This window comes from Bos indicus, chromosome 3, assembly GCF_029378745.1.
Source record: "Bos indicus isolate NIAB-ARS_2022 breed Sahiwal x Tharparkar chromosome 3, NIAB-ARS_B.indTharparkar_mat_pri_1.0, whole genome shotgun sequence".
NCBI classification, from domain to species: domain Eukaryota; kingdom Metazoa; phylum Chordata; class Mammalia; order Artiodactyla; family Bovidae; genus Bos; species Bos indicus.
In genome coordinates, this window is record NC_091762.1 from 77733249 (window position 1) to 78021606 (window position 288358).

The 288358-nt window shown below is 43.0% G+C and overlaps 2 protein-coding genes and 2 non-coding genes across 9 annotated transcripts; 2 read left to right on the plus strand and 2 right to left on the minus strand.

Moving 5' to 3' along the window:
• Positions 1–21596: 21596 nt before the first annotated feature.
• GNG12 (G protein subunit gamma 12) lies at positions 21597–162861 on the plus strand. 6 transcript variants are annotated; one of them, XM_070786344.1, is made up of 4 exons: positions 21597–21736; positions 78299–78351; positions 156758–156870; positions 158991–162861. In XM_070786344.1, the coding sequence occupies exons 3-4, from the start codon at positions 156778–156780 to the stop codon at positions 159114–159116; spliced, it is 219 nt and encodes a 72-aa protein (XP_070642445.1). In that variant the 5' UTR covers positions 21597–21736; positions 78299–78351; positions 156758–156777; the 3' UTR covers positions 159117–162861. The 6 variants fall into 6 exon arrangements, with proteins under 6 accessions (XP_070642445.1, XP_070642448.1, XP_019812851.2 ...); XM_019957292.2 differs by having other exon boundaries at positions 21607–21740; XM_019957291.2 differs by having other exon boundaries at positions 21611–21764.
• On the plus strand, positions 143431–143537 carry LOC139182342 (U6 spliceosomal RNA). Its single transcript, XR_011566013.1, has one exon. It is a non-coding gene; the product is annotated as a U6 spliceosomal RNA (small nuclear RNA).
• A 13854-nt stretch (positions 162862–176715) lies between the features above and the next one.
• TRNAS-GGA (transfer RNA serine (anticodon GGA)) lies at positions 176716–176787 on the minus strand. Its single transcript has one exon. It is a non-coding gene; the product is annotated as a tRNA-Ser (tRNA).
• Positions 176788–180757: 3970 nt separating this feature from the next.
• GADD45A (growth arrest and DNA damage inducible alpha) lies at positions 180758–183874 on the minus strand. The gene is made up of 4 exons (XM_019957293.2): positions 183598–183874; positions 182975–183076; positions 182491–182728; positions 180758–181431 (listed from the first exon to the last, which is right to left on the minus strand). The coding sequence occupies exons 1-4, from the start codon at positions 183639–183641 to the stop codon at positions 181318–181320; spliced, it is 498 nt and encodes a 165-aa protein (XP_019812852.1). The 5' UTR covers positions 183642–183874; the 3' UTR covers positions 180758–181317.
• Positions 183875–288358: the final 104484 nt, after the last annotated feature.

The following is a 288358-nucleotide window of genomic DNA, read 5'->3' on the forward strand; positions in this document are numbered from 1 at the left end:
ATCACAGGGACATTAGAGAATCACAGTTAAAGTTTTTAGGGTGGCATTCCAACTCCTCTGTGATCAATTATACACCATCTATCTCCCATTCTCTTTCCTCTGCTCAGATCTTTCTAAAGGCTTTACATCCACGTGAAATAAAACCCCCAAACCCTTATGACACTGGCAAAGCCTATAGAATCTGGGTGGTGTCACCTCCCCACAGGCATCTGCTGTCACATTGCCCCTCACCTACTCTTCTGTAGACCTGCTGTGTGTTAGACAGTGATCCCCACCCCCACACCAACGTGTTTGTCTCTGCTGTGCCCTCATCCTGGCGCACCTTCCACCTTCCTCCTCTCAGGTCCCTGTTGATGCTTCACCTTATCAAAGAGGGCTTCCCTGGCCATTCTCTTTGAATTACCAACTCCCACTGCAGCATCCTCAGTTCTCTAACCCTTCTAAGGGTTCTCTAGCCCTTCATTGCTCTTCTACCATCTGACATTTTGTCATATATGCGTGTGTATATACATGTGTGTGTGTGTATATATATATATATATATATATATATATATATCTCTTTGCCCTCATGCACTGTTGCCCCTCCACCTAGGATCTTCTCCCCTGTTCATCTGTTCCTGGTGCCCAGGTAGATACCGTCAACCAGACACGAGTGGAACTAACTGGGAGGAAAGGACAGAAAGCGGGAAGGAGAAGCTTGCCAGAAAAAGGTTGCAGCAGAAAAAAAAATTGTGATAGGAAACAGAGAGAGGTGGAGAAATCACTAACTCTAGAAAAGAAGAAGAGAGTGAGAGGGAAACACTGAGCAATGATCTTCACCAACCTCAGCCTCTTATCTCAGACATGCATTTAAAGTGTCTGCTTCGATGCCAACATCCAGAGTATAGCCTCTCATCTCTCTTCTCCTTCCACCTTTCCATCAACCAAGATCTTTCTTTTTTAATTTATTTTTGACCGAAGTATCGTTGGTCTACAATATTATGTTAGTTTCTGGTGTATAACAAGGTGATTTAGTCATATGTATATTCCATTGTAGTTTATCACAGGATATTGAATATAGTCCCCTGTGCTATATGGTAGGACCTTGCTGTTTATCCACTTTATATGTAATATCATCCCAAACTCCCAAATTCTGCTAATCCCAAACTCCCCAAATCTTCCTTACCCTTTAGGATCAATTTAAATGCTCACCCAGAGGCTCCTCTGTCCAACCCCTCAGAGTTTATATAGCCCTGAAGCCTTGGTTAGGTCTTCTCTCCAGATTTAGAGAGACTTTTCTTTTTCCACTTTTTTTTTTCTCCAACTAGATAGTAAACTTCTTGGGAAGCAGAGGTGTATATTCTTTTGAGATATGTTTGAATCCTGATTCCAATACTTAGTAATGTATTTCATTGAATGAAAATTGATATAAAACACAGCATTATTTTATATACCAGTAAAAACAGAAAAATACTACCCATTAATTATAAGATACCATCAAGTATAAAATGCATCCTGATTGCAGAAATCTGAGAATGTGAAAAGGATACATCAAAGAAATGATGAAATAATGGAAGCTATGAGGATTTAGACTAGAGGCTAAACTTCTTTGAAATTCAGACTTTGCTTTTATGAAAACCAGGCTTTTTTCATTTATTCAACAAATATTTATCCATGCTTAAACGTTACAATTTTTTATTAAAAGGAACAGGAACTGGCTCTGGTTAAACAAGTCGAGATTTACTTAAGGAAAGGTATTGGGAGCTCAGAAAACTAAAGAGCGGCTGGAGAAGCAAGACCCAGAGGAACATGAGGCCTAGGAAACAGGAACCATGGCAACAGTCTCCCACCAGGAGGGGTCTGGTTAGGATAGAAATTCTGGTACTTAACACTTTCTCTTGCATTGGATAAATTCAGGAGCCTCTGATGGATGGAGCCTGCCCCCTTGTGTAGGGGTCCTGGCCAGCATCTGCCCCTTTTGGCTTCCAAAGACAAGCACCTGAATTTTCCATCCTATCAAAGCTACATACAACAGGAGACAGAGAATTCCCCAAAGTGATTTGGGACACTGTTGGGAAGGCAAGGAAGGAGGAATGGATGTTTTGTAGCAAAACAAAAAGCAAAAGGAAGACAAATCTCACAGTGAGTTCTTAACATATTTTTCCCAGGTGGCTCAGTTGGCGAAGAATCCACCTGCAGTGCAGGAGACACAAGGGGATATGGGTTCTATCTCTAGGTCAGGAAGATTCCCCCAGAGGAGGGAATGGCAGCCCACTCCAGTATTCCTCCCTGGAGAATCCCATGGACAGAGGAGCCTAGCAGGCAACAGTCTATAGTGTCACAAAGAGTCAGACATGACTGAAGTGACTGAACACACACGCACTACGCAGTGAAAGACAGGCATTACCATATTTTTTTTTCAGTGAAGAAAAGAGATTGCTATGAGAGGATAACTGGGGAGACCTAAATCCAATGACCCTTTCCTCCATCCTCATTTCACGTGGACTGTCAACAGCTTTTGATGCAACTGACTACTCCCTCTCTGAAACGTTTTCTCCATTTGGCTTTGAGAAGATCCTGTCCTCACGGTTTTCCTGCTTCCTCACTAGCCATTCCTTCTCCTATGCTAGATCCTTCATCTCCCCAACCCTCGAATGCTGGCGGGTCCCAGGATTCAGACCTCAGACCTCTACTCTGTCCACACTCACTCCCATGGGAATCTATCTAATCTCAAGTTTTTCAATAATATCTGTACACCAAAGACTGATACATTTATTTCTCCAATCAGAACCTCTACGTGGACCCCAGACTTACATATCCAACTGATGTTTCAATATCTCCATTAAGATGTCTAATCACAGGTTCAAACTGATCATGTCTAAATATAATTCCTTATCTTCTCTCTGCCAAGCCTGCCCCATGGTCGTCTTCATTTCAGGCAGTAGAAACTCTATCCTCCCACAAACCTTGTGTTGCCTTGGGCTCCTGTCTATCTCTTACACCCCACAGCTAATCCATTGGCAAAGCCAATAAATCTGACCACTTCTGGCAACCCCATCACCAGCACCCTGGTCCAAGCTAAAGTCATCTCTCATGAACTATTGGAATAGCCTCCTAATTGGCCAGCCAGTTTGTTTCTCCTCCTACCTTCCTACATTCTGACTGTAGCACAATGCGTTGTAATCCTTTAAAAACCTAGATCAGATTATGGACCCTTCCTCAAAGTCTTGGGATGGCCCATAAGCCCTTACACAATCTTCCTTCGACCCTCTCCAAACCTTATCCCCTGGCTCTCTCTCATTTATCCACTCTGCTCTAGCAGGATTTCTTCCTCCACGTTTTGCAATTGCTCTTGCTTCCTCCCAGAATGCTCTTTCCTCTAGGCTTTCATATGGCTTCCTCCCTCTCCCTTTTAGGTCTTTAACAAAACACCATGTCACTACCAAAGTTAAAACTGTAACACACCACCCCCAAACACACCCACGCACAACCTCCTGCCGAATTCCCCATCTGATTTCCTTCATGCCACTCACTACTATCTGGCATATTATATATTTTATCTATATGTGTGTTAACACGTTAGAATGTGTTAACATTAGAGTGTAAACTGTGTGAGGTTGGGAGCTTCTGGTCACTGCTTACAACATTGCCTGGCACACAGCATGCTTTCAGTAAATATTCTTTGAATGAATCAAGTTGCCTAATCTTTTGAATATCAATTAAACAAATGTGAGAAATAACCCACACCTACAATATAAGATTAACCTAAGAGGCCAATGAAATACTGTGCCTTGTAAACCAAGCTAGGCTGTATAAATGTAAGGAAGTTTGAGAACCTGTGTTCCACGTGGCCACATTTGACTAATTAGCACTAAAAGTGCTAATTTAGCACTTTTATGTGGACTGAAAACATAAAAATTTGTTTTGCTACTTGCAGTACAAGTTGTTTAGTCACTAAGTCATATCCAACCCTTCTGCGACCCCAGAGACTATAGCCCACCAGCTTCCTCTGTTCGTGGGATTTCCCAGACAAGATAATGGAGTGGGTTGCCATTTCCTTCTCCAGGGGATCTTCCTGACCCAGGAATCGAAACTGCATCTCTTGCTTGGCAGACAGATTCTTTAGAGACCAAGAAATATCTTTTCCTTTCCTCCACAAAGTTATATGTCCTATCCTCTTTTCACTACACTCTCATTACCTGCTCCTCAAAACCCTATATGAAATAAAAAGAAGCTAACAAACACCTACAAAGCAATGTTACGGGACAATAACAATAATAATTGGTAGCTTTTCTGAAAACATTTTTAAAGCATACAAATATTTTAGGCTTTTATAAGAGAAAATGAAGCATCTGGTAGGCTGAACTAGTAGATTAAGAGGAAGATAAATACAGTGGGAGGGCAGCGCTGGCTGACCCCTGCCAAAGAAATATTCCCTATAGCTGGACCACAGGCACTAGCATTGAGCTGCTTCCTCCCAAGACAAAGCGGAGCTGCATTCATATTGCATCAGCCTCCAAACAAAACGAGTTCTTGGACCTATCCCACCTGGCAGGCTGGGAATATATAATTATAAGTCCGCTGATAGCAATTGTACATGTTTCAGTAGATTAGGAAAAGCAACTAAACAGGGAGTAATTGAATTCAACGCGGTGTGCTAGGAGGGGCTGATTTTCTGGCATTTGTGTTCCATTCAGGCGCTTCCTCCCTCTCCATCTTCATGGCTTGCCTGTCCAATCAGACAAGTCAATTACAGAAGGACTCTATCTTCCTGTAAATGCAGTGGGGAGCAAGGATTATCACAGAGGAGCACCTGCCATGCTGTTGTTTAGTCACTAAGTCATGTCCAACTCTTGGCGACCCTATGGACTGCAGTCCGCCAGGCTCCTTTGTCCATGTGATTTCCCAGGCAAGAATACTGGAATGGGTGGCCACTTCCTTATCCAGGGGGTCTTCCCCACCCAGGGATCAAACCCACATCTCCTGCATTGGCAGGCAGACTCTTTAACCCTGAGCTACCCGAGAGGACTTGGAACGGAGTCCACCATCTTGCTGGGACTCACCTGCTTCCCTTGTGAGGTTCATGCCTGGAAGGCAGTCCAAGGCTGGCCAAGGGTCGAGCCTGGGGGTGGGGAATTAAGGGTCACTGTGGGGATAATATGGTAATTAGACCTACCAATTATGAAGTGCGTACTTTGTACTTTGTACCAGGACTATGCTAGGGACCTTGTAGGCATGCATCATCTAATCTCATACTCACCGTAACCTAGTGAGGTTGGTACTAATGTGTTCACCACTCTTCGGTGAGAAAGAGGCTGGGAGAGGTGATGTGAGGTTTCCAACGTCACTCATGTGCTAGCACTCAGGATTAAGGGACTTTTCATGATGTGAAGCACCTGGTCCCACTTAGCGCAGGTGTACTCATAAAACTGCCACTGCCTATGCACATTACTAGAGGAAGTAGCAGCAGATGGGGCTCTACTTTCAACAATTTGGACTAGACTCTGACTCTGTGCCCCTCAAGAATCTACCTTGATGTAGCGGCGGTGAAGGTATGGTTTCTAAATCTAGACTTTTATAAAGAAATATTGCCATCTGGTGGACACCTGCCCACACTTTTTAAAAAATCTCCATGAAAAATTTCAAAAGCAAGGGGAAGGATGATGATGTATTTTGAACTTGAGTTGTTCTCTTTAGCCTCAATTCTTTCAGATTCAGGTGTAGGTTTCCTGTTTGTGTTATGCTATTAGATAGACTTTTTTTTTGTAAATACATGCAAGTTTTCAGAATTCACATGTGTCTAAAAGGAACATGACCACTGTCCACTGACTCCCAACCCCCATGCAAATCAAGCCCTCCTCTTGTTTTCACCATCTTTCTCCATCAGCCTGGGAGTTATTTTTGATACCTTCTTCCTCCTCACCTGATCTCTCCGCCCCACATCACACAGTCCCTCACCATGTCTCATCTCCCTCACCTATCTCCAAGCTATATGTCAAACTATCTACTTCTCTCTCCACTTCCTTGGCTACAATACCGATTCATACCACTATCTCTCACTTGAACTGTATATAGTAACTTCTAACTGCTTTTCCTTCTTCTTATCTGGGTCCTGCCTATATTGCTAAACTCCTCTCACGTCACTCTTTGGTTGTTGCTCTGCATCCCAGCTACACTTGCCTGCTTTGGGATTTATACAACATTCTCAGCAATTTCCTTCCTCAGGACCTTACCACATGTTGTCCTCATGGACTTAGATACTCTTATCCCTAAAGCGCTTAAATAGCACCCATTTATTTTACAGCTATGAATTGGAAATATTTGACTCTCATTGTAAATTAAGTCTCCTGTATTCTTTTTTAGGACATCTTGGGTTTTTTTAGGGGACATCATTTTTGTAATTATACATTTGTGTATTTGTTTTTTTTAAAACACTTTTCTAATTCCTCACCTACCTCATGAGTATAAGTTCCATGAGGGAAAGAGCCACATATGTTTGGTTAAACTTTGTATCTCTGGTACCTAGCACAGAGTTTTATGCATAGGAGATTTTTAAAAAGAAAGCTTATTTTTACCAATATTACTACTGTTGTTAATAAAAAAAACCCACTTGCCTTTAGCACGTGACTTATTAAAAATTTTGTTGTCACTTTGCCAAAGAAGATATACAGACAGTTCTAAGGACAGAATATTTTTGTCCTCCCAAAATTTATATGTTAAATCTTAGCATCCATCCAATGGGACAGAATTAGGAGCTAGGCCTTTCTAAGATAATTAGGTCATGAGGATGTTGCCCCATGATAGGATTAGTGCCCTTCTTTCTCTGTCTTGTATGGATACAAAGCGAAGATGACCCTCTATAAACCAGGAAGAGGGACTTTACCCAGAACCCAACCATGCTGGCACCCTAATCTCAGACTTTCAGCTTCCAGAATTGTGAGAAATAAATGTCTGTTCATTTAGCTACCCAGTCCATGTTATTCTGGTTTAGGTGCCTGGACTAAGACAAATGGCAAATAGGAACATGAGAGAATGTTCAGCATTGTGAGGTGTTAATAATCTCTCTACCCATATCTATTCATATCTTTTTAATTGAATTATCCTTCACAGGTGTACCAAACTACATGTCTTTGTCAACCACTCCTGTCCATTCTGGTCTCTAATTCCTGTTTCAGGCACAACAAAAGGGTCCACTGAAGTGCTCTGCAAATAAGAGTCATTGTTTCCTCTAAAACTGTCAACAACGCCTTGATATTAATCTCACAAGCTCTTTTTGGACTTCTGACCTCCAGAACTATGAGAGAATAAACTTGTATTGTTTTAAGCTACTAAAAATAAATAAATAAATAAAACTGTCAACAAACCTCCTACAACATTTTTTTTTCAATTTGAGGGTCCCAACCCATTAGTGGGTCAAGAAACCCATTGAGTGGATTGCAACTAGCACTGATATAAAGGATAAGATAGAATAACTACAAATGATATTTAAAATAGTGGCATTTTTATCTCCACTAAACAGAAATATTGAGAAGAGAGCCTATTGTTTTCTTCTCCCCACATTTCCACCTCAACCCACAGCAAGGAGATTGCTTTTCCTAGCTTCTGGGAGAAAGAACATTTTCACCTCCACTTCCAGACCATTTCACAGTTGCCTCAAGGAGGAAACTTGTTCAGTCACTTAAGTCATGTCTGACTCTTTGTGACCCCATGAACTGCAGCACTTCCCTGAACTGCCAGACTTCCCTGAACTTCACTGTCTCCTGGAGTTTGCTCAAAGTCATGTCCACTGAGTCAGTAAGGAGGAAACTAGCAGGTGCTAATCCAAAAGGTTGGGGTCTACTTCATATTGAGTCACTTCTTAATGACTACCTGATCTATTCCCAGCATTCTCCTTTATTTCACATGCTCTCACACAGTGGCAATCACACCCTGGGCACAGGTGTCCCTATTGGAGGTAGGCCGAGCAATACTTGTGCTCTCTACCCAGCTTTTTGGTCTGCAATGTGAGGAGGGTGAGGCAGCCAGCCTTTCTCTCCTGCATAGCAGGTTAGGTGAATGGATTAGAACCTGCTGCACAGGCCTCACCCTTCTGGACCCAGGCAGTCTCCACTTGAGGGAGCAGGAAAGCCCTTGTTGGTTTCTAGACCCAATCCTCCACCACAGCTAACCAGACATCCCTGCTCTTCTATCAGATAAATCTGGTTTTCTACTTTCTAATTGGCTATTGATATGTGGTTCCCTCTGCTGGGAGCCTTGGAGATTTGGGGCACCAAACCCCACTGCAAACTCCTAACAAGGCGTCTCTGTGACTCTGATAATAAAGAAACCAGATTCATTTCATGGATATTTTAAAACTTCATTCATTTGCTGTTAAGACTTTAGGCAAGTTTTTAATCTTAGTCTTGCATTTGTAAAATAAGGTGTTAGAATCTGATACCTCATCCAAAGCAGAGGTGACAGTGATACCTATCTCATGGGGAAGAGCAGGATTTCATAAGGTAATGCATGTAAAACTCATAGGACAGTGTCTTGCACACAGCAAGAGCTTGATAAATATTAGCTACTTGTCTTCCTATTATTTCCTTCCAACTTTTTTAAAGAAAAAGCACTATTTTACTGTATAATAATACATATGTGTGATAACTAGGAATTTGGTCTGCAGTACTTTCTCATCAAGGGTATCAAAGCAAGGAAAAGGTGATGATCAGTGATAGAAATACAAGAAAATGAAAATATGATTTGAAGGACAAGAAGGTTAAATGAGACATGTTCTAAGGCCCAAGAGAAATAGAGAAAGAAAATGAGCCATGATAATAGAGGCCCCAAAACAGCATGTGATCTTATTGTCAATTCAAACAATACACCTTCCCAGATATGTGACTTTCAGAAAATCGGGACCTGATCCTGCCACCATCCAGGGTGGCACCATTTTTACCTGTCAAACAAGCAACTTTGTGTCCATAGAGAGAGGTGCTGGTATGTGACTAAACAAAGTTGACTGAACACAGAATTCTCTCTTTTCCTTCCCCAAATCTACACTAAAATAATATTCAATGAAAAACAAAAAGGTATAAGTAACAAGAAAAAGGAAAATGGGAGAGAAAACTAAAGCAGACAAGAAATAGGAAGTTTTAATAGATGAACAAGTGACAAGGCAATTGGCTTAGCAAAATGAAGAAAGCTGAAATCTGAATGCCTATGAAGGGTTGGGGGATGAGAACAGAAAGCTGGTGCATTCCACCAAAACCCAGAAAGGCTCAGAATCAGAGGCAGTGAGCACTTTTGAAGGTGAGGGTGTAAAATGGGGCTGAAAAATAAGAGGATTGGTTGAAAGTTTTCATAAGGAGCACTTGGACCTCCAGATTCCACCATCCCCAACTTCCTTTGGCAGCCACCCTCCCACCCCACCCCCAAAAGACAGGAGATGTTTTTAGAGAATACCAGAGATTCCAAGGGCTTCCCTGGTAGCTCAGCTGGTAAAGAATCCACCTGCAGTGCAGGAGACCCTGGTTCGATTCCTGGGTTGGGAAGATCTGCTAGAGAAGGGAAAGGCTACCCACTCCAGTATTCTAGCCCGGAGAATTCCATGTACTGTATAATCCATGGGTCGCAAACAGTCAGACATGACTGAGCGACTTGCACTTCACTTCACTTCTAATAGAGATTCTATTAGAATGTAAGTTTCTTGAAAGGATTTTCATCTGATGTGATTACTAGTGGATCAACAATACCTAGGATTATGCCTGGCACAAAGTGCTAAGGGGGTACTGGATAAATATTTGTTGAATGACTGAAAGATCGGGCAAACCGAAAGTATGACATGAGTCATAGTTGAGGACAGGGTACTCAGAAAACAAGGTCAGCTGAAAATCTAGATTTAAAAACTGCAGCAAGACAAAAAAACATGATGAGACTTCAGGCTCTTTTAATGATGGCAGCCAGACTTAAACCTTCCCTACCTGCAAGTGCTGTGTCAGATTCTTACTGATGTATCTGACTAGCCCAAGGAAAGAGACCTACAGAAACCAACAGAGATCTGTAGGCAGACAGAAGGACCAGATGTACACTACATCACCCATTCACCCCACACATTAAGCTCCGCACACACACAGAAAATCAGAGTCAGCCAGGGATCAGTAAACACCTGAGGAAGGCTGCCAACATGAAAGACACAGACGATGAAAAGGGAACAAAATTTTTTTAAAAGATAAAAACAATTGAGACAATGAAAATAACAGAAAAAAAAAACTAAAAAAAAAATCATTAATACTCTCAAAGAGAGGAGAAAATATTGCATCCTTGTAACCCAAACATTTTTTATTAAAAAATAAACTGTGTATGGAATGGAGCAGGGTTGAGAAACAAGACATTCAGAGAATAAAAGAGGTTTCTCTTAAAATACCAAGATGACAAAAACAATTGTCAGTAACAATAGACATAGTCAGAATATATATTTCCTGGAAAATTTATAATAGGAGATGCATTTTTAGAGAAAAGTATGACCCATCACAACATTAACTCATTAACTATTGGAAAAACTCATTAACTATTATTCATATAAAAGAGTACACATACCATTAATATACCACAGTAAAATATATGTACAAAAAATAATATGTATTTTGTAAGGACACATACAAATAAAAAGATACACAACAGAATTAAAATGTTTGTCTGTGAATAGAAGGGAATGGGCATAGCGATAGGGTAAAAAGGGTATGAATAGAAATTCAATAAATCAAATAAGAGAAGGTCCTTGAACAGACTGATAATGAGAGTTAAGTCAAGAGCTGAGAATTATGATTAGCTGAAGCTTCTGCATCTGAGTTAAAAGAGTGTCACTGTATTATTCACAATTCTTCTGGTTGGAAGTGACAGAAACCCAACATGCACTAGCATAAACTATCTAAAAGGAATGTACTGGCTCACTCAAAATCCAGGGGTAGTTCTGCTTCAGGCAGCATTTGATCCAGGTATTCATGGGATGTCTACAACTCTCAGCTCTCCTGTGCCAAAACTTGACGACTAATTGGTTTTACTTTGTTCATGAGCTTGTACGTTAGGAATTCAGGAAAGGCTCAACTGGACACTCAATTTCTAATCCAGTTGGTGTCAGGTGGTATTTATCCAGGGCCAGAAGTTCTTCTTCCATAATAGCTTCTTCATTCACATATCTGGTGTATTGGTAATCCCTGTCCCCCTTCCTAAGCACTCACACACACTTGCATATTCATACACACACACACACACACAATGTACTGGGCTTGGTTTTTACTCAACTGCTATTTCTGTATAATTATAGTAAATAACTTCATATGTCTAAATTTCCTAATTTCCATCATCTCTTCAGTAATTGTGTCTCTTAACATGCACTGATAGAGCCTTGGGAAATAGTCGTGGTCTTGCAGTTATTGTTCTGGGTCCATAATTTAGTCTCTAACTGGGCCTAACAGGCTTCATCAGTTCAGTTCAGCTCAGTCGCTCAGTTGTGCCTGACTCTTTATGACCCCATGAACCGCAACACACCAGGCCTCCCTGTCCATCACCAACTCCCAGAGGTTACCCAAACTCATGTCTAGAGTAGAACTAAATATATATATCTTGGCTTGGAGCAGACCCATATTCTTCTGAAATCAAAGGGCCTGTAGGCAAAGTTCAGCACATTTAAAATTACAATGTGTTGTACAGATGTGAGGGCTTATTAACAGTTGTGGACTGAATGTGTCTCTGCATAGAAAAGCTCCCTTCTTTTTAACTGTCACTTTTCTCATCTTGAAGCCATAGAAGGTGTGAGTGAGGGTTTGGGTTACTCATTGTTGTTTACTCATTTGTACTGGCAGAAGAAAGGAAAACAGTTAAAGTTGCCTTCTAGGAAGAGTAATCCGGCCTCATTTAGGGTGGGTTGGGAGAGACTAGATCTATGATCCCTAAATATTTTTTGTTGTGCACGTCATCAGTACAGACTTTGGATATGCAACCCAATATACATATTTTTATTTATATATTATATCCCTGATATGACATAACAAACAAAAGGGATATAACTAACAATATAACTAACAAAAGGGAAAAACACAAAATAAGTGTAGCTATAATTTCAAATACTTTTATCCTGCCTGCATTGTCTTAAAGGCAAGTCAGAAAGACCAGTGGAGATGCTTTTGCAATTATCATATGAAGTTTAAGAAAATTATTCACCTGTAAAGCTTGTCATTAGGACACTAACTGACTAAGAATGTTGGTAAAAATACTACCCTAACCTTTCTCTTTAGAAAGGAGGAATAAGTTTGCTATTATGGGACAGAAATGCTGAACACTGGTCCCAGTGATACCAGCCTAAGGAAAGAGGTCAGGGTGGCAACTCCATTGTGAGACATAATTAATATTTGTAAAGGGCTTAGAGCCATTAAGATTAGGAGGCAGGGTCAAAGGCAAGATTCATTATGACTGCCAGGTTCCTCAGTTACAAACAGATTCCAAAAATGTGACCTAATCTACCAAGAGCTTGGGCAGATTTACAAAGACAGGAATTTGAGTGAAGTCACTAGCAAAGCACCCCACAAGGTCCTCAAATTGCAAATGAATAGGATTTTATATATGTCTTTCTAGGCTTGGAATAAGAGCCTCTGCTCTCTGCAAAACTTCTTCCATCTCCTTGCTGGGCATTCAAAGTCTCCCATGATCTGGCTCTCATCTAACTTTCATTCATTCATTCACATTCATTCATTCATTATTTAATGAACACTGTTATATTATTCTTATATATTATATAGTAGAATAATAAATGTTATTATATAATAGCTGAGGATGCAACAGTAAACCTAATAGACATAATAAGTTCCATCATATATCTTAGGGTCTGATAAAGGAGACAGACAATAAAAAAATGGGTTGGGGGGGTTAGTCACTAAGTCGTGTCCAACTCTTGCAACCCCATGGACTGTAGCCTGCGAGGCTCCTCTGTCCATGGGATTCTCCAGGCAAGATTACTGGAGTGGGTTGCCATTTCCTTTTCCAGGGGATCTTCCCAACTCAGGAATCGAATCTGGATCTCCTGCACTGCAAGCAAAGTCTTTACCAACTGAGCTATAAGGGAAGCCCCTTAAAAATAAATGTACCAAATAATATTTTATAATGATAAGTAGAAAAGAAGAATAATGTATGGTTTAGAGTGATGGGGAGACTGCTACTTATAGTATAGAACTGGTTTTACCCCCCTATCTGAAATAACCTAAAAACAGACAAAATTTAGAAACAACAGTTTACAAAACACTGTACATCAGGTGACAAAAGGATGGTGATCCCTGAAAGATGGAATACAAATGAAAGGTGCTGACTACTTGGAAGGTATTTCCAGGCAAAGCAGAGAGGTGGGAATTCAAGAGGAGCTGATGGGCTCCTTGAGTCAAGGAGATAGGTACGGGAACTCAGGGAGATCAAAGCAACTAGGATTCATGGGAAGGAGCATGAGATCGAAGAGAGCTGAACAAAGAGAACCCAGAGACTCACTGAAAGTCCCCTCTGAATATAATGATGAACTGACTCACTGGAAAAGCCCTGATGCTGGGAAGGATTTAAGGCAAGAGGAGAAGGGGACAAGAGAGGATGAGATGGTTGGATGGCATCACTGACTTGATGGACAAGAGTTTGAGCAAGGGCTCTGAGAGTTGGTGATGGACAGGGAAACCTGGTGTGCTTCGGTCCATGGGATCACAAAGAGTCAGACACGACTTATCAACTGAACTGAACTGATGATGAGTGATGATAAACTCATTCAGGTAAAGCAACTAATCAAGGCCAGGGAAGAACCAGCTGTAAGGATCAATGGTAACAGTGCCTGATGTTGATGCAGGACCAGAAATGTTGCCTCTTTCCACCAGCCAGACTGGAAAACCTCAAGATTTATGGATCATTGGGTAGACAAACAATTTGTCTTCAATAGGGGGAGAAATTAGCCCTAGAGCAATAACCACTTTAATGCTGCCAAATTAATCTTAAAAGCAAGACCTAAAAGGATAAATTTGGTTCCAGTAACTTAACTATATTCCAGAACAAAGATCAAGGTTATTTATAGAAATACAAATATATCCAGCAGAATTCATCAGAAACCTCTGAAAACTGATCTGTGCCCAAACTGGTAGTAGGACCAGACGTGACTAATAAATACAAGAAAAAATGTGCAACCTACCTAGTAATCTAGGAAATAGGAGAGAAAACAATGATAAGACATCTAGAGAGTGTTTAAACAGAAATGGTCAGAACACTCTTGAAATTAATGCACCTTTATTCATTCAAAATTTGAATGTGGTCTATAATTCAGTGTAGTCTCAGGACAGGAATAGTCCATATTTTTTTTTTTTAGAAACACTGAGATAATGGAATAATACCAATAATGATGCCAGGATTTTGTACTTAAATCATGGCATTGTTGGTGGTATTATTCTATTATCTCAGTATTTCTAGAGTAATATTGGAATACTAAGAAAAATAGCATTTTAATCACATTTTTTGAGATTACTCAATACTCTGGAAAAAAAAAAAACATTTTAGATACTTTGAGAACAATGCAGTGTAAATTGTAATAGCAGAGGTTGCAGGCAAAGTATGTTCCATTCTCCTCCGGATTATAAAGCTAAATGAAATTAGCAGGTCTGTTATCAGAGTGTCAGAGAAAATACTTTCCATTCTCATCACAATTTAGCTCACAGATCCACATGGTTGACTGTGTCTGAGTCAAAGCCTTGTGGCATGGGCTATAGATGGATTGATAATCTAATCATCTATCAGGCTGCTTCTCTTTCTGACACTGCAGGGGCCTTATATTTTCTTCAGGGAATGTCTGGGGTGAGTGCTTGATGAAGAGAAGGTTTCTGTTGAACCATTTAATTAGTTAGCATCTGCGTACATTCCACATCAGGGCCAACATCCAGCTCCTCTGGCCAAATTCTGGCAGTGAGCAAGGGCCTGGCTTGGCCAGACTGGCACTAGCTATCCTTGCTGTGTGGTCTCTCTAACTGAAGGTGTTCATGCTGAGTACCACTGATGGGGAAGGAGAAACATCCCAAACCTCCTCTGCATACCTTGAGGCCAGATGGATTATGCAGGAAGGGAAGCTTTCAGGAAAATTGGAGGATCGTGGATAGAGGAATGAGAAGATTGAGAGATGGGACTTGTTCCATCCAGTTCCCAGGCTTCCCCTCTGGAGTGTGCTACTCTCTGATCCTCTGCAACTCCCCTGGCTTGCTTTCACCCAAATCTGGGTGGATCCTTTGGGAGCTCACCCTTCCTTCCACAGGATAATTTATTTTGTCCAGAACTTCCCCAATCATTTTATCTTGGCTAGACCCAGCCAGAAGGAGAGAGGAACCTCCGTTCTCCATCTAGTCCTCACTCAAGTGTAAAATCATCTGAGGGCAAAATGGATAGCGTGAGACTTACCATATCTCCTTGGAAGAATGAGTAGGAATAGGAGGAGGACAAGAAAGAGCAGCAGGAAAAGAAGGAGGGAAAGGAAGACCAAAGATACATATTGCCTCTTTGCTGTGTTATTGTAATCACTACTCAGAACTGGGAGGTACTTTAAAAGATACAGACCATGTTTAGGTTTTGTATTTTTAAAGAAAATTCAGATATGTTAAAATCTGAAGAATTAATGAAATCTAGGCTTCAATTTCGGAGAAGGCAATGGCACCCCACTCCAGTACTCTTGCCTGGGAAATCCCATGGAGGGAGGAGCCTGGTAGGCTACAGTCCATAGGGGCGCTAAGAGTCAGACACGACTGACGTGACTTAGCAGCAGCAGCAGCAAGCTTCAATTTGCCATATTGAAAAGTTTTCTAATTGTCTACACCAGGGATTGCCACAAGTTTTCTGCCTCTGGAGAGGCAGATACATATTTTAGGCCTTGAGACCCATAAGATTTCTGTCATAACCATTCTGCTCTGTAAGTAGAAGCAGTCAAAGACAATAGATAAAAGAATGGGTGTAGTGGCATTCCAGCAAAACTTTATTTACAGAAACAGTTGATGGTCTAGCCCTCTTGGCCATAGTTTTCCAACCACTGATTGACAAAGTGCTTTCTTTATTCTATTTATAACATGAAAAGATAAGTGTTTATGTGTGTGTGTGAGAGAGAAAGAGAGAGAGAAACCCCATGTTATTCAAAGAAAAGATATACCGTCATAGTGAAAAGAAAAAAACACGCAATGTAAAAAAATGTGTATGTTACTCAAAACCATACCACCTTGAGAAAATCACTGCTAACATTTTGCCAAACATCACAGATTTACTCATACAGACATTTGTGCTGGTGTATATATGCTTTTTTATACATGAGTGGGAAATTCTATGCATGGTCTTCTATAACTTGCTTTCTATGCTCAAAAATAAATTTGGGGCATCTTTCCATGTGAATATATTTAGATCTATCTCTTTTCACAGAGTGCTTTAGATGGAGGTATCATATCTCCTCTAGTGGACATTTGGGTTGCTTACCTTGATAACCTCTATATCTCTGCTTCCTAGCTGACTAGTGGTTGAATCCTTCCAATGATGGGAAATTTTGCTAATTCTTGAGCCCACGTACTTGACCTCTATAAAATAGTGTCTGGGACTTCCGTTCTCCAGAGCTAGAGAGCCTAGCTCTGTAATAAGTCAGAAAGCTCATTTTGAGTTAGTAATCAACTAACTTGAAGTGTCTGCCTGCAATGCGGGAGACCTGGATTCGATCCCTGGGTTGGGAAAATCCCCTGGAGGAGGAAATGGCAACCCACTCCAGTATTCTTGCCTGGAGAATCCCATGGACAGAGGAGCCGGGTGGGCTACAGTCCACCGGGTCGCAAAGAGTCGGACACGATTGAGCGACTTCACTTTCACTTTGACTTGAGTTAATAACTCAGTTTTGGGCCACTCCCACCCACGCCTCTGGAGGCTTCCATCTATTTGAGTATGGCACAGCATTGAATTGACTACCGATCTATAGTTATAGTTTATGTCATAGCTCCTGCCTGTGCCCATACATGTTTCAACAGGTTACTTGGGGATTTCCAAGATTGTGGGTGCTTCTTCCTGATTTAACTTCTACATGAGAAGATGGCAGCCTCTGACTGAGCAGAAAAACCAGTTTGTGAAACACTAACCCAGGTAAGCTATTCAAAAGGAGGCAGTGCTCCATAACTTTTAGGGCAGGTTCAGACAAAGACTGTGGCCATGTGCATTAAGATAAATAAAATCCTTAGGAAGCAACTCTGATATCCCAGATAAATTGTTCTGAAATCTGTGAAGATCCAATCACAGACCGACTGATCTGCCTCATTCTTTCATCTCTCTTCCCCCATCTTCTGACTGAGCCTGTGGTTAAAGTATTGTCGTTGAATACTGAGTGGAAGTTTACATCACAAATTGCAATTAAGTTAAAAAATCAGCTGTCCTGAGTTATAAAACTATTTGTCTTGCATGCTTCATGAAGGATAATACAGCAGAGAAAATCATCTTTTAAAACATTTTTTTTTTTTTTAATTTCAAAGAACTGGAATCTCAGAGACCATTGTAAATCTCTTTTTAAAGACAAGCAACAACTCCATAAGGTGATGTGCTTGCCCCAAATTCACAGACTGTTAGTGGCAAAGCCAGGACTTAATCTCAAGGGCCTCGTTTCATTATGCGTAAGATTTTACTTCACTACACTGCCACTCTTTCATAGGCAACTGACTGATTGATTTGTCTCAAGTGCTATTGGAAGGTAGAAAATAGTTGGACCAGAAAATAGAAAGGGAAAGAAAAAAGAGTTTTAAAATGTCTGGAGAAAGGAAAAATGGGAAATTAAATAGGTTCCTAGTATAAAGCAAATAAGAAGGCAAAATGCAACCAAGCATTGCTTGAGTGCTCCAAGGAAGACCAAGGGGTCAGGCATTCCTGGGCTGGGCTGAGTATGCCAGTTATGATTGAGTATAACCTCAAGTGCGATCTTAGAGATATCCCACCTATCCTGTATGCTGTGCAACTTCTCCTAGACCCTCTGTTCAGGGCACACCTGTTCCTGAGTTGTTGGTAATGTTGGTTTCTGACCAGTCACAGCTGTATCCATCAGTGAGCATTGCCCTCAGGGAACTGCTTTGCCCAATGCTACACCTCTTCCCAGGAATGCAGGATATGGAGATATAAAGGTCTAATACCTTGTACTCGATTTGGTCCATTTCTGAAGAGCCACCCACCTCCTATTGCCTTTGGACTACAGGTCTAGCCATAACCATGTTGAGAGTCAGCATCTTCCACTCCCCTATCCTGCCAGCCTCACTTCCTTACAGGTATATCTTTTTAGCCACTCATCAATAAGCCTTTTTCATGCAAGGTATGTTTCCAGGTAACTCAGTCTAAGATACTGCTCAATTTCACACTTTGTGTGTATCACTCAGTGTCAGAATTAAGAAGAAAATACACATCTCTTGCCACATCACTTGTTAACCTAAACCATTCTCATCTGCTATACCATTTCCTGTGGTTAAAGCTCTTTACATACAACTTGGCATGACCAAGACCATCTCCTACAAGATGGTCTCGCAAGCTATGGGATGCTGACCACCAGTGTATTAGACAAGATGATTCAGATAGTCCTTGAATGTGCTGGCTTTTACTGTAATAGTTGTTATCTTAGCTTAAGATTCCCCAGAAACAGACCCTGAGATGAGAACTCATGTCAAAATTACTTACTAGTGTTCAAGCCAGCGTCGCTGTCATGCAACCTGTAAAATGGCACACCAGTGCAGTCACATGGGGCCCTGTACTTGGTTTGATAGTCTCTTGCCACCTTCAGATTCTTAATAATTCATGAACATTTAAAAATCTTTTGCCAGGCCCTGCAAATTATGTAATTTGTCCTGATTAGAATATGTTCCTAGGAGGGAGTGAGAAGCAGGTCCCAAAAGGGTAAGAAGGACAAGGAAGAATGTGGCATCAGTCCCATAGAAGTGGGGAGAGAATTTGGCTGAGTCTTGTAGGGAGCCCGGTAGACCCTGGAGATCTACCCTGAAGTTATCCCAATTGAGGGCAAAGGAACTGGAGTATTTATACAGCCATAGTCTTAGTCACTGTTTAAAGGCTGAGGCAGGGGTAGGGGAACATTAATTCCCAGGTACTTTCAGCTGTTCTGTGAGCTGTAAATCTTGCAGCTGAGTATGGTGTTTTGACAATGAGATGCAGGTGCCAGGCATGGGTGATGGGAATGAACCCACACCTGGAGCCAGCGTGCACGAAACTGGACAAGGATCAGAGGGGATATGGTGGGGCATTGACAGCAACTGCTGGAGTTAAGCATATACCTTGTGATCCAAAGTGAGAGACTGATGCTAGTTTACCAAAGTCATGATTTCACTTGTAAAATTACTAACCACAAGCATCATATATGGAAGAAATCACAAAAGTAAGTCAATCAAAAATATAAATTTAAGAAATCATACAGGAGGTACAGCAATATGTAGATGAAATGTGAATGACTGAAGTTTAGACACAGCAGAGCAAAAAGAACCCTGGCTAAAGGGTCGTAGGTAAAAGCATGAAGTCTGGAGCCAGACTCTTCGAGTGGAATTCTGATCTTGCCACTTTGGGATCACATTGCTTCACCTCCCTGAGCCTACCTGCTAGGGTGGTTAGAAGGATTAATAGAGTTAATATATGTAAAGCACTTAAAGCAACATCTGCTGTGAAAACGTTAGCTCTTATTATTCTTGCCTTGCTCCTGCCTAGATCAGTGCTTCTCAAACTATCTGTGGGATTTTATTTTCAATCTGTTGTGGCCGATGCTTTTATTCAACATGATAAATACAAAATGGATAATGAGAAAAAGAAAAGAGACATACAGAATACAAGGCCATATTTTTAGTTATTAAGTTCAACAGGCAGGAAAATTACTCAAATCGCTATATAAGTTTTTATATGTTCACCTTCAGTTTCTATGCTTATCCCATCACAGATGGGTAATAGTTCCCAGACGGTCACTGTTCTATGGACCACACTTTGAATAACACTAAATTAGAAAAGCTTCAATAATTCAAAAGCTTCTTGGCACCTCAGTTTCCAGATGAGATTACATACACGAAAGCATTGACTAAACTCTAAAGTGCTCCAGAAATGGAAATTATTGGTAGGGCTTTAGGAGTTGATTCTGTAGTCTGTGGCCAGAAGATAGAGTGTATGATGGTCTTAGTCCCAGTTGGCATTAGGCTGTTCTGTTCAGCATATATCCTTGGAACTGTCAGTATCTGTGAATCAGTCAAACAATTCCTACCACTGTACAAAGCAAGGAATACTGAGCTCCCCTGGCAGGCTGTGGCTTGCATCCCAGCAACCACCGCCATCCACAGGTTGCAAGAACCACAGTCTGGGGACAAGGCATCCAACCACTGACTTCCTATACCCATAGCCCCCTTTCTGCAGCCCGGTGGAAGATTTCACCAAGAATGGTACTTGAGTAGGGGTCAGGTGGGAAAAATGAAAGGCAGTGTCCTTCCTCCTGGACTTGGTTCCTTACTTCCCTAGGCCTTATTCCTCTCCAGCGGGTGAAGCTCAACACACAGGCGTCTTTCAGCAATGATTTAAGACTCCACTTCAAGTATGGACTCGACCCACACTGTTTCTAAATGTCCTCCTTTGGCCTCCTCTCCTCCTTTTTCTACACCCTGTCAAACAAGAAAGCTGATTCCTAGGAGCGTGCAAGAAGTCTGCTGGAAGGTAAGATTTCTGCACACCCATCTTTTTCACTCTTTTTTTTCACTCTTTCTGGACTTTTTGAGGGTGAGTCCCACGTCTGAATCATCTTCATCTCTCTCCACTTTTGTCTCTCTCCAATCACCTTTGTCGTAATCACCTTTGTCCAATCACCAATGTGTCGCTGGGCACATACAGGTGCTCAGTGAACGTTCCTTGAATGGCTGTGTATAGGAATAGCCTGAAGTTCATGGAAATAGAAGTGGCTTTTCAAACTACCTCACCCTGAGTCCCTCCAGAAAAGACTTACCAAATCTAATTAATTCAATTAATAAGCAGAATTCTGCCAGGTACGAGGCATTCGGAAATACAAATCTCATGGTGAGAGATGGAGGGGAAGCTCATGATGGGTGGATGTACTTCAAATTCAACAACCCGCAGTTATAGCTCCATTTTCTGGGAAGCAAAACCACTCGGTGGCCCCAGGGCCCTTTAAATTTTACCGTGACTGTTTTCTTAAGAAATTCCTGGAGTAGAGCCTAAATTTTATGTAGGGGGTTGGCATATTCGTGGCCTAAGGGACGGTTGGCAGAAGGGGTGCCTAGAGTTCGCAAGGGAAGGAAACTGCTGAGGAGTCAGAGCAGCCCTGTGGAGGGTCGCTGAGTGGGGGACCCGAGAGTCCTTGAACTTCCAAAGCTTCGGGGAATTCGAGGAAGGGACCCTGAGGGGTGGCCAAGGCTGCCAGATGTCTGCTGGGTTTCAATGCTGCCGACTTTTCTCCTCTGTCGGCCCAAGCTCGACCCGGGTTCAGCAGCCAGACCAGGGAACAGCCAGGGCATCTGGGCAGGAGGGAGGCGGGCCGGCCGGGAGGAAGGAGTCCTGGGCCGCCGCCGCCGCCCCGCCCGTCGGGCTGTCCGCCCCGCCTACCCCGAGCGAGGCGGAGCCGGCCCCCGCCCGGAGGAGCAGCAGGAGGAGGAGAGGTCGGAGTCGTCTCCAGGAGCCCTTAGAGACAGAGTCCCCGGCAGCGGCGGTGGCGGCAGGGGCAGCGCACCGGCAGGCGAGTGAGCACCGAGCGGCGGGCGCAGGTGGCAAGTCCGGTCCCCGAGGGGACAGGGGCGCAGCGCTGGGCGTCGGCCGACCAGTTCGGGAGCCGCCTCCCAGTTCCTGGTGCTGGGAAGCGAGATGGAGGGAGGGAATGGAGAAAGGAAGGAAGGAGGGAAGAGTGTCCCGGAGGGCGGGGACTGGTCGGGGCACTGGGCGCCGGAGACCGCGATGGGGGTGGAGGGCAAGGGACGCCAAGACCGGGAGACGGACGGCGCGCTCGCCCTCGACGGGCGGCGGCCAGATGGCCCGGGAAGCCGGGGGTCCTGCGGGGCTAGGTCTGGGGACGCGGTCCCTGGGACGCGGGCTGAAGCAGGAGGAGAGGTCTCCCCTCACGCTGGCTCCGCGGCCGGCCCGCAGCCGTGCGCCCCGCGCCAGGTTGGGGCTGGAAGGCTCTGGGGTTCCCCGCTGGCTCCAGCTGCGGTGGTGCCAGGTTTGGGAAGAGGGCAGGCAGCTGGGGGAGACCGGGGCGCCACGCCCCTCTTTCCTACTTTCTTCCGCTCTTTCTGGGGACTAGGCGGCGAGTGCACAGTCCTGGAACCCGCTAGGCGCTGGGGGTCTGGCGGGGAAATAGCGGGTCACCGAGAGGACTCCGGTCACACATCCCGCGAAGGACCCCCCGAGCAGTGAGTGGCCAGGAGACTGTATTTGCAGGTGGTATGAGGAAGTCAAGACTCGGACGTGAGTCTTGAGTGATTTTTCTTTTTAAAGTATTGCCCCCGACACTTACTGCGTAGATCAGAGTGACTCCCCACCCCCCTTTTTAATTTTAACTAGGGCATATCAATTAAAGCTAATTTTAAAACGCTGCGGCTGAAGTCGCCCCACACTCGCTCGTCCCTCGCCTTCTGTTTGTGTCTTGTAAACTTAAACCATTCATAACTTTCGTGATTCTCGTTAAATCCCCGCCGTGGAGTGAAACTTTGGACAACTAGAAATCCGAGTGAAGGAACTGCCGAGGCCTGTCATCTTGTGGTCACCCCCTGTCCGGACGAGGTTGTATACAAACAAGCGCACAGTGAAGGAAATGGCCAAAAACCGGCGAGAAGGGAGGTCCCCTGCGCCCACGTGTCAGGGCACGTTTAATGGCTGCTCCGAGTGGAAACAAACCGGAATGTATTAGACCTTGTGGAGTCGGGCAAACTTCACATGATCAGTTTCCTTCCCATCAGTTGTTTCCTGTCCCCCCCGGCGGCCCCCCTCCCCCCTGGTCTTTGCGGACTCTGTTTATATTTCCTGGGGCTGCTGTAGCTTCGTCTGAGTAGGTTGTCTATAAGGAATCTTTTGGACGTTGTCAGAGACGGGAACTGTGTACGTGTGTTCTCTGCTTTAAAAGCGGAGTTTGGCTTTGTTTCTAAAGTGCTCGTCACCACACTGCACCATTGCTGGTGCGTCTTAGCCCTGCGTGTAAATTATCGCAGGATGGCGGCCCTCACCTAGGAGAACCAGGAAGGCAGGCAGCGCTAGAATGACGGGGTTGAGTTTAACTGTTGCCAAAACAGCCACATTCAAGTAAGGAACTGTTTTGATTCTTAAAAAAAAAAAAAAAAAAAACCAAAGTGTATGTGTCAGCAAGCCCTTTTTTCAATAAACAAACTTATGATTCACACATACATAATTTTTTAAAGTAATCAAACGTTTTACAGAGACTTCAGTGATAAGAGGACTTTGGGATCGACTGTTCAGTTTCTTTGCCTTCTCTAACAGTTAATTAGCACCATAAAACCCTGGTTTAAATCCAAAAAATGCCAAACAGTCTAAGGACTGCTCCTTTAGGCCTTATGAGAAAAAAAAATGCAGTCATGTTTTTACTGTTTTTAACCCAGGTAATTCAGGAAGATGATGAATCCAGACAGAATTTAGATATGTCTAGAAATACAATAAGATGTTGGTCTGTGTTTCACAAGAAACCAAAAAGATTAATACTATAAAAATTTTCAGTGTAGCAGGCTCCAGTCTCATTTGAAAGCTTAGCTCTCTAACAGTGAGCTTTGCAGCGTTGGGCTACGTTGTCACTTGTTGAAGGACATGGGTGATTTGTCCAGTTGTGACAGCAGAAAGCTGCATAGTCAAAGCACTTGAAGAAATGGCTAGCAAATATCAGATTAATTTTGTTTTTTTTATGTTAAAAACCTCTCACGGGAAAAAAAATCAGATTTGGAATTATGTCATTTAATTTGTTGGATTCGTGTTGGGTGTTTTTTTAAGTTTATATGTCAGCTTAAGCTTAATTTAGGGAGGCAAGTAGTGGAAGTCAAATTTTTCTGGAGTCTGATTTGGCAGAGAGGCAGCTTAACAGTGGTTTTAGGTATGGTTTCAGTGCTGGACAGATGTGGATGGGAGTATCAGTTACTTAACCATTTTCAGTCTGATTTGTAAAATGAGAATGAGTGTGGTCTCAGTCTCGAGGGTTTTTATGAAAGTATGTGAAACAGTCTTTGGAGAACACTGCACCTAATACATAGATAATAGTCAAGATTATTAGATATTTTATCAACTGACTCTAGCAGCCAGTCATCAGATAAAGTGAAAGATGGCAGTTTGAACCTTCTGGAAACACAGAGACATCAAGAAGGCATCTGAATTTATAGGTAGATATCAATAGATAGATAGAGCTTCTGGAAATACTAGAGCAATTAAATTCCAAAGAAATTACCTGGTTTTATAGATATCTATCTAGCCAACTATCTGTCTAAATATCTGAAATATTTGTATACATGAGTGTGTCATATATTTTCAACAGCAGTATGAATAATTACAATTACTAGAGTTAATAGTTTTAATGTGCTTTTAGTGTGAAGTTATAGTCATATAATATTTTTAGAGCCAGGCAATCAGAAACATTCCATTAATCATATTTTAAATTTAAAGAGAACTTTATATTTAAAAAGCTATGCTTATTATCCCTGGATAGGCTATAAACAGAAATGTGTATCTTTTACCTAGTATAATTTTTCATTAAAGTATGAAAAAATGTGACCTAGGGTATCTAGTTATTTTTTATGTAGTGATGTCCACTTATAACAGATAAGCCATAAGAAGTGTTTAGGAATAATTAGCAGCACTATTTAACAGTAAAAGAGAAACCTTTTTGGAAATTTATAGATTTATCTTCTTAAGAGATGTTTGAAATTTGGGTTTGCATGCAGACCCAGTTCGTAAATGTTTTATAAAAGCATTGTGACTGATGGTAAATTTTTGTGAGACTGGGTGTCCAGTTAATTCAGGGAATCCACTCGTCACATCATTGACTCATTTGCAGAATTTTAGAAAAATGTTTCCATCTTTAAAACAAACCCTTTTAACAAGAAAATCTGTTGTTTTCTTAACGCACATCAGGTGCTTAGAATTGGGCTGATTGGAATTGCAGCTTGTGCCACAGATGACTTTTCATTTACTAATTGTTCCATAGGGACTCAGAGATCACGCTTATAATATTTTTAAATAACTATAAGGGGTACAGCATTATGATGAATCATTTCTTGCCTATGACATTATACTGTGAAGCAGCGGAGGACTTGATTGAATAAATTATTGATTCCTTTCACTCTTAGAACATTATGGCACAGCTATGGATTCCAGGCTCATGCTTCTAGGCGTGCAACATGTGGGCAAGTTCCTTAATACCTCTGTGCTTCAATGAGATGTTGGGAGGGATAAATGAGTTTATCTCACTAAAGCACAGTGCCTGACATAGTCTATGCTCAATAAATATTAGCATTAAATTATTGCTTACTAAGATTTTCTACATGTTATGAGCATGCATTGTTTTTGTAACAGGAAAACAACCATATGAAATTTTAATGTTTCCCCTGAATCTAAAAAGGCTCAGTAATTGATAAAGTCCTATCAAGCAGTGTTCAAGAAGTAAGAGAATACTATCAGGCAATTGTCGTTGTGTCTTTTAAACATGAAATGGATTGCAGTGTTGATTTGCTTAACAAATTAATTCTTTTGGATCGCAATCCCATTTTCCTTTCTTATTAGATACTTGAAAAAAAATCCATGATCCATAAAGTCCACCTTGCTGCTGCTGCTGCTAAGTCGCTTCAGTCATGTCTGATTCTGTGCGACCCCATAGACGGCAGCCCACTAGGCTCCTCTGTCCCTGGGATTCTCTGGGCAAGAACACTGGAGTGGGTTGCCATTTACCTTAGGATAAGTTAATAGCAGAAGGGCAGTGTGCCCAGTTATAGTGCGTTACTACAATTCCAACTGATTTTTTAAAAGTTTAACTATGCATAGAAAACAAAAGAACAGACAAATGGGTGGTGAAATTGGGGTGCTTCTCCCCATATTTTCTCCAGTGAGCATGTATTTAGTTCAGTTCAGTAGCTCAGTCGTATTTGACTCTTTGCAACCCCATGAATCGCAGCACGCCAGGCCTCCCTGTCCATCACCAACTCCTGGAGTTTACTCAAACTCATGTCCATCGAGTCGGTGATGCCATCCAGCCATCTCATCCTCTGTCGTCCCCTTCTCCTCCTGCCCCAAATAAATAATAGTCTATTTGTGTAACAATCAGTAAAACCTGGTTAGCTGTAAATAGCAGGATTTTGGTTTTGTTTAGGGGAAAAAACAGCTTGCATAAGCAATTGAAGGTTCTGGACTTACATGTGAGAATTATTTAGCAGTAAGAGAGACCCTTTTAGAAGTCTGTAGTAGGTTTATCTTCTTAAAAGATGTTTGAACTTCAGGTTTGCGTGCAGACTCAGTGAACAGCCAACCCTGACTTTATGGAAACTGTCACTTCCCAGATCTGTTACCTCCTAGCCCTGACTGGAGGAGTTGTAGGCATATGGCACCTGCCACATGTCAGAGGCCTCCAAGATGGTCATAAGGAAGACATATTGCACTTAGTTTAATGGGAAAGGTCAATAGGTAAAAAAAATATTTAGCACAATCGTGCAACTCCTTTGACGGAGCTGTTCTACATCCTAAGCCCAAGTCTAATTCCTTTATGTTTATGTTCTTGCGTAGTCCTCACAGCAGCACAGGTGAGGAAGCTGAGGCTCCCCAGGCGGCAAGATGAGACTGGGACCTGGGGTTGTTCTGATTGCACATCCCATCCGCTAAGCACTCTGCAGCCACTTCAGTGAAGGTGCATCCTGCTAAAAGTAGGGTGGGGGAAAGGGGGCTTTATGGAAGAAGTATTGTTTAGAAGCTATAAATCAAGAGAAACAGGAGGAGAGGGCTCCTGTTAGAGGTGAGATGACCCGCGTATTACCAGCACCTTGCCAATAGGCTCACTGCCTCTGCAGCCATAGAAGTTGAAGCTTCCACAATTGCCAGAGATGCAGCAGACCTGAAGGGATCTGTATAGTTGTCCTTTCCCATCCCTGGACTCCCAGAGAGGACCTTGAGAGCAAGTGGGGGCACTGGCCGTAAGTCCTACTCTAGAACAAGCTCACACTAGGTAGTCCAGTCTCCCCACTTCTCTCTAGAGAATATAGGAAAGAGCAGTGAGCCAGGTGACTGGGACACAGGGCAGAGGGTGGAGGTGATTTGATCGAAGGTTGCTTCTAGATGGATTATTCCATTTAATCCCAAGTCTCTTGAAAATCATTTCTGGTGTCACTTACATGTCTGGTTTATTGTGTCGGGCTTTACTGGGTGTCATAAAACTGCTTAGCTGGGACTGTCTGGTTGCCATCCTCTGACAAGGAGGGTTTTTGTCTTCTTTTAATGGGTCTGCATTTCAGAGGATTACTGTATAATAAAAACCAGGGTGTTGTAGACTGTTAAGACTCTTCATATTTTCAACTCTGCTGGAGAATTAGTAGCTCAAAGAAGAATTCCTTTTAGGTCTGCTTTAGTGAATCAGTTGCTAAGTATCTCTTGTCATTTTTCATGTGCATTTATTGTATGCAGGTGACTTTGGGGCCAGCAGGTCTTATATTCCCTTTGCTTTCTTACAGAATAGGCTACCATTCCCTTTGCAGTCAGTGTCATGTAACTGACATAGCATCCCCTTGGTTGATGGAGGAGAGGAGCGTAAGCTCTGATTTAACTGGGGTTGGTGTCATCACAAGTGCTCCCTGGAGAGGGCTCTGAGTCAGTGATCGTTGCCGCACTCACATACCGTGTACAGAGAATTGCCTTCATTCCCAACGGCTGTGTGCAAACCCACATGAGCCCATGGGGGTGGAATCTTAACTTTACCCACGTAGAATAAGCAGGCTCTCGTTTAGCTGCAGATGCTACCATCTTTCCTTGTGGCTCAGCGGTCAAGACTGCCTGCAATGCAGGAGATACAGGTTCAATCCATGGGTTGGGAAGATCCCATGGAGGAGGAAATTGCTACCTACTCCAGTATTCTCACCTGGAGAATCCCATGGAAAAAAGAGCCTGGCGAGCTACAGTCTATAGTGTCTCAAAGAGTCAGATGCGACTGAATGAGCACACACCAGCCAAAAAGGCTCTGAACACCGGACATTAACCCTTTAGCCCCCTCCCTGGAGCCCTTTGACTTAAGGTCCCAAGCTTTCAGTGACTGCAAATTTTGTCTGCTTTTCCAGGAGACGTTACTGCAGTTTAGCTTTCAACATGAACAAAAGAAATTTAAGGATGGAAAGAGGGATCAAAATCCAAAAACTTCTTGGACCTTATTGAGACATCGTGAGAATTTTATTGATATGAAACCATCATGCCAGGTTTATTCAACCAGAACCTCAGACAAATTGGTAAAGTGTTGAGAGCCACAGACTTGGTGCCTGTCCTGTACCTAAACCACCCAGACTTTTGCACTATTAGACCGTTGGCTGTACATTAGACCGTGAGGCTTCTTATGGGTGTGTAATGTCACAGTCAGCTGCTCAGATGAGTTGTCAGGGGAAGGTTGAATGTCTCACCAAGGAGCAGAAGAGTTGAATTGTGACTCCTTGACAGGGTGGCTTTGAACAATAGATTGTTCACTGCACAGGAATAGCTGGTCAAGGAGGTAAAGTTGGGGCTCAAATCTACTCCAAAAGCCATGTGTCCTGGGCTGGAATTGCCTCTGCCAGGAGGAGGGGATGCTTCTTTATGACTCCGTTGAGCCTGCAAGACTGGGTCCACTTGGAGGGCTGGCTTTTTCCTAATTCACACAAAGACACAATATGATGAGCAGCAGGCTTCTTCAGCCACAGTAACCCTCTAAATACCATGAGCAGGCAGAAGTCTGGCACATAGTAGGTACTTATTAAATGCCACTGGAATGAATGAATAAAACCACATTCTCTGCACACAATGAACTAGATGAGCGAATGTTCTTTTTAATCAAAGGTAAAATTGATGCTATCTACTGGGAATTGCACATTCAGTGGTGCATGTTCCCTCTGACAGGCTGCTTCTTCAGTTCATCATTTCCTAAGGGGCAGGTAAAACCCAGCACTTGAGACCAGCACTTGAAACAACACTGACATTGTTGACTGTGAGTTGAACACCAACAAACAGTCTTGCTCAGCATTGCCCAATACCTGCAGTGGTGTCCCCTGAGAATAGACAGAGGGATCTGTGGTATTATTGACCAGCCATGGGCCCTCCTCTTGGGGACAGGATGCAAAGGACAGTGACTGCAGGAGTCTTGGGAATTTACCTCTGAGCGGCTGCTGCTTAGGTAGAAAGACTTTTCTAGTTTCGAGTGAGAAGTGGGGAGGTTTGTTGCTAAAGCCACCAGTAACTGAGAAAAGGGGTTTGTCTGTGTCCCTCACAGTGCCAGCTGGTGCTGCATGCATGCTCTCTCTTTTAAGTTGACCCTTGAGAAGCAGACTGTCAGAGTTACGTTCCTCTTGGCTTCTCTCCTGAGAGGTAATCTGCACAGCAGGTAGGGTCAGCCACGTGTAGTGGGTCAGACTGCTAAGGCAGTGGTTCGAAGGACGTTAGGACCTTGGCCTTCTGCTGTTTTTATGGAGTGGGCGCACCTTGTGAAAAATGCCCACAGGTGCAGAAACATGAATGCCTTTCACATTTCATCTGGTTAAATTCAGCTTTCTTCAGGCAAGCTCTGATTCTCAAAACAAGGAATCGCAGAAGGTAACAATTCCTAAGAAGGATTCCCCACAGAATCTGAGAGAGCAGACTTAACCTGTTGCATTTACAGTATGACTTGATTTTATAAAACTCCAGGAATCTCAACTTTTCAGGAATATCTCTCTGTTGAATTAGTCAGAAGATTCCGGCACATGTTTTGCCCTCTTTTTCAACATAAATATTTAACGAGCAGCATGCTTCAGCCATTACTGTCCAAATCCAGAAAGCAAATAAGTGCGCCTGGCATGCTGCCTGGGAGGGAATCCTCGCATTTCTGCCTTTACCTCTCTTTCGCCTCCAGGTCTCTGACTTCCTCCTGCTGTCATAAATGTCATGGGGCTCAGGGACGGTCGCACCCCACAGTGACATCACACAGGGCAGAGACCAAGCTCTCCCTGCACACCTCCTGAACCCTGGACTCAGATTCCTCTGATTTACTAATGCCGACGTGAGAATTCACCTGCCTCAACCCGCATTGCTGGGACCTCAGATGGCTCCTCAGCTTTGAGTCTTCTGTGCTGGGCTTGTTCTAGTCTTCATGCTCCTGGGAAAAATGCCTTAGACAACTTCTCCATTTTTAAAATATTGGTCATGTATATACAGTGTGCACACATGTGTGCTCAGTTCTATCCGACTTTGCCATCCCATGGACTTGAGCAATGTTTTTATAGGGTACCCCCCAAAGCTCACAATCATATAAAAAGGTAAACACTGAGAAATCTTGCTCTTAACCAGGCCTTTACCACATTCTCTACTAGTTGCAACTTGTAAAAATATAAGTAAATATATACACAAATATATATACACACACACGCACACACACACATATATATATCCTCATTTGCTCATATATATAAATGAGCATATATATCCTCATATATATATATATGTATGTTTTTCCCTTTTTTCACGAAAGGTGGTATATTTATATATATTGTTCTGTGTCTTGCTTTTTAAAATTAGTCTGTCCTGGAGATCTCTGTCAGCACCATTGTTTTCCATTGTGAAGATGGACCACAGTTTATTCGACCCTACGACTAGACCTTTGAATTGTTCCCAGTCTGTCGCTAATACACACAGTGCTGCAGCAGATAAAGGTGTCATTTTGCCTTTGTGCAGGTGAACATAGAGGATTGATTCCTGGTAACAGGACTGCTGAATCACAGGGCCTATCATCCCCTCGGGAAAGCTTGCGTCATTTCTCCCTGCCCCGGCCACGCGTTAGACGGCCTGCTTCCCCACAGCCCCACCAGCACAGAGGGTGTCAGCTCTTTTTATCTTTGCTAGTCTTAGTAGTGAGAAATGGTAATTAGGGTCAGTTACATTTTTCGAATTGTGTACGGGTGAGAGTATTGGAGTCATTGTACGCGTTCTCCCATGGGCAGTCCAGGCCTGCCAGTCCCCCTGTGGGCATATGTTGACCTTTCCTCCTGAAGCAAGCCTCTTGCGTACATCACTGTCAGAATCTCTTAAATACAGACTCAGGAATGTGATAGCTCTTTTGGGCCTAGGGGGAAAGTGGGCTGCCAAATTGTCAGTGCAAAATCGAGAGAAGTGGAAAGTAGGGTTTTATGCCAGTTGCTAATGTCTGATTTATAAATAGTTTTCAGCTAATGGTATTATTAAACTGGGACTTCTCCAAAGCCATTATGAAGATGACCTTCTAGTCTAGAATTTCTCACTCTCAAACAAAAACAAGAGAGATTGAGAATATATAAATTTCAGTGGCATTTTCTGCAAAATCTTTGTGGAAATCTAGATTTTTTCCTTTCACATGCATCTCCTGAAAGCTTATACATGCCCCTTTTTTTGTGTACCTGCTGAATAGGCCTCCTGTTCACCCTTTGATTTCACCATCGGAGAGCTGTCTACTCTTATTTCCAGGGTGAAAGAGGCAAGTAGAAGCGCAAGGTAAGTAGACCAGACAGAGTTCAGGGTTCGACAGAGGGCATGAGGTTAGAGTTACACTGAATCATCTTTCTTTTCGAAATGTTCTTTCAGTTAGCTCTTGGGATGCTCTTTTAATATGAAATTAACTTTCATCTTTTTAAAATGAAATCCATCAAAAGAGAGAAAATCTTTGGTTGAGTGAAAAGATGACTGTGTGTGGTTTATTTATTTATTTTTATTTGCTTGTAGAAATTCATATGAGGCAGTCTGGTGTAAAGCTAGCTTCCATCTCCATCAGCAAAAAGCAAAGCAAAACAGAACAAGAAAATCCCACCACAACAGTCTCTCCTGAGGATTCTCACATTTAACAGAGGCCCATGAAAGTTCTAGAAAGGAGGGTCTGGTTTTCCAAGCCCAGTGCTCTCTTCTGAGCTCCTAAATGTGTGGATTGTTACCTTGTGAAGGTGGGTTTTCAGCACTCTGGATGCTTTGTTTTCCTTCTGGTGTTCCTGCCTTTGTAGTGTCGACCTCACGGCAGTGTCAGCTCTCGTAAGATAGGTGGCTGATCTAGCTGAGGATCTGGAAGAGTACCTGTCACCTCGGGATGCTCCACTAATGGATGAACGAAGGCTGCTGAGGGTGGGTGCTTTCTGGACCCAGTTGGGTCTTTGTAGTCAGCCGTGGTAGGCATTCCATGTTGGATACAGTCTGGGATGGAGATCATGTTAGCCCTTCCTTGGCCTTTTGGCATGATGCTGCAGCCCTCGTGCACACTATGGCAGTGTGCATGATGGTTTATAGTTCAAGCCTTCAATCTGATTCACCTGGGCATGTCACCTGACCTCAAAGAGCCTGTTTTCCCATTTGCAAAACAAAGATAATGATACCATATTTCAACAAATGTAAGATGTCATCCATTATGCCATTGTACTATAGCTACACTATCAGCTATAACCCACATCAACCCTAAGAATGTATTTGTTTTCTCTAGCTGCCATTGCAGATGACCATAAATTTAGCCTCTTAAAGCAGCACGTATGTATTATCTCACAGTTTCAAAGTCATCATGGGTTTGGCTCATTATTGTGCTCTGGATTTTACAAGTCAGAAATCTTATAGGGAGGGTCTGAGAAGAATCCATTTGCAGAGTTGTTCAGGTTGGTAGAAGTCAGTTCCTTGCAGTTGTAGGACTGAGGTTCCTACCTCCTTGCTGGCTGTCAGAGGGAGAAGCCACCGTCAGCTCTTAGAGACTTCTCTTTGGTTTTTGCATTGGACCCTATGTCTCAGAGGCAGCAATAGCACGATGAGTCCTTCTCATGCCTGGAATCTCTCTAAGGTCTCCTCTGCTCTCTCTGCCTCCATCAGAAAAAGTTCTCTGCTTTTAGGGCTCATTTGATTCAGTTGGGCCCACCTGAACAATCGAGGCTCCTGTCCCTTAATTATATCTGCAAAGTTCTTTTTGCTGTGAGATATATTCATAGATTTCAGGGATTAGGGCAAAGACATCTCTGAGGGGCCATTCTGACTACCACAGTCACCCTAGTATCAGAGATATTAAACTGTGAACAGAATATGTTTCTTAGAATTGACTAAATACTGTCTTTGGCTTAAAAGAACTGCTGCTGCTAAGTTGCATCAGTCGTGTCTGACTCTGTGCGACCCCATAGACGGCAGCCCAACAGGCTCCTCTGTCCCTGGGAGTCTCCAGGCAAGAATACTGGAGTGGGGTGCCATTGCCTTCTCCAGTGCATGAAAGTGAAAAGTGAAAGTGAAGTCGCTCAGTCCTGTCTGATGCTTAGCGACCCCATGGACTGCAGCCTACCAGGCTCCTCCATCCATGGGATTTTCCAGGCAAGAGTACTGGAGTGGGGTGCCATTGCCTTCTCCGTTAAAAGAGCTACTTAACGTATATAAAGCATTCACGGGAGGTCGATGGTAGGTGTCCAGGTATTAACTACTATTATTATTATTAATATTATGATTATAGTGCTCAAATAATGCCCATCATCTTTAATTTCAATTGAAGTTACTCTTAAGAGTTATATGCATTTGACCTTAATTGAGAGAGTGTAGGGTGCCAGCAGTTAATTCGATGTCAGTGATATGATAGTTACTCCTTGAGTGACTCCTGTGTGCTGACATATGCTGGGGCCTTTCACAGGCCTTGAATAGCCCTCTGAGGTAGGCAATACTGGCTCCGTTTATAGGTGGGGAAACGGGTTCAGGGGTTTGAATACCACGTTAGAGCTCAGCAGTAAGTGGCTTCTTACTTTGAATCCACGGCTGTCTGGCTTTGCAGTCTGTGCTCTTCATGGCACCGTATTACCTGTTCTGATGCCCACCAGGTGTGAGCTGGAGGGGGTGGCCTCCTGGAAGGAGAAGGAACATGGGAGAAGAGGCGTCGCCTTGTGACGTATCTGTCTTGCACTCAGATGTTTCTTTGCTGTTAACTGTCTAATTCATCAAAGGTAAAGATCCTGTCTCTCTGTCCTTTTTTCAGTTTTCAGTAAACACAAAAATGATCTTTTTTCATTCACAAGGCATTTATACCTGCTCTATGAGGATACAGCTATGAACAATATTGTGATTTATAAGGAGAAATATATATACAATCTTTGTCTACTTCCTATCACAGAACTCCTAAAACCTTTGAAATTTCCTAAATGATGAGAGCAATAAAAGTGTCTTTTGCTCTGTTATTGAGGTGGCTTTGGGACCACACCTAAGGTTGGGGGCTGTTTGTCTAGAGAATAAACCATGTGATTAGAAGGGTAGAACTTTTGACCCCACCTCTCAGACCTCCAGGGAGGACAGAGGAACTGAAGGCTGAATCAGTCACCCAAGGCCAATGATTTAATCAATCATGCCTATGTAATGAGGCCTCCATAAAAACTCAAAAGGACAGGGTTAGGAAGGCTTCGGGTTGGTGAACACGTGGAGATGTGGGGTTAAGTGGTCCTTGCTAAGGGGGTATGGAAGCTCCACGCCCTTCCCCCACACTGTTCCCTCTGCATCTCTTCCATCTGGCTGTTCCTGAGTCATATCCTTTTATAATAAACTTTGTGATCTAGTAGGTAAAAAGTTCTATGACTCCACTCTGAATCTGTGGAATCCGATGCTGTCTCCAGATAGTGTCAGAACTGAGTTGAACTGTAGGATACTCAGCTTGCGTCACCGATTCCTTGGCTATGTGGAAGCCTCTGCCACAAATTGGAATTAGTGACCAGAACACTTTTGTATACTGTGTGTGACTTTCAAAGGGAGGAAAGTTAGCACTGGGGAATTTCTACTTTTTAAACTATTTTAAGTGTAACTGGGGCAAAGAGGAGGGGAGAAGAGAAAGAGACTAGTTTAGCAGAACTGGAGTAAAATGGTATTGCCCTGAATGGAATAACTACTCTTAAGATTTCAAAAGGCACCCTTGAAAACCAACCTTATCATCTTGCCTTTAAAGCCTGTTTTTCTTCCTGCCTTCTCTATCAGTGGACATCTCCATCCACCCAGGAAGCTCTGGCCCCTTGAGTCATCTGAAACCTTTCTTTCCTCTCCTCCTCCCTCCAGCTCAGACACCCCTGACCCCCACCAAAGCCTGCCACATTCACTTCCTAACTAGCCCACACATCTGGTCTGATCTCTACTATCCCCGCTGCCTCTCATCTGGATTGTCACCATGGCTTCCTAATTGACCTTTCTTCTCCACACTGCCATCAGGAGGGTTTTTCTAAAACATGGATTCAAATATGCCACTTCTTGTCTGGCAGCTCCCCAAAGGCATCAGAGCCTAGAAGTTAAGAGTTCCAAGTTCAAGGCTGCCTGTGCTTCTCACAAGCTCTGGAATCTTGAAAGAGTTATTTAGTTGCCCCGTGCCTCAGTTTCCCCATCTCTAAAATGGGTGTAATAATAGTACCAACCTTAGAGATAGGCTGTAGAATTTAAACCAGTTAATATGTGTGGAGCAATTAGAACTGCCTGGCACACAGGAAGCCCTCTGCCCACAGTTCTTGATAGCACAACTGGAGCTCACCTTCCCTGCTGATCTGCACCTCATCCTCCCACCCTCTTAGTTTCACGCCAAGCTTGCTCTGCGATAGACTCTTGGCTAATGATCAGACACTAGGTGAGTACCCACACAGAGCGCATACATTTAGACCTTTTCATAGCAACTTGGCAGTCATCTTACATCTCTTAAATCTAATGAAAAATTGGACTTGCATTTTATATTTCATTTTTCTAGCAGTCCTTTTTATTGCATCTTACAAAAAATATTGGTCTATGACGAATTGGAAATAAAACCGAAAAGCTGATGTTTCACCAAGGATAGTTTGAGAAGTGCTTCTGTGTTCCCATACACCCTGTCTAGTTGGTTCATCCTGGCCAGGTTATCCATATTCACTGTGTAGCCTTAAATCTCGCTGGATTTCTTCACTTCCTCTGCCCAGAGTTTATTACACATTTACTCAGCACCTAAGTGCTAGGTTTGGGGATAGAAGAGTGAGTAAGATACTGCCTCTACTCTGAGGAAGTTCCCCTCCAACTTCCCAGTGAATTCTTGCCTGTGTTTTGAAACCTAGCATAATTTTGTTCTTTCTTTCACTCATTAAAAAAAATGTTTTAAATATCAACTGTTTATGAGGCTCTTGATAACATTCTGCTCCTGCCCTTAAGGACTATCAAGTGGTGGGGGAACGTGTGAACAGACACAAAAACAATGATAATAGGATGGGTGGTTGGGCTTCCCAGGTGGCTCAATGGTAAAGAATCCACCTACGAATACAGAAGATGCAGGAGACATGGGTTCGATCCCTGGATTGGGAAAATCCCCTGGAGAAGGAAATGGCAACCCACTCCAATATTCTTGCCTAGAAAATCCCATGGACAAAGGAGCCTGGTGGGCTACAGTCCACCAGGGTTGCAAAGAGTCAGATGCGACTGAGCACATATACACACAGGGTGGGTGGCTTAGCAAGAAATGTGAACTGTGGGCATGGTGTATCCGACTTTACCTTGGCCAGACAAGGGGTTGGGAGCTCGGAAATGGTTTCATAGGTACAATGGAGGCAGTGTCATCAAAAACTGAAGATCCAAAACCAGGCTCACAGCCTAGCTCTGCCACTCACTAGTGATGTGACTTTGAGTGACTGACTCCGTCAGTTCAGGCTGCTCATACAAAATACCATAGGCTGTGTGGCTTATAAACGATGGAAATTTATGTCTCACAGTTCTAGAGGCTGGAAGATCCAAGATAAATACACCTGCAGGTTCAGTGTCTGAGAACCCACTTCTGGGTTCATATACAGCAGTCTTTTTAGTATGTGGGATCTAGTTTATTTTATTTTTTATCAAAGTATAGTTGACTTACAATATCATGACTGTTGGCTTAAGAAGATGTGGTATACACACACACACACATATATACACAAAGGGGAATATGAAAAAAGAATAAAATATCACCATTTGCAGCAACATGGGTGGAACTAGAGAATATTATATCACTTATGGGGTCTCTTATAAGGGCACCAACCCCATTTATGAAGGCTCCCTCATGACCTAATCACCTTTCAAGTTTCCACCCACCGTCACATTGGGTTTATGATTTTAACTTGAATTCTGAGGAGATACATTCAAGCCATAGCACTCTCTGAACTTCAGATTCCTCATCTGTAAAATGGGGATAGCAATACCAATCTACCCATGAGACCTGAAATTATTGTAAATGTAATACGCCTAGAACCGAGCCTGACATCTACAGCTCCATAAATGTTAGATGTTATCACTCTGGCTGTTAGTGTCTTTTTTTTTTCCCTCCCATTGAACACGTATTTAAATTTTCCCTTGTGTGGATTTCCAGTGGCGCTCTTCAACCAGCATACTGATGTGTGTAGTTTGACCTGCCGTTTGCCCGCCTCCTCTCCAGAATGTATTGTACCTCTAGTGACAGTTTTTCCTCTTTCTACTGCCAGTGACAGTGTTCAAGTCATAGAAGACTCAAAGCATATTTAGAGAATTTATATTGTATTAAAATTTAAATTTGAGCACATCTTGTCAAAAAGCTTTGTGGAGTCTGGTTATTAAGGACTGAATGTTTATGTCCTCCCTAAACTCATAAGTTGATATCTAACCGCCCCCCCACCCCGCCCACCCTATGATAATATTAGGAGGTAGGGGCCTTTGAGTGGTGATTAGATCATGAGGGTGGAGCCCTGATGAAGAGGATTTGTGCACTTATTATGAAAGAGGCCCTGGAGAGCTGCCCCATCCCTTCCACTCTGAGGGGCATTGCGAGCGGATGGCATTTGGGAACCTGGAAGCAAGCTCTTACCAGACACTGAATCTACTGGAACTTCGACCCTGGACTTCCAACCTCCAGAACTGTAAGGAGTAAATGTTTGTTGTTTAAGCCACCCAGCATATGGCATTTCTCTTATAGCAGCCTGAATGGACTGGTCAAACATTAGCTACTGCTTTTCAGATGGGAAACCTGAGGCTCCTTCCAGAAAGTTTCTGTTACTTGTCCAAGGTCATGGAGCTCGAGAAGAGCAGAGGTGAGATTAGAACACCTCACATCTCTTGTTTCCCTGTTTTGTGCCACCTTGTCAAATCCACCCTGTGAGCCGGGGGTCTGGCAGGGTGCTGGCCAGTCTCAGAAGCTCTTGTCATCCAACTAGCCTGTATAAGAATGACAGAGTTGGCAGGAACCAGGCCTGGAGAGACCTCTAGACATACCCTATCTCCCCACCTCTCTCCACCCATCTTGCTACAGCTGCCCCAGTAGTATTTATGGGTCACACCCTTGGCAGCGACCACATGGAAATCTGGGTTGGAGGTGGAGGACTGAGCAGACCTGTGGGAGGCAGGAGGACCTTTACTAAGAGTGAGTGATTTGTAGCAAGGCTACAGGGCTGAGTCAAGGAGGAGCCCAGTAAAGTCAAGAGGCAGGAGAGTTGGGAAAACTCTCATAAGGCTATCCAAAAGCAGTGAAGCTTTCTTAGACTTCTTTTCCCCTCCAGGAACATCCTGATGCATCTCCCTTCACCCCCTCTATGAAAGGGGCATCCTTGACCCTCTGCTGAAGAGTATATTCTGTGCTCTCATCACTTTGATTGGGTTGTAATCTTTATGATGAGGTCAGGGTAGAGTGGTGAATTCTGACCTCAGACTTCCTTGAGAAAAGTTTAAAATTTATGACTTCAGACTTTTTTTTTTAAATCTTTCATTAGAAAAAAAAAAGGAAAAGAATTCTCAAAGGGAGTAGGATCTGTGGCTCAGGTAGCCTGGAAAGCAGAAGAAATCAAGGGTGTGGTTTGTAAACTTGTCTGCATATTAGGATCAGCTGGGGAGTGATTTTTGACTATCAGGGAGCCCTGGCTGCTTACAGACTTGTTAAGTCAGCCCCTCAGGCATGGGGCTAAAGGGTGGCCATTCCTGTAAAGCCCCCAGGTGGCTTCAGGGCACAGTCAAGTGTAGAGGGCGGTACCGGAGGATGGCTGTCTTGCTGCCCACGTTAGTGCCAGGTCTCTGCAGCGCAGGTTGACAGGAGCAGTCGTGACTTGGCCGCCAGTGACTCTTGCAGATCCTGGCTCATTTCCTTATCTAATTGTGGGGTTGGGAGCAGCCTTTGAGCACAAATCCTCTCTCTGCGTCAGCCACAGAGCCCCTTCTTCAAGACACGCTGAGCTGTACCATTGAGCTGTCTAATCCAGCTCTTTTCCGCTTCTGAACAAATTATTGGTGTATCCTATTAGGTAAAGACAAACAGTGTTCTAGAAGGAGAACATCACCATTCCCACTGTTCCACCCCCAGTGGAAGAGTATAGCATCTCTGGGTACAGGAGGGCTCTCAGTCAAGGGTTCTGTCTCTGGCAGATCACACCACCGTGGACAGTTTTCTCAAGAAAGCTAAATCCATTCCACTCTTGTATCTTCTGAGTCATGTTCAACATGTGTTCCTCATGGCCAGATTCGTCATGTGGAGCCTAGGAACAAATTAGTATTTGGGAGGAACATATATAGGCTCTTGACTTTTGATTAGAAATGGATTTAATAATCAGTGTTCATTTTGTTTTATGTCCAGTAGCATCTTTTATTTTTGCCAGGGATTTAGTAAAGGCAAAATTGTGAAATGTGAAGTTCACTTTCATGGAAATGATTTGTGGATTTGTTTTGCTGGATACAAGTACAATTTTATTTTTAGAGAGAGGTTGTTTTTGGATTGAAAGTCTATTCCACATAGATATCCTTCTTCCCCGTCGAGAGCTGGAAGTTTTCTGTATGGTGATGCCTTCCAGAAACATCTGAAAGTGGCAGGCCCTCATAACTCTTAGGGCCACACACCAAATTAAAATGGAACCTCTGGAGTGCCACTAGGGTTTGAAACTAACTTCGCTTTTCACAACTCAGATGATGACGAGAGGGAAGTAATGTTTTTGTGTGCCTGCTCTTAACCAAGTATTACAGCCTTATAAAGGAAGTATAATTTGTTCATTTTATGGAAGAGGAAACCGCAACTCAGAGAAGTTCAGTAACTTGTCCAACTGCACAGATCATGAGGAGCAGAGCCATAGTTCAAATCTGTGTGTCCATCAGACTCCACCATTCTGCTCTCTAGTACTAAAAACAAAAAAAATGCCCTTAACTCCGTAAGAGTTAATTTTCTAGTAGCTTTAAAAGACTTTTCTTTTATCGTCCACAGAAGGTTGTCTTGAGAAGCATATAAAACATAAAAACACATAAAGGCATTGTAAAACCTGAGGGTTTAATGGAGTCAGCATGGATGGGAGGACAGAAAGTCCAGAGAAGAGAAAGTGGAACTGCTTCCTGGAAGGTACCCTCTTTATAAAGAGCCCGGCAATCACTCATGTGCATTTGTTTTTAAACTGACTCATAACAGCTGCGAAGACTGGAATTATCAGTTCCCAGCTCAATTGTCTTTTTATTATTTGTGACTTGCTCTTGTTAAACACGACGTTGTAATAGATAGGAACAGGCTTGCTGATTATTAACATGCTTTTGGTTGATGGTAGCATTGAATGCACAAGTTTTGGTTGTTTCACCAGAAAACAATGCTGAGGAAGTTTAGAGTAAATGTTGGAAAAGTGACAGAATTACAGTGTTGGCATTCTCCAGAATTTTTAAACAGGAAAGGCTCAGAGCTGGCAGGCTGCAAGCGGTGCAAGGGGACAGATCTGCAAGTTGTGTATGCTAAGCAAGAACAGTTTTTTGGGGTTTTTTTTGGCTTGGCTTGCATGCTTTTGTAATAGTTTCTAGAGATGTTTTAAAATTTATACTTGATGAATTGAGACAGGGTTTACTGTCCATATTGGAAAAGGGGCTTCAGCAATGGCAGAGAGGAGGAGCCTAACTAGCAGAGAGATTAATCCCAACTCTGCCACTTGCTACTTGGTGACCTTGAACAAGTTACCTCACCTTTCAGTACCTCAGTTTCCTCTCCTGGAAGACAAAGATTATACTGTGTTTTCTTTCTAGAATTATTGTGAAGTATAAGTTAATACATAGAACGTGCATAGAAATGTGCCTGACCCTGAATAATCTAGATGCCCAGTAAATGTTTGCCATTGTTCTTTTAATTAGTTGGGAGTTTATTAATCTAATTGGATGGGCTGATGGAGACAATTTGGGAGGGGGATGTTAAGGTGCTGTAGAGCCAGCCTTTTGTGAGTTCTGCCAGAAGAGGTAATTCTGTTCAGCTCGATAACTTGAAGTCCATGTGTTTTATTCTCACAGTACTCCAAATTTATACCACAATATAGTATAGTGGGAAGATCGTTAAGCTGTTTTTTAGGCATGTTATAATTCCAGCTGTACTTTAAAAAAACGTTAGATGTGGCCTCTGCTGAAACTGTATGATCATGGGGTAAAGCTATGGTCATGGGGAAGCCATCAAGAGCTCTGTGCATGAGATGTCGTTGATCCAGGTGCCGGACAGACAGGCCCTGGGCTTGGGCACTGACTGAGTGGAATCATCTGTTCCTCTGAGAAGCCAACACCTCCCCACTAGCTCCCCCCAAATCAGAGTGAACAGTGTGGTTTTCATTCTGTGGTGAAAGGAATTGTTTTCCGGAGAAATATGCTTTTTTGCTGACTCTCAGTTCAGTTCAGTTCAGTCGCTCAGTCATGTCCGACTCTTTGCGACCCCATGAATCGCAGCACGCCAGGCCTCCCCGTCCATCACCAACTCCCAGAGTTCACTCAAACTCAAGTCCATCGAGTCAGTGATGCCATCCAGCCATCTCATCCTCTGTCATCCCCTTCTCCTCCTGCCCCCAATCCTTCCCAGCATCAGAGTCTTTCCCAATGAGTCAACTCTTCGCATGAGGTGGCCAGAGTACTGGAGTTTCAGCTTTAGCATCACTCCTTCCAAAGAAATCCCAGGGCTGATCTCCTTCAGAATGGACTGATTGGATCTCCTTGCAGTCCAGGGGACTCGAAGGAGTCTTCTCCAACACCACAGTTCAAAAGCATCAATTCTTCGGCGCTCAGCCTTCTTCACAGTCCAACTCTCACATCCATACATGACCACAGGAAAAACCATAGCCTTGACTAGACGGACCTTTGTTGGCAAAGTAATGTCTCTGCTTTTGAATATGCTGTCTAGGTTGGTCATAACTTTCCTTCCAAGGAGTAAGTGTCTTTTAATTTCATGGCTGCAGTCACCATCTGCAGTGATTTTGGAGCCCAGAAAAATAAAGTCTGACACTGTTTCCACTGTTTCCCCATCTATTTCCCATGAAGTTATGGGACTGGATGCCATGATCTTCGTTTTCTGAATGTTGAGCTTTAAGCCAACTTTTTCACTCTCTACTTGCACTTTCATCAAGAGGCTTTTTAGTTCCTCTTCACTTTCTGCCACAAGGGTGGTGTCATCTGCATATCTGAGGTTATTGATATTTCTCCCGGCAATCTTGATTCCAGCGTGTGCTTCTTCCAGTCCAGCATTTCTCATGATGTACTCTGCATATAAGTTAAATAAGCAGGGTGACAATATACAGCCTTGACGAACTCCTTTTCCTATTTGGAACCAGTCTGTTGTTCCATGTCTAAACACCAGTCAATTCATCATAGGTCCATGTGAGGTACCCTGGAGGTAGATTGCTGAGTATCTTCAGCAGTTACTCTTGGGGAATGTTTGAAGATACTTGCTCATGACCATTTCTTCTGTTAACCCTTGAAATAATTAGAAGGATGCTATTCTCATTCAATGACTGTGTTTCTACAGGAAATAATTAAGTCCAAGTGCATTGTTCTCTTGATCTAATTTGATAAAGGGCTAGGAGGTCCTAGGGAAGAAGACTGGACAGAGTCAGGAGCCCGCCTTTGGGCATTTTTAGGTACAGAATTAAGGGAGATTACAGCGGAAATGGGCCATTGTGATCATGGAGCCCAACTTCTGCTTTTTACAGATGAGGAAACAGAGGCCCAGAGGTTGGCCTGAGTTCATAGAACTCATTGGTGGCTCCCCTGGGACTCCTGGTTCCAGATTCCAGATACCTGTTCCACCCAGCTACACACTTATCATTAGTGTACTTTCAAGCAGCTCTGTGCAGTAGGACTTCCTGCAGCATGGAACTGTTCAGTCTGTCTAAAATGGTAATCACCAGCCTCATGTGGCCCCTGAGCCCTTGAAATACAACTATTGAAACTAAGTGATTGGATTTTTTTTTCTTGCTTTATTTAATTTTTGTTGTTGTTCAGTCGCTAAGTCATGTCAAGCTCTTTGCCACCCCATTGACTGCAGCGTAACAAGCTTCCCTGTCCTTCACAATCTCCTGGAGTTTGCTCAGACTCATGTCCATTGAGTTGGTGATGCCATCTAACCATCTCATCTTCTGCTTCTCCCCTTCTCCTTTTGCCCTCAATCTTTCCCAGCATCAGGATCTTCTCCAGTGAGTTAACTCTTCACATCAGGTAGCCAAAGTATTGGAGCTTCAGCTTCAGCATCAGTTCTTGCAATGAATATTCAGGATTGATTTCCTTTAGGATTGACTGGTTTGATCTCCTTACTGTCCAAGGGACTCTCAAGAGTCTTCTCCAGCACCACAATTTGAAAGCATCACTTCTTCAGTGCTTAGCCTTCTTTATGGTCCAGCTATCACATCCATATATGACTATTGGAAAAACCATAGCTTTGACTATATAGACCTTTGTCAGCAACGTGATGTCTTTGCTTTTTAATACTCTATCTAGGTTTGTCATAGTTTTCTTTCCAAGGAGCAAGTGTCTTGTAAAATTTCATGGCTGCAGTCACCATCTGCAGTGATTTTGGAGCTGAAGAAAAGAAAATCTGTCACTGCTTCCACTTTTTCTGCTTCTATTGGCTCTGAAGTGATGGGGCCGGATGCCATGATCTTAGTATTTTAGACTTTTTAGCCACGTGTGGCTGCTGATAACCGTTTTGGGCAGCGCAGCTTTGCAGACATTGAGGAGGAGAAAAAGGTTGTCCTCACCTCCTGCCTTATTCTCACTAGGTGAGAGCCTCGCCTTTCCAGTGGCTCAGATACACCTGGTTTTATGACAACTCTGGAGAATCAGCCTGGGCCAGTCACCCCCTCTTTCTGATGAAAACTAACTCCTCTGTGAAATACGGGTTGGATTGTATCTCATTGTGTGTAGTTGTGGCTCTCCACTGAGAAGTGGTGTGACCTTCAGAAGGGCACTTTGCTTGCCTCTGCCTTGTTCTCATCTGTCGCCTGAAGTTAATACCTGTGCTGCTCTCCATAATACTGGGAGAGGCTCAGAGTAGGAGATCAATGAGAAGGAAATCCCTTTGCAAGCATTTTTTAATGGTCTTTGGTGTCTGGAAATATTTTTGGTTTGGATAGAAGTCTTAGGTGGGTTTTCTTTTCTTTTGAGATGCCACAGTTGATGAATTTAGCATGTCAAAGTGATCCTCATCACCAGAGTAGTGACAAACACCACACAACCCCTATGAAATAGGAGCTGGGAGATACGGTCCTGATGACAGATGACTGATTTGAGCAGTGGGTGCTAGTTTTTCCTAATAATCTTGCTTAATGAAGCATTCCCTAATCTATCTCTGCGCAGTCAGCCTTTCATCTGAGAAACTCAGAGTGGCTGTCCTCCTGGTTTCTTTCTTTTGCTCTTTTTTCTCACAACAGCCTATGTTAAGCCCCCTGTGGAATACATGAGACCATGTCATCTTTAGTAAACAGATAAAACCCTCTCAGGGCTACTTGGGAATAGCCTCTCCTTCAGTGGTTCTCAAACCTTGACCCCAGACAATGATTTGCCCCTGGCAGGCACTGGTGGGCCTCAACTCTCTTCAGAAGTATGCCACCAAGTCTCAATCAAGGCATAGTGTACTTTCACTTCCACAGAAGAAGTGGGTCTTCTAGCCTGGCATGAGTGGAGTGAAACTTGTTCTGAGTAGCAGGCAGTATAACACCAACCTGGAGCCAAAGACAGATAGCTAAGTTGGCAGTTGTGGGAAGTTTGCCCCCAAGCGTATGAGAAGCCAAGTAGGGCCAGTAATGAAGTGTTGGCTGCTGACCCTGGGGTGGGGGTGACCCAGGGCGAAGTGGCTTAGCTGCAGATGCCATGGAAACCTGGGGAGCAATATTTTATCACAACTGGGTGTGCCTTGTAATTATGGTTAAACAATTTAGTGGTGTGTTGAGGCTTTAGTTTTTTCAGTTGTTCAGTCACTCAATCATGTCCAGCTCTTTGCAACCCCATGGACTGTAGTATGCCAGGCTTCCCTATCCTTCACTATCTCCCAGAGTTTGCTCAAACTCATGTCTGTTGAGTCAGTGATGCCATCCAATCATCTCATCCTCTGTCAGCCTCTTCTCCTGCCCTCAATCTTACCTAGCATCAGGGTATTTTTCTGAGTGGTGCCACCCAAAATTGTAGCATCTGTAACTTAAGGCACAGACCCTATTTACTGCTCCTGAGGTCCATTGGGTTGGCTGGGTGGAATGAAGGTACTTGTCTGAGTTCTCCCTACCCAGGATCTTCAGAGCTGTTTCAAACATTCATATTTCACAAATCAACCTTTTGAAGAACTTTTTGTATAAAGGATTCCTCTGTTTACTTTTTAAAAAGCTGAAAACCATAGCCATAGAGCTGTGGTTCTCAGATTTTAGCACCAGAGTCACCGGGAAGGCTTGTTAAAGACCCCCTGGAGGGCTAGTTAAGGCTTGTTATTGCTGGGCCCATCTCCTGAAGAGTCAGTGTGTTTGCATTGAAAGTTGCATTTCTAACCAGTTCCCCTGGTGATGCTGCTGCTGCTGGTCCACGGACCCACACTTTAAAAAACTGAACCACTGGTTGATTGTATAGAACTAAAGTAATCATAGTAGCTACCTCGTCTGTGTTGGGTACTGTGTTAGAATTGATAAATTCAGTCCTAAATGAAACTACAGACCTTCTATTAATATCCCCATTTTACAAAGGCAAAAACCGAGGCATTACAAACTGTTTCAGTAACTCACCCATCATTAAATTGCTGGAATTTGCAGTGAGGTCTGGGTTATGCCAGACCCCGCCCCCATCTAGGACATCATTTGCCTTTCGTGTAGACTGCTTCTTCCCAACCTGTGGCGCAAGGTGAGGATGGGGTTCGCAAATCCAGCCTGCATGGCCTGCAGACTGTCTCACGTATTGGATGTGTGTTGCACAAATGCATCCCTGTGATAAAGGCCCTGTGAAGTCGTCTTAAGTGTCTCAGCTGAACACAGCTAATGTGAAACGAGCATTTTCTCACACAAGTGGACACCGGAACAACAGCTACTATTGTTATTGAGGGCCTGGGCCGTTGTTGGTTCTTGTTTCTGATGGCAAGAAGTTCTTTTCCATACTAGAAAAGATTGGGAGTTATTTCACTAAAGCATGGTGTCCGGTTGCCTTTTCTAAATCTGGGCCTTTGGGAAAGAGGAGGGAGACATAGTATGAACTGAGAACTCATTTGAGAAGATTGCCGCACAGAGTAATGTGATCGTGTGCGTGGATTCCACCAGGGACTCTTCGCAGTCTGCCTGCAACTGCCGGCCCCACTGCGGACAGGATTTGCCCACTCCTGCTGTCCCCGGGCCTGAACTGGCTTTCTCCACTTCTTTCCTCCCTCCCTGTTTTGCTGCTGGCAAGGCCAGCCCTTCCTCCTGGACTCTGTCATGTTCTGTTGCTTGGATTCCTTCCCCATAAGCTGTCTCCTCTCCTGGTTGCCTTTTACTTCTCTGCTGTCTCATTCAAATAACATTTTTTTTTTTTTTTTTAACACTCACCATGTAGCAGACAGTTCTTCCCCTCTCTCTATAGATGTGTCTGGGCTTGCCAGCTCTGTTCATAGTTATGGTATGTCCAATCTGGGCTAAGAACTAAACTTACATCATTTACCACAGGTCCTTGGGTAAGCTGCCTACATTCTCTAAGCATCTGTACAAAGGGAGCATAACTTCCTAAGGCTGTTGTGAAAATAAAAGTAAAACAATACAGGTACAGCACTTCCTGCAGGCCGAGGTGTATAAGTACTCAGGGTGGTTATGGGTCAAGAGGCTTCCCCACAAAGGGAAGGAAGGAAAAGTCATTATCATTGCAGTTTCCTCCACTGTCTCCTTCTGCCTTCAGTCCTTACAGAGTACCTCCTCCAAAGTACGCCCCTTCCATTGAACTACTTTCTAGACTAGTGCTTCCCAACATTTTTTCATTATCACCTATAAGGAGAAAAGACACTGATGCTGGGAAAGATGGAGGGCAGGAGGAGAAAGGATGAGATGGGTCATTGGCGTCATCAGGTCGGTGGACATGAGTTTGAGCAAACTCCAGGATATGGTGAAGGACAGGGAGGCCTGGCATGCTGCAGTCCCATTGGTCGCAAAGAGTCGGACATGACTGAGTGACTGAACAACAAAAAAGGAGAAAGGTTAAAAATAAGTTTAAGTTAATTGGTTTAATTAAACATTAAGGAGTGAAAATCTTATTACATAAGGGTGAGCTGTAGAGGACCACAAACATTGTCATATTAAGAACTGTTTATCCTTCCTACCCTGGCCCAAGAGCCAGTTTGCACCCACCTTGGGGAGGGGGAGTGGGCAATATCCCATCCAATGAGAGTACATGCTTTAGATCCCTAAGAGTCTCTTACTTGTGAAATCCACCAGCTTCCTCTGGACCTGCCACCCTTGGTCTCTCTTCATACCTCTGACCAGTGGTATCCCACCCTTTGCCTGCTGCTGCTCTAATGACACCTCCTCTGTCTGTTTTCCTGGACCACACAATTGGAACTGAACATCTGAGACCAAGACAGGGTCACAACTCAGGGGAAAAGTCACACCTCATTTTATTACAGCAGGAGAAGAGCGGTGGGCAGAAGGAACAGGGTCCAGTGAAACTAAAAAACAAGCCAGAAGAGGCGAGTGTGTGGTGGGCATGTGCAGGGAGAGGCAAGGCAACCAGAACTTCAAATGGACCACTTTGAAGGCTGCTATTTCTAATGGTTTTGTTTTGCCGTAATCTTAACATATGACTTTAAGAATCGCAAGTACCGCTTTTTGAGAAACTATACTTCTGGGGAAGAGCAGTGAAAGACTTGCAGGCAGAGAGAACAGAATTTGGTGCTGTGAATGCATCAAATGTCAGGTCTGGTGGAGCAGGAGTGGCTGGCTGGAGATAGGGAGAGTCTAAATATGCATTCGAGAGTTGGGAGCCAGTAAATGCTTTAAAACAGGTGCTTTATTTTTGTGTCTCTGATGTGGTTTCCTCCTTTTTCTCCCATTTGCCTTCACTTATGATGCTGCATGTCCCGAAGATATTAATTGATCCTTTACTCGGTGCTCCTCCCTGACTGTCCACATCTTTGTTGGAAGTCTGACCTTTGGCATCCATAGAACCAGCCTCCTTGGCACCTCCATTTGCATGCCCTGTGGGCATCTGCATACCAGCTCATTCAATGGTCACCCAGGCTTGAAACCTTAGAATGGTCTTCTTCTTTATTCTCTCTTATTGTTGCCCTGAGAAATGACAGAGAGGGCATGATAGATTCTGTCTCCCTCTGGCACTGCCCACATTCTCTTGGGCATTCAACAAATATTTCCCTCTCCTCCCTGTTTTTCTTCCCCCTTCCTCTCCTCCCCTCCCCGCCTTTCCCCTTCCTCCTCCTTTTCCTGCCCCTACGCTTCCTCCCTCTCACTCTTTTCTCTTTTGTAGCTGGTAAGGAGCCAAGAACTGTGCTGTTGCTTCGTGCACATCATTTTTCATTTAACTCTCACGATAGCTCTGTGAAGTTGTATACTATTATCCCCTTCTGCAGATAAGAAAAGGAAGGATCAAATGGGAAGAGTATAACCTGTCCAAATTCACACAGTTAAGTGTCAGGGGGAATCTGTGGTGTCTGTCTGATACCCCCCGGGTCATGCTTTTCACATAAACCACTGAAAAAATCCAAATGGGTCTTTCTTCTCCCTGTACCTCTCCACTCCAAGCCTTCCCAGATCCTGCTGGATTTGATGCTCAATGGCCCAAATGTGGTCGTGTAAAGTGAAAGAAAGTGAAAGTGTCAATTGCTCAGTCGTATCTGACTCCTTGCAACGCCGTGGACTGCAGCCCACCAGGCTCCTCTGGTCCGTGGGAGAGGCAAGAATACTGGAGTGCGTTGTCATTTCCTTCTCCAGGGGATCTTCCTGACCCATGCATGGAACCCAGGTGTACCACACTGCAGGCAGATTCTTTACCATCTGAGCCACCAGGGAAGCTCTGATCATGTAACTCCTTTATTTAAAAAAATGCTTCAATTTATAACTGTGCTAACATCCAAGTCCCCCACAGCAGCATGCGCCTGTTGTTGTTGTTTTTTAATCCCTTTGAAGACATCAGGGTATGGTGGGAACAATCTGGGATTTGATTTCAGAAGACCTAGGCTCAGTCCAGTCCTGGAACCATCACTTTCTAGATGTGTGATCCTGAGCAGCTTTCTCTGAGCCTCATTTATTTATTGAATGTTTATCGTGTGCCTTTGATACGCTGGCCTCTGTGAGAGGGTTTTGAATGTAAAGAAAACATGCATGATATTTGCCTTCAAAGAGCTTCCAGACTGGCCTCAGTTTTCTCATCTGTACAAGCATTATGCTGATTTTTATCTCTCTGGACTGTTGCTTAGAGTTGACAGAGATGATGGGCACGAATATGCTTTGCTCCGTGTAAGGTGCTGATCATCTGAAGTGATATTTTCTTCTGCTCCTATTCTGGTAAGGTTCCCTGTACTTTTCTAGCTCCGTATGTTTGCTTATACTCCTCTCAACTTTTAAACATCCTATGTTATCTTGCTGGCCCAACTGGAAAAGTATCTTATCCTGTAAACCTTTCTAGAACCTCCTTGCTTAATATGAAGTTTTATTCATTCACTGAAGGATTCAAGAATACTTATGAAACACTTTTTAGAACAGTTGTTTTCCAACATGTGGTATGCAGACCCTGAGGGGCTCAAGAACCTTTCAGGGAGTTCTCAAGGCTCTTTATAATATTCTTACATAATTCTTTTATAATGTTAAGATGATATTTGACTTTTTTAGTGTATTGACGTTTGGAGTAATGCAGCAAAAACAGTGGAGGCTAAGACTCCTTTTTGGAAAATTTGTATCTGCTGCCATGAGCTTGATGACATCTCAAGCGTGCTTTAAGAAAGTATACTTAGGATTAGGCTGCTTCATCTCTCAGGAATCGGTGCTCTTGCTAGCTGAGGGGCCACGGGGGCCCACTGCAGGTAGCATGAGCAATTAAAAAAAAAAAAAAGAAAGAAAAGAAAGTATACTTAATGACTTTACTAATGAAATTGGTGGTAATGTTAACGAGTATTCTTTTTTGGTACTGAGTAATGAAATATGTCCAGATATGGAAAACCTGTATAACTCAGTGAGCTGATAGTTTTCAAAGACCGATGTGTGATGTTACAAGCCCTGCACAGTAGTGAATTCAAATGAGAGATAGACTAAGCAATTCTAACATAGCAGTATATGAAAAGATCATTGGAAGGGTTTCAGCTAAACTTTAAGAAATCATCATTTGTTAAGTTATCGTGTTGTCAGAAACATCCATCTCTATCTGTGTGAAGCCAAACTTCATGTACTAAGCCAGTACAACTAAGCCAGTACAATATCAAAACAGATTGGACTTAAAGGCAAAAGTAAGAATCCAGCTGTGCTCTATTAGAGAGATTTGCAGAGATGACATTGAAGAGATTTAAGAAAAGGTAAAACAGCTGTACACTTCTCTCTGAAAAACAGTTTCTCACAATGTGTTGTTTTTATTAGGATCTAATGGATTTATTGTTGCTATGTTTTTAGTCCATTAAAAAGTATTTTCAAAATTTTTGCTTTAGTTTCCAATAGTGTGTGTGTGTGTGTGTATATATATGGATATATATATGGGTATAGATATGTATATCGATAGAGTAAAAAAAGTAAACGAAAGCCCTTTGTGACCCCAGTTTTGGAAACTGTAAAGGGATCCTGAGACCAAACACTTTTGAGAACTGCTGAATTAGAACAATTCTAGTCATTACGGGGTCGCAGAGTCGGACACGACCGAGCAACTGAACTGAATCACTGGCATACAGAGGAGTGAAAACTTTAGTCCCTCCTCCAGTGAAGTTTATCCACGAATATCACTGTGATTCTGGGTTTTCTGGCAGGATCTAAGAACAAAATCAGTTCAAATAGTCATGAAATGATTATAGACTAGTCTGTGGTGCTCTGGCAACCATACCAAGCCTGGAATGCATATTAATATGTTAGGGATGTGACGAAGAGCAGTTCACCCAAGAGACTAATAAATGTGTCAGTCCCTTCTAAAAAGTCCAGTTTCTGCTGAGGGAAGCACCCTGGGCTATTAATTCAAGATGGAGTGGTCATGTTCCTGACTAATATGACTTATCCCCTGGCCCTTCTCCCTTAGCCCCAGATGATTTGGTCAAGAGGAACCCCTGCCCCTACAGAAGCCATAATCTGACAGACAGCCTAGTCTGCTGTGAAAACTTCAGTTCAGTTGCTCAGTTGTGTCCAACTCTTTGTGACCCCATGGACTGCAACAGCCAGGCCTCCTTGTCCATGGCCAACTCCCAGAGTTTACCCAGATTCATCTCCGTTGAGTTGGTGATGCCATCCAGCCATCTCATCCTCTGTCATCCCCTTCTCCTCCTGCCTGCAATCTTTCCTAGCATCAGGGTCTTTTCAAATGAGTCGGTTCTTTGCATCAGGTGGCCAAAGTATTGGGTTTCAGTATCAGTCCTTCCAGTGAATATTCAGGACTGATTTCCTTTCAGATGGATGGTTGGATCTCCTTGCAGTCCAAGGGACCCTCAAGAGTCTTCTCCAACACCACAGTTCAAAAGCATCAATTCTTCTGCACTCAGCTTTCTTTATAGTCCAACTCTCATGTCCGTACATGACTACTGGACAAACCATACCCTTGACTAGACAGACTTTTGTTGGCAAAGTAATGTCTCTGCTTTTTAATATGTTGTCTAAGTTGGTCATAACTTTTTCCAAGGAGCAAGCGTCTTTTAATTTCGTGGCTGCAGTCACCATCTGCAGTGATTTTGGAGCCCAAAAAAATAAAGTCTCTCACTGTTTCCACTGTTTCCCCATCTATTTCCCATGAAGTGATGGGACCAGATGCCATGATCTTAGTTTTCTGAATGTTGAGCTTTAAGCCAACTTTTTCACTCTTCTTTTTCACTCTCATCAAGAGGCTCTTTAGTTCCTCTTCACTTTCTGCCACAAGGGTGGTGTCATCTGCATATCTGAGGCTATTGATATTTCTCCCGGCGATCTTGATTACAGCTTGTGCTTCATCCAGCCCAGCGATTCTCATGATGTATTCTGCATATAAGTTAAATAAGCAGGGTGACAATATATAGCCTTGATGTACTCCTCTTCCTATTTTGAACCAGTCTGTTGTTTCATGTCCAGTTCTAACTGTTGCTTCCTGACCTGCTTACAGATTTCTCAAGAGGCAGGTCAGGTGGTCTGGTATTCCCATCACTTTAAGAATTTTCCAGAGTTTGTCGTGGTCCACACAGTCAAAGGCTTTGGCATAGTCAGTAAAGCAGAAATAGATGTTTTTCTGGAACTCTCTTAAAGGCACCATGTGCCCATTTGGATTCTTTATAAAGATTTGTGAATGAAAGACACATAGGCCTGGGAGAGCTGGCACGCTGATGTGTAGCTGAGAAGACAAGCACAGAAGCCACATCGCCCACTCTGAGTCAGCAGAAACTGAGAGAAAACAGAAGCAGAGGGGAGACCTAAGATGCATGGCAGGAGCAGTCCAAGCAGAGAAGAAAGGCTGAGTCATCAGTGTGTGTGTCAGGGCGGCGGGGGGGGGGGGGGGTGTCCCGTATTCCTGCTGTTAATGGGAGACCAGAGAGTTCAATCCCCAAAGCTGCCTTGGCTCCTCTCGATTCTTGAGCTGATTTTTTTGGTCTCAGGGAGGCCTGTCACTGTGGCCCTAACTGTCTTGTGTATTTTTACAATAAACCTCTAATATGTGAGGTCAGCGGAGGGAGTCTGTTCCTTTCCACAAAGGAGCCTGACATACACAAAGGTGATTGGAAGTCAGTCAGGGTGGTGGTGTAGGGGCCATGCCTTACAGGAGATGGTGTCAGCAGGGTCTGACGGAACTTTAGTGGACAGAGGGTGTTCCGGGCTGGAGCACCAGCATGGCCGAGAAGCATGTGTGAAGAGAGGAAGATGGTGGCAGGAGAGGTCACCAAAGTAGTGTAGGAAGGGATTATTTGGTTGGTCAAGCTGGTTAGCTCAAATGAACTCTTACAAAGAGCACTGGAAAGCATGAGAGGAGGCCAACTATAGCAAAAGGTGAAAGGAACCTTCTATAGGTTCTTGAATAGAGAGGACTGAAAATGGAAGTGGGTGAAAATTAGACTGGCCTGGTAACTGGGAAGGATCTGAGGAGAGAGCATTTGAGAAGACATCATGGTAACCCTGTAGTGTCCATGGATGTGCTGGTCACCTCAGCCTTGGTTACAGTAGAGTCTGAACAGCCAGTCCCATTCATTCACCCAAGAAAGGGCTTGGTTCGAGGGACTTGGTATGGTTAACTGCTATACAGCTGTGTTAGGAACATCCCAGAGGTGGCTAGAACCTCTGCTGACCAGAATGGGACTGATCCTTCTCTCTTCCATCTCCCACCCTATGCTGTACATTCTGATAACCCAGTCTTTGCCAGGAAAAGCCCTTCCTTGCTAAGGGAAAGGTTAAGAACTGGTGAAGAACTTCTTTGCGAAAAGTATGAAAGGTTCAATGGGGAGTTATTTGCATAAAATCAGTTGGGGATTTCCCAAAAGGTCTTCCCTTATGGCTCAGCTGGTAAAGAATCTGCCTGCAATGCGGGAGACCTAGGTTCGATCTCTGGGTTGAGAAGATCCCCTAGAGAAGCGAAAGGCTACCCACTCCAGTATTCTGGCCTGGAGAATTCCATGGACTGTATAGTCCATGGGATCTCAAAGAGTTGGACACAACTGAGCGAGTTTCACTTTCACTTCCAAAAGTCAGCACAACCACAGCAAGGGGCCCTTTTCCCAAAGCCATGTACTCCTGGTTGGGTTTCTCAAGATTTCAGATGTGAAGTGTAAACATTTTATTTTTCTGTTATTCATACTTGAGTTGTTGTTTTTCACAGTGAATTTAATTTATGGTTTTGTACCGCCTGGCTCAACTGTGCTTGTGAATTTAGATGCTCAACAAGCAGCAGGATCACCTTCCTCTACATGCTTGTCTTGTATGTGGTGGCATCTTAGAGCATTTCATCCTTTCAGAAACGTTGAAAGGGAAGGGGGTCCCCGCGTCTCAAGGACCCGTGTTTTCATGGGAGGTCAAGAATTATTCTAGTGAGCGTGACTTTTTGTGTTTTGCCAGTTAACTAATTTTTAACACATAAAAGTGATATTCCAAGTTAGAATGAGTTGGGTATTGAGTTGGGGTGAGCTGCGGTAAGAAGCTACTCCATTTTATTAACCTTAGCAAATTGTTAGCCGCTAAGCAATTGCCTTTACTTCTCTGCACCCCATCTATAAAATGTTGATAATTAAAATATCCTCTTCTTAGTGTGGACATAAGTGAACTAAAGTGTAACTCAATTGATAAACAGGTATCTGCTATATGTCATTTACTCTGTGCCTGTGGTTATAGTAAAAACCAAGATTGAAACGGGGCTCAAAGAAAAGTACTTCCAAGTGTGCCTAGTAGGTAGTAAAATGTTCAGTAAATGTTACCCATTGTTATTGTTGTTTTTGATGGAAGTGCACCCAAATTCAGAAATTCTTGAACAAACCAGAGTTAGCCGGAGGAAGGGTATAGAAATCCAGGTCTCAAGCAGAAAGCCTCCTGAGTGCACCAGTCTCAGCAAGGAAGGGCTGTCCCTGGCAAAGACTGGGTTATCTGAATGTACAGTTTGGAAAGAATCATGTGTCATGCTTTTCACACACATACACACAGAGAAAACATTCATTATGTGGTCTTCAGGCACCGAGAACAATGTATATGTTTAAGCTGGCAAATAAATGGGTGTCTTTTATCACTAGGGCATTCATTTTCATGATGGGCATCCAGCAGGCATGTTTTTCAAAGTTGGTCACATGTTAAATGGTAAACATGCATTTGTAAGAATCCTGTAATGTTGATCATAAGAAGAACTATGAAGATAAAATAGAAGAGTCAGTTGTGAGTGGTTTTATTCTGGATTTTCACTGGACGCTTTAGAACTATTCTCATGAGCCCTCACATTCCAGTGCCAGTTTTCCCGGCATGTTTATTTTGCATAGTTGTGTCAGTGTGTACAGCTTCTGTGTTGATCTGCTTTGGAGTCTAACCCTGGTGGATGTTGCCCTTTTCCTGTTTCCTTTCACTCCATCACTTTCTCCTTGGGTTATCAATAAAATGGTCTCCTGTACTGATAAGTAGCCGTCCATTCACCTTTGTATCCAAGTGCTAGACATTTGGGTTGTTGCCAGCGTTTCATAATGAGGAACATATTTGCTGTAAATATAGTGTAGAGATTGCTTAGTCAGTGACTTATTGCGCACCTTCTGGAATGACACTGTCTGGCAAGGTCTTAGAAGTGATATCAGCTCATTAAACTAAGAGTCTTGAGAACTGGCACTCAGGAGTTCCTGAGACAGCATCTTATTATTTGGCTTATTTTTCTTTATATAATTAGGAGATATGTAGGGAGGACCTAGCCTGTGCAAGGGAGTACCAGGCACTGGTGAGCAAGGTAGAAAAGGTCTTCAGCTAATGGTGCATACATGGCCAGCAGATGCAAGATGAGTGTTATGGAAGCAGACGTTGTCATGGTGACATTGCCGTCCTGTAAGCACAGTGTCAGACTTCCAGGTGAAAAGTGAATATTTGGTTTGGGTGGGTCTAGATACGGTATACAGTGTGACTACTACTTTAGATTAACTGCAGAAGGTGGGGTAAGAGGCAATCAAAATTGTAGAATATTAAAAAGCAATACAATGTTCTGTTATTTCTAAATTGGGCTTAGCAGAGGGATGGCCAGGTTCAAAGCTGCATGGTAGAGCAAAAAGTGCAAGCCTGTGAGTTCAGACAGCCCCAGTTTTGACTCTTAACTCTGCCACATGTTGGCTTGTGGTTTTGAGGAAAACATTTAAACTTGCTGAACTTCAAATGTCCTTACCTCTAAAACAGGTATAGTATTTTCTATCTTTTGGCATTGTTGATATTCCCAGTGCCTAGTTCAGTGCCCAGCACTGGATAGAGGCTCAGCAGTTGGTTGTTGGCAGAAAAAAAGAAAGGATGGATGGTTGGATGCTTAGTTGGGCGGCTAGTTAGATGGATGGATGGATGGTTAAATAGATCAATGATGGATGGATGGATGGTTGGATGGATGGATGAAACAATTACTATGGATGGAGAAAGACTGAGAACCTCTGTGCTAAATGATTATAAGTCATCTATAACAAGTCATATTTGCCCTATTAGCTTGAAATTTGCCAAACTAGTTTTCTCACTTTGAAGTTAGTGGGGATCAAATTAAGAAGCCATAAACCTCTCTTTTGTCATCTCATGCATATCAAGAAAAGAAAATATGACTAACTGTGGCCCTAACAAGTAGGAGTTTTTCCCCTGCATATTCAGAAAGTCTAGAGGAAATGGTCACTTCTTTCATTTGCCACTGATGATCTGTGCCCTTTTCATTCCTTGCATCTACCATTTTTGAAATTTAGACTTGCTTTCTCAGGGTGATCACAATTCTCTGCTTTATTACCAGTTTCAAGTTGAGAACCAAGGAGGCATGGCTCCTGTCTTTTGTTGTTGTTCAGTCGCTCAGTCGTGTCTGATTCTTTGCGACCCCATGGAACTGCAGCATGCCAGGCTTCCCTGTCCATCACCAATTCCCGAAGCTTACTCAAACTCATGTCCATTGAATCTGTGATGCCATCCAACCATCTCATCCTCTGTCATCCCCTTCTCCTGCCTTCAATCTTTCCCAGCATCAGGGTCTTTTCAAATGAGTCAGTTCTTTGCGTCAGGTGGCCAAAGTACTGGAGTTTCAGCTTTAGCATCATTCTTTGCAATGAACACCCAGGACTGATCTCCTTTCAGATGGACTGGTTGGATCTCCTTGCAGTCCAAGGGACTCTCAAGAGTCTTCTCCAACACCACAGTTCAAAAGCATCAATTCCTTGGAGCTCAGCTTTCTTTAGAGTTCAACTCTCACATTCGTACGTGACCACTGGAAAAACCATAGCTTTGACTAGACGGACCTTTGTTGGCAAAGTAATGTCTCTGCTTTTGAATATGCTATCTAGGTTGGTCATAGCTTTTCTTCCAAGGAGCAAGCATCTTTTAATTTCATGGCTGCAGTCACCATCTGCAGTGATTTTGGAGCCCCCCAGAAATAAATTCTGTCCCTGTTTCCATTGTTTCCCCATCTGTTTACCATGAAGTTATGGGACTGGATGCCATGATCTTCGTTTTCTGAATGTTGAGTTTTAAGCCAACTTTTTCACTCTCCTCTTTCATGTTCAAGAGGATGTACTCTGCATATAAGTTAAATAAGCTAGGTGACAATAAGGACAATAAGCCTTGACATACTCCTTTCTCAATTTGGAACCATGTTCGGATCTAACTGTTGTTTCTTGACCTGCATACAGGTTTCTCAGGAAGCAGTTAAAGTGGCTGGTATTCCCATATCTTTAAGAATCTTCCACAATTTGTTGTGATTCACAGAGTTTGTTGTGATTCACGCAATCAAAGGCATTAGCCTAGTCGATGAAGCAGAAGTAGGTGTTTTTCTAGAATTCTCTTGCTTTTTCTATGATCCAACAGATGGCAATTTGATCTCTGGTTTCGCTGCCTTTTCTAAATCCAGGTTGAACATCTGGAAGTTCTCAGTTCACGTACTGTTGAATCCTGGCTTGGAGAATTTTGAGCATTACTTTGCTAGTCTTTTGTGAGGAGGCAGAATTTTCCCAGCATCCTCATACTATGTCCCCTCAGGACTTACTGAGCTGAGAGCAATGGCCACCCTTAGGCCAGTGCTCCCGCCTTTCCTGAGCTCACAGCATCTGCACACAAATAGACTGGGGTTCTGTTAGCAGGGAAATGTTGAGGGCTGTGTGGAATCCTATTTTCACAGAAGTGAACTGGTTTAAAAAAAAGCAAAAGTTCAACTTTAATGGATATGATTAGCTTATAAAACTTTGTAATATGTGTTAGGAGATTCAGGATTTGCAAGACCCCAATTAAGGTGTTAAGATTCTGCTGGTTTTAAGCTGGGTAGAAATGTTTTTGTGACTATATGTCTCTTTATTGTGTGTGTGTGAAGGTTTTTTTCCTCCTTTTCTCTTTTGAGTGGCAGAAGCAAAGAGGAGGAAGAGTTAAAGTAGGAAAATATTTTCTGGAGTTAGTGCAAGGCTCTGAAATGCTGCAACCCTGACTTGCCAGAAGCCCTGTGCTGAAACTGGCCAAAAAAACTGTTAACAAAATACTTCCCAACCAAGCTAAATGAAGAGAAGAAAATATAAAACAGTATGGGCAGAGGCGGAGGGGGTAGATACTCTGAAAGGAAGGTTGGCAGTGAAACTTTGCAGAAAGTGCAGGAATTTAAGAGTTGTTCACTAGTGTGCAGTTTATGCTGGCTCTGCTCAGGTTCAATGCTCAGAGAGCAGAGGAAGAAAGGACACCACTTGCCTAGCCTGAGAAGGATGCAAAGACTACAACAGGATTAAGTCCAGAGTTAAGTTATACATACACACATTCTAGGAATCCAGATTGTGGTTTAAAATATATATGAGTATATCAAAGTATTTTTGTGGAGCTTTGGACTTGGATGACAAAATTCTTAATAATCAGTGTCTGCCATTTTCCTCTTTTGGAGAAGAGGAAATCCAACAACTTACATTCCTAAATAAATAGGATTTCATGTCACAGACATCAAAACTTTTAAGCTTTAAAAAAAAAATGCACATGTCAGTAGAAGTTAACCTAGACTTGCAGGATTTGATTTATTGCATTTCTTTCATTGGAGAGGTAAAGGGGCAGAACTGATACCAATCAGTGTTTTATGTTTATGTTATCTCCGCTCTTAGAATTTGACCATATCCCTGCACTGTGCTATTTCTCAAGTGACTAGAGATGAATAATATCCTGTTTTTATATACGGATTTCAAAATCTCACGTATAAAAGCTCCTGGAAGATGATACTTTAAGAAAAGACACAGTAGACAAATGGCAGTTGACTAGACTCTCTGAAGCTGAGGTTTGCCAAGAGGCCAAGGAGAGAAGGGTGGAATTCAGAGGGAGATACTAGTCTCTACGGGGTTGCATTCGCTGCCACACTGGGAAAATGCCAGAGGGCTGGGAATGGCTGTCCTCTCGGAGCTCACACTGACCACTTGGTGCCTCATCATAAATGGAGCTCATTCATGAAGGAAACACTGCTCTTCTGAAAAGCACCCATATTGAAGAAGCAACCAGAAAACCCAGATGTATAGGGGATGCCTGGCAAGAGGGGTCTGTGTCTCCTCCTTCCTTCTGTCTCTTCCGAAGAGTTTCCTTAATATTTCCCAGTATTTTCTGTGACCACTTGGGCCCAAACTCTCTGGAAGCATACAACAAAAGTAGTGTAGCCAAACACTTGGCATTGAAATCTGAGCCAGCTGTATTCAGAATTAGCTGAAAGAAACACTGCCACTATCATAAATAAGGCAGACAGTTCTCTTTATTAGTTGAATTCTCTGAGCATTTTTTTGAAGATAATAAAGCTTTAAGGCTTTAGTAAGAGGCAGAAGACCGTAAAACATGTCAGATGCTTAGTAGAAACTCAGAGTGTAGCTATGAGTTTGTATGCATGGAACTGGGTGACCACACCACTGACGCTCAAGGGGATGGGGCACCCTAGCCCAACCCCTGGTGGGGTGTTTTAGGAAGGGCAGACATACCAGAATCTTAAATGTGTGTGGGGAGTGGGGTCGTTTAAAAATCATGTCTTATGATTCACTTGGGGAAAGGGGGAATATTTACTTTCATAACATAAACATCTGAAAATCAAGTTCAACAAAACATTTCTGGTTAGTTGACAATATGCATTCATTCAGTAACAAAAAAAGGTTATTTTATGGAATGCCTAGTCTGTGTCAGGCGTCGCCTCGGGCACTGAGGGTCCAGCAGGGAACAAACAACGTCCTTTTCTCGTGGAGTTTACATTCCAGTGGAGGACAGGGCTCATAACTCAACAGGACAGAAAATAGAGTGCTAAGTACTATGACGAAAAGCAAAGCAGGGTAAGGGAAGAGAGAGATGACACTTGTCAGAAACCAGCCCGGAGGCCGCCAAGTGTGCAGGCCTTCCGTCTGTAAGAAGAAGGCCACCAACATGAAGGATCAATGTCGAGGCTCGAAGCAGAGATTGTGTGGTGTATTTGAGAAAAAGGGAGGTCATTGTGACTAGATAGAGTGGCCTGGTCCAGTTCCTGCAGAGCCTGATAGACAAAAGGATTGGCAGTAGTGAGTGTGCGAAGCATGCTGGGAAGCCACTGGAGGGTTTTAGCGAAGAATTAAGTCATCTGAGGACGCCCGTGCCCCCTGCTGGGAGGGAGCAAGATATCAGCATGGAGGCTGCTGATGTCACCAGGTGAGAAATTCTGCCTGTTTGGACAAGGAAGAAAGGGAGGGGAGGGATGCTGAGATGTCATTGCATTTGAGAGACGTTTTGGAGGTAGGGCTGACAGGATGTGCTGACAGTTGACTGGACGTAGAGTAGGTAAGAATGGAGCCTAAGATGACTGAGGATTCCACCTTGAACAGGAAGCATGAATGGTGGTGTCCCACTGTCAGCACTGGCAGCCCCAGGGTATGAGCTGTATGGGGAGATTATTAATTGGGCTGTGGCCTTTGTTGTAAGTTTGAGATGCCTAATAAGGCTTCATTGAGGAGATGTTAAGTCAGAGAAGAGCCTGGGAATGGACGTGTAGATTTTAAAGATTTAGGGAAGAGGAGAGAATCCAGCCAAGGGGTAGATATCATAGTTTCCTAAAACAGCTTAGGAAGGACACATCAGAATCTGTTTGGGGAAAGGAAGGAGAACATTTTTATGGTTATCAAAAATGAGTGTAAGTTTTAAAAGGTTAACAAAGACTGTCTTACATCATCAGTATCCTCAGCTGTTCCCAGAATCAAGGAGGACATATTTAGAGAAATGAAAACTAGCTTTGCCAATAGAAGATAAATAGGAAATAGCTGATTTCTGAACTGGCTGTTCTGTTGAGCTTCTCCTAGACCACTGTAAACTTCTTAGGTTTAGATAGATAGAAATATGTACATCTGGATTTTTAAAAATTTATTGGACGCCTAGGATATGTTAAATAAAGAACTCATTCTTGTGGGAAGGAAAATAAATACATGGAAATTTAAAGTATGGTAGTCAGAGGACCTTATAATCAAGTTGTCCATGCACATCCATTAAGAAATGAGATACATGAGGGTTCAAGGTGAAGGTTGGGTATGGAAATGGCTAACCCACAGTCAGAATGTTGCTTAATGCCCTGGACCGCCTTCAAAATCATCCCAGTCGTATGGTGAGTGGCAGATTTTTTCTTCTTGGTTCTGGGTGGTGGTGGTGGTGCAGTAGGTATATGCCTGTATACTTCCCTGAAGTAGTGTCAGAGGTGTGTGTCCAGAATGTGTATAAAATGCATGAAAATGTCTGTGAGAATGTCTGGAGTGGGGTACAAACTTAGAATAGAGGCAGCAAAGATGGCTTTACCCAGAAAGCAAGTACAAGTGGTAGGTGTAAAAACAGGAAGTTTGTACCAGTTTTCTTAGGAGCTGTTGTCTTGTTGAATTGTGGCTTTGAGTAGATTATATTGAACATAGTTGGATTTGCTTGTTTGTTTGTTTAAGCTGTTGGCCTCTTGATAATATGGGATAAAGATGAACAATTCCTAGAAGATTCTCAATGCCCAGGCATGTCTTTGGTGGCTACAATGAAAGATTGAACCATCTACTAGAGTCCAGTGCCCAAACCAGGGTGGGATATTTCATAGCATTGCACTCCATGTGACTGTGAACATAGGCGACTTGGTGAGAGCCACTCACAGGCTAACTGAGGACCACTTGTCATTTCCTTATCCTCTGAGTCCAAGGCCTGCAGACGTGCACTCACCCATAGTAAAGTCTGGCAAAGTGAAAACAAAACCTCTGTCCTGTTTTTCTGACCCAGGCTTAGGGCTGTGCCCTTTGCTGCATCCTGCCCTCGTTGTGCTGTCTGACTCTGTGCAACGGACATAACCCGAATATTTCTGCAATGAATCTGTCTGTCTCAGCTTCTGATGGAAAGCGTGTCATGGAGAGGAGTGCAGAGAATGATTATTTTCATTGTATCTGCAGAACCTCAATTACCCAGAATACCTCGGACTTTTTAGAGGGAAGCATAGTTCTAAGATACATGCCCCAAACTTTTTAGAGGGAAACATAATTCTAATATACATTACCAGTGATAAACGCTGCTACGTTTCACCCTTTTTTAAAACAGTTTTTTGAGGCTAATAAAATTGAACCCTACTGAATGGTTTTCTTCCTTGAATAGCTGTATTCAAGCACGATTGGATTTTGAAAATAGTGTGTTTTTTTTTCCTTGAAAACTAATCAGAAATGTGTTGGCAATCATTGTCTGTTGCAGGAAAAAAAGAGTCTAAGGTCATATCTCCATCCGTTCCTGTTTCAGGAATCTTCACAAGGAGCATTGAGCCTTACTAACATTAACTGAGCTTTGGTGGGGGTGGGGGTGGGGGGTGCCTTTGAAGCAGGGTTGAGTAGTGGGCCCTTGGCTCTTATCAATTTGAAGTCTTTCTGCATCTTCTCCTGACTACACACCCTGGGGGCTGTTTTACTCATCACCCTGTTGCAAGGAAAGCAGTACTCTTGAAGAGCTTGTGTTTCCTTTTATCAGACAAGAGCTGTGGGCCGTGGCTGTCTGAGTCAACAGCACTGAAGCGAAAACTCAAGTATGGCCATCATCTAATCCACAAACCCTGGTACTTTTTTTCTGTAGTTCTCCATGGCCCAATTTTTCACCCCCAATCATTCTATAAAGATTTATTAGCTGCTCTCTGCCTTTCAGATATTGCCATAAAGTAATATCCTATTGGACCTATAGTTACTGGAAACCATGTTGTTGTTTTTCTTTGTCTTCTCCGCTTTCTTAACTGTCTGTTGACCAGTAAGAAGATAAGCCATTACAATGGGTTAGGTCCCTAGTCAACAAAGCAATGAAAATATGTTTATGACTCTGTGTAAGTAAATAGTTTCATTTATTTTAGGATGATTTGCAGTATTAAATTTGAAAGGTATTTGGTTAATTCTCAGTCAACAACAGGAAACACAGAAATTAAATTCAGACCCATCTTTTGGCTGATTACTGTGTTCGGTAAGCATTTAGTCAGTGATTCCCTGTAGCACAACAGCTAGTGATCACTAAGCCCTAAGCTAATCATTGTGCTTTGCAAATATAATTCAGCGTGAATTATTGCAAATGATATAGGGTCCCCAGACAAGCCCCTGAGATGTCCAAGAGGGTCCTGAGGCTCAAAGAGTCTAGATTAGCTTCCAGGAGGTTAGATCACATTTAACTTTGCACCAGTTCTAATATAAAAGCCTAGGGCATATTTTCCACTTCATGTACCTCACAAACTGAGTAGGTGACCACCATCATAGTTGGTATGGCACTGAGGAGGGGTTCCTGGGACATGAGACTTTCTAGTATTAGCACTGGAATGTTCCAGCCAGACCAAGATGAGTTGGTTTCTCTATTCAGATGTGGAATCAGTTAACAGAAAGGAATATCAATGAATACTGTCGTCTAAAACCAACAACTTTTCTGTAGAATGAGATGATTCTGTCTTCCCCATGGGGTAGTGATAAGGCCTGCTCACTATTCCTATCGTGAGGTTGGGAAGCTGGCTGTGTGTTTTTCCTTGGAATTGGGGACCAGCATCATCTCTGATGGGGCAGTCTGTCTCCTTGCCCTCCTCCAGAGGCCTGTCACCTAAGGGGGCCTTGACTGTTCCCTCTGGATGAATCAGTGCCAGCTCTTTCTGGTGTGAGGGTGCTAGAGAGCCTGAGTCCTTTCTACTGGCCTTATGCTTCTCACTGTGGTTCTCCGCTTTGGGTTTTACCTGCTGTGGCCTCTTACGTAATAAGGCCGCTCACTGATTTGAAACTCTTTGCTCTTTTTTTAAAAATATATGAAGTCTTTATTTCAATTTGCCATATCACTTGGCATATACAGTTGGTTGGAGAAATGCTCAAATATTTTTTCAGATTTTTAAAAAAATTATTGAAATAAGTTGATTTACAGTGTTAGCTCAGGTGTACAGCAAAGTGATTCAGTTACACATATACATATACAAATATAGACATTCTTTTTGTTTACATAGGTTATTACATGCTATTGAGTATAGTTCCTTGTGCTATACAGTAGGTCCTTGTTGGTTATCTATTTTATATATAGTAGTGTGTATATTTTAATCCAGTTCTAAAAGATACATATACCCCAGTGTTCACTGAAATTCTTACTCTCATAGTTGCAGCCAGAGCAAATTGCTTCCCCTCACTTGCTTCCCCTCCAGCGTTTGTACAAACTGTTCCATCGGCCTTGCCCATGCCTCCCTCCTTGCATCTTCTGGCTAACCTTGGTCATCCTTTACGTTTTCACTTTGATGCCACTTCTCCCTGGATGCCTTCCGTGATCATCCCAGACTGGTATAGGCAGCCTTCCTCTGTTCTTGGAGCTCCTTGGACTTAACATGGTATATTATATGCTTCTGGAGTTGTAATTGTCTGATCAGTCATCCCTGTGACTCATGGTAGACTCCTTGTGGAGAAGGAATGTATTTTGTTCTTTGTTTTACCCACAGAGCCTTCCATATTGCCGGGCTTATAGTCGGTATAGTGAGGCTTATAAGGAGCAGGATAGTGAAAGAGCTGCCAAGGAGCAGACCACTTTTATATACAGTGGCTTTGGCCTTGCAGTGACCCTCACTGTCTTTTCAGCCCTCCTTGGGAGACGTAAGCCACTCTAGATCTTTCTCAAAATAGTTACATCCTCCTCATCCATGGACCACCATCTAGTTTAGTTAGGTCTTCATTTGCCCTGTAAGACACTGAGCACGTTACAAAAATACATGTGAGGTAAACAACCCAACTGCTAAACATTATGTAAATATCAGTAGGGGAGACACAGGACCCAAGAATGTTATGTAGGGTGAGGACATTCTATTTTATGTTTATTTGTATGTACATGTCATAAAAATATTTCTCCTCTTGCAAGTTTTAATAAAATGTGAAATCTTTCCCCCCAGTTTTGAAGATCTGATGACTTGCAGGCTATATTATATTAAATTGTGAATTTTGGATGTTTCATTTCATAATGTGATCCAGATTATTTTTCTTTCTCCCTTGTGGACATTAATCGTTTCCTGTGAATTTTCCTGATATTAGGAAGCAGATGTTCCATATTTTTATCTTGAGGTTTTTTCCCAAATGCTGAACCAGGACTTTTGTGTGTGTGTGTGTGTGTGTGTGTTCACAGTAAATTTTTGAGGAATGAGTTATATCGGAATCCTCAAGTAAAAACATAACAGATACATCTACAGAATTATACAGATTTGTCCAAGGCTGGAAACGCTTTTGGATGTTCTGTTTAATGTAGTTCGGTATTGTTTAGCTAATGTAGACTTCTGGCTTAAGACTGCATCAGAACTGTTCCATGATAGTGTGCTTGCCAAAATAAAGAGCGGCGTAGCAGAAAGTGCACAGTTCATGCAAACTATATTTCAGTGCCCCGATCTTTAACTAAACTGTAATTGTTTTTCCATTGTCTCTTAGCTCATAAAATTCTTCCCCCATCTCCCCATAAAACACTGACTTGAGTGCCATCTGTGTGCTGAGCAGGGTGCTACTCTCTTTGGGACATACACACAAATATTATATGGAGCTTTGGTTGTTGATTCACTAAGTCTTGTCTGACTCTTTTGCAACCCCATGGACTATAACCCGCCAGGCTCCTCTGTCCATGGGATTTCCCAGACAAGAGTATTGGAGTGGGGTGCCATCGCCTTCTCCGAACTTTAGGTGTAAGTTATTTAATTTATCATAACTACATAAAAACTCTGTAAGGATGTTCCATAATGTAAGCCATTGTTTGAGAAGTTTTGCTAAAATCATACTAAGATTTCTTGAGTGCCTCCAGTACGGCAGGCATAGTGCTCTGATGCTGTAACTGTTGTTCGTTGTCCAGTTGCTAGTCGTGCCTGACTTTTTGCAACCCCATGAACTGTAGCATGCCAGGCTTCTCTGTCCTCCGCTAGCTCCCTGAGTTTGCTCAAGCGCATGTCCATTTAGTCAATGATGCCATCCAACTCTCTCATCCTCTGTATAAAGAATTTTAAATCAAAGACAGTGTGGAATTGGTGCTTGGGATAATAATCCATTTTGCACAAAATATAGCTCTTCATTTTACATGGTGAGCTTCCTTTCATGAGGAGCCCTTGGGTTCACAGAACAAAGGACTGAGGCCAGTCTTAGCCAGCTTCAGAATTTGGGGACCCTCTATAATATAGTCACCTGGCATGTCTGGGTCTCACTTTCTCTGCTCTATAATGGGAATTATCATCCTCCCCAGCTTACTCACAGGGTTGCTGGAAAAATCAGAGTGTCAATGGACATTGAAAAGCAGTCAAAAGTCAAACATTTTGCCACAAAGCAATATCATAGCTCATGAGGTTTATACAAAATATGGCTATTGCTTATTAGTTATTAAAATGCTGTATAAATAAAAAATGGTTATCTTTACATTGAAAAATATCAGAAATATATTTGTAGCAAATACATATACTAATTTTTGATCATCGTGCACTGTAAGAAACTCAAATTCAAAAGAAAAATATCAAGATCTTACTACATGAATAAGCAAATAATATATAGACTTGCTGTTTCTCAAGGTTACAAATCATTAATAAACAGGAAAAAATGTCCATCCTCACTAATTATCTTATGTATGTATGTGAAAGTCACTCAGTCATGTCTGATTCTTTGTGACCCCATGGACTATATAGTCCACGGAATTCTCCAGGCCATAATATTGGAGTGGGCAACCATTCCTTTCTCCAGGGGATCTTCCCAACCCAGGGATCGAACCCAGGTCTCCCACTTTGCAGATGGATTCTTTACCGTCTGAGCCACCAGGGAAGCCCAAGAATACTGGAGTGATAGCCTGTCTCTTCTCTAGCAGATCTTCCCAAACGAGGAATCGAACCAGGATCTCCTGCATTGCAGGTGGATTCTTTACCAGCTGAGCTACCAGGGAAGCCCAATTATCTTAGAAATACTGATTAAAGCAGCATGAGGAATACCATTTTATGTATAAAATATCTATAAAATGTCAGTCTCAGAAATTCTCAGTTATTTTGTTGATGATATTATCATATATTAATAAAAAAGCCCCTTGAAAAGCAAAACCTATGAATTGTACTTTTAGGAATTAAGGGAAGCTAGGGAAACAAGTTAAAGGGATGAAAAAAGCAGAAGCATGAAGGTTTCCAACGTAATCTTATTTATAGTAATAAAAACTGGCAATAATTTAAATATCCAGCATTAGGGGAGAGATTTAGGTCCCTACAACAGTCGTCATGAATATGGATAGAAACACACAAAAAAGATTTGAAATTGAAAGTTAAATGAAAAAAGAAAATAACATATGGGGTTTTTTTCCTGATGGCTCTCCCTGCCCTCCCTTTTTTTTCCCCTCAGAGCAACAATATGCAAAAGGCATATTAGTCCTGCTTTACATGTTAGACAATTGAGGCCTAGGGGTGTTTTGTCTCAGGATTCACAATAGCTGAAGAGCCTACACTCAAACCCAGATCTGTCAAACATGAAAGCCTTGCTGCCAATAGTCTACAAACTGGCCATATAGCACATATGTCTATCAAGGGTAACAGGCAAAAATAAATTGTAGCTCTAGGATGGTAGAAATCTGGGTAGTTCCAAAGAATGCTCTCCTTTAAAAAAAACTGCCATTGGGAGAAACAAACTAACAAAAAATTGTCATTGCCCTCTCAGTAGAAAAGGAGAAAAAAAGTTATGTGCAATGTAACATTTCATAATTAATTGTTTTAATATATTCTCTTAAAGTTTGGCAACGTGTGTGTGTGTGTGTATATATATATATATATATATATATTTTTTTTTTTTTTTTTTTTACAATTTCTCACTGGCATTATGAGAACACTTTCTCCAAACCTTCCCACCAATTAGTTGAGGATATATACCACCAGGTCCTCAGAAAACTTTTTTTAAGTCACTAGAAACTCTACGCAGATTCAGAGCAATGACGAGATACAAAAGTTTCTCCCAGTGAACAGCCCAGACCAGTTCTTCTGGCCAGGAGATAATCCTGAGGTGGGGGAAATGGAGGGGCACCATCTGGGTAAAGTAGGCCAGCTAACCCACTCCGGTGTGCCCTTCCCTGGGACAGAAACCTTGCACAAGAAGGGGAAATGTCACCATTTTGGGGACTGTCTACTGTCTTTTACCTTTGGGGATCAACACTTGGTTCATGACGCCCTAACACCCATGGCATTACTTTATCAAGTCAGTAACCCTGCCAACATCCCAAAACACACAACTTTCTGTGGCAGACTCAAGGCATGGGGTATATTTCTTTTGGCTCTGTCTTGCCTTTATGGAACATATACCTTTTATGCTACGATAGGGTCTTTTATCGGAGAAGGCGATGGCACCCCACTCCAGTACTCTTGCCTGGAAAATCCCATGGACGGAGGAGCCTGGTGGGCTGCAGTCCATGGGGTCGCTGAGGGTCAGACACGACTGAGCGACTTCACTTTCACTTTTCACTTTCATGCATTGGAGAAGGAAATGGCAACCCACTCCAGTGTTCTTGCCTGGAGAATCCCAGAGATGGGGGAACCTGGTGAGCTGCCGTCTCTGGGGTCGCACAGAGTCGGACACGACTGAAGCAACTTAGCAGCAGCAGCAGCAGCAGGGTCTTTTATGTGCTTCAAAGGCCCTTTTATATCTCTTTTGCCATCTGAGATAACATCATGTCAGTATTTGCAAGTGAAAACAATAGATATGACCAGAGAACAGCGGGGATGTCTGCAGAGGTGGAAACATTCTCCAGCATACTTCTCAATATAGTCCATTCCAGATCATGACCTGTTTTGTAGTGGAAATTGAGGCACATAGACGTTTAGTGATTTTTCTGGAAATCATTGGCAGTGAAGACAACCAGAAGCCAGTTTTATAAATCTAGTGTTCATTCTCCTACTGTGCCTCTATTGTGTTATTTTTCTTGAGAATTAAAAACAAATACTTTCAGACAGATCAGAATCCAATTGCCATTCAAAGCTAAAGGTCTCCGAGGATTGATTTTATATTTTGTAATTGCAATAAGCTTTATAATAATGAAAGGAGTCTAGCAAGTTACCATGTTCATTCTAGATGAGTCCTGCCCAATAGAACTTTTTATGGTGATTGAAATATTCTACACCTGTGCTGTTCAGGACGGTAGCTGCTTCTGTGTCTGCCTGATCACTTGACTGTGACTCATGCAACTGGGGAAATGAGTTTTTAACTGTGTTTATTTAAATTTAAATCCCCACATGTACTAATAGCTTTAGTATTGGACAACACAGTACTAGACTTTTCAATACTTTCTTGCCATCTTCACTTAGATGTCTTCAAGTGAACAAGGTCAAATCAGAATTCTTGATTTTCCTTCCTCCCTAAACCTGTTTCTCCCCCAATAAAGCCATCATCGACTAGTTGCTTAAACCGAAACCTGTGTATCATCTCAGCCCCTTCCTCTCCCTCATCTCCTACACCCACTTTATCAGCAGGTTCTGGCTATTTTACTTCCAGAACCTGTACTGAATCCATCTGGTTCTCCCATCTCTGCTGCTACCACCCTAGGCCAAGGTAATGTCATATCTCTTCTGCACAATTTAGTGATCTCAGAATTGGTTACCGCTGATCTATCCGTTCACTGTTGCCTTTTCTAGACTCCTCCATACAGCTTCCAAAGAGACACTGCTAAGCTGTCCATTGGGTTGCATCACTCCGTGCTTGTATGAAAGAATTTGTAGAATTTATCACTGTTGGACCCTGGAGAAGGAAATGGCACTCCACTCCAGCACTCTTGCCTGGAAAATCCCATGGACGGAGGAGCCTGATAGGCTACAGTCCATGGGGTTGCAAAGAGTCGGACACGACTAAGCAACTTGACTTTCACTTTCACATCACTGTTGGAACTTCTCTTGTTTTCTTGTTTGTACATTTATTTTCTGTCTCCTGTTGCAATATAGGAAATCAGTCCTGAATGTTCATTGGAAGGACTGATGTTGAAGCTGAAACTCCAATACTTTGGCCACCTGATGCAAAGAGCTGACTCATTTGAAAAGACCCTGATGCTAGGAAAGATTAAGGGTGGGAAGAGAGGGGGATGACAGAGGATGAGACGGTTGGATGGCATCACCAACTCAATGGACATGAGTTTGTGTAAACTCCGGGAGCTGGTGATGGACAGGGAGGCCTGGTGTGCTGCAGTCCATGGGGTCGCAAAGAGTTGGACACAACTGAGCGACTGAACTGACTGACTGACTGATTGCAATATAAGGACCCCTATGTCTGGAACCCCATTAACTCATTCACAGCTGTATCTCCAGCACCAACAACTGTGCCTGGCCCTTAATTTGTACTCAAGAATAATTACATTACTGTTTATGGTGGAAGGAGATGAGATAGCAAGAATCAAAAATGAAGATTTATAATTTGGTTGTTAATATCTAAGAGGATGCTGACATCCATATTCATGGGAAGTGGATGGTTTCTTTGACATTCTGGATGCAAGTAGGAAGGGTGGGTATTATGGCTAATTGTATTAATATTTATCTCTGAGTGGATAGGCTGGGCCAAAGTCCTGATGCAATCTCTGATGTGAGCCAGAAGTTCTTTTGTTCTCTAGAAGTCAATGTACGTCCCAGAGCTTGAAGTTTCTGTCTTTCCTATTGTTATTGAAAGAGGAAAGTGTCCTTCCACAGGACACTTTATATCCATCCAAGGAAAGTTAGATATTGATGGAAAGAAACATATCATGAAATTCTAGGGTAGAAAATGGCACAGCTGTGTCTGAACAGCAAAAGGAGGTTTTTCAACATGAGGCTGTTGTTTTTAAAAAAAAAAATTTGGAATATACTTATAGCCAATTATTTGAAACCAAGGAAACCTTTAATAAATAGGGTTTTGTATCCTGTTTTGCTTGAATATTGTCTTTTTTTTTTTAAGGAAAATGCCTTTTCTGGCATTTCTTTATGATGGCCAGCCAAAGCTTTTTAAAGGGCGTATTATTACTTAAATCCATGTGCAAAAGTAAAATGAAACTGATGAGCTTGGGAGTATAGGCAAGTGAGCCAAGATCTGAGTTGCTTCTGTTCCCTCTGGTATTAAACAGGCCTAGGAAATGACTATGCTCTTAGCACGGGCTAAATTTAAAAGATGAAGTTAAAGCTTGCTTTATTCGAGTGTGTATTTGGAGACTTCTCTCCCTGTGTGCTTTTCTTACGCCCAAGTTTGTAGCCCTTCTCCCCTGTCCTACCAGTGCTGTGCCAGTGTTTTTGTGTGTGTGCCTTTATGGAGCATCTGCTGTATACCAAACACCTTGCAAGGTCCTAGAAAGACAAGGATGAGTTGGATACGAAGATTCTCATCCTCCAGAGATTCTGCAAACAAGGTAGCAAAGAGGCCAGTAAATGAAAAATTGAAACACAGGAGCCACTTGGATTAACAGAGACAAGGACAGAAGCAATGAGAGTAGAAGGCAGGGGAACATAATGAGAGGCAAGCGTGGCACAGCCTGAAGAATGCAGGCTCTGGATCAGAAAACAGACTTACGGTTACCAAAGGGAAAATGGTGGGGAGGGAAAAATTGAGATTGGAATTAACAGATACGTACCACGATATATAAAATAGATAAATAAGAACCTACTGTATAGCACAGAGAACTATATTCAGTACCTTGTAATAACCTATAATGGAAAAGTATTTTAAAATGCATGTGTGTATATATATATATATTCTTTATACATTTATAAAATGTGTAAAGAATGATTTTGAATATACACCTGAATCATTTTGCTGTACACCTGAAACTAACACAACACTGTAAATCAAATATACTTCAAAAAAAAAAAGAATATAGGCTCAGGAACCAAGCTGTCTGGGTTCACAGTCTGTCTCTGCCATTTGTGAACTGTGTGACCTTAGGCTACTGACTTGACCTCTGTGCCTCAGTGTGCTTACCTGCTAAATGGGGTAATAAAACAACCCATTTCATGAGGTTACTCAGATGTTTAAAGGAGCAGATAAAGCACTTGAAATAGTGCCTGGCATGTAGCTCCGTAAAGATCAGCTTTCATTATTACCTGTAGTAATGGTACATGATTATTGGTTGAATTGAGTGAATAATGCTTTACTGCTTTTACTGCAGAGAAGCTGTCCCTGCACTACCCAAGGGAGTTCACACAGGCTCCCCAGAAGTTTTGATTTTTTTAACTGAGACTTGAAGGCAGGCAGATACTGCAGGGAAAGAACATTCTTGACAAAAAGAACACAGTCTTTGGCAAAGATGCAGAGAAGTGGGAGGGGGGTGCTATTTAGGGACCTATAAATAGGTTTGTGTGGGTAAAGGACAAGATGGCCACCAGAGGGACTTCCCTGGTAGTACAGGGGTGAAGACTCTGTGTGTGTGGATCTGATTTTGCTCACTACTTATGATATTTTTGTGTGTGGGGTTGGGGGAGGGAAGGGGGCAGAAAGTCAGTTCAGTTCAGTCACTCAGTTGTGTCTGACTCTTTGCGACCCCATGGACTGCAGCACGCCAGGCCTCCCTGTCCATCACCAACTCCCAGAGTTTACCCAAACTTATCTCCATTGAGTCAGTGATGCCATCCAACCATCTCATCCTCTGCCATCCCCTTCTCCTCCCAACTTCAATCTTCCCCAGCAACAGGGTCTTTTCAAATGAGTCAGTTCTTTGCATCAGGTGGCCAAAGTATTGGAGTTTCAGCTTCAACATCAGTCCTTCCAATGAATACTCAGGACTGATCTCCTTTAGGATGGACTGGTTGGATCTCCTCGCAGTCCAAGGGACTCTCAAGAGTCTTCTCCAACACCACAGTTCAAAAGCATCAATTCTTCAGCACTCAGCTTTCTTTAAAGTCCAACTCTCACATCCATACATGACTACTGGAAAAACCATACCCTTGACTAGCCAGACCTTTGTTGGCAAAGTAATGTCTCTGCTTTTTAATATGCTGTTTAGGTTGGTCATAGCTTTTCTTCCAAGGAGCAAGTGTCTTTTAATTTCATGGTTGCAGTCACCATCTGCAGTGATTTCGGAGTCCAAAAAAATAAAGTCTTTCACTGTTCCTACTTTTTCCCCATCTATTTGCCATGAAGTGATGGGACCAGATGCCATGATCTTCATTTTCTGAATGTTGAGCTTTAAGCCAACTTTTTCACTCTCCTCTTTCACTTTCATCAAGAGGCTTTTGAGTTCCTCTTCACTTTCTGCCATAAGGGTGGTGTCATCTGCATATCTGAGGTTATTGATATTTCTCCCGACAATCTTGATTCCAGCTTGTGCTTCTTCCAGCCCAGCGTTTCTCATGATGTACTCTGCATATAAGTTAAATAAGCAGAGTGACAATATACAGCCCTGAAGGACTCCTTTTCCTATTTGGAACCAGTCTGTTGTTCCATGTCCAGTTCTAACTGTTGCTTCCTGACCTGTATACAGGTTCCTCAAGAGGCAGGTCAGGTGGTCTGGTATTCCCATCTCTTTCAGAATCTTCCACAGTTTATTGTAATCCACATAGTCAAAGGCTTTGGCATAGTCAATAAAGCAGAAATAGATGTTTTTCTGGAACTCTCTTGCTTTTTCGATGATCCAGCGGATGTTGGCAATTTGATCTTTAGTTTCTCTGCCTTTTCCAAAACCAGCTTGAACATCTGGAATTTACAGTTCACGTACTGTTGAAACCTGGCTTGGAGAATTTTGAGCATTACTTAACTAGTGTGTGAGGAGAGTGCAATTGTGTGGCAGTTTGAACATTCTTTGGCATTGCCTTTCTTTGGGATTGGAATGAAAACTGACCTTTCCCAGTCCTGTGACCACTGCTGAGTTTTCCAAATTTGCTGGCATATTGAGTGCAGCACCTTCACAGCATCATCTTTTAGGATTTGAAAAAGCTCAACTGGAATTCTATCACCTCCACTTTCCTTATTTGTAGTGATGCTTCCTAAGACCCACTTGACTTCACATTCCAGGATGTCTGGCTCTAGATGAGTGATCACACCATCCTGATTACCTGGGTCATGAAGATCTTTTCTGTACTTTCTGTTCAGATCTTTTCAGATCTTTTCTGAAGATCTCTTCTGTGTACTCTTGCCTCTTCTTCTTAATATCTTGTGCTTCTCTTAGGTCCATACCATTTCTGTCCTTCATTGTGCCCATCTTTGCATGAAATGTTCCCTTGGTATCTCTAATTTTCTTCAAGAGATCTCTAGTCTTTCCCATTCTATTGTTTTCCTCTATTTCTTTGCACTTATCACTGAGGAAGGCTTTCTTATCTCTCCTTGCTATTCTTTGGAACTCTGCATTCAAATGAGTATATCTTTCCTTTTCTCCTTTGCCTTTCACTTCTCTTCTTTTCACAGCTATTTGTAAGGCCTCCTCAGACAACCATTTTGCTTTTTTGCATTTGTTTTTCTTGGGGATGGTCTTGATCCCTGTCTCCTGTACAGTGTCACGAACCTCTGTCCATAGTTCATCAGGCACTCTATCTATCAGATCTAGTCCCTTAAATCTATTTCTCACTTCCACTGTATAATCATAAGGGATTTGATTTATGTCATACCTGAATGGTCTAGTGTTTTCCCTACTTTCTTCAATTTAAGTCTGAATTTGGCAATAAGGAGTTCATGATCTGAGCTGCAGTCAGATCCTGGTCTTGTTTTTGCTGACTGTATAGAGCTTCTCCATCTTTGGCTGAAAAGAATATAATCAGTCTGATTTCAGTGTTGACCATCTGGTGATGTCCATGTGTAGAGTATTCTCTTGTGTTGCTGGAAGAGGGTGTTTGTTATGACCAGTGCATTCTCTTGGCAAAACTCTATTAACCTTTGCCCTTCTTCATTCTGTACTCCAAGGCCAAATTTGCCTGTTACTCTAGGTGTTTCTTGACTTCCTACTTTTGCATTCCAGTTCCCTATTGTGAAAAGGACATCTTTTTTGGGTGTTACTTATATAAGGTCTTGTAGGTCTTCATAGAACAGTTAAACTTCAGCTTCTTCAGCATTACTGGTTGGGACATAGACTTGGATTACTGATATTGAATGGTTTGCCTTGGAAATGAACAGAGATCATTCTGTCATTTTTGAGACTGCATCCAAGTACCAAACTCTTTTGTTGACTATGATGGCTACTCCATTTCTTCTAAGGGATTGTTGCCCACAGTAGTAGATATAATGGTCATCTGAGTTAAATTCACCCGTTCCAGTCCATTTTAGTTTGCTGATTCCTAAAGTGTCGACATTCACTCTTGCCATCTCCTGTTTGACCACTTCCAATTTGCCTTAATTCATGGACATAACATTCCAGGTTCCTATGCAATATTGCTCTTTACAGCATCAGACCTTGCTTCCATCACCAGTCACATGCACAACTGGGTGTTGTTTTTGCTTTGGCTCCATCCCTTCATTCTTTCTGGAGTTATTTCTCCACTGATCTCCGGTAGCATATTGGGCACCTACCAATCTGGGGAGTTCATCTTTCAGTGTCCTATCTTTTTGCCTTTTCATACTGTTCATGGGGTTCTCAAGGCAAGAATACTGAAGTGGTTTGCCATTCTCTTCTCCAGGGGACCTCACAAAATGAGGTCCCCTGGAGAAGGGCACAGATTAATCAAGTGAAATAATGTGTTCACCTAGTTTCTTTCTACCCCCTACCCCGTTAGGACAGACACAGAGATGTCTGTCTTACAGACGCATTTGAGGATCTCATGAAAGTGATAGACTGACTCTTCCCTCAGAAAAATCACAAAGATACAATTTTCCAGATACCCCACATTGCCCTCCCCCTGCACCCTCATCTTGATCATCCAAACAGATCCCTGGATGCAAGGCAATCTTTTTGACCCCAGGCTTGCCTGTGGTTTTTGTATTCCCACCCCAAATTATTTTAAATTTAATTTGCTAGCACATCCCATAGCTCCTCCGTCTGCCATCACTGCTATTATCTGACCATGTGTCATAGGAACAGCCTTGGATCACTTGATGGTTATAATTAAAACTGAAAGTAATTATTAATATCTTATTTTGAGCCGTTCAAATTTAACTTGAGAGTATAGTGGCTACAGGCATGGGCCCTGGAGGCCAGCTAAGTAATTAGAATCCCAGCTCTTTTAGTATCTTATTAACCTCTCCTTGCCTCAGTTTCCTCATTACAAAAGACCATGATGCTGGGAAACATTGAAGGCAAGAGAAGAAGGGGGAGACAGAGGATGAGATGATTGGATAGCATCACTGACTCAATGGATGAGTTTGAGCCAATTCCAGGAGATAGTGAAGGACCGGGAAGCCTGGCATGCTGTAGTCCACGGGGTCGCAAAGAGTCAGATATGGCTTCGCAACTGAACAAGATGAAGTTACTGTGAGGGTTCATTAAACTAACAAGGGAGCTTGCCAAGGACACACAATGAGTGCTGTATTGGGTTAGCCAATAAACTTGTTCAGCTTTTTCCATAGCATTGCATGGAAAACCCTAATGAATGTTTTGGGCAACCCAGCATCTGCTATTATTATGTTATTAATTATGCTAAATGACATTCTGGAATGGGGTAATTAATGATGGATTCCCAAGAGCAGGAGCATAGATGAACAAAATCTCTCCATGCATTTCAGTCACTTTGGGGCCTGCCAGTACCTACCTGAAGGCCAAGCATAGATTGCCTGGACCTGTGCTGTCTGCTATGGAAGCCACTAGCTGCTGTGACTGTTGACTGCTTGGACTGCTGCCAGCCTGAGTTGAAATGCGCTGGGTCTTGAAGATTTAGGATGACACACACACAAAATGCAAATCATCTCAATTGTTTTTTATATTATTTATATTATTCAACATTTTCTATATGTTGAAATGATAATATTCTGAATAAATTCAGTTAAATAAATATTAAAATTGTCCTTATTTTTGCTTTTTTAATGTGGCTACTAGAAAGAACTTGGGCTTCCTAGGTGACGCTAGTGGTAAAGAACCTGCTGCCAATGCAGGAGATATAAGAGATGCGGGTTTGATCCCAGGTTGGGAAGATCCCCTGGAGGAGGAAATGGCAACCCACTCCAGGATTCTTGCCTGGAGAATTCCATGAACAGAAGAGCCTGGTGGGTTACAGTCCATGGAGTCACAATGACTCAAGTGACATAGCACACACACTAGAAAATTTAGAGTTATCAGTATGACTTGTGTTATAGTACTGTTGAACAGCAGGGCTTTAGACTCACCATTATCAGTAAAAGAAAAGGTTGTGATTATCTGAGAACAGGTGACCTCTGTTGGAAAGCATTGTGTGCCCTCCCATTGGCCTTCAGGTTATGCTGGACCATCTGTTTTTTCATTGGTTCCATAAAGGAAGTCAGGGCATGGTCCTTGGAGAAGGGAGTGGAAGGGCCAAGGCAAGAGCAACAACCAGGCAGGCTTCTGCCGAGTTGGAGGGGTTTGGATGAAAACACTACCATTTATAGTTATACTGGCTTCAGACTTTCCAAACTCCCTGAAGGAGATGAGGGAATGCGCTCTGTTGAGGAAGTTGAAATATGTAGGCGAAAAACTCTCCCTATTCCATCAGGAGCCAGAAAAAGCTTTGTTAATCTTTAAAAGAATAAATACTCACCAGGATGGCAGTCGCTGGGATCGAAGGCACACCCTTTCCAAATGTGATTTTCTTACGGGATGCTCATTTCATTCTATTTCAGATTCATTCCATCACCTAAAACCTGGTGACGGTGGGCCATATAGAGTCTTGCTGGTAAGTGCTCTTTCATTTTTAAAACAAAGTGACCATTTGACATTATTTTTGAAATGATATTCACACTTCTAAGTTAAATGCATCCTTACTGGTACTATGATTAGATGTCTATTTATTCATGTTTTCTTCCCCCCCTCTGAAATGATTCACAATGTTTCCGGCCCTAAAAAAAAAAAAAAAAAAAAACAGATCAATCCATGTTCTTTTGCTCAGAACATGGTCAGGGAAAAGATCTATGATTACATGCCAAATACTATTAAAATAAAAACTTTTTTTGTAATGAAACTATTTCCGGGCCCCTGTTGATGGTCTGCGTGTTTCGAACAGTATCCAAAACAACAAAGTCTTACTTCAGCCAAGGAATTCAGACAGTCCCTTGCAGTGTGTTATAATGAAAACTGGCTCATAGCTGTAACTTATTAGCTTTCTTATTGCTGTATATTTTCCTCGCATCTCTCCTTAAACCTCGTGATTGTCATGAGATAACAGTTTTCTAGTGGTAGAAAACTTCCTTTAGACCTAGGAAAGTAATGTACTTAAGTGAAAAAAGCTTCTAAGGCTTCATGTGGCACCTCTCCCTGATATGTGGTGTTACTGTTATTTGTGGTGTATTTCAGTTAGCTATTACTGCATAACAAACCTCCCCCCAAATTTACTGCCAGAAATATAAGCTAAAATTTACTGACTCAAAATAGCAATCTTTTTTTGTGTGTTTACCATAATTCTGTTGACAATTTGAGGTGGGCCTAGGTGTGTGATTCTTTTGATTTCAACTGGGACCATTCATGTGTCTTTGGTTAACTGCAGGTCCAGGTCAGCCAGGCTGGGGGTCACCTGGCTATCGGCTGGAGGGATGACAATGACTAGGACATGTGTCTCAGTGCTCTGCAGGCTACCCTGAGCTTGTACCCCTGGCCTTTGGGCAGAGTACCAAGAGAGACTACAGAAGTGTCGAGGGCGAGGCTCAGAACTGCCATCACATTGCCTCTACCACATTCTGTTGGCTAAAACAAGCTCTGGGGAGATCCTAGATTCAAAAGGTATAGGACTAGATTCTACCTCTTGGTGAGAAGAGTTGCAGAATTACATTGCAGGGAAGACAGAGAGGGGAAGATCTGTGGCCATTTTTATAGTCCACCCTACAGTATTTATGGAAACATCTGTGATGGAATGAAAATCACCTGGAGGGTGAGAGAGCTCAGGACATGCTCCCATCTCATAGCCCATCCCCTCACCCTGGCTTTGTGATTTGCCATCTGGCATCTGGGTCAGTTCGCCAGGATCCTGGGTGGTCTTGTGATACCAGGTTTCCACTCCCATCCTTGCATCACGATATAGAACTGCCACACTAGTCATCCTCCAGTTCAACTTTCAGGATGTTACTCTTTTGCTCAGAAGCTGTCGCTGCCTCCATGTCATCCACCACACCAGTCTAGACTTCTCGAGTTTCCCTGCTTCCATTATCTGGCCCTGTTCTCTCCCACTATTCCTTTTTTTCCTCGCCAAACTAGCCTGTCTGCCATTTCTCCAACAGCAACCAGTTGAAATGATATTTCACTTGAGGATTGTCCAGAAGATAAAAAAGAATGATGTATGTGCAAGTGCTTTATCAATCATAAAATGTAATTTAAATACATTAACCAACTATGAAACTGTGACTCGCCAGTGTTTTTTAAAGGGGCAGTTCCCTCCTGGGGGTAATCATGGTAGTGATTGAAGAATAGACAAGGAATATCCAGTGGTAGAAAGGTTAATAATTACAGTATCAATAGTCACAATTAGTGTCTACTGTTTATTGAATGCAAACTGTGTGCTAGGCACTTTGCTGACTGCTTTACATAGAATTATTTGAAATTTACAAGATCATCTCACTCGGCTGCATCTGTATCATAATTGCAACCTGTTCCACTATTAGTGATTTAGTCCTTTGATTTCTTCCTCCTCATTCCTGAGAGAAATAGGTGTTAAAGCTGCTGTCAGCCATTGACAGCTTATCATTGTCAAGTACAAGGTGCTATAGAAGTGTCAGCTGCTTTGATTGGTGGGAGAAGTTGGGGAAGGGAGAGCAACCAGCAGTATTAATGAAAGAAAAGGTGTGGGATGTGTAGGAATGGGTAAGAGGGTACCCAGATGCCCAAGGAAGGATGAAGTGGGGATGGGGAGAGGTTTGCAGGAGGGCGGGAGAGTCGGGGGTTGTCTGAGACATTTGCTGACCTAACAGTTTGGCCCAGGGCTATTCCGGGTCCAAGGCCACCACCTTTTCACCTTGCTCCCTTGGAACTTCCCCATTCCGGCTGTCAAAACAGGCAGCATTTGTAAAATTGTCCTCCATTCACCATCCGACTTGTTACACATTAGTTTGATTACTGTTGATCTTGTGTATGCGCCTGTCTTCTTTCAAAGATTTTTGAGGTGACGTCTAAATACACATGTAATAAGATCCAGACAGAGACAGAAGGGAGGAAAGTTGTGGGGAAGGAAAAGTAAGGTGAAGTCAGAGGTAAGGTTAGGGACCCAGTTCTTAAGTGAGAAGCCTGTACACGCACTAGCAGGCCCCAGGGTCTTGCCTCTGAGCTTCTGATAAGTTAGTACTAGGAAAGCATACTCAGTTAAGAGTTCTTGGTGGCTTGAGGATAAAAGCATGCTAGTTATTCAGAAGAAGCAAGGTTAATTGTGATTCTTTTGAAACTTGGAGGAATTTTCCCCCAGTGTTTATGAAGTGGATGCCACCGAGGGTAGCAAACGGCATCCCTATAGGAATGACTAATGAGGACCACCCTCGGTGTAGACCTGCAGGGTTGACACCCAGGTACAGCCCAAGAAGTTTGCTTTCAGTCTGGGTGTGCATTTCTCTGCTGGCCTTGCTTCATCCAAGTATAAAAGGTAGTATTTTCCACTGGAAAACAAGTGCATACATTCATCCCCACTCCTTCCCCTGTGATGCACGTCTGAGACTGTCAACGCTTCTTGATGCTGAGCCTGGACAGTTGGCTGCGGACCAGACTTGGCACATGCGTTGCAATCTCCTTACCGTCCCAGTTCTGAAAGAATAATAAACAACTTCCTGGGAAGTACTCAGTGAATGTTATTTCTCCCAACTCCAAATCATGCCATGCCCTGACTCAGTCTGCGGAGTGGCTTTTTGATACACTGAATTTGTATGGACCCTGTCCACTGTGACCTGTGCAGCCCACCGTCCTTGCTCCATGTGTCTCTCTCCTTCCGTTTTGAGCCCCGTGGCTCTATGTCATCTTAGATACCAGGGTGTTCTGTACCTTTGGGGGGAACCAGGGCAGTTTGAGAAGCTTATTGGAATATGATTAGTGGACTCCAAGGATGTGTTGGATGGCAGCAAACTATAAACTGAGCTATATATTGTCCACTTCTAATTTTCCTCTTCCCAACTTTAATAAACTTTTCCAAGAGTAATGGGTCTGATTGGTTGGCAGCACTGGTAAGATGAACCAGCAGGAACAGAGGATGATGTGAGAGTAATGTGTATAAGATGAAAAAAAATTTGTCAGAAAGGAGGTCAAAATTTCATGAAGACTGCCCACAGAGGGGTATTTGCTTTGGGGCTTTGTTTTTCTTTAGATCAGTTTTCTTAGAGTTATTCTGGTTGCAAGGAATAGAAATCCAATGTAAACTGGTGTCATCTACTTGATGACTAAAATGTCCATGCTAGCGTGGACTTCAGGCATGGGTGTATGCATGGGTTCAGAAACAATTATCGGGCTGTTATCCTTCACTCTCTTCATCTCTTGGCTCTGCTTAACTCAGTGAGCTTCATTCTCAGGCAAGAGCCCCTCCATACATTGCAGAGGTAGACACTAGCATTACATTTCCATCATCTTCACAGCTGTGGATCTCAGCAAATAGAGTGCTTCTTTGGCCTTTGTTCTATTACTATTACCAAAGAGGTTTGGCCCTGTTTGGATTCCTTGTCTCAATCCCAGGAGTAGGCAGTAGACAGTAAGCAGCATCTGTTTGGCCAGGGCTTGTTCATGTGTTCCCAAAGAAAGGATGAATCCCACCAGAATCACATGAAGTAGGGTCCTTAGGAAAAAACGAGGAATGAGGATTTTTTGTTTGTTTGTTTCCAGAACGAAAAAGCATGCCAAGCAAATAAATTTTGTAGGTACCAGTGTGTACTGATTTAGAAATTCTTAATGTGGGATCCATTAAACTTGAAAGCTTAAAAATTAGATTCGGCTTCAGTTACATTGACTACCTATTCCAAGTTTGGTATCATGATGGAGACTAGCAACAATGAGCATACGGAGAGGAGGAGGGTGGATGACCCCACTGTGGGGTCAGGTAGGCAGCTTTTGGCCTGCAGACCTCATGTTGCATCCCCCAGATCTAGATTATTAACCTAAAGACAATGGGCTTCAGTGGATCTGTAATCTATTGAATGAATCAGTGAATGGGCTTCTGTAATTATTTGCAAAGTGGTATGTGGTATTTTTTTTTTAAACTGAAGAAAAGGATCATGCTTCCTTCATTTTTTTTATGGGACTCCCCAGCTCCCTACTGCTTAAGAGCCAGTACTTCAGACTTACTTGAATTGTTTTAGATTTGGCTAGCTTAATCCTATGTGTTCATTTCTTTTCTTGGCTAAACTAATAGAGTTTAGCATCCATGATAAACACAGCTCCTTATGGAGCAGACACGGTGATGTCAGTGGCTGAGTATGTTGCATCAAATTGCACGTTGAGGTTTTTAGGAATGTATGTAAACTTATCACAATCGTAGTTGCCACTTACCTAATACTTACTCTGGTGCTCACCCCATGCTAAGTGCTTTATGTGCATTTTCTGAACTATGCATTTATGCATGTGACTGTAATTCTGTGAACCTCGGGTGTGTTATGGTACCACCTGCTGGAACCAGCTCCTTCTGGCTGTCTCTGGATTTTTCCCTCTTCTCCATGTCGTCTTGTGGGAGTCCACCTCTCTCCATGCCGTACCCACAGATAATAGAATCCCAGAATTGGAGGAGATTGCGGAAATCATGCAGTTCAGTGGTTTTCAAACTCAGCTTTCTATTTTTCTAGCTCAGGGACTCCTGAGAGTAAAGGATGGGAAGGTCCCTTGACCCTGTCATGTTTCAGTAACCACTGGCTGCTGAGAACCATTCGTCTGGGAGCACAGAGTCCAGAGTTCCATGTGAGACCTGAGGTTGAGTCCAAGCTACTACTCTGCTCACCTACCTGTGTGACTCGGGGAAAGTTGCCTCACCTCTCTGAGCCACAGTTTCCTTTTCTGTCAAAGGGGGTGATAATGCCTGCCCCATGGCGCTATTGGGGGCCTGGATGAGGTCACATCTATAAAATCCTCATCCCAGTGCCTGGCACACAGGTAGCGATGCAGAGGTTAGCTGTGACCAAGACACAGCACAACACAGCTTGTGAAACGTAATTAAGACATGGCTTTATTCTTGTCTCTCACTGTGCCTTTAAAGTTTATTCACTAGGATGTGTTTCTGTTTCCTGATGAGAACTTCATCAGGCCTGTGATGTTTCTGGTTACTCTTAGGTAACAAAGAGTCCTACGTTCAGTCCTTAATTCATGTCCGACTCTTTGCAACCCCATGGACTGCAGCACACCAGGCTTCCCTGTCCATCACCAACTCCCAGAGCTTTCTCAGACTCACATCTGTTGAGTCAGTGATGCCATCCAACCATCTCATCCTCTGTCGCCCCATACTCCTCCTGCCGTCAATCTTTCCCAACATCAGGGTCTTTTCCAGTGAGTCAGTTCTTTGCATCAGGTGGCCAAAGTATTGGAGCTTCAGCATCAGTCCTTCCATTGAAAGTCCTATGGTTTCTTTAACTGACACACAGGCACTCATGTACACACATGTAAGTACCCATCCTTTATGGAAATTGGAAATGCTCACTTTAGTCTATGTATGGTCACTTTTCACTCCAAGAGAAGACTTCCTCAATCTTGCCCGTCACTCAGGCCTGCCCGGGTGAGACAGAGAGAGGGGAAAGTTCTTACCTGACCACTGTTGTCAGGCCTGGTGCTGGGTTCTCTGAGCCTGGCTCGTGGGTGGATGGGCTCTCTCACTCTTCTGGCTGCTTCTGAGGCAGCCCCTGGGGCTCCCTGCAGGACTCCCCTGCCAGCGCCCTCCATCTGGGTCTCCCAGGACTCAGGCATTGCCTCTCCTGCTGTCTGCTGCCGTCCTCAGCACCTTCTGCTTCCCATTCGGACTCTCTCTTTGGGCTTCACTCACCCTCAGTGTGAAGCCCTGGTGGGCGGAATCTGTTTCAAGGAGAGCAAAGCTGACATTCCTGGTACCCTTTAACCTACCATCAGGGGAGGAGGCAAGCAGTCACTTTCTTCTCCTCTGTCACGTCTCTTCAGCCCCCTCCCACACTGTGGTTCCTCGGGTGGGTGTCGTGTACCAGTTCCCAAACACAAGGAGACACGTATCAAGCCCTCCACGTGTTGCCTTTGAAGCTCTTGTCTCCAGATTTCAGATGAAAAGTGTACGCCTACCACCCCACCCACCTCAGGGAGGGTGGGAATCAGAGCATTAGCAAGGAATTGGCCCCACAAAATCCTCCCATCACTTTCCACTGTCGTGAACCTGTTTATATCCTCCTTGTGGACCTTTGAGCCAGCTAGGTCAACTTCTTAGAAATTTCCATGTAACGGTCTGGCTCCTGGCTTTGGAATTTCCCATCTGTTGAATTGTGTTGCCTCAGTGGAAACTTCCACTTGAGCATCTTATTATATTAACTGTTGGCCCAGTTCAGGGAACTCTTCTGCAACAGCCCTAAAAGCTGTCCTTCAACCTGTGCTTGAAAGCTGTCCAGGCATGGGAACTTCCCACTTCCCTCCCTCACAAGCATCCCATTCTGACTTTCAGATGCTTGGAGTTGTTGGAAAGATGCTGCTCCCATGAAGCTGAGCCTGGGTCCCCATAACATTCTCTTTAATGGGATTGAAACTGTGTGTGAGGCTCATCTGAGAAAATGTGCCTGGGCTCAGGGATTCGAGGGACAGCCAGGCTTGCACCCGCACTCCATTCTCTAAGACCACCGGGAAGCTGCTGAGCTCGTCTCTGGGTCTTTTTCCCGTGCTGTCACACCAAGGTGCACTTAACCCCAGCAGAAAGCGAGTATTGGGAAACTCTGCTCAAGCATCATTCCTCATGCTCATGACCCTCATATCCTTTCTGCTGATCTGAGAGCTGATCTGTTGGGCTTCATGGGGGCATCTTGATCGGGGCCCATCCACAGTTTATGAACTCTCCACATACAAGCCTTGCAAAATGTGCCCTACTTCCCTCCCAAACACCCCTCCCCAATTTTTTTTTTTTTTTTTTTTTGCAGTTTTTCTCTTATGTTTAAGCGTCCTTTGGACTCAGCTGGTGGTCTACCTTGTCCAACCCCAGCATTGTGAACGGGCCTCTCTTCCAGGTGCCCTTCTGCATCATGAGCAACTTGGGCCACTGCGATGGTGGATCCCACAGCAGGCAGGTCGCTCTGTGTTTAGACTCCCACCCCGTGGTGAGGGCAGCATCTCAGATGAGCAAGTGACAGGTGCTAGCAAAATGCTTCGATCAGCTAAATTTAGGGAAGGAAGTCACTTTGGGGATGTCAGTCTTAGAAAATATTAAATGTGTTTTGGGTTCTTCCACAATGGACTGGTTTTCCTGGCCGGTCTCAGTTTTACATATCCAGATGTGAACATCCTCATGTTACTTTTCATGGCTGTCTACAAAGCTGGTGAGCTGTAGCTCCCCTCCCCTCCTCCTCCACTGCCCTTGGGTCCCCTCTCCTGCCCCAGATAACATTGGAGACAGAGACTCAGGGCACAGCTGATCTAGCCTAGCACTGCTCATCTAATCTTCTCTTGGCCTGAAAGAATATATATATCTTGGGCCACCGAAAACATCTAGATATGTAAAATAGCTAGCTAACAGGCTGTCACCTAAAGCAAGCTTTCTATTTATGTATTTTACAGTAGGAAGTAACATAGTATAAGCAGATAGAGTAGATTTCAGACCATTCCTCAGCCACTTGACATGCTTTGAGCACAGTGGTTTAGCATCTTTGAGCCTGTTTCCTTATCTGTTAAGTGAGGATAATTACAGTTGCCTTACAAGAGAGCTATATTAAAGAAACCAATGCATGAAATGAGTTCAGCACGATGGCTTGCCACATAGTATATATTCAATAAATGCAATATTACCATCGTTTGCATTTGACTATTGTAATGATTTCTAAAAAAAACTTAAAACGTTGAAAAACCTATCAGTTCTCCAGCAATACTTGGGCAAGTCACTCTTTAAGTCTTAAATTTGACATTAATAAATGGAGGATAATCCTCCACAGGAATATTGAGAGGATTAAGTGAAGTAATCTATAGGAAATGCCCAGCACAGCCCTGGCACATAGTAAGCACCCAAAAAATGCTGGCTGTCATTTCCCCATCCCTGCATTATCTCCATTTTACAGATAAGAATTTGCAGAACGCTTTTTTCCTTGTGGTAAATGGCTTCACAAAGACACTTTTATATATAAGAAATTGTTCTCACTGTTTTGTTCAAAAAAGAACAGGAACATTTAGTCTCTGGCTTCCTTATAAATACCAAAGCATAGCATATATGAAAGCAAGCTATGTAACTAAACCAAGCAGCTTTCCAATTTTCTAGGCTTCACCTCCTTTCCTTGTTAAGTCTTGGGTAAGTGATTTTGTCACTAGATTAGGAGAAGTTTACATATTATTTTTACAAGTCCTGTGGAAATATGCAAACATAGCTATATTTAACTAGACGCTGTAAATTCAGATCAGTTTATTTTGTGCTCTTTCAATAAAGATGTATAGTAGGCACCTGCATGGCACCCAAAGAGGACTTGGAAGGGGACATGGAGGGGACAGCAAGGCCTGAGCTATATAAAAAGACGACCCAAACTGGGGGTCAGGGTTCTGTCAGGAAGATGGAGAGCTGGCCTCAGTGGAGCAGGGATCCCTGATGGGGAGCTTTGCTCCTGATACAGGGCAATGCCTGTGCTCCATGGAGCAGCTAATCCCTAGGGCCCTCCTGGAGCAGTGGGCAGTCTTGAGCCAGCAGAGCTCCCGTCTCCTTGCTTTTTACTGACCAGTGCACTTGCTGCACCAAATAGCAGGTTTGCAAGGAATAATGATGACATCACTATTTGTTGGGCTGATTTTGAAGTTTGTGTCACTCATGCTTGGATACCTTCGATGAAGAAGTCATCCAGGTGAACAGGACACCTGCTCATAGGTTGGGTCTGAGTTACTCGCCCTTGCAGACAGTTCAGCGATCAGTGATCTTCCTGTCTGATCTTCACTGATCAGACAGTTCAATACCATGATCTTCCCTGATGTGGAAACTTGAAATGTGGCCGGGAAGCTCGAGAGAAAGGGGAGGAATGGGTAGGGGACCAAGCAGTGGCCACTTGGGTGGGTGGGTCAACAAGTGTTTATGGAGCATCTCAGGCAGGATACACGGAGAGCAGAACCGAACCTCTTGGCCCTCTTCCTTGCCCAGCTCGTGACCCACTCCCTGAGGCAGGGGCTGAGCCATGTGGCCTTAGAGAAATCTCCCATTGCCATTCTGTGGACAAGGCTCCTGGAAACCCCCTGCCCGCATATTCTCAACTTGCAGGGCCCATGATGGAGCTTCTGGCATTATGAAGCTTAAGCCTAAAGGATCTCTCACTGCAAGGACCCCTTCTGATGTCCTATAGCGCATGTGCTGTTCCTAATTTCACATTCTTTTCTGAAAGAGGTTCCCAAATTGTATAAGACTCAGGATTCACTAAAAACTGGATCTGTCCCCAGACCTGGGAGAACTAGCACACACTCTGGGTCTTTGCCTGCATCCAGTTTCACCTTCACCACGATGCTGAAACTCCAGTTTGCTTCTCCTTCAGGAACAGGTGTCCCAGGTGGGCCCCTGCCTATCAATGCAGGGGACACCAGAAATGTAGGTTCGATCCCTGGGTCCGGAAGATTCCCTGAAGAAGGAAATGGCAACTCCCTCCAATATTCTTGCCTGGAGAATCTCAAGGCCAAAGAGTCAGACACAACTGAAGCAACTTAGCAAGCAAGCAGGAGCAGGCTTTTCCCCTGTGTGTCCTCTGCTGTGGCTAGACCCAGCCAGACCTGAGTTCCCACTGGGAGCTCCTAACCCCATGACTGAGGGGGAGGAAGTCCCAGCCACTGATTGCCGTCTGGGCTTCTTCCTGGCTACCAGACACCCTCCCCTGGGTGGAAAGGTCCCACCATCCCTGCAGGAAGGCAGGCCCTTCTGTGGCTTTGTGATTGCTGGGAAGGCCCTGAAAGGAGCCAGGCAAGAGGGAGCCAGCCCTGCATGAAGCATCAGCTGGCTGAATTAAGCCTAGTGGAAGATTCTCCTTTAAAAAGAAAAAGAGAGAATATCCTTGAAACTGTTTCAGCTTTGGCAAAACCATAACTCTGATCTCAAGTTTTGGGAGAATGGGCCAGCCAGCCTACAGGACTAACCGTGTGGGCTAGCTCACTGTCAGCAGTGATCATGCATGTCCCATTCTTCTTAGTCTGCACAAGGGCTAGAGTGCTTTGCTAATCAGTCAGGACTAAATGTACTGGGAAGAAGAGGGAGGAGGGGAAAGGCCCTTTTTGTATGTGAATATCTTTCCACCACTGTGCAAAAGGATATCCAAATTTGAAAATAATGTTCTCTTTCAGTCAAATAGTGGCCAACTTCGCCCCCTGGTGGATAAATAGATAACTGTATAAAATGAGCCATCATGCACATTGCTATGGCTGATGATCTGGAAAGCAACTGTCAGCCTGTGATAAGTTAGGACACTGAAAGGGGCTGGGTCTCTAAGGTTTGGGGAATGGGTTTTTTGTCTTGAAACAGTTATTCTAAGCTTCGGTTAGATTTTTTTTAAAAATATCTCTAGAAAGTAAAGTGGTTAAAATGCCACTGGGTTTGAGGGTTATACCTATTAAACGGCAGTGGACATTTTTTGCCAAAACTCTGCCACCGGTGCTGGTTATGGCAAATCCTTACCAGTCTGTGGGCTTCTTTTACTCCTTGAGATTGTGACAGAGACTTAACACCAACCAGAAAATATGAATTTCAACCACTAACTGGATATCTATTAGTGATCTTGACTTGCAAACTCCAGCTCACTGCTGCCCACATTGGTATCTTTTGCTTTAGTCCTGGTAGTTTAATTATTTGCTTCAGTTCATTTATACTTCTTACAGTTGCCAGAAAGTCACAGTTGGGCTAACTGGTGACGGTTATTTCACTATTTCCTGCACCTTTTTATATATTCTTAGAGGTTAAACGCAGAACAGACTTAGAAGGATAATGGCTGAAATACAAAAACCTTCCCATGTATGTTGTTGTATGTTGAAATATGATTTTATCCTGTCACCTTTCGCAGGCCTCTGTAAATTACTCGGCTGCTTTTAATTACCGGAACTGACCTGATTATTAGGCTTCTACTGTAGCTTCGGTAATAAGAGCCTTCATAATTGAAATCTCATCTGCTGTCCTTTGTCCACTAAGTGGTAGCTTGTGACCCTGGTGAGTGTTTATCCTCTCCATTGTCCTGGATCTGCATCCCCCAAGTGGAGGAGACAACCATAGTGCTTATATTAATAATGCTTTTGATAGTTGTATTTTTTTTTCATTTCTCTGCTCTCAGAAACCCTTAGATGCACTTAAGATTTGAAGGCCTGGCATTGTACGAAACTGTTTACTCATACATCAAATTAATTGCCTACTTGGGGCTGTTTTTCCTCAAAAGGAAGATTTGGAAGGAAAAAAATGTGCGCATACCTTGTAGGGTATTATAATTTTCTCAATATTTGATAGAGTTTTCTAATGATTATTGATCACATTTATATATATTGTCTAATTTTTTACCTCATGTAAGCTTTATGTAAGAAAAAAAAATTTTTTGGTGGTATCATCTGTTTGTTTTTTCCCCAGGTAAATGGAAATCAACTGTCCTAAGCACCAGATAGGAATTGCTTAGTGGTTGAGGTGGGGATTATATTTTCCCAGGTGGTGCAGTGATAAAGAATCTCCCTACCAGTGCAAGAGATGTAAGAAATGTGGATTGGATCCCTGGGTCAGGAAGATCCCCTGGCATAGGGAATGGCAATCCACTCCAGTATTCTTGCCTAGAAAATTCCATGGACAGGGGAGCCTAATGGGCTATAGTCCATGGGGGTTGCAGAGTCGGAGATGATAGAGCATGCATTCACACACACACACACATATTTGCCCCAGAATTAATTGCTGGAAGATTTCTCTAGTTTCTTGCTGTTTGACTCACTGTGACAAAGCCCAGAGGAGGGAATGGGCCTGGGAGCCGCACTTCTTCCTGACCCAGCCTCACCCATAACACAAGCTGGATGCTTTTCTTTCCTTGCCCATGGTTTCAGCCACCACCCCAGTTATTTAAGGGGAGATCACACACACACACACACACACACACACACACACACCCCTACCTACCTTTCTTTATTCCTGGCCATCACACACACACACACCCCTGCCTTTCTTTATTCCTGGCCAACTCACACACACACACACACACCTCTACCTTTCTTTATTCCTGGCCATCACACACAAACACACACACTCACACACACCTACCTACATTTCTTTATTCCTGGCCAACACACACACACACACACACACCCCTTTCTTTATTCCTGGCCATCACACACATACCAACAGCCCCCTCCCCACCCCCCCCACACACACCTACCTACCTTTCTTTATTCCTGGCCAACACACACACACACACACACACACACACACACACACACACACACACCCCTTTCTTTATTCCTGGCCATCACACACATACCAACAGCCCCCTCCCCACCCCCCCCACACACACCTACCTACCTTTCTTTATTCCTGGCCAACACACACACACACACACACACACACACCTTTCTTTATTCCTGGCCATCACACACATACCAACAGCCCCCTCCCCACCCCCGCCCACACACCTACCTACCTTTCTTTATTCCTGGCCAACACACACACACCCCTGCCTTTCTTTATTCCTGGCCAACACACACACACACACACACACACCCCTTTCTTTATTCCTGGCCATCACACACATACCAACAGCCCCCTCCCCACCCCCCCCACACACACCTACCTACCTTTCTTTATTCCTGGCCATCACACACACACACACCCCTGCCTTTCTTTATTCCTGGCCAACTCACACACACACACACACCTCTACCTTTCTTTATTCCTGGCCATCACACACAAACACACACACTCACACACACCTACCTACATTTCTTTATTCCTGGCCAACACACACACACACACACACACACACACACACACACACACACCCCTTTCTTTATTCCTGGCCATCACACACATACCAACAGCCCCCTCCCCACCCCCCCCACACACACCTACCTACCTTTCTTTATTCCTGGCCAACACACACACACACACACACACACACACCTTTCTTTATTCCTGGCCATCACACACATACCAACAGCCCCCTCCCCACCCCCGCCCACACACCTACCTACCTTTCTTTATTCCTGGCCAACACACACACACCCCTGCCTTTCTTTATTCCTGGCCAACTCACACACACACACACACACACACACACACATACACATATACACACACACCTACCTTTCTTTATTCCTGGCCATCACACACACACCCGCCCATACACACACACACCTACCTACCTTTCTTTATTCCTGGCCAACACACACACACACCTTTCTTTATTCCTGGCCATCACACACATACCAACACCCCCCCCACCCCCACCCCCACACACACCTACCTACCTTTCTTTATTCCTGGCCAACACACACACACCCCTGCCTTGCTTTATTCCTGGCCAACTCACACACACACACACATACACACACACACCTACCTTTCTTTATTCCTGGCCATCACACACACACCCGCCCATACACACACACACCTACCTACCTTTCTTTATTCCTGGCCAACACACACACACACACACACACACACACACACACACACCTTTCTTTATTCCTGGCCATTACATACACACACACACCTACCTTTCTTTATTCCTGGCCATCACAGATACACCCACACACCCCCTCCCCCCGACACACACACCTACCTACCTTTCTTTATTCCTGGCCAACTCACACACACACATACACACACACCTACCTTTCTTTATTCCTGGCCAACTCACACACACACACACATACACACACACCCCTACCTTTCTTTATTCCTGGCCATCTGTCCTGTTTCCACTGTTGAAACTGGCCATTAATCTAACATTGAGACAGCCTGATTCATTAATGATTCCTTGATATTCAGATAATTGCAAGGCTGAGCAACATCAGAGTGGTTTGTAAGCTCTCTAATTTCAGGGCATTTTCAAGCTGTCATTATTACTCACAAATGGCAGCCCTCTCAAGTTCAGACTCTGCTGACCAGGAAGGAGAAGGTCAGACTTTAGAAATGTGTATTTGAACTTGGTCCATCTGGGGTTAGTGTTTTTGGTAAAGAGCAGGTTTTGCAGACGTTGGAGGATCAGAGTGACAGGGCCCTGGGTGTAAGTGCAGAGGCGCCCTTCTCCTTTGGTCCCGACCGCAGGCTCACCCGTCTGTGTCTGTCTCCAGGCTCCTGCCTGCTCCATCATGTGTGCCGCCTCCCATCACTTGATACTGGGGTACCCCACAGCCCTGTATAATGTGGTACCATATTTATTTTTTCCCTGCAAGAGCTAGATGTCAGCACGTAGAAGAACATTGGCACAGAGCAGGCACTCTGAAGATTTCTTGAGTGAGTGAAGGAACACATAAACAGGGAACAAATGAACAAACAGACACATTCATTCTGGATCCGTCCTGAGAGGAACAGCACTCTTTATAACCATAATAAGTATATTGAAACAGCAGTGCAATGTTAGTTTTTGTCTCCCTAAACTAAAATTTATCTTATAATATGCCAGTTTGCAAGGCCAGCTATCAGCTGGGGGACTACAAATTGACAGGAGTGTCTTGGAAAAAGTTGTTAGTATATCCTTAAATATACAAATGAATGGAGAAAGGTCAATAGTTGATGGGAAAAAAAGAGAAAGTGCTACATTTTGGAACTGTAACAAAATTATACAACTGCCCAAGATCCTGCAATCAGGAAATGCCTATGTAAAATGAAATCTTTCTGAAATCATTAAAAATTATGTGTATTAACTTGTGTGCACTATAAGTGCAAAGCCTAAATCTATCTGATTGGGAAGAAAAGAGCTGAACAAACCCAAACTGAGGAGCATTCTACAAAATAACTGACCCTTTACTCTTAAAAATATCAATACTGTGAAATACAAAGAAAGACTTAGGAATTGTTCCAGATTAAAGGAAACTAAAGGCCTTGCAGGTGGCCTAGACGAAAAGAACTGTCCTGCCAGAGCAGGAGACATAAGAGACAGGAGTTCGATCCCTGGGTCATGTAGATCTGCTAGAGAAGGGAATGACAACCCACTCCAGTATTCTTGCCTGGAGAATTTCATGGACAGAGGAGCCTGGAGCGCTACCGTCCATGGGGTCGCGAAGGATCGGACACAACTGAAGTGATTTAGCCTACACACAGAGATCTAACAGTTGAGTGACTGTGTAGAATTTGGGGTTTTCTTTTGCTATAAAGGACTTTATTGGGACAATTGCTGAAATCTGAATGAGGCTGTAGATTGGATAACAGCAGTGTATTAACTGTAGTGAGGTTTTATTAAAAGAACTCCTTATTTGTAGAAAATACACTGGGAAGTATTTCGGGATAAAAAACATTCTCTCTCCACTTCCCTGCCTCAGAGGGAGTGTGCAGGGATTAAAGTAAATTGTAAATGTTGACATTTGAGGAATCCAAATCTGGGTGAAGGGGATCAGAGAATTCTTCGTACTAGTCCTGCAGCTTTTCTTTAGGTCTGAAATTATGTCAAAATACAAGTTTTAAAGCCGGATGCTTAGGAAGAATTTATAATCACTTAGGGAAATGTCATTGCTGAAAAGGAACAAAACAAAATTACATAATAGAGTGTGATTTCAGCTACATTAAAAACTCAGAGAGAAAAGTAAAAGGAAATACAGCAACGTGTTAACTCTTGTTATCTTATATCCATGTTAATGTATTTCACACATTTTCTATAAATAGCATGCATTTCTTGAAAAATAAGGAGGAAACAAAATTTCTCAAGAAAGATGATGGCTAACTCTCAAAGAAAACCTAAGTGAATCTTGTTCTTTGCGTCTTTAGCACCACGCACCTCATTCTTAGAAGGACACCGTATATGTATGGATGTACATACATACATACAGAAACTGTTTTAAACTTTTCTTTTTCATTACTGATATTTCGGCTTCTCCGGTGCCTCAGTAGTAAAGAATCTGCCTGCCAATGCAGGAGACACAGGAGATGTGGGTTTGATCCCTGGGTCAGGAAGATCCGCTAAAGAAGGAAATGGTAACCCACGGCAGTATTCTTGCCTAGAAAACCCCATGGACAGAGGAGCCTGGTGGGCTACAGTCTGTGTGGTCACAAAGAGTTGGATACAACTTAGCTATTGAACACAAGCATGGGCAATGATATTTCAAAGGAAATCCTGTATTGGGCAGTAGCTGAAATAAGATACCCCTTAAGCTTTGTCTAGCCCTGAAATTCCTTCCTCTTCTTTCCAGTTCTATGGAAGTCAGCACCTCTGCAATCCAGACAGGGTGCTAGATACCAGGTATGTAGGATTGAAAAGCTACCCAGACCCCACAGACAGGCCAATCAGTGATTGCCATCCCACGCTAGGTACTATAGGAGCATAGCAGCTCTTACAGTGGGTGGACCTGGCTTGGGGCAGGGGTGGTGGTGCAAGGCAGGGATGAATCTTAGACCTAGAAATTTAAATGAAATCTTGCCATTTGGAAAAGGATAGCAGAGCATTGTGGGCTGAGCATTCTTCTGTGTCTAGCATATGTCTGCACTCTGGCCCATTGGCATGTCACTCTGGAGACCCTGGCTGGACAGGTGAGAGTTTTACAGAACCCAGGAAGCTCCAGGTCCCACAGGGTCTGCTTTCCCAGGTCTTGGAGGAAGTGGCCCCGCTGCAGGAAGCAGGAGGAGCTTTGTGTGGCTCTGGAGCCAGGCTCCCTGTGAACCTGAGGCCTCCATTTGCAGAATCACTGTTGGAGTTTGCCTGATGGCCCTCACCACAGAAAGCAGGTGCTGCATAGATACCCAGGGAGAATAGAATAAAGGAGATGGCAGAACCATGTTGGAGAGTTTGCTGATCTCTGATATACTCAGTGGAATTCCTGGAACCTACTTTATTCATTTGGTATCAGACCCTTCTGCAAGGGGTCAGGTCTGCTCATGTGGCCTCACAGTGTCTGGAGTCCCAGAGTTACCCCCAGAGCAGTGTTGTTGAGAAATGTTTTTCTTGAGGAATGTGTTCCCTGGACAGTAACTATTCTTTGAGCCATTCATTTGCTTGGGCGCATTGTCCTTTCCAGTCCTTAGAGCTTGGGGCCACCAGTACATAAGTATTTGTTAAACCACCACATAACTACATCAATCAGAGGCAAAATAGTGGTTAAGAATCCTACACTTGGGTTGCGCTGGAAGCTTCTCCATTTGTCTTGGAAACTTTTAAGCATTTTAGAGCATGATATTTTTACTTGTATTACTTTCATATTTCCATAGTTTGTTAAGGACTGCATGAGTTGATATTAATTCAGGATATAATATATATAGTAAGTGTTTGATTCCTGCTGCTGCTACTGCTAAGTTGCTTCAGTCGTGTCTGACTCTGTGCAACCCCATAGGCAGCAGCCCACCAGGCCCCCCTGTCCCTGGGATTCTCCAGGCAAGAACACTGGAGTGGGTTGCCATTTCCTTCTCCAGTGCATGAAAGTGAAAAGTGAAAGTGAAGTCGCTCAGTCGTGTCCGACTCCTAGCGACCCCATGGACTGCAGCCCACCAGCCTCTTCCATCCATGGGATTTTCCAGGCAAGAGTACTGGAGTAGGGTGCCATTGCCTTCTCCTCGTTTGATTCCTACCAGTTATTATTAATAAGCATTGGTTAGCACAGTACATGAAGAGAAAGCACTGGATTCTTAGTCAAGTGACCTGCTTTCTAATCTAAACTTTACCCCAAAAGTCCTAGAAGAGAAACAGAGCTGGAAATAGGCCTTAGAAATTTTTTAGCATCTAGTCCAACAAGCTCATTTTCAGAAGCTTAGAAAGGTATAATGAACCTTGCAAAGGCTTATTAATCACAGCTTTCATGTCTGTTCATTCATTTTTAAAGCAAGAGTAGTAATCGTAGAGTAAGCCCTTAATTTCTATTAACTAGTGTTGTGACGTTGATTCTCAGTTTTATTATTTTCCTGTCCCATTGGACTTTGCTTATTGTCCTGTCCCCACTATCTGACACAGTGATGAGCACACAGTAGGTGCCCAGCCTACATTTGTTGAATGATTGAAGGAAGCATCTTGCTGAAGGTAGGATTTAGGCAGAGTGTGAATCAGAACCATGTTCTAGGGTGCAGATTCTAGGGTGCAGGCCCCTTTCCCTTTAACTTGAGGCAACCTGCTTCATTTCCCTTCGCACCTTGGATTTGATCATCAGGTCCCTCCTGTGGTGAAAATGGGAGTCATCTGCCGGCCTTTCACAAAGACCTGTGGTTGTGTGCTTGAATGGCCACTAGGTGGCGCGGTTGGCCAAATAGCAGACAAAGTGGGGGTGGGGGCGGAATCGGATTGATTGCCCTACCAAGAGAACAGTAGGAGTGATCTGATACCCTTATACTCTTGGATGAGGTGGGAGGCTTGCCTTGAGAAGGAGGCAGGGATCCCAGGGTTTGTGTGCATGGACTTAGGAGCCAAGTGTGGGTTAGCTCTGCTCCTACCAACTAGACATCCTGAAACTTCCCTGGGGCCCTTGTTTCAGTGATGTCATGCATATAACATGCTCAGCACTTCTCCAGGGTGGGGAGGTGCTCTGCAAGGTTAGTAGCGATGAGTCTAGCTTTTGATACCATGAAACACCACTTTTCTGTTCCCTGCCAAGCCAAGTAGATGGGCTTGAGAAGCCTTTGCAGGAGAAGTCTGTGCCTTGCTCCCTGTTTCACAAAGCCAGAATTTAAAATATTCCCTTAAATGGAAAAGTGGATGGCGTGTCAGTATCAAGTTAAAAGGAAGCCTAAAATATTTGGAGGGACATCAGGACTCCTGAGAGAGTCGCTATGGAGCTTACTCAGCACAAAGCACAGTGTTGTGTGCATAAGTGGAACTCAGAGGGTAAGGGGATGATGGGGGATAGTGACAAAATGCCCTTTGCTCAAGTTGTTCAAAGAAAGAACTTATTTCCTGGACTTTTATTCAGACCTGAGTGACTTATTTTTAAAATAGTTTGGGGAGAATCTCCTAGGAATAACTGTGACTAGCATTTGTTACGTAATTTACTACATGCAAAGTATTGTGCTAAACACCATACATTCATTATTCTGTTTAATCCTTCCAGCAACCCTGTGAGATTGGTTGGGTTATCATGCCCATTTTACAGATGAGGAAATTGAGGTGCAAAGAGTATAATAATAATAATAGCAAAAATTGCCTACTTACTAGAGATCAAAAGTTACTCTGAGTGCTTGAAGTACCATACTTACCCTCCTCTAAGTCAGCTGCTATTATTACCTTCATTTTACAGAGAAGGCAGCAGGTACAGAAAAGTTATGTAACCTTGCCAGGGTCACACAGGGAGTGAATGGAAGTCAGAATACAAACACCAACCCACGCGACTCCAAAGTTGTTGGATTGTTTACCATTGCACTATGCTGCCTCCCACAGCACATTGTATGCAGTAAGAGCGTGATAAGTGTTTGCCAAGTTGAACTATTCCACTCAGACTATAATTAGCCAAGAGAAGACTCCTTAAGGAAGAACTATACCGGTCTTCACACTCCCACCCAAAAACCACATTGGCCTCCATTATGGAATATATATGCAGCTCCACGTGCTGAATTTTGCTCCTGACTTTTTGTCAGTAATAGGATATTCTTCCATTGAAACAGTCAGGAAAAGTCTGTCATCGTGACAAATGTTTCCAGGAAACATTTCCACAGGGAGCATCTCAGAGAACTTTATCTGCTTCACACTTCTCTGGCAAGCATTTCTTGGGCTTGTTTGTTCTGCTAGAGTGGTGTCCAGCCACATCTCATTAGCTTCAAAAGGCCAGAGGGTTGCAGGGTGTCAAGCCAGCCCTGCACACCAAGCCGTCAGTGCGTGCGTAGGGCACCCAAGCAGGCCTGCTTCCCTGTCCTGACACCTGGCTGGTGCTGGCGGATGTGAGCAGCAGAGAGGACCTGCTGCCTCTGTTAGAGAGCTGGGCGCTGAGACCAGGCAGGGTTTTTTATTGTCATGGTGCCAGTGAGGTCTGAGAAAGGAAAGGACCCGGGTCTCTTAAATCATTCTCTGGGTATAATAATTCAGTCCCAGGGGTTTGGCTGGTTGTTTTTTTTTTTTTTTTTTTTTTTTTATGCATGTGTTACTGAAATAGGAAACTCAAAAGAAGTTAGACTAAAACCTCCTCCTCAGACCTGTGACTCTGAGCACGGAGACTTGTTTATGGAAGCCTCCGTCTGCTGCCGCTTCTCTATAAGTGAACTGTGCCGTCTTGTATCTTCTCAGAACTTCTCGGCATCTCTGAGGGTGGGGGTAGGGGGTGAACTGTAGGCCTCAGGTTCAATCTTTTCAAGGAAAGCAGTGCTTCTCTCTCTGAATATTTCTCCCTCAAAACAGATTTTTTTTTTTCCATTGTAACAAAAATTATGCATGTCACAGGAGACAGAGGGAGAGTTTGGAACTGTTGACGGGGAGGTAATAGTCCACAGAGCAGGGTCCCCAGGCAGGCAGAGGTAGAAGTGTGAGAGGACAGGTAGAAAGGCTCCCATTTGTCACTGCCCCCTCGTCTCCACGACTTGTCACCTTCCGGCCATGCTGGCCCTTCGCTCACCTTTCCAAGGAACAGTTGGAAGTGGGTGGATGTCTGCTGTGTCATTAACAGAGCTACCGGACACGTGTGAGGCAGGGGAGGTGGAAGTGAGAGGCCAAAGGCGATGCTGGGCTCCTGTGGGTGTTTTCCTCTCTCCTGTCTGGAGCAGCGCTTCCTGCCTGTTCTCACGTAGGAACATCATATCAGGGTAGCGAGAGAGATGCCCAGAGCTCCAGCCTCTGGACAGTCAGGCCCTGCTTGGCCACCTGGGGCTGGGGCACACCCAAACCTTAATCCAGGGGTGCTGCTTGAGAGGCTCTGAGCTACAGGATCATCACCCTCAAAGTCATCATCAGATTACCACTATGCTCGTTATCCAAGACTCTTAATTTACCAAACCCTTTTGCTCTCAGAAGTTGGAAATTCAAGGCAGGTGTTTGATTTTTAGAGATTCTGAGGTCCAGCCCCTTCGTGGGACTTTGAAAAAAAACTGAGGGTCAAAGAGGCTTGAGCTGGGTCACCTTGTTGGGACCAGAACCATCCTTGTGCGCATGTGACTGTGGGATCAGTGTGAATGAGGAGGCATGACATCACACACACATGCGTGTGTGCACACGTTTACATCAGTACATACACACATACACACCAGGCCCAACAGGGCTGTACTTCTCCTTTTAAAGTATCAGGTTTTCATATCTCATTCTTATACAGTGTTTTAAAACCAAATAGAAATTTTAAGCCACATGGCTATACCGTGTTGCCTCCAGCTCAAACCCATTCCCCATCCTGAACTCAAAAGATGAGGGGCTTGGTGTTCAGAGCTGTTGCCCTTTGGGCAAAGACCACAGCACCCCGAGATCTTAGGGAACCTGATGTCATTTGTCGTCAGCCTGTGTCTAGTCTGAGACGCCCCTGTTATTCCACAGTGAATTATTGCAGTAGCCTCCCAACTGGTCTTCTTGAGTCCAGCCTCGCCTTTCGTACCAATTAATGTAGCCAGATTGGGCTTATTATAAACTACAGACCCGCTCATGCTGCTACTTCTTCCTTCTCTCTTCGTGCCCCTTTGATTAACTAGCTCTTCTGCTGCATTCAGGTGCATTAATGTTCCTCTGGGGGACCTTCCTGACTCAGCATGTCTGGTCTGGGCACCCCTATCATGCCCTCTCCATTACCTCTACTGACCCTGACCACATGGTCTGGAAGTTGTCTGTTTTTCTCCCCCCACCCTGCAGATGCAAAGCACCTTAGGATGGCGGATCTGTTTGATGAGTGTTTGTGGCCCCAGAGCGGGCACAAACAGCAAGAGCATTCAGTACACACGGCACCTTTGCATCTGCTGCTTGAAATGTAGTTTTTGCTTCATTCTCCAATGTCTGGCTCTGCTGCTTGTTCTATTTAAATGCCTTAGCATCTTGGTGGCATCAGGGCTCTCATATAAATAAACAACCTACCACTAGTGATGTCCCAGTACTAGGCTATATTTAGTACAATTTGTTCATAATTGCTGTTCATCATTATGACCCTAGGACACTATAAAACTCTTAAGTGCCCTTGACTCATCAGAAGCAAATTAAATTATTCACTTAGCAAACATTTTTGAGCATCTACTTGGTACTAAGCATGTTCTCGGCACTATAAAGTGTATAAGGATGGGTGGGGTGGGTTGTGCCTCTTGGAGCTGACTTACATTTTTTGTTTGTGTATCTTCCTATGTTGAATACTTTAAAGCCCTAGCACCTCACAGTATGAGCCCAAAAGATAGTGGTTTCTCTTCACTCAAGCACAGGAGTGGGATAAGCCTCTCTGGAGGATACAAGGATACATAAAATACAAACCCTGTCCTTAAAAAGCCAAAGGTCTAACAGAAGAAACAAGATTTATACCTAAGTGCCTCTAAGACCAAATAGAAAGTGAAAAATGCCCTAAGAAGCTACATCTGTTTGGGCTACAAGTAATAGGAAATCCAACTCAAACTGGCCTAAACTGAAAAGGGGACTTAGTCTCTCACCTAAGAAAAGAAGTGCAGAGGGAGGCTGTGCCCAGTTGACCAATTTAGTGCTCGTTGACAACATCAAATTCTAGCTATCATGTCAACCTCAGAGCATCAGCTAAGTCTCCACATAGGCACAGAAAGGCTGCAGGCATCCTATCCTCTCATACCAGTACCAAAGTAGGTAACGATTTCTTATGCAGCCCTCTTTAAGAACAGAGAGATCTCTCAAAAGCCCCCAACCAACTCCCCAGTATGTCGTGTAGACCAGCACTGAGACAGGTGCTCATTCATAAATTCAGCCCTGACAAATAGGATGGAGTCATTTATGTGCCCTCGAACAGTCTAGATTTTCCCTAATCACATGAGGAGATGATGCCCCTGTTCTGCCAGTACCGAGGAAGCAGGGGGATGGCTATTGAGTGACAGGCTAGAGTGCTTACCATAGAGGGAATTGTTAAATAGCTCATGTTGTTCTGAGGGAAACAAGGTGATTCTTCAGTGGAGAAGCGCTGCCCCGCCCCCCTCCCGGCTTCTAAGGGAAGAAATGCGGCTGTTGTGAGAGCAGGCTTCCAGGAACAAGGTTTCCAGGAGGAAGCGACATCTAAGTTGGGGCAGAAGTCTCTAGAGGGGAGAGATAGGATCAGATTTTTCTTTCAGGAACCACTGGCTGTGAAGAGGTTGGGGTGGGTTCTGGAAGGCAGACCAGCCAGGGAGCTGTCGCAGTGTTGCTATAATAGTTGTGGTCCTGAGTAGCATGGTGGCGAGGGGGATAAAAACATACCCACTTGAGAAATACCGGGGAGGTCGAGTGAGCAGGACCAGGAAGAAGAAGCCGAGGCGCAGTGGGTGGGGGGAGCCCAGGGTGACTCCCGAATGTCTGGTTGGGCAGCTGCCAATGGTGACATGGCTCCCCGAGCAGGAAACCACAGCTGTGGGCATCAGGGGGCGATGAGTGCAGGTGGCATCGGAGCTTAGTGTGGACTGGGAGTGGGGTTGGAAAGAGCTTAAAGTCAATGCTCCCGGGGTCCTGCTAGGAGGCTACACTTGATCCTCCTAAGAATCTGTGCAGGGAGCTGGTGGGGAGGAAACGAGGTGGGAATGTGCAGTGAGTCACGTGGTAGGAAGGGCAGGGGGCAGGGCACATCCGTTCTCATAGGTGACCAGGAAGCAGGCTGCACGGCAGTAACTGGAGGAGAGCGGGGCCAGGCTCAAGAGGGATGGGGTGTGCTGGTGACGCCTGGGCCCTGTCCATGCGAGAGATGTGGTACCCTGCTTTTAACCTGGCAGAGGGCTTAGATGCACTGTCACCTCTGTGTGCTGCCTGGCCTGCTGGGGCAGGTGTTCTCGCGTGAAGAAGCGCAGACACCACCGGGCAAGGAGACACCCAAGGAGAGGGGGTCCGTGCAGCCCCGGAAGCAGCTCCCTGCTCTCCCCGCTCAGGCCAGTGCTCATTTTACCAGTTACAAATCCCTGTAGAGAATCTTGATTCACCCTGCCCGAGCACTTCAGTAAGTGCTGGTATTACAGAGCTAGGGAGAATATGATCCCATTTGGGAGGCAGAGAAAGGCAAAAAATGAAAAGAAAAATAAAATGCAGTGTAGAGTGAAGATAGAAACAGAGAATTAGGGACTGTGGGGCTTTGGACTGCTCAGAGGAGGGTGGGACCAAGACTGAACCCAGCAAGCCTCTGGGGGCAGCCCAGGTCCCTACCTCAGTTGTGGCTCCCTCTACCCACCAGCACACCGTGCATTATGATGTAAATGACCACCAGAGGTAGGAGTGGTCAGGGATCATCTCTCCAGTATAGAACATGAGCTAAAGCTTGGAGATATTTGAAAACGGGAGCTTTAAAAACCAAGCAAAAACATTCTTTCAGTATGTTTATCAGACACCCACCATGTACTCAGCTGTGGTCCAGGGACTGGGCATCAAAGGGGTTAAGACGAGGTCTTGCCCTCGTGGAGCTGAGTAGGGAAGACAAGACAGCCCCATGAGCTTGCTTCTGTAGTCTAAGGTCAGTGCTGGGGTGGCGCTGCAGGAGGCTGAAGGGAGGCCACGAGCTCAGCCAGGGAGTCACCAGGGAAGGTTGCTGGAAGCTGTGATCCCAATCAGGTTCGTTCAACCCTTGCCTGCTTTGAGTTTTTCATAAGGATACACGGATGTAAATTGGCACTTAGACGTTAAGTGTCTGGCACACAGTGAACATGCAGTGGCTGATAGCTAATATTATTTCCAGCTCAGATTAGCTCAGGGATGAGCTGAGAATAGAGGATGTTGCTAAAATAATAATACCTTAGTCAACTGTCAGGGGCATTAAACGTAAAAAAGTTAAAGTACTAAATCATTTAGAATAAGACTAGCAAATTGTTTTCAACTTGTGTGTCACCTACAGTTGATTGGAGCCAGGTGTTGAAAGGGAATGTTAATTCATGTCTGGGCCCAGTAAGAAAAGAGCATGTGATCCATTAGTGATGTCTGCCATGGGTGCAGTGGGGGAGGGGTCACAGGCAGGCCAACATTTGCCATCCTCAGATTAGAATGATAGATCAAATAATTGGGATCTGGCAACATAAAACCTATTAATCCCACCCCTACACACTTGGCATTTTTCAGAAATGAAAGTGCTCTGTTCATATGTGAATTTTTTTAAAGTACACCATCATACTTTCAAAGTTGTCTATTGGAATTCCAGTTTTTTCAGCCCAGTCTCCTATACTCCTTAGACAGCTGCCCTCTTGTCACTGATCAGAGCTGGAAGCAGAGCCACATCCTGAAACTCCAAGGAAAGATAAATGTAGGATAATTAATTGCTATAATAATTAAGTTGTATTTTCTCCCAGTGGCAGGAGAGCAGAGGAACATATGTTAGATTCTCCTTAAGTGCTGATGTAGGGAAAGGGCTGCTAACGAGAACATCCAGTTATTCAGAGCTTCCCATTAAAGGGTTAGCACATTCAATCAAGGATGAGCCAGGCGCAGAGGAGAGAAGAGACCACAGTTCCTTCCTTGTGTCTTGGTAATAACTCTTGCTGAAAGACAGATGTGATACAAATGCACTGGTACTTGTCACGCTTCACGGTCATTAACCTGACATCTCTATTGGGCTGCGTTAAATGCTGGTTTGGGTTAGAAGGCAACCGTGAATGCTAAAAGGTGGGGAGAGGCACATTTACTACGTGAGTTTACTAGCATGTGCGGTTTGCTCCCAAACTGTTTGCCTGTTGTTTGGGCTTGGCCCTTCTGGAGTGTCCATAGAAGAACCCTTTCCACCCGTCTCACTTTTCATGCTGCAGTATCAATTAGATGTATCTTTGGGGGATGCTATTGAATGAGAACAAGGGCCAGGGTATGGCTGTTTTGGTTTTAAGTGTCCAGGGAATATTGTAGGGAGCAGTACGACCTCAGGCATTGGGTGAGTGTATTTTGGGAGAAGTGCATGTACTTTTGAACTCATGATCCTAAACACAGCAACCCTGACCTACTGGAAGGCCCCATCCTGGACGGTGCTGCCCAAGAGCACATTTATATTTATACAAAAACATAAATGGCCATTCTTGGAGACTGTGATTCTTACTAAAATATTTTTTTGAAAGTGGATAGAATGTGAGTGCATGTATAGGAGTGTGTGTGTGTGTGTGTGAGATTGGGTAAGTTCAGGTGGCCCAAGTAATAAAGTAGTTTAAAACTATTGAAAAAGTATTTTCATATAAAAGCAAAAACAAAAGTGTATGCATCTTTTTTTGAAGTGAAAGTGAAAGTCACTCAGTCATGTCCAACTCTTTGCCACCCCATGGACTATACAGTCCGTGAAATTCTCCAGGCCAGAATACTGGAGTGGGCAGCCATTCCCTACTCCAGGGGATCTTCCCAACCCAGGGATCGAACCCAGGTCTCCTGCATTGCAGGTGGATTCTTTACCAGGTGAGCCACCAGGGAAGCCCAAGAATATTGGAATGGGTAGCCTATCCCTTCTCCAGGGGAGCTTCCTGACCCAGGAATCAGACCAGGGTCTCCTGCATTGCAGGCAGATTCTTTACCAACTGAGCTATCAGGGAAGCCCTTTTTTTTTTTTAATGATGAGCAGAAAATACTTCTTTCCCTCTTAATGTTATTTTTAAAGTGTCAAACATGTTACCTGATGCTACATAAAGTGTCATAAAATATGAAATATATGCAATCAGGGCAGGGAGGGTGGGTGGGAATCTATCCAAGGCCCTGATGCTGTAACTGAAATGAATCATTAAACTGAAAGAACTGAAGTTTCAAGCACACGTACTTGCCAGTGTGATATGAGTCTGAGACAAATTATATGGCTTAATAAGGTATATAAATATGTGCAGGATATTCTGAGAAAGGAGTGGGCCTAGAAACCTAACCCCAAGTTACAACACTGTTTCTATGGGAAAATATGCTCCCTAAGTGCCTTCTTTGAAAGCCAACTTTTGAAACCCTGCCGATTTATAAGTTGGGGGTTAATGATACAAAGCGATCACCTACTGATGCGTAGAATTCTCAGCCCGAGTCCGTCATCAAGCATTTATTGAGTAACTGCTGGGTGGATTACCCTCTGATAAGCATGGCAGGGTGAAACAAAGGAAATAAAGGAGCGTTTCTGCCCTCAAGAAGCTTGTACCTAGCCGGAGAGGGAAAGCATGCCTGCAGAGCAACCTGAGAGCATTCCCAGTGCCTGCGCTACAAAGCAGGGGTCCTGCAAGCCGCAGCGTGAAGGAGGGATGTAAGACCTTGTGGCGAATCAGGAAAATGTGGGGCCCCACCAGCCGAGCCTGTCCCTATTTGTTATCCCCATAGGCACACCGAAGACTTTCCCACTCTGCCCCTGAGAGCCTCACAGAAGCATGAAGCCATGGCTGCAGGGAATGTCACATGATCCTAGGATGCTGAGCCATTCAGAGCCACAGCTGGCATGTGGTGTTACCTTATTAGGAAAGGTTCGGGTTTCTTCCTTTTTTCCTTTCTTTCTGTCTTCCTTTCTTCCTTCCTTTCATCTCTCTCTCTCTCTCTCTCTCTCTCTTGAAGGTAGGTAGACTCTTGGCAGTCTGGGCAGGGATGTACCTCCTGTACCCAGAGTTCTAGCTCTTCAGCACGCCCTAGTGAATCAGAGTCTTTCTGAGATTTGGAGCCTGACTTTGTGTGTTTGGGGTGTCATTTTCTCAGAGACTCTACAAATGAGACAAGCGGTGACTCAATAGCAGCAGGCAGGCCCCTTGCCATACTTGTGAGACAGAGCTTTGGCTTTTCATTTAGCTCCAGCCTGGAGGTCACCGAAAGGGAGAAGGGACATCAGGAGAGGGGCAAATTGACTGTAAAATTCCTGAGTCTGGGACTGTGTTCCATCCCCCTGGGAATGCTGACAGCCTGCAGAGAAGGGGGCTGTGGCCCAGGCTGGTCTCCCAGGTGAGGCATACAGATCAACCGCTGTGTCCTGATGGGAAATGCCTAAAAATAGACTGTTTGCTCCCTTCCCTACATTGCCTCCGAGGAGTGCTTCCCAGAGGCTGGATCAGCAAATAATTGTGCCCAAGCCTTCCTTATGGTTCTGTTCTTCAGCTTTTAGAGGCAGAGTCCTTGTTACTCTTTATGCTGTGGGGCAAGTAGGGTGGGGGTGCTGGCATTCCTATCCAAAAGGTTTAAACAATAATGGTAATGTAGCAGCAAACATTTGTTGAGTGTTTACTACATTCCAGGAATTGGAACCATTTCATGTGGTTTACCTCATTCAGTTCTCCTTATAGCCCTTAACAGAGTTTTTGCATTATTATCTCCATTTTGCAGATGAGAAAACTGAGGCTTAGGGAGGTCAGGTAACCAACCTCTCTAGAGCCTCGCTGCTAGTAATGACAAAGCTGGGACACAAACCCAGATCTGTCTGCCTCCACATTTAATTACCAGATATTTCTTCCTCTCAGAAGACTTTTTACTTACAGTTTCTTGCAAGTCTTACTCCTACTTCTCCTGCATTATTTGGGAAGGAAAAGAACTTCTCCCAGGGCAGTAAGAAGAGGGAGAGGCCTTGGAAAAATAAGTCAGGGATGAATTTATTTTGAAAAAGGAGGGTTTGTGAGGGAAGCGTTGAGCTGGCCAGCTGAAAGGGAGAGGTTGTTCTGGACTCTGCGTGTGTTACGGAAGAATGCATGGAAATGAGTGGGAGAAACAGAAAGTAAACCAGACAGGGCAGGATCCAGTGGAAGGAAATGTGATAGTCAGCAGAGAAAGGGGAGCCCTGCCTTCAAAAGCAGCGTGTTAATGATTAGTGCTCTGCGAACGTTGCAGGCCTCACGTGCCCTCCACGGTATGCAGAACTCCCCTGTATGGGGGAGAGTTGCTCTCCAAAAAAACAACCATGAGATTTAATTCTGAGTTTCTGCAGGGACTGGATGAAATCACCACTGGAAAAACAAGAATGGCAGCACATGTTAATTATTTCAGGAACTCTTAGAGGGTGCAAATAAAACACCAGCCATCCCAAGGAGAGACGGGGCCCTTCCTCTACCCTCTCTCCTTGCTCCCCAGACCCCCATCAGCATCCTATCCCCTTCTCGCTGCCTCAGTTGAAGATTCCACATCCCTTGTGTTTCTCTGGGGGGAAAAAAAAAAGACTAAAGGGAATTTTTGTAAAGCAAACTGCATCTTCCCAGAAGCCTATGGTATCCCCTCTGGCCTTCTCTGACCTTCGCGTGGGATCCATCTTTGATTGGCAGCGTGCCTCCTCGTACTACTTTCTCTGCCTCCAGCATCTGAAAAGTTAGAGATTTCTTTATGGATCTTTAACCCAACTCCTAAATACCCAGTACTTATCCCCTTTAGAAGCACCATTTTGCAAAGCAGAAGAGTTCCATGAAAAGGGAACCATAGTTCACTTTGCAGGTTTTCTCTCCTTTTTTCCCCTCACTAAAAGAAAGGCTCTTTATCCCTGCCCTCCCTCTCTACGCCAACCCCTGCCCCAGGCCGACTCACAGTCTGGTTTTAATATAGCAAGTTCTGTAATTATTTGTCTTTTGCAGATTAGGAGACTGAAACATTGCACTTACTCTCCCTGGGTTGCCACTTGGCCCCAGTGACTAGAACTGTGCCCTACCATCCTTGTCCTCGTGGCCAGCAGCCTCAAGTCCCACAATATCTCTGTCTTGGCACAGGGAGCCGACATTGTTTGCATAGCGTACATTCCTGGACAATTGAACTATCCAATTTAACCTTCAGAGCATCCCCATCGGTTTGTGGGTGTTTGTTCCGGGGAGAGGGGGAGAGACGGTGACTTTCATGGTTCACACATGATGCTACCCACACACACCCCAAATTCCAAACCTCTATTCTCTAGAGATTAGAGATGCAAATTGCATCTGTAAAATTCTCAAGTGAAGTCAAACATTTGCTTCAGTCATTTTATCTGGAAGCACATAGCATTAATACTTGCTTCTTTATAATACTCCCCAACCACACCCACTGTGTCCCATTCTGTGAAAGCATTTTAGAAATAGCCCAATTTCATGTGAAATTAATCTTCATTAATAAAGATGCTATAATAACATATCAATATTGAAATACATTCTGGTTATGATTGGTACCTAATCAAGGAAACTTTAAAACTGTTATCTCCAAAACCAAATCTTGCATCACCCAACATTCAGAAGAGTCTTTATGCTTTTAAAATGTGGCATTTCTGCAGTTTTGTGTACATGAAGTTTGCATCCAGAAATGACATTAGGAAAGGTATGAGTAAGATGAAACTCACCAGTTTTTCTTCCACTTATTTTGAGCGAATTTTAGTCCCCTCCTCCAAAATAAAGCTTTTAAAATATGTTTTTCGCTTTAGGGATATTAAGCTGCCTTTTGCTTTCAAACTGGAATTTAAGCCTTCTCCATTCTTATCACCTTCCTTTGATCTCCTTTCACCTTTCCTGGATTCTAAGAGAAGAAATGTTTTAGAGCCTTGAAATCAAAATAAACTGCAACCTCCCTGAATTATTTACCAGTACTCACTCGGGTTTAACCATGATCATCTGCACATAATTTAAAAATCAAAACACCAACTGGAGGATTTAAGCCAAACCCCCTATTTTTAGAACTGTATTAAAAAAAAAATGACAGATTTTATTTTCAGCCCAACAGCCACGGAGGAGGCTCCTGGGCATTCTTCCATCCCTCAGGGCAGAGCTGGGCTGACCACCTCCCTGCCTTGCCGGGACAGCTGCCTGCCTCCCTGCTGCCTTCCCCAGCCCTAGGTACTTCCAGGCCTCCAACAGACTGGTTACTGCAAAGCAAAGATGTTGCAGTACTTAATTAAAAAAAAAAAAAAGAAAGAAAGAAAAAAGTGTTTTGTAACTTCCTTTTTAGTTCTAGTAGATTTGTGTGCTCCTTGAGCTTGGGGGTGAAGTAAGACTTTTGTGTGTGTTTCTTTTTCTTTAGATTAAGAATGGAGGAGAAGTTTCCTTATGTATTCTTACAATTATGCCTTTGTCAGCAGGTAGTTTACAGGGGAGTCAATTTTTAAAAAAGAAGAGGGCTCTAGCCTTTAATTATCCCAGTTGGTATTCAGCTTTAGAAAGCCCGTGTACCTGCTGAGTATGTTAATTTAACCACTTTATAGTATCTTAGGGGCTTCCCTGGTGGCTCAGACAGTAAAGATTCTTAACTCAGCCAGTCTCCCACCCAAACCACCTCCTCTAAGAATTAAGTCTGGAGATACATGAGAGCTTTGTACTTGCATATCTTTCTTTCTTTTTCTCGGTACTTTGGGCTTTAATTAAAATCTTTACTTCAGTTTTTTTGTTGTTGTTTTCTTTTTTCTTTTTTTTAATTTTTTTTAAATTTTATTTTATTTTTAAACTTTACATAATTGTATTAGTTTTGCCAAATATCAAAATGAATCCGCCACAGGTATACATGTGTTCCCCATCCTGAACCCTCCTCCCTCCTCCCTCCCCATACCATCCCTCTGGGTCGTCCCAGTGCACTAGCCCCAAGCATCCAGTATCATGCATCGAACCTGGACTGGCAACTCGGTTTTCTTTTGGTTTGGTTTTTATGTTTTTGTACCTCATGCAACTTTTTCTTTTCCCTATACAAACTGAAAATTTTATTACATATCTTAGCATTAACAGAAATTCTTATTTGTCTGCACCCCTGTGGAATATGAGGGCCAGGTTCAGTTTAGTTCAGTCGCTGTTTGTGATCCTATAGAGTGCAGCACACCAGGCTTCCTTGTCCATCACCAACTCCCAGAACGTACTCAAACTCATGTCCACTGAGTTGGCGATGCCATCCAACCATCTCATCCTCTGTTGCCCCCTTTTCTCCCTGCCTTCAGTCTTTCCCAGCATCAGGGTCTTTTCCAGTGAGTCAATTCTTCACAGCACGTGGCCAAAGTACTGGAGCTTCAGCTTTACCACAAGTCCTTCCAATGAATATTCAGGACTGATTTCCTGTAGGATTTGATCTCCTTGAGAGTCTTCTCCAACCCCACAGTTCAAAAGCATCAATTCTTTAGCGCTCAGCTTTCTTTATGGTCCAACTCTCACATCTATACATGACTACTGGAAAAACTAGAGCTTTGACTATATGGACCTTTGTCGGTAAAGAAATGTCTCCACTTTTTAACATGCTTTCTAGGTTTGTCATAGCTTTTTCTTTCAAGGAGCAACTGTCTTTTAACTTTCATGGCTACAGTCATTGTCCACAGTGATTTTGGAAGCCAAAAAAATAAAGTCTGTCACTGTTTCCATTGTTTCCCCATCTATTTGTCATGAAGTGATGGGACCAGATGCCATGATCTTCATGTTTTGAATGTTGAGTTTTAAGCCAGCTTTACACCTTTTCAGAGCTCTTTCACCTTCATCAAGAGGCTCTTTAGTTCCTCTTCACTTTCTGCCATAAGGGTGGTGTCATCTGCATATCTGAGGTTATTGATATTTCTCCTGGCAATCTTGATTCCAGCTTGTGCTTCATCCAGTCTGGCATTTTGCATGATGTACTCTATATGTAAGTTAAATAAGCAGGGTAACAATATACAGCCTTGATGTATTCCTTTCCTAATATGGAACCAGTCTGTTGTTCCATGTCCAGTTCTAACTGTTGCTTCTTGACCTGCATACAGATTTCTCAGGAGGCAGGTAAGGTGGTCTTGTATTCCCATCTCTTTAAGAATTTTTCACAATTTCTTGTGATGCACACAGTCAAAGGCTTTAGCATAATCAATGAAGAAGAAGTAGATGTGTTTCTGGAATTCTCTTGCATTTTCTATGATCCAACAGATGTTGGCTATTTGATCTCTGGTTCCTCTGCCTTTTCTAAACCCAGCTTGAACATCTGGAAGTTCTGGGTTCACATACTGTTGAAGCTTAGCTTGGAGAATTTTAAGAATTACGTTGCTAGTGTGTGAGATGAGTGCAGTTGTGCAGTAGTTTGAACATTCTTTGGCATTGCCTTTCTTTGGAATCGGAATGAAAATGGACCTTTTCCAGTCCTGTGGCCACTGCTGAGTTTTCCAAATTTGCTGGCATATTGAGTACAGCACTTTCACAACATCATCTTTTAGGATTTGAAATAGCTCAGCTGGAATTCCATCCCCTCCAGTAGTTTTGTTCATAGTGATGCTTCCTAAGGCCCACTTGACTTCACATTCCAGGATGTCTGGCTCTAGGTCAGTGATCACACCATCATGGTTATCTGCATCATGAAGATCTTTTTTGTATAGTTTTTCTATGTATTCATGCCACCTCTTCTTAACATCTTCTGCTTCTGTTAGGTCCGTACCGTTTCTGTCCTTTATTGTGCCCATCTTTGCATGAAATGTTCCCTTGGTATCCCTAATTTTCTTGAAGAGATCTCTGGTCTTTCCCACTCTGTTGTTTTCCTCTGCTGCTTTGTATTGATCACTGAGGAAGCCTTTCTTATCTCTCTTTGCTGTTCTTTGGAACTGTGCGTTCAGATGGGTGTATCTTTCCTTTTCTACCTTGCCTTTCATTTCTCTTCTTTTCTCAGCTATTTGTAATGCCTTCTCAGGCAACCATTTTGCCTTTTTGCATTTCTTTTTCTTGAGGATGGTTTTGATCACTGCCTCCTGTACAGTGTCACGAACCTCTGTCCATAGGTCATTAGGCACTCTATCAGATCTAATCCCTTGAATCTATTTGTCACTTCCACTGTATAATTGTAATGGATTTGATTTAGGTCATACCTGAATGATCTAGTGGTTTTCTTTCTTTCTAGTGGTTTTCTAGTGGTTTCTACTTGCTTCAATTTAAGTCTGAATTTTGCAATAAGGAGTTCATGATCTGAGCCACAGTCAGCTCCCGGTCTTGTTTTTGTTGACTGTATAGAGCTTCTCCATCTTTGGCTGCAAAGAATATAATCAGTCTGATTTCGGTGTTGACCATCTGGTGATGTCCATGTGTACAGTTGTCTCTTGTGTTGTTGGAAGAGGGTGTTTGCTATGACCGGTGCGTTCTCTTGGCAAAACTCTGTTAGCCTTTTTTCTGATTCATTTTGTACTCCAAGACCGAACTTGCCTGTTACTCCAGGTGTTTCTTGACTTCCTACTTTTGCATTCTAGTCCCCTATGAGGAAAAGGACATCTTTTTTTAGTTCTAGAAGGTCTTGTAGGTCTTCATAGAGCAATGCAACTTCAGCTTCTTTGGCATTAATAAAAAGAGGAGAGGAAATTGAAATTCAAAGATGAAGCTGTATGTCGAAAGTGATAAAATTCCTATGCAGGAGAACCAGGACACATGAACCCGTTTCTTTCCTCTCTTCCCGAGCCAGGCCATCCAGTCTCCATGGGAGGAACTGAGGCCCAGAAGAGAGAAATGCCTTCTCCTCATCATATAACTCATTCATATCCAGTCTGGGACTAAAGCCTAGGACTTTATTCCCAATATATTCTTTGATGCAGCAATTCAGATCAAAAACCAGCCCCACAGCTAGTATTTGTGGTGGGCTTGCACTGTTGGCCACTGTGAAAACTTATTTAGATCCATCTTCCATTGATAATATATCCACTACCCCTGGCTGTTTGTCATCTGTGCTCACATAAAAGAGATTTATCTTTTTGTTTCCCAAACATGTAAATAAACAATCTACAAATACTAAATCATTCATTCCTCAGCACAACCTAAAGGACAGGTGCCATTATCATTCCTATCTTACAGATGAGGAAAGAGGCACAAAGAAAACGAGTGACTTACCCTCACTTACACTGCTACCAGGTGGCAGAGCTCATCAAGCCCCCACCGCCTGGCTGCCCATCTGTGAATGTAGCTACTACTCCCTGCTGTTGTATTAAATGGGATCCCGTATTCCTTTATTTGCTTTATTTATTTATTTTAACTTTAATCTTTTTATTTTGTTTTGGGGTATCGTCAGTTAACCGTGCAATCTGTGTTTCTTTTTTTTTTTTTTAATTTTATTTCATTTTTAAACTTTACAATATTGTATTAGTTTTGCCAAATATCGAAATGAATCCGCCACAGGTATACCTGTGTTCCCCATCCTGAACCCTCCTCCCTCCTCCCTCCCCATACCCTCCCTCTGGATCGTCCCAGTGCACCAGCCCCAATCTGTGTTTCTTTAAGTGAAATGTTACAAGGACCAGAGAGCATGAAGCTGGAGAGGCCTCAGTTCAAATCTCGGGTCTACCCCTTACTCGGTGTGCTATTTGTTGTGAATGATTGAACCTCTCCAGGCCTCACTCTTCCATCTATAACATGGGACTAATGCACATCTTGTAGAGTCATAGCAAGGGAATTGAGGGGCTTCCTTGGTGGCTCAGATGTTAAAGAATCCGCCTGCAATGCAGGAAACCCAGGTTTGATCCCTGGGTTAGGAAGATCCCCTGGAGAGGGGAATGGCTGCCCACTCCAGTATTCTTGCCTGGAGAACTCCATGGACAGAGGAGCCTGGTGGGCTACAGTCCATGGGGTCACAGAGAGTCTAATACTACTGCCACTAGCAAGGAAATGAGACAGAGAAGCTGCTCATTGAGCAGTAGTTACACATTTGTGATGCTGGAACTTCACCTTGCTGATCCATTTCCATAGAACTGCACTAAGTTACACGAGCTCTCAGCAGACCACAGATTGGCACCTCTTCCCACAAATGTTCTTTTTTTTTTTTTTTTTTTAATATTTTATTTATTTGGTTACTTCGGGTCTTAGTTGCAGCATCTTCCATTGTGGTGTGGGCTTCTCTAGTTGTGACTCATGGGCTTAGTTGCTCCAAAGCATGTGGGATCTCAGTTCCCTGACCAAGAGTTGAACCTCTGTCCCCTGCATTGCATGGCTGATTCCCAGCCACTGAACCCCCAGGGAAACCCCCCTTGAATGTTCTTTACATGTCTGAAAATCAATTATTTAGAGAGGTACTGGGGAGGATGTGGGGCACAGTGAAGAAACACTACAGGTAACCCTGAGAACTTCAGCTGGAACTCTAGACATGCATACAGGGGTTGGCAGTTCCAAAACGCTGCTTAACCTGGACCCATCTTGCTTAGAAGGCAGCTAATGGACTAGCGTTAAAGAGTGAAAGTTTGGAGTCAGTTCCTGTATATCAGGTCCCAGGACTGCAGTGTATTAGATCCAATCTACTTGTTTTTCCATGCCTGAGTTCCTCCTTATATTAGGTGCCACTGATCGCAGTTCCCCCATGGGATCAGTGTGAAGATGAAATGAGGTAGTCCTTGTGCAGCACTTAGCACAGTGCCTGCTGCTTAGTTAAGAACCCAGTAAGCTCCAGGAGTTGGTGATGGACAGGGAAGCCTGGCGTACTGCAGTCCACGGGGTCGCAAAGAATTGGACATGACTGAGCGACTGAACTGAACTGAAACTGTTCAGATTATTATCACTATTACTATCCTTCAAGCAAAGACCTCTGAGGATGTTCGCCTCCCTCCCTCTCCCTACCTGCCTCCTTTCCTTCCTTCCTCCCAGCCAAACATACACTAACACACCCAAAGTGGCTTCTTACATTATTATAGTACTAACCGTTTTCAGTAATCACAGATAAATACCAATTTTTTCCATCTTGATGTATTTCCAGCATTTGAGTTTGAGCAAACTCTGGGAGTTGGTGATGGACTGAGAAGCCTGGCATGCTGTAGTCCTTGGGATTGCAGAGTTGGACACGACTGAACAACTGAACTGAACTGATATTTCCAGAAAATTATTTAGCACCTCACTGGTGTTCCCACATCTCTTAGAGACCAAAACCTTTGAAAAAAAGCTGGGTGACTGGCCTGCTTCCTAACTTATTAGCTCCTGTTTCCTAAAACTGTCTTCCCTAGTGCTCAGATGATAAAGAATGTGCCTGCAATGTGGGAGACCTGGGTTCAATCCCTGGGTCCAGAATATCCCCTGGAAAAGGGAATGGCAACCCACTCCAATATTCTTACTTGGAAAATTCCATGGATGGAGGAACCTGGCGGGCCCCAATCCATGGGATCACAGAGTCGGGACATGACTGAGGATGTTTCTTAAAACAACAAATTTAGCTTATTGATAAATACAAATATGAAATTATTCTTTAAGCAGGACAGCAGCCTTTATTCATTGCTCTTTGAGTTTTCTGATGTTTAAGCAATAGATGTCATACATTAAATAGGATTTTGATTTTTTTTTGTTTTTCTTTTTTCCTCTGTGATGGGATCCAAAAGCAAATCCAGACATAGATAGGTGTGGGAGACCTAAATGTCTTCTTTCCCCAGGGCCTTACTTTGCAGTACCCTTATATCTGTAGGCAATCTGGCCTGTTACCCTGCTTATCTAGTTTTTCCAGTAGTCATGTATGGATATAAGAGTTAGACTATAAAGAAAGCTGAGTGCCAAAGAATTGATGCTTTTGAACTGTGGTGTTGGAGAAGACTCTTGAGAGTCCCTTGGACTGCAAGGAGATCCAACTAGTCAATCCTAAAGGAAATCAGTCCTGAATATTCATTGGAAGGACTGATGCTGAAGCTGAAGTTCTAATACTTTGGCCACCTGATGTGAAGAACTGACTCATTGGAAAAGACCCTGATGCTAAGAAAGATTGAATGAGGAAGGAGAAGGGGATGACAGAGGATGAGATGGCTGGATGGCATCACTGACTCGATGGACATGAGTTTAAGTAAGCTCCAGGAGTTGGTGATGGACAGGGAAGCCTGACGTGCCCCAGTCCATGGGGTCACAAAGAGTCAGATACGACTGAGCAACTGAGCTGAACTGAACCCTGTTTATCTAATCCAACTGTTATCTAGGTTTCATTCTCATTCTGTTGCCTTAGGCCTTTAGCAGCAAATAAGAAAAAATACCTCCATCCACTATATAGAAACATTTGTACATAGGTACAGTTTTATGGTTTGTTAACAAAAATGCATTGCATTTTGTGCTGTTTAGCTGTGGTTTGACATTGTTTTGCCAACCTAGCTGACATTGTCAAGAAGAACCTTGCTTCTCCTTCAGGTACTAAGTACAGTACATACTAAATCTTGATGCTACAAATCCAGGATTCAATTATTAGACAGCATTTTGTTTTCACCCAGCTTCCTCCACTCCTTCCCTACTTCAGATTCCATAAAGTAGCTTCAGTGGTAACACTCTACGCAGAGACAGTATTGTTAGGGAATCCTACGTGGCTGTGAATTTTGCACTAAGCAATCAGAGCTTTGTTCTTTCTAATTAATAAATATACAGCTTGTATCTTACTCTTCCAATATAAATATATATAAAACACCAGTATTGTTGCATACCACCATCAAGAGTGTTTATCATATCTATGTATCAAATGTCATGTTTAATATTTTTCTTTAAATCTGTTTTTAAACTAACTCACTTTTTAGTCATTTCTCAAATGATTTCATCAGTAAAACCACTGGTGTGATGTATAATTCTATTTTTTTCTAACAAACATTAAAGTAAATACTAGCCATTATTATTAAAGAATGGATGTCTGTGTACCACCAAAAATTATTGCAAGTCACAAAGAGTGGAAAATAGCACTCTTTAATGTAGAGAACAGCAAAATGGTATAATTTGCTAGTAATTTCATTGTAACAACTTTATAATAAATAGTTTTTTCTTAGGTAGTATGTGTCACTTTATACACACTGTTCTGCACCATCGTTCTTCAGTTTCTTTGGACCCTGCCAACCATTTAAGGCTCTAAAGTGTATTCCTCTTCTGAGATAAGAATCAATCTTATCTCTTAGAGTAATTGTGAGAACGAAAGCTCTAAGTACAGTACCTGGCACAAAGTTAGGGCTGTTAGTTCCTCTCTGGTCTGTGTGGGTGTTTTCTTCCCAGCTGACTTTATCAAATCCTAGGCATCAAAGAATTCCTGAATTCATTGAGTATAGAATATACTAGTTTGCCTCCAGTAGACATCCAACACATTGTGTATCAAATGATTAAAAAGGTAATTGTAGAATAGTCAGGGAGATAAACAGAAATGGGTCATGAGGATAAGACATTTCTTGATGTTGGCTTATTAATGCATATTATTGTAGATGAGTGTTAGTGACTGTCCTGTGCTGTGCTTAGTCGATCAGTCATGTCCGACTCTCTACGACCTCATGGACTGTAGCCCTCTAGGCTCCTCTGTTCATGGGGATTCTCCAGGCAAGAATACTGGAGTGGGTTACCATGCTCTCCTCCAGGGGATCTTCCCATCCCAGGGATTGAACCCTGGTCTTCCACATTGCAGGTGGATTCTTTACCAGCTGAGCTACCTTGGACTACCTTTATTCAAGTCATCTCTGAAAAGGGGTTGGAGAATCTGTCTCGGGCCAGTTTCCCTTCATTCATGCCACCCCTAAGTGGAGAAGGAGAAAGAACTGAAATTCAGTCTCAGGACTTTGAGGGTTTTGATTCCTGAACTGTCATTGGTCTCATCACTGCCTGAAAGAGCAGAGCAGTTTTCCTAAACGTTTTCCCCATCGTTGCAAACTCAGATACTGAAGGGCCAGTCCAGGCTGGGCTCTACCCTGAGGTCTGCAGCCACGTGGGAATGTGCTGTCTCTGAAAAAAAAAATCAGAAATCTGGATTTTATGTGAAAACTCCCAATATCTAGATGTTGGCTCTGTTGCTGGTTTTGTTTTTAAATAATCCTTTGTGGGCCAAATTAAACAGGTCTGCTGCCAGCTCCAGCCCTCCAGATGCCAGTATGAGCCTTCTGACTTAGATTTTGCTTCCTTGATTGATAGCAGAATTTGTCCATAGATAAACAGTATTTTTTTTTTCAGCAATTTATTCCCATGTCAAACAAGCTAGTTTAATTGTTACAAACTCTTGAGAATGCTGGCGTCAAAGAATGATTTGTAACTTTGGTGGTCAGTTTTTGTGGGCGAATCCCAGCTTCTCCAAAACATGAGAATAAACCCTAAAACCTAGACTCCAATTTTTTCCCTCTTTGCAAACAAAGGAAGCAGATGCCAGGCAGTTAACAGCACAGGTAACCTGGTAGGAACTTCCGTTAGAATACGGTGAACTCTCTTCCAGGGTCAGTGCCTTTTTGTAGGGCAATAAGGAACAGCTTGGAAAGAAGGTCCATATTGGCTGCACCTATCAGTGACGTTACACGAGAAGGCAGTGGCCTCGAAGTCCCGGTGTGCGATCAGTCGGAATAGCCAGGAACTCTTGACTTGTTTGTTCTTCCAGAAGGCCAGAGAAGCTTTAAAAAGCAAACAAAACAAAACAAAAAAAGCATAAGGAATGCTTTTTCAGTTCATAGCACTAATCTTCAACTAAAGAAGTATTTCTCTGTCTCCTTTCCCTAATGTGTATTTTATAAAAATGAACTGAGGTCCAAATTAGATAATAAACTATTTGATTAAGACAGGATCAACGTATCCAAGTTGAAGCAGAAACAAACAGTGGGAAGATGTATTTGGGGAGATAATTCATTTTATTTTCTTCTTTTTAAGAACTAGTGGATAAAAGAATAAAACAATTCCTCATTTATTTAATCCATATTCATGAAGTACCTGTTCGGTTATATATGTGATGGACTTGTGAATGAAGCCATAATCTTTCTTTACTCTAGATTATTGAGTTGTCATTGTTTAGTTGCTAAGTTGTCTCTGACTCTTTGTGACCCCATGGACTATAGCCTGCCAGTCTCCTCTGTCCATACAATTTCCCTGCAAGAGTGCTTTGCTGCTGCTGCTGCTAAGTCGCTTCAGTCGTGTCCGACTCTGTGTGACCCCACAGACGGCAGCCCACCAGGCTCCGCCGTCCCTGGGATCCTCCAGGCAAGAGTACTGGAGTGGGGTGCCATTTCCTTCTCCAATGCACGAAAGTGAAAAGTGAAAGTGAAGTCACTCAGTCATGTCTGACTCTTAGCGACCCCATGGACTGCAGCCTACCAGGCTCCTCCGTCCATGGGATTTTCCAGGCAAGAGTACTGGAGTGGGGTGCCATTGCCTTCTCCTATGTGAGACATATTATATTTATTTACTATATTATTTTTAACTTGGAAAATCACTTTACTTTTTAAACCATTTTTAAATTGAACTATGGAAAAGGTCAGTTTTCATTCCAATCCCAAAGAAAGGCAATGCCAAAGAATGCTCAAACTATCGCACAATTGCACTCATCTCACACGCTAGTAAAGTACTGCTCAAAATTCTCCAAGCCAGCCTTCAGCAATATGTGAACCGTGAACTTCCTGATGTTCAAGCTGGTTTTAGAAAAGGCAGAGGAACCAGAGATCAAATTGCCAACATCCGCTGGATCATGGAAAAAGCAAGAGAGTTCCAGAAAAACATCTATTTCTGCTTTATTGACTATGCCAAAGCCTTTGACTGTGTGGATCACAATAAACTGTGGAAAATTCTGAAAGAGATGGGAATACCAGACCACCTGATCTGTCTCTTGAGAAATTTGTATGCAGGTCAGGAAGTAACAGTTAGAACTGGACATGGAACAACAGACTAGTTCCAAATAGGAAAAGGAGTACGTCAAGGCTGTATATTGTCACCCTGTTTATTTAACTTCTATGCGGAGTACATCATGAGAAACACTGGACTGGAAGAAACACAAGCTGGAATCGAGATTGCCGGGAGAAATATCAATAACCTCAGATATGCAGATGACACCACCCTTATGGCAGAAAGTGAAGAGGAACTCAAAAGCCTCTTGATGAAAGTGCAAGTGGAGAGTGAAAAAGTTGGCTTAAAGCTCAAAATTCAGAAAACAAAGATCATGGCATCCGGTCCCATCACTTCATGGAAATAGATGGGGAAACACTGGAAACAGTGTCAGACTTTATTTTTTTGGGCTCCAAAATCACTGCAGATGGTGACTGCAGCCATGAAATTAAGACACTTACTCCTTGGAAGGAAAGTTATGACCAACCTAGATAGCATATTCAAAAGCAGACATTACTTTGCCAACAAAGGTTCGTCTAGTCAAGGCTATGGTTTTTCCAGTAGTCATGTATGGATGTGAGAGTTGGACTGTGAAGAAGGCTGAGTGCCAAAGAATTGATGCTTTTGAACTGTGGTGTTGGAGAAGACTCTTGAGAGTCCCTTGGACTGCGAGGAGATCCAACCAGTCTATTCTGAAGGAGATCAGCCCTGGGATTTCTTTGGAAGAAATAATGCTAAAGCTGAAACTCCAGTACTTTGGCCGCCTCATGCAAAGAGTTGACTCATTGGAAAAGACTCTGATGCTGGGAGGGATTGGGGGCAGGAGGAGAAGGGGACAACAAAGGATGAGATGGCTGGATGGCATCACTGACTCGATGGACGTGAGTCTGAGTGAACTCTGGGAGTTGATGAGGGACAGGGAGGCCTGGCGTGCTTCGATTCATGGGGTCGCAAAGAGTCGGACACGACTGAGCGACTGATCTGATCTGATCCGATAGTTGATTTACAATGTTGTATTAGTTTCAGATATACAACAAAGTGATTCATTTATACATATATCTATACAGCTATTCTTTTTCAGATTCCTTTCCATTAGAGGTTATTACAAGATGTTGACTGCAGTTCCCTGTGTTATATAGTAGGTCCTTGTTGTTTATTTTATATTTAATAGTGTGTATATGTTAATCCCAAACTCCTAATTTATCCCTCCCCTACCCACTGTCCCCTTTGGTAACCATATATTTGTTTTGTATGAGTCTGTTTCTGTTTTGTGAATAAATTCATTTGTGTCATTTTTTAAAAATTCCACATATTAAAAAAAAAAATTCCACATATAAGTGATATCATGATATTTTTCTTTCTCTATCTGACTTCACTGAATATGATCATCTCTAAGTCCATCCATGTTGCTGAAAATGACATTATTCCATTCTTTTCTATGGGTTAGTAATATTCCATTCCATCTTAAGTCAGTGGTCTGTTGATGGACATTTAGGTTGCTTCTATGTCTTGGCTATTGTAAATACTGCTACTATGAACATAGGGGTACATGCATCTTTTTGAATTATAATTTTATGTGGATTTATGCCCAAGAGTAGAATTGAAGAAGCATATGGTAACTCTGTTTTTAATTTTTTAAGGAAACTCCATGTAATTGTTGTCCCAATTTCATCCCCAGCAACAGTGTAGGAGGGTTCCTTTTCCTCCACACCCTCTCCAGCATTTATTATTTGTAGATTTTTTTTTAATGATGACCATTCTGATTGTTGTGAGGTGGTACCTTATTGTAGTTTTGATTTGCATTTCTCTAATAATTAGTGATATTGAGCATTTTTTCATATGCTTGTCAGCCATCAAAGTTTTCTTTGGAGAAATAGCTGTTAAGGTCTTCTGCCCATTTTTTATTGGGTTTTTTTTTTTTTTTTTTTATTAACCTGTGAGCTCTTTGTATGTTTTGGAAATTAATCCCTTATTAGTTGCATTGTTGGCATATATTTTCTCCCATTTGTGGGTTGTCTTTTTGTTTTGTTTATGATTTCCTATGCAGGGTAAAAGCTTTTAAGTTTAATTAGGTCCTACTTTTTTATTTTTGTTTTTACTTCCATTACTCTAGGAGAGAGATCTGAGAAAATACTGCTATTGATTTATGTTGAAGAAAATTTAACTTATATTTTCCTCTAGGAGTTTTATAGTATCCAGTCTTAGATTTAGGTGTTTAACCCATTTTGAGTTTATTATTGTATACGGTGTTAGAGAATGTTTAATTTCATTCTTTTACATGTAGCTGTCTAGGTTTCCTAGCACCACTTATTGACAGCGCTGCCTTTTCTCCATTGTATATTCTTGCTGCCTTTGGCATAGATTAGTGACCGAAAGTGTGTGTGGGTTTATTTCTGGACTTTCTTGATCTGTATGTCTGTTTTTGTGCCAGTAACATACTGTTTTAATCACTATTGCTTTGTAGTGTAGTCTGAAGCCAGGAAGCATCATTTGCTCCACTTTTCGTTCTTCTTTTACAAGATTGTTTTAGCTATTTAGGGTCTTTTTTGTTTCCATACAAATTTAAAATTTTTTGTTCTAGTTCTTTGACAAATAGCATTGGCAATTTGATAGAGATGCATTGAATCTGTAGATTTCCTTGTGTAGTACGGTCATTTTAACATTATGATTCTTCCAACCCAATAACATAATATATCTTCCCATCTGTTTATGTCATCTTTGATTTCTTTCATCAGAGTCTTATATTTCCAGAGTACAGATTTTTTGCCTCCTTTAGGTAGGTTTATTCCTAAATATTTTGTTCTTTTTGATATCATAGTGAATGGTGTTATGTCCTTAATTTCTCTCTCTGATATTTTGTCATTAGTGTATAAAAGTGCAACAAATTTATGTATATTAATTTTGTATCCAACAACTTTACCAAATTCATTCATGAGCTCTACTAGTTTTCTGGTAGCATCTTTAGGATTATCTGTGTAAAGCATTGTCATCTCTGTCCAGTGACAGTTTTACTTCTTTTCCAATTTGGATTTCTTTTCTTTCTTTCTTTCTTTTTTTTTTTCTGATTGCTGTGGCTAGAACTTCCAAAATTATGTTGAATAAAAGTGGTGAGAATGGGATTCCTTGTCTTGTTCCTGATCTTACAGGAAAAGCTTTCATTTTTTCACCATTGAATATGATGTTAGCTGTGGGTTTGTTATATATGTTTGTTACATATGTTGTTATATATATGTGTGTGTGTCGTATATGTCAAGATATTTTTACTCTGCCCACTTTCTGCAGAGTTTTTTTTTTATCATAAATGGATGTTGAATTTCATGAGAAGGTTTTTCTACGTCTATTGAGATGATCATATGGTTTTCATTCTTCAGTTTGTTAATGTGGTGTACCATATTGATTTGCAGATACTAAAAAATTCTTGTATTCCTGGAATAAATCCCACTTGATCATGATATATGTTGGAGTCAGTTAACATATTTAATGTACTGTTGGAGTCAGTTTGCAAGTATTTTGTTGAGGATTTTTACACCTATATTCATCGGTGATACTGACTATAATTATCTTGTTTTGTGATCCTTTTTCTGGTTTTGGTATCAGAGTGCTGGTGGCCTCATAGTATGAGTTCAGCAGTGTCCCTTACTCTGTAATTTTTTTGGAGTAGTTTCAGAAGGATAGGTATTAGCTTTTCTCTAAATATTTGGTAGAATTCATCTGCGAAGCCATCTGGTCCTGGACTTTGTGTTTTAAATTATCGATTCAATTTCAGTACTGGTAATTGGTTTGTTTATATTTTCTGTTTCTTATTTGATATAGTCTTAATTATTATTCTTGCTCAAGCAATAGCAAGTGTATTCATAGTCCCAGTAGCAAATAAATCCATCTTCCCATGTTCTGACTGCTCGGTTTATTTACATAGACAGTTGACCTTTGAACAACATGGGTTTAAACCACACAGGTCACTTCTACATGGATTTTTTTTCACAGTAAGCACTACAGTAGCACATGATCGCAGTTGTGCAGGGCAGAGACCTGCTGATCCAAGGTCACTGAAGAAGTAGACTTGCTGGAGGGACAGAGGCCTGTGGGTCTTGCTGCAACCAGACTGAGCTATCTCTCAGCTCTCTTTAGACTGTGTGCTCCCCCACAAGAACACCCAGTCATTTGGCACCTTCCCTGAGACACCTGATCCCACAGAGGGCTGCCCTGTACAGTGAGGAGGGTCCCCACTGGTATCTGTCTGTCTCTCTGAGTTTGACTAGCACATTTCATTCCTGAGAGGATCCCCTCAGGGGCCCCAGATGGAGTTTCAGAACCTGCCCAGCTGAGTCCTAGGCTGATGGCCAGTCCTCACTGGGTGGTGCCCAGCCCGAGCACGCAGCAGGCTAGCTGGTTGTAGTCCTTTCAGGCACCTCCCATGACCACTTCCTCCTGCCTGAGGACTGTCTCTAGCCCTGAGGAGAGCTGACCGTGTGATCAGAGAATGGGATTTGGAGTGTGGCAAACCTGGAACCCCTTCTTTTTAATAAGGGAGAAAAAGACCAATGTGAGTGGGAACTTGAAGGGAGACAGACTTGCAGGATGGTTAATACTGGTCCAGCCACAGGGCAGCCAGGGATTCAGAATTCCCGACCCCCCAGTCACCACCAAGTCTATTTCAGGAGTTCCTGCTACTTCTTCAGGAACTGCTAGAGTAATTCCTGTGATCTCCTCACAGAACATCAGGACTCCACTAACCAGCCACAGGCCCACCCAACAAAGTCGCTAAGTTACCCAGATACACGCTGCCATTTTCTTGGCTTTCTTATCTCACTTGTGAGACCCAAATCCTGGATCAACCCCTGCCTCACCAGTCAGTGCCCAAGAGACTGCAGACAGTCTCCATACACTTTCTGTGCAACATTTCCTTGTCTGTGGAATAGTTATGATATTATACACTTGGTAGGGTTAGTGCAAGGGCTCGAGATAAAGTGAAAACAGAAGCTGGCACATAAAACACAGTTAATGGTACTTAGAGTATCGATATTATATCATGCAGTCATTCATTCAATATGTACACACCAGGTCCTGTTCTAGGAGCTGGACAGACAGCATTGAAAAAGACAACTTGTCCTCATGAAGCTCAGATTCTAGCAGCAAAAGCAGACCAAACACACACAGTCTACAGTGTCATGAAGTGACCCATGTTCAGAAGAAAATCGAAGTGCTGGATAAAAGGAAAGAAAGTGACAGCTAGGATAGGGTGGTGGCCATTTCAAGGAATGCCTTCCTGAAAAGGTGATGTGAGCAGGAACCTGAAAAAAAAAGAAAGAAAAGCATTACCCATGCACACACCTAAGGGAAGAGCATTCCAGGCTAGAACAGCAAATGTTAAGGCCCTAAGGCAGGAGCCATCTGACATGTTTATGAAAAAGCAAGTAGAGCTTAAGGACTGGGAGAGAATAGTGGAATAGTGGCCAGGGGCCAGATCTAGGATCTCATAAACTATACTAAAATCCTGGAATTACTCCAGGAATGATGAAAACCACCAGAGGGTTTTGAGCAAAAAGAACAGTGTGATCAGATTAAATCTAGAAAGCTTCATTCCAGCTGCTGATTATAAAATAAAGGGTAGGGCAGCAAAAAAGAAACAGGACAGGACAATGAAAAAGCTGTCTCAAGCATCTAGGAGAGTAAGAGGGTAGCCTGGACTATGCTGGGAGCATGGAGGTGAATAAGAAGCCACTGGGCTCAAGATGTTTTTCTGTGGATGGAGCCAGCAGAGCTTTCTCTGGGAGTAACTCCTGGGTATGAGAAGAGGAAAGGAGTCAAAGATGCTCCAGGTATTTGGGGCCTGAGTATTTGGGTGAATGATATTGTCATTTCAGAGGCAGCGAACACTAAGAAAGGATGGGTTTGGGCAGGTGGGGGTACCTAAATCCAGACATTGCTTTATACATGATAAGTTTGAGATGCGTCATAGATAATCAAGTGCAAATGTTGAGCAGGCAGGTGTATATTAGAAGCCAGAGATCCAGGGGAGATTGAAGCTGGCCATAAATAGAAGGAGCTCTCGGGATCACGGGAAATTCTTGATAGAGACCAAAGCTCTGTGAGGACAGAGACTGTGTCTGTTTCATTGACCTCAGTGTGCCTAGCACTACCATTCAGTATGTGTGTGATGAGTAAATTAATCTGTGGCCATTAAACTTTTGCATGATGAATATCAGTTCAGTTCAGTCGCTCAGTTGTGTCCAACTCTTTGCGACCCCATGAACTGCAGCACATCAGGCCTCCCTGTCCATCACCAACTCCGAGTCTACCCAAACCCACGTCCACTGAGTCCGTGATGCCATCCAACCATCTCATCGTCTGTTGTCCCCTTCTACTCCTGCCCCCAATCCCTCCCAGCATCAGGGTCTTTTCCAATGACAGTTCTTCGCATCAGGTGGCCAAAGTATTGGAATTGCAGCTTCAACATCAGTCCTTCCAATGAACACCCAGGATTGATGTCCTTTAGGATGGACTGGTTAGATCTCCTCACAGTCCAAGGGACTCTCAAGAGTCTTTTCCAACACCACAGTTAAAAAGCCTCAATCCTTCGGCACTCAGCTTTCTTTATAATCCAACTCTCACATCCATACATGACTACTGGAAAAACCATAGCCTTGACTAAATGGACCTTCATTGACAAAATAATGTCTCTGCTTTTTAATATGCTGTCTAGGTTGGTCATAACTTTCCTTCCAAGGAATAAGCGTCTTTTAATTTCATGGCTGCAATCACCATCTGCAGTGATTTTGGAGCCCAGAAAAATAAAGTCAGCCACTGTTTCCACTGTTTCCCCATCTATTTGCTATGGAGTGATGGGACCAGATGCCATGATCTTCGTTTTCTGAATGTTGAGCTTTACGCCAACTTTTTCACTCTCCTCTTTCACTTTCATCAAGAGGCTCTTTAGTTCTTCTTCACTTTCTGCCATAAGATGGTGTCATCTGCATCTCTGAGGTTATTGATATTTCTCCGGACAATCTTGATTCCAGCTTGTGCTTCTTCTAGCCCAGCATTTCTCATGATGTACTCTGCATAGAAGTTAAATAAGCAGGGTGACAATATACAGCCTTAACGTGCTCCTTTTCCTATTTGGAACCAGTCTGTTGTTCCATGTCCAGTTCTAACTGTTGCTTCCTGACCTGCATACAGGTTTCTCACACAAAACAAAAGTACTAACTGAAAGTTTGCTTTATTATACCAGACCAAAAATAGAAAGCGTGTCGTTTCTTAAGAAGTAATTAGCATATGATAGAATCAAAGCTTGACACTGAAAGGAATCTTTGAGGCCATTTAATGGAAAAGTTCAAAATGGTGGAGGCGGGGATGGTAGGGGAAGTAGATGGTTTATTGCCAAGGGTAGGAAAGTGTTGAGGGACCGCCCAGTGACAGTAAACTGAATAAATAATATCTTGACTATCAATGCACTACTCTTGTTCAAGTATATAAAGCTGTTGCAGTTAGTAAAATAAGAGAGAGTGATGTGTTCTCCAAAACAATAACTCCAATGACCAAGTGTCTTTGCAAGGGAGAGAGTTTAGTGAGTGAGTGTACTTTAGAAGTCTTTGGGAAACTCAGATCTAATCCAAGCCTTTTGTTATACTGATACAGAAAGGGAAGGGGAGTGGGATTAGTGACTCACATAAGTGACACAGCTAATTAATGACTGGATGGACCCCTCGGTCTCCTTAACCTGAGCCTGAAACTCTGTTCTGACTCTTAGCACCAACTTTCTTCAGACCAGTAATTGAGGTATCGCCTTAGGACAGAACTCATTTAATTTTGGCCATGGAATTATTTTAGTGATTTATTTTGCAGGCAATTTAATATGAGAATTATAATTAGACTTTGCTTTAGCTAATTTCAAAATCCATTTACAATTCCCTAAACACATTCCTTTTGGCAATGCTAAAGAATAAGTAGTCCAGGAAAGGTTGCTGAAAGTAAAATGTTTAATTTGCAGGAGATAATTTACCAAGTAAGTAATTCTCACGTCGAAAAATTAAAACTTGATTTGAGTTGCAAACATCATTTTAAGGAAGCTGAGAAACCTATGTAAACCTTCATGACAGGACACATCTGAATATCTACAGTTTTCAATTCACATCCTGGCTCCACAACTCAATTACCTGTACATACCTGTACATACCATGTTGGCCAAGCTAACGCAGTCCTTCAGGCTCAGTTTACACATCTGCAAGATATGGAGGGAGAGATTTCCTTTCTAATGAGGACATTAGAAAGCACACCATTTGATGTCTGCACAGGCGAGGCCCTTGGGAAAGAGAGGAGCCCCTCACATCTTACACATGAGGAAATTGAAGTCTGTTAGAAGTAACCCAAAGAGACCATTGTGAGTTTAGCTGGCAGTCCAATCCCCTAGTTTTAACTGTGCCCCCCAACTCAGTCTCTGTCTCCTGATGTTCCTGGTTCCTAACTTCCTCCAGGCTGCATTTGCCAGGAAATTGCCCAGCCATGCCACCTGGACAGCTTCCCTGGTGGAGGAGGAGGTGCCCCGTGGGGGCCCGGCCCTGGGGCTGGCATCATCACAGTCTGAGCCTGTAGGCTGCCCTGGTGGCTCCATTAATCACACATCCCCACCACTCAGCGCAGCTGGCCCCAGCCTGAGCACAGGCTCGTTTACAGTTGTTGCACAACAGGAAGCGGGGCCGGTGTTCAGAGCCGAGCTGGCCCACTGAGAGCCATGGCTCCAGGTGCCCTGGTCCTGCAGCCACGGGCGTGCCCTCGCCTCAGCATTTGCCGTGGGGAGCAGCAGTCTTCTCCTGCAGCTTGGGGTGGGTTTGGAGGGGGAGGGGTTGCTTTGGTTTTGTCCACTGTCACTTGTTTGGCAGCCATGACCAGAAGGCAGGGCGGGGGGTGCCTTTTGTGGAGTCAGGGTTCCCCTGCAGAGTTCTCCCACAGTGGCTGCAAGCGAAATGGCAGAGGCGTGAGTCACTGCATAAGACGGGAACAGGAAGACATCCTGTTGATGCCAAACCATTTTCAGTTCAGTTATGAGAATTTACACCCCCCCCCCAAAAAAAAGGAAAAATTAGCATTCAGCGTGCATCTCCCCCAGCGCAGTGGGGTCTAGCGCCTGGCTCTGGCCCCTGTGAAGGATGGCCCTGGACACAGCTTGGTTTAGTGCTCAGGAAATTGGCCATGTCCTTGATCTGCTGCATCTGTGATGGGATCAGAGAACCCTCTTTGCCAAAGAAACTTTCTGTCCGAGGTTTTGTTTGGTTTTTGATTTTTGTTTTGTTTTGATCCAGATATGTTCCCTTGTTTCTCTTCTTGGGATGGTAATGTGCTGTATGGCTTTTTAGGATTTTCTTTTGTGTAAAAATTGTTCATGTTTTTCTGACAGGAACTTTTGCTTATGAAGATCAACTGAGAATTTATAATATTTGAGGGACTCTCTGCTCCTCATGAATTCCTCATGGAATTCTCATAATCCCCTTGTTCTTAAATTATTCATTATATAGTGAATAGCTCCTATCTATTGAATGCTCAGAGGCAGGCACCCTTTTAAAAACTTTACATACACCTTTAACCTTTACAACAGCTCCAGGAGGTAGAGGGTCTATTGTTATTCCAAGTTTGCAGATAAGGGGGACTGAGCTGGGGTTAAGCAATATCCAGAGTCACAAAGTTAGTTGAATGGCAAATGCCAGAACTTAAGCCCTGTTCCTAATCATGTTCCTTGCCAGCATTTACAGAAAGTATGTCAGCAGAACTTTGATCTCATGAGATGTTCCTAAGAAAATGTAACTGTGTTCAAATAATTAGGGGAAATGCTGTAAACCACATGTCTCTTGCAGATCATAAGTGCATCTTAGTGTGGAAAGACCCTGAGAAGTCCTGCGTGGAAGAAGTCTTGCTCTTGCTCAGTCTACTTTGTTTGAACTAGGGCTTTTCAAAATAGATGTGAAATGGACCCTTATTTCCTTGTATACCTATTAAGTGGTAATGCATTTTGAGATGCACCACCCTGGTATATGAAAGTATACAACCAGGTGTGAGTGTGTGGGCTTTGGAGCCAAAATACCTGGGTTACGTACCATATCTGCTACTATGTGGGTAAGCTATATCTGCTTCCTCTGCCCCACTTTCCCATCTGTACAATGGGGAAATATAATAGCACTCTCTCACAGGGTGATGGTGAGGACTAAATTAGTCAATACGTCTAGAAGGCCTAGGAGAGTGTTGCGCACATAGAGAAGTACTCATTCTAAATGTAGAAGAATGAATCAAAACACTTGCTACCTGTGGGGTCTGGCCAAAGCCAAAATGCTATTTCATGATGTTTAGAAACACAACAGAGGAAGTACACCCTCCCTCTTCCCCTCAGTGCTCTCTCTAGCTGCCCTAGATTCTGCCTTTCACCATCTGGTTGGTCCTGATAGCAGCTCAGAGCTGGGCTTGGGTCTGTCTCCCTTTGAGTCAAGATTAGCATGCACTCTTGCTGGGACAGGGGACAGCTATCGGTGTTAGCCACACGCTTGTGGGTGTCCCCAGCAGAATCTGCCGAGAGAGTATGCTGGTGAGAAAGGAGCTCAAGTTCCCTGGGTTTCAACAAGGCAGCTGCCCTTGCATGCTATTCGCTCCTGGATTTCCAGAAGGGGAAGATGATTGGAAAGCATTGCACTTTCACTGAATTTGCTGCTCCTCCTGTCACCTGCCACTCACCAGAGCAGCTCCTCCAAGGGGCTCCAGCAGTGGATGAGAAGCCTTACAATTCTGCAGGCTCGGATTCTGGTGCTAGTGTCTCAGCACCCAGCCAGCCTGAGCCACCTCCTGCGAAGTCTTGCAGCAGCCAGATAGCGTTTTGGTGGGGCTCCCTGCTCTTCCCCTCCCCGGCATATTCCAAAGTTGCTTGTGCATTGACTCCCGGGAAGGATCAGAGAGACGTCCATTGGGGAGAAGTAAAGCAATTACAGGAATTTGCTAATTTTTTTAAAATGACTTACTGTTGCCCTTGGTGATTTTTCTCTAAATTGTAAATGCCTCAAAATGAGAAATTCAAATTAGCAAAATGCACCAGTCCTCTCTGTATGAGCAAGGCTGGTTGTCCATGATATAGTTATTATTGAGTAAAAAGTGAAATTTGCAGAACTATATATAAGTATAGTTCCATTTGTTTGAAAATCCACATATATGTGTGTGATGGTTATGTTTGGAAGGGCCAGGAGAAGGTCTGGAAGGAAGGAAACAGACTAGGAACAGTAGTTACCCTTTTGGAGTAAAATTCGAAGGAAAGAGTTTTAACTTTTTGTCCAATTCACATGCATATAGGTTGAATTTTTCAACATATTTCTTTTGTTATTAAAAGAAGAAGAAAATAACAAAAGGGAAACACCCCTAGCTAGCTCCAAAAATAGGGCTAGACTAAATAATAGTGGTTAATAATGGGTGTTGTCAGCCTGGGCTGGGAGGCTTTGCAGCGAGAAGGAAGGAAACTCAGACCAGACCAGAAAATGGGCCAATTGCAGTCCCAGTCAGCACAGCGCCGGCTCGGCTCAGCCGTGCGGTGGGTGGCTTTGGAGCCTGTGCAGTTACAAGTGGCGCTGTTTTGCTTTTCCTTTCCCACGCCTTCCCTCCGGTAAGCCACCCAGGCTGCTGGGGTCCTCGGGGATTCAGCTCCCCCCTACTGCCCTTGGCCGTGAAAAAGCACTTTAATCACCCAGGCCCTGACTGAATGGAGGCGTCCTCCCCCAGCTCAAACACAAGTGGGCACTGACTGCCAGGAGGGCCGTTGTTATCACTGGGTCACCTCTGCAGAGTCCCCTCCCTGAGAAAGTGCCTCCCCCGAAGCTTGGAGCCCTGCCCAGGGGAAAAGATTCGAGAGTGTGAGACAGAGTAGGGAGTGCCTTGTCTCAAATTCAGGAACTGGGGTCCTTTCCCAATTCTGAGGAGCCTTGGACAAATCAAATTTCCTTTTGCCTCAATTTTCTCAGATGCTAGACTTAAAAAGTAATTTAATTACAGGGCAGTTGGAGGTGTGATAATAGACATGAAAGGGCTTCAAAAGGTAAAAGGTGGTGGTTTTGTTTTTTTTTTAAGGTGGCTATTTGAAAGAAAAACTGGCCCTTGGATATTAGTAGTGCTGTGCTGAGAAGAGGGGGGAGGGGTGGGCGGTGCTGGTGCTCAGTGCCTGAACGGATTTCTCTCCCAACACAGCGTTCACTTTCTGCATTGATTGGGAAGCAGAGCCCCTTCCTTTGCAGCATTCAAAGTACTTGCTGTCCTAGGAATCCCCTTTGTAGATAAGAAACATGAGGGCCTGAGAGGTTGAATTTGTTCTTATTGTTCACTCAGTTGTTTCCAACTCTGCGACCCCACGGACTGCAGCACACCAGGCTTCCCTGTCCTTCACCATCTCTTGGAGTTTGCTCACAGAATGATCTGTCTCTTTTTCCCACCTTCCCAGATCCCACCAGAAGTCAGGGAACGGCCCAAAGTGAGGCTGGACTCTTGGACTCCACGTTCTAAGCATTTAACCGAACCCTCCTCATGCAACTGTCCCTTATTCTGAGGGTAGCTATAACTGGTTGTCAGCACCTGTTGAAGAATGACTTGGAGTGGAACTCCACTCCTCACAGATACTTCCTGTAGGGTTTACCAGTTTTCCCTCCAGATGTCAGTCATTCAGTGTGGGTAGAGACATCAGATGGTCCAGTTGAATGGCGCACCTGAACTTGTCCAGCTCATTTATGCTACGCCCTGTGGGCTTTTTCTGCCTCACCTTCCCACTCTCTTTCCTCATTCACTCAGAAACTAAAGAGATGTTGCACCTTCATTTGTTAAGTAAATATTTATTGAGTGCCACCATGCGTAAGACTAAAACCATATCTGTCTTTCACTGGCTTAAGTTCAGAGAGGGTGGGGAGCACCAAGAGATAAGCACACAGATAACGCCATTACAAAGCCAGAGGCAGTTTAGTGCCTGAGCGGTGCAAGGACTGTTTCAGACCCTCAAAAGAGGAACAACTCATCTCCATCTGACAGACCCAGGAGAGACATATCTGATCATATCATTCTCTGCTTAAAATTTTTCAGTGGTTCTCAGTTGCAATGGCACCCCACTCCAGTACTCTTGCCTGGAAAATCCCGTAGATGGAGGAGCCTGGAAAGCTGTAGTCCATGGGGTCGCTGAGGGTGGGACACGACTGAGCAACTTCACTTTCACTTTTCACTTTCATGCATTGGAGAAGGAAATGGCAACCCCCTCCAGTGTTCTTGCCTGGAGAATTCCAGGGACGGGGGAGCCTTGTGGGCTGTCGTCTGTGGGGTCACACAGAGTCAGACACAACTGAAATGACTTAGCAGCAGTTGCCTCCAGCATAAAATCCCAACTCCGGAGCCTGGCAGCCTACCATTTGACTCTCTCCCACACCCCTTCCAGCTCTTCTTCATGGTGTCTCTGCTCTGGTGAACGTAACTGCTACCTGCCTTTCCCTGCACAGCACCAGGGCTTTCATAGCCTTTGCCCTTCGGTTTGGAATGCCCTACCCTCCCAGCTCCCACGCCTGCAGTACGGTGCCACCTTCCCCTTGAAGCCTGCCCAGATTTCCCCTAGCCAGAAGGAATCACTCCCTCTTCAGAACTCCCTCTTTGCTGACCCCCTTTGCTGTCTCTCCTGATGCAGCTTTTCTGCTTTAGGTTATTTGTGGACGTACCAGTTTTCCGTCTGCTGAATGGAAAGCTCCTTGAGGGTTTGTTTATTTATACATGCTCAACGCCTCCCAAAGTATCAGAGCAGCTCCCCAATAAACAGCTAGCCACCCCCCTGATAAACACCTATGAGAGGGAGGGTTAGGGGTAGCTTTTGACTGGAGGATCAGCAGAGACTTGGTGGTAGAAGTAACCCGACAGAACCTGGAAACAGGGGTGACATCTCAAAGTGGGTTGAGGAAGTCAGAATTCAAGCCCAGGGACCATTCGAAGGGCTGCAGGTCAGGTGATTGTTCTCCACCTCTTTTGGGTGGTGGGTCCCCTTTGATTAATGCTATGGACCCTCTCCCTGAAAAATGTAAATACCCACTGTTTCACAGAGGGCATTTGGGCCTTTTGGGGAATAAAGAATCCCCAAAACAAAATACTAGTTGAAGACTGAAAAGGTAGATTACAGCCATATTGTGCAGGGTTTCTGGGCCACAATGAAAATGCATTTACTTTAGCAGTTAAATTGGGAACAGTTGATTTTTCTTTTTTTTTTTTTTACTTTCTCTTGAAGTATAATATCTTACAGCTACTGAGCCAAATCATGATTTTTTTCACAAGTTAACCACACACATATAACCAGCTCTTGGAAAAGTCCCCTTGTGTTCCCTTTGCCACCTTCCCCTTCAGGAGTGACCACTAGCCTGATGTCTAATAGCATAGATTAGTTTCACCTGGTTTTGTGCTTAGTGACCTCATAAGGCAGGTCCTTCTTTTTATTCTTTGTGTCTGGCTTCTTTCAAATGGCAACCCACTCCAGTATTCTTGCCTGGAAAATCCTATGGTAGAGGAGCCTGGAGGGCTACAGTCCAAAGGGTCACAAAGAGTGGGATCCAACTGAGCATGTACACATGTGTACACATACACATAGGTTTCTTTCACTCATCATTATGTTTGTGAGATTCATCCACATTGTTGCATGTATTTGAAGCTTGTTCATGGTCATTTGCTATGGAATACTCCACTGAGTTGTTATTCTCCTGCTTGGGTCATTTGGGGGCGGCTATGAACATTCTAATGCATTCTTTTGGTAGATATGTGTACACAGTTCTCTTAGCTACACACCTTGGACTGGGAGGGCAATATGCAAATATTCTTCCCAAGTGCAGAGTGCCATATTTTGTATTCCCCATCCAGTTGATGATTCTGAGGGGCATCCTAAGATTAGAGCAGAATTTCAGGAAGATTTATCTGGCTGTGGTATCTTTGATGGCTCAGAGTGGTGGTTTCAAGTTGTGTTTTGTTTCGAGAGCCCTGGGAATCTGCAGAGTCCCCTTAGGGGCTGCCACTGAGCAGAGAGGAGGGAGACTTGAGTTAGTGGTCGTGCTCTGAGCTCCTCATTCACAGCCGCCCTCCAGCAGAGCAGGTGTGCTCCTATCTGTTTAATTAGCTTTTACCATTATCTAGAATTACTGGTCCATGGCCAGCAGTCTCACAATTTGACAGCTGTTGGGGGAGAGCTCAGGGAAACCAAGAAAAGCAGTTTTAATCATCTCCAAACACATGTCAAGAAAGGTCCTGATCCAGAGGCTGATGATAGGGACACCAGAGAAGAAGGTGCAGATAGGAAAATAGAACCTGTAGGACAGGTCACCCCTTTGAATCCTTTGAATGTCAGGATGCAGGGGGATACTTTCAGAAACAGAATTGAAGTTTTGAGTCCCAGTAACTGTAGTAAAAAAAAAAAAAAAATGGAGAAGGGGGTGGCAGAGGATGAGATGGTTGGATAACATCACAACTCAATGGACATGAATTTGAGCAAACTCCAGGAGATAGTGAAGGACAGGGAAGCCTGGTGTGCTGCAGTCTATGGGGTCACAAAGAGTCGGACACGGTTTAGTGACTGAATAACAACAAACCATAGTAAAGGTTGTTTTAGTAGCAAAGAGGTTGTGAATCCAAGCCCAGAGAAGGGCCCCCCTACCGGGGAGAGGAAGAGGAACCCAACTTCTACCAAGTTTAAGGAGCAAGCAAGCTGTGTGGATGCAGGGGTCCTGCACACAGCTCCAGGACCAGACACAGATAGAAGAGTCTTCTGCAAGCCCTTGGAAGGAGGTGGAATGAGGGAGGACAGACAGAGGAAAAGTAGGTACACCAGCAAAACCTTCAAGGACAACTGAGCTTGGTGAACTCAGAGACAGAAAGATGTCAGCCCGGGAGACACCGCAGGACAGTCAGAGGCATAAAGGCATGCCCAGGGGCGGATCAGGGCTCAGAGACCGAGTCAGAGTCAGGAGGGCAGGACAGGCCAGCAGTGTCCGTGCCAAAACGTGGACTCATTCCAAGAGTTCTTCAGCTTTATCTGGAATCATGGCATTCCACGGAAGTGCCTTCTTAACCATCAGTAGTGTCCAGGGTTCTAAGTGTATTATTGTGCTGTTATCTCTGAAAACCTGCAGCTGTGTGCTTTTGCACATGGCAACTCAACCAGAAATTTCAGTTCTCTCTGCTAGCCTTTCCCAGAACATTCTGGGTAAAAGAGACCTTACTGTATTTGCGAGCATGGCTTTATTTTAAAAACATCCATGAACAGTATTTTCTCTCCCATATGCTTGCTTCTTTAGAACCGACTTGGTGAGGGAAGCTCCTTCCCCCACCCTCCCCTATTTGGACTGGCCCCCACTTATACAAGTCTGCTGGGGCTTCAGAAGCAGCTCTGTGCTGACCTCAGCCCCCTCCCATGTGCATAATTGTCTCTGGATACTAGATTCAGTGTCTTGATCATTATGACAACATAAAAATATTAAGCACTTAAACCAATGATCTGGTAGTTCTGAAGAGCAGGACAGAGAGACCACTCAGAGAGAAGCAAAGAAAAGGTGCTGCTGCTGCTGAGTCACTTCAGTCGTGTCTGACTCTGTGAGACCCCATAGATGTCAGCCCACCAGGCTCCCCCGTCCCTGGGATTCTCCAGGCAAGAACACTGGAGTGGGTTGCCATTTCCTTCTCCAATGCATGAAAGTGAAAAGTGAAAGTGAAGTTGCTCAATCGTGTCCAACTCGTTCGAGACCCCATGGACTGCAGCCTACCAGGCTCCTCCATCCATGGGATTTTCCAGGCAAGAGTATTGGAGTGGGGTGCCATTGCCTTCTCCAAAGAAAAGGTGCAGAGAACGTATATTGTTGTCCTTTGTTAAGGATGAGGAAGCTGAGGCCTAGAGAGAGGAAGTGACATGCTCGAGGCCACCAGCTTGGCAGAGAAATCAGGGAATCCCAGGTGTTATGCTGAACAGTCCTGACATGCCCCAGTCCCTTTGGCTCTTTCACCCAAGTGTACATGCAGATCACCCAGACCTTTTTCAGAATGTACTTTTCCCAGGACTTATCCTGAAATTCTGATTCTGGAGATTAGGGGTGCATTGAAAGAACTGCCCAGGTGAAAAAGCAAACCGGTTAGAAATCCAACTTCTAGACACTTTGTGGTTTCTATGTTTCACTCCACACTACCTCTTAAGGGCAGGTATAATCTGCTTCTAAGAAAATGTCATTAAACAGGTTGTATTTCAGAGAGGAAAACCAATACTTTCCTCTATTTAAGAAGTATATGAAATTATTAAAACTGAAAGTCACACTAATAGTAAGAGGGGAAGCAGCCGTTAGGCTACTAAGAAATAGGAGTTTTGCAAGGCAGAGGATTCTTATACTTTTCCAGTTACCTGCAAAAATCTCTTACTTATTACTCACATAAATTTGCATGTTAAATTCAAGAGGTTCCCACAAGTCCATAAATAGAAATTAAAATAAAATTAAGTATTTAGTTGACCCTCTCTGGTATAGATGGTATATGAGAAAGCATTTCATAAATTTCAATCTTGGTGGCATTATGATTACCCCAGACCTACCACATTAGAAATAGAATACCAGATTTCAACACTGGGTCAAGGCAGAAATGACATAACAAATAGCAGCTTCTACATGTGACACGTAGGTATATTTTCCTAGAATTTAACTGGGGATGGTTTTCATTTATAAACAAAGGTATGAACATCCCACAACCATGGGATTGCTGGGTTTCTTCATTTATAAATGTTGACACTGACAGGTAATGGCTGTTTATAAGACTTGGATGTGTTTATTTACTCAGTCTATTAAAATCAGTCTCACAATTTCTACATGTAAGTAAACATGTGTCATTTGACTTGTATTATGCATAAAATTGTTCCAAATAATCTCCTGAGCTTCTGAAAATACCCCAAGGACAAACTTTGATAGAATCTACTTCAACCTTCTGAAACTCATATTTGGTTCCAGACCACTAAATGCTGATTTCTTGTGATCGGTCTCAGGAATTTACTCCCTGGACTCATTAAGTGTTAGAAAAGTTTAACTTTACTGTTAAATGCGTTAAATGCATGAGTAAATAAAAGGCACTAATGTCGTTGTATTGGTATTAATATTTGCTGGAAAGTGTGTGTTACTTCCAGCGCCACTCGTAACATGAATCGTCCTTGGGAAGCAGCCCGTTCTGCTCCACTGTAAGCAGCTGACCTGCCCACACGATGAAGCCATCTGGGGGAATTTCCTTCTTTCCAGCGCTTGCAGCATCAGAATTGTACTTTCTTATGTTTGCCCTCAATACAAGGGGGAAAGTGCCAGCGAGGCCAGAGGCCAGATAAGGAGCTGCTTTTGAAACCAATGGTACCAGGTAGCCTAAAACCAACCTCTGTGTCGCCCTCACTCTCAAAACTACAGGAAAGAGGAAAGTGTACACACTGGTGATCACTTTGGAAAGTCAAATAGAGCTGTGCTCAGGACACAAAAGGAATTGTGCAAAATATTATACTTGAGATGTTTGTTATGGTTCCTAACTGATACAGAATCAGGCCTAATACAGTGAATTTCTCTGACTTAACCTCTTCATTCAGAGATAACACATCAAGGAATTATTATCTGAAGGAATCTTTCTTAATGTGACATGATTCCCATTTGTCTCAGAAATTCTGACTTTTTATTTTTATACATTGAGTTCAGGCCCTTATCACTCACCTAAAATACAGTCACAGATCCCTTGTCAATTTTATCGGATAAAGTATTTATTGAATTCCTGTTCTGTGTCTAGCCCCAGGAATATATTCTCCCTTCTGTTTTCTGAATTATGAAGAGGAAAAAATTGCAAAGCCATCACTTCCTGCCAAGGCCATCCATGTGTCTCATAACAAACCAAATCAGTATGTATTTATTTTGTGTGCACAGCATATGGAAGAAGTAAAGAACTGTGTAATACAGGGTGGCTGGCCTCAAGGGCCAACTCTCAGATTGAGAATTAAAGAAGGACTCTGGCGGGTGCAGTAGATGCAAATATTTGTGAGAAGTATGATGACCGTAGATGGAAAGCCAGCTCTTGGGACCTGTGGTCTGGTAAGCTACTAACACACTAAGAGGAGCAGAATATTTGAAATAGTTCTGGCCTGGAAAATCTGGGACCGAAAGTAGCCATAGAAATTCTTTTTCAGGGTTTACAGGCAGCATCCTTTCCCACTGCATTCCATTTGATGATCTTATTTTGTGAAATTCTTGCCTTTAAGAGAACAAACCTTAACGAGCAAGCTGTTGGTAGTAACATGCTGTGTATTTAAATGTGTCATCTTTCCAAAGGTTTTAAGTATCATTCTGTCATGATTTATCTTTTGCTTGATTCAACCCTCTTTTTCAAAAGTTCTCTATTTCATTGAAAGAAAAAGTTTAATGGATTTGAATTAATTCGTGTTTCTAAGGAATTTTATATCACCTCTTAAGATGAACAGGAATATTCTGAAATTTTACAAAAGTAATTGAGCTCCAGTAAAAGTGTGCCTTTTGGGGGCCAACTTATTTAAATTGCATTGATGTTGCTAATGAGGTTTGGACCTTAAATGCCTTGGCTTGGTTTCCTAGTCCATGTTTTCCCTCAAGTAACATTTTTTTGAAAAGGAGACAATCAACAGGTTTGCTTTGAAAGAGTTCTAATCCTTTTAGGTAGAGAATAACTACAAGAAGCTTCCTCAGGGACCCCTTGTATCTTCAGTTCTTTTCCTTTGAAAATATATACACTTTCAGGTCCCTTGAGGTTTGAAACAAACAAGTACTTTACCTGTGAGGGCCAGCATGGAAAGTTCATCTTGCTGGTTACTCCAGGAGTTTGATAGACACTGCTTTTCCCCAAGCCCAGACACGTTTGATTGGAGGTTGGGCATGTTCCCTGCCTATAGTTTCAGGGGAGAAGGTGAGATGAAGGAAGAAAGAAAAATTAAATATTCTATTATGTAGTCTGTAGCATGTACACGTTATGGGTACCTGGACCAGAGTTGGGCCTTTGTTTTTCGTCAGTGAATGCACGGAGGGGCCCGGGGCTTCCTGGCAGGTTAACCTTTGGCATCTGTGACCTGGGTCCTGAATGCTGTATACAGCGGGCAAAGGGCCCAGATCTTAGCTGTCTTAATCCCATCTGTGCGTCCTCTAAAGGCAATTACTTCCTCTGCACTGTGGACATTGGACATCCTTGCTAGATGGTGATCTGGAAGAGGAAACGGTAGATAATAATTAACGTATCTCCCACACTTTAATGACAGAGCTCATCTTATAGTGTTGGTAATTACTGTGTTACAGGCTATGAAGTGTTTTGGATCATAGAATCTTTTAACTTTTTACCCTGGACATTTTCAAACATACATAAAAGTAGGGTGCATTCCGCGTACCTGCCACCCAGCTTCAACAACGAGCAACACATCATTGGCCAGCCTTGCTTCATCTGCCTCCTCAGCCAGTCTCCCCACCCTCCTGGTTTGTCACCAGAGGTTAATTCTTCCTTGAATTGTATGTAAATGTTACTAGTAGGCGCTCTTCTGTGATGGGCTCCCCTTCAGTCAGGGTGATGTCCGAGAGATCCACCCAAGCTGTTGCTGCATCAGTGGTTGGATTCCCTTTTTCGTTGCCAATTAGACGACTTTCAGCCACATTTTTCTAAATATTCCCCTGTGCTCTGCACCCATGTGCTCGTGTGCTCAGTCGCCTCAGTCGTGTCCAGCTCTTTGTGACTCTGTGGACTGTAGCCCGCCAGGCTCCTCTGTCCACGGGATTCTCCAGATAAGAATACTGGAGTGGGTTGCCATGTCCTCCTCCAGGGGATCTTCCCAACCCGGGGAATGAACCTGTATCTCCTACATCTTTTGCATCACAGGCAGATTCTTTACCGCTGAGCCACTGGGGAAGCCCCATGCTCACCACCCATGTTTCTGAATTAATGGGTCTCCCTTTATCCTTCCACTGCCCTTCCCTTCACACTGTGCAAACCACTCACTCAGGGGCCCCCAGTCACCACGTTCCATGAGCTAGGCTTGCTCTCTCCTTCCTTTACCTCTGTGAAGTGACTAATAACTGCCCCTCCTCTTAGTTGTGTGAATAACTATTGCTGGGATTTTTTTTTTTTTTTTTAATCATAAAAGCATCACACGTGGTTAAGAGCACAACCTCTGGAGCCAGGCTGCCGGGTCACAGTGCTGGCGCCTCCACTTCGTTCTGACCTTGGCTGTCTGTGTTCTAAGCATCTGCCTCCCTCAGTTCCTTTAATCCTAAACTAAGAAAAACAATAGTAAGGACCTCATAGCGTTGTTTTGCATCGTTTTGAGGATGAAGTAAGTTAATATCTGTAAAGTTCATAGAACAATGCTTGCAAGTGTAAGAGCTGTACAAGTATTAGCTATTAAGAGCAAAATGAATGAATAAAAATGTGCACATGCAGGACTGCATCAAAATACTACAAATCCCCTAAAATCCTTACCACCTAGTGATAGCTACATTGTGGAATATTTTCTTCCAGTGTGTTTTTTGGATATAATGTATTTTAACTAAGCATATTTATGACTAACTGACTAAACATATTTACACAGTGTTAACTTGTCCTTCCTGCCTCTCTTCCCCTGGCTTTTGTGGCAGTGTCACCCTGCCCCTTCTCCGCTCCTTTAAAGCTGCCTTTCTGGTCCCTGCCCACACGGGGAAGGCCCAAGGGTGTGCTCCGCTCCTCTCTCCATGCCCTGCATCCAGAGGCCAGCACTCAGCCACCACCTCCGGGCAGCTGATCCCCATTCAGCCCAAAGAAGAAGTCTTGTTCATTCTCACATTTCTTACCTCTTGTATCCAGCTTTTTCTTTGCATTCCAATTGCCTCCATCTGTTTGAAATCTTATGTTCTAACTCCTAAGAGCAATAATGATGCTGATAGATAACACTGGGTGGTTTCCATGTGCTAGGTTCTTTTCTGTAATTTAATCATTATGGTCCTGTGAGGTGGGCACTCTTGTTACCCCATTTTACAGATAGAGCACCTCGAGGTTCAGTGAGGCTAAGTGGTTCATTCCACCTACACACGGAGTACAGATTTGAACCCAGTTCCATCTGATCAAAAATGGGATCTATACCAAATTGCCTGCCCCCCAGACCTTCCACGGAAATGTTCTACTTGTCCCTCTCAGTTCCCCACTTCTGTTCCATCCTGCATAAGGTTGTTTGATTGTTTTTCTGATAACACTCCCCATGCCTGTCATTCTACTTAGTAATCTTTGGTGGCTCCCATTTTCATGTAACAGAGTCAGCCTTCATCCACTCCATGCTCCCCTCAGTAACCATTCCGAGAGTCTCCCCACTCCTTGACCACCACCCGTCCAGTTCATATCCTCAGGGGATTGGTCCGTTTAAGACTTGTGTCCTGTGTGCATGTCTGCTTGCTCAATCCCTCACTGACTGTCTTCTCTAAGCTCCTAATGCTTGCATTTGGCATGCCTTTTGGCCCACTGATATTCCTTATTCATATTCAGTACTTAGTCCATCTCGTTGGAATCACAAGCCCTTTAATCACCCGTGTAACACCCACATTCATTGTTTGTCAGCCATGCCCAGCCCCAGCTGGTGGCTGTAAATGTCAGGGAGCTGCACACACTCGTCTCAGTCCTTCTCAGCCTCTCTCTCTCTCTCAAACCCACTCCTGTGCCCTGTGCGTTCAAGCTGCTGTGCCGTTCAAAGCAGAATGACTAAATTGCTTAATCTAAAGTGGATGGAACAGTATTTGCCTGCTGCCTCACTTTCAACTCTCCCGTTAGGTGTTTGGTTGCTTGGTTGTTTGTTTTAATTCACTCGGGGCAAGTAGGTGAACTCCTCTCTGCTTAGCAGTATTAGAAACATGCCCTCTGTTTAAAATCAATCAGATGCTAGGCCTTTATGACCAGAATCCTAAATATCTCTGTTCTGCTGCTTTGTCAGCCCATTAAGAACGAGGGTAGAATGGCTATGTTGTGGACAACATACTGGGTAATAGAGCTTATTGTAGACAATGTCCAGCCCTGCTCAGCTTGGGGAGCTAGAGAGTGTGCAAGGCACATCCCCCAGGAAGGCTGGTGGGAGAACTCCCAATAGGTCACATAGATGAAGAAGAAGGCACCAGTTGTCTGGGCTTGGGGATAAAAGGGCCATCAACTGTGCTTGCTTCAGCAGCACATATACTAAAATTAGAATGATACAGAGATGATTAGCATGGCCCCCATGCAAGGATGACATGCAAATTTGTGAAGCATTCCATATTTTTAATTAATTTTTGAGAGTTTGATATTGAAACTCCAACTGAAAATCTCATCTACTTAAAAATAATTGTAATATAGAGCGGAACTATATATAACTTGGTTCTGTATTTTCCAAGTCTCCTGTAAATGTGTTATCATGCTTTCATAATTAGAAAAACAAAAAAGAGGAAAAGGCCATCAACTACATAACCACAGGTAAGAGATGAATGGCCATCTGGAATGTTCTTCCTCCTTCCTTAGATTGGTCCTGTGTCCCTTGCCAGGAATAACTTCCTCAAGGTGAAGTGCCTGTGTCTTTGGGAGCAAATGAATGATTTCCAAACAACAGAAGAACATAGCAAAGAGCCCATTTCATTGCACCCCCCAGGTGCTCAGCACCTGTGAAGGGAAGGAGCCTGAGAGTCGGGGTGACTCCAACAAGGAGCCCCTAGATTAGTGCTTCTCCAGGAGTGGTCTCCACACCACACCAGCAACATCAGCCCTTCAGGGAACTTCTCACAAATGCAAATTCTCAACCCTCTAGCCTAGACCTGCTGACTCAGAGGTGGAGAAGCACTGCTCAGGGGGCTTCCTCACTTCAGATAGCATCCTTTGCTCCCCAAAGCAGTGAGGCCTTGGAATCCTACATATCTCTGTTCTGCTGCTTTGTCAGCCCATTAAGAATGAGGGTAGAATGGCTATGTTGTGGACAACATACTGGGTAATAGAGCTTATTGTAGACAATGTCCAGCCCTGCTCAGCTTGGGGAGCTAGAGAGTGTGCAAAGCACATCCCCCAGGAAGGCTGGTGGGAGAACTCCCAATAGGTCACGTAGATGAAGAAGAAGGCACCAGTTGTCTGGGGTTTGGGGATGAAAGGGCCATCAACTGTACTTGCTTCAGCAGGAATTCAGCCTTCTGATCAGCTTCTCTGATCATTCCCATTTCCTTTCTCCAGCCCCAGCAAGCTCCTCATATAGGACACAGGCAGGTGCAGTGTGTGCCATGATGGCTATGAGCACCAGGGTTGATTTCAGTCCTATAGAGCCTCAGTTTCATCATCTGAAAAATGGGTTAATAACACCACCTTCACCATGACCCCCAAATATATTAAAATAAAAACAGGGTACAGAGCAATGCATATGACATAATCTCATTTGTAATTTTGAAACAGATATATGAGTAATCACATTTGTATGTGCATGTGATGTCTTCAGAAGAAAACCCAAGAAACTAGTAACAGTGATTGCCTTGTGAAATCCAGAGTAGGAGGACAGCTAGTTTTTGTTGCCTACTCTCTTGGATTGTTTAAAATCTGGACTATACACATATATTCTTTTAAATCTTAAAAATTAGTGATGTAGGGCTTTCCTGGTGGCTGAGGTGGTTAAAAATCTGCCCACAGTGTGGGAGACCCAGGTTCGATCCCTGGGTCAGGAAGATGCCCAGGAGATCTTCCCACTAGAGTGGAAATGGCAACCCACGCTAGTATTCTTGCCTAGAGAATTCCATGGACATAGGAGCCTGGCAGGCCCCAGTTCATGGAGTCACAAAGAGTTAGACACAACTGAGCAACTAACACCACACTAGCACTAGTGACATAATAGTAGTTTCCTTTTCAGGGACATTGTAAAGAGTAAATAGAATAAGTTCACATAAAGCCCTGAACACAGTACCTGGCACAGAAAAAGCACACTGTTAGTGTTAGCCTTTGTCTTTAGTACTAACTAGTTATGGAAGTCATCTGTTCATTTATGTATTCATTCATGAATAAACAAATGGGACATCCAGCTGACTTCAGCCAGCCACGCAGATATAAGTACATCATTTCACATATCTTGTCTTGCTACGCTAGGTAGAGAGTAAAACTTGTTTGTAAAGATCAGCCTCAGTCTTGATGGTAAACACGCGCCTCTGCGTGGCTGGACCCTGGCCTGGCATATGGGGGTAGGTGATGGGGAGCGCTACTCCCCTACTTTGCACGTCAGAGACCCGTTCCCTCAGTGCACCTTCACTGACTGCAAATCTGTGTGGGGCACAGTCTGAGGGTGCAAAGTGGCATTGCCCTCAGAATCTGGGCACCACTCAGGGGCCAACCCATGCAGGAGGTTAATGTTCACAGCCCCAGAAACTGGCCCTAATCAAGTGCATCAGAGTCCCAGGACCTCCACCCCAGCTCCTCAGAGCTGTGAAGGGAACCCAGCAGATGGGTAACCTTTGACTTGGAACAGGCAGTATTTTGCAGGGTACACGTGAGAAGGAGCAGCAGGGTGTATCCCGTCTCTAGGAAAACAAACACTGGGTACACTGACACCCCAGGGTGATAGGTTCACACTGGCTGATGTTGTGTTGGTTGCTACATCCCATGTCTTAGTCTAACCCAGGTATTTATTGAGGCCCAATTCTCTGCGTTAGTCAATGTGAGAGAGAGGATAGTACAGAGATCTCACCTGCCTGGTTAAGGGTGTGGCTTTGAAGCAGAAAAGCTCTGGGTTCAAATCTGTTTCTACCACTTTCTAGCTGTCTGAGCTTCGAAGATCAGAAAGTATTTAGCCTTCCTAAACTTCAGTTTCAATAAGTATAACACATTCAACCTTATAGTTGCGGACAGTATTAAGTGAAGTATTATCTGTAGAGAATATTTGATATAGTAGCTGGCACATAGTAAGTGATGAATAAATGTACTTGCTAGACTATTATTATTGAGCTAAACTTCCCACACTTTAGTGGGAAGATAATCTCCATGCATACAAAGTCAGTTACCAATAAGCATTAAATAACATACAGTCAAGCATTGAAATCAATGGGGTTGCAGATGCTTGTTGACAGTTTGATGATAGCTATAAATCCTCACTTCAGAAAAAGAACATAGACACACATACCAAATTTTGTGTATAGCTTTAGGGACTTCGTTCATAACTCTTCCTGTCTCCCCATCTCATTCATGGGCCATCCCTTAGGGGTCCTTGAGCCCCTGAGCTTCAAACATATATTAATATCAGGAATCTATTAAGGGGAATTAGTCACTGTAAGCAAAAGTAGTTAGGCAGCCCTTCCTGGAAGAGAGAGAAATGTGAAGTAGCCTAAAAGAAGAGAGGATTTAAACTGGCCAACAGACTTCCCTAGTGGTCCAGTGGTTAAGAGTCCACCTTGCAATGCAGAGGAACGCTTATTCAATCCCTGGTCGGGGAACTAAGATCCCACACGCTATGGAACAACTCAGCCCGTGCGCAGCAGCTTAGAGAAGCCCATTCACTGCAATGAAAGACCCTGCGTGACCCAACAGAGATTCCGCATGTCACAACTAAGACCCAACACAGCCAAATAAAAGAAATAAATGTTTTTAAAAGATAAAATAAATCGGCCAAGAGAAGCAGGCAGAAAACTTGGGTGGAGATTTCCAGATGGGACTTGAAAACACAGCCCACAAAGCCAGGGATGGGGTGACAGACCCCTGAGGCTACAGCAGTAGAGAGCAGGAGAGGTTCTAGCTGGGCCTCTGGAATCACATTGCCTGAGCTCAGATCCCAACCAGGCAGCTTGCTGGCTGTGTGGCACTAGGTACATATTTAACCTCTCTATGCCTCAGCTTCTTCATTTATAAAATGGGGATGAAAATGCATAGTGTTTCTCACAGGGCATTTGTGAGGATTCACTAGGATAATGTACTGCCAGTCATTGGCTTACAGGCTGCTGTCCAGCATACAGTAAGCTCTAGGCAGTAATAAGCTGCTTTTAGGATTAGAATTTTTATTACGGGACAGAAATACTGGGGAGGATCTTGACTGCAAAGCTAAGCCCTTTTTAAACTCTTCCTAGGGGTACTGGGGAGTCCCTGGAACTTTCCTGAGCCAGAGAGATATAAGCTAAAAATGGTACTTTATCTGAGCATATCCTGGTGAGGATAGATTAGAGGCAAATCATATCCTGGTGAGGATAGATAGATTAGATTGGAGGCAAATAAGGAACATGAATGGTTTCAAGACTGATGAGTAGACCTAACTTGAAGTGCTGGGAGCCAAAACTGAGGTAAAATAGAAACTGGAAAATGGGGAAAAGTTTAAATGCAAGATTTGTCAAAGTACGAATCAAGAGAATTTGGAAAGTGCCAGGATCTAAGTTTGCACCGATCAAACCCAGGTCTCCTGCATTGCAGGCAGATTCTTTACTGTCTGAGCCAGCAGGGAAGCCCTCTTAAAGGATCTAACTTTGCACTGTCCAGTTAGGCAGCCATTGTGACTGGTGAGCACTTAAAGTGGGGCTCAAATGAAGACGTGCTGTAAGTGCAAAATGCACACTGAGTTTCAAAGATTTAGTACCAAAAAGAGTAAAATAGCTCAGTTTTTTAACATTAATTTGGTTTAATTTTGGTCACATTGAGCTAAATTAATTTCACTTTCTTTTTTTTTTTTTTTTCATGTGGCTACTAGAAAATTTAACCTCACAAGTGGCTCACATTTCTGTCAGACAAAGGTCGGTTTTAGGAACTGGAAAGATGTCCTGTGGCCAGAACAGTAGTGGTGCTGAGAAAGGGACATGAGAATGGTTGGGGCAGGTGGCAATGTTGTATTGGATTTTAGATGTGTTGTGTTTGAAGCAACTGTGCAGCATTCGAGTGTGAATCAAAATAGGCTTTTATTTAGACATTGGAATTAAGGTAAAAGGTCAGGGTTGTATGCACGGGAAGCATGTTGGTCTTAGCTAAAGTCCTTTAGGATCAACATCTACGGCACTGAGGACCAGTGTGGGTCAGGCAGGTGCTGAGTAATTTCCATATGTTCTCCCATTTCCTCCTGGTTCAACCCTATTAGGTATGTACTATTATTATCTCTTCCCATTTTACGGATGAGGGAACTGAAGGCCAGAGAAGTAAAGCAGTTCTGGGTAGTAGTCCATGAGGAGACAGGATTCGAATTTATCTGACTATAAAGGCTCTTTCTGCAGCCCTCCAAGACTAAGCCCCTGAGAAAACCAAAGTCAGAAGCAGGAACAAGAGCTGCAGAAAGGAATAGCACCAGACAGGCAAGAACAGGACAGCCTAACATCACGGATGCCAGGGACGAGACATTTTCCAGAAGGAAGTAGTAGTTGTTAGGAAAACAAATTTAGACTTGAGTTACAAAGAAGGATGTTAAGTACTAAGAACTATTTCAAACTGAGGGAGGGTTAATCCTATAGGTTAAGGTTATGAGAAGGAGTTAGAATTTCCCAGGACTTGTTCAGACCTTTGAAAAGTTAAGCATAGGTAGGAAGTGGCATTCTTTTAAGCTGACCTGTTCTAAGACCCAGGCAGAAATAAACGTGGGTAGAACCCAGAGGTAGGACTCTGATAATCGTCACTGGTGTTTCTCAGGAGGACCTATATGAGCGTTCTCTAGGAAGCCTATAAACACAGATTCTTGGGTCCTGCCTCTGATATAGATTGGGTTTTTTTAGCAAGTGCCCCAGGTGTTCTGGATACACCGTGAAGTTAGGAACCAGCTGCTCAGGCTCTGCAGCTCTGTCCTCTGATTTATTACCCAGGACTGGCTCACTGGCACATGGCTCCCTGCCAGCTTCCCTGGGACACAGGAGGAGGATGGGAACCATCCTGTGTCTTTAGCAAGAGTCCTACCTGAAATCCGGGGCGGTCCTTCTCTTAAAATAAGAGCGACCAGTTCTTCTTCACTTTGGTCTTCTCTCAAGGCCATTCAACTCCCCACTTCTACCGTCATGGCTGTGGAGACCACCTAACTGAAGGGGCAACAGGCCCTGAAAGGGAGGCCTTGTCTTCCTTGTCCAGTGCTTCTGGCTGACGCTTAGCCTTGCTTTCTCTCAATTTCTTCCTGTGTCTTTTGATGTTCAGAGGCCTATGCAGTATAGATTGGCAATGGAGAGGATGACCTTGCAAGTCAGGTGGCCCTGAGTCCCAGCTCTGCTACGTAATTCAGTGTGATCTTTGGCAGGACTTTTTTCACCATCTGTGCTTCATCTGTAAAACAGAAATGATAAGAGAATTTATCTCTGAGAGGATTAAATGAAACAATTCTTAGATTTTACTTACCTGGCACATATTTCAGTACTCAACAAGTAGTATTAGTTTTTTTAATTTTATCATGATGACAGTAACAGTAACATCATCATTATTCAAGCACAGGTGCCCTGGATGGCAGGTAAAATCAACTAATCAAATATACCAGACAAGGACCTCAAAGGGTTAACAAGTATAAAAACATCTGCTTTTAGAAGAAGAGCTCTGTTGAGGTCTTGAGAGAGACTGTTCTCTTTCTTTTTCACTCTGCTTATTCTGAACCTACATATACTTCTCTTAGAAAGGAATATCAGGACTTCACCGGCAGTCCAGGGGTTAAGACTTTGCCACACTTCCAATGCAGAGGTCGCAGGTTCAATCCCTGGTCAGAGAACTAAGATCCCACATGCCCCACAGTGCAGCCAAAAAAATAGAAAGGAATATCACCATGACTTTGTTATCTCTTCTCATCCCAAGGCATGTCTTCCATTGTTCCATGCAGGCCTTCCTCATCTCTTTGTCTTACTTTTCGTCCCCATAGGCCAATAACTTGTTCTTTTCACCCTTTGTTCTCAAAACTGAACAGGAGCAGGGCAGGACATGCAGGCAGCTAGTCACATGTTCAGCTACCCATGGCCTTCTTGCCTGCAAGCTCTGTTTGGGAAGAAGAATTCTGCCTTAGCTTTCCTTTTCAAGTTGTAGAATTTGGTGTGTTCAGCAATAATAGTATGAAAGTAGAAATCATAGCTAATCTTTGTAAGTTATTTACAGATTACAAAACAATAGATTAACAGTTGTGAATCAGTTGGGGTTTAGGTCCAGCAAACCAAAAGCGTTCTTGGGGGTGTTCGCAGAATGAGCTTTAATATAGGGGATTGTGTGCCTGTGTAGTCAATGGAACGAATGGAGACACAGGCTCTCAGTGGAGCCCCCCAGACAACTTCTAGCTAGCACCACAGAACTGGTGCCCAGGGGCCCTGCAGCATAACTAGCAGGCTGCTGCAGCCACACAGCTTCTTAGCACCATGCTACTAGTGACTGCACACTGGGGTGCCAGGAGCAGGTTGCCTCCCACCTGGTTAGCCATCAGAAATAAGCCGAGCAGCAAGAAGGTGCCTTCTCACTTCCACCTTCCAGATCCCTCTCGAATGCATGAGGTCAGCAAAGCCTGCATCATCCAGACCCTAGCTGTGAGAGCACCTGGGGATATTCGTTTGCTTGGGCTGCTAACACAAAGTGACACAGGCTGAGGGGCTTAAACAACCGAAATTTAATTTCCTACGATTCTATAGGCTACAAGTTTGCAGTTAAAGTGTTGGCGAGGGTTGGCTTCTTGAGACCTTTCTCTTTGGCTTGTAGGTGCCCACTTCTCCCTGTGTGTTCACATGGCCATTTTTCTGTCCCCTGCTGTGGCCAAATTGCTGCTTCCTAGGAGGCCCCCACCCTAATGAGCTCATTTTAACTTAATTACCTCTTTAGGGACCCTATATCTCGATGCAGTCACATTATGAATTCTGGGGGAGTTAAGACTTCAACCTATGAAACTTCTGGGGACACAGTTCAGCTGATGACACTGCAGTAGCAGGGCTCAGCTGGAAGAGAGGGAACATGAGCCTTTGGGTACTCAAAGCACTTCCCTTGGGCTGCAATCAGAGAATGCAGGTACTAGCTGCCCTCTGTATTTACTAGACTCACATGCTTATCTGATGCCTTTGAGACAGAGAAGTATTATTATCCCCATTTTTCCCATGAGAAAGTTGAGGTTTAGAAAGGGTACAAGTGTCACAGAGGGCACTAAAGCTAGGAACGGTCGGGGGCAGGAGTGAACCCAAGTCCCCTAGCCTAATCCTCGAGCATACACTCGGAGCTGAGCATCCAAGGCAGAGTGTAAAGGCTGGGCTATAAGCTAAAACAGAGGATCTGGTACGTGTGCACCTACTAAGATTTAGCCCACTGTTAAAAGATTTTCTGACTTTTCTAGAGATTTCTCTTTTTTAAATGAAATCTCTCTATTTTTCAAATGTTGACAGTTAAAACACATACATTGTTTCTCTCTGTATGTTTCTGTTTCACACACACACACACACACACACACACAGGTTAACCCTGTGTGGGGCCCAACCAAACACATCTGCAGTCTGGATTCAGCCTGTAGGCTCTGATAGAAAATAATAGGTGTTTATGAGAATAGAAAACCAGTTCTTAGGGGCTTGACGGTCCTCTCTCAGCATTCCTTCAAAGGCCCTGTCAGTAGATGTTACTGCCTGATTACTTTGAAATTCTTCTTTTGCTGAGTTTTTACCTTTGTTTCCCATTGGATGCATGGTTTTTGTCTTGTTATCAAGCTTAAGAAAGAACTGGTCTCTTTCTTTTTCACTCTGCTAAATCTGAGCCTATATATATACTTCTCTTGGAAAGGAATATCAGGACTTCCCCAGTGGTCCAGTGGTTAAGACTCTGCTGCACTTCCAATGCAGAGGGTGTGAGTTTAATCCCTGGTCAAGGAACCAAGATCCCACGTGCAGAGCACTGCAAACAAACAAAATTTTTAAAAAGAAAGGACTATCACTATCACTTTGTTATCTCTTCTCCATCCCAAAGTGTGTCTTCCACTGTTCCTTGCAGGCCTTCCTCATCTCTCCGTCTCCTTGACACTTAAACACCCATGGGTACCAGGTGTGTTAGTGCTAGGTGCTCCCGTGTGTCATCCCAGCAAGCCTGTGAGATAGATTGCTGTCGCCCTTTAGCAGATGAGGTGCAGGAAGAAAGCTGGGGTAAGACATTGATATTAATAGTTTAAGGAGGGATAAGAGGGTAAGTGGAAGCCTGCTTTTTCTCTCGGCGGGGGGCGGGTGGGTGGGTGTGTGTTTTGCAGCCTGCTCTTTTATTACAGCCACAAGGGGTGTGTTTGCTTAGAATGTTGGCTTCACTCCAATGATTCAATTACTGGCCAGGCCTTGATGACTTGTGATTCAGATTCTGGGGCTTCCTGGTGCCTTCCTGCCAGAGTGTGCTCTATGATACACTTGCCATCCCCACCCTTCTCTCCCTGCTTCAGGCCCCTCTAGACAAAGATTAAAATGCCCACATTTCCCTAATATGACATCTTGTTCCTAGGAATTTCTAGGAAGCTGAGAATTCAGATGAATAATAGCATTTGAACCAATGCAGAGCATTTGAATAGCTAAATGCTACTTTGTTACTAATGCTGTGTTTATTCAAATCTCTCAGCCACATGTAAAACTGAAAACCAGGCTGCAGAAGCAAGAGCCAGAGTTTTATCAGACCTGGGTTCTGCACAGCACAGGCACAGGCCTGGGCCCTTCTGGGTAGGATGGACCCCTGGGGACTCAGGATGTTCAGATACTAACCTCAGTCCTTGCCTAGTAGCCACAGCAAGAACATTCTTGCTTTGCTCATGGATGTGACAGGGGAGACCTGTCTTCCAGAGCACCAGACAGACAAACAGATGCCTTCTGCACCAGAAAGAGTATTGTACAAATGTGAAGCCATCAGCAAGGCCACAACTCTGGGTCATGGGGTGTCAAGGTCACCCTTGATTGGAACCACATCGTGGACTGTTCAGTGATGCCCTGAGTGTTTGTGAATCTAATTAATTGGAATTGCATCCTTTCATGATACAGTAGGAAGTGTGACTTCCGGGATACAGAAGCTTACGAGCTGGTTCAAGGCTCTGAGCTGGATAAACTGGGAGCACGTTTTTCTAATTTTAGTTTCCTCATCTATAAAACAAGGATGAAAAAGTAACACACCTTTCAGGCTGAGAGTGAGGCTTCACAGATGAATGTAGATGAAAGTACATGTATGCTCTGAGGTTCCACAGGAATATCAGGTGTTGTTTGTCTTGGAAGCTATTCTTGGAATAAGAATAAAGCAAGTTTTTTTTTTTTTTTTTAATCCAAGTAATAGCACAAACAAACAGCCAGACATCCATGCCGTTGAGGAAAGACCAAAGAAACCCTCTGAGGGTGCAGAGACACTCAGAGATGTTTGTGTCCCAGTCTGTCCATCTGGTTCTGCCCCGGCCCAGCTGTTGAGGAGATGCAGAGCAGCTGCAAAAGGGGAGGAAGTCCTCGGGAGACCTCCCGCTCCTGTAAACACCGCCCACCAGTCTGACGTCAGGCAGCCCGTGCGTGACCTTGCTCTCAGACACATGAGGCAGCTCAGCCGCCCAAGTTCCTTGAAGAGGCTTCTTGGGTTAAAACAATATAATTTTGATTTGACTTCTCCATTGGAAGCATGTTATCATAAGAGACGATGTACTTTTCCAGTGGCCCAGTGAACAACTTTTTCTAGAGGGGTCTGCAATAGAAGGGAACAGGCAGCCATCTGAGGGATGGGAAGAAGGCTCTCTGTGAAGGAGCTAGTGAAAACAGAGGTCAGAAGTGGGGAGGGCTGTCAGGGCCCCAAGCTGGCAAGCATGAACTGTGAACCGCTGGCTCTTTTTCATCCTGACTGTAATACAGTCAGGAAGTTAAGTCCTCTGCGTACCAGATGCAAAGTTTCTCACCAATTTTAGGAGGACCTACCCAAGCATTTTATAAATAAAGCCTGACTGTGGACGATTTGCTTATGGCCACGTGGGCGGGAGCCACGGCTGACCCAATCCTGATACGTGTGTGTAATGTTCCACGGTTACAGGAAAACTTGCTCAGGCCATGGAAACTCTATGCCCTGGAGGTTGAGATGAAGAAGAGAATGGTTGGTGTTATTTTCCTGTGAAGGGAACATTAAGAAAGTCCTGAGGGTGCAGCCTGGAAACCACAGACTGCTCAGAAAGGGTGTCGTATTTGCATTCTGGAGGCTGGGGGCCAATCCTCTGAACCAGCGCCAGCTGGGAGGGGAGCCCAGCTTAACATGTTACAGGGAACAAAACCAGTGTGGTTTTGAATCTGGGCACTTAGACTGTTCACAGAGGGGCTGCCTGCTGCCTTAGACCCGTTTCAAAGGTTCTATTAAAAAGTGCTTGCTGGTAGCACAGAAGGGGCTGGGTCAGGCCGCTGGATATGAGCAGGGTCACCAGGAGGGGACCCTTGGCCTCTCCTTTGGGTGTGGCAGGATGACTGAGGAATCAGAGGAAGACGCAGCTCATCTGGAAGTGTGTTGTAACCCAGTCGCCCAAGGCAAGGCCACCATGTCCTGCCACATGACGGCTGCTCCCAGTTTCCTGCGTGGCTTGGGCTCTCTTACTCTAGGGGAATCCTCAGATGGCTGTCTCCAGCCATTCCATTCTGCCATGACACCAGAGTGCCACAGAACTGCGTAGGGCCAATGCCCACCCACACTGGTCATTCAAAATCCTAGAGGCCTATTGACCAGATGGGTGGGGGCGGGCAGATAGGTACACAAGGGATTCCCATTACTTGTGCTGGGTGGGACCCCTGAGGATAAATACAGTAGCAGCTACTGTGTGTGGGGTGCTTTGGTCCTTCGCTAAACACTACATGTGCACCAGTGAATTGAATCTTCAAAAATCACAGTATCCCTGTGTTACAAATGAGAAAACACAAGCTCAGAGAAGTTGGGTAACCCGCCTAGTTTCACCCAGCTAGTAACTGGAAGGCAGAGTCCAAACCAGGGGCATGAAGCTTGCTAATTAGGATTTCAAAGTTCTGCAGGCAGTTAAAAGCACAGTTGTATTTGGGCATTTGACCCAAAGCTGCCTCTGACCTCAGAGGGTGCAAGCCCTACCCAAGTCCTTGAACTTGGCTACCCGGAGCATTCTGAATGCAGTAGATCTCTGGTGGATGCCGCTGGAGCTGCGGGTGTTTGTTTTCTGAGCCTTGTGTGGTGTGAGCCTTTACAGCAGATACACTCTGTGCACTTGCAGCCCCTCCAGAAGGCTGAGTCAGCCTGGGTTTGCTGCCAGCACCAGACTTTGCTGAGCCCCGTGCATAGCATGGGGAGACACACCTACTGTCCACCTGCTCTGAGTCATAAAACTGCCACACTGCTACCAGACCTGCGATCTCTTCCAGTGCCACCGTGCCAAGAAAGGTCCTGGTCATATATGGCAGGGGCACCAGGCAGTGCCTTTCCCTAGCCTGCCTTCCCATTGGACTCTGCCATGGAACAACTAGACAGGTCGAAGCTCAAGGTCCAGAAATTTCCTCTGCTTTGCACCAGGTGGCTGGGGAGATAGAAACAGGGCAGCCTAAAAGCCACAGGCTCAGACCCGAGAGGAGAGTCAGCCCACGAACATGCAGTGGAAGTGTGGGATTACCCTGGCCACCAGGATGAAGCCAGAGAGATCAAAGTGGTGGCGGCGGGGGGTGGGGGTGGGGGGGTCAGTGCGGTGCAGAGAGGGCAGTGAGGGAGGGGACTGATGAAGTTCCATTAAATATTTCAGGCTTGAGGCTGTATCCCATTTGACTTTTAGGTTATCATTGAGAGTCTTTCATCTGAAAAGTTCCTACTTTTTTCCTGAATAAGGGGTTCCTTATCTGCCTAACATTCTCCAAATGATTGCAAATCTTGATATCTCCTAAAAACGCACCCTTTGTGTACAGTTTTCCAGAAGCACTCTCATTTGCCGTTTTTCTGTTGCCAGGATTCACATCAGCGTAATAATTGGGTAAGAGAGCCAAAACGAAATGAAATCTAAACCTTCTATTAAGGTGCACGGCAGTAATTATGTTAACCTGCATAGGGGATGTGGCCTATGTGTGCTGGAGGCCTTGAAATCACCATGGATGTTTTTGTGTGTTTCCCCTTAGAAAATCCTAAGAAAGGCTATTTTATGCTGTATATAGGGCACAAGGATTAAACTGCTAGTACTGGATTTTTGGCACAGCAGTAAAGAACCACCTGCCAATGCAGGAGACACAGGAGACGCAGGTTAGATCCCTGGGTCGGGAAGATCCCCTGGAGAAGGAAATGGTAACCCACTCCAGTAATTCTTGCCTTGAAAATTCCATGGACAGAGGAGCCTGGCGAGCTACAGTCCATGGAGTCGCCAAGAGTCAGACACGACTGAGCGACTAAGCACACACATACTGGGTTTCTGCAGAGGAAAGATTCACGAAAGTGCTCAGAAGTATTACCAGCTTAAACACCGAGGCCACCACTCGCATTCCCAACTTCGTGGTGACTGCCTCCAAGAAGCTGTGGTGACCGGAAATGCATCCTTTTCCCCTCGAGTAACACAAAACATTACGAATGTCTAAACAATTTTTTTAAAAGTTCACCTTTTAAAAAAAGTTCTCTTAAATTTCAGGTGAAAACCATTAACTGAAGATGTCGAGCAAGACAGCCAGTACCAACAACATTGCCCAGGCACGGAGGACTGTGCAGCAGTTGAGAATGGAAGCCTCCATTGAGAGAATAAAGGTAAGAGCCTCGAGTGGGCCAGACGTGTTCCTCACCATCTCTCTCTGCTCTCCTGAGGCCAGGCCATATTTCTGAGAAGATAATGCCATATAATTCAGCCAGGTGCCATGATTTCCTCTGAGCAAGCTGAGAGTTTCCGAATCTTAACTTTCTTTTCTACATAGCATGGGCAAGCCAAAGTGTCTGAAGTGAGCCTGTCTGTTAGGACAGAAAACCTAAAACCCATGACAAGATTTCCTGAGGACTTGCTTTCCCTGGGCACACACAGCAGAGCCTTCTGGCACTGTTTTCTCCCTGGGGACAGGGGTTCCAGGTGGACTTTATATAAACACCCTCGTCAGCCCTCTGGAATGTATGAAGTGTTCTGGAGTTATCACTGCAGCCGAGTGAGCCTGGCATAACAAGTCAACGGTCGGGTGTCCTTTTGAGGAGAAGGCACTTTTTCAGTGTGTGTGAGCTTTGATGACCACAGTCTACATCCAGGGCAAATAATGCCAGCCTTAGTTGAGACCTGAGGAAACCAGAAGGCATCTGATGGGTCACCTGACTTAGAAGTCATTTCCCCAAAAATCTCCAGAGAGGGCTAAGCAGTGAGTGCCTTGGAATGTTGTGAGTAATGCTGTTTCCTAGATACTGAAGCAGTCACCTGATAAATTCCTCTGGGCCTGGAGATAGTCACCTGTCTTCAAAACAGGAGGCTGCCTGTCCTGTATTTGCCAGGGCTCAGCTGGCCTGTGCCCCTGGCCTGAGGACACTGATCTGATGATTCTAACGGGTCTCTGACCCAGCCCCCTGAAGAAGGCGTGGTATTTCCATTTTTAACTCATGCCAAAGTAAGGTGCTACATCTTTCCATGCTGGTTTTGCCCTCTTTTTATTTCCCCAAGCCCAATCTTTAATGGTAAATCTTGACACTCTACCAAAATATGGCTCTGTTCTTCCTGAGATTTGGCTGTGAGCCCTTATTTCAGTGCTTTAACTCTGTTCTCCTCTGCATTCTAATTTATTTTTTTTTAATTGGGTAGAAGCTAAGATAGAGCCTTCCTTTGACTCAGACGTTTCTCTTTTTCCCCTCTTCCCAAGTTTTTATTTTGAGAAATTTTAAACCTACAGAAGAGTTGTAACAATAGACACCCATATACTCTTTACCAAGATTCACCAATTAGCATTTTACCATATTTGTTTTCTGTCTCTGCACACATACAAAACTGATGTAATTTTTTCCTGAAATTTCTTGAAAGTTATTTGCAGACATCATGACTCTTCACCCCTAATACTTCACCGTTTGTCTCCTAAGTACAAGGGCATGTTCCTCTACATAATCACAGTACAGTTATTACACTCAGGATCAGCTGCTGATATCTAACTCACAGTCTGGTTTTGAAGATTCTAGGCCCCTCACTTTGCAGAATGGGCCTCACTGCAAATGAGATTGTTTGCTGATGATCAAATTCGGGCTAAAGGTTTTGGCCGGAATACTAGCTGGCTGGTGGCATGTCTTCTGCACTCAGCCTAAGAGACAGCTGATGTCAGTTTGATCACTTGGTTGAGGAAGGGCTTATCTGCCAGATTCTGCATTTGGAAGTACCTTTGCCCTCTCAACCTGGGAGTGATACTTCAAGACTCTGGTTATCCTGTTCTCCCACAGTCTTCCACCCAGTGGGTTAGCATGCAAATACCTTTCGAGTTTGTAAATATTCTTTTTAAAAAAATTGTTTTATCTAAACAGTTGATTTACAGTGTTGTACCAACCTCTGCTGTACAGCAAAGTGACTTAGTTATAAACTTATATATTCTTTTATATATATACATTCTTTGCCATTATGGTTTATCACGGGATATTGAATATGGTTCCCTGTGCTATATACATTAGGACCTCATTGTTTCTCCATTCTAAATGCAGTAGTTTGTATCTACCAACCCCAAACTCTTAGTTCATTCCTCTACAAGTCTGTTCTCCATCGATAAATCTGTTTTGTAGATAGACTCATTTGTGCCAATTTTAGATTCCATGTATAAGTGATAGCATATTTGTCTGTTTCTGACTTATTTCACTTAGTATGATCATCTCTAGTTGCATCCTATAAATATTTTGTTTCCTTGGGTTTGTCTACACACCAGGTTTCAAAGGCATCAGCAGACCTCATGTCCTACTGTGAGGAACATGCCAGGAATGACCCTCTGCTGATGGGGATACCAACTTCAGAAAACCCCTTCAAGGATAAGAAGACCTGCACCATCTTATAGAGAAGTAGTGAAGTGGATCCTCCCCTCTTCTCAACAAAGCAAATGATGAGCAGCTCCTTGAAAAGATTTACCTTCAGCTTATTTGGTAACCACTGCTAATAACTAAAATGCTCTTAACTTGGAGTTATGGACTCTGAAGTCTTTACCTTCCAAGTTTTTCTTTCCTTTTACTGAATTAATACAGAATAATAATCTTGTTTCCCATTTGTTAACTATGGTGTCCTATTAGTTACTGCTGAAGGAAAAGTTGGTCTGGCCTTTAAAAAGAAAACAAATATATCAGTGATCCAGTTAAAACCTAAATTACCTAAGCAGTCGTCTAGATTAAAATGCCAAGGATAACTGGTCCTAAAAATTTTTGTCGTAGTCTATTCTTAAGAGTTGTGCCAATCTGTATAGTATATGTGGATGAGAAATGTTTTGTGTATATATATGTGTGTGTTTGTATATACACATCTCAAAGCTTATTTCCCAATTAAAATGTCTCTCCCTCCATACTATCAGTTCGACTCAAGAAGTTATACCTTTATCTCAAGCTGTGTGTAGGTAGAATTAAATTCTTTTCTTGTCGTTATTGTACAAAAAGAACACCCTACAGCCTATATTCATCGTAGTTGAGTAATGAAGTCATCTCTCTCCTCTTGAAACCGTGCTGACCTGCCAATCAAAATTTTTAAACTGAACTAAAAGCCCTTTTATAATATGAGCATTCTTTCACCAAGGGATTTCAGGTTTCAGCAATCCTGAATCTATGTAGGAAATGGGAGGCAGCCCTTGGGGGCACCCTAGGCAGCTGTGCCCCAGGGCTCATGGTCTCTGAACCAGGGGTAGACACCTGAAATTCCTACTGTAACGATGGGAACTAGACAGAGCGGCCATGAGCCCGGCCAAGAGAAGAGCAGGAATGCGTGAAAACCAGCTGCTCTTTGTGGCCTAACTTTGTGATTTAGCTCACTTTCTCTGCCTTCCCTCTTATCTTTCCTCTGCAGCCAGATCATGTCTTCAGAATTAATGTCCACCTCCCCATCCCCAAATGGGTAGATCATGGTGGGAAAGAAATATACAAAGAATGTAAAGGTATCGGACACATAAGCTCTTTTCAAGTATCTGCAGCATCTGCATCATCCCTGCCTGGTCCTCACACCATCAGAGGGGCTTGTTTCACTACTTGGGCTCACAGTTCCTTGATTTTCCTCTGGGCCTGGATATTACTGCCACACACACCCAGAATGGCTAGTGGGGATCCCCAAAGAAGGTTGTCTCCTGTGGCAGAGGGCATACTGTTAACTAAGAGGAGGAGAGGGTATTCCTAAACACTTATTTATGGGCCCAAACCATGCACCAGACCTTTGATATTTTAATTCAAATTCCATTCATTAAAAATTACTAATGAAAAGTTAAAAGTATTCTCAGAAAGGATTCAACCCCAAGAAGGAATTATTTACAATGGTTTTCCCTAGTTCTGTACAATCTTGCCCTGCAGTGCAAGCCTGTTTTTAAATCTAACACCTAAGCTTTGAGTATTATGTTAATTGTGGGTGAACAAATACAGTACTGTTTTCAGACTGCTCAAATCTATTCCGTATTTCTGCAAGTCACCTATCTAGCATTGTGAACTGCCCTCACTCCTCCAGGATCATGTGGAAATCATGCCACTGCCCTTACCTTCTTGTCATCTACACTTGGTTCTGCAAAGGGCCCAGTTTCCAAGTATATTATAGGCACCGTTGGTGGAGAAAGGTTTTTCCTTTCAAAAGGTGAAATTTGAAATATACATTAAGAAGACAACTTTACATGTGCTGCATCACTTAATGAGACATTCTTTTTTTTTTAATAGGTGTATTTTTCTACTGATAAGTTTCAGAACACTAATCTTATTTTCACTCTGATTTTTACCATGTTCCTTTGAATATTTATAATGTAGCTTGTTACAAAATATTTTCATGAAATTACTTTTATTATACTGTTATATACACATTTTTGGTAGCAAGCATAGTTTATTCTTTCGTACTAAAACATGTTCTTTTCCCTATTAGAAAACAAGTATGGTTTGCTATATATTTGTTAATATGCTTGTAGTGGTAAGGAATGGACTTGAGGTCCCAGGAGATTTTTTTTTTTTTTGCTAGCCAGATATCATAAAGGCTACAAGTATGAACATCATATAACTTCCTGACCAGGTGTAGGGCATGTTTAAGAAAAGTGATATCAAGTCCTTTGATGCTGGACCCAAGGGGGAAAAATTGTAGCTAAGTGTTGATTTACTTATTATGAGACGTCTATGTGAGAAAAATATAATATATGTATACATATATATGATATGCAGAAGTCACTTTTATTTATCAGGCTTTATTCTACTAGTAAAGCCACAGTTTAACTATTAGACAGCAGCTGGTTATAATGATGGACAAATGCCCAATGTGTTTTATTTTTTCCAAACTACCACTATAATGACACAATCACTTATGTACATGCAACTTCCTGGCTTCATATCTATGAGGCTATTTAAATATGTTCACTATACTTGGTCTTTAATTCTGCCTCTATTAACAGTGATCTCTTTTTCCATTCTTGATTCTTCTTTAGTTCATCATTAATCTGTCCAATTGACGCCTCAGGACCATGGCAAGAATTTCATGACTCCAAAGTATTTTACAGACACACCCTTTTTTTTTTTTTTTTTTTAACAGAGAGAAACACTTTCTATACCATGTGGTTCACAAGCTGTAGGTTTTTTCTAAAAAGAATCAGGTTTTTACATTTCCTTATTATTAAAATAAAAAGTGCCATACTGACCCCTTAAAGCAAAGACCTAATTTGCTTTCTCTCTATTGGGACTATTTTTGTACTTTACTAATCTTTCAACTATCCAAAAAAAAATTATACCAATGATTTAGTAATTTTGAGGCGTAAGTTAGTTTAGGTAGTGGAAGATGTGCCAAACTTTCCCTCCAGATGCCTTTGTCTCAATTTGCAACTAAGGTAGTGTCATCTGAGTGATTACACTGAATTTTACTAAGAAGTGAATCACAGTACATGTCAGTCCTTTCTCAATAAATGTAATACCAGAGTGTGTTATGACTGTAGACTTTTTATGGTAGATCTGTTAATAGAAAAAAAAAAATATATTGAATTAAGTAGAGTTATCTGTATGTTAAAATAGAGCACTTACCTAGAGCTGGGTGTCCTGGATCGCTGTCTAGCCAATCCTGTGTTCCTGTGTTGTGTGACTTTGGACAAGGCACTCCATCTCTCTGAGCCTCCATTTCACCATCTGTAAAATAAGGGGCTTGAAGTAGCTGATGGCTGATACCCTCCTGTTCCGTCCAGTGGCCTACCCCTCTACTGGTCCTGCCAACATGTTGGTGCTATACGCTGCTTCAAATATAAAATTGGTTTGTCTATTGTGTGTGCTCATTTAATAGCTTATGAAAGGCCTTTTTGTTATATGGCTTTTTTTTTCTAGTTTTATGAACTTGATTACTGTAATAAAGTCTTGTTTGTAGCCATGTAACTATAAACATAGTCTCTTGATGTCAGTAAATTTGCATTTGATATATTAGTTGATGGAATTGTTGTTTTAGGACATTCTTTGACTACTTATCTGTCCAGCATCTTATTAACCTAAATATTGTGATCGTTGTTTGGAAATCTGTTCTCTGGAAAGAATAAAAGCATTTACTTCACAGCTAATGTGTTTGCAGATTTGAAAAACAGTTTCATTAAAGCACCATTGCTCTCTTTACTGGGTCTGGCTCATTGAATCTTCCTACCCATATTTTGCTCAATAAACTAACAGAAGACCAGTTCTCCTCCCTTTTTCCTGCACTCATTCAGTTAACATTTTCTGAGTACCTGTTAAGAGCCAGGTATGGAACTAAAGCTCTGATTATACTCAAATGAATAAGGCTTACACTAGCCTGTGAGAAGCTCACAGTCTAGAACAAAAGATGGGAATGACTCGTATATAAACTAATAATACCATGTGCAATGTGCCTGAACTCAGGGGAACACTGCTGTGAGCTCCCAGAGGAAGGAGGGCTGCCTATACCATGGCAGTCTTGACAAGGCTTCCAAGGGAGGTGGTGTTTGAGCTAGGTCTTGAAAGATAAAGAAACCCTGTAGTCGTGGGAGGGAATTGCAGGAGGAGAAAAGTGAGCTCAAAGGTAGTGTGCAGAGCATCTCCATACCTCCTTACCCACCCACCAGCAGGAAGAGGGTGGAAGTTGTTAAGGAGGAGTAGTGTAATGATTCACTGTGTGGAAGGCTGTTTCCCATCCTGAGACCTGGCAATGACCATGGAAACAGATAACAAAGGTCATCAGATTTGATGATTCATACTCACCAAGTGTTTGCTGAAGGTATCCTGCCTCCTGCCCAGTCCCTGCCTCCAGGGCTGGGATTCCCTCAGAGACGAAGGGATAGATGACACCGTCCAGAAAGCTGCCAGAAGGGAGAAGGCGGCCAACAAGGTTTTGGGCTGGGCAAGCCACAGAGATGTTCCCTGCTTCAGAAAACCAGCACTCATACACTCTGAGAGTCAGGGCAGGGATAGCCACTCAACCCTTTCTAGGAAAGGACTGAAGCATTTAGATACTGCAGTCATGAAAAATAGGCAGCAACTGACCAGCATTTTTCATGGTTCAAACCAAATTACCAGAAGTTGCTGTGACTTGCAATGGAAGATGATTGTATTGGGAGGTGGTAGATGGGATTTGGGTAGGGCTTCCCTGATGACTCAGTAGGTAGAATCCACCTGCAATGCAGGAGACACAGGAGACGCAGGTTCAATCCCTGGGTCAGGAAGATGCCCAGGAGGAGGAAACAGCAGCTCACTCCAGTATTTTTGCCTGGGTAACCCCATGGACAGAGGAGCCTGGCAGGCTACAGTCCATGGGGTCGCAAGAGTCAGATATGACTGAGTGACTAAGAACGCAACATGCATGTGGGAGAGAGGATGAAGCTGAAGTGAGAAGACTAAGTAAATAGGGCAGATGAAATGGTACATGATCTAAATGGTATAAACAAAGAAGTCCAGCCTGCTGGCAACGGGGGAGCTAAATGTGGAGATGCAGGTCATCTCACAGCTCTCCTGGGCGTGGGCTGTGGTCAGCTTCTCATTGGCAAGGGTCTGTTACATATATACATGGACACTCACCATAAGCCTTCATACTCGGTGCTAGGGTATTGCTGCCTCCTTTTCTATGTCTAAATTTACAAACTTTGTTTGGACTTGTGACTCTTGACTGCAGAACCTACCCAACCATAAGCTCTAGCCACCATTGCACAACCTGGCATGACTCTTGCCTTTAGCTTGTTTTCAGAGCCTGGCCCTGCTTGCGTCTCAACGCCTTTACCGCTGTGAGCAACAAATAACCTTTGCCTTCAGATACTGCCCCAATTACTGTTCCTTTATCTGAGTCAATCACATCTATTAAAGGCCCTTTAGCTGTGAGCCAGCCCTGGACAAACAGACAGTTGGTCTCAGGAACCCACACCTCAGCTACTAATTTTTTAAGAAATCAATAATTTCTCTCCACTGGAAGAAAATGTCATCTAAATAAGTTCATCCTGAAATGCTATATGACTTTGTATTAGTCTGTAGAAGACTACTGGCACTGTAAAATAAAACTATGGAGAGAGAAACGCTTAGCACAAAAGAGCAGAAGTTCACCATAAAGTTTTAAGTATATTGAGAATTTTACATATGGAGCATTTTTACACCCTATGAATCCTCCTAGAGAATCTATTCAGTTATGAAAGCAAATAATTGGAATGGCTGAGCTATATAATGGTAAGGTCTTGAGTTTGGAAATTAAATCTGCAGCAGAGATACCTAGGTATAAATTGCTATTTCTAGTCTCTAGAACCAATCATGCACCCATCTTTACATACACACACACACACACACACACACGGCTTAATGATAGAAGTGGGAGCTCCAGCCACAAAAAGACCTATAATCTGGTCCTCACATAGAACAACCAAGGGTCACCACAAGCACCCTGTGGATCTGTAAATTAACATGAAGTGGGGGCAGGCCTAAAGCAGTCACTCACTGAACAAGTTGTAATATACAGTTTCCTCTTAAGACAGACAAATAAAAAGTAAGCCAATTTACAGTTTCAAAAATGTGAGTATATAATAGCACAGCTTGTACTTGGATATGGCAAAAATGGTTAAGAAGCCTTACGGTATATCAGAAGGCAAGCATCCCTTCGAAGAACTGTGCTCCAAGAATCATCCACATGCAGTAGATCCTTCCTACTTTTAACCTGAGACATTTCCCCAAGACCAGTGCATTAGAATTACTTTGTTCTAGATAAACCATTGTAGCTCTGATATCAATGAAGTACATATCAATATAGCTCATCAACATCTATTAATATTTACAGAACTTTGTGTGAGGCACTAGGGAAAGGAGGGACCCAACATTGACACAGACTGGGCACTCTGCATGTACCCTCCCATTTAAGCCTCACAACAACTCTCAAAAGAAAAGCAGACTTTAACTCTGTCCTACAGATGAGGAACTGAGGCTCAGAGAAGTCAAATTACGCAGGATCCTACAGCTAAGAAGTGCAGACCCTGATTCCACGCACCTAGCTCAGCTGGATTCTACAACCCATGGTCTGTCTTCGTATTTGTAGAATGGTTTGAATGAGGTGAATAGGGGAGAAAAAATAACGTTGGGAAATTTAAAACTCATTAAGTGAGAAATAGAACTACCATATGATCCAGCAATTCTACTCCCAGATATACATTCAAAAAAAAAAAAGACTAATTTGAAAAGATACATGCCACCAATGTTCATAGCAGCATTATTTATAATCCTAAGACATGGAAGCAACCTGTGTCCATTAACAGGTAAATGGATAAAGAAGATGTGGTATATAAGTATATTCAATGGAATACTACTCAAGCATAAAAATGAATGAAATTTTGCCGTTTGTAACAACACAGATGGATCCAGAGTCAGACAGAGAAAAATACTGTATGATGTCACTTATATGAGAAATCTAAAACGAGTGAATATAACAACAATGAAACAGACTTACAGAGAACAAACTAGTGGTTACCAGAGGGCGGTAGGTTGGGGGGTAAAATACAGGAGTAGAGGATTAAGAGGTACAAGCTACTATGTATTATGTAAATAAGCTACAAGGATATATTGTACAGCATAAGGAATAGTCAGTATTTTATAATAACTATAATGGAATATAACCCTGAAAATTGTGACTATGTTGTATACCTGAAACATAACACTGTACATCAAGTCAGTAACAAAAAGATTTTTTAATAAAATTAAGTAAGGTAAAGTGAGTAAATTAGTTCCTTAGCAATCAAGAATGTAATGTATTTCTATGTAGTTCTTTAAAAACACCAGTAGCTTTCTATTGATATGGAAATGTATCCATAACATGTAGATGTCATTAAAGGAAACAAAGAAATTTGGGGAAAAAAAGAATGTAATGTATTGGACTGTAAATAATAAACAACACTAGACTCCAGACACTTAATATGGCCAGGTATTGCTTTCAGAAATTTTGCATCTCAATTCATTTGATTCTCACTACAAGCCCATGAGGTCACTACTGTTATTAACCCTACTTTACACATGAGGTAATGGAAGTTCAGAGAGATCCAAAAGTGCATTTGATATGTTTTTTTAGGGCTTCCCAGGTGACTCAGTGGCAAAGAATCCACCTGCCAGTGCAGGAGATACAGGTTGGATCCCTGAGGAAAGAACCCCTATAGGAGGAAATGGCCACCTGAAAAATCCCATGGAGAGAAGAGCCTGGCAGGCTATAGTCCATGGGGATGCAAAGAATTGGACACAACTGAGCATGCATTCATGTTTTTAAAAAACTGCATTTTTTCTTGAGTTGTCAGTATGACGTAAGAGAAAGAATGGGTCTTAGAAGCAGAAAACGTGGGCTGTAGTTGGAGTGCCACTAATTTGCTGTATAACCTTATGAGTTTTATGATTTCTGGTCCTGTTTCCAGAAAAAAAAAGAAAAAGGATTGTTTAAGAAGGATTCAGGCTAAGTAATTGTTAACAGTTCTTCTAGTCTTAAATTTTATACGAATTTGGGAGAGGAAAGCAATTCATTTTGGGTCACATTTTTTTACCATCTTCACCCCCAGTCATCTCACATTTTCTTTCTTGAATTGAAAACCAGGAGGGAAAGAACCAAAGTCTAGAGTATGGGGTCACTGAAGGGAATGTGGGTTTGCTGTGTATAATTATAGATATTTAAAAGATATTTAAAGGATCACTTTCCGATACTTCAGCTACTGACTCATCATCAGGACTGGAAATAATTTTTAAGGAAAAATGAATTGTAGAAAGCTATTTTGTATATAAGCAATTAATAGAATTAAATGAGCAAATTTCTTCAAAGTATCAACAATGTCTCATGAGTTATAACTACAAAAAGAAAAATAGGCCACTCAAACATTAAATGTAAGTAACAGAGCATTTAAAAATTTGGTTTTTAGAAGCAGGACAAAGAATTCATTCATTCATTTGTTGAGTTCCTACTAGGAGTATGGTAGCTCCTACTAACACTGTGCTAAGTATGTCCTAGAATAAACCCAGAAAAGACTAGGATCCCCCAAGATAGGGAGGGTAGGGGTAGAGGGTGGGTATTACTATGCAATGTGGTAAATGCTATTCTAAGAAGTGGCACTGCCTGAGTGAGTCAGAAAAGGTTTCATGGGGGAGGCACTGTATCAGCTGAGCCTTGAAGTATGAGTAGGAGTTTGTTAGTGAAGACTAGGGAAAGGATATTCTCAGCTGCTAAAACAGTGTGTACAAGCTAGATTCTAAAGAAGTCTGCATATCAGACTTCTGTTACTTCTGGGTAACAGATCTCTGAGGCAGGATTACAGGGAGGAACAAGCTGATGAAGTTGGGAAAGAAGCTTGAATTGAGTCATCAAAAGCAAAACTTTTCTACTGATTATAAAGGCAAGGTAAGGGAGTTAGTCGAGTTGTTTAAGCAGGGGTTTGACATGTTAAGCTTTGTTTCCTTAAAGATAATTAGACTGAATAAGGAGAAAGAACTAGTGAAGAGAAACTGACAGTGGTTATTTCTAAGCCCCCACCAGGATTTCATAATTCTTTTATTGAACTTTGTTAAACTCCTTCATTCCAAACCTTTATCACCCTACTCAAACTCTCCCTATTTATTTCATTCCCATCAAGTAAATAATCCTGCCTTCCCCAACAAAAAAAATGCTGGGGCCATTTGGCCTGAATTTTTAAAACTCCCTACCTCTCCACATCCAAATTTCTGCATCACACCCAACCAAGTAACTTCTATCAGGCTCACAGGTGAGAAGCAAGTCCACCAGCTATTCCTGGAGCCCCTTCTCCTCTTTTCTTCTTTCTCACCAAAATTTCACCAGAGAGTGGTCCACCTTCCATGTCTTCTCTTCCCCACCTCCTGTCTTCTCAATCGACTGCAATGTGGTTTTACTCACACCAACACAGAGAAACTGATTTCACCCAATGAAATGGACAGTGAACTCTTAATTTCCAAATTCCATGGAACCTTTCAGTCTCTGCTTTAGGGACTCCTCTGACAGTGAGAATTATTCTCTTCTGTAAACTCACTATTCTGCCCCTCCAGCTTCTGTGACATCAAGACTCATTTCCCCTCTATGTCTGCCTTTTAAAATCCCACCCTGAGTCCCAAGTTTCCATCCTTGGCTGACAGCTGCTCTACTCACTTTATCCATTCTTCTTGGTGAGCTCATCCACTCTCACAGTTAGTACATGCTGAGGATTCTGAGATCAAAACATCCAGCCCAATTTTGTCCAAGCATCCAACTTATCTGTTCTACTGGACACTTCTAACAGGTAATTGCACAAGTATTTGAAACATAATGCATCCTAGACTAAACCCATCTCCCCTCCAGAAACTTTAACTGACAGCCATATTATCTCTAAATTGCCTCAGCTGGAATCCTAGGAGGCATTCAAGAATTCCCCCTCATTCCTTACATCTGGTCACCCAGTCTCACCTATTTCATTTCCCAGATACTTCTAAAATCCATCTCTTATTTTCCTAACTGCAAGTCCAGACCTGTATCACCCCTTGACTGAACTGCAAAAGTGTCCCATGTAGACTCCAGCCTCCATGGTTGCCCTAGTATTAGGATGGCCAACTTTTTCTGTTTATTTGGGACTGTCTCAGTTTTTACCTGAAAGTCTTACATCCAGGAAATCTCTCAGTCCCCACTCTTAGTCGCAAATAAAACTAAAACCCTATTTTTAACTGAAAATGAAATTACACACATTACTGAAAATCCATGAGCCTCTCTTCAGGTATAGCTGGATTCAGGAGCTCTGCTTATAAGATTCACCTCTGCTCTTTGCTTTTTTTAAAACTTTTTGTTTTGTATTGGGGTATAGCAGATTAACAAAAAGTGTTGTGACAGTTTCAGGTAAACAGTGGAAGGACCCAGCCGTAGATAGATATGTAGCCATTCTCCCACAAACTCCCCTCCTATCCAGGCTGCCACATAACACTGAGCAGAAATCCATGTGCTATACAGTAGGTCTTTGTTGGTTATCCATTTAAAATATAGCAGTATGTTCACATCCTTTCCAGACTCCCCAACTATCCCTTCCCCTCATCCCTCCCTCTGGCAACCATAAGTTCATTCTCCAAGTCTGCGAGTCTCTTTCTGTTTTTTAAGTAGGTTCATTTATATCATCTCTTTTTAGATTCCACATATAAGGGCTATCATATGAAATTTCTCCTTTGCTGTCTGACTTAATTCACTCAACAGGACTGCCCTTTGCTCTTGAATAAACTTACTCTCCGCGGCATGCAAATACCTGCCAATAATCCTAGACTCATTGATCAGCTTGGCAGCCTGTAAAGAGATTCTCTACTCTGACAGAGAAGTCTCAGGAAGATTTCTGATTGGCCCAGCTGATGTCACATGATCCATCCCCATCCCCATCACCATGGCCAGGAAGATGACCCAGGCCTATATTCCAAATTTCCTTTTGAGGCTGAGGTGAGGGGTGCTAACCAGAAAGGAGGCCGAGGAGGGGAGCAGGACAGACAAGAACAACAAACAGTTGTCCCTTTACATTACGCTCCCCTCCAATCCCATCACACTGATCCGGTTAATTAAATTCATCTGAGAAGAGTGAACCATAACCACTGTTAGCCCACTTTACTCTTCTAAATAAAATCCTCAGAGTCCCCTCATTGCCTGCAGGGCAAAGTCATGCTCCTCAGAAGGACATACAAGGCTCTCTCTGAGCTGGTCTCCATCTACCTTTTTAGTCTACCTTTCTCCACTCCTTCCTTAACACTTAATCCTCTAGCAAACACCACAGACTAAAAGAGTCCCTCGTGCACAGCATTTTTCTCCCCTGACTCGCTTTTAACCATGCTTCAAGACTCAGGTCAAGCATCACCCTTTCCTGGAAGGCTTCCTCACCACCACCACCACCCTAAACACACACACAGCGCATGCCCAGACTTGCCAGGCCACCACACCACCTTGAAAATTCTGTGTCTGTCAGCTCCTACATGGACTGCAGATCGAAACCGCACCACAATCATCTTTCTATAGCAAGTTCCAGCACAGAACTTGGCACATGGCATGCATTCAACCTTTGATTTTGAACAGAAACTGCTCTGCTTTGATAATCCTAATGAGTGATAAAGGACCAAATTAAGTTAATGGAAATGGAGAGGAGAAACTAGATTAGTGGAAATTAACATAATTTAATTGGATGATGCCTTTTCACAGTCTGTTGTGTAGTTTACTGGGGGGAGGTGCTTTCTTTTTCACTGAAGTCACCCTCTAATTTGCAAACATAGAATAATGATACAAAATACATACATACATAGGAAATTACTCACCGGTGGGAGATGTAGTTATCATTAGGGCACATATATTCAGTATCTCCAGGAACTGAGCCAAGTGCTCTCTATGCATTTTTAATGAGCATTGTTTTGTTTAATCCCCACAAACAAACCAATTGTTTGTGGGGATTAAAACACAAACAAACCAATGATATAAGCTTTGCTTATTTTCCCACTTTCTGGGAGAAATCACTGAGGTTGAGAGAAGTTACACTACCTTTCACAAGTCCTAGCTGGGATCCAAGACTCAAGCTCAGGTCTTTCTGGCTATAAAAGCCTATTGTCGAATGCTTCCCTGGTGGCTCAGTGGTAAAGAATCTTCCTGTTAATGCAGAAGACACAGGTTTGATCCCTGGTCTGGAAAGATCACACTCAACCCAGAGCAACTAAGCCCATGCACCACAGCTGTTGAGCCTGTGCTGTAGAGCCTATGCAGAGAAGGCAATGGCAACCCACTCCAGTACTCTTGCCTGGAAAATCCCATGGATGGAGGTGCCTGGTAGGCTGCAGTCCATGGGGTCCTTAGGAGTCAGTCATGACTGAGCGACTTCACTTTCACTTTTCACTTTCATGCATTGGAGAAGGAAATGCCAACCCACTTCAGTATTCTTGCCTGGAGAATCCCAGGGACGGGGGAGCCTGGTGGGCTGCCGTCTATAGGGTCTCACAGAGTCGGACACAACTGAAGGGACTTAGCAGCAGCAGCTAGAACCTGTGAGCCACAATTACTGAAGCCTATGCACATCAGAGCCAGACATCCTGGAATGTGAAGTCAAGTGGGCCTTAGAAAGCATCACTATGAACAAAGCTAGTGGAGGTGATGGAATTCCAGTTGAGCTATTTCAAATCCTGAAAGATGATGCTGTGAAAGTGCTGCACTCAATATGCCAGCAAATTTGGAAAACTCAGCAGTGGCCACAGGACTGGAAAAGGTCAGTTTTCATTCCAATCCCAAAGAAAGGCAATGACAAAGAATGCTCAAACTACCGCACAATTGTACTCATCTCACACGCTAGTAAAGCAATGCTCAAAATTCTCCAAGCCAGGCTTCAGCAACCATGAACTTCCTGATGTTCAAGCTGGTTTTAGAAAAGGCAGAGGAACAAGAGATCAAATTGCCAACATCCGCTGGATCATGGAAAAAGCAAGAGAGTTCCAGGAAAACATCTATTTCTGCTTTATTGACTATGCCAAAGCCTTTGACTGTGTGGATCACCATAAACTGTGGAAAATTCTGAAAGAGATGGGAATACCAGACCACCTGACCTGCCTCTTGAGAAACCTATATGCAGGTCAGGAAGCAACAGTTAGAACTGGACATGGAACAACAGACTGCTTCCAAATAGGAAAAGGAGTACATCAAGGCTGTATATTGTCACCCTGCTTATTTAACTTATATGCAGAGTACATCATGAGAAACGCTGGACTGGAAGAAGCACAAGCTGGAATCAAGATTGCCGGGAGAAATATCAATAACCTCAGATATGCAGATGACACCACCCTTATGGCAGAAAGTGAAGAGGAACTCAAAAGCTCTTGATGAAAGTGAAAGAAGAGAGTGAAAAGTTTGGCTTAAAACTCAACATTCAGAAAACAAAGATCATGGCATCTGGTCCCATCACTTCATGGGAAATAGATGGGGAAACAGTGGAAACAGTGTCAGACTTTATTTTTTTGGGCTCCAAAATCACTGCAGATGGTGACTGCAGCCATGAAATTAAAAGACACTTACTCCTTGGAAGGAAAGTTATGACCAACCTAGATAGCATGTTCAAAAGCAGAGACATTACTTTGCCAACAAAGGTCCATCTAGTCAAGGCTATGGTTTTTCCTGTGGTCGTGTATGGATGTGAGAGTTGGACTGTGAAGAAAGCTGAGTGCCAAAGAGTTGATGCTTTTGAACTGTGGTGTTGGAGAAGACTCTTGAGAGTCCCTTGGACTGCAAGGAAATCCAACCACTCCATTCTAAAGGAGATAAGCCCTGGGTATTCTTTGGAAGGAATGACAGAGAATGAGATGGCTGGAAGGCATCACCAACTCAATGGACGTGAGTTTGAGTGAACTCCGGGAGTTGGTGATGGACAGGTAGGCCAGGCATGCTGCGATTCATGGGGTCACAAAGAGTCAGACACAACTGAGCAACTGAACTGATGCACATCAGAGCCATGCTCCGCACGGCAATGAGAAGCCTGTGCATCTCAACTAGAAAACAGCCCTCGCTCAACACAACTAGAGAAAACCCATGCGCAGCAACAAAGAACCAGCATAGCCAAAAATAAATTTTTGAAAAGCCTATTGTTTTAACTGCTATACTCTTATTCTTGATCATTTGCCAGCTCTGTCCAGTTATACAAAGAAGCCCAAAATGAAATCAGAAGGCTCTTCTCCAGGTGAACCTTTTATCAGAGTGATTATTTTGATACTGTGGTGATGTAATCATGTGTTAAGTGGTGATGGTAGGAAAGTTTGCTGCTTTTCTGCATAAGTTCTCAGACACTTAATTGTAGAAGATATATTAGCATAAAGTACCCAGGGACACAAAAGTCACTTCTCCCATGAGGAGGTTCTAGGATGAAAGACAAAAATTCTTAGAATTCTCTCCTGGTTTTGTCCCCTTTAGTTTTCCTGGGGCTCTGTCCCACTTAGTGGATAAGTAAAAGATTAGATCCAATTAGTTTCAGCCTCCCCTAGGCTAACCTGTGCTGTCTGGCTGGCCTTTAAGAGACAGTTTAGAATAGAATTTTGATTTTCCCTTTCCTCGCCATGTGGCTTTAGAAGAGTCTCTTGACCTCTGAGCCTCAGGAGCTTTGGCAAGGAACCAAATGGAGTAATAAATGTGAAATCACGTTATAAGCCAGAAAGTACTTAACAGATATAAGAAAAATAGGAACTCTACTCACTTTCCGAGCACCTTACCTTATGCCTGACGTTGAGCAGTCTTCTGTACAAGAGCTTGTCTTTACAATGCTGTCAACTTCTTGTCTTGTCCAAGTGCCCAGCCCTGTGTCTGGTGCATAACAGGTCTGCTGTTCTCTCAATTCAAGGAAACCCTAAGGGCCAACCTGTCCGTGGACCATCCCACCTTTTGTAGTTCTTTTCCTCAGTGCTCAGTTGTATATGACTCTTTGCAACTCCATGACTGTAGCCCACCAGGCTCCTCCGTCCGTGGAATATTTTCCAGAGAAGAATACTGAAACGGACTCCAGGGGATCTTCCCAACCCAGAGATAGAACCTGCAGCTCCTGCATTGGTAGGCAGATTCTTGATAGAACCGTACCACCTGTGAAGCCCTAGTTCTTTGAACTAGTACAGAATAATAAACTAGTAAATTTTAACTCTGTCCACAGGCAGCAAATTGCTCTGGTTATACCTCTTCCCTGAGAGTCTCTTTAATCTTTGCAGAGAAACCTATGTCCCTCAGCTCCTGGGGGGCTGACATCAGAGAGACTGATCCGATGAAAGCTGCCCCGCTCCCACCCACTCCCCCAAGATTTGTAAAGCGTGATTCTACTGAGTTTCAGGTGGAAGAACTCCAAGAAAGCATGCAATGTTTGTCAAACTGCCCTGCTAATAAGAACTACCTGAAGTACTTGTTAAAAAAAATAAATTCTGAGCCTTTCCCAGCCCCATTTAATCTGAAGCTCTTGGGAAAGGGTCTTAGAGCTGTATTTTTAACATACAGCCCTAGGTCTTCATTGTCTATTGGAAAATGTGAGAAATTCTGGAGGACAAATCCCTTATCTTTACACAAGAAGAATCTGAGCCCCAGAATGAGAGGTATTTGTCACGGGGGGAGGGTGAGTGAAGGGTGGACCCCACATGCCTAAAAGGATTAGGAAGGGAAACCTAAGTGAGTCCAGGAGGCTTAAATTGACAATAGGCAAGGGCAAAGTCTGTAGCAAACTGGGAATCCTTGTCTAAAATGGAGGAGCCTCCCTCAGCTGCAGCCAATTGCTACCATGCAGACTGTGGGCCCACTGTTGCCACAATTAGCAAACTTCCAAGAGACAATAGAAATAAAGATTTTTCTAAGAAATTTCTTCATGTATAAATGTTGACAACTTAAAAAAATATATGTTTTTAAACAACGTGTAGGCCAAATTTCTCTTAGCTACCAGTTTCCAGGGGCTTCTCTCATGGCTGAGTGGTAAAGAACCCACCTGCCAATGCAGGAGACATGGGTTGGGAAGATGCCCTGGAAAAGAAAATGGCAACCCATTCCAGTGTTCTCGCCTGGAAAATTCCACAGAAAGAGGAGCCTGGTGGGCAACAGTCCATGGAGTTGCAAAGAGTCAGACACTACTGAGCACAAAACCAAAACAACAAATCCCTATGTGAGGGTTGTGGCTGTCCCAGAAACTCACCCCAAATGTGCTTCAAATATACCCTCCAGAGCTACAGCTCCTCTAGAGGAACAAGTGTCCCTTCACCATCCCCTGGCCAGTTTCTTCATCCTTTGGGTCTGACTCGATCTTCCCAACTTTCCCGGCCCCCCAAGAACACTTAAGCCTTGAACACAGCACATTGTCACTGATGGCCCTGCATCACAGGTGTCAGTCTTTTACACTAAACTGCACATATTCTTAAAGACAAAGACCTTGTTTTTACACTTTTGCAGCCTTGGGACTTAGTGCCCAGGGCATGACGGGCTTTCAGTAAATAGCATTAAAGAAGTGAATGTGTTGATATTGATTTCCTTATTTGATAATAAACTTTCTAAGGACAAGCGCTACCTCTTAGAGGCTACCTCTGTCTATTCTCTGCAGTACCTAGCAGAATTATAATCAATATTCAATCAGTTAAGTAATTTGTGTGGTTTGCAAAATACAATGCTAACTTCTGATCAAAGAACTCACAACCTTTTTCTGCAAGTCATCCTCATGTGCCCTCCAGAAATTTCTACCCCTTGAATTCTCATAGCAGTTCTCTGGGTGCTTCTGCTTTGGATTTTATCTGTTGATGTTTGTGTCTCATTACTTCACCAGGCTGGGAACTCTTTGAGGTCAGAGTAGGTTTCTGATTTTTCTTTTGTAGACTTCAATATAACCAGCATAGCCCTTGCTCATAATAAGCACTCAAACAAGATGAGACTGTTGGATGGCTTCATCGACTCAATGGATGTAAGTTTAAACAAACTCTAGGAGATAGTGAAGGACAAGGAAGCCTGCCATGCTACAGGTCATGGGGTCTCAAAGAGTCGGACATGACTGAGTGACTGAACAACAACAAAATTCTTTCTTCGTGATCTTCATGAATACAACCTTTTTACACAGTTTCTTATGTTTATTGTGCTGTGTGCTAAGTCTCTTCAGTCATATCCAACTCTATAGACTGAAGCCTGCTAGGCTCCTCTGTCCATGGGATTTTTTAGGCAAAAACACTGGAGTGGGTTGCCACCCCCTTCTCCAGGGGATCTTCCTGGCCCAGGAATCAAACCCGCATCTCCTGCATTGCAGGCAGATTCTTAACCGCTGGGCCACTGGGGGAATCCTGATGTTTATCTAAGGATTGTTTAAAAGGAAAAAAAAAAAAGATTCAGTTCTGTTTGAGGGACACTATTGTCGTGTCGTGTCATGAATTCGCTCAGTTGTGTCCTACTCTTTGCAACCCCGTGGACTGTAACCCACCAGGCTCCTCCCTCCATGGGATTCTCCAGGCAAGAGTACTGCAGTGGGTTGCCATTTCCTTTTCCAGGGAATCTTCCCAACCCAGGGATTGAACCCGGGTCTCCTGCATTCCAGGCAGATGCTTTAACCTCTGAGCCACCAGGGAAGCCCCCACCTCCCAACCTGGTGTTAAATCATGCCATTGAGAGTTTTATTCATTTAAAGGAACCACATCTCACTGCTTGCAGCCTTCTACCAAATCTCAAAGAATAAAATTGAACCCATATAGTTGAAAATTGAGGAAACAATGATTTTATAAGGGTTATAGTAAGGCATCTCAAAACATGCTTTGACAATACTTCCAATTAACAATATACAAACAGCTCTTTCCTAGCCATGACACTTTCTTCATTTGGGAAGTAAAATATTTATTATGGGAGATTACTTACCTTCATGAGTCCTTTCATTATAGAAATTTAATTTACTGAGGGCCTTGATGAACTGCAGGAGGGAGGAGTCAATACTATTTATGACACTGAGGTAAAGTTGCCAGTGGGAAAAGTAGGTATTTTCCACAAACAACACATCTTAGAAAGAGAAGGGGATTTCTGTCCCCTCTGTAACATTTCCACCTACTTGCAATAAGCAGGGTTCAGTTCAGTTCAGTTCAGTTCAGTCACTCAGTCGTGTCCGACTCTTTGCGACCCCATGAATCACAGCATGCAAGGCCTCCCTGTCCATCACAAACTCCCAGAGTTCACTCAGACTCACGTCCATCGAGTCAGTGATGCCATCCAGCCATCTCATCCTCTGTCGTCCCCTTCTCCTCCTGCCCCCAATCCCTCCCAGCATCAGGGTCTTTTCCAATAGTCAACTCTTCGCATGAGGTGGCCAAAGTACCAGAGTTTCAGCTTCAGCATCATTCCCTCCAAAGAAATCCCAGGGCTGATCTCCTTCAGAATGGACTGGTTGGATCTCCTTGCAGTCCAAGGGGCTCTCAAGAGTCTTCTCCAACACCACAGTTCAAAAGCATCAATTCTTCGGCGCTCAGCCTTCTTCACAGACCAACTCTCGCATCCATACACGACCACAGGAAAAACCATAGCCTTGACTAGATGGACCTTTGTTGGCAAAGTAATGTCTCTGCTTTTGAATATGCTATCTAGGTTGGTCATAACTTTCCTTCCAAGGAGTAAGCGTCTTTTAATTTCATGGCTGCAGTCACCATCTGCAGTGATTTTGGAGCCCAGAAAAATAAAATCTGACACTGTTTCCACTGTTTCCCCATCTACTTCCCATGAAGTGATGGGACCAGATGCCATGATCTTTGTTTTCTGAATGTTGAGCTTTAAGCCAACTTTTTCACTCTCCACTTTCACTTTCATCAAGAGGCTTTTGAGTTCCTCTTCACTTTCTGCCATAAGGGTGGTGTCATCTGCATATGTGAGGTTATTGATATTTCTCCTGGCAATCTTGATTCCAGCTTGTGTTTCTTCCAGTCCAGCGTTTCTCATGATGTACTCTGCATAGAAGTTAAATAAGCAGGGTGATAATATACAGCATTGACGTACTGCTTTTCCTATTTGGAACCCGTCTGTTGTTCCATGTCCAGTTCTAACTGTTGCTTCCTGACCTGCATACAGATTTCTCAAGAGGCAGGTCAGGTGGTCTGGTATTCCCATCTCTTTTAGAATTTTCCACAGTTTATTGTGATCCACACAGTCAAAGGCTTTGGCATAGTCAATAAAGCAGAAATAGATGTTTTTTCTGGATCTCTCTTGCTTTTCCCATGATCCAGCGGATGTTGGCAATTTGATCTCTGGTTCCTCTGCCTTTTCTAAAACCAGCTTGAACATCAGGAAGTTCACGGTTCACGTATTGCTGAAGCCTGGCTTGGAGAATTTTGAGCATTACTTTACTAGCATGTGAGATGAGTGCAATTGTATGGTAGTTTGAGCATTCTTTGGCATTGCCTTTCTTTGGGATTGGAATGAAAACTGACCTTTCCCAGTCCTGTGGCCACTGGGTTAATGGTATTTAAAGCAACAACTGAAAAATACTAGCAACATTTAGAGGCAGAATCTGCCCCGGTAATTGCATACTTGTTTACAATTAACTCAATTGTTTCAGAGTGGATTTTTCAATGCCCTGTTACTTTTGTGTTATGCTCAATCAGGAACGAATAACAACTGTTAAAACTTAAACACCGAAACTTCAAAATCCGGTGATTTGTCGGGATTTTTCTGAAAGCAAACAACTTCAAGGATGCACACTACCACTTTCATATCTCTCAGCACTATGAAATAAGAATTCACATTCAAGACACTTTTCTTTAAATATGTATAAGCATCAGATTTTTCTGATACCTTAGAAGTTTTCCTATTGCCATCGCCCCAGTTTCAGTAATAGACACTGTATTGACACCTATCACGTGCCAGGTGGCTTGCATTCATTATTTGTAAATCAGAGTCAGACACACTGAGTGACTAAGAACATACATAAGCTGCTCCTCCCCACTCTGCCTTCCTAGTTTAATTTACTCGTCTTTGCAGGAGGGTCTTTAATCAAGTAGTTTTGGGAAAGAATTAGAAGTATTTTTACTTAATGGGAAGGAAAAAAACCTGTTTAAAACTCACTGCTTTCCATCTTCTGATATTGTAAAAGACAACTATTAAATAGCAGTTACGTTTTGGATCATGCACTAGCTTAAATAAGATACAAGCCTAAACAAGGACTAAAACTCCACATTTCTGGTAGATGTGGAAAAACAGAAACTTAATTGCAAGGTGAAGGGCTCATGTGCCTGTTATTCCTAAGATATGCAGAAACTTGGTGCTTTTTGTAACTGTTAGCTGGCACATCTCTCCTCTGATTTCTACTTTTTCCTGATTGTATGTAGTCATGACAAGGGTGGGAGACAGATAGCCAGGGAGCCATGGGGTGTTTTGGGGGAGGGTATAGTTTGAGAAGTAGGCAAAGAAAAATCCTGTGAACCAAAGCTATATTAGGCCTCTCCTCAGTAGGCATTTTTGCTTTCTTTGGCTGTATGTCCAGAAGATTGTTGCAGTTAATTATCAAGTGACTGTTCCAAGTATAAGATGACTGTTCTGCTAAAGCCTTTCATTTCTTTTGCTCTTTTCTTCCCTCTCCCATCTAATTTAGCCAAACCCCTCAGAACCACAGCACGCATGTTCAGCTGAAAGGCACACAGCTCTAGAAAGAGAATAATGGCACCAGAATCTTCAGCAGGCCACTTCCCTGCTTCCTGAACGTGCTTCTGCAAAATGCACAGCCTTGGACGGTTGCGGTCACTTTCCAATTGGCCTTCTCACCTATGGCAGCTTATCCAATAACCCGTCTTTCAGTGCCCAACGTTATCTTCCTGAAACACTGATCACGTCACTCCCTGCGTGAAGGCGTCTGCAGACTAGCCAAAGTTTACAGAAGAAAGCCCAAATGCTAAGGGTGACATGGAATGCCATTCCCAGTCTGGGCCTAATCCCCACCTACCTTTCAGCCTTATCTCTCCCTTATCTTTCTATGCCAGAGGCACACACAGAATCACTCTTGTTTCCCTGAACAGGTTTTGGTCTTTTAGGCCTCCACACCTTCCCAGAAACTAGTGCTGCTGCTAGCAATATCCTTTTCCTGTTTTAAGATCCAAATAAAATGATCTCTTCCCAGGAAAAACTTCACTGGTCTTGCAGGTAGGTCTTTGGTGACTCCCTCCCCTCTGCTTCTGTAACATGTTGCATATAATCTTATTATAGTACTAGTTATCATTTAACTGTATTTATCCATGTTTTGCAAGTGCAATTTCCCACACCACTTTTCCCTAACTCCAAACCAACTCCTAAATCACTTTTGTTTTTCTGACTTTTGGTGTAGGGTAGAGCAGGGCATGCCTAAAATGCCCACTAAATAAATAAAAACCAATATCATGCCATGTTCAGCCCAAATGTTTTGAGTAGAAAAATATTTTATATACATACATACACACACATCTATATATACAGATGCACATATAATATATATACATGATTTCACATGGGTTTTAATTTTTCCATATTGGAAAAAAAAACTTGTTTAAAATAAAGTACAAGTTAAAAGAAACAAAAGCACACATTAAGAAATGATGCAATTATTCCATACCAGTTTATTGTAGGTATTGTGTTTCAAAAAATTTATAGCATAAATAACCTTTCATGTCATAAAATAACTTAGTACAATTTATAATAAAACTTTGAGAATATCTCATCAAAATACAATAAAATATGGTTTTAAAATATGATTAACCTTTTTTTTTTTTTAAACTTGAGGGCATAAAAACCAAAATTACCCAAACTATGGCTGCACATTTAAACTTTAACAAAGCATATTTGGTTTATTTAAATGTAACTCAACCATCCTAAATTAATACATAGTTTTGTTTTCCTTCCTGCATGGTTCTTTGTAATTTCTGTTCCTTTTAACTTGTATTTCTGTTTCCACACAGCTTCCTTCTTCATTTTCACCTCTTTCCATCTGCAAAGTCATCTATCGCCGGGCTCCCAGAACATGTAGTTGAACTCACTCAGCCCCTTGACATCAGTTTCTGTAATCCTTGCATCAGTGTAGGGAGTAACTGCTTGAGTAACTACAAAGGTATTTCAAAACTTCAGTGCAATTTGGTTCAGTTATTTTCATTCAGATGCCATCACCGTTCAGGGAGATTAATCACTGGAACCCACTGATCCATGTAGCGACTTTCCCGGCAAAAACAAATAAGTTGACTTAAGGCAGGATCCTTCCACTGTGATGAATGCGGATTCTGGGAACAAATTTAGAAAAAATAAAATTATTATTTTTTAAAAAATCAGACTTTGCTACTAATTACAACACTTCTGAGGGGAAGACGCTTGAACATTCTATACTTTGGCTGTGTGACAGACCACTTAAAACCATTAAAAATTTTTTTCCAGGTAGTTGGGTTTCCTGCAAAATCGTTAAGGGTAATTCTCTACGAAGCTATACTCTGCAAAGTCTGAATACATGCAACTAACTGAGTCATATATATGTTTTCATATTTATTCAGTTTTTGCATGAGAGTATTATTCAATAGGCTTGTCCTACCAAACTTGTACCTTGGTGGACACCTGAGAAATACTTCCATGCTGGGCTACCAGGACTTTAGAGCTGCAGAGCAGTTAACTAAAACTGCCACCTGTTATCCTCCCAAAAGAGAGAGTAGTATTTTTCAGGAGAAGCAAAATAATGAGGCTGCCACTTAAGGAGATCAAAGTGTCCCAAAATGTAAAAGACAAAACAATCACATTTACCTTTGTAAACACAAGTTATCTACCTTTCAAAGGTTTTTATGGGGGCAAGGGGACATTTAAAAAACTGCAAGACCACAAAGAAAAAATTTCCACTCTATCCCCTTAATGTATTTCTAGGGAATTAATGAGGTCTGTCTCCTACACCATTTCTATTTTTAGCTCTGACTGGCAGAGAATGAAGCTGACTCCTTAATGAGGGTGAGCCAGGAATTTATTTGGCTTTATCTAATCTGCCCTGCTAAAGGAATTAGTCACGGGAGGTAGTGCAGATGTAGGTAGGGAGTAGCTGGACTGACAATGCTGACTCATAAGGATCTCTTCCGCTTCTGGCAGCCTCCAACGTGCTTAGACACGTTCTGTCCCAGAGAAAATCCCCATGATGAAACTAGCACATCTCGGCTGAAAGTCCAGCCACACGCTTTAATGGGGCAAAGGCTACCGTCTCTTAACCCTCGCCCATTTTAGATCTGGAGTCAGGAGACTCTCAGCCCTCACGAACTTCCTGCCAGGACTCTAACCTCGAGCTGCCCGCAAGTTCCCTTCTCCCTTACCGTCACCAGCACGCAGTGCAGGTCCGGGGGCTGCTCTGCGCCCTCGCTGGCCGCGGGGCCCGCATCGGTCTCCAGGAGCAAGAGTTCGGCCAGCCGGCCCGGGTTGCTGACACGCAGGATGTCGATATCATTCTCACAGCAGAATGCCTGGATCAGGGTGAAGTGGATCTGCAGAGCCACGTCCCTGTCGTCGTCTTCGTCCGCCGCCAGCAGGCACAGCACCACGTTATCCGGGTCGCTGAGGGCAGGGAACGAACGGGCTGGTGAGCCCAAAGGCAAGACCCGCCGCGTGGCAGCCTGCACCCCCGCCCAGGTGCCAGGGGTCGCGCCCGGGTCCTCTCACTCCCCCTGGGACAAGTAGCCACAGGACAGATGGAACGCGGCAGGAAGTGGCGCTGCAGGGCGAGGGGAGACCGGTGAAAGCGACCTTCTCTGGCTGGGGCGAACAGGAGAACCAAGAGGGTCACGCGAGGGCTCCACTTACACGTTGAGCAGCTTGGCCGCCTCGTACACCCCGACGGTGATGGTGCGCTGACTCAGGGCTTTGCTGAGCACTTCCTCGAGGGCATCCCCCACCTTATCCATCCTACACGCGGGAAGAGGCAAGGGGATCCGTCACACTAAGCCCCTCCGGGTAGTCGCCGCCTCCTCGCCCTGCACCGCGACCCTCCGTACCGAGGGCACGGGCAACAGCGGCCCTCGACCTTTTGCAAACCCAGGATTCCCTGGGATATCATCCCCTTCGCCCCATAACCCTTACGCCCAGAGGCCCGGCATCCTGTGAGCAGCCCCGAGTGACATCCGCCACCCTTTCCAGAGTGCACTGCTAGTCCTTGGCGCTGGGTGCAGCCACAGGCTGTCGGCCGCAAGAGCCGCACGGGCAGGGACGGTCACGTCTGCCCTTTGCAAAGCCTCGAGGGGCTCGACCGGCGTGCGGGGTACGCTCTTCCCGTCCACGCACGCCTCCGGAGTGTTCCAGAGGAAGAAAGGCGGGATAGGAGGTACCCGCTGCAAACTTTGAACCACTTGCTCCCCATTAACCTTGCATAGCCCGGCAGTGCGAGCAGGAGACAAGCAGAGTTTAGGCAGAGGCTCTGGCCGACTTACCTTTCGGTCTTTTGCTCTCCAGCCGAGAATTCCTCCAAAGTCATATTGCAACTGCAGGTCGCCCACAGAGAGAGAGCGGCGTGCGGGCTGCTCCTGCCACCGCCGGCGCGCGGGCGCCTGCTTTCCACACTCCCTCGCAGGCTCCTCCAGCGCCCGCCGCCACCGCGCCGTCCGCCCCTCCCGCCCCGCTCGCTCGCTGGCTCACTAGTCGGCTCTCAGCAGCCCACTCGCCACCGACCGCGACACTAACACCACAGCTGCCTCACAGCCACTGAAGGACAAAGGCCCCGCTCCCAGGAGTTATCCTGCCAAGCCCCAGCCAACCACCATCCTCTTCATTTGCATACGCGCAGCCATTGGGCTATGCAAACCAGCCTGTTCAGACAATTTGACCTCAGCTCCAGGAACCAGGCGGAGAGGAGCGGAAGAGGGAGGGGCCAGGAGAAAAAGAGCCTAGGGGGCGGGGGCGGGGGCGGGGGCGGGGGCGGGGGCGGGGTTGGGGTTCCGAGCCTACTCTCACCCCGTAGGCGCGGCGGATAGGGGAGGAGATCTTTGTAGCGGGGCGGGGAGAGAAGGGTGTCTTCAGCTTGGGCTGGAGCTGGCTGCCAAGTGTTTTTCTTGTTGGTGCACTTTTTTTTTTTAATTGTCGTTCCAAGTCTTTTGTTTTGGGGGGCTGCTATTAACATCTATTTTCAGGGTTAATCCACCCAAGTCTAGTAATTATTAGTACGCAGGTTATATAAAAAGAGTGTATCCAGACCTCTGGGGCAAAGTTTACCTCAGAAGTGTTGTTTATGTAAGTCTAAGCAAAGCTGCTTATTAGTAGTAGTATTATTTCGGTGCCCTGATGGCTGGTTTGATTTATTTTTGGAAACTTGCAAGGGTTGGAAGCTGAAAAAAGAAAAATCAACACATTTGTGTTTGGTGGTGGCAGGAAACCAAGTTGGAATCTTTTACACAGAAAGCAGAAAGACTTCCCACCTGCCCAGGGTAACTGTGGAAAACCGAGTTCAGGAGGAGCTGGTTACCACATGTATAACCATTTTATCCTAGCCTCACAACCCCAATTCACCTTTCTCAGCCTTTCCCAAAGAAGGATCCTTCTGCAGGGCACCAGCTAAGAGACAAATGTCTGACACCCACACAAGCCACACATCTAAACTCAAAATGCTCTGCATATGCTCTCAGCTTCCTTTCATAAGGCAAGTATGTCACTACCTTCCACAGGGGGCCTATGATCTCACTGTGAATTATTGATGTTAGTTGCTGAATCATGAAGTTGCAACTATAGGTCCTTTTAGTCATAGGCTAAAATTTCACCTTTGAGATAATGGCAATCTGTGGTGGAAAGAAAGTAGTAGCTATACATTTTTGAAAAACAAAATTGAATGTAGAGTTTGAATAGGTTGAAAGTTCTTTGTATCATGAGTTTATGCAATAAATGAAAAATGTGTGTTAAATCTACTGAAGTCACCAAAAGTGGTAAAAAAGGAAAAAAAATACTCCCATATGCTTGCTTTCAAAACAATGCTTGCATTTTTAGGTCACTGTACAGACAAAGGTCACAGAAGTAATTTTCTTTTAAGCTACAAGGGAGTTTTTGTACCCGTATGTTCATATCATTCTAGACAAAATATTCTTCAGCTTTCTTGATCTTAATTTAGAGGAAAAGAAAAGTGATAGGTCAGGTTTTCTGGCTCATTTATTTGAGCTGCCATTTTGCACTTCATTTCTAACTGCATTGTCAGCAAGGGACAAGTTTTGACTAAAGGAATGGTGCTGGTCTGTGGGTCATTTACCCAGAAATGTATGTTTAATATCTATACCTTAAATTCTAACATGTAGCGTCTTTGTTAAAGAATTCCTTTAAATTGGAATTTAGGTAGGTGCTGAAGCATTTTCAGTTTTGCAAACAAAACCTGAATTATGCAATCTGGCCTGAGTCATCATTTGGAGACTGTTGAACTCTGTTCTGTGGAACTCCAAGGTTCTACTCACTAGGTATTTCTTAGAGGTTCCTTGGAAGAAGTATGATCACTGTAAACTGACAGCAAATTAGGGAATCAAGTGAGTTTCTTGACAGCAGGGAGTGTGACTTCATCAACGTGGTATTCTTGGCACCTACCACCATTTCTGCATTTGGTGGAAGCATGGCCAGTGTTCACTAAGTTAAGCAGAATCTGAATTGAACAATAAGATCTCAGAATACTGCAGTCCTGTGCAATGCATGAATTTCTAAGATATTTCACATTTAATTTTAGTTCAAAAAAACTTCTTTGCTATCCTACAATATACCAAGAACTGTACAATTCCTGGCCCTTTGCCTTTAAAGGGCTTACCATCTAATCATTATGCCCATGGTTGAACTGGGTTTTGGGACAAAATAGTATGCACTGTCATCAGCCAGCTATGCTGCAAGTCCCATGACTTTAGTCATCTGAACGGAAACTGTAGGACAGTAGAACCCATGAATTGTTATTCCAATTCAAGTGAACCACAGCCCTAATAATGCCCCACCAAGGTCAACTATAAGCAGTAAAAATGCAGTATAAAAAGATTACTTCTTAATATAGGCCCAGTTTCTCACTCAACAAGTACACTGCATTCTTTATTTAATTTCAAGGGAAAGTGATTTGTTCAAGTGCTATGGGGTTGTTCTCTGTGAGATAAGCCTAGCCTTCCAGTATTCAAAAATATTCATCTGTCATACTTTCTGACTCAGATATGTTACACCATTTTGCCTCATTGCTGAGTCTGCCTAGACTGTTTCATCACTGATTATTTTGGTGTTTCCCACTGGAAGTAGAAACTGCATTTGTCTGCCACTAGATTGCAGTTATATATTAGGATGAATTTAGATGATACCTTTCATAAATGCTTATTAGTCCCTGGGAAGGATGGTATCCAATGATAAATTAGAGGAATAGCCCTAGATAGCTACATATGTGTATATATACTTTTTTCATATATTCTAAAAATAATCTGTATGAAAATATAATTCTAATATATATAATCATTTTAAAAATTATCCCAGGTAATTCCAAGTACTTCAACTGCACAGAACTGGAATGACCTTCTGGTAATATTTATAATGATGCTAAATGGTTATATTTGGATGTTCAGTTCAGTTCAGTCGCTCAGTCATGTCCGACTCTTTGCGACCCCAAGAATCGCAGCACGCCAGGCCTCCCTGTCCATCACCAACTCCCGGAGTTCACTCAGACTCACGTCCATCGAGTCAGTGATGCCATCCAGCCTTCTCATCCTCTATCATCCCCTTCTCCTCCTGCCCCCAATCCCTCCCAGCATCAGAGTCTTTTCCAATGAGTCAACTCTTCACATGAGGTGGCCAAAGTACTGGAGTTTCAGCTTTAGCATCATTCCTTCCAAAGAAATCCCAGGGCTGATCTCCTTCAGAATGGACTGGTCGGATCTCCTTGCAGTCCAAGGGACTCTCAAGAGTCTTCTCCAGCACCACAGTTCAAAAGCATCAATTCTTCGTCACTCAGCCTTCTTCACAGTCCAACTCTCACATCCATACATGACTACAGGAAAAACCATAGCCTTGACTAGATATATTTATATTCAGGAGTTGTCAAATAATTTTAGCACTGCTGCCTGCTTTACATCTTAAAAGTCTTTTTTTATTTTTCTCATTATTATCATACATGTATTCTTACTACTGGTTCTGTAGTATAGAATGATAAATTTTCTCTCTTTCAAAAATTCATCAATCCTTTAACATCTGAAGGAAATATGATACTTATTATTTCAGTATTAGACATATTATTCTTCACATTGAAGGATATCAATTAGTCTATGACAGATGTATTAATACTTATCTAGAACTGTATTATATTACATTTTATTGTTAAAAATCCTAAGGTTCCTGAAGTATTTTTTTGTATAAGTCTGGTAAAGTTAGTTTCTAAAGTCAGGCTCTCAATTTCCCTCAATTTTTTTCTCAGAGAAGACCATTCAGAAAATTTACACCTAAAAATATATAATTTCTTAAGATCAATATTTCCATTTGAATTTAACATAAACGTTTAGTTTCTTGCACCATCTGGTAAGCAAATTCTGAGATGGCCTCAATGATCTCTAACCCCAATGTTAAGCTTTGTATAAGCCTTTTCCTTTGCGTGTGGGCAGAACCCATTCCTTGTTTCGAACCAATAGAATATGACAATGGTGTTGAGCTATCACACCCATGATTATGTTATATTCTATGACAAAGGTGAAAGTACTTTGCAAATATAAGTATTTAGTTGACTTTGAGTTAATCAGGAGGAAGTTTGACTGTAAATTGATACAGTCACTATGGAGAACAGTAAAAAGCTAAAAATAGAGCTACCATATCATCCAACAACCCCATTCCTAGGCATCTATCTGGAGAAAAGCATCCCAGTGTTCACTGCAGCACTGTTGCAATAGCAAAGACATGTGGTAGTTGCTCAGTTGTGTCCGAATCTGTGACCCTATGGACTGTAGTGTGCCAGGCTCCTCTGTCCATGGGATTTTCCAGGCAAGAATACTGGAGTGGGTTGCCATTTCCTTCTCCAGGGGATCTTTCCAACCCAGGGATTGAACCTGGGTCTCCTGCATTTCAAGCAGATTGTTTACCACCTGAGCCACCAGGGAAGCCCTAAAGTTCAGATGAATGGATAAAGAAGATGTGGTACATATATACAATGGAACATTACTCAGCCATTAAAAAAGAATGAAACAATGCCATTTGCAGCAACTTGGATGGACCTGGATATTATTATACTAAGAGAAGTAAGTCAGACAGAGAAAGACAAAGATCATATGATATCACTTATATGCAGAATATAAAAAATGATACAAATGAACTTATCTACAAAAGAGAAACAGACTCACAGACTTAGAAAATGAACCTATGGTTACCAGTGGGTAAGGTTGGTAGAAGGGATAGACTGAGAGCTTGGTGTTTCTGTGTACACACTGCCATATTAAGAATAGATAACCAACAAGGATCTACAGTATAGCACAAGGAACTCTGCTCACTATTCTGTAATAACCTAAATGGGAAAAGAATTTGAAGTAGAACAGAAAAATAAATAAATAAAAAGGGAGATTATGCTAGGTGGGCCTAACTGAATCACATGAGCCCTTTAGAAGAGGGCTCAACCTTCTCTGAAGAAGTACTGGAAGCATCAGAGACTTTCTTTCTTCACTGCTGGTTTTAAAGGAACAAACTTCCATTAAGCTGCAAGAAAATGGATTTTACCAACAACCTGAGGAAGCTTGGCAGTATACCCTTCCCTAGTCAAGCCTTCAGATGAGAATGTAGCCTGGTCAACACTGATTTTAGCCTTGTGAGACTCTAAAATGATCACCCTGCTAAACTACACCCAGACATCTGACCTGCAGAAACTATGTGATAATACATAAGTGTTGTTTTATACCATTAAGTAACTTGTTATTTGTAATCTGTTATGTAGAATCAAAGCCTAATACAATATTCTTAATACTATCTTGTTGTGTGTTCAATAAGTTCTTACCCTATGGAAATTTTCTTCAGCTATTAATAATCACGGCACTAGAGGCATGGTGTTGCTTTGAGCTTTAGGCTGACCACCTTGTGTTGCCATTAGCTGCTCACATTTCACCAGCCATGCAGGGGCCATCCAGCTGAGGTGTCAGATGAAGAGATTCTCTAGGACATTTTTCAGGGACCCCCTGACCCCATTTCCCCACCTTCCCACTGAGTTAAGTGTATCAGGATGTTTCTATCATGGTAGGAATGTTCTCTATGTGAATGTCTCTACTTGGTGGGCTGCTCAAAAGTGAAGAAGATAGGTGTTCTGGATGGGTAATTGGCCATTGGTGTTCTGGTAATATGACCAGGTTTCTGAATTTTCTATCTCTGAAATAGAAGAGGTGATTCTTTTTACCCATGTACTTCATTGTAAAGGTTTATCCTTCCTAACTCTTAAAAGCTTAGTTCTTCTCTGTCTACACTCACTCTCTTGGTGACCTCATCCAGTCTCATGACCTTAAATATTTATATGCTGATGACTCCCAAATATACTTCCAATCTGGTCAGTCATCTCCTCTGAACCTCAGGCTTACTCATCATCTCTGTGTTGATATACAATAAGCATCTCAAACTCACAATGACAAAAGTTGGTAATAGTCCTCCTATAGGTTAATGGCAACCCACTCCAGTGTTCTTGCCTGGAGAATCCCAGGGATGGGGGAGCCTGGTGGGCTGCCGTCTGTGGGGTCGCACAGAGTCGGACATGACTGAAGCAACTTAGCAGGATAGGTTAATGGAAACTCTGTTCTTCCCATTGCTCAGCCCCCAAGCCATGGTGTCATCCTTGACTTCTTTTCTTCACAACCCACATCCAGTCCATTAGCAAACCCTGCTGACTTACTTCAAAAAATAAAATAATTCAACCATTTCTCAGGCTTCCATTACAACTCCACCACCATCTGCCCCTTGGATAGCTGCAGCAACTGGTTTCTCTCTTTGGTTTTGTCCTTCCTCTACTCACCTCCAGCAGCCAAGGTATTCTGTATACTATGGAATACTACAATACTACATATGCTATAGAATAGCCCACCAGGTTCCTCTGTCCATGGAATTCTCCAGGCAAGGATCCTGGAGTGGGCAGCCATTTCCTTCTCCAGGGGATCTTCCTGACCCAGGGATCAAACTTGTGTCTCCCACATTGCAGGCAGATTCTTTACTATCTGAGCCACCAGAGAAACCCTGAAGTATAGAATACTATAGTACTATATAAACTATGCTGCTGCTGCTGCTGAGTCGCTTCAGTCGTGTCCAACTCTGTGCGACCCCACAGACGGCAGCCCACCAGGCTCCCCCGTCCCTGGGATTCTCCAGGCAAGAACACTGGAGTGGGTTGCCATTTCCTTCTCCAATGCATGAAAGTGAAAAGTGAAAGTGAAGTCGCTCAGTCATGTCCGACTCCTAGCGACCCCATGGACTGCAGCCTACAAGGCTCCTCCGTCCATGGGATTTTCCAGGCAAGAGTACTGGAGTGGGGTGTCATTGCCTTCTCTGATATAAACTATAGAATACTATATATACTATTTCTATGAAATCAAGTCAGATCACAGTCACTTCTCTGACCCAAACTTACTAATGGCTCCACATTTCACTTAGAGTAAAAGGCAAAGTCCTTACTAAGGTCTAAGAGACACTACAAAACTCTGTTCACCATGATGAAAAGTTCTAATATGGATGATGGTGATAATTGCACAACTGTTGTTGTTCAGTCACTAAGTCATGTCTGACTCTTTGTGGCCCCATGGACTGCAGCACATCAGTCTTCCCAGTCCTTCGCTATCTCCCAGAGTTCACTCAAACTCATGTCCATCGGCCATCCAACCATTTCATCTTCTGTTACCCCCTCCTCCTCCTGCCTTCAATCTTTCCCAGCATCAGGGTCTTTTCCAATGAGTCAGCTCTTCGCATCCAATGTCCAAAGTATTGGAGCTTCAGCATCAGTCGTTCCAGTGACTTTCCTGGTGGTCCAGTGGTTAAGACCCCGTGCTTCCAATGCAGGGGATGTGGGTTCTATCCCTGGTCAGGGAACTAAGATCCCATATGCCATGCAGTGCACCACTGTATTAATATATTAAAAAGTCACTGAGTAGTATATGTAGGGTAAGTTGTAGGTAATGTAGATTGTATCTCAATAAACCTGTTATTAAAAAAGTACTGAATCCCTCCTCGAATCTCATATTTTACTACTCTCCATCATATGCATTCCTTCCAAGCCACACTGACCTTCCTTCTGCCTCAGGGCTCTGTACTAAAAGTGTTAATTACACAATCATGTCTGACTCTCTGTGACCCCATGGATTGTAGCGCACCAGGCTTCTCTGTTCACGGAATTCTCGCAAGAATACTGGAGCCATTCCCTTCTCCAGGGGGATCTTTCTGATCCAGGGATCAAGCTCGCATCTCCCACATTGCAGGCAGATTCTTAACTAAGTCATGAGGGAAGCCCTGTACTGACTGAAAGCCATGAATATTTTCTCTTGATCATCACATTGCTCATTCCTTTCAAGTTTCTTTTTCAGTGAGGCCTACCCTGCCCACTCCTGGCATTACTGATCTCCTAAACCCTGTTCTCTCTCTTTTTAAAATGCTTTTAACATACTTGTATATCATTATCTGGCTCCCCTCTCCTACCCACTCTGCTCCCCAAGTATAAGTTCAATGGAGTAGGATTTGTTTTGGTCACTGACTGATTCCTAAGTAGTTAGAAGAGTGCCTTGCACAGGGTAGACCCGGAATAAATAGTCATTGAATCATATATTGTTGAATGAATAAGTTATACAGATTTAAAGATTTAATTAATGAACTAGAACATAAAGCTACACATCCTCTGGTCTCTTATATATCAGAAACCATTTTTGACTGAATCCTATTTTTGTTGATTGTACTTTTTTAATCACAGAGGTTTGTATGCCGTTATCTACATTTTATATTCTTCTTTGTACACCCTTCACCCTCACCCCAACAATTTTTTAATATATTTTTTCAGGTGCTATAAACTGGCCCATTCTGTAACTAAGGATTTGTGACCTCTACCAGTCTGTATCGTATGCACATATAAAACCCAATAGATAAAAGGTACTTAATTGCCAAGTTTCAAGGCTTGTTCTTTCACTGTAGCATAAAAGATTATAATGATGAGGAAAACAACCTTGAAAGGTTTTTATGAAGGTGAGTTTTGAAGAGCAGAGATGGAGTGTTCGTTATAGAAGCAACATACAAGAAAAACAAATGGAAATACAATTGAAAACACTGAGTAATATCTAGGAGACTGTAAGCAAAAGAAATAAGGCACAAAGGGAAACAAAAGCCTTCTTTACTACTATTTGAACTCTTACCTCTTTCTCTGGCTTTAGCACTTGTAAACGTTTCATCTCTACTCATTGGAAATTTCTGCCTGTAGAGCTTAGACACTGAAATTGCTTTTAAGATCTATTCTGTGAATAATATGCATTCTTACATTTTTGCTTTGGTCCTCCTTTACTTTGGCAATGAAATGTCAGTCTCTAGGTCTGGAAGATATTAAATATTAAAAAGGACAATTTACGATTAAACCCTATAAGGCTGTGATCTTTTGAAGAGGGTCTGGGAAACAGTCTTTTGAAACACCCATTTCTCAGGGCTGGTCTGGAGGTTGTCTGACAGTACTCTTTCTGGCTTCTGTTTGACTTTATATTGTAAAGGTCTAAAGTAGCCTCATTTTTAGTAACCAAAGAATGCAGTAAGCAGACTGTTATCTGACTGTCCATTATGAACACTTTACTCCTGGGCTTCATGGACCATATCAGTTTGTGGCAAAGTGATGGATTGTGTTTACCATTCTGTGTTGACCTATAAGGGTTTCTGCCATATGCTGTAGCTCATCCCCTTTAAGACAGAGGAGGGGGAGGCCCCATTAGTATCACTGGCCACTAAGCAGAAATGTGTCAGGGACTTTGCTTTCTCAGCTGGAGTATCACCCTGGCTTGGCAAGCTATCCTCCCTATTTTAGGAAAGCATCACCATCAAATATAAGAAGTCCTGTCTATAGATTCACTTGATTGTTTATATTTTACATCTGTATCTTAGAAATCTTTTGAAGTGATGCTATAAAATTAAGATCTGTGGGGCTATTTTGCCTACATAGCCAGCATGATAAATCTAATTTGATGTCCTTCTAAGAAGGTGGATTGAATGATACATGATCTTAGGTAGGATATTTACCCTCTTCATATATCAGTTTCCTCATTTATTAAGTAATGAGGATGAGAACTCCCTGTGGAGAGTTCTTTGGGGATGGGAAAGAAGTTCCCTCCCCTTTGGGGGAAGAGAACTCCCTTTTCCCCAAAGAAGTAGTAGGTATAATCCCACACATAGACAAATAAAAGCAGAAGTGTTCTGGCTGACGTAGTCAGATGGGGGTGGGGCTGAGAAACAGAGGTCTGCGGGCTTGGGCCTCCTCTTACCAACACCCCCTACCCCAGCTCAACTCGTTGTCTTTGTTGATCATGGTTGGAAACTAAAAAGTTTGTTCTATAACACCCTTCCAACTTTGATTTTTTTTGCTTAATAATTTGTTATTCTAATAATCATTCTGTAATTTTCAGCAACCACCAAAAGACATTTAATATTTCATTTACTACGAAAAATATTATTTTTCTAGGGACCTCCCTTGTGATCTAGTGGTTGAGAATCTGCTTTCCAGGGCAGAGGACTCAGGTTCAATCCCTGGTCCTGGAACGAAGATTCCACAAGCTGCAGGTCAAGTAAACCACAACTAGAGAGGCCTGCAGGCCACAGCTTTTGAGCCTGTACACTCTACAGCCTGGGCTCTGCAGCAAGAGGAATCCACACCCCAACTAGAGAAAGCCTACAAGCCACAAGAGCCTATGCTCCGAAACGAAGACCCAGCAGAGCCGAAATAAAAATAAATAAATAATAAAAAATAAACTATAAAAAAGTTACTTTTTCTGGGCCTTAAAAGCTTAATCACCACATCATCTGCCTAAAGAATTAAAAACACATTCATATCCCTCTGCTGTGATATCAATTTTTAAAAATCTCAACCATTTCAATAGGTTAATCGAGATTAGGTTGCAGCTTGCCTTGTTAACCTTAATGTATTGCCTGGTTACCAAATGCTATGGAGTATGATTTGGCACTGTCTCTTAATAAACAGGTTGCACCTGGGAGCTAGTGGGAACTCTCCCGTCTGAGAAGAAACAGCTACAACAGATGGTAAAACGACTGAAAACCAGGTGGGGTCATTGTTTAATGACCATCTGAATTAAGTTTGGTTAATTTGGCGTGTCTCTCATTATCCCTAGCAACTGGACCCTCTACTCCATGTTATAAGTTTGGGCCTATATCTTTTACATAAACCATCAAAACAGGTCCATCTGTGATCCTGAAGCTATATTTGCCTTAAATCCAACCACAATGTAAATCCTAAAGTCTTTAGGTCTAGCTGTGAGAAGCTGTTAAACACGGTCCTTTAGCAGTACTCTGCAATTAACTTTTTCTCAAGTGACTTCTTGTCGTCCATGACATGGATAAATGTCTCTTTACATTTTTCTAGGTTTTTATTGAGGAAAAGAACTTCCTCTTAACCTAAAACACTTCTTAGCAGAAATTTCCAAGAATCTGAGATGAGACAATTTCAACCCATGTGCTTCCCTTTAATATTTCTCCTAAAGTCTGTATGCAACAGCAAGTTGGCTCCCAGGGATGTTAGAGAAGATTTCTAATTAGATTTGTGATTTATTAATAAAAACAGCTGATTTGTTAAATGCTTATCATATGCATGGCACTTTTTATTTATATGATATCACTTGATTCTCATAACCATCTTTGGGGTGGATATTGTAATCTTCATGTTATTGCTGCAGAAGCTGTGGCCTGTTGGAGAGTTTGGTTACTAGCTCAAAGGACCCATAGCTAACGGGCAGAGACAGGATACAAATTCACATCTGAGAGACCCCAGATCTCAGCTCTTTAGCAGCGGACCATCCTCCTCTAGAACAGCTGTAGTTTATGCAGCAGCAGGGCATAGTATTCAGAGTGCAGACTTTTGAGTCAGGCTGGGGCAAATCACCTAACCCATTTTGTCTTTTTCCTAAGTAATAACAGTACCTATCTCATAAGTTTATGATGATGTTAAGTGAAGTAATGTAGGTAAAGCACTTACAGTGCACCACACATAGAATGCCATAAGTGTTAATTATTTGGCACCCATTTTTCCAATTTCTTCATCTAAGTAAATGTTGCATTTTCATTTTCTCTGACGTTTGGGGCATGCTTGCTGATAGTAAAAGTACTGGTCTTCCCTATCTTCAACTAATGCTGTGAAAAATTCCACTGAATTTGAATATAGCCGCAGATGAATCCAATATACATGTTCCCTCTGACTACAGAGGAAGCAAACTTTCCTCATTGGTGAACTTTAGATCTTTATGTAATTTTGATAGCCTAAGTGATGTACTTCTGCGTGCTAAGGAACAGGGCTTGATGTTATTCAAACCCTGTGTGTGTGTGTGTGTGTGTGTGTGTGTGTGTTAATACAGAACAATGAGTTTCTCAAACTGTTGAACACTCTTAATGTTTCTTTTATCCTCTGAGAGCTTCCTGTATTTGTGAACTCCTTTCAAATCAGCAACTGCAGCCTCAACATCTGGGTCCTCCCTGCTGCAGGGAACATAAATTAACTGGTAGTAGCATCCTGTAAATGTTAGGAGCGGGAGCTAGGGAAGCACACAGAGGCAGGCCAGGGTGCTTTCAGTATCTAGCAGCTGGTCCTGATGTAATGCCTCAGAACTGGTTTTAGCTGACGTCAGATAACGCTGATGTGCACCAGATTGGCTTGTAGTACCAGTAAAACTGATCCCTCCCATTTCCCCTACTGCCCCTGTGTTTGCCAAAACGCTGGAGACCATTATGAACTCACAGTTGTCATTTGATCTCCATCTGGCTGCTGTCACTAAAGCTGCCTTTTATCGCTTGCCAAAAGTGTAAAGCTCAAGGCATTTCTCTTTCTCACAGATCTTTGCTTCTAGTCCTTACTTTTCTGATTTTCTGGGTAGTTCCAAATAATTCTCCTTCTGTCTGAGTACTGTGTACCACCACTGGGAAACTAACAAAGGACACACCAGAATATTTACCCAGATGTCTTCTTAGTGAACTAGATTTAGCAATAGATTTTAGGAAGTGTTAGAGGTGGGCTGTGGCTTTGTTGACTTCAGATATTATGTCTTAAGTTTGATGTGGTTTGAATTTCTGATATAAAAGTGAGATTTGCGTGTATGATCTCATGCTGTGGCAAATTTTATGAGGCTGTAGATCACAATAGTCTAGCCATACAATTATACGGGTCCCTGTATTGGATTAGAATCTATACAAATTAAACAATAAATATGAGTAACATGCCATGAATTGGATCTTGTAACAGCTTAATAATCTGAGGAGGACAGAAGAATGGATTCTGAGATGATGTTTAATACACTTAGTCACTAGACTGTTCAAAGTTAAAGCTGATTGTAAATTTGGAACCAGCTCAAAGATTTACTGTTAGTGATCGTCTGGTAGTTAAGATTTAGTAATCTTACACACAGCCTGAAGAACATTCTTGGCCAAGAAATCTCTTCAGGGATGGCATTTCACATTCAGTAAGCGTTGTTGGTGATGATGATGGGATATCATAGGCTTTAAAGTTTTGGAAAGAAATTTAAGATCCTGATTTTTACTTAGTTTAGCAAATTAGTTATGAATGTTCTCAGAATACTATTTTTTTAAAGCAAATTAGGAGGCACTACATTCTGTATGAACCCATATTGTGTCCTAATGTGTAAAAAATGAAACAGTTTGGAAGAACATACACCACAGTGTAATCAATGTTCCTCTTTGAGTGATGGGATTACAGTTCATTTTGATTTTCCTATTTTTGCTTACTTTTATTTGATTACATTTCATATAATAAGCATATATTGCTTTTCTTAAAGTATTTGTAATTGAGGTAAAATTTTACCTTCAGTGAAAGACACACACAGATCATACAATTTGATGAGTTTTGGCAAATGTACACATTCATGTAACCCAAGCAAAATATGAAGTCCAATCAAGATACAACCCAAGTAATGATATAAACCCAATCATGATATATAAGAATTCCATTGCCCCAGAAAGCTCCCTTCTAACCCCTTTCCAGTCAATATTCATATCTCATAAAAACCACTGTTCTGATTTCCATCATCATAGATGTGCATGCCACTTTTTAACTTAAAAACACAGTATAGTTATTTTGTTTCTTATAAGAAACTTCTGTTTAAACTGAGATATGACCAAAAAGAAAAAAAAGTTGAAACAATCCCCTGCCTTCGAGTATCTTACCTTGTCAGTGAGGAGATGAGAAAAATAATAGAGCAAGAGCTTAGGAGAGAGAGTTTAAGAACTAAATCATATAGTTCAAGAAAACTGCAAGAAAAGGAAAATTATCATGCAAGATTTTACAAGATCTTAGATCCATATTTCATTCCAATAGGACAGGGAGAAAGTCTGCTGGACTATAAACTCTAAAACGTCAGGGACTGTGTTTATTTTGTTCAGTGTATCCTTACTGCTTTACACATTACCTGGCAGAGCTACTGATTCAAGAAATATTTGTAGACTGAATAAGTGGATGCTATTATTTGTTGACAGTTAGTCAACAAATATTTATTTACTCTTCCAACAAATATTTATTTACTCTTCCAACAAATATTTATTTACTCTTCCAAAAGATATTTAATGATGTCTTACTATGTGCCATGGATTGTGCTAAGCTCTAGAGATAGAGTGGTAGACAATGGCCCCTTAAAATGGTAGCTATATTCCCTAACTTCATGGAACTTACAACAACATGTTGTTAGGAAGATTGATATTAACACTGTTTTAAAGACAGAGAGAATGGCACAAGTGAGGGGTTAAAAAGGAAAGAGTTTGGTGAGTCTGGAGACTGAGAGAAGGCCAGTGCAGTGAGAGGTGGAGAGGCAGGAGTCGGGGCTGCAGAGTTAGCCAAGGTGATGCAGGTAGGGCCTTGCTGTTGTCAGATGGATTGGGGATTTTATCACAGGAACAAGAGGGAGCCATTGAAGGGTCTTAAGCAGGGGAGGGACATGATCAAACTTGTGTTTTAAAATATTCTTCTGTATCTTGGACAGAGAATAACATGGACAGAAGCAAGAGTAGACAATCAGGAGTCTATTACAATAGTGTAAGAGGGAGCTGAGGACCTTGGGGAGGATGGCAGCAGAGGGAATGAAAAAAAAATGGAGTGAAGACATATTCAGAGGCAGAACTGAGCCTTAACAAATGATTGATTGTGATGAATAAATAAGTAGAGGTGTCAAGAATGACTCCACATTCTGGCACGAGCCACTTGGTTCATGGTGGAACCATTTAATTCTTTTAATGTGCAAAAGAAGTCACCTTCATGGACTGACCATGATGAGGGTCAGATCTCTGTTAAGCAGAGCTCAGACCATGCATCTAAAGCATGTCCATTGCAGATCTGAGGTGCAAAGGTGGTGACTTGGAATGGCTGGTGCAGGGCAAAATGGTGATGGTGGAAGGATTTTTATGCCCAAACCTTCTCTTAGGTAATTTTTCTTGATCTTGCCCACATTCCTCTTTTTCTTTAACCAATCCTCATATCCTTTTCAGATATCTGATAATTCATCCCTACTAATTGATCATTGATAACAGTGGCTTTAAGGTGAGGTGCTTTGTCCTACCTCCTAGACTCCACATACCTTGAGTTTTTGCCTCTTAACAGTCATGGGGTGAATATTAGGGAGATTGAATGGGTCATAGAGCTAGTGGTTGCCATTGTAAATTTCTTAGAAAAATGAGGCTGCCCTTAGCCTGTGTAGGCTGGGCCCATCCTATTTCTCTATTTCCCCCATTATTTTCTTCCTTGTCCTTTTCTAGTATTTTCTGTTCACTCTTTATCAGTTGTCTTTATTTTGGATCCTATTTCGGTGTCTTTGGAAAGTTTACTGAAGATCTCGGAACCTCAGTCTCTTCAACTCTAGTTGGGGGAAAATATCAGTGTCAGTAGGTTCAGTGTCTTCTGTGTGGTAATATCTCATTGTTAATTGCTTTCCTCCTCCACCCATGCAGGCTTACCCTGTGGCTCAGTGGAAAGAATCTGCCTGCAATGCAGGAGACACAGGTTAGATCCCTAGGTAGGGAAGGTCCCCTGGAGGAGGGCATGGCAACTCACGCCAGTATTCTTGCTGGGAAAAATCCCCGGGACAGAGGAGCCTGGTCCATGGGGTCACAAAGAGTCTGACATGACTGAAGCAACTGATCATCCACACACCACCTATACATTGACTCCATTGCTTAGAGTCCTCAGGAGGTCACTCTTGGGTGTACTCAACTTCTGTAGGCAACATTAAAGGTGCCACCACCATGGATTTGGAAGGTGTTTCTCTCATTTCTATTCTCCTCCTCACTTGGCCACTCCATGAAGACATGCCATCTTTGAGAGATGGCCATTTTGTCTCGCCAACTTGTAAGTATATACCACTGGACTCTACAATTATTAAGGGGGAAAGTATGGATAGATCTGCACAAATTCACCCCCTCCCTGAGAAAAGCAATTCAGTAAGTGCACTGTACTGGTTACCAATCACAAATGTCCTTGTGCAAAGCCTAGTCCTTTGTTCAAAGTGTACACACCAAATCAAGCAAATTAACCCATATCATCGTGTATAACTATGGATCCTATTTGTGTTTATCAGTTAACAAGGACCCAGCACCTCCTCATTCATTTAGTCACACATGGTTATTAAGCACCTACTATGTACTGGAGAAGAATCTGGAGAGTCCCTTGGGCAGCAAGGAGATCAAACCAGTCAATCCTAAAGGAAATCAACCCTGAATATTCATCGGAAAGACCAGTGCTAAAGCTGAAGCTCCAATACTTTGGCCACCCAATGCAAAGTGCCAACTCATTGGAAAAGACCCTGATGCTGGGAAAGATTAAGGGCAGGAGGAGAAGGGGATGACAGAGGATGGGACTGTTGGATGGCATCATCGACTCAAAGGACATGAGTTTGAACAAAGTCAGGGAGATGGTGAAGGACAGGGAAGCCTGAGGTGCTGCAGTCCATGGGGTTGCAAAGAGTTGGACACAACCAAACGACCGAACAACAACAATGTACAAGAGGGTGCATGGGGATGAGGCCCACAGGTGATGAACAAGAAAGAGTTCCAGTGGAATCCACGTGCTAGTGAAGGAAATGCACATGAAACAACTAATTGCAGAATTAATTGCTCAATTATAATTGTACTAAGTTCTACAAAGAAACAACTACAGGTCTCTAGAAGAACTTATGGCCTGGGATCTGATGGAATGGAGAGGTCAGGGAGGCTGGGGGAGGCCTCTGGGGAAATTAATGAAGCACTGAATGTGAAGCCTAAAAAGCAGCTCCTAGGAAGGAAAAGGAAGAGAAGAACTCTCAGATGTTTGGAGGATAAAGATTCTGAATTTCCAAGTGCTGCTGGTGGGTTGTCTCAGGTTCCACCCTGGCACAGTGGATTCTAGCCTCAAGTGACCTACTCGAGTTCTTAAACTGGGATCTGAAGGATCTTCCCACTTGGTTACACCCAAAGGGAAGAAACCTACTCAGGAATCCTCATAACCAAGCAATTAACATTAGGTAGAGAGGGGATTCCCTGGTAGATTAGAGGTTAGGAGTGAACTGGGTTCAATCCCTGGTTGGGGAACTTGAGATCCCACACGTCATGCAGCACATCCAAAAATAAATTAATTTTAATAAATAAAGTTTGGTAGAGAATAAAGAGATATTAAATATCACTTAAGCTGCCTTACCAAACACACATATAGGCTACTCAGGAACCTCACTTTATTGAAGGTATGCTTTGGGACAATTGATTTATACTTTCATGAGCTTATTCAGTCTTCTATTAACCTTCAATGCAGAAATAAACTCCAATTTACACCCAGGGCAACACCCAGGGTCAGGGAAATTAAATAACCTGACCAAGATCATATCTGTACCAACCCTTATTCCCTGAAAGCCCATGAGCTTTCAGCTACACCAAGCTGCCTGATGGTCTGCATATTGTTAGATGATTGCTACTGGAGAAGGCAATGGAAACCCACTCCAGTGTTCTTGGCTGGAGAATCCCAGGGACAGGGGAGCCTGGTGGCTGCCGTCTATGGGGGTCGCACAGAGTCGGACATGACTGAAGTGACTTAGCAGCAGCAGCAGATGATTGCTATCCTCCTTAGGAGCATTTAGATCATTAAAGAACATGTTTAAGTGACAGCCCTGGAACTAGAGAATAAATCCAAGTATAATCTGCAATGTTCCCATTTTTAAAAGTTGTTTAACAATGACGATTAGGACTTGTGAGCAAGCCCATGCTTTGACTATTTAAGTTTGTGTCTGTTGATATTCTGGTTCCCTAAGTTTTATTAGTAAAGAAGTGAAAGGAAGTTAGCATAATTGGGAAAATGTCTACAAATGGGCTGAAAAACTGAATAAAGAAAAATAGCATCCAAGATTAAGGAGAAGTGGTGTGAATACATTAGTTCTGTGAACCATCATTATCTTCCCAGGATCTGGATGTTCACTGTCTTCACATAAATGAAACTGATATTGCTGTATTTACATTGAACATCTATTTCTAAATACTAAGGCATTATTTTATTCATATTATTTTGGAGATCACATTCAAATAGTGCCAGAAAACCAAAGGGAACTCAGGAAGCTTTTGGGAACAGTTTGGCAGTTGAGAAATCACATCAGAAGGGTTTTTAGGATCATTTCTTTTTCTATTTCATGGGAAAAACTTGAGTGACCCAAAAAGCCATGGTTCTTTGGAAAGAGATCAAGAAGCAAATAAATAGACTCTTCATGTGCCTCTTTGCTTGTGGGAGCTGCAGAAATGAAAATCTGCACAAGGACTTTATTTCTTACAGTTTGTACAAGGATTGGGGGTGTCCCTGATGTAAATGATGGTAAATAATTGTATCAAGAACTGCTTTCAATAGGTCTGGTAGGCCCAAGCACAAGGGTGATGTGTTCTCTTGAACCCCACACCCTTGGTTGAGCCTTTGGTCCAGTCTTCTTTCCTCATGGGCTCCTTGTGCACCCTTAGCATTAGCTCCTGCCAGCTGTGCCTCCTACTCATCTCTCAGACCTGTCTTTCTCAGACGTCTCCACTGAAAAGGCCAAGTTCAAGACCTGAGCCTCTCTGACCTGCATAACTGCTAATGCTCCTGCTGGTCTTCCATCCACTCCCAATAGGAGGACAGAAGTATCTTTTTGTAAACTAATCTGATCAGGTTGCATCCCTGCTGAAATGCCTTCTTTGGCCTCTTGTTAACGATGGGGTAAAGTCCAGGCTGTTCAGCCAGGCATATGATCTGACCTCTGCTGACCTCAGCAGTGTCATTTCCTGGCTCATAAAGTACTTCTGCCCCAGGTACTTCTTGTTCCAGCAAGGCTGAAGCATTTATGGTGCCCAGCAGTCTGGCTTCATGGACAATGCAACCTGTACCCCGCACTTACAAGGGCTGTTTGATTTCATGCTCTTCTGCTATACCCTGTTTTGAAATTCTTAGTAATTTGTGAATAAGGGGCTGCACATTTCCATTTTTCTCTGGGCTCAGCAAATTATATAATTGGTCCTGGTGCCCAAACATCACATTGCTTCCCTCCTCTGTGTATTGCACATACTCTTCTCTCTGCCTAACATATCCTTCCCATCATCTCTATCTCCTGTGCTCCTCTTAGTCTGTCAAAGCTGATTTGAATACCACTTCTTTAGTGAAACCTTCCCTAACACCTGTCCATCTGCCCCAACCACATTAACCCCTCCCTCCTTTGTGCTACCCCTTTATGCTGCATGAACGACTACTATAATCTTTCCATGCTCTATGGTGATGAGTCATTTACCTGCCTGTCTTCCTCTGCTAGTCTTTGAACTCCTTAAGGAGTTCAGGGCCCGTGCAGAGCCCAGGCAGCGGAACATAATAGTTAGAAACTCTGGAACCAGACTCTCTGGCTGAGAATCACCTTGGAGAAACCAGTTGGCTTCTCAGTGTCTTAGTTTCCTCATTTCACAAAAGGAGGATACTCGTAGCACCTCCCTTGAAGGGTTGTTGCTGTGAGGTTTGAATAAGATGATGCATGTAAAGTGCTTGGAATACGACCCGGTATATAGGAATACTCAATAACTGTTTCCTAGTCTTACACCCTATTCTCTTTTGTGTTCCTGGAACCTAGTACAGTGGCTAGAATGTTTGTTTTTTGAACATTTTTTGAATCCCTGTGCTGGCTGCCTGAAATATTTACAAAGTGAAATAAAACATGACCTCTCCTCTTAAAGAACTTAATTTTAGTCAGGGAGACAAGCAGTTAACAATCATGGTCCCCCTGATAAAATACTTGGTACAGGTTTCTTTGAGAGCACAGAAGAAAGGCATACAGATCTTCATGTGAAGCTTGGTCTGAATTGTTCAGAATGCGTGAGCTAGCAAACATGGAGAAGGAGAAGATTATTCTAGGAAGGGGGAATAGCAGAGGCAAAGGCAGACAAGTGTGGAAGTTCTCCGTGTTTAGGGAACTAGATTTCTTGCAATGTGGCTGAAGCAAATGGTGTTTGGTGACGTTTTGGGAGACTAGAAGGGTAGCTTGTCGGGACTAGCAAATAGATTTCAACTCTGATCTATTGGTTGTGGCCACCTGGAATATTGTATTAAGAAGCATTCTGAAACCATGTCCAGTCTCTGTGGGGAAAATTGATGCAATCAATAGCTCCATTTGTAATGGGAGCGAAGAACGGAGTGGAGCCTGTATGTCACATATCTGCCATTGCTGATAGATTAGGTAGGGCTTCATATGCTGTATGAAGAGGTTGAACTTTATCCTGAAAACCACAGGGAATAATTGCAAGATTTTAAGTATGGGAGTGACATGATCAGATTACACAATAGGTGTTCCATAAATGCTCGTTGAATTGAACTAACCGACTACGAGCCCCTCTTCCCCTATTAATGATTTAGTGGATCAAATGAACTCAAATGACTGGAACTCAGCAAATAAAACATGTATAATTGAGCCAATCGTGCTCGGAGGCACTGTGCTAAGTGCTGAAAGAATTAGAACAGCATCTAAAGGTGCTTAACATGCTCCCATGGTGTGGCTTACATAGTAAAACAGTCTGGTTCATGCTGCAGTTTCCAATAGAGGTTTAAAGTGGTATTAATAATTTATGCAGCTATAATATTTCATGCTATGAGTTGGATGTATCCCAAAAGAAAGACTTCCAGGGGGCTTTTTGAACCTTTAACCATCAAATAGCACAGAAACAACTGGAAGAAACAGATTAGAATGCTTTAAAACATAAATCCATTGATATATGTTTTTATAATTTTTTCTAATAGTTATTTATTTGTACCAAGGTGAAAAGGGCTCTGAAATTTGGGCTATTATAAAAAATAAATTCCCAGACCTATTGTTTATTAATAAACTAACTAGTCTTATTAATAAAATAAATTAAAATTCTGTAAAGTTAGCATTTGCCATTGTAACCATTATCTTTTAACTGTTGACAGGTTAAAAAAATCTTGTGAGTTGCATTTCTGAAAAAATACACAAAGGAAGACTATCTTCAACAAGTATAGTATAAAAGCCAAAGGCATATATTTCTATTTATCTTTCCTTGATTCCAAAAGGGATTCCCTTGATCCAAAGGGATTTAAGGTAGCATAGAATAATGCAAACAATGTAGCAAGGAAAATTAATTTAAAATAACTATGAAACATAGGTTGGGCTTCCCTGGTGTCCCAGCAGTAAAGAATCCACCTGCCAAACAGGAGGTGTGGGTTCAATCCCTAGGTTGCAGAGATTCCCTGGAGAAGGAAATGGCAACCCACTCCAGTATTCTTGCCTGGGAAATCCCATGGACAGAGAAGCCTGGTGGGTTACAGTCCATGGGGTCACGAGAGTCAAGCATGACATAGCAACTGAACAACAACAGGAAAGATAGAGCAAAGGGAATTTGAGTGCAAGAAAGTCTAACAAAGTCCACTTGTGAGATTAGAGCACACCTCACAAGAAAATGCATGTATCTCAAATCTCAAGAGACTCAAGCTGAATTGTCCTTACTACAGATCAAAAAGAAAACAGAAGTGACATTTCTGATTTAATTAATTTAAGTGGAAAGACAAAAAGTAGATTTTTCAGATAATGGCCTAGAAATGATTTTAAAAATCAGTGAAGATACCCAGATTAAGTTGAAAATTTGTACCATGTTGACTAACCATGTCACACTTTCTTGTGTGTCTGTTTTGTCTTTGCAGCTTTCTGGCATTTCCTTTCTTTGACTTCCTATCATTATAAAGGCTGACAATGGTCAGAGATCAGTATGGGAGAGTTTTGTCTTTGTGTAAATATTCTTTGCAGTCACATTTCAGGGGTTGAGGATAAGAGGAAAGGATTTGGGCTGCAAACAACTTGAAAAGATAGTGTTATGTCTGTGTTACTGGGATCTGGGACAGTTTCTAATACATAATGAATTCTCAGTAATTATGAGTTGAAAGAAGAAATGAAGCTTCACAGAATTTATTAATCTTTACAAAAATGCATAACCATGGAACTTCCCTGGTGGTCCACTGGTTAAGACTTTGCCTTTCAATATGGGCATGCCAGTTCAATCCCTGCTTGGGGAGTTAAGATCTCACATGCCCGGAGGTCAAAACACCAAAGCATAATAAAAGAAGCAATATTGTAACAAATTCAATACAGACTAAAAAAATTGTCCACATAAAAGAAAATCTTAAAAGAAATGCATAGCCACTAAAGATGTATGCCTATATGATATGTTTGTCATTGCTTCCAAAACTCAGTATTTAGCTTGTGTGATCATGTTACCTGGACATTTTGTTCTAGAAGGATCTAGACTACAATAAAAGCTTAAGAAGGAGGTACGTTAGGAAGACAGAGACGGAAGTTAAAGCAAAAAAAAATCAAAGAGAGGGCACACAGCAATTCCTTTTTGCTATTCTGTTATTTGTTGCTTCCTTATTTCGAGATTTTATAAAAACAGGAAAATCTCCAGGGCCTTGGACAACACTCTCCCACTTCTAACAGCTGCCCCTTATTCTCAGAAAGGAATTTTTTTAGCTTCCTTCCACTGAGACTTTAGAACACTCAAGAGACTTGGGAAAGAAAAAAGAGATCACTCTTTTTTTAATCGGTGTCTACTTTGTGCCAGGTGCTCCACCAAGCAATTCAGCAGTGATTACACTATCTAATGCTCACAGAATTTTGATAGGCAGGTATACTCTCACTTTATCAATGAAGAAACTACTGTTCACAAAACTATCTAACTTCAAGCATTATAAATAATGAGATAGGGCTAGGATTCAACCACACGTTTACCCAGCTTCTTTGCCTCTTACTGTGCAGGAGAAGTATTTCTCCCACTCTCTGAACTTTCTCAGAGTCTTTCTTGTTTTAATTGTTGAGCAAGACCCTCTGTACTCCATGATCATGAAGATGTGGTATTCTCCTCATGGAATGGGCCTTAATATAGTTTTTTATTTCTAATACATTTGGCATTAACTGTTATCATAGCAGATTAATCCAGTTGTCCAGGTACTTTACAATAGTCTATTGTTTGAGTAGAGAAAAAGAAGGCATAGCAAGTATATAGAAAAATACTTTCTGTGCTGTCCAAATAAAGTACATCTCCAGTTCCATGAGCTTCCCATTAAAGTGTGTTACTCAAATTACCAATATGATATAATGATGATTATGAGAACAATGGTGATAGCACTCTTATTTACTGAGCATTTAATATGTATCCAGGATTGTTTTAAACACTCCTATTACATTATTTAACCTTACGATAACCTTACAAAGTAGATGTTATTGTCCTCACTTTGCAGAGGAAAAGCTAGAAGCTCAGAGCAGTAATTTGCTGAGTTCTTACAGTACTAAATGGCGGAGCTGGGTTTGAACCCAGATTTGATGTTCCTGCCCCTACTGTTAGTCACGATGCCAAGTACCCTTCGACAGTAACAACTGGTTTATGTTGCTATCTTTAGATTTTAGTTTTGCTTTCATGTCTCTACCAGAGTTGTATTTGTTACATTTTTTTTCTAGTATACTTTGTGTGTGTGTGGGTGTAGTTAATTCTGCCATAAGGGATAATTCTACCAACATTTCCACAGCTTCAAGAGTCTTCCTGGCCAGAATATGCTGGTTTTGTCAAGTATCTTTAATTATGCTCTAATTTATAATGCTTATTTCCCATAACAGTAAATCTTCAGAACAAGCTATTATATTACTTTACTTTCATACATATGTACATATATATATGTATATGGCACACCTCATTTTATTGTGCTTCACTTTATTGCACTTTACAGATACTGAGTTTCTTTTCTTTTTTGTTTTTTGTTTTTTTTAACAAATTGAAGGTGTGTGAAACAACCCTGCCTTGAGCAAGTCTATAGGCTCCATTTTCCAACAATATTTGCTTACTACTTTTTGTCTCTATGTCACACTTCGGTAATTCTGAAAATATTTCAAACTTCTTCATTATTTTTATGTTTGTTATGGTGATCTGTGATCAATTATCTTTGATGTTATTACTACAACTCACTGAAGGCTCAGATGTCAATTAGCATTTTTTAGCGATTAAAGTTTCTAAACTAGGCATGTACATTTTTTAGATATAATGTTACTGCACACATAGATTACAGTATAGTGTAAACATAACTTTTATATGCACTGGGAAACTAAAAAATGTATGTTATTCACTTTTTTATGATGTTCTTTTTGTTACAGTGGTCTGAGGGTTTCCCAGGTGGAGCTAGTGGTAAAGAACCCGCCTGCCAATGCAGGAGACATCAGAGAAATGGGTTTGATCCCTGGGTTGGGAAGATCCCCTGGAGGAGGGCAAGGCAACCCACTCCAATATTCTTGCCTGGAGAATCCCATGGACACAGGTGCCTGGTGGGCTCCAATGCATAGGGTCACAAAGAGTCAGACATGAAGCGACTTAGCACTCACACACACTGGTCTGGAATTGAGCAGAGATACTGAGGTATGCCTATATAATATGAAAAGCATATGCATAAATCTCAGTGGCATTATTTTGCCCTTAAGGTAAAATGATATCCCCTTCTCACAACCTAGCTTCTGCCACTTCTCACTCACCTAATATGTACTGAGTATCTACTGTAAGGCAGTTACTCTGTTAGACATCTAGGACACTGAGATCAAAGGGCATGTTCCTGAACACAAGAAATCCATCATAACACATTCCGGTTTATGATTAAAGCACAGATAAAGGTGATCCTAAGTCACTGGAATAGTCCAAGTTTAGTGAAATAGATCCTGGTTATCCCACTCCTTACCCTCCATAGAAACTCTTTTATGATATGGCAACAATTAATAAGGTACCTGTCTTCAATGTGCAGAGTAAGAGATGCCCAACAGCCTATGAAAACATGCTAGTTAGCTCCAAAAATTCCCCATAGTCCTAGAGCACTAGATAGTGAAGGGGGTCCCAGGAACTAAGAGAGATCGCCTTCATAACAATTGGAAGATTCTGTTAGTTTAATGCTGTTATCCAAAGCCTTCAAAAACAAGTACTGTAGTGGAAACCTGGTTCTTCAGTCACTGTCTCATGTTGCTATGTTACATAACCCTTCCTGAGCCTCAACGTCCTTACTTGTAAAAAAAGATTATAGTATCTTTTTTTTGCTTCTGCTTATTCATTTACCTGATACGAAAAGCCTACTCATTAGAAAAGACCCTGATGCAGGGAAAGATTGAAGATGGGAGGAGAAGGAGATGACAGAGGATGAGATGGTTGGATGGCATCCCGACTCAATGGACATGAGTTTGAGCAAGCTCTGGGAGATAGTGAAGGACAGGTAAGCCTGGCGTGCTGCAGTCCATGGGGTTACAAAGAGTCAGACACAACTGAGCACCTGAACAACAAACGTATTCATTCCTCCAGAAAATATTTTTTAAAATATCCACTTGAGCTAGGCACTAGATAAACAATGTTCAACAAGGTAGATACTGGTCCCGCCCTCATGAACATTACAGCCTGGTGAAAGAAAGGCAATAAATGAACTAGGTGCTACAGCAGAGAATAAAGAGGGGAAACGTGCTCGGAGTCAGTTGTCAGAGCATGCTTCTCTGCAAAAGTGACACTTAGACAGCTAAAACACGGAAAGAGCATGCTTTGTAAACAGCAAGTGGCAAATGTATTTTGGGTATGGAAAGTGACTTGTGCAAAGACTCTGGGTTGGTAAAGAGGAACTGAGAAACTGAAATCAGCCTAGTAGTTTGAAAAATACAAAGGAGGGCATGATCCTATAAAGTGGGTATTGTCTACACTCAAATCCAGTACTTCCACTCCTGGGTATATATGCTAGAGAAATTCTTGCATCTGTCTACTAGCAAACACATACGAATACTTCTATTAGCACTAACCTTTGTTCATGATAACACAAAACTAAAACAATCCAAACACTGACAGAAGAGAAGAGAAGTAAATATTGGTGCAGTCCCATCATGAAATATTATACAGTGGTGAAAATGAGTGGATTGTAACTACTAAAACCAATAAAGATAAATATTATAAACCCTACTTTAAGTGGAGAAAACATAATTAAAAAACAACTTACAGTATTACTTACCATGTAGTTAAATAATCTTAGAATACTCAAAAAATTAATTGTATATACATATTATATTGTAAAAGTATTTTTAAAAAGCAAGGAAATTGAACTTTTGTTTCTAGCTAAGATGTTGGAATGAAGAGTAAATCTACCCTTTGCCTTAAATAAATAGGAAACTAGAGAATTATATGAAACAATAGCTTTCAGAAACTGGACAACAGCAAAGCAGGGCTGTAATGCCTGAGTGAAGGAAAACAAATAAGTTGAGATTTGTAACGGCACCAGCTTACCCTCTGGAAAGAGTTGCCAGGTGGTAGCATAGAAAGGGGGAACCCAAACAGAGTCCACTGTTTCTTGCTGAGTCAGAAGCAGAGACTGGAGTTAGGGGAGAATAAGGCAGCCAAAATTTGCTGGGCAGAGTACTGCAGATGAGGGAGCTAGAAAGAAAGAGAGCTCCAGAAATCTGTAGAAGGGTCAAACAAATGTTTATGACTGAGTACTTATCTATGCTTGAGTGAGATGGACTTACCCGAGGTCAGGGAAAGATCTCTCAGAAAAGAATAGTCATAGCATAGGACTGAGCAAAGTTCTTGTTCCCACAAGTCAGAATGGAAAGATCTCATAATATATGAGGCATCAGGTAGGAAACTTAAAAGTCAAACATCTCAGCAATGGGCCTAAAACCATGCTAAAGGCTGCTATGAACCCCAAAGAAAAAGAGTAAAACAAAGTTTGAAAAGATCCAAGTGTGATCCAACAACTCTGTGTCAGAAAAAAATATAATGGTATTTAAAGGAACACAATGAAATCTAGCAACCAACAAGATAATTCACAATGTCTGGTATCTGATTAAAAAAACAAAAACAAAAAAACACTACAAGGCACGCAAAGAAGCAGGAAATAGTGAATCAGAACCTAGACAAAAAAAAAAATCAATAGAAACAGACACAAAAAGCATATCAATGATTGAACTAACAGATAAGGACATTAAAAATCAGCTACTATAAATATGCTCCATATATTCAGATGGTAGAAGAAATGCCACGTAGCCATGAAAGAGAATTTGAGATATGAAAGAAAAAAGCCAAATGGAACTTCTGAAGATGAAAATTATAATATCCAAAGTGAAAAATGTCCTGATTGCAGTTGTGTCATTGAATTTAAAATCATCTTTGGTAGGAAACATATATGGAATCTTGCTTTTTAAAATCCTATCTGACAATATCTGACTTTTGTTTGGAGTGTTTAGTCCATTCATATTCAATGTAATCATTAATATGGTTGGATGAGGTAGGTAGATGAATTTTCTATTCATCTCACCTTTTTGTCATTGTTGTTGCTCCTCTATTCCTCCTGTACTGCTTTTCATGCTTATAAATTATTTTTTGTATTCCTTTTTAAAAAAATTCATGGGGTATAGTTGCTTTACAATGTTGTGTTATTCTGCAGTCCAGCGAAGTGAATCAGCTATATATCTACATATATCCCCTCTTTTTAGGATTTCCTTCCCATTTAAGACCTAAATCAACATTTCTCCAAAGAAGATATACAGAGGCACATTAAAAGGTGGTCAACATCACTAATTATTAGAGAAATGCAAATCCAAATGACAATGATAAGATTTCCCTGGTGATACAATGGATGATAATCTGCCTTCCAATGCAGGGGACATGGGTTCAATCCCTGGTCCAGGAAGATTCCACATGCCGTGGAGCAACAAAACCAGAGTGCCACAATTACAGGGCCCATGTACCCTAGAGCCTGTGCTGCACAACAAGAGAAGCCAGCATAACAAGAAGCCTGCACAACACAGCTAGAGAAAGCCTGTGCACACCAATGAAGATGCGGCACGACCAGAAATAAAAATAAATACTTGTTTTTTTGACTAAAAACAAAAAATACAATGAGGTATTACCTCACACCGGTCCAAAAGGCCACCATCAAATAATCTACAAACAATGAATGCTAGAGAGGTATGGAGAAAAGGGAATTCTCCTATACTTTTGTATTCTATTTTAATCCTTGTTAATTTGATAGCTCTATTCTTTGCCTTATTTTTAGTAGATCTTCTGAAGATATATTGGGGCATCCCTGCTGGCTCAGTGGTAAAAAATGCAGGAGACTTGGGTTTGATCCCTGGGCTGGGAAGATCCCCTGGAGAAGGAAATGGCAACCCACACCAGTATTCTTGCCTGGGAAATCCCATGGACAGAGAAGCCTGGTAGGCTACAGTTCAAGGTGTCACAAAAGTCAGACATGACTTAACGACTAAACAATAGTATGCATCATCTACCTCAAGAAAACATTTATGTACTACTGCAGTCCACAGGGTTGCAGAGTCAGACACGACTGAAGCAACTTAGCACACACACACATCATGAGTCTAGTAACATTGTTCTCCCTTTTGAGCTATTGTTGCTATGTATTACATATTTATATGTTGTAAACCCCACAGTAAAATGTTAAACTGCTTTCTTTAAAGTCATATGCCTTTTAAAGAAATTAAGTGAATAAAGCAGAAAATATATAAATACATATAATCTTCCTTATGGATGCACATATTTAGCAATTCCCATGTTTTTCATTCATTCTTATGGATTTGAGTTACCGTCTGCTGTCATTTCCCTTTAGCCTGATGGACTTCCTTTAGCATTTCTTGACTATGCCAAAGCCTTTGACTGTGTGGATCACAATAAACTGTGGAAAATTCTGAAAGAGATGGGAATACCAAACCACCTGATCTGCCTCTTGAGAAATTTGTATGCAGGTCAGGAAGCAACAGTTAGAACTGGACATGGAACAACAGACTGCTTCCAAATAGGAAAAGGAGTACGTCAAGGCTGTATATTGTCACCCTGCTTATTTAACTTCTATGCGGAGTACATCATGAGAAACGCTGGGCTGGAAGAAACACAAGCTGGAATCAAGATTGCCAGGAGAAATATCAATAACCTCAGATATGCAGATGACACTACCCTTATAGCAGAAAGTGAAGAGGAACTAAAAAGCTTCTTGATGAAAGTGAAAGTGGAGAGTGAAAAAGTTGGCTTAAAGCTCAATATTCAGAAAACGAAGATCATGGCATCCGGTCCCACCACTTCATGGGAAATAGATGGGGAAACAGTGGAAACAGTGTCAGACTTTATTTTTCTGGGCTCCAAAATCACTGCAGATGGTGACTGCAGCCATGAAATTAAAAGACGCTTACTCCTTGGAAGGAAAGTTATGACCAACCTAGATAGCATATTCAAAAGCAGAGACATTACTTTGCCAACAAAGGTTCGTCTAGTCAAGGCTATGGTTTTTCCTGTGGTCATGTATAGATGTGAGAGTTGGACTGTGAAGAAGGCTGAGTGACGAAGAATTGATGCTTTTGAACTGTGGTGTTGGAGAAGACTCTTGAGAGTCCCTTGGACTGCGAGGAGATCCAACCAGTCCATTCTGAAGGAGATCAGCCCTGGGATTTCTTTGGAAGGAATGATGCTAAAGCTGAAACTACAGTACTTTGGCCACCTCATGCAAAGAGTTGACTCATTGGAAAAGACTCTGATGCTGGGAGGGATTGGGGGCAGGAGGAGAAGGGGATGATAGAGGATGAGAAGGCTGGATGGCATCACTGACTCGATGGACGTGAGTCTGAGTGAACTCCGGGAGTTGGTGATGGACAGGGAGGCCTGGCGTGCTGCGATTCATGGGGTCGCAAAGAGTCTGACACGACTGAGCGACTGATCTGATCTGATCTGATCTGATAGTGCAAATATGCTAACAACAAATTCTGTCAGATTGTTTATTTGGAATTGTCTTTATTTTGTCTTCATTTCTGAAAAATAGTCTAGATATAGAATTCTTGGTTGAGAGATTTTTCTTTTAGCATTTGCATCATTAGTGTTTTCTGACTTCAATTGTTTCTGATGCGAGGTTAACCATTAATCACATTGTTTTCACCCTTTGTTTATTCATGTATATTTTGTGCCTCTTTCTCTTTTCTCTCCTGGAAATTCAACTAAATGTAAGATACACTGCTTCATGTGATCCAGACAAGTCTCTGAGATTCTGTTCATTTTTTTCAACCTTTTTTCTTTATATTCTTCAGATTTATAATTTATATTTTAAAAGCTCACTGATTTTCTTTGGCCAGGTCAAATCTGTTGAGCTCTTCTAATAAATTTTTCCTTTCAATATGATACTTCTCAGCATTTCTCTAGAATTTGAGCTTTCTCTAGAATTCCCATTTGAATCTTTTTAATAGGATCTATTTCTCTGGTATGTTTCCCTATTTGTTCACCCATTTTTAGCATATTTCCTCTTAATTATTTGAATACATATATTTTTTAAGTTCCTTAGACATACTTGGGGCTTCTCAGGTGGCTCAGATGGTAAAGAATCTACCTGCAATGTGGGAGACCTGGGTTCAATCCCTGGGTTGGGAGGATCCCCTGGAGGGGGACATGGCAACCCACTCCAATATTCTTGCCTAGAGAATCCCCGTGGACAGAGGAGCCTGGCAGACTACAGCCTATGGGATCATAAAACATTGGACACAACTGAGTTGACTAAGCATAGCATAACACAGACATACTTACACATCACTTTTGAAATTTGTGTGTGTGTGCTAAATCCAACACCCAGGTCCATCTGGAATCAGTTTTTATTGACTGATTTTCATTTCCTGTGTATGGGTCATACTTTTATGTTTCTTTGTGTATCTCATAATTTTTTTTGTTAAAAAGCAAAGATTGTAGATAATATGTGTAGTGATTTTGGATTTTGTTTTCTTCCTCTTTTTTTTTTTTTTTTTGGTTTCAATAGGTAACTAACTTGTCTATTCAAAATTGCGAAGACCACTTCCCTAGACTATGTAGCCACTGAAGGCTCTGCTCAGAACCTTGCTGTTTTGTTTTGCTTCCTGTGCTTAGCTGCCCAAAGTCTCTTCCATATCTTCATAGCTTATTGGTACACCAGTGATTTGGGCAGAGGTTATGCTCCGAAACCTCAAGCCAGCAAGGCTTTCACTCTCTGCAGTCTGAGTTGTGTGTTGGCTGAGAAGCACATTTAAAAGCAGAGCATCAGGACTTCCCTGATGGCCCAGTCATTAAGAATCTGCCTGCCAGGGCTTCCCTGGTGGCTCAGTGGTAAAGAATCCACCTGCCAATGCTGGAGACACGGGTTCAATTCCTGGTCAGGGAGGATCCCACATGGCTCAGAGCAACTAAGCCTGTGCACCACAACTATTGAGCCTGGAAGCCACGACTACTGCGTCCACATGCAGCAGCTACCGAAGCCCACCTGCCGTAGAGCCCGTGCTCTGCAACCAGAGAAAACTGCGCACTGCAACCAGAGAAAAGCCCGCACAGCAATGAAGACCCAGAACACTGCAAAATAAAAATAAATTAATTAATTAAAATTATTGAAAAAAAAAAAAGAATCTGCCTGCCAATGAAGGAAACATGGGTGTCATTCCTGCTACAGGAAGATTCCACATGCCACTGGGCAACCAAGCCCATGTGCCACAACTACTGAGCCTGTGCTCTAGAACCCATAAGCTGCACCTACTGAGTCTGGTCCTCAGTTAGAGAGCTCACATGCTATCGACTACAGAGCCCACAAGCTCTGGAGCCTGTGCACCACAACTAAAACGAAGTCCACGTACTGCGATGAAAGAGCCTGCATACTTCAACTAAGACCCAGTGCAGCAAAAATAAATAAATAAATGAATATTTTAAAGACACACACACAAGACACTAAAGTTGAAAAGACAGATCACACCAAGTGTTAATGGCGATATGGAGCAACTGGACTCACATATTACTGGCAGGCTGAAAAAATGGTGCAACTGCTTTGAGAAAAGCTGGGTAGTTCCTTATGAAATTAAACATATACTTTCCATAGAGTCCAGAAATTTCCTCCTTGGATATTTACCCAAGAGAATTGAAAATATATGTTCACACAAAGACCTATATCTGAATGTGAAAAACAGCATTCATCAGAATAGCCAAAACCTGGAAACCACTTACATGTCCTTCAGTTGGTGAATGGATAACGCTGAGGTATAGCCATGCAATAAAATACTATTCAGCATAAGGAATAAATAATTTATATATATATATATATATATAAAACACAACATGGATGAATCTCAAAAAAATTATGCTAAGTGCCAAACAAAAAACAACCATATTGTATGATTCCCTTTATAAAAAAATCTAGAAAGAGCAAGACTGTATAACAGAAATCAGTGGTTGTTAGAGGATGAGGGTGGGGGGTAGAGATTGACTGCAGAGGGAAAAGAGAACTTTGGGGGGTTAAAGAAGTATGCCAGATTATGATTATGGTGATGGGTACATGCTGGTGTATATTAAGCAAAATGCACTGAATTGTACTCTTAAATTATGTGAATTTCATTGCACAAATTATTTTATAATATACCTGACAAAGAAAAAACCAAAGGAATGATAAAAACAAAATTCAGACAGTGGTTGCCTTTGGAAGGGATGCAGGGAGACAGAATATGAGAGCTGTATATAATAATGTTGAATGTTGGTGATTTTTTAATAGTTTCTCTGTATACTAAGTTTTAATTAAAAACAATTGATGTGTGAGTGAATAGGGGACATGAAGTGTAGACACATGCAGACCACTTTAGAGAAATGAAGCAGTGGCTACAGAAGAATGTAATGTCAGAGCTTTTTTTTTGTTGTTTGTTTGTTTGTTTTTAAATATAGGAAACACTAGAGCATGCTTTTACATGAGTGAGAATGACTCATTAGAAACGGAGAGAACAATGATGAAAAAAGGGAACAGAGAAGGAACAAAGTCCTTGCGAGGGCAAGAGAGAATGGCTGCTGGAGCCAAGTGGAAGGACTGGACCTTGGTCATAGGAAGGTCTCTTCCTCCATGGTTACAAGAGGGAAGAAGATGGGTACAGATTCAGTTAGGCTTAGGAACTTACTGATTGGAAGATGAAGCAATTTCCTTCTGAAAATTTCTCTTTTCTCAATGAAGTATGATTAAGACTACCAGCAGAAGCAGGGAGGAGTAGGATTTTGGAGGACAGTGTTTGAAATGGGCATCTGGAGAGTGTAGTGAGGATCCCATCATGAAATACAGTGCCTGGTATATACACATCTTCCTTCTACATCATGTACCCACTTCAGCCACACTCTGCCTCCATGGGCTGAGGGTTATTTATGCCCATGACTGTGGTCTGGTGGGGAGAAGTGCTCAGTAATGAGTAAGAGTCAGCAGAGGAGGCAGCTGTCTTCCTGGCAGTCTCCTTGTCCTGGATTTGCAGTCAAAAACATTGCTAGAGATCTGTTTACAGCATTTTGCAATCCATGGAGGGTGAGGAAGGCCTCTTCTGAACATTTTGCTTCCTAATCTAATGTTTCCAACTAGGCCCCTGCTAAAGAGAATGTTTTCTCGGGTAGTTTTTTATTTGAGGCATTTATATGTGGTGCTTTTGATGTGTACTAAATCAATCAGATGATTTCTCCTTCAGTTATATTCCCACTCTTCATATTATACTATAATAATAGTCTATACATGTGTGCATGTATACATTATATGATATACTATAACACTCTCTCCTGCTTAGTATATAACTTGCACTTTGTCTTTCTGCCTGTCTGACATTGTACACGTTCAATAAATGGAGAATGAAATAAATAATTCCACGATTTAGTGATTAAACAAAAATTTGGAGTTGAATTTGAAGTCTATATAAACCAACTAAATTTATGATTTGGGGACCTGCTGCATGAAATTATCTTGTTAATTAAATACCACATTTAAAGGGCAGGCAGTTGTTTTCTCATCTGTAAAATGAAGATCACAGCAGCATCTATTTCTCAGGGTCACGATGGGAATTGTGCTATAACAAGGCTAAGTAGAGGGACTTCCCTAGTAGTCCAGTGGTTAAGAATCTGCCTTCTAATGCAAGGGACACAGGTTCGACCCCTGATGGGGAAACTAAGATCCCACCTGTTTCAGGGTAGTCTGTGCGCTGCAACTTCTAAACCTACACTCCGACGACTAGGGTAGCCTGTGCGCTACAACGAAAGATCCCATGTGCTGCAATTAAGACCCAACACAGCCGAAAGTAAAATAAAGGTTAAAAAACAAACAAAAACAAACCACAAAATAAGAACAATACTAAGTAGACTGTCTGTAGTATTGCACTTGTTTCTTCATAGCAACTCTGTGAGGTGGGAAGATTCTTATGTTTGACTAATACTTGGTAGAATCAAGGGATGCAAACCCAGACAGTCCTTTAACTACAGGCTAATAACAGTAATGGTAGTAGCAGAAAGAACAGTACTACTAGCAGGGAATAGCAGAAATAAGAATAAAGGGAGATCACTCAGAGAGGAGTAGGCACAAAAGTCTTTTTGGTAGAGGGATTTGAGACTGGCTTTTTTTTTTTCTTTAATTAATTTATTTATTTTAATTGAAGGCTAATTACTTTATAATATTGTAGTGGTTTTTGCCATACATTGACATGAATCAGCCATGGGTGAGACTGGCTTTTAAATATGGCAAGATTTCTACAGGCAGTGAGAGAGAAAGTCTTCCCAAAGCAGAGGGCAATTCCCAGCAAAAGCTTAGAGTCTGGATAGGAGCTGGCTTGCTTGTGGAGCTAGGCCCTTCGATGCCTATAAAGGGTCTGCCTCATAGGGAAATAGTGTAAAGTGAGGCCAGAAGAGATGGCTAGTGTCTAACATGGTGAGAACTAAATATTAGAACAAGATATTTGCTGGTAGGTTTCTGTGAGCAAGGGGAGTCTTTCATTTGGTGTGCAGGACTTCCCTGGTAGTCCAGGGGTTAAGAGTTACCTGCCAATACAGGAGACAGGGGTTTGATCCTTGGTTCTGGAAGATTCCACGTGCCTCAGGGCAACTAAGCCTGTGCACCACCACTACTGAGCCCGTGCTGTACAAGAGACGTCACTGCAGTGAGAAGCCTGAATCCCGCCACGAAGAGTAGTCCTCTCTTGCCGCAATGAGGGAAAACCCACACACAGCAACAAAGACCCAGTGCAGCCAAAAATAAATAAACAATCTGATGTGCAAGCCTGGAACTGCACATACAGGCTAGGCGAGAAATAAAGATTTGGGATTTGTGGGCCCAAGGGTGGTAAAAATACAGCTTACATTTGGACAGAGCTTGAGAGTTTGAGATTAGTGCTTTCACACACAAGGTTTTCGCTGATGCTCAAAATAACCTTGTCCTTGGAGTGGCCAGGTAACTCCCATTACATGAGTTGCTGCTGCTGCTGCTGCTAAGTCGCTTCAGTCGTGTCCGACTCTGTGCGACCCCAGAGACGGCAGCCCACCAGGCTCCCCCATCCCTGGGATTCTCCAGGCAAGAACACTGGAGTGGGTTGCCATTTCCTTCTCAATGCATGAAAGTGAAAGCGAAAGTGAAGTTGCTCAGTCGTGTCTGACTCTTAGCGACCCCATGGACTGCAGCCTACCAGACTCCTCTGTCCATGGGATTTTCCAGGCAAGAGTACTGGAGTGGGGTGCCATTGCCTTCTCCGATTACATGAGTTACCACCTGTGAAATGCCTACTTTAAAGTGGGTGCTTAATTAAGGTCCCTTTCTTTTTATAGACAAGAAAATGAGGGTCAAGTAGCTTGCTCAAGTTCATGGAGCTAGTAGTGTCAGAGCTAGGGCTAGAACACAACTCCTTTCTCCTAGCTTATTCAGCTTTCCACACTTTATGATGTCAGCCCAGTTATCAGTTCTGTATAATTCATCCAGCAAACTACTGAGCACCTATTGTATGTCTCATAAAGTTATAGGGATGCAAGCTATAGGGATGCAAAGACAAATATGTGTCATGCTCACACACCATTGGAGAGAACAGACTTAATTTTTTTTAAGCAATTTGACAAGTGCTGAGATGGCAGTGGGTGCACAAGTCTTAATTTTCACTCCAGGAGATGGTGAAGGACAGGGAAGCCTGGCGTGCTGCAGTCTACGGGGTTGCAAAGGTTGGACACAACTTAGTGACTGAACAAACGAAGTACAAGTTTTATGGAAGGGGTGCATGTGGGAGAATGGCTTCACAGAGAAGACTAAGTTTGCACTGAGCCACATGCAAAGTACTCTCTCACAGAATGTCTGAGTCCCGTACTGAACCCTTGTAGGGTGTCAAGTGCTAGTGGGCACGCTGGAACCAGGGAGCCTCCATGGGGGAGGAATCATGCAAGAGAGGGACAGAGTGAGTAGAGGATGTAGCAGCCAGGAGAATGCATTTCCGGCCTCCCTTTATGAGCACAGGATGTGAGGAGAGCACAGATGAGAGTCCCCAGCTGCCCTATTCCCAGGGTGCACATGTGGAAGTGAAACTCCCTGGGCTGCTCCCCGCCAGTGTCAGAGTTTGGTCAAAGGTACGAGAGCCAGGTTATTCCTGCTCAACAAGTACTCTGACAAGTATTCTTTGCTCCAGAGCTCAGCAGCCTGACCAGTACTTTCTCCAAGCTGCACAGCAAGCAGCCTGGCCTCTTCCCACCCAGTTTTCCTTCCATGCCCTCTTCAATCACAGACATCAGATCTGTATCATGGTACATGGCTTGCCCCACCTGCTCCTGCTCCTTCTCCCTGGATTGACACACAGAGTTAGACAGGGAGAGACACCAGGGACAAAACACTTGGGAGGGACTTCCTTGGCAGTCTAGTGGTTAAGTCTCCACAATTTCAGTGCAGGGGATGTGGGTTTGATCCCTGGCTTCCCTGGTAGCTCAGCTGGTAAAGAATCCGCCTACAGTGCAGGAGACCCTGGTTTGATTCCTGGGTTGGGAAGATCCACAGGAGAAGGGATAGGCTACCCACTCTGGTATTCTTGGGCTTCCCTAGTGGCTCATCTGATAAAGAATTTGCCTGCAATTCGGGAGACCTGGGTTCGATCCCTGGGTTGGGAAATCCCCTGGAGGAGGGCATGGCTCCCCATTCCAATATTCTGGCCTGGAGAATTCCATGGTCTATTCCATGGGGTTGCAAAGAGTCGGACACGACTGAGTGACTTTCACTTTGGGGAAGTAAAATCCCACATGCCATGCCCCTTAGAGAATGAAGGAAAGAAATTGGGGGAAGACAGAGTAAGGAAGAAAGAAAGGAAGGAGGACAAGAAAATGCTTGGGAAAACCTTTTGTCTTTTGAGTGTGGAGAGGAAGAGAATGAAGAAGACTGTGAAAATGAGAGGAAATCCAGCAGAAATCCCTGTGACCAAGGCTCCAAAGGCAGATGTCAGGAGGATGGTCCCCAGTTGTATCCTGAAGAGAAAATAAGGCAGTGAGAAGACTCACAGCTGTATGCCAGGCACAGCAGTCCAGAATATTGTTGTCTGAACAAATGAACAGAAATGGAGGACTATCAGGGTATTTAAAGCCAGCAGCTGCAACAGAAAAACCCCCAATTCTCCCCAAAAAGGTTTGTTTTTCACTCACAGCAAGATGGGTGCTGTGGTTTGTCCATGTAAAGCAGGAGTTGCTGTTGATGCCAAGAAAGGTGAAGAGGGGGCTGGAGCACAGGGGTGGGGGAATTTTTTGAAGGCCTGACTTCAGAGTGGAATGGTTGGCAGCACTTCTTACACTCTGCCAGAACCCAGACACATGGCCCCAAAGCTAACAGGAAGTGGAGGAAGAGAAAACACCTGTTCCTGAATGCCTGAGCAACCCATAGCATCATCTCTGCCACAGGGAACATGCCAGTGGTTGTCAGTTAGGAACTCATTATAAACCCGCAAAAACATGAGTGCCTACATGGGAATGAGAGGAGAAGTGGGGGCATTTAAACCTGCCCAGTGTTTTTGTAGAGTGAGCAGACAGTTCAGTTGCAGAGAGGGAGGAAAACGGGGGATAGGGTGAAAGGAAGTGGAGGTCACTCAGCACGGCCTCTCAGAATCCTTCTGTGCTGCTCACTTCCACCCTCTGACCCCGGGCTGAGAGCTGCCCTCTGATCTCCCACACATGCTTTGGGTGTGCCCATCCTGCGCTAATTTACTTCTCTGGCCGAGAGCTCTGTAAGGAGGGGTGGTGTGTGCATGTCTAGAGCCCCAGCACCTAGCACAGAATCCGGCACAGAGTCATTGTCTGCTGGATGGGTGAAAAGCATTCTTCACCTGGAGATCCTGACGTAGGGGATCTGGGCTAGAGAAAGGTCATCCTTCCTTTTATCCATTTAAAAAAAGTTATCATGAAATATACATAGCATAAAAACTTACCATTTTAACCATTTTTAAGTGTACAGCCCTGTAGGCTATGCAGACTTCACCACCATCCCTCTCCAGAACTCCTTTTGTAATGTGAAACCAAAACTCAACACACAGTGACCAATAACTCTCCATTTCCCCTCCCCCAGCCCCAGGCAACCACCATTCTACTTTCTGTCTTTACCAGCTTGACTCTTCTAAGTACCTCTTTTAAGCAGATTCATGCACAGTATTTGTCCTTCTGTAACTGGCTTATTTCACTCAGCGAGGTATCTTCAAAGTCCATCCATGTTATTCAGTTTGTGTTAGAATTTCCTGCCTTTCTAAGGCTGAGTAATATTCCATTGTGCATAATGCACATTTTGTTTGTCCACTCAACCTTAGAGGGACTATTAGGTTGCTTCGACCTTTACTATTGTGAATAATGCTGTTATGAACGTGGGTGTGCAAAACCCCTTCAAGACCCTGTTTTCAAATCTTTGGGTGTATCTATACTTCTTTTAAGGTGGTTTCGGTGATCTGAAGTACAGCTAGGGTGGAAAACCTCTCTTCCCTGCAAAAGAGAAGAAGAGGGTTAAAAAGAATGATGAGAAATGAAGGTGTTTGGGGAAATGAATGACCATGCAAGGGGCAGGAGGAGACAGGCATGGATGGGATTCTGGCTACAGTGGAGGAGTTTATGTGGCCGGAAACCAACGGAAGACAAGGAGGAAAGTCACTAGGACTCTAGAAAGAAGAGGATGTCAAATGACCTAATTCCTTAAGTAGAGGTGATGTCATTTGCTGACCAGAGCAGAAGTAGGGATGAAAGTGAGGTTGGAGCTTGAGGAAAGAAAGGATTCACAGCAGTTGTGCAGGAAATGCAACTGGGAGATGATGGAGGAAGATGAACTAAGGCCAGAGACAAAGAAGGGACCCAATGACGTGTGTGCTGGGGGACAGGGGGAAGCAAGTATTAGGAATTCCTTTTTTTAAAGTCAAGTTCATCTGAGGGCAGGGAGTAAAGAAAACTGCTGGCAAGTATGCTCAGAAACAGACGAGAAATCATCAGAAGGATGGCAGGGTGTCTGCAAGGCAGACGGAAATGTGGCAGGCCAGGTCACGTGGTGGGCTCGGGGATCCAGGGCAAGGTGGAGAAAATGGATCATGGAAACCATCCAGGTTTGGAAACCGGCCAGAGGATGTGGCAGAAGGTCAAGGGAGGCTACATGCCAAAGAAGTGCTGAGCACTGCATACCTAAACAGACCCAGGCTGTCACAGAGGCTTCCTGGTACAAATAAGGAGGGTCACTGTCACATATATCGACAATGTGATGTTATCTTATCCCATCAGATCAACTGCGATGTCCCCCAGAGCCTGCCTTTTGAGGACAGCCCTCTCTGCCTCTAAACTGACTGTCTCCCTAATCAGTGAAAACTTGTCGCATAGGTCAAGGTCCTCCTGGCTGTATTTAAGAACCAGAGTTCTCCCCTTGTGCCTGCCTCATTGCTTCGTCACTGCAGCCGATAGCCCGATCCAAGGCCACCAGCCACAGATATCTAAGACATCAGGGAGTCCCCTAGTGAGTCAAGGCAGTGACTTTGCACTTCTAGAAGCCCTTGCCCCTCCTGCTTTACTGTGGCAGCTGTGGGCTGCAGTGACAATGTCCCCAGTGATCTCATTTTGAGCTCATCTTTATAAAAAGGAAAAAAAAAAAATCAGAAGTTTTCTAAGCATTTGTACTGGAAAATCCATTCCCATCCTCCTCCCTTCCTCCCCCGCCCTTCCTCTGAGAGGACCCAATTTCTCATTCTGATCTGGAACTTTCTTTGTCTGGTATCTTATGCCAAATAGGAAGCTTTGTACATATTTCCCTCCAATGCCCCCATTTGCCCTGAAGTCTTTGTTGGCCTTGTTCCATCTCTTTCCCTGCTCTGTGGGTCTCAGCTTCATCCCTGGATAATTGCTCAGGCTCCCCACTGCCTGCTCTGAGAAATCTGTCAGTTGCCGCCTGCTGCTTGCTGTCTGTTATCCTTTACTTGCTCCACTGGGCTTCTGGCCGCCCTCTGGACATTGCTGCTGTTTTAGGACAAGATACAGATCTGTTTGCTTTTCTAAGCAGTCTCTTGCATGAGCATTTTGCTGTCCACATTTTATAGCCTTTCTCCCTTTTTTTTCCCCACTCCTTTCCTACTTCCTGTTGAGCGCAGGCATACAAGAGTTTCTCCAGACAGCAGGTAGCTTCGGGAAACTACTGTCTTGCTGAAGTCCTTGGACCTGTCCAAAGTGACAGTGTCCTTCAACTGGAAATGCACAGGCAGCCTGGCAAGTGGCCTGCTGACTCTGGGACAACCCAATCATCAGAGGGTATGGAGGGAATAAGCATTGTTTAATAAACAGAATATCCAGACGAAGTTACTTATAAAGACATGGGGCTGGGAAAGGAACAAGATGAAGAGGAATTGTCCTCTTGTTCTTCTGTGAGCACCTTGTGGCTTTGACTGATATGGAAAGTGAGGCCCCTCCAGGCTCTCTTTGAAATGCCCAGGACACTCCTTGCTCCATTTCCAACTTGTTTCTACTTCTCTCCAGAGCTATTGAACTTTGACCTTTCTGTTTGCCTCTAGAAACTCCTGTAGGCCCTTGGCTTCCTGTGTTTGTACCGTCAGCACTCCCTGGGGATTCAGACTGTTTCAATTCTTGTTTCTTCAGCCAGAACACCCTATACTAATTTTGGTCCCATTTTGATCTAATGCCAGGTGTTACAGTCAGGCTTTTCCTCTCTGTTCAGGCCTTTAGAGGCTGTCAGGTTTGGGAGGTGGATGGGGTAGTAGGGCATAGTTCACAAGGAATACCTGGAGGATCCTTGTCCCTGGGTGGCAGAAATGTGAGAAGAGTTTCAAGAAAGGAGTGGAGAAAGACTTATAAGTTCTTTGCATTATAAATGAAAGAAATATAGGGGAAAAAATTAGAGCATGACTCAAATGGTTAATCATGAATACAAAATTGGCAAAGTTCATAAGAAATAGGGATAAATATTATGTCGAATATTTGAGTTAAATGTAAGAATCCATGTAAGAATCAGTTCTGTGTAAAATGTACTAATAATTACATCCATTCACAACTGGCTTATACTATTTAAGGTAATTATTGTACCACTCCATGATCAAAAAAGTGAAAATACGTGGCCTTGCTATTTCATTCTTTCACTGGCCTATTTTACAAATTTTTTTTTGAACACCAGCCAAGTGCCTGCCTGGAGCTAGATGCTGTGAGAGATACAAAGAAGTCTAACACATAGTGCGTGTCCTTAAGATAGCTAGACACATATAAAGTTAAGATAAAGACACAAAAGCTGCTGCAAGAGAGTATAATTATCAGTTGAAGAAGTACTGTGAGTCCCCATGACGAAGCATCCCTGGGGGCTGGAGTGAATCACAAAGGTTTCTAGAGAAGGTGAGTCTCAAGGGACCTTTATGAATAGGTAAAATTGTAAAGGGAACGATGAATCTTTGTGCTTAGTGATGATTTACTGAGATCTCATGATATATGACAAACTATAGAAGAGATGTCTCATGTTAAAGTCAGCAAAGGACATCCTAACTGTGTTCCAAGATCTAGAATAAGAGAACAGTGACAAACACCTGCTATCTGGTTGTTGGGATGATTGGTCAAGCATGGGTTTCAGATTCTGTATGGTATCTTTACCATGGAACACACCTGGAACATATATTCTGTGACCTGGAGAATAAGAATACATGTTTAGAATGCATTCAGCTTCCCATAACAGGATGCTTGATTAACAGTGGCTTCAACAACAAAGATGTTTAATTATCACACAAACAAGAAGTCCACAGTTGCTTTAGCTGCCCACATATATCCTGACTGGCCCAAGTTTTACGTGTTTGTTTTGCTCTGCCATTGTCAGTGAAATTGTTTTGCATGTCATTCAGCTAATTTCTCTATGGCCACATAATAGCAGCTATGACTCCCACACAATGTCATTCCAGGCATGAAGAGAGGGGCAAGGAGGACTTCCCTGGCAGTCCAGTGGCTAAGACACTGTGCTTCCATTGCAGGGTGGGCAGAGGACAGGGGCAGGATGGTTTACAGTCCTCGGTTGGGGAATTAACATCCTACATGCTGCATGGAGTGGCCAAAAAATAGAAAAAAAAAAAAAAGAAAGGCGGGTGGCAAAGGCCAAGGATGTTATCCTCCTGAAGTTCTGTCTTTCCATCTAAGAAAGAAGTCTTTGATTGAAGCTCTTCAGCAGATTTTCCCTGAAATCTCCTTGCCCAGAACTGAACCATATGCCTACCTCTATAGCCAATCACTGGGAAAAATTTAAGCCACTCATGATTCATTCTCTTGTTCTGGGGTAGACGCCCAGCTTCCATGAGATCAAGGGAGCTCTACTCACTTTCTGAATAAAACCAGAGTTCTCTTTGGCAGAGATGGGAATGGAAATGATGTATAAATACAGTAATTCAGCAGCATTAAGGGTCTCTGCCCATGTCTCTGCTCCAGTGGCTATGGCCAGCCCTTGACCTTGGCCTTCGTTAACAGGCTCTGAATTTTTTTCCCATTTCTTGGAAATTATTGTTCCTGCATAATAGATCTGACTTATACAAGAAGGCTGATATCTCAAAACTCAAATCAACAAAACTTTATTCAGAGAAAACCTTTTGGCTATCCCCTACAAAACTGATGAATAAATGTACTTTGATACGTTTTAAGTTTGAGAAAAGCTAAAGTTAGGTATCACTTTCACAACTCCTTCCTTCACTAGACTGCTTACAAAGCAACCAACCAATCTCTAGACTCAACTGCTTTAGATAACAGGGCTTCTCATACTGTAATGTTAGCTTTTTTTGGCCTGAGTTCTCTCCTGAACTAAAATCTCGATGAACTCTAGAATTGTGTGGTCCAATACAGCAGCCACTAGCCACGCATTTGAAATATGGCTAACTTGAAATGAGATGGAGGAATTAATGTTTAACTGTATTTAGACTTCACCCAATTTAACCTTAAAACTTGATTCAGTTACTGGAAAACTTTTAAGTATGCGTGGAACAATTCAGGTATGTGAATCTACTTTTCCAACTGCAAATTTTATGAAAACTAGATATAGATTGACTTCAAATGAGACTTTATTTTCTTGGGCTCTAAAATCACTGCAGATAGTGACTGCAGCCATGAAATTAAATGACACTTGCTCCTTGGAAGAAAACCTATAACAAACCTAGACAGTGTGTTAAAAAGCAAAGACATTAACAACAAAGGTCTGTGTAGTCAAAGCTATGGTTTTTCCAGTAGTCATGTACAGATGAGAGAGCTGGACCATAAAGAAGGTTGAGCACTGAAGAACTGATGCTTTCGAATTGTGGTGCTGGAGAAGACATGTGAGAGTCCGTTGGACAGCAAGGAGATCAAACCAGTCAATCCTAAAGGAAATCAACCTTGAATATTCATTGGAAGGACTGATGCTAAAGCTAAAGCTTTAATACGTTGGCCACCTTATGTTAACAGTCAACTCTTTGGAAAAGACCCTGATCTGGGAAAGACTGAAGGCCAAAGAAAAAGAGGGTGGCAGGAGATGAGATGGTTAGATAGCATCATGAACTCAATGGACATGAATTTGAGCAAATTCTAGGAGATAGTGAAGGACCGGGAAGCCTGGTATGCTGCAGTCCATGGGCTCACAAAGACTCAAACATGACTGAGCAATGGAGCAACAACAACAAAATGAGAATTTAGCATCTGAATTGAGATGCACCCTAATACAAAACATACACCAGATTTTGAAGACTTAATATGGAAAAAAGGATGAAAAGCTATTATAAATAACTTTTTCTATTGATTTCTATTTGATTGATTGCACTTTTTCTATTGAAATAGTAATATTGGATTGTCCAAAAAGGTCATTCAAGTTTTTCCAGAACATCTTACAAAAAAACTTGAATGAACTTTTTGGCCAACTCAATGTTTTTAACATGAGCTAAGTAAAATATGTTAAATTAATGTCACTTGTTTCTTTTTAGTTTTCTATAGTCACAGCTAGAAAATTTTAAATCCTATGTGTGACTTCCTTTAGATTTCCCTTTGATGGTGCTGCTCATTCAAAAGTTAGCTAGGTGCATGAGTTCAGAGACTTGACCAAGGTCACTCAGAACAACTCGAAATGGAGTCTCCAGTTCCCTGGATTCCCACTCCTTCTTTCTTTCCACTACTTACCATCACCTCCTTTATCCCACTCTGTGCTTGCTCCTCACATTCTCCTGTCCACCTAAGTACAGAGACTTTCCTCCTGGGAGTGAGCTCTGCAAACTCAAAGGACAGGGAGGAATATCTGCGTTGAGGCTCTGTAAAGGCAGTAGCTTGTGGGAAACAGAGCCCTCTCTAATAGAGAAAAGTCAGTGATCTAGTACACCAAATCTCGGAGGACCCTTTTGTTTTATATTTTGCTGTTCCTGTATCTCTTTTCTGAGATCTCCAGTCATCTCAATGAACGTTCTCATTCTGAAAGTTCTTTCAGTAAAAGGGTGGTTTTACACTTCTGGGCAGATTTCTTGCTATCCCCAGGGCTCTGGTGACACAAAACAGACAGGAGTAACGCAGGCTGTGTGCACACAACTGGAGGATGACCAAGAAACTGCGGCCACCCACGTGGCTTGCCAGAGCAGCTCAGCACTCCCGTGGCCTGGGGAGCAGGGTTTCGTCAGACTCTCTGCCAGATGATTTGTTCGAACTCCACTGAGTCCATTCTCCCAGATGGCAATCATCACATAACGGCACTTTTCCCATGAAACATGCACAAAGCCAGCTGGGCCTGTGAATTGTACACTGAAGCGAAAGCACTGTAATTTTGCATTTTCAACTTTACATCCTCATGTTGATGCTGGAAATATCTTTATCTATGAAAGATTTCATTCAATAGACATACATTCAACAAATACTTTTTGGATACTTGCTATGTACTAGGCAATGTCAGTTGCCAAGAAAAAGTAATACATACAGATTTACTGGTATACTATACATAAATTACTTATTTAGCTGAATTATAAATAGTGTACAAGTTTACATGAACTATCTGAGGCAAAGAGAGGCATAGATAATTTTTTAAGCACATAATCCACAGATGCATCTTCATATAAAATAGTATACTTGCCATCTTGGATCAAAATCAAAATCTCTCTGAATAACTTTGTCTCTGACAGTGGCATTAATGTACTTCTAGGAATCTATTCTAATGAAATAATCAGCTATATGGTCAAGATTTATATGCATGGGTGGATATTGCGCTGTCATTTAAAGGAGAAAAAATGCAAACCCTCTAAATGTTGAATAAGAGAGGTGTGGTAAAATTTAAGACTATCCATATCATAGCAAGTCATTACAGACCAAGCTTTAAAGAATATTTCATGATATGAGAAAATGTTTCCCTTTATGCTAAGATTTGAAACTCAGGATATTAAAATATAGGTGGCAGATGTTTATCGTTCAGAGGAATAGCTATAAATGCAGGGGGAAAGAAGACTGATAGGATATATACTGAAATTAACAGTGTATCCCTGGGGGTGAGATTATGCATGGATTTTAATTTCTTCTGTATATTCTATGTTTCAAAAATTATATACATAATTGCTTACTATTTTTGTAATGGGAAAAAAATAACAGACTTTTAAAAGAAATTTGGGGGGTTTCCCTGGTGACTCAGCGGTAAAGAATCTGCCTGCCAATGTAGGACACACGGTTCGATCCCTGATCTGGGAAGATCCCACCTGCCACAAAGCAACTAAGCCCGAGCACCACAATTATTGAGCCTGTGCTCTAGAGCTCAGGAGCTGCAACTGCTGAAGCCCAAGCACCCTAGAGCCTATACTCCGCAACAAGAGAAGCCATTGTAATGAGAAGCCCACACACCAAACTAGACAATAGCCTCCACTCACCACAACTAGAGAAAAGCTTACACAGCAATGAAGACCCAGCACAGGCAAAAATAAAATAAATAAATAAAATTATATTAAAAAAATTTGGTACAGTAACATTATTTTCTTCTACAGAATTAATTTTTAAAGCTAGTCTCCCGCTAACATTTCATTTTCCTTAAATATTCATTCTGTATCTGGCATGCTTACCTTTACTAAAATTTTTGAATCAATTTGTAACATTTTCACAAATCGTGCTTTTGACACATCCAATGGGCAATTAACTCCTTAAATTTACTTCTTGTGATCACATGGTATACTACCACTTACCTCCCTGGGTTATTGGGGAAACTGGATGATACAAAGAATGTGAGGAACCTCATCCAGTGCTGACTCAGGATGAGCCCTCACCCTGATTCCACCCTGCTCTGCCTGGATTTATTCCCCTCACTACTCTCTGCCTTGGAGAAAGGAAATGGCAATCCACTCCAGCATGCTTGCCTGGGAAACCACATGGCATGCTGCAGTCCATGGGTTCACAAAGAGTCAGACAACGACTTAGCGACTATATCACCACCACCACTCTCTGCCTTTGTTGTTTCTTCTCTAAGTTGTGTCCAACTCTTTGTGACCCCATGGACTGCAGCACGCCAGGCTTCCCTGTCCTTCACTATCTCCCAGAGTTTGCCCAAACTCATGCCACCGAGTCAATGATGCTATCTAAACATCTCATCTTCTGCCACCCTCTTCTCCTTTGTCCTTCAATCTTCCCAGCATCAGGATCTTTTCCGATGAGTTGGCTCTTCACATCAGGTGGCCAAGTATTAAAGCTTCAGCTTTACCATCAGTCCTTCCAATGCATATTCAGGGTTGATTTCCTTTAGGATTGACCGGTTTGATCTCCTTGCTGTCCGAGGGACTTTTAAGAATCTTGTCCAACACCACAATTCGAAAGCATCAATTCTTCAGTGCTCAGCCTTCTTTATGGTCCATCTCTCACATCCATCCATGACTACTGGAAAAACCATAGCCTTGACTATGTGGAACTTTGTTGGCAAAGTGGTATCTCTGCTTTTTAATATACTGTCTAGGTTTGTCATAGCTTTTCTTCCAAGGAGCAAACATCTTTTATTTTCATGGCTGCAGTCATTGTCTGCAGTGCATTATAGATACTTGATAAATACTTGATGAACTCACAAATATATAGAAATTCCAATACTTTGACCACCTGATGCAAAGAACTGACTCATTTGAAAAGACCCTGATGCTGGGAAAGATTGAAGGCGGGAGGAGAAGGGGTCGACAGAGGATGAGATGGTTGGATGGCATCACTGACTTGACAGACATGAGTTTGAGTAAGCTTCGGGAGTTGGTAATGGACAGAGAAGCCTGGCATGCTGCAGTCCATGGGATAACTAGTGGTTACCAGTGGGGACAGGTAAGAGGGAAGGGCAAGATAGGGATAGAGGATTAAAAGGTACTACATATAAAATAAGTAAGCTACAAGGATATATTGTGCAGCACCGGGAATATAGGTAATATTTTATAATAACTTGAAATGGAGTATAATCTATACAAATATTGAATCACTGGTGTATACCTGAAACTAATATTGTAAATCAACTGTACTTCAAAAAATTTTACCATAAAAAAGTGTCTTTTCCAACTTCTAGAAGCTCATTTCCAGTTTTAATTTTTTTTCTTCTCTTCCTCATTCTTCCGTCAGCTCTCATGAATTGTGATTGAGTAAATCTCTGCTAATAATTTCCATATCTCTCATGATTTATAAACTTTGTTCATGTTGTTCCTTATTTTAGTGTCATTCAGCTGTTCAAACCTCAGACAATGGAGTCCAAAAGACCTGGCCTTAAGTCCTGGCCTTGCTACTTACATGACCCTGGACATGATGATAACCTCTTGTTTCACATTTTTATTGCTGTATAACAAAACACTCAAAGATTTAATGGTTTGAAACAATAACCATTTTATTATTCATTTCAATTCTGTGGGTCCACTGGGTCACTTCTTATACTCTATATGGTGTTCACTAGGATCACTCATATGGCTGCACTAATCGGTGAGCTTGGATAGGGTTGAAAGGACCAAGAAGACCTCTTTCAGATTCCTGACATCTCAGTTGAGGTGGCTGGAATTGCTGGGGACTGGCTGGGCTTTTCTTTCTTCTTCAGTTCAGTTCATTTCAGTTGCTCAGTCATATTCAACTCTTTGTGACCCCATGGACTGCATGCAGGTTTCCCTGTCCATTACCAACTCCCGGAGCTTACTTAAACTCATGTCCATCAAGTCGGTGATGCCATCCAACCATCTCATCCTCTGTCATCCCCTTCTCCTCCTGCCTTCAATCTTTCCCAGCATCAGGGTCTTTTCAAATGAGTCAGTTCTTCGCATCAGGTGGCCAAAGCATTGAAGTTTCAGCTTCAGCATCAGTCCTTCCAATGAATATTCAGAACTGATTTCCTTTAGGATTGACTGGTTGTATCTCCTTGTAGTCCAAGGGACTCTCAAGAGTCTTCTCCAACACCACAGTTCAAAAGCATCAGTTCTTCAGTGCTCAGCTTTCTTTATAGTCCAATTCTCACATCCATACATGACTATGAGAAAAAACATAGCTTTGACTAGACAGATCTTTGTCTTTCTTCTTAGCTTCTCATAAAAACTGGTCCCCTTTTCTATGAGGCCTCTTTCTTTCCACAGCACAGTTAGGCTTATTTCCATAGCAATTGGCTTCCAAGAGAACAAAAATGCACATTACCTTCTGTCTTAGAACAAGGGCCAGCATCAGCCCAGTATCACTTCCAATCTATTCTAGCCAAGAAAATAGGCACAGGCCAGGAAAGATTCAAGGGAAGGGCAGGACTTGCCTGGTGACCAAATGGTTAAGCATTCACCTTGCAATGCAGGAGACACTGGACACAGGTTTGATTCCTGGTCAGGGAACTAAGATCCCATGTGGTAAGGAGCAACTAACCTTGAGTGCCACAACTAGAGAGTTCTTCCGCAGGAAGGAAGGATCCCGCATGATGCAACTAGGACCTGATGCAGCCAAATAAACAAATATTCATTTTTAAAAAAGACTCAAGGGAAGGGGAAACAAGACTGTATCACTTGGTGGATACATGTGCTTACTGGGAGGGGAGGAATTGGTGACCGTACTGGCAAACAACCCATCTTTAAGCCTTTGTTTCCCCATCTGTAAAACTGGAGATAATGATAGTTGCCATTATTATATGCAATAATATAATGCATAGTGTGATAATGCAATATGTACACTAATCATGACACCAATCATTATTATTATTGCTATTTTATTCCAATCGGGGTGGAAGTTGTTCAAGCTCATTCTGAAACTTCTCTTTCTTTAATAAGACTAACACACACTAATCATCACCACAAAGAGCACAACAAACACAAAAGTTTTATTTTCCCTGGTATAAGTCAGCTCCGCGCCCCGCCCCAGGAATACTCAGGGCTTTCCAGTCTCCATGACTACTCCCCACTTCCCTTTTGAGGTGTGGCTCTTCGGGTAAAAGATCATCAATGTCTTTGGAGCCCACTTTCAAAATGCAACAACTTTCTGAAATTTGTTTTTATGAAATCAGCATTTTGCTTCTTGGAAAAACTTAATACCTTTCTCTCTTTGAATTTTGAGATTTCACTATGTACTTTCATGAGAGAAAAATAAAAAGCAGAGGGTAACACAAAATGCTCACTTCATAACTCAGATATTCAAAGAAACAAGTCATCTCCATGCTGATGTGGTGTTCCTCACCAAATTGTGTCCATTGATGAGAGGGAGGAAAGATTTGCTCAGAAGTGGATCTGCATTAAAGAGTAGTCTAGGGCTTCTCTGGTGGCTCAGTGGTAAGGAGTCTGCCTGCCAATGCAGGACACACAGGTTCCATCCCTGATGCGAGAAGATCCCTCATGTTGAAGAGCAACTAAGCCCATGGGCCACAACTATTCAGCCTGTGCTCTAGAGCCTGAGAGCTGCAACTATTGAGTCCATGTGCTACAACTACTGAAGCCCATATGCCCTAGATCCATGTTCCACAACAAAGAAACAGAGAAGCCACTGCAATGAGAAGCCCGTGTACTGCAACTACAGAATAGTCCCTGCTTGCCACAACTCGAGAAAACCCTGTGTAGTGGAGTTGGACACGACTGAGCGACTTCACTTTCACTTTTCACTTTCCTGCACTGGAGAAGGAAATGGCAACCCACTCCAGTGTTCTTGCCTGGAGAATCCCAGGGACAGGGGAGCCTGGTGGGCTGCCGTCTATGGGGTCGCACAGAGTCGGACACGACTGAAGCAACTTAGCAGCAGCAGCAATGAAAATGCAGCACAGTCAAAAATAAATAAATATTATTTTTTAAAAAAGTAGTCTAATCTGATCATTTATACAGTTCCTTTTAGATGGGTTTCATGTCTTGTAGGCACTCTTTCCCTCCTCCTGATTTTCTCCCTAAACTGATCCCACATGTCTACTGATGCTTCCTGGATATATGTAAGAGCCAAGGAAAAGAACATGCCCAAAAGGGCTTTTTGATCCTGATGCCCTTTGCTGGGTCTGGAAGAAGGTACTTTTTTTTTTTTTCTTCGATAAAGCTTTAATTTCTCTTCCCTCTTGGACTCAGTGCTTCAAGTGGTCTCCACTACTCAGGAACAATTTCCACTTTTGTTTTAAGAAGGTACATTTTCAACAGTTCAATTTCTTCCATGGTGATTGATTTAATGCTTTTGACATCTTGGACAAATTTTGTTTACTTATATATTCCTAGAATATCATCCATTTCATATGGGTCACATATTCATTAGTATAAGTTGTTGATAATGTTGCCTTTAAATAGTACCTTCTAGGATTTCCCTGGTGATTCAGTGGTTCAGACTTTGAGCTTCCAAAGCAGGGGATGGGGTTTGATTCCTGGTCAGGGAATTAAGATCTCACATGCGAGATCAGCCCTGGGATTTCTTTGGAAGGAATGATGCTAAAGCTGAAACTACAGTACTTTGGCCACCTCATGTGAAGAGTTGACTCATTGGAAAAGACTCTGATGCTGGGAGGGATTGGGGGCAAGAGGAGAAGGGAACGACAGAGGATGAGATGGCTGGATGGCATCACTGACTCGATGGACGTGAGTCTGAGTGAACTCCGGGAGTTGGTGATGGACAGGGAGGCCTGGCATGCTGCGATTCATGGGGTCGCAAGGAGTCGGACACAACTGAGTGACTGATCTGATCTGATCTGATGCCCAATGTGTGATATGGCCAAAACAAACAAACAAAAACCAATAAAGGTTTCTGAAGACTTAAAAAAATATATATATTTTAAAAGTACCCTTTCTATGTGTATATTTCCTACCTCTTCATGGCTGATACTACCTATTAAGTATATTCTCTTCTTCATCAATTATTCTAGCCAAATAATTTTTTTACCTTAAAAGAGCAAACCCAAGGCTTTATTGATCAAATTTGATGAATTTTCTCCATTTCATTTTTTTCTTCTTCTATATTACTTAATTCATTTCTTATCACTTACTTTGGCTTCATTTTTTTTTTCTTTTTCAATCTCTTTTATGTTCTAATAAGTAAATGTAGGGCTAGCGTTTTCCTCTGAAAACTGCTTTGGCCATATCCCGTTGGTTTTGATGTGCGCTGTTTTCACTGTGGTCCAGTTCCAACCAGCTTATTTCCTCTTTAAACCAAGAGATCTTTAGAAGTGTGTTTTTATATTCTAGGAGTATAGGTTTTTTTTTGCTCCCTGTTTGTTAATTTCTAAATTTATTGCATTCTGGTCAATGAATGTGGGCTGTATAATAACAGTTTTTAAAAGTCTGTTGTTATTTCCTTTGGACAAAGAACAGAGTCAATTTTTGTGAGCTCTGCATGTGTGCTTTGAACTAAAAAAGAAAGACTTAATATTGCGTTATTTTTACCTTCAAGTATTATCATAACTTCTGAGAAAGGCAACCATTTAGTTGCACTGGATAACATTGAACTCATTTATTCAGCAGATCTTCACTGAGTATCTGCATGTTCTAGGCAGCGTAGGTTTTGGGAGACAGAAAGATGAACAAAAACAGACATGGTCCACCCTCGTGAGTTCATGGTCTAGTGGGAGAAGCAGCACAGACCTCAGAGAGTCCCTTTAGTGCAGCAATGGGCCCGAGGGAAAGAAACAGTGCTTGCTTTCTGAATGCATTATCACAAAAGATCTTTTCCAAGGAAAAGCTCTCCTGAAATCTTAGCAGAGAGCCGAAAGGGGAGTGGAAACTAACTAGGAAAGGGGCTGGGGAGGGAGAGGGAGAAGATCATGTCATGTGGAATGTGATCAAGTGTATGTGGTGTGGCCCTGAGAGCAGGCCAGGGTGGCTGCAGTACCCACCAGGATGTTCATGGTACCGAGTGAACCTGGGGTGTGTGTGTGTGTGTGTGCGCGTGCGCACGCACACGTGCACGCATGTGTCAGGGGGTGCAGACCAATATTTATCTTTAAGAAAAATGGGAAGTCAGTAAAATAATTTAGATAGGCTTATGGGACCATATTTGTGGTTTTAAAAGATATTTTGTAATGTTTACTCCAGGGAGTTTTTTATTCTTGATGTTGTACATATAGAGATCCCACTTCCCTTCTTGCCCTTTAGCAATGTTGACCTAAATATATTTAAGAAAAATAATCCCCAGGTACATTTTCTATTAGAGGTCTATAAATTACCCTATACTTTTGGAACTAAGTCTGTACTACTAGTAGATTATAATTATAATCATAACAATAACAGTCATGTAATAATAGCTACCATTTTTTGAGCATTTGGTCTGTAACCTAGTTCTGTGCTAGGGCCTCTATGAGTTTCAGCTCATTTGATCATCACAACAACCTTATGAGATTTTTTTTTTTTAAACCACATTTGCTAATCACCATGCCTGTCATCCTTCATAAGGGAAACTCCCTACCTACCGCCTTCTTTGAATGAGGGTGACTGCAGTGGCTCTGATCTACCTGATGTGATTATCCTCACATATACACACACACACACTTCTGATTAGATCAGGGCTGAGCCATGGGCCCAACAGCAACAAATCCATTAGCCAGCCATCAGTTTTTAGGATATCATAACACAAAAGCCTTGTACAAATAGATTCTTGCTTTGAGACACTTCAAGTTGGGATGTATAAAACAACTCAGTTAACTCCGAAACTGAAGTTGAAAACTGAAAGGCCTGTGAGGCCATCATGGGTCTGTTGAGGGCATAAGTAAGGCAAAGGTACAAAGAAGCACAAGCTGGAAAAACTGGTTCACAGAGGGAAGAGAAGCAGATTCAAGAAGAAGCCAATCTTGAACTTCCCTGGGGGCCCAGTGGTTAAGATTCTGTGCTTCCACTGCAGGGGGTATAGGTTTTTGATCCTTGGTCAGGGAAGTTTTGCATGCTGCATGGTGCAAACAAAAATTAATTAAAAAAAATTTTTTAAAAAGAAGAAGCCAACTCTTGGGCAAGAGCTTAGTGAATGATGGGCACAAGAGAAAAGATCCGTACATTCCTGCGCTGGCATGCAGTTCCTATCTCTGAAGCCCAGTCATAGGGTGGTTCTTCCCCTCAGTTTTGCATGGGATACCTGCCTTGCCTATCAGGCATCATCAGAGCCTCGTTACTAGAGTGCAGATGGAGCAATCTCTGCTCCCTGAAACACAAGAAACTCAGCATTATGAAGAAATAGGGACTCAGAAAGTTGAAATAAATGTCCTGAATTGCCACAGCACGTTAGTGGAACAGAAATTCAAACTCAAATGAGTGTAAAGCCTTCATCTTTAAGTGTAGTACCATTAATAATACAGCAGCAGGAATTATCCACTCAAAAATATTTGCTCAGATCCTTACCTTCTTTACCTTGAAAGTAAATGCCAGGGGCACACTGCTTTCAAATTAGTAAACCAAGTGACTTGACATTATTGGCCTGTTGTTAAACATCACAGCTTAAGAATCACGTGAGAGGGTGATTACTTTTGAGTGGACCACACAAAAAGCAGTGTTTTGACCTAGGCAGCAATTTGGAGACAGAGGGTAGGATGGGGCAGGGACAAGTCAAGAGATAGGTTTATACTTTTCCTTTCAAGAACTGATTAGAGCCTTACAGGTCCAAGACCTGATTTTCAGTTCAACCAGGGAATGGCCATGGTGAACTGGATCATGCCAAAGAAACTTCTAGCAATCATTGAGACATAGACTGCTGCTAATCCAGTTTTTGGTCACGGAGGAATAGTGCTGGGCACCGAATCAACCTTAATTGTGGCCTTCTATATGGAATGTCCTCTTCCTTGCAAAAGGGTTTCCAAGTGAAATGTACAGGGAGTGAGTCCACATTAAATTTACTGAATGCCTAGTAAGGATGAGGCCTGTACCCAAGGAAAGGGTAAAGGGTCAGAGTCCTGGGTCCACAAAGCCTGGAGCAAGTCCCCTTTGCTCTGACATAGCAGGAAATCTCTGACATTGCAGCCTTCTGGTAAACCACCAATACTTTCTCTCCCAGACCCTTCTCATGTGTGTGCACAGACTCAGCGGCCTCTCCAGATGGTCCCAGGTCCTATGCTGAGGATGGTGGAGATCTTCCTCTTTGGTGTCCCTTCTCAGCATGCCCTTGTCCTGAGCAAAGGAATTGAAAACAATTCCTTTTCTTACTTTTGCCAAACCACCTTTTACCTAATTCCTGGTGTTTACCCTGTCGAGAAGGGGTGTGGCCAGAACCCAGAGACCAGACAGACCCATGGGGGCAAGAGAGATTAGGAAAGTTCCATGGGATGCCACAAGCCCCAGCACCATGGCCTGTGAGTGTCGGCCAACAAACAGTCACAGAGTCCAATGACAAAGAACAAAGCAGAGCCTTGAAGGCAGCCTGTAGATTCCACAGACTGTCCCCCGGGTCTCTCTTCACTCTTCCTTCCTTCTCCATATAGCCACCGTTACTCACAGAAGGTTTTTCTTTTTTAAATTCACCTTTAAACTTAAAGAAGTAAAACTGTATAACAGTAAATGAAAAATGAAGGTCACTTGTCAAAAATAAAAGAGAAAGCCTTAAAAACAGATTTAGGGACTTTCCTGGTGGTCCAGGGAAAGACTGAAGGCAAGAGGAGAAGGCAGCAACAGAGAATGAGATGGTTGGATGGCATCACTGACTCACTGGACACGAGTTTGAGCAAACTCCGGGAGATAGTGAAGGACAGGGAAGGCTGCTGTGCTGCAGTCCATGGGATCGCAAAGAGTCAGATGCCACTCTGAACAACAGTAACAACTGGTGGTCCAGTGGTTAAGAATCCTTATTCCAATGCAGGAGATGCAGGTTCAATCTCTGGTCAGGTAACTAAGATTCTAACAGGCCACAGGGCAGCTAAGCCTGCACACTGCGACTACTGAGCCTGTGTGCTCTGGAGCCAGCAAGCCACAAAAGAAGCCTGCGCGCTGCAGTGAAGACCCAGTACAACCAAAAGAAAAAAAAATGATTATCAAAGTAAAAATCTGTCTACTTTTTACCTAAAATTGTAGCTCACAGCCATTCGGGTGTGTCTGCCTCACCTTGGCCTGCCTTGGGCTGGGGTGTCCAGGCCTGATCCAGAGTCAGCCCTGTATGTGAGGCCTGTTTCCACCACTTGTGTTTGAGAGACTGGAAAGAGGGGACCTCAGCTAGCTGGATCTGTTTCCTTCCCCACTGACCAGGGAAAACAATAGCACCTGCTTCGGAGGGTTGTTGCAAAGATCAAATGAAATAATGCAATGAGAGCTCTTAGCACAAGGTCTGGCACATATTATACATGCCATAAATACTGTCTATTTTTTTCCCTATATGTTACTTGTGATTGTCAGACATTTATCCCAGTGTTTGTTTGGAAAACATGGTTTTTATCAGTAAGACCAAAGTTCAAGTTGAAATAGAAGGCATCTATGTTATAAAACAGTGAGTAAAAATATAATTTTAGTGCTATTATTGCTTGAGATGAGTAACAGTAACCCAGAACCATGGTTCATATGGTGCAATTGGCCAAGATTAAATGCATCTTTATGAAGGGCATCAGGGCTGTCTCCAACAGAAGGTGCTGGCCACAGCTCCCCTGGCACAACCCCCTCACCCAAACAGCCCTTTAGCGGAACTTAACTCTGGATTCTTGGCAGCAAAGACTGGAAACGAATCAGGTCAGCCTGAGTCCAGAGTTCTGAGTCCTCAGCCCCACTTGGCACTGCTTCAACCACAGGTCTGGGTTCACAGTCATGCCTGGTCCAAGGTAGAGGCCTGGCTCCCTGCACTCAGAGTGCCTCTCAGCGCAGGGCAGAGGGCACAGCTGTGGCCAGTCCCTGGCCTCAGCACAGCAGCGTCCAGACATTCTGCCACAGAATTTTCCCAAATGAAACTTCTCTCTTCCTGTACAGCTTGGCTCTCACTGCCTTGACCTCCTCTCACTTTCAACCACTTCCTTTCTTTCTCAACACGAGTTTCCTTCACATGCCCTGCATTTCTTCACAGTGGCACTTCACCCACCTTCCAGGACACTAATCCACCTTTTTCCTCTCTCCTCGCATTCTCTCTTTTTCATCCTACCTTCTCCTCGCCTCCCTATAGTCTTTACTTCACAAATGTTTCTGGAGCATTTACTAAGGGCTAGGTATCCTGTTAGAGATGGCTGTTGTAGTGAAATCATTATGTGAGGTTTTCTCTGAAAGGGAAGACCAGCACTAACAAGTAATTTCTTGAATAATTATTTTATTACACCCATAATAATGCTGGGAATAAGGGAGCCAAGTGGGCTAGATCCTACAGAACTCACTTGACACTGTTCATATCCACTTGGTATACAACTAAAATGCGAGACTGGGACTGCCCTGTGGAGCAAGGATTATGTCTGTTTCTCACTGTGTCTCCAGGCTCTAGTACACGGCCTGGCACAAACACAGTAAACACTCAACAATTACTTATGGAATCGATGAATAACGTGCTTTTAAGTATAAGTTCTTAGCACTCATTCAGACGTGGGGATCATGAGGGAAAGTCTCCATTCTCAATCTCCCCTACCCTATCAACCATCAGGTAATTGATAGCATCTAATTAGATGCTAACTGGAAGAGGGCATGGAAACCCACCCCAGTGTTCTTGCCTGGAGAATCCCATGGACAGAGGAGGCTGGCGGGCTACAGTCCATAAGGCTGCAGAGAGTTGGACACGACTGAAACAACTTCGCACCCATGCATGCAATTAGATGCTAAAGGCATAAGATGTCAAGGACCAGATGAAGGTCAAGCATTCCCTAGATTCTCAGTCCTCAGCTCTCTCACTGAGGAAAATGTACCCAGAACCTCCCTTCCAGGAACCCCTAGCTTTGGGGATAAAAAAGGACAATCCTTCTGCCTGGCTTCACAGTTTCTTTGGTGTGGAGGCATGTTGACTACTCTCACCATGCTCAGGTAAGTGTCTTTCAAATCACACCCACTATGGCATTTGTTGTTCTGACTGCTTCAGTTATGTTAGGAAATATTAGGTTACTGAAAATCATGCTAATATGAACAGCTATGAAAAGAAATTAATCCAAAATGAGGGGTGGGGTAAGTGAAAGGAGAAAATATCCAGAACATGTTTACTCCATCGCATTTTCACTTCGAACTGGAATATAATAACCAAAGAAAAGAAAAGAAAAATCCAATTATGGCAAAGTCACCATTCAGAGGGTGGTGAGGGGCAGCATGTCACTATCACCCCCAGACCCTCAGGAAGATGGATGGAGGTCATGATGGGTAAAAAGGGAGGAGATGGGCTACCATCCAAGAGATAACTGGCCTTGGACTTGACTCAAACTTGATCTGGCTCTGACAAGAATCTGTCCAACTTGGCAGTGATATGAGAGTAAATTCCATGAATTTGAAGAGCACAGTTCATGCCAAAAAAACTTGACTGCATTTTTGGACAGAATTATTCTCATTGTTACCAGACTGGACCAAAGAAAAAATTGCAAGATATGTAGAGTCTCTTAACTGCCTGGCACTGAACACAATTGGTCCCTTTCTCCCTGACACCCAGGGGAAGCAGGCTGATGTAAGGGCTGCTGAGGTCACCTTCAACGCACTGTGTGTGCCCAGAAGGCACATCAGAGCTAAAGAGAGATGGCTGCTCAGCCCACTTTGGGACAAGCAATAGCTCAGCATGCTCGATTCATAAACTCAGAATGTTATAGTTGTAAAGGATGTTAGAAACTGCCCAGTCCAAAAGTCCTGAACTAATTCAACCCCATTGTTTCCAGGGTGAGGCTGAGGTCAAGACAGGGGAAATGACTTACTCAGAGAGCATTGCTATATTGTTAGCAGAGCCAAGACCTGCTCAAAGGTGCCTTCTTCTACTTCCATTTCCTCACACGGTTAAAGGTCAGTAAGTGCTAGCCATCATCATCTCTATTAATATTATATGTACTTTGCACACCCTTTGGCCATTAGATAGTATCTTCCTGCTTTGTGAATGCAGGAACCAGGCAATCTACAAAGGGCCACACAGTGAACAGGCGGAGCAGCCCTGAGCTCCAGTGTTCTGATTCCACCTCTGTGCTCTCTTGGGTCCTCACCCATCTCCACACACATTGTGCCCTGTGATCACTATACTGTGAAGCTCTGAGCCTAGAAAGACCGTGCGATTGTTGGTTCTAGAGAAGAGCTCTGCTTTGTCTGCACAGTGGCTGGGCGGTTGGGATGTTCCCCATGGGGACACAATGGGTCACGTGTTCAGTATGGCTCTTTTCTTTCTCTCTGTTGAGTGTGAAACTGGGGACCATGCTGGGAAGCAGAAGCAATTCAAACAGGTTGCTGGAGAGGCGGACGAGCAGCAGATCTCAGAAGGCCCCTGCCCAGGTTAGGGTACTTGGATTTTAGTTTACCTTTGGAAATGCTGGTGAGATTTGAACAATCAAATGCTATGGCAAGATTTGTGCTTGAGGTATTTCACATGGGAGGTCAGGTGAGGGATGGTTTTGAGAGAGTTGGAGGAGAGGTAGGGAAGACTAAAAGGAGGCAGCAGCTTAGGTGAGATGATGGGGCCTTAAATAATGGTTGTAGGGAAGCAATGAAGGCGCAGATGGAGGGCATAAAGGGAAAGTCAGCTTAGGTCTCCAGTTTGCAGCCTTGATGGCTGAGGCGAATGAGTGGAGAAAGACGAGTGGGGCTGGGAGAAAGACTGAAGTGAAAGTCGCTCAGTTGTGTCTGACTCTTTTTGACCCCATGGACTATATGCAGCTCACCAGGTTCCTCTGTCCACGGGATTCTCCAGGCAAGAATACTGGAGTGAGTAGCCATTTCCTTCTCCAGGAGACCTTCCTAACCCAGGGATCAAACCCAGGTCTCCTGCATTGCAGGCAGATTCTTTACCATCTGAGCCACCAGGGGAAGGGCTATGAGTTAGGATTTAGACAGTTTGAGATAAAGATGCCCAAAGGATATGTGAACCTGGATGCCTCCAAAGCAAGGCCCGGACACCAATTAATGTGCTGGCTGTTTATCTGGGAAGTTTATCCCAGAGAACAGGAGTGAGAGGGTAGGGAGGATAATATAAGGCAGGATGGAAAGTCAACCAAGGATATGTATCACATCAGCTTCATGGAACACTAGCACTGGATCTTTGTGGGGCCTCCTGAGGAACTTACACTGCATCTCAGGATTGTCCACCAAAGAGATAAAAGGGAGAAGTGTTATCTGCTGGTCCTTGTACCTCATTGGTCCAGGGCTTCTTCATGCAGTGTTATGCCTGTCCCATGTCCCCACGTTTGGCTTGCACTTGCATAAATACCAGGCACTTCCAAAGGTGCCTGGGATGAATGACTAGGTGTCCAGGAGCAACAGAGGAACCCCAAGGCAGGAAGCAAGGTGGAAGCTACTTGCTCAGGTAAGTTACTATGTGAAATGAATCAAAGCCAGGGCAGGATGCCTACCAGAGCTGTTTCAAGACTCTGAGGTGAGGCCAAAGGGCTGTGAGATGGTGCAAAGAGGCAGCCAGTCCAGGAGACATCTAGATTGTCCAGTGGATGGCTACATGAATCACCCAAAGCTCTGGAGAGAGGCTGGGGCCGGAGATCAAGATTTGGGAATCATCATGGTATAGGAGGTAGCTGAAACCAGGGAGAAGTGTTTTGAGTGCCAAGAGAAGTGAGCTGAGGACAGCAGCCTAGGGAACATGTCAGGAGGAGGCAGAGGAAAAGGAGCCCATGGAATAGAAAGAATGGTTAGAGAGATGGAAGGAAATAGGCAAACTGTGGTTCCAGGGGAGCCAAAGGGGCAGCAAGGGGATTGGTTTGAAGGTCTCTAAGTCATCACAGGCCCTTAGAAATTCCACCATGTCTGGGATTCAGGAGGTAGCGGGCACCATCAGAAAGAAGTTCAATATAACTGCGGCATCAGAGTCCAGAAATCAGTGGGCTGAGGTATGAACAGGAGGTAAGAAACTAGAAGGAATAGTACCACCTGCAGAATCACACGGATTGCCCTCAAATAGGATGAGGATAACAGAGAGGTGAGAACAGATTTTAGGTCAGAGAGTGAGGAGCTGCGGGAGACCAGACAAAAAATTCCTTGATAAACAAGATGACGCACTGAGAATGGGGAAGCACCTGAGCTAGAATTGGCCATTGCCTCTTCCCCCTGTGATCTTCACACCTGAGGATCACAGGAAAAGTTTGTGCTAGCATTTAGTTAGTATAACATTTATGAAACTTCATGCAAGTAATTGAGGATGATGCAAGGATGACTGTGATCCAATTCCTACTTGTCAGGAGCTCTCACGCTTAGAGCCTCGGAAGTAGCTATGCTCCAGAGGAAGTTAGAAACCAAGCTGGGTCAGCAGTGCTGAGCTGGAGTCCAGAGATACATTCATTCATTCTACAAATTTGCTATGGGGCCATAATCAGCCAGGATTTAGCCAGGTACCAAGAATACATCAGAGAAAAAAAACAGACCAAAATCTTGCTCTTATGGACTTTATATTTTAACAAGATGTACTAGCCAGGAGAGTGTGCAAAGCATCAGTGGCTTAGTTAAACAATGCTTCATTTATTTCTCTTTCACACAAAGTCCACTGTGATTCTCTAGGGCAACTGTCCTTCAGGCATTGACTCAGGGGCCCAGAAGGCTTCACAATCTCAGTCTGAGGTCCCTTGGTTGCTATGGCAGCGGGAGAGGAGAGGTGAGAACTTGCCCTGGGCTGGGCAGCACTGCGGGAAATCCCCAACCCTCTTTGTCTCAGGGACTCTCATCACATGGCCTCACTTAATGACACAGAGGCAAGAAATCTGGGGGAGCAAATGGACTATCTAGTGAGCAATACTCTTTCTGCTCCTTGTAGGGAGACAGTCTATAAGCATAATAAACAAGTTATATACTATACAAGTAGGTGGCATGTGTGATGTGAGAAAGGAGAGCAGGGTAAGGCAGACAGGCAATGATGGGGTCGGGGGCAGCATTTTTAAACAAGGTATTCACAGTAGGTTTCACCGAGAAGGTGGCAACTGAGCAAAGCCTTAAAGGAGGTGAAGGAGCCATTGACCACCTGAAAAGCATGGTCTCAGCAGAGGTAACAGTCTGTACAATGGCTGTGAGGTGGGAAAGTGTCTTCAGGAGGAGAGACTAGTACTAGGAAGTGAAGTCTGAGAAGTAGTGGGGGAAGTGGGGGGAGAGGAGCAGCCTGCACATTGTGTAGGGCCTTAGAGGCCCTACATCTGTCAAAACTTTGAGGGAAAAGAAAGCCACTGGAGGAGTGGAGCAAAGAGTATGAAGCTTGAATGGAACTCCTCTGGTTGCTCCGTGGAGGAGAGACTGTAGGGCAGCGAAGCTTCAGGGAAACCAGAAGGCAGGTTCAGGGAACCAAGCAGGAGACGATGGAGTCTGGGACCAAAAGCGTAGGTAGCACTGGTGAGAAGCAGTTCAAATCTGGACATTTTGGAAAGTCTGTGTGGTGGGGTGGAGTTTCTGGAACATTATGCTTCATGGGCTCTGATTGTGATGGTCAAGACAGCCCAGAGACCCTGAGAAGAAAGTGATTCCTGGGGTGGGGATAAGTGGGGGGACCAGTAGCTAGGAGAGTGAAGGTGGAGGGAGGGGACAGGTAGAGAGTCCAGCGCCGGGGCTGAGGGGCTGCGGACTAACTGGAGTCTTAGCCATGCCCTCCCCTGCCCAGAGAACCTGCGGAGACATTTGCCTTCAGGGCATTGGAACCTGTGGCCGGACAGTCACGCCCATTTCCCACTAGATCCCAGCTCTGCAGTCTGGCCACTTGTCACATACCACAGATACACATCAAAGAGCAAGGTGAAGAGCTTGAGGCCTGCAGAGTCAGTTCAGTTCAGTCACTCAGTCGTGTCCAACTCTTTGCGACCTCATGAATTGCAGCACACCAGGCCTCCCCGTCCATCACCAAGTCCCGGAGTTCACTCAGACTCACATCCATCGAGTCAGTGATGCCATCCAACCATCTCAACCTCTGTCGTCCCCTTCTTCTCCTGCCCCCAATCCCTCCCAGCATCAGAGTCTTTTCCAATGAGTCAACTCTTCGCATGAGGTGGCCAAAGACTGGAGTTTCAGCTTTAGCATCAATCCTTCCAAAGAAATCCCAGGGCTGATCTCCTTCAGAATGGACTGGTTGGATCTCCTTGCAGTCCAAGGGACTCTCAAAAGTCTTCTCCAACACCACAGTTCAAAAGCATCAATTCTTCGGTGCTCAGCCTTCTTCACAGTCCAACTCTCACATCCATACATGACCACTGGAAAAACCATAGCCTTGACTAGACGGACCTTTGTTGGCAAAGTAATCTCTCTGCTTCTCAATGTGCTATCTAGGTTGGTCATAACTTTCCTTCCAAGGAGTAAGTGTCTTTTAATTTCATGGCTGCAGTCACCATCTGCAGTGATTTTGGAGCCCCAAAAAATAAAGTCTGACACTGCTTCCACTGTTTCCCCATCTATTTGCCATGAAATGATGGGAGCAGATGCCATGATCTTCGTTTTCTGAATGTTGAGCTTTAAGCCAACTTTTTCACTCTCCTCTTTCACCTTCAACAAGAGGCTTTTTAGTTCCTCTTCACTTTCTGCCATAAGGGTAATGTCATCTGCATATCTGAGATTATTGATATTTCTCTCAGCAATCTTGATTCCAGCTTGTGCTTCTTCCAGTCCAGTGTTTCTCATGATGTACTCTGCATATAAGTTAAATAAGCAGGGTGACAATATACAGCCTTGATGTACTCCTTATCCTATTTGGAAGCAGTCTGTTGTTCCATGTCCAGTTCTAACTGTTGCTTCCTGACCTGCATACAGATTTCTCAAGAGGCAGGTCACGTGGTTTGGTATTCCCATCTCTTTCAGAATTTTCCACAGTTTATTGTGATCCACACAGTCAAAGGCTTTGGCATAGTCAATAAAGCAGAAATAGATGGTTTTCTGGAACTCTCTTGCTTTTTCAATGATCCAGCAGATGTTGGCAATTTGGTCTCTGGTTCCTCTGCCTTTTCTAAAACCAGCTTGAACGACTGGAAGTTCATGGTTCACATATTGCTGAAGCCTGGCTTGGAGAATTTTGAGCATTACTTTACTAGCGTGTGAGATGAGTGCAATTGTGCGGTAGTTTGAGCATTCTTTGGCATTGCCTTTCTTTGGGATTGGAATGAAAACTGACCTTTTCCAGTCCTGTGGCCACTGCTGAGTTTTCCAAATTTGCTAGCATATTGGGTGCAGCACTTTCACAGAATCATCTTTCAGGATTTGAAATAGCTCAACTGGAATTCCATCACCTCCACTAGCTTTGTTCGTAGTGATGCTTTCTAAGGCCCACTTGACTTCACATTCTAGGATGTCTGGCTCTAGGTCAGTGATCACACCATTATGATTATCTGGGTTGTGAAGATCTTTTTTGTACAGATCTTCTGTGTATTCTTGCCATCTCTTCTTAATATCTTCTGCTTCTGTTAGGTCCATACCATTTCTGCCCTTTATCGAGCCCATCTTTGCATGAAATGTTCTCTTGGTATCTCTAATTTTCTTGAAGAGATCTCTAGTCTTTCCCATTCTGTTGTTTTCCTCTATTTCTTTGCATTGATCGCTGAAGAAAGCTTTCTTATCTCTTCTTGCTATTCTTTGGAACTCTGCATTTAGATGCCTATATCTTTCCTTTTCTCCTTTTCACTTCTCTTCTTTTCACAGCTATTTGTAAGGCCTCCCCAGACAGCCATTTTGCTTTTTTGCATTTCTTTTCCATGGGGATGGTCTTGATCCCTGTCTCCTGTACAATGCCACAAACCTCAGTCCCATAGTTCATCAGGCACTCTATCTATCAGATCTAGGCCCTTAAATCTATTTCTCACTTCCACTGTATAATCATAAGGGATTTGATTTAGGTCATACCTGAATGGTCTAGTGGTTTTCCCTACTTTATTCAATTTCAGTCTGAATTTGGCAATAAGGAGTTCATAATCTGAGCTATAGTCAGCTCCTGGTCTTGTTTTTGTTAACTGTATAAAACTTCTCCATCTTTGGCTGCAAAGAATATAATCAGTCTGATTTCAGTGTTGACCATCTGGTGCTGTCCATGTGTAGAGTCTTCTCTTGTGTTGTTGGAAGAGGGTGTTTGTTATGACCAGTGCATTTTCTTGGCAAAACTCTATTAGTCTTTGCCCTGCTTCATTCCGTATTCCAAGGCCAACTTTGCCTGTTACTCCAGGTGTTTCTTGACTTCCTACTTTTGCATTCCAGTCTCCTATAATGAAAAGGACATCTTTTTTAGGTGTTAGTTCTAAAAGGTCTTGTAGGTCTTCATAGAACCATTCAACTTCAGCTTCTTCAGCGTTACTGGTTGGGGCATAGACTTGGATTACTGTGATATTGAATGGTTTGCCTTGGAAACGAACAGAGATCATTCTGTCATTTTTGAGATTGCATCCAAGTACTTCATTTTGGACTCTTTTGTTGACCATGATGGCTACTCATTTCTTCTGAGGGATTCCTGCCCGCAGTAGTAGATATAATGGTCATCTGAGTTAAATTCACCCATTCCAGTCCATTTTAGTTCGCTGATTCCTAGAATGTCGACGTTCACTCTTGCCATCTCTTGTTTGACCACTAAGATGGTCTTAAAAGCAGGATCAGAGTCAGCAAAGGAACTCTCACTTGTGTCCTGCCTCCAGGCTTAGAGTGGCTGCTTCCTATCTCCTGCTCTTCCCTCTTTGATCCATTTTTACTGAGATCAAGAGAATTGGGGCAGGGGCGGGGGGATGCTCAGCCTTTCTGACCTAGCCTCTCACCCTACCCCACTCTGCACTTGGTACAGGCTTTAGGAGTTTCCACACCAGCAGAACCATTCAGGTCTAGCACTATGAGGTGGATAGAATGATTCAGCATGCCAAGCAAAACAGCTGCAGCCTGTATAGTGGTTGGAGGTGAAAAGCACAGACTATGGTATTAGATAGTTTTGTCACCAATTAGTTATGGTACCTGGGAATGTTACTTTAGCCTCAGTTTCCCTATCTGAAAAATGGGGATAAAACCTATGTCATTAAAGTGTTATAGCACATTACTGTATGTAAAGTATCTGGCTCAGAATAGAAGGATGTGACAGATCCAGCACGTTGGTTCACTCAAAATCTTTTCTCAAACATTTGCCTTCCTCTACTAGAGAGAAGAGAGAAGGGAATGATGCTCAAACTCCCAGCTTTTCTGTAATTAGGTGGCCATAAAACCCAGTTATGCCCAATGGGCTATCGGTAGAAGTCCTTGACTTTTCCAGATAAGAAGGCAGGACTTCCTAACAACAAGTCCTTACTATTCTCTCCCTCCCCCACCTTTTTGCCTGGAACTCAACTATGAGGGTAACAGTAGAGCAGCCATCTTACAGTCATGAGGTAACAAGACAACGATCATAAACAAAGGGTAATGGGGTGGCAAGATAGAAAGCACTGGGTACTTGATGACATCATTGAACTTCTATTTTAGTCCAGGGCTACCTGCCCAGAAATTCATTTGTGTGAGACAAATACCTCCTTACTGGTATTTGCCAGTGTTTTGTGGGGTTTCTGCTATGTGAAGCAAACACAATTAGTACCATTAATCAATTAATCTGGGCTGGAGGAAGCACAAGCTTGAATCAAGATTGCCAGGAGAACTATCAATAACCTCAGATATGCAGATAACACCACCCTTATGGCAGAAAGTGAAGAAGAACTAAAGAGCCTCTTGATGAAAGTGAAAGAGGAGAGTGAAAAAGTTGGCTTAAAGCTCAACATTCAGAAAACGAAGATCATGGCATCTGGTCCCATCACTTCATGGCAAATAGATGGGGAAACAGTGGAAATAGTGGCTGACTATTTTTCTGGGCTCCAAAATCACTGCAGATGGTGACTGCAGCCATGAAATTAAAAGACACTTGCTCCTTGGAAGGAAAGTTATGACCAACCTAGGCAGCATATTAAAAAGCAGAGACATTACTTTGCCAACAAAGGATGTGAGAATTGAACTATAAAGAAAACTGAGCGCCGAAGAATTGATGCTTTTGAACTGTGGTATTGGAGAAGACTCTTGAGAGTTCCTTGGACTTCAGGGAGATCCAACCAGTCCATCCTAAAGGAGATCAGTCCTGGGTGTTCATTGGTAGGACTGATGTTGAAGCTGAAACTCCAGTACTTTGGCCACCTCATGCGAAGAGTTCAGTCATTAGTAAAGACCCTGATGCTGGGAAAGATTGAGGGCAGGAGGAGAAGGGGACAACAGAAGATGAGATGGTTGGATGGCATCACCAGCTCAATGGACATGAGTTTGGGTAAACTCTGGGAGTTGGTGATGGACAGGGAGGCCTGGAGTGCTGCGATTCATGGGGTCGCAGAGTTGGACACAAATGAGCAACTGAACTGAACCGACTGAATCAATTTATCATCATCTCTGTTCTCCCGCATCTATAACAACTTACAGCTCACAGATTTAGATTTTATTATCTAATTGGGGAGACAATTAAGATTAATTAACTAAAACTCTAGGGTATCATTTCCCAGGGATTATTCCAAGAAACTTTGGTTCCTCCAGGTATTTGTAGGTATTCTGAGAAAAGAATATGTCCTATTGTCAAGTGAACAAATGGTGGTACCTGGCAGAGACCTTTTAACAGTGATTTCAAGTCAGTGTACTATCTGAGGGCTTTCCAAAAAATATGTGTTAACATTTTTTTTTAAAGATGCAATTTCTGATCCTCATCTACCATAAGTACTCTTTCCAAAAGTTAATATGTCCAAGGACTCCTCATTATGGTTCCTCTATCCCTCCTGTCTTGTCATCATGTCCATCTTCCCACCTTATAAAAGAAAGGTGAATGTCCCACCAGATCAGAAATTACCTTGATGCATTGTATTAAAGTTGTAGAAAGCTCTGTGCTGCAAAGGGATGATTCCAAATACAGCTGTTTAATTGGATTCTAATGGCTGGGTCATCCTTTTTCAAACCATGTGGTTTCCAATTTTTTGCTTTCAACAGAGTTGAAGGGTACCCTAATTGAATTGTCAGCTGATAAATCATAAAAGTCATTTTTAATAATGAATGACCATGTGATCTTTGTCTTACATCTTTGAAATAGAGCAGATGTGAGTGGCAATGATTTTAGATCTATCCTCACCTATTTATTTACTTGAACACAATTTCTCAATAAATTATGAAATAAAATCTGTAAAAATATTAAATAGGAATAGAACGGATGCTGCACCCTGTTTCATTTTAGCAATAAATAACTCACCCATGGATACAAAAAACAACTGCGAATTTGAATGATTCAGTAAAGTATTTTTCTCTGAAAACAAACAACAAAAAAACAATTGATAAAAAGAGCTACTCAGCTTATGAATGAATGTAACTCCAATAAAAATTTACTTTTATGTTTAATAATGATGTATCATAATGAATTTGTAATACATGCCTGTTGTTTGTCTGATTGTGTGCTAATGATAACTAAGTGCAGGGGGAAAATTTTTACAACACTTTGCAGCCCTCAACTTATGTTTGTGTGTGTGTGTGTGTACAAAAGTATGGGGGGTGACCAGTAAAGGTCTTTAAGCATTAAAGCATCATTTTATAATAAAATTCTGTGGGAAAGTGGAAAGGAGAAAAATGGTGACCATGTATATCAACAAAACCCCGTTTATGTGCTTTTAAACTAGATGGTGGTGAATATCAAGTTGTCATAGTCGGTGTCAAGTAGCTGTGGTATTTAGAATTCCTTGGGAAACATTTAAGAGAGTAACATAAGACCTTTATTTTTAGATGGCAATATTTATATCAGAAATCATATCCTTTGCAACTATTTAAACTTATCATGAAACTTTCTAGTAGTTTGTTTTTAAAATGGATGATAGGTATACAACTTTCAAAATTTTTGGAGGTGCATACAGGCAGAACTTTGAAGATCATTGCCTTAGCTAATCCACTTTCATGAATAGATAAAAATGCTAATTAAAAATGATATTGTGGAAATAGTGCTTCTACAACCATTTCTTCTTAAAAAGGCTAATTATAATCACTACCTTGCATGTTACACATGTACATATAGATAACACAAAACTAAACTCATGTCTGTCTCCCACTTAACTACAAAAGATAGCTGCTTGGAATCTAAAGTTATTAATCTATTAATAAGATATCATCTAAATTGTGAGGACAAGAAGATAATATAGTCTATAATCAAGTAGCTTAAAAGGAAAATACATTTGGAGAACAAAATACCAAAGAAAGGGATAGAATTCATAACAAAAAGAAAAATAAGTTGTCAGTTTAGAGTTGAGTAGGAAAAATAGGCAGTGCCAAGGGATAAGAGCTAACTGCCCTGTCCCAGCTGTCTTTTGTAGAATGTATTGTCTACTTTTATGGGATACATATGTTGGGATCGAGTAGATCTAGAGAAAGATGGAAAAGTCAAAGAATAGCAATCAAGAATAATGAAGATCGGATTTTATTGGAAGGCCTTGATTCACTTTAAAGTAGTTCATTGATTAAAAGATTTACGTTTCTGTCTAAACATAACAGGAAGTCAAATGGTAACCCAAGGGATGTTTTAGAGTCAAACTTCTCAGAAGAAAGAAATTACTTAGAATGTATTAAGGATGCACTAAAAAATTTTTAAGGAATACTTGTTTTGGTAAAGAATTTTTGGTGCTCCAAAGTCCTGCTTAGACTTTTTCCACTATACAAAAGGGAAAATGATATAAAAGTAAAGAAAATAAAGCTTTAGTTTAGCACAACTATTGTAAAATCAAATTGTAGCTTAAATCAATTCTAATAACTAAAGCCAACTTTTGGTTAATAATCAGGAGAGACGTTATTAATATTAGGAAAGCCAAAAGGTTTGTTCGAGTTTTCCCATGTTACAGAAAACCTGAACAAACTTTTTGGCCAACCTGATATATTATTCATAATAGTTTAATTTATTGGTTATTAACTAATACTCGTAACTGAATAATTCAGTTTTGCAATTTTCAAGCTTCATTTAAGCCAAAAGTCCTAAGATTCCCTCTGGTAGAAGTGTCAAAATGATCTAAGGACAGGGGAGGTGTGGGAAAGATCTGACTGATTCACAGTTGAGACTCCAGACATTTGAAAATAAGGAGCCAAGAGAACAGAACAGGAAAGTAAACTTCCCAGTCCACCCAAGAGAACAGAAGACCTGCCTTTAAGAAATCAAAACAACAAAACAATTCTCTCATTCCAGTCCACTTCAACATCATGTATTAAGTGTTATTCATAGTTATTTTGGTATGAAGAATAAGACTCTTCTTCAACAAATTTGCTCCTCCTTCTGCATTACCTTGCTCATTGTGAGTCCACAACCTGCACACCTGCACACGGCAGCACTGATTCACCATCCATCACTTACACTAGAAACCTGCGAGTCATATTTGGTTTCCTCTAACATCTCCCTGGAGAAGGCGATGGCACCCCACTCTAGTACTCTTGCCTGGAAAATCCCATGGGCGGAGGAGCCTGGTGGGCTGCAAGCCACAGGGTCACGAAGAGTTGGACACGACTGAGCGACTTCACTTTCACTTTTCACTTTCATGCATTGGAGAAGGAAATGGCAACCCACTCCAGTGTTCTTGCCTGGAGAATCCCAGGGACGGGGGAGCCTGGTGGGCTGCCGTCTTTGGGGTCGCACGGAGTAGGACACGACTGAAGCGACTTAGCAGCAGCAGCAGCAACATCTCCCTGATCCCCTTCTCTCCATCTGTCTGTCTCCTAGCAAAGAATTCAATCCAAACATATATGGAATAAATGACCTAATTTGATATGATCTGTGATTGATCTCTTTCTTCAAAGAGTACTCTGTGAAACATGAGGAGATGGATACAAAATCTCCTTGTCCTTTAGCTCTTCATGTGCCAACTCCTCCAGGAAGCCTTCCAGATTCCCTCCCACCAATCAGACTCAGGTATGTGACCCTCTCTGATCTCCCAAAGAATCTTGTACTTACATTTGCCAAAGAACTTACAGTTCTGTCTTGCAACAATCAATTTACTCAACTGAGTCCCCCACTAGTTAGGAACTTTTATACCTGGATCCTCAGTGCTTAGCAGAGTATCTGATACAAAATACAAAAACAATGAATGAATGAATGAATGATACAAGGACTAAATACAATAAGAAGTACCTGCAAAGCAAATCCTATGGGAAGACATATGAAAGAGCAGCTTTCATATGCTTTATAAGCTTTCATATGCTTTAGGGTGAGTCTTAAAATCTGAGTTGGCATTTCCTTAATGAACAAGGCAAGGAAAGGTGTTATAAGCAGAAGGAATAGCATAAACAAAAGCATGTGGGCAAGAAAGCACATGAAGTATTTAATATAACAGAAGCCTGGCAAAGCTCAAAACAGCTTTAAGTGGGAGGAAATCTGGGCTGATGTGGCTAGAAATGTTGTTTTAAACAAGTCATAAAATATCTGTAAGGGCTATCAAAATTTGAAAGTTATAAAGTCATTGAAGTTTTTAAGCAGAGTAATAGCATGATCAGATCTATAAAAGGAAAAAAATATTTTGTTTCCTTTTTAGTAACTAAAAGCCATAGATCTAACTTCCTCCATCTTTATATTTCTTGATACTTCATGAAAATAAAAAACAAAAGCCAGCTGAAGCAATTCTACTTTCCTTGCGTGGTCTGAACTGGGCACATTTTTTTTTTTCTTTTCCTTGTTTTCTGGCCAGTTGCTCCGTGAACTGAGTGCATCATACAGCTGGGAAAACACGAGTTTGTTTGGCTTCGGAGCTATGTGGGTGAGCGCGAGTCTGGGCGGTGTGTCAGCTCCTTCCTGAAAGTCTGGGTCAAGGAAGTCCACGACACAGCCTTGTTTACTTGATTTTGCTTTCAGTGTTGAGAACACTGGTTCTGATGACTCCAAAGGTGTATGTGGTTGCTGTTGGCTCACAAGCCTGCAATTTCTTTGAAAAGATGATCTGATTGGGACAACTGTGACCTTATTTTAATACCTCAGTTCCTTTTGAAACACCCGGTTGGAAATTGATGCTTTATTTTCCTAGTGGCTTTTGTTCCTGGCTAACCATCATATAGTTTGATGGGTCATTGGGAGTAATTCTTGTGGACTGAGTTGCTGGGCTGGCAGATTTGAAGGGGGTTGGGGGCGAAGCACTTGAAGGACCAATCTGGAGCCAGTCCACTAGCCCAGATACAAGAAGTTACACTTAATTGACAAATGTTCACTGAGTGTCTGCTTTGTCCCAAGCATCATACCAGCATCATACTGGGATTTCAGGCTGTATGAGACAGTTTCTACCAGAGTCCAGTAACTCTACTAAAAACTCATCAAAGGAAAAGCCAAGTCTTATTTCTCTTATATGATCTCTCAGAGTGCCTAGTGCAGTTAACTCAAGGCAGAGCCTCAGTAGACACCAAGGTCTTCAATAAACAGGTGTATTTCAATTTTGCCCAACAAATATTTATCAAGAAACTACTATGGGCCAGGCTTCCCTAGTGGCTCAGACAGTAAAGAATCTCCCTACAATGCAGGAGGTCTGGGTTCAATGCCTGGGTTGGGAAGATCCCCTAGAGAAGGGAAAGGCAACCCACTCCAGTATTTTTCCCTGGAGAGTCTCATGGAGAGAGGAGCCTGACAGTCTACAGTCCATGGGATTGCAAAGAGTTGGACATGACTGAGTAACTAATGCTCTCTCAATGACTACGGTCCAATACCAAGTTAGGCAGTAGAGAGAAAAGATGAGAAAGATTGAGCCTTTACCTCCAAATTGGCCACAGTCTGGTGGGGAAAACAAACATTAAAACAATTATTCAGCCTATTGGAATCTGAGCCTCCAAGGAACCCCAAGGCCCCTAAAGAACCTCTCACCACCTCATTCCTCCTCTGGAATCCCCAGCATGCAGGGGTGCTCAGTTGCTCAGTCATGTCTGACTCTTTGCAACCCCATGGACGGTAGCCCGCCAGGCTCCTCTGTCCATGGGATTCTCCAGGCAAGAGTATTGGAGTGGGTTGCCATTTCCTCCTCCCAGGGATCTTCCCTGACCCAAGGATCACATCCAGGTCTCCTGAGACTCCTGCACTGCAGGCAGATTCTTTACCAGTAAGCCACATGGGAAGTCTTGGTACCCCAGACCCCCCTACAAAAAGGGTGATGGCTGGCATACAAGAGAGACTCCAGCATGCTGTCCAGTGCTCTGTCCATTCTGATGCTTTTGCCTTTTCAGTGGGTAATTTTACTGTCATTCCCACAGGTAGTAATAGGGGCACAAGCCACTCTTACATGGAGATCAGTGGAGGGAATACGTTGATGACATGATGAGAAGAGAGCCTGATTAGATCTGGAAGGGGATTATATAACCTCTAGTAAAACCTAACAGAGCAGGTGATGTTTTGTTCTAAGGAGGCTACTAAAAACCCAAATTCCTGCTCCCTGGAGTGTGAGTTGTGCAATCCAGATATAAGGGCACCTGACCATTTTATTTCATGTTGGAAGTGATGGACTCCAGACCCAGAAAGACATTTTGAAATGGTATTATAAGACATTTTAATTTTAGAAGTTAATTTATTTACCTTTTTATTAATTATTATTGGACTGTAATTGTTTAAAAGTTAATTTAAATAGTCTTATTTCTTCTGATTCTGTATCAACCACTATCTACAAGCTCGGTTTTGTAGCCGTCTTGGTTCAAATAATTTTGTTACCTGCTTAATCATTAGACTCATTCATGAGCCATAGTGATCCAAAGAATCTTCCATGGACTTTAGCGCTAATCCTCCAGGCAGGGGAGAGAGGTATGCTTTTGTTCCCTTTTCATCCCTTGCGAGGCTGGTGCTTAGAACCTTCGACATACTGGAAATCAAAGAGATGGAGTGTAAGAAGGAGAAAAGAAGGAAAGAAAAAAGGAATGAGAGAGGAAGGGAAGGGAAGAACAAAAGACAAAGGGAGAGAAAAGAAAGAAAACCATCTACCCAGACCTCTCCTCAGAGTTTCAAAATATAAACTCATAAAATCCTAAAGCTGAAAGGGCCAATTTCCCACTTGCAAAAGCATTGAATGTCACCTGAGCTGGTTTCTCAGTAAGACCCACTATTATTCCACAGAAACATGTCAACAGTTCTCTGCTCAATTTTATGAGCAAAAACAATGAAGCAAATTGCACTTGTCTGTGTTCTATAGATAATTGAATCTGGCTTCTTAAAATTCAGGTATTGGACTGTTGAGAAGAGCATGCTAGTTCCTTTATTAATGCTTTTGTTTTTACTTCCTCTCACTCAAAGCAGGATTTCATAATTGGATTATTCAAAAATAAATTGCTGGCACAAGACTAGACTCATCTCTCATCACTTCTCCAGCCTCATCTTTCTCCACCTCTTGCTGTGCCCACGAACTATAGTTCTTGATTCTCAGGCAGACAGCACTCTATTTCACCTCCAGGCATTACCCCCGTCCCCTCTCCACTGAATGACCTCTCCCCCAGTTTTCCTTGCAAGCATGGACTTCTCCAGGAGGACTTTACTCCTCTGGAGAAGAAGCCCTTCCTGTGCACTCCTCTCTCACACTGAGCACATCTCCACCATTCTACTTACCACCTTGCACTGTACGGGCCACATCTGTACACATACCTGTCTCCCCCCTCCCCAATTACAGGGACTAGGCGTCACTTATTTTTCACGTTCTAATGGCCTAGCATACTACTTGAAAAATAGTAGGTACTGGGATCAGTTCTTTATTGTTGCCTAACAAATTGCCTTAAATCTAAGCAGCTTAAAGTGACAATATTAATGATCTCAGTTTCTGTGGGTTAGGAATTCAGATGCAGGTGCAGCTTAGTTGGGTGATAGTGGCCCAGGGTCTCTCCTGAACCTGCAGTCAAGGTATCAGTCAGGCTGTGGTCCTCACAAGGGTTACAGCAGGAGGCTCTGATTCCAAGCTCGCTCATGAAGCTGTTGGCAGGCCTCAGAAAGTTGACTTCCAAGCTCAATCACATGGCTGTTCAGCAGGCTTTAGGTGCCTCTTGGCATGCCTGATGATATTATTCCCTTACAACATGAGTCTCTCCACAGAGTTACTCAAGCATGGCAGCTGGACTCCCCGAGAGTAACAGCTCAAGAGAGACAGAGAAAGAGCCTGAATTAAAGCATGTGAGCAAAATGGGACTCACTGTTTCTCTGTAACCTAAACTCAGAAAAAACATTTCATCACTTTTGCTGTGTTCTATTTGTTAGAGCTGTGTCACTAGGTCCAGCCCACACTCCGGGGGAAGGGATTGAACAAGGATGTGAATACCAGCAGGTATGGGGCAATCTTAGAGGTGGCCAACCATAGTGCTTAGTTAGCACGTTGAACACATTGATGAATCTCTCTGGTCAGAATGAGTCTTTCCTTCTCTGAAGATTCATAGCATTTCATCTACTTATTAAGGAACACAGGACACTGTGTGTGACTTTTTAGCTGAGTATATGCCCATACACATCAGTGGGTTGTAAGCAACTCCATAAAAACAGTGCCGAATATATGGCTGACATGCAGTAAATAATTACTGTTTGGGTGAGTAAGGGCAAGAAAGGTTGACAGAGGCTAGTATGTGTTTATCAATATTTGTTCTTCAGTAAAAGAATCATTTTACATTTAGCTAGGCACATAGATGCTCCACTGAAGACTACATTTCTCAATGTCCCTTGCAACTAGAGATTGGCCATGTTATCAATATGTGGCTAGTGGGATGTGAGTGGATAACTGGGCCAGCACTTTCTTTCTTCCCCATCTGATTGGGAGACAGAGGTTTGGGTGGGTTCCTGCAGCCAATCTCCCTATGGACTAGCAACTGAAGCAGAACTCAACTTTTACCTTATAAAAGCTATGTGCCATATATACCTATTATACAGCCATAAAAAGAAGAAGGAAATAATGCCATTTTCAGTAACATGAATGGACCTAGGGATTATCATATTAACTAAAGTAATTCAGAGAAAGACAAATATCATATTATATTTATATGTGGAATCTTAAAAAATGATGCAAATGAAATTATTTACAAAACAGAAACAGAAAACAAACTTATGTTTACTAAAAGGGAAAGGTTGGGAAGAAGGATGAATTAGGATGCTGGGATTAACATACACACACTACTAAATCTAAAGTAGATAATTAACAAGGACCTACTGTATAGCATAGAGAATGCTACTCAATACTCTGTAGTAACCTATATGGGAAAAGAATCTGAAAAAAATAGATATATGCATATGTATAACTACATCACTTTGCTGTACATTTGAAACCAAAATAATATTATAAATAAACTATACTCCAATATAAAATAAAAATTAAATGAAAGCTATGTGCTTTAGGGTCTTGCTGTTTTATCAGTACTATTACCCATCTGGTACAGAATTGTTAAAAAAAATAAAAATGAAGTCTCCCATGACCCCTCCCCTACCTGAGTTCACCCCATGCTTTAAGCATGCTCTGGGAGCTCCACAAACATTTGTTATATCAAATTGTGCCTGAAGGCCCACTGGGCTATGCTGATGAATGGCAACCCACTTCAATACTTTTGCCTGGAGAATCCCCATGGACAGAGGAGCCTGGCAGGCTACAGTCCATGGGGTTGCAAGAGTCAGACACGACTTAGTGACTAAACCACCACCACCATTGAAGTCACCTCTGTTCCCTGCAGTCAGGCAAGCACAGGCTTCTAGGGTCAACTCTTGTAAAATTTAGAGCTATGAGTCTTCTCAGAGAAGCAGCTATAGCAGTGTGGAGTGGCCTGAACTTTCAAAGGTCTGAGGCAGAAAGCCAGCAGTGAGAGGCTGACGTCAAAATGGATTCTTCTCAAGGAAAACCTGTCCAGATTGAGGTTTCCTCACAGGATGTTGATTTGTTTTCCCAAAAAGGAGAAGAGTTCTCAGCACAGCCCTGCAAAAGGCCAGGCCAGTAGCTCCTCCACACCCCTTCGGCCATCGGGGGCACGTGTCCCATTGGGTAGCAGTGGTCACTGTCAGCCTTGCTCCCCTCTCCTCTGCTCTTAGAGAGCTAGCCTGCTGTCTATCCCAGAGGAGCTGGGCCTCTGCCTTAATCTGGAGCTGGAAAGGATCCACGGCTTCGGACTGAATGTTTTCGTTCTGTTTGTGTTCTTTTACAGTATATGGACAGAAGGCTCCAACCAACACCATCTGCAGATGCCAAAATAAAATGCTCACCTAGCCAAATCAACTCTGCTGAGGCTGGCTCAAGGAGATGACAAAACCTTGTTAAAATACAGGAAGGGGAGAGGAAGGAAGTGGGATGAACTTTTCTTGCCCAGGTTGAAAATCTGCTAATAAGACAGATATGTGCCAAGCACAGAGTAATGTGCAGACATTTCTTTTTTATGGGAAGGCAGATTTGAGAAACCAGAAGAGGAGGAAGGAGAGAGGAACTCCAGGTGGAAGTCTGCAGATTCATTTGTCTTGGAATGTGGGGAAGTGTTAAAACACCTACTATTCCTGGACCTTCAGGAGGCGTTCAGGATCCTTCAGGCATTCAGAGATGACAGTCGTGTCCATGCCAGCAATGATTCTGAGTGGGAAAATGTTTCTATGCTGTTATTCTTACAAGAATGAGACAGTCAATCTGACTGAAGTGGTGGGTTTGGGGGTTTTTTGGTGGTGGTGGTGGTGGTGGATTTTTAAAAAGTTTTTATTGAAGTATAATTGCTTTACAATGTTGTGTTAGTTTCTGCTGTACAGCAAAGTGAATCAGCTTTTTTGAATTTCCTTCCGTTTTAGGTCACCACAGAGCATTGAGTAGAGTACCCTGTGATATTAACCTAAAGTCCTCATTAGGCTTCCCTGGTGGCTCAGAGGTTACAGCGTCTGCCCACGATGCGGGAGACCCGGGTTCAATCCCTGGGTCGGGAAGATCCCCTGGAGAAGGAAATGGCAACCCACTCCAGTACTCTTGCCTGGAGAATCCCATAGATGGAGAAGCCTGGTAGGCTACAGTCCATGGGGTCGCAAAGAGTTGGACACAACTGAGCGACTTTACTTCATTTCACTTCAGGCAAAAGGCAAAAGGAGAGAGGGCAGCAGAGGATGAGATGGTTAGATAGCATCACCAACCCAATGGACATGAGTTTAAGCGAACTCCAGGAGACAGTGAAGGACAGAGGAGCCTGGCCTGCTGCCGTCCATGGGGTCACAAAGAGTTGGACATGACTTAGCAACTGAACAACAACAAAAATATGTGTCAATCCCAGTCTCCAAATTCATCCCACACATCCCGTTCCCCGCTTGGTGTCCATGTATTTGTTTTCTATGTCTGTGTCTCTATTTCTGCTTTGCAAATAGATTCATCCATGTCAGTTTTCTAGATTCAACATATGTGCACAAATATATGATATTTGTTTTTATTTTTCTGACTTCACTTCACTCTATATGACAGTTTCTAGGTCTATCCGTATTTTGGAAGGAGTGGTTTTATGGAAGCGGATTGAAAGAACTCAGCCTGGAAGGATGATAAAGGTTTTCCAGGTGGTCACTAGCATGCAGTGGAGAGCATGTCAGGCAAGGAAAGGCAAGAAATACACTCCAGAGGTCTGAGAGTGCAAGGTATGTTTCTGGAATTCCCAGTAACCTACAAAGGTGCAAACACAGGGCACTTCAATTACATTTTTGATACTAAAGACTAGAGATGACTTCAATTAAAAACATGGAGACTTCAGTTAAAATAGATAACTAATAAGAACCTATTGTATAGCACAGGGAACTCTACTCAGTACTCCGTAATGACCTATATGGGAAAAGAATCTTAAACAGAGTGGATACATGTGTACGGATTATGATTCACTTTGCTATACAGCAGAAACTGACACAACATTGTAAATCAACTCTACTCCAATGAAAAGTTTTTTAAATGATAACAACATGGAGAAAATAGTGCAAAGGAGGTGGGAGGTGATGAGGAAGGGTCAATAGGGCAGAAAGAAAAGAGACAGAATCTGTTCCCCAGGGTCCAGCTAGGGTAGGAGCACAGGGTACAGGTAAGTGGTGGTAAAAGTTGGGGTTTTAAGTCACCAACTCTTGAGTCAACCACCGCATCAATGTCCTAGGGCTGCTGTAACAAAGTACCACATACCGGGTGGCTTGGCCATCAGAAGCTTCTGGAGGCTGGAGTCCAAAATCAAAGTGTTGGCAGGGTTGGCCCCTTTTCAGGCCTGTGGAGAGAATCCGTTCCGTGCCGCTCTCCTGGCTCCTGGCGGTTGGCTGGCAACCCTTGGTGCCCTTTGCTTTGTAGATACGGCTCCCTGCTCTCTGTCTTCATGGTCACGTGGCACTCTCCAGGTGTCTGTGCTGTGTCTGTGTGCCACTTCCCCCCTTTATATGTTCAGAGGCATTTGGACCAGGCCCACCCTAAGGACTCATTTTAGCTTGATTACCTCTGTAGAGACCCTCTCTCCAAATCAGATCGCAGTCACAGGTACTGCGAGTTAGCACCATCAACATCTCTGCAGGAAGGGGCACACAACAGAGCCTATCACTGCCATCTAGGTTTGAATCCCAATTCAGCCAAGTCACTGACTGGGTGGTCTTAACAAAGACTCTAAGCCCCAGTGAAAAGTGAAACTATTAGTCGCTCAGTTGTGAAGTCACCCAGTTGTGTCCGACTCTTTGCGATACCATGGACTATAGTCCAGCAGGCTCCTCTGTCCATGGAATTCTCCAGGCAAGAGTACTGGAGTGGGTAGCCATTTCCTTCTCCAGGGGATCTTCCTGACCCAGGGATTGAACCCAGGTCTCTTACATTGCAGGCAGATTCTTTACCCTCTGAGCCACCAGAGAAGCAGTAAGCTGACTAAAATGGGACAGAGAGTATCCCCCATGCAAAGATGACCACAGAGTTAAGTGCCTGATCAGCATCGGTAGTTACTATGTGCGGGAGGACCCTGCATGCAAGTTAAGCTCTGGTATCATTTCTACTTCAGGAATGGAGACCGAGGGACCATGAACAGGCCCCTATTTTCTCACTTCTTTCCCCCCACTTTCATCCCCCAGTGCCTCGCCTGGGGCCTAGAATCTTAGGGGTTTGGTAAATACTCCCTGCAGTTTATGACTCTACACTTCAATTTTGAACCACTGTATCCCCAGGGTGATGGTAACTGAAGCAGTCAATCAAGGGCTGCCCTCTTCTTTTCCATAGGAGTGTGGTTAAATTTCAGTGAATCACATTGTGCCAGGACTTGGAGCAGACACATGGGAGCTGGTTCTTGTTTCAGTGATCCATCAGGCCTTTGATGAGACCTGGTTGGTCCTACGGCAGCAGTCCACACAGGCCTCATTTCCATCCTAATGACCCCCACCCACTGAGGTCTGGTGGGCCTCCCTACCTCCCCAAGCCTGGCCACCATGTTTCCTCCATTCCAGCCCGGAACACAGAAGTCTCTCTGAGTCTGTCTGAGGCTTCATCTCTGCAGTCACTCCCTCATGGGTTCTCCATTCCTTCCCTGGGAAGGAGGCAGAGCACTGCTCCTGGGCTCCCCAGAGCTTTCTGAGGACCTGTGGTCCCCCAGACCCCTCAACTGAGACTATCATACCTCAGCCAATCATTAACTTCCCCCTCTACCTCTCCAAAGACAGCAGGATTGGAGGAATCTTTTCTCTCTTTAGTGCACTTTCTGCACTTTTCAGGGATATCCTAGTCTTCTCTGTTTATTTAAGAACTCGGGTTTTGGAAAGCAAAGCCAGAAAGAGGACTGTAAGCTTCCTCCCTCTGTCTCTCTGCCTACCCTCCCAGGCATGGCCGCAGACTGGTCTATTGACTCAAGAGAGAAATACCAGGAAAGGAGAAAAAATAAGTTAATATTTAAAAAATATTATCCCAGCTTGTTTCAGTGAATAAATAAACGAATACATGGCACTGCCCCAAAGCACTTGGGGTAGATCCTGAGCCAGCTACATGAAAAACCTCTCTCTTGAGGTTCCACGAACACCTCTGCTCCCAACAAGAGGGCCCAGACCCCGCCCCCCACCCAGAGGTTCCAACTGAGTGAGTGCTGAAGCCACGATGGTTGAGGTGCTGCTGGCCACATGCCCCAGGTGGAATCACAGGTTTCTTTGCCCTTGGTCCCAAGTGTGGCTGGCAGTTCTAATGAGCACTTAGCCCTGCTGCCTGGTATTATTATAGTTAATATTTGACATGGCTGGCCTCCTTGCTACCTGGAACCAGTTCTTACTCAACTTATGCAGCAAAGTGAAAGCTTTGCCACTTACTACCCAGGTGACCCTGGGTGACTTACTTACCTTCTGCAAGCATTTTGCTCATAGGTAAGATGGGGATAAGAACTCCCACCTGCCGATTGCTGTGAGGATTAAGGAATGTGCCTAAATAAAGTCCCAAGCCTGTGGCCTGCTAGGCAGTGTCTGCTGCTGGGAATAACTGTGGTTATGACTGTGGCCAGCTTGACCGGGCTCTCCTGTGCCTCGGCTTTGCAGAGATGGGGAGGCCGTCAAGCTATCAGCATTACCACAGCTCCAGGGGCCGTGCCTGTGGACTTCAGTAAACCTACAGAAGGGCCATCACTAAAACCCACTCATGCCTTAAGCCACCCCAGATTAAGATCAGCACTATCCACTCAATGGCTAAGCCCTTACAAAATATCAGCTATGAGCCTGGTATTTCATACACCCGAAAAAGGGCTCCACAGGGAGATACATGTGGGCAGAATAATCATGAAACGGGTAAAACAACTGGGTTTAAATTGAGGGAAATCATTTGTTTGCTTGTGGTCACTGATTTATTCATACCACCTTCAGAGCCCCTTGTGTTTCCAGAGGGGATTTAAGGAGGCCTGGGGGAAATAAGGAACTTTACCCAAGAGGTCGTCTGTGAGTCTGGCCCCAAAGACTGTCACTAGGCACAGCAGGGAGACAGACGCCACGGGAACAGCATCTGCAGGGCCATGGCCGCATGGACACCCCAGGCCCAAGAGGCTGCTTTTCCCAGGAAGGAAGTAGAGTGCTCATCCCCAGATATCCACGCACCTTCTCCCTCACCTCTTTCAGGTTTCTGTTCAAATGTCGTATTTTCAACCAGGCCCTCCCAAACCACCGGTGGCGTGCTAGAATGGGCAAGTCTCCGCTCCTGAGAGCTGAGTTTTAAGGAAATTTGCAAGCTGGGTAGTATACATGATAATTAATGAGAATTAAATCATATAAATGTACAACTAAATGAATTGGACATGGAACAACAGACTGGTTCCAAATAGGAAAAGGAGTATGTTAAGGCTGCATATTGTCACCCTGCTTATTTAACTTATATGCAGGGTAAATCATGCAATATGCCAGGCTGGATTAAGCACAAGCTGGAATCGAGATGGCTGGGAGAAATATCAATAACCTCAGACATGCAGATGACACCACCCTTAAGGCAGAAAGTGAAGAACTAAAAAGCTTCTTGATGAAAGTGAGTTGGCTTAAAGCTCAACATTCAGAAAACGAAGATCATGGTATCTGGTCCCATCACTTCATGGCAGATAGATGGGGAAACAGTGGAAACAGTGTCAGACTTTATTTTTCTGGACTCCAAAATCACTGCAGCCATGAAATTAAAAGACGCTTACTCCTTGGAAGGAAAGTTATGACCAACCTAGTCCAGTACTCTTGCCTGGAGAATCCCATGGGCGGAGGAGCGTGGTAGGCTGCAGTCCATGGGGTCGCTAAGAGTTGGATACGACTGGCAACTTCACTTTCGCTTTTCACTTTCATGCCTTGGAGAAGGAAATGGCAACCCACTCCAGTGTTCTTGCCTGGAGAATCCCAGGGACAGGGGAGTCTGGTGGGCTGCCGTCTGCGAGGTCACACAGAGTTGGACACGACTGGAGCAACTCAGCAGCAGCAGACAGCATATTAAAAAGCAGAGACATTACTTTGTCAACAAAGGTCCATCTAGTCAAGGCTATAGTTTTTCCAGTGGTCATGTATGGATGTGAGAGTTGGACTGTGAAGAAAGCTGAGCACTGAAGAATTGATGCTTTTGAACTATGGTGTTGGAGGAGACGCTTGAGAGTCTTTTGGACTGCAAGGAGATCCAACCAGTCCATCCTAAAGGAGATCAGTCCTGGGTGTTCATTGATAGTACTGATGTTGAAGCTGAAACTCCAATACTTTGGCCACCTGATGCGAAGAGCTGACTCATTGGAAAAGACCCTGATGCTGGGAAAGATCAAGGGCAGGAGGAGAAGGGGACAACAGAGGATGAGATGGTTGGATGGCATCACCGACTCAATGGACATGGGTTTGGGTGTACTCTGGGAGTTGGTGATGGACAGGGAGGCCTGGAGTACTGTGGTTCATGGAATCTCAAAGAGTCGGACATGACTGAGTGACTGAACTGAACTGAAATGAATTGTACTAGAAATCAAGATTTTAAATTCCTAAACTCACCACTTGTTTTGTGCATTTATACCAACAAATAGTATCACATATATGTGTACATATATACATTCTTTTTTATTCTTTTCCATTATAGGTTATTAAGGGCTTCCCTGGTGCCTCAGAGATAAAGAATCTGCTTACAGTGCAAAAGAGGCAGGAGACAAGGATTTGATACCCGGGTGGGGAAGATCCCCTGGAGGAGAAAGTGGCAATTCATTCCAGTATTCTTGCCTGGGAAATCCTATGGACAAAAGAGCCTGGTGGGCTACAGTCCATTGGGTCACAACGAGTTGGACATGACTGAGCAAATACACACACATTACAGTTATTACAAGATTTGAATATATTTCCCTGTGCTCCACACTAGGTCCTTGTTGTTTATCTATTTTACATATAGGAATCATTCTATATATATAACACCCTCTTGTCATAACAAACACACTCTTCCAACAACACAAGAGAAGATTCTACACATGGACATAACCATATGGTAAATACTGAAATCAGATTGATTATATTCTGTGCAGCCAAAGATGGAGAAGCTCTATACAGTCAGCAAAAACAAGACCAGGAGCTGACTGTGGTTCAGATCATGAACTGCTTATTGACAAATTCAGACTTAAGTTGAAGAAAATAGGGAAAAACCACTCGACCATTCAGGTATGACCTAAAGCAAATCCCTTATGATTGTACAGTGGAACTGAGAAATAGATTCCAGGGATTAGATCTGATAGAGTGCCAGAAGAACTATGGACGGAGGTTCATGAATTGTACAGGAGGTGGGGATCAAGACCATCCCCAAGAAAAAGAAATGCAAAAAGGCAAAATGGTTGTTTGAGGAGGCCTTATGAATAGCTGAGAAAAGAAGAGAAGCTAAGGGCAAAGGAGAAAAGAAAAGATATACTCAACTGAATGCTGAGTTCCCAAGAACAGAAAGGAGAAATAAGAAATCCTTCCTCAGTGATCAATGCAAAGAAATAGAGGAAAACAATAGAATGTGAAAGACTAGAGATCTCTTCAAGAAAATTAGAGATACCAAGGGAACATTTCATGCAAAGATGGGCTCGATAAAGGACAGAAATGGTATGGCCCTAAGAGAAGCAGAAGATATTAAGAAGAGGTGGCAAGAATACACAGAAGAACTATACAAAAAAGATCTTCAAGACCGGGATAATCACGATGGTGTGATCACTCACCTAGAGCCAGACATCCTGGAATGTGAAGTCAAATGGGCCTTAGGAAGCATCACAACGAACAAAGCTAGTGGAGGTAATGGAATTCCAGTTGAGCTATTTAAAATCCTAAAAGATGATGCTGTGAAAGTGCAGCACTCAATATGCCAACAAATTTGGAAAACTCAGCAGCAGCCACAGGACTGGAAAAGGTCAGTTTTCATTCCAATTCCAAAGAAAAGCAATGCCAAAGAATGCTCAAACTACTGCAAAGCTGCACTCATCTCACACACTAGCAAAGTGATGCTCAAAATTCTCCAAGCCAGACTTCAATAGTATGTGAACTGAGAACTTCCAGATGTTCAAGTTGGATTTAGAAAAGGCAGAGGAACCAGGGATCAAATTGCCAATATCCGTTGGATCATAGATAAAGCAAGAGAGTTCCAGAAAAACATCTACTTCAGCTTTATTGACTACAGCGAAGCCTTTGACTGTATGGATCACAACAAACTGTGGAAAATTCTTCAAGAGACGGGAATACCAGACCACCTTAACTGCCTCCTGAGAAATCTGTATGCAGGTCAAGAAGCAACAGTTAAAACTGGACATGGAACAACAGACTGGTTCCAAATCGGGAAAGGAGTACATCAAGGCTGCATATTGTCACCCTGCTTATTTAACTTATATGCAGGGTACATCATGCAAAATGCCAGACTGGATTAAGCACAAGCTGGAATCAAGATGGCTGGGAGAAATATCAATAACCTCAGATATGCAGATGACACCACCCTTATGGCAGTAAGCGAAGAAGAACTAACGAGCCTCTTAATGAAAGTGAGAGAAGTGAAAACGTTGGCTTAAAACTCAACATGCAGAAAACTAAGATCATGGTGTCTGGTCTCATCACTTCATGGCAAATAAATTGGGAAACAACGGAAACAGTGAGAGACTTTATTTTTGAGGGCTTCAAAATCACTGCAGATGGTGACTGCAGCCATGAAATTAAAAGACACTTACTGCTTGGAAGAAAAGCTATGACTATCCTAGACAGTATATTAAAAAACAGAGACATTACTTTGCCAACAAAGGTCCATATAGTCAAAGCTATGGTTTTTCCAGTAGTCATATATGGATGTGAGAGTTGGATTGTAAAGAAACCTTGAGCACTGAAGAATAGATGCTTTTGAACTGTGGGGTTGGAGAAGACTCTTAAGAGTCCCCTGGACTGCAAGGAGATCTAACCAGTCAATCCTAAAGGAGATCAGTCCTGAATATTCATTGGAAGGACTGATGCTGAAGCTGAAACTCTAATAGTTTGGCCACCTGATGTGAAGAAATGACTCTTTGGAAAGACCCTGATGCTGGGAAGATTGAAGGCAGGAACAGAAGGGGGCAATAGAGGATGAGATGGTTGGATGGCATCACCAACTCGATGGACATGAGTCTGAGCAAGCTCTGGGCGTTGGTGATGGACAGGGAAGCCTGGCATGCTGCAGTCCATGGGGTCGCAAAGAGTTGGACACAAGTGAACGACTGAACTGAAATGAGGAGTCTTCATTTCTTAATTATTTTACACATTACTATTATCTCTGCTGCTGCTGCTAAGTCACTTCAGTCGTGTCTGACTCTGTGTGACCCCACAGACAGCAGGCTCTGCCATCCCTGGAATTCTCCAGGCAAGAACACTGGAGTGGGTTGCCATTTCCTTCTCCAATGCATGAAAGTGAAAAGTGAAAGTGAAGTAGCTCAGTCATGTCCGACTCTTTGCGACCCCATGGACTGCAGCCTACCAGGCTCTTCTGTCCATGGGATTTTCCAAGCAAGAGTACTGGAGTACTCAAGGTTATTTACATCTACTCGGTTTAGTAGAAATACTGCATACAATTGCACTACTCTGCATTTCTTCCCAATTTCATGTTTAATAACGTCACATTTGTAGCATTCAATCTGCCAGAGCAAGAATATTTATACAATTGAAAGTGGCCATTGCAATGAATCCGGACTTTTTCCACCCAGAAAACCAGTGATTGGACATTCCCAGCACCCACTGCTGCCCACCTTCCTGCTTCCGCTTCCCACTCACAGCCCCGCTTATTTTCATTTGGTGTTTCCATGGAACATGTTACTTTTTAGCACGTCGCACAAATTTGCTATCATTATTTGTTGTCTCACATCAGAAGTAAGCTCCGTGAGGGCAAGGAATCTTTTTCCTATTATGTCCTTCAAGTATTTCCACACCCAAAGAGTGCCTGCCACCTGGCTGGTGCTCACTAAATCTATTAAATAATGCTGGTGAATGCTGGACTCTGTGAGTAAGATGGGTGGGGGTGGGGGTGGGGATGGAGTTGGAGCCCCTCCCACCCCTCAGCCCAGCCCAGCTGACCAGAGTTTCAGAAGCTCTCTTTCTCTCCCTCTGTCCCTGCAGTCCCTGCCCAGCCTGTAGCCTGAGGGGAATCTTATGTAAATGTGTTCCAGAGGGTCCAAGTCTGAGGCTTTCTCTTTCCCCTGCCAGCTCTACTCACAGGCCAGGTGATCAGCACATGTTTCTCAAGACCAGTGCTTTGCCACCTCTAGGGCAGTGGTTCCTAAGTGGCCCCAGACCAGCAGCACCATGTTAGGAATGCAAATTATCAGACCCCACCCAAGACAGGTTGAGTCAGAAATTCTGGGGATGTGGCCATCTTAGTCCTTTCAGGCTGCTAGAGCAAAATACCACAGCCTGGGTGGCTTATAAACAACAGGGATTGATTTCTCAGTTCTGGAGGCTGCAAGTCTGAGATCTGAGGGTCACATACATTTTATTGCATCCTCACATGGTGGAAGTACCAAGGGAGTTCACTAGGGTCTCTTATGAAATCACGAATCCCATTCTGCTCTCAGGACCTAATCGCCTCCCAAAGGCCCCACCTCCCAATCCCAGGAGGGTTATGTTTCAACATAAGAACTTTGAGGAGAACATTCCTACCCTAGCAGAGGCCCAGCGATTTGTGTTTCTAAGATTCCAGTGCCGTGATTTGAGGACCACTGATCAAAGCCTTAGTCACTCTAAAGCAGTGGTTCTTAGGGACTTCTCTGGTGGTCCAATGGTTAAGAATCTGTCTTTCAACGCAGGGGACATGGGTTCGATCCCTGGACAGAAAACTAAGATCCCACATGCCACGGGGCAACTAACCCGTGCGCCACAACTACTGAACCTACAAACCACAAAAAAACGATCCTGCATGAGGCAAACAAGACCCAGTGCAGCCAAATAGATAAATATGGCTCAGTGCATAAAGTATCTGCCTGCAATGCAGGAGACACAGGAGATGCGGATTCGATCCCTGGGTCAGGAAGATCTCCTAGAGAAGAAAGTGGCAAACCACTCCTGTATTCTTGCCTAGGAAATCGAATGGATAGGAGCCTGGTGGGCTACAGTCCAAAGGGTCTCAAAGAGCCGGACACGACTGAGTAACTAAGAATAATAATGATAATAGAGTGCAATAATAATGATAATAGAGCAGTGGTTTCCAAATGCGATTGTTTTCCTCTGCCCCCTTCCCTACCAAGGACACTTGAGGCAGGATCTGGAGACACGGTTGCTCATCACAACTCTTGAGAGTGGTGGTGCTACTAGCATCCAGGGTGTAGAGACCACGGAAGCCACTCATCCTCTTACAGTGCACAGGGAGTCCCCCCACAACAAGAATTATCTGCCCCAAAGGTCAGTGGTGCCGACTGGAGAACACTGCTCTTAAGTATCCTCACTGCCCCACATCCAGCCAGCCAGCCTTCCTTCCCTTCTTTCCTGTCACATGTTCTTAGCACCCAGTAGGTGATACAAACCAAGATGCCAGCCTCTGCCAGCAGCTGTGAGGGAGACAGATGAGCCTGGAGATCTGCTTCATGCAGAGTCCCTGCACCGAGGAATCCAAATCCTGCTGCTGACCTTTACAGCTCAGTGTGCTAAGTGCAATGATCAGAGAGATATCAAGGGGGTGCTCCCAACCCAAGCTTGAACATCAGGGAGGACTTCCTGGAGAAAGTGGCTTCTGTGCTGAGACTTCAAAGGCAGAGTTATTAGGACTCATCAGGGAGGGAGTGATGGGGAACGTTTTCCTTACGGAGCACTTACTATGTTCCAGTCACTATGCTGACTATTTTACTGTCTCGTTTCATCCCTGAAGCACTTTCCAAAGTTGACACTATCATTATCTCCATTTTAGAGATGGGGACACTGCCTTCCAGATACACTAAATAAGCTGCCTAAAGCCACTGAGCTGGGAAACATGAAAGCAGGGATTTGAATTCAGTTCTGAAGATGCCAAAGCCTGACAAGGTGACAGTCTGACAAAGCGCAAAGGAGGTAGAATTAACAGTGGTTTTAAAAAAAACCACTGTTAACCCTTGTGTTAAGGGCTCAATTTTGTCCCCTGAAAATGCATATGTTGCGGCCCCAGTACCTGGAGAATACGACTATATTTGGAGATTAGGTCTTTAAAGAGGTAATGAAGCTGAATTGTGACCATGAGGGTGGGCCCTAATCCAGTATGACAGATGTCCTGATAAGAAGTGGAAATTTGGACATAGAAAAAAAAAATCAGGGATGTGCAGGCACAGGAAGGAAGAACCCTGGAAGACATAGGGAGGCAGCCACGTGCAAATCAAGGACAGAGGCCTCAAGAAACTAAAGACACTGACACCCCGATCTTGGACTTCCAGCCTCCAGCACTGTGGGAAAATGAATTCTGTTGCTTAGCACCAGCCTCCCACCCCATCCCCCACCCCACCCCACCCCCATCTGTGGTGTTTTGTTCTGATGGCCCAAGTGAACTAATACACCTTCTTTCCTCTTTGGGGACATTGCTTTGAAAGTAGGGAAATTTCAGTCATGTTAATTGTGCTTTACTGTTTCTCTTGTAAAAGAGAAGGAGAAATCTAGGTCTGTGGCCCTTTCTCTTCCCAACCTGACCCGTGCACCCCCTGACTAAGGGTCATCTGGTCAACCAAAGCTGCTAGCACAGAGTTTTTCCTCCTGGCTTTTGTAAGAGTCAAAACATATACACCACCATGTGTAAAATAGACAGCCAATGGGAATTTGCTGTATGACTCGGGGAACTCAAACCACGGCTGGATAACATAGAGGGGTGGGTTGGGGAGAGAGGTTCAAGAGGGAGAGGCATACATATACCCATGGCTGATTCATGCTGATGTATGGCAGAAACCAACTCAATATTGTAAAGTAATTATCCTTCAATTAAAAATGGATAATTTTTCTAAACAAAGCATTCACTGAGGAGACTGTGCAGGGCATCTTGTCAGGGGAGGAGAACTGGGAGGCCTGAAATGGCAGGGGCAGATTCTCAGAGGTAAAAGAGGTGATACAGACCTGAGTGCCAACAGGGGACCCCGAGTCCCATCCCCTTGCAGCACTACAAAGAGTGGCCACTGGGCAGCTGGCATGGCTGACCAGGCCTAAATTCTCATTCACCAGAGCACTGGCACCTCCAGGCAGAGGTCAAGGACATCTCAGTCACTGCCAGTGAGGATCCAAGACTATAGGCAGGACCACTAAGAAGGGCCCTAGAACTAACCCTGCTTCTGGGGGATGTGGGCAGCAGCCCACACCAGCACACGCTGAGATGGTGTCTCCCATCCACCCAGAGGGTTGGAGGGTTGAAGTTAGATCCAGGTGAACTTAAAGCTGAAAAGAGAGCAATGTGATATTTTTGCACATCCAGACTTGTGCATTAAGATCCAAACCAGCTATGCTTTATTTTCAGAATTGGGATACAGAAAAGCAGGGTAGAAGCCAATTCAAGGCAAACCAAAAACACTTCTGTCAGCAGAAGAGACAGTGAGCCAGAGAGTAGGAGGAGTAAGCGACCCAGTGTTTTTCTCCTGGCTCTGTTTTGTCTCCTGACTAGACCTAATTATGCTTGTCATCTGCATCAGAAGGATGGGGCTAAGATTAACAAGTTACTGTGGGTAAAAGCTCTTGGAGCTCAGTAGATGAAAAGAGATCTAATTAGCGAGCCCAGCAGTGACCGCAGGCAGGCCCGTCCAGGGTGGGCTCCGCCCCCTGGACTCACCAGAAAGCTGGCTAGAGCTCCTGGGAGGGGTTTCTGCAAATTCTGCCTAACCCTGCAGCAAGCACTCATAGAAGAACCTTCCATGTTTTCCTTCAGCCCTAGAATTCGGTGACTTTTCATGGGTGCAGGAAAAAATGTGTGCACATCTCTCAGCTGACGTGGAAAAGGAAAAGACACAACCATCATCCTTTGTTTCTCAACACGGACTGATGTGTCTGAACAGGGGTTAATGATACACAGAGGTCAAGTGAGTACCATGAGGGACACAAGGTCAATCCTGACTGCCACTTACTAGGTGGGAGAATTTAGGCCACACATTCAATACCCTTGAGGCTCTGGCTCATCCTTCGCCCAAATGGGGATAATACTTCCTACCTCAGAGTTACAAAGCTTAGATTTGTTCACACTGGACGCGAATAAGTGCGTTTTAAAATTAGTGGTCCAGTGGTTAAGAATCTGCCTGCCAGTGCAGGAGATATGGGTTCAATTCCTGCTCCTGGAAGATCCCACATGCCTCAGGGCAACTAAGCCCTGTGACACAGCTACTAACCCTGCATTCTGCAGCAAGAGAAGCCACCACAGTGAGAAGCCCACGTAAGACAACTAGAGAAAGCCCGCACACAGCAATGATGACCCAGCACGGCCAAAAATTAAATAAGTAAAAAGTAAAATAATAATAAAAGAAAATGAATGTTAATCAGTCATAGTGGTGCCTGGAATATAATAGCTGCTTGAAATATTGACTGGATTGAACTCTCTCATTCAACAAAAACTTGTTGAATTATCTATCATGGGCCAGGGGGATTGGGCATTGTATATCTTGGGTGTACTATGATGAGCCACAGACACACCTCGGCCCTCATAGAGCTGACGTGTATATCAGACAATAACCTCCATAAACTCTCCCATCTTCCCCCAGTGTCTTCCTTCTTCTCTTAAAAGACTTGAGAACATTTTTTAATTAAAAAAAAAAAAAAAAAAGCCTAAAACCTGCTCACAGGTATATCTGCCTAAAAGAAAAAGACAATTCAATCTACTCTAAGAATTAAAGGGGATTTTTTTAGAACACCCCAAATCAGCCAAGAATTTTAAAGTGCAAATGCTGGAGTAAATTTTGTAACCTTTCCCCTTCAGCTACATGGCATGTTATCCAGAGTTTCACCTGTTATGTAAATGGGAGCCTGGTTGGCTTGGATATGGGGGAAGAGTTTGTCCTGTGACTGTGAAAAGGACTGGTTCTCACTGGCCCCGCTCCTTCCGGGCACTCACTTATCAGTCCTGCGGCAGAGCACATGTTTGTGTAAATATTTAGCTAATGGCTGTCTCCCCCACTGGGCAGTGACCTGCAGGAGGGCAGCGTCCCTGACTGGGGTTCCTGGCAGCCTGATGCTGCCTTCTACACCTGGGCTCAGGGCAAGCAGCATTCCCTGAAGTTTTCCTGCAGGAACCTTACAAAGTGGAACTCTTACCAAGTGCTTTTTGCACATGTAGAACATGTAGCACGGGAGGATTCCTGACGCGCCAGCAATTCTACAGCTAGGGAGGAGGTGGGCGAGGAGCAGAGCTGCGACTCAGAGCATACAGCCATGCTCGCCCGCCCACCGTGCTGACAGATGTCAGGTGGCTATGTACAGGATGGGAGAGGTGGTGCGAGGGTTTTTCTGCAGAGCTGGGTGCTCAGGTACAGCAGGGCCCACATGCTAGGCCTGTGGGCGTCAGCTGCTGTGGCTCAGAACGGGCCCAGGAACACTGTGTGGTGCGGGCTCGTCTCTACCCGTTAGCTGAACAACCTTGGGCAAGTTACCTCATATTTCGAAGTCTCGGTTTCCTGTTTGCAAAATGGCAATTTAAGAAAACAAACCAGTAAATCAAAACCAAATGAGATATTACCTCACACTCTTTGGGATGGCTACTATAAAAAAAAAAAAAAGGAAAAGGAAAAAAGAACAACTATAGGCAAGGATGTGGAGAATGTGGAATTCTTGTGTGCTAGCAGTGGGAATGGGGCAGCTGCTACAGAGGAGGGTTTGGGATTTCCTTAAAAAAATTAGAAGTAGAATAACCATATATGATCCAGCATTTCTACTTCTGAGTATATACCCAAAAGAATTGAAAGCAGGAACTCAAAAAGATATCCGTACACCTAGGTTCATAGCAGCATTATTCACAAGAGTCAAGAGGTCAAAACAACCAAGCATCCATCAAGGATGGATGGATAAACAAACTGTGATCTATACACATAATGGAATATTATTCAGCCTCAAAAAGGAAAAAAATTCTGACACATACTCCAACATGGATGAAACCTGAAGACACTGAAAGTGAAAGTGAAGTTGCTCAGTCGTGTCCAACCCTTTGCGACCCCATGGACTGCAGCCTGCCAGGCTCCTCTGTCCATGGGATTTTCCAGGCAACAATACTGGAGTGGGCTGCCATTTCCTTCTCCAGGGGATCTTCCCAACACAGGGATCAAACCCAGGTCTCCTGCATTGTAGGCAGATGCTTTTACCATCTGAGCCACCAGGGAAGTCCCTAATGCCAAGTGAAATAAGCTGGTCACAAAAAACTAATACCATATAATCCCATTTATATAAGGTACTTAAAGTAGTCAAGTTCATAGAGACAGAAAGTGGAGGAGTGGTTGCCAGATGTGGGGGGCAGAGAATGGGATGTTGTTCAGTGGATATAGAGATAAGTTTTGCAAGCTGAAAAAAGACATCCACAACAATGTGAGACTTCACACTTAAATGCTGGACTCCACACTTAAAAACAGCCAAGAAGGTAAATTTTATGTTATGTGTATCTTACCACAATTTTTTTTTTTTTAAAGAAAGAAAAAAACAAATGAATCTACCAGGAGGAGTCGAGAAGATTAAGTCTGGCACATCAACTGTATGGAATGAAGAGGTTAAAGCCCAAATACCTTAGAATCTACCTCAGACTGCACTTAAGAGAGGGTTTCTATACCTTTACCTCTAAAGAAGTGCCGAGCATTGCAAGACTTTCATCCAGTGTGGCAGGCCACACAGAGAGGTTTATTGTTGGTGGTTGTTTGGTTTTTTTGTTTTTAAGCAGAGAGAACTTTGGGTGCAATTGCCAACTACAAAGCAGACACCTCTCACCACCCACAGCCCACAGGCCCAGGGAGTGTTTGGAACTAGCCTCCAGGCAGGGTTGGGCAAGAACAGGGTCTGACGGGGTGAGGTCTCATTTTTAATGTCTCCGCCAGACACTGGTGCCAGGTTGCTACCAGCTGCTGGCATCTTTCAGTGCTGCCAATAAAAGTTTCAGCAATGCTCACCCAGCCAGAAATGCCAGGCCTGCACCCCGGTCAGCACCCAGCTCAGCCACCTGCACTGACTCTCTGTACTGTCTTCTGCAGAACAAGAACAATAGATTTCATTTACGGAGCCCTGGTGTTTTGCATATATGATCTCATTTAATCTTTAAAACAACTCAATAGGGTGTTATTATATTCACTTTTTGGTATGAAAACTGAAGTTCAGAGAGGAAAAGTGACTTGCCCAAATTAGTAGGTGGAAGAAACTAGACTTGAACTTAGGTCTGTCCAGAGCTGCCATCCATTATGCTACATTAGGACAGTGTAAATGCATGGACTGATGAAAGAACGAATAAATGAAAGGAATGAAAACTGCAGGGTTGTTATTTCCCAATGTCTTTCACCTGAGGATTTCCAAGTACTTTTCAAGAATTTGACAGTGATTTATTGAATATCTACTTCTCAGGCACCTCAGAGAGCTGGATTTATAAAGTCAGGCCATGGTTGACCTTGTCTTCAGTGGGGAGCTTTTCAGCCAGCTGGAGAGACAAACATATGAAAACTAGTAATAGCTGACGTTTACTGACGTTGCCTGGCTAGCTTTCATAGGGGCTATTTTATTTAGTCCATGGCAAAAAGTAGCCTGTGAAGGAGGTACTATTATAACTCCATTTTTCAGATGAGGAGACTGAGACTTTGGTGGATTATTCAACTTATCTTGGGTCCTATAACTCAAGACCACTCAAAGGATTGTCCGTGGCCCTAATTGCTTGTCAGTGGCCTGCTGCAAAGTAAGTACAGAAGTAGAGTATTAGTGTATTGTAGCAATCTGATACAGCAATTATATGTCTGTTGAGTAAAAGTATTCTTAAAAGTTGGTCTTATATTTCATATATTCATTTATTTTTCTTTTATCTCAATTTAAATGAATTTTTATCTTTCTAGTTCATCTCATTTTTACCTTTCTAGGTCATCTCATTTTTACTGAATTCCTCTGTCTTTGAGGAGAATTGGCTCTAGGACCTCCAAGGATATCATAATCCATAGTTGTTCAAGTGTCTTATATAAAATGGCATCATATTTGCATATAACCTACACACATCCTCCCATAAATCATTTCTAGATACCTAATACATGCAAATGCTATGTAAGTAGTTGTAAATATAATGTAAATGCTAGTTGTTGGTATGTTGTAATTCAAATTTTGCTTTTTGGGAATTTTCTGGAATATTTTTTCCAATATATTTGGTTCACGGTTGGTTGAATCTACAGATGCAGAACCCACAAATACAGAGGGGTGATTGTTCTTCACTTCTTTCTATTTTACAAAAGCATTGACCAACAGAATATCGGGGGAAAACAACTGCTCCTTTGCCACAGGTAGTTGAAGAAACAATGAGACAGTTTAGCAATAGCAGACCTGGGATCTGACCTGTGCAGTGTAACTCCAGAGACTATTCTTGTCCTCAGGATTGAAAGATGACTGCCACCCCTCCAGGCTCTGTATCTGCATTCCAAGGAGCAGGAAGGGAAGGGAAAGGGCAAAAGGCACAGGGCAGCTAAGTCACACGGCTTCTTATAGTTTGTCTGTCAGGTACAATTTATTCCCTAACTCACAGCCTTTGTTCTTCATATTTTTCCTCTCCAGATATCCACATAGCTTGCCTTTCACTTCATTTCCAATCTGCATTTGAGAAGAGGCTCTCTTAAGAGAAGAGGCTGTCTCTGGACACCTTGTCTAAAATAAGGCCACTGTCCATTCACTCCCCAGCTCTCTGCTGTCCAACACCATAACCACTAACCACTTGTGCCTAGTGAGCACTTGAAATGTGGTTGGTTCAAACTGAGATGAGCTAGAAGTGAAAATATTATATCAAACCAACTGGTATGATAATATTTTTAACATACTGTATTAGGTTAAACAAAATATATCATTAAAATGAATTCCATCTGTTTCTCTTTACTTTTTTAAATGTGACAACTAGGAAATTTGAAACTGCAAATTGTAAACATAAGAAAGTCTTCCCAAATGGGAAAGACTAGAGATCTCTTCAAGAAAATTAGAGATACCAAGGGAACATTTCATACAAAGATGGGCACAATAAAGGACAGAAATGGTATGGACGTAAGAGAAGCAGATGATATTAAGAAGAGGTGGCAAGAACACACAGAACTGTACAAAAAGATCTTAATGACCCAGATAACCACAATGGTGTGATTACTCACTTAGAGCTAGACATCCTAGAGTGTGAAGTCAAGTGGACCTTAGGAAGCATCACTACAAACAAAGCTAGTGGAGGTGATGGAATTCCAGCTGAGCTATTTCAAATCCTAAAAGATGATGTGAAAGTGCTGCACTAAATTTGGAAAACTCAGCAAATTTGGAAAACTCAGCAGTGGCCACAGGACTGGAAAAGGTCAGTTTTCATTCCAATCCCTAAGAAAGGCAATGCCAAAGAATGCTCAAACTACTACAAAACTGCACTCATTTCACACACTAGCAAAATGATGCTCAAAATTCTCCAAGCCAGGCTTCAACAGTATGTAAACCAAGAATTTCCAGATGTTCAAGCTGGATTTAGAAAAGGCAGAGGAATCAGAGATCAAATTGCCAATATCTGTTGGATCATAGAGAAAGCAAAAGAATTCCAGAAACACATCTACTTCTGCTTCAGTGACTATGCTAAATCCTTTGACTGTGTGGATCATGACAAACTGTGGAAAATTCTTCAAGAGATGGGAATACCAAACCACTTTAACTGCCTCCTGAGAAACCTGTATGCAGGTCAAGAAGCAACAGTTAGAACTGGACATGGAACAACAGACTGGTTGCAAATTGCGAAAGGAGTATTTTAAGGCTACGTCACCCTGCTTATTTAACTTACATGCAGAATTCATCATGAGAAATGCCAGGCTGGATGAAGCACAAGTTAGAATTAAGATTGCTGGGAGAAATATCAATAACCTCAGATATACAGATGACACAACCCTCATGGCAGAGAGCGAAGAGGAACTAAAGAGTCTCTTGATGAAGGTGAAAGAGGAGAGTGAAAAAGCTGACTTAAAACTCAACATTCAAGAAACTAAGATCATGGCATTTGGTCCCATCACTTCATGGCAAATAGATGTGGAAACAAAGAAATAGTGACAGACTTTATTTTCTTGGGCTCCAAAATCACTGCAGATGGTGACTGCAGCCTTGAAATTAATAGATGTTTGCTCCTAGGAAGAAAAGCTTTAACAAAACTAGTCAGCATATTAAAAAGCAGAGACATTATTTTGCTGACAACTAACTAGACTAGGCAAAGTTATAGTTTATCCAGTAGTCATGTATGGATGTGAAAGTCGGACCATAAAGAAGGCTGAGCGCCGAAGAACTGATGCTTACAAACTGTGGTGTTGGAGAAGACTTTTAAGAGTTCCTTAGGCAGCAAGGATATCACACCAATCAATCCTAAAGGAAATCAATCCTGAATATTCATTGGAAGAACTGATGCTGACACTGAAGCTCCAGTACTTTGGCTACCTGATGCAAAGAACTGACTCATTAGAAAAGACCTTGATACTGGGAAAGATTGAAGGCAAAAGAAGGGGATGAGAGAGAACGAGAGAGATGGCTGGATGGCATCACCGACTCAATGGCCATGAGTTTGAACAAGCTCTGGAATATGGTGAAGGACAGGGAATCCAAGTGTGCTGCAGTCCACGGTGTCACAAAGAGTTGGACATGACTGAGCAACTAAACAACAACAAGAATACACTATATTAAAAATATTATCTGATAAAATAAAAAAATATTATCTGTTTTAGCCCCTGACACTGCTTTATTTCCCTTTATAAGGGTTATTGCCACCAGACATTAGATGACATATTTCTATTTCATTTATTTATTATTAGCCTCTCCCACTGGAATGTAAGTTCAATTATGTCAGAGACTTTATTTCGTGTTCACCACTCAAACCCCACTGCCCAGAACAGCACCTGGGTAGGGGCTCCAGCTCCGTTATATGAATCCATGAAAAATGAACAAAACCAACTAGACTAGAAAGTCTTTTGGGCCCTTTCATCTTTGTGATTGTATTGTTTGTATGTCTGACAATGGCCTAAAAACATGTTTGTATAAAAGGTGGAATCAATGTGTGTATTCAAACTTTAATCTATACCCTCCAGGGAGCTAAATATTCAGTGTCCTATTTAGAAATCCACACTGTAGTGGAGACTGCTTAAACCTTTCAAACAGAAATCTATACCAGGAATTTCTTTATTTTTTTATAATTTTATTTATTTTTGGTTGCACTGGGTCTCTATGGCTGTGCACGGAATTTCTCTAGTTTCGGGAGCAGGGGCTCCTCTCTAGCTGCAGCGTGCAGGCTTCTCACTGCGGCGGCGTCTCTAGTTGCAGAGCATGAGCTCTAGGGCATGCGGGCTTCCGTGGTTGTGGTGCACGGGCTTAGTTACCCCGTGGCATGTGGAATCTTCCCAGAGCAGGGGACAGAACCTGTGCCTCCTGCCTTGTCAGGCGGATTCTTAACCACAGGACCACCAGAGAAGTCCCCAGAGGGTTCTTAATTAACATGAGGAATGTTAAAAATAATTATTTGCTGTTGGAGAAAGAGAAGTGCTCCAAGTAGCTTATCTAGAACGACTATACAGTTCAGTGTGTTTGCAGAACAAGGTAGACGAATCAGCAAATTTTAGCATGCACTGTACATGAAGTGTGCTTGTGGGATTCACCCTTCCTACTTCTTAGACTTAAGAAGAGTTGATTGTAATTTTTTTCTGCCTAACTTGCTGATACAAATCTGGTAGACTTTGATCTAAGACCCACTTCCTTAGTAGCATACCCCCAGGTAGCAAGGTGAGGAGGATCAACTGTATGCCCCCACTGTGACTCCATCTACCTGTGATCACTAGGGGCTGCTGATATTTATGAAAAGAAACTGACAGTTGTTAAGCCAACAGACTGGCTGAGGCCTGGTGATAAGAGATTTCTAGACCTCATTCCAAGTGCTTCATCTTCAAGTTCTCCCTCCAAGTAACACTGTTGCTCAGACGATGCCTGTCTGCACTTGGGCTACAGTGCTTCTGGACTCTTCCATGCCTGTTACAACAAGCTGCTGCCAGGGCGGCAAGCAGCACGTCTGCAGCATCAGCGGTCAGGAGTGAGTTGCTTGGTCTGAGCCAAATTTTTAGAGACAGCTGACATTCTCACTGTCAGGCCCCTGGAATTAGCCATGGGCCTTTATTCCCATTTTGGTGAACAGAGAGATTCAGTTTGTATTAACTCAGGGTAGGCCCGGCCCCAGGTTCCTAGCCCAAAGGCTACCACTCTTAGCTGTCTCAGGGTGTCACAAGCGGGCTGTGAATACACAGATACACACACACACACATACACACACACACACACACACACACACCATTGTCTGGGAGCTAAAGACTTAATGTTTCTCACAAGCATTTACCATAGTTTGTTGCTGTTGTTCAGGCACTAGTTCGTACCAACCCTTTGTGACTCCATGGACTGAAGCATGCCAGCCTTCCTTGTCCTTCACTATGTTTGCTCAGATTCATGTCCACTGAGTCAGGGATAAATCCATTTCCTTTTGATTGTGCTACTGATGCCATAAAAGAGTTTCTGTCAATATTTGAATCCATAGATCCTAAAGAAACAAATGCTATAACTCAGTGTCCCCAGTACTCAAAAACTTAATGCTGATGAACTAATGATAAACCTTTGAGCTACAGGAGAGTTTAAAGAGCAATAAGATCAGTGATTTTCAAAATTTAGGGTTGGGCAGGGGGGCAGCATCTTAAAAAAAAAAAAAAACTAAACTAAAATACAATTTTAAAAAGAGAGAACAATGGAAATCCAAGAAGTCTCCTTACACAAGCAGATACCCAGGGGACGAGCTTACCCCAGATGTACCCTGGCAGATCTGAGCTGAGACACCCTGTCACTCACACACCATGAATATCTGCAAACCCTGCACCCCTTCAACTGGGGGCCTACCATCTCTCCCTCTGGAGGAGCCATCCATTCATTCCATCACCCCACAAACCTTTATGAGGCCCTGTGTGTGCCAGGCAGACAAGGGCACAGTGGTATCATGGTGGAACAGGCAGTGACCACTCGAGGGAGCCAAGGAAAGGAAATGAGGTGACCCTTGAAGGTGGATGAAGCGAGAAGAAAGAGTGGGGCTGGAGGCAGCAAGAAGGCCGTGAGTTCTCCAGGTCAAGGGAATCACATGCAGAGGGAACAGCTATTATAACCAGGCATGTGACAGAGATATAAGTGCTTTGCATGCACACAGCCCTCTGGGGTAGGTACTATGATTTGCTCCATGTTGCAGATGAGAAAATGAAGGCACAGAGCAGTTAAATAACTTGTCCAAGGTCAGGCTAGAAAGAGGTGGAGCCAGGGTTTGAGCCCAGATTGTCTAGAACTATAGTCTTTGTGCTGAACCTCTGTACTGTGCTGCCTGAGAATTCAGAAAAGCAAAACAAAACAAAAAAAAAAACAAACAAGTCAGTCAGGTTCAGTCAAATGCTGCAGCAGACCCAGAGGGAAGGCTAGGGAGGCAGGACTTTGTTCTTAGTGGTGAGGAGCCTGAACTTGATCCTGAGGGCAGTGAGAGCTACTGAAGTGTTTTGGTTTTTTTTTTTTTTTTTTTTTACTTTTAATTGGAAAGTAATTGCTTCACAATGTTGTGTTGGTTTCTGCTGTACAACAAGAGTCAGCTATAAAGTATACATATCCCCTCCCTTGTGAGCCTCCCTTCCACCTCCCTATTGAAGGGTTTTAATTAGAGAAGTGAAATGAATAGATTTCACTAAATTTCCTGCTACAAAACCAGATTCTTTTTTAGAAGATCATCATTATTCCCACAATTTCTCACCTCTTTTTTACCTCAGTCACTTACAGAAGGTCAAGATACCTTCTAAGTCAATCACCAACGCACTGACCTTAGCTCCATGTCCTCTGCACATCTATTAGTCTGACCAATTGCCACCCTGCCCATCCTTTCAGCAGCCTCCCCTCCTTTATCCTTAATCCCTTCTTACAATCTTTCTCTCACCTCTTGTCCTGTCTAGTGTCTGAATTTGCCCTAACACTTTGCTCCCATTGCTGCTACCTGAAAGCAGATGACTTTTTCTTTCTCTCATACCCTGCCCATGTCACACAACCAGGAGATAGGATGAGTATGTGTCTTGCTTCCCATGGACACTTCCAAATCATTTTATTCCCTTCTCCTTTAACCTCTCTTCCATGGAGTTTTATTTCAGTAGACTTTACCTCCCCCCTCCCCCGCCTACACCCAGCTCTTCTGGACTACCACCCTCTCCAGTCCATCTTGTCTCACCCTTGCTATTACATTTCATTCAACTGTTACCATCCTTGGTTACCTCAAAATTCCTATGGCTTATCCATCCAGTACCTTGGCTGCTTGTCCTTCAGCCAACTCACACTAATGACCCTTTCTTCCATCCTACTTAGCTATCATCTTCCTCAATTCTATCCTTTGACATTGTGAAGCACACTAACTGTGTCATCTCTGAAACTTCAACCTCAGATATCCCACTCTCTATGTTCTAGCTTACTTGATCTGATCCTCTAGTCCTGTAAGTTTCAAACTCATAGAGATCTTCCATGATTATTAACCTTGGAACTTTCTCATCAGTTACCTCACTCTTACCTCCCTCAGCTTAATGGTTCTTTCTTACAACCACTTTCCTGCAAACTACCCCCAACAGTCTTATCTGCCAAACACCAACCTTCCAGCACCCAAGCAGCTGTGGGTTCTTGACTAATCCACAGATTATGACAATGGGATTCCTTTCACATTTATGAACACAAATCTCATGTAGGTTCTCACCACTGACTGGCAAGATACTTATCCAGTATCTTCACTTCCCAACTCTTTCCAAAACTATTGCTCACTTTTCTTCATTTCCTCAAACTTCCTATATTGCTCCTCCCTTCAATCTCAGATGATAGCTCTGACTTGTAGTTCAGTGAGAAAAAAGAGAAACAGTCCAATCACATAGAAACTGCCTCATCTTCTCATTGATAAAACTTCCAACTTAACCCTAAATATTATTTGAAAGGACTGATGCTGAAGCTGAAGCACCAATACTTTGGCTACCTGTTGTAAAGAGTCAACCCATGGGTAAAGACTCTGATGCTGGGAAAGATTGATGGCAGGAGGAGAAGGGAGTGACAGAGGATGAGATGGTTGGATGGCATCACCAACTCAATGGACATAGGTTTGAGCAAACTTCAGGAGATAGTGAAGAACAGGGAAGTCTGGCATGCCACAGTCCATGGGGTCACAAAGAGTCGGACATGACCTAGTGACTGAACAGCAACAACCAACCTAACCCAATCTGTGCTCATATTCTGCACATTTCCTCCTGTTTCCATGGAGGGCACATCCATGCTTCAGTCTCAGGTCAGCCCATCCCAGATCAGCCCATCCCTCCCCTCTTGCCTTCTCTTGGACAGTACTTCTGTAAGTATCTCCTCTCTTTCCTGCAGTAATCTTTTCCTTTCTATTGGCTCACTGCACTTTCCTTTCCTCTCCCCCTCCCCTACAGAGGGTTAAGAATCAAGGTTCTCAAAAAATAAAAACACAACAACAATAACAAATATGTTTTAGCTTCCCATTCCCCTCCAACTACAGTCCCAAGCTCTATTCTACTTCATTTAGAAGTGGTTCTCCACAGCTGCTATCTGCTCTGCTGCTGCTACTAAGTCCCTTCAGTCGTGTCTGACTCTGTGTGACTCCATAGACGGCAGCCCACCAGGCTCCCCTGTCCCTGGGATTCTCCAGGCAAGAACACTGGAGTGTGTTGCCATTTCCTTCTCCAATGCATGAAAGTGAAAAGTGAAAGTGAATTCGCTCAGTCATGTCCGACCCTCAGCGACCCCATGGACTGCAGCCTTCCAGGCTCCTCCGTCCACGAGATTTTCCAGGCAAGAGTACTGGAGTGGGGTGCCATCGCCTTCTCTGCCTGTCTGCTCTATCCTACCTCAAATGCTCTTCTCCCCTGCCCCCATTCCTTCTGAGCTTCTAGCTTTCCATCTCTCTTGAGATGGCTCTTGGCAAAGTGGCTGGTGACCTCTGGGTAACCAAACCCAGTGTTCACTTTGCTCTTACTAGAATCTGCAGCACATTTCTGTTTACCAGGTCCTCCTTCCTGGAAAAAAAAAGAAAAAAAAGTTTTTTTTCTTTTGTAGTTTCTGTGACAGCAAACTTTCCTGGTTTTACCCTCACTTCACTGGTAGCTCCTTCTTCATTTCATTTGCTGGCTTTCTCCTCTTTGATTTTAATGTTGGAGTTCTTTTCTTTACTCATTCTCCCCTTGATGATCCAATTCAATCCCATGGTTCAAATACCAATTTAAGTCTGTTTCCTGAACCTCTATTTCTAGAACCAACTTCTCGGCTGATTCTGAGACTCATATCCCACTGCCTTCTTGACACTTCCATACGGATAACAAATAGACCTTCAAATTTAACATGGTCACAGCACAGTCCTTCATCCCCTGCCACCATGGACTTCGCCAGGCTTCTCAATTGTGGTAAATGACAGTATCACCCACTTGATTACTCAAACCAAAACCAAAAGTGGTCCTAATTTCCTCCCCTCCCTCATCCCCATGAGCTGGTGTTTTTCCCTTTCTTCTCCAAAATATTCCCAGTATCCATTCTCTCTACTATGACTGATAACATGCTCAATCAAGTCTGCAGCATGTTTCAACTTGACTATTGCAAAAACATTCCTAATTATGCTCTCTGCCTCTTCTCTTGCCCCTCCTCCTAGAATCGATTTTCCATACTCCTACCAAATTACCTTTGAAAAGTAAAGCATTTGCACCTTAAATCTTCCAGTGTCTTCCCATCCGACTTAGAGTAAAATCAACACTCTGGTCCCAGCTCACCGAGTCCTGCATGATGGGTTCCCTGCCTACTCTTCCCCTTGTTCACGTTGTACCATTTGGTGACCTTTGGACTTGGACTTGGAAGGTTGTTCCAGTCTTAGGACCTTAGCTCTAGCTCTACTCTGCCTAGAATGTTCTTCCTGTAGATCTCTGTATGTGTGGATCCTTCTCAAGTTTCAGGTGAAGTATAGCATCTTTAGAGAGGCCCTTCCTCAACATCCAACCTAAAAAATCATCCTACCACCATACACACGTCATTTATATCACACTGTTTTGTCATCTTTTCATCAGAATTATTGAAGAAAAAAAAGACCACCTGACAATTTTCTATTTATAATGTTTATTTATTGTCTGTCTACTTCCCTCTCCCCATACCTGTCACACATACACTGTAATCTATACCTTTTCCTGTTCACTAACCTAGAAGAGTACCTGATACTCAAAAGCATACTAGTTGAATGAATGAGTTATAAACTGTGTTTTACATTTCAAAGTCCAGAATCTGCACCTGTAGCTAGATGTACTGTGAGAGGGAAGCATGAGCAATCAAGAGAAAAATTTTCAGACAAAATATGAAAAGGCCTGCAAATGAGTAATTTAAAACCTCTCAAAAGGCAAATGCAGGAGACCTGGGTTTGATCCCTGGGTTGGAAAGATTCCCTGAAGAAGAGAATGGCAATCCACTCCAGTATTCTTGCCGGAGATTCCCATGCACAGAGGAGCCTGGTGGGCTACAGTCCATGGGGTTTCAGAGCCAGACATGACTCAGCAACTAAGAGCAACAAATAGAAGTCCAGGACTAGACAGCTTTACTGGTGAATCCTACCAAATATTCAAAGACTTAATACCAATCCTAAAACTCTTGCAAAAAATAGAGGAGGAGGGAACATTTCCAAACTCATTTCATGAGGCCAGTATAACCCTGATACCAAGCCAGTTAAGGACACAAGAAAAGAAAATTACAGGCCAATATTCCCAA

What these genes read in the sequence shown, in the direction of transcription:
- GNG12 (XM_070786344.1), top strand. Translation starts at nt 156,778, where the DNA reads ATGTCGAGCAAGACAGCCAGTACCAACAACATTGCCCAGGCACGGAGG. An exon ending in CCTCCATTGAGAGAATAAAG is followed by an intron (nt 156,871 to 158,990) that starts GTAAGAGCCTCG and finishes TCTACACACCAG; the next exon opens with GTTTCAAAGGCATCAGCAGA.
- GADD45A (XM_019957293.2), bottom strand. Translation starts at nt 183,641, where the DNA reads ATGACTTTGGAGGAATTCTCGGCTGGAGAGCAAAAGACCGAAAG. An exon ending in GCGGCCAAGCTGCTCAACGT is followed by an intron (nt 182,729 to 182,974) that starts GTAAGTGGAGCC and finishes CCCTGCCCTCAG; the next exon opens with CGACCCGGATAACGTGGTGC. An exon ending in TGCACTGCGTGCTGGTGACG is followed by an intron (nt 181,432 to 182,490) that starts GTAAGGGAGAAG and finishes ATTTGTTCCCAG; the next exon opens with AATCCGCATTCATCACAGTG.